General features: G+C 43.8%; 3 protein-coding genes across 6 annotated transcripts; 2 read left to right on the top strand and 1 right to left on the bottom strand.

The window, feature by feature from the left end:
• Positions 1-13,736: 13,736 nt before the first annotated feature.
• On the top strand, positions 13,737-124,135 carry SLC23A2 (solute carrier family 23 member 2). Of its 3 annotated transcripts, XM_045005070.1 has the most exons (19): positions 13,741-13,795; positions 17,120-17,186; positions 34,864-34,942; positions 36,080-36,149; positions 51,984-52,260; positions 62,812-62,910; positions 73,231-73,347; positions 76,758-76,915; positions 97,624-97,712; positions 101,703-101,773; positions 102,924-103,105; positions 107,264-107,384; positions 108,158-108,314; positions 110,350-110,497; positions 111,129-111,234; positions 115,849-115,978; positions 116,142-116,279; positions 117,714-117,809; positions 118,621-124,135. In XM_045005070.1, exons 5-19 carry the CDS (start codon positions 52,156-52,158, stop codon positions 118,851-118,853), a joined length of 1,950 nt encoding a protein of 649 aa, XP_044861005.1. In that variant the 5' UTR covers positions 13,741-13,795; positions 17,120-17,186; positions 34,864-34,942; positions 36,080-36,149; positions 51,984-52,155; the 3' UTR covers positions 118,854-124,135. The 3 variants fall into 3 exon arrangements, with proteins under 3 accessions (XP_044861006.1, XP_044861005.1, XP_044861004.1); XM_045005069.1 differs by lacking the exon at positions 36,080-36,149; XM_045005071.1 differs by lacking the exons at positions 34,864-34,942; positions 36,080-36,149 and having other exon boundaries at positions 13,737-13,795.
• An 11,167-nt stretch (positions 124,136-135,302) lies between these two features.
• On the top strand, positions 135,303-182,339 carry RASSF2 (Ras association domain family member 2). Of its 2 annotated transcripts, XM_045006098.1 has the most exons (11): positions 135,303-135,423; positions 149,920-150,010; positions 154,274-154,349; positions 155,523-155,674; positions 160,387-160,475; positions 165,757-165,917; positions 166,301-166,402; positions 167,853-167,904; positions 168,806-168,927; positions 175,157-175,254; positions 178,654-182,339. In XM_045006098.1, the coding sequence occupies exons 2-11, from the start codon at positions 149,952-149,954 to the stop codon at positions 178,721-178,723; spliced, it is 981 nt and encodes a 326-aa protein (XP_044862033.1). In that variant the 5' UTR covers positions 135,303-135,423; positions 149,920-149,951; the 3' UTR covers positions 178,724-182,339. The 2 variants fall into 2 exon arrangements, with proteins under 2 accessions (XP_044862033.1, XP_044862034.1); XM_045006099.1 differs by lacking the exons at positions 175,157-175,254; positions 178,654-182,339 and adding an exon at positions 170,169-170,397.
• A 27,558-nt stretch (positions 182,340-209,897) lies between these two features.
• Positions 209,898-214,581, bottom strand: PRND (prion like protein doppel). Its single transcript, XM_045006454.1, is given in 3 exon segments — positions 209,898-210,465; positions 214,470-214,545; positions 214,548-214,581. Coding segments are annotated over 3 exon segments (678 nt in total).
• Between the last annotated feature and the right edge of the window lie 8,491 nt (positions 214,582-223,072).

The raw sequence follows: 223,072 nt of genomic DNA, 5'->3' as shown, positions 1-223,072 counted from the left end.
GAAGAAGAGCAAAGCCCCAGGAAGCCATATGGATGATCTCCTTGATCAGTAACTCTTGGATAATGCTTTTGCTTTAGAGCATGAGGTTATGTTTCCTCAGAGCTGGTTTCGGTGTTCCAGCTCTCAGGTCCTGGACCTGTTCCAAGGAAGAGTCTAATTAAAAACTCACCCCTGGGAGGCACTGAGAGGTTGGGAGGGAGGCAAGAATTATTACCCGATATCCAGAGTAATGTGGTTGGAGCTACGGGCACTAAATTCTCCTCATTGTTGGATTTAACTAGTTTAAATGCCATGTTCTTTGCAGGACCTTTGCTAGCCCTCCCGCCTCCCTGAACAGCCTTGTGGTAGGTGCTGTGGTGCTTCCCAGAGTGGCTACCTCATCCTCTTGTCTGACAGCTTCCCTGCTGAGCGTCTACTCCAGCATCACTGGTGGCAGGTGCTAATGTGAATGGAAACTCTTTACGCCAGATGCAGAAGTTCCCACCAGCTGTTACAGGGATGTAAACCCTCAGCGGTATTTGAACGCACTCTAGTTTTGCAGCAAAGCTATCGGAGCATCACACCAGTTCCCCAAGAGGGATTTTGGACCAGCTGTAGAGATGTAAGCCTGGTCCCATGGAAATCAGTAGCAAAAGTGAGAAAGATTTCACTTTAAATGCTCTAGGCATTTTGCCGCCCCAAGCACGGCAGGCAGGCTGCCTTCGGCGGCTTGCAGGCCGAAGCCGCGGGACCAGCGGACCCTCCGCAGGCAAGCCACCGAGGGCAGCCTGCCTGCCACCCTCGCGGCGACCGGCAGAGCGCCCCCCACGGCTTGCCTCCCCAAGCACGCACTTGGCGTGCTGGGGCCTGAAGCCGCCCCTGCATGACACAGCCCCTTTTGTGCGAGACTCTCAAAGTGCTTGAGCAATAGATTACACTCAATCTGTTACTCTCTGTGATGGGGTGGCTGGCCCATGGGTAGGAGGGCCCAGGCTAAACCAGCCCTGATGAGCCCCACCTGAGAGGAATCAGGTGATTCCCCATATATATAAGGCAGCAGGTTGCCAGGAAGAGGATGGTAGAAAAAGTGTGTGAGATGGGGGAGGAAGCTTTGTAGGAAGCTGAGGCTGCTCAAGTAAAGAGAAACCTGGGAAGTGTAGATGGGTTGAAGAAGGAGCTGCAGGGAGTAGGACTGGCTTCTGTAGAAACAATACAATGTGATCCAGCTCTGGGAACACCCTCAAGGACAGAGAGATGCTGAGCTGAGTTGGGGCCTGGAGGGGCTGGCATGTACCTGAGGACTGAATAAATTGGATGTCTGAGTGTCCCTTTGGATTGTGTGGTAGTGGTTTAAAGTGCCCAATGAAGGAGAAAACAGAGGTGAGGCCCTGCAGAGGTACCGTTGGTGATGGGGGGGCTCTCAGTAAGTGGGTGCTGTTCTAGCCTGTCAACGGTCAGATTGAAAAGTGAGTGCTGAGCTCGTTTGAAAAAAACAGCCCTTAACATATGGCTGGATGGGCTGAGGCTCCAGGGGTTGTGGTTGATGGCAGGGGTCTTGGCTGGCCTATAGATTTGTAACTGCCTTTAATCTTTGTACTAAATACTATAGTTTAGCTTGTATGAAACCTCCATAGAATTGAAAGAGAAATAATATTGTGACTCACCTGGAGCACTTTGACTGCCCTATAAATATAAATTACTCTCTAGCAGGGCTTTATTTTCACAATCCTAGTACAATCTACAGCATCTTTCTGGCACCTAGCATGAAAGAAAGCTTAGATTAGCCCAGGGATAGGCAACTTATGGCACCTATGATGAGCTGATTTTCAGTGGCATTCACACTGGCCGGTTCCTGGCCACCAGTCCGAGGGACACTGCATTTTAATTTAATTTTAAATGAAGCGTCTTAAACATTTTAAAAAACCTTATTTACTTTACATACAATGATAGTTTAGTTATATATTATAGACTTATAGAAAAAGACCTTTTAAAAATGTTAAAATGTATTACTGGCACATGAAACCGTAAATTAGAGTGAATAAATGAAGACTCACTTCTGAAAGGTTGCCGACCCCTGGATTAGCCCCTGCGGTGGAGTTCTGCTTTCGTTCCTGTCGACTGCAATTAGTCAAATTCAGCTATATTTGCCATTGAGAGGCTTAGCGCTGTACTGCTATTTTTATAGCCATAGTTGAGCTTAGCATAAATAAGGACAGAAAAACCTGCAGGACACACAAGGATGATTTGGCACAACAATCCTGTCCTTTCTGATTAGATTTCAATTTATGCTTCACAGCTCCAGCACTGCTGTCGTCTTCCTAAATGGTCACTCAGAGGGTAGCAAACTAATAACATCTACTGAGCTTTTTTTTTTTTTTTTTTTTAAATGGCGAGATAAAATAATACAAAGGAGGGCAAGATATTGCTTTTTTTTTTAATGTTCCCATGCTGACTTATTATATTTGCTAGTTTCAATTGACGCCAGCCCCATCAGTCACCAGGGAAGGATATAAAGATGCCTGTGTGCAAATATTAGTGCCATTCAAACCTGAGCCATTCTCCTAAATGGGAATCTTGCTCCTTGGCGGTAATATCACAGGTTGGACAGAACCAGTCCGGGGAACCTGAATTATTGAGCTGAACGTAGGAGTCACTGGGTGAAATTCTAGGTGCAAGGTCAGGCTCTATCATCATAGTGGGCCCTTCTGGGTTTAGGCTCTGATTCTGCCAAGCTTTTAACCACATGCTTAACCTCTGTCCCTATTCTGCAAAGCACTTAACTTCAGGCACGTGTTTAAGTTCTAAAGAAAGTCACAGGCATGTTTAAATGCTTTGCTGCACCAGGCCCTTTAAAATCTGTTCTGTGATAGCTATGTGAAAGGCTTCCCAAGCAGCTTGTGATTTTTTTATTTATTTATTTTTTAAAGTAATATTGAGTTTAAATAAAAATAGCCCCATCAAGTCACTGGTCTATCCTAGAATTTTTAAAAAGGTTTTAACAATCTTATTAGCAACACATGCAAGCTTTAAAAAACAGTTTTCTGATTACCATATTTTTGTCTTTGTTGGTTATTGATGATGCAGTAAGGAAACTGTCTCAAAAGTGAGACCTCTCTAGAAGATGAATATTTTATTTGCATTCCCATTGTGCTTACAGCCCCCAACTAAGACTGGGACCCCTCTGTGCTAGGTGATGTACAGATACATGACAATCTCTGCCCTGAAGAGTTTATAGTCTAAATAGACAAGACAAATGGTAGGAGGGGAAACAGAGGCACAGACTCCTATTCCATAGACCCCACAAACTACCAAAGGGAATGTTGCCTTAGTGGTAAAACTAGGGGACTAGAAGTCCTGATCTTGATTTATTTTTTTCCCCCTCTGACTTGATCAAGGTCACTCATCAAGTCAGTGGCAGATCCAAGAATAGACCCTGGGCCTAGACCTAATCCACTGGCCTAATCGCTAGACCACATGGCTTCTCATGCAGAGGGTATATAGGTTTAATGATAAATTCTTTATCTGCCTTAGATTTCTTTACATCTTTCAACAGAAGGACATCAGAGTTGAGATCTTATGAGTTACTGATAACCCTACACCAGATTCAGCTCATTCTGGATTTACTCCAGTGTGATTCCTTTTGCTGAAGAAACTCAACAGATTGCAGTTACTGGTGTAAATGAGAGCAGAAACCATCCCCTTCCACTTTGTTCTTCCCCCTGCCCGCAACTTTTGGTCAAAATAGGTCAGTTCCCTGTAGATTTTGTTAGAATATCTTTGATTCACTTTGATAATAACTGGATGCCTCTAAAAATCCTGGTATAAGACAAGCAATTTAAGGCTGAATTTTTTTTTTGTGAAGACTGCACTTGAGTGGAGTTGTCTCTGATACTTTTCCTATTACAACAGTGAAATCCATATATAGCAAACAAAGGGTACCTCTATACTACCCGCCGGATCAGTGGGTAGTAATCGATCTATCGGGGATTGATTTATCGTGTCTCGTCTAGACGCGATAAATAGATCCGCAAATTGTTGCCTGTACTCCACCTCGTCAGGAGAAATAAGCAGTGTTGACGGGGGAGCCGCGGCAGTCGACTTGCTGCCATGAGGACGGCCAGGTAAGTCAAACTAAGATACTTCGACTTCAAGTAGCTGAAGTTGCGTATCTTAAATCGATCCCCCCCACCCCCCCCTGTGTAGACCAGCCCTAACAGAGAGTGAAACTGTTTAGATGGGAGTAGAATCCAAGTCTGAGACTGTTAACATCCCAGTTGTTGTTCTACTTGGAAGTTCTGTGAAAAACATGATTTCACTATGGGTCTGAGGCTGATGAGTATTCAGGTCCCAGTTCTGCATAGCACTTAAGTACATGCTTAACTTTGACTTTAAGTAGGACTTAAGCCCATGCTTAAAGTTAATACTGACCCAGACTACCCACTTTCAGGTTGAGAGCTCCCATGCTCATAACAGAAGGCACTGGGAAAAGGTTCCTTCTTTCCATGCATTAGAAAGAAATGGAAAAATTACTTCAAAATGAATGTTTCATCTATACAGCTTGTTAGGGCTTGTCCCTTCGTCCAGTGAAATCCAGGAAAGCTCTTCCATTGACATTAATGGGAGCAGGAGCAGGGCTTTAAAGAGCAATCCTTTACTTCTGTAGACTGCAGCCTCCATTGGAGTTATGGCAGGGCCCCATGGAAAGAACCCCAAGAACTGCAGAAAGGGTCCCCAGTATGGGCCCATTCCCTGTTCAGCTAGCTACATCCCAAATGCTGATTGCAGCACTGAAATACAGGAGATGATATGTCAGCCTCAAGAAAATCAGCTACTCATCCAAAGAATGAGCTGTCTCATCTAATTAGTTACTGTAAATGTCCTCTACTGCTGTAACTTTCCCCTCCTTACTGACCATATTTGGATCTGTATTGCTTTGCCAGTGCATTCCGAGCAGCCTTATCATAAAAAGGCCAAAAAGCTACTGAGGGAATTTGGGGGGCTGATTCTGTTTTCAATAATACCATTGAATGCGTCCGAGTATGGTCCCCATTTGCAGGATACCATAGTTTATGCAAAGATGAAGCAACATCCTCCTGAGCCCCCAACTCTACCATGGCAAGAGCAGTGGGGACTAGTAGTCAGAAATCCTGATTTGCTTCTTTTATCTCTCTGCCACTGTGTAACCTTGAGCGTGTGTCATTTAACAAAAACCTTTGTTTACCTTTCTGTAAAATAGTAGTAGCAATACTTGGCTTATCTATCTAGGCTTGCTACCTGAAGCCTCATTAATTAATGTTTAAAGTTTTTTTTATATGATTTTTGAAAAGTAGTAGCATTTCAAACTTTATTGACTTGAAATTAGACGAAGGTTTCTAACCATCAGAGGAGTGAAGTTCTGGAACAGCCTTCCAAGGGGAGTAGTGGGGGCAAAAGACATATCTGGCTTCAAGACTAAGCTTGATAAGTTTATGGAGGGGATGGTATAATGGGATAGCCTAATTTTGGCAATTAATTGGTCTTTGACTATTAGTGGTAAATATGCCCAATGGCTTGTGATGGGATGTTAGATGGGGTGGGATCTGAGTTACTACAGAGAATTCTTTCCTAGGTGTCTCGCTGGTGAGTCTTGCCAACATGCTCAGGGTTTAGCTGATCGCCATATCTGGGGTTGGGAAGGAATTTTCCTCCAGGGCAGATTTGCAGAGGCCCTTGGGGGTTTTTTCGCCTTCCTCTGCAGCATGGGGCATGGGTCACTTGCTGGAAGATTCTCTGCATCTTGAAGTCTTTAAACCATGATTTGAGGACTTCAATGGCTCAGACACAGGTTTGATACAGGAGTGGGTAGGTGAGATTCTGTGGCCTGCGTTGTGCAGGAGGTCAGACTAGATGATCATAATGGTCTCTGACCTTAAAGTCTACGATTCTATTCCTCAACACCCCTGGAAAAAAAAGAGTTGTATTATCCCCATTGTACAGATGAGGAAAACTGAGGGTTTAGTCCTGATTTACCAAAAAAGAAGTACATCACTACATCACATACACATTTTAAAATGTTTGAAAACTATCAAGCATCGGTACAGCTGTCCTGCTGTAAACTCGCTAGTGTAGACAGAGCCTAACACTTGCCCCAAAAAGGGTAACAATATATTTACTGTGTCCTCTGGTAGCTAGGGAATTTGAAAGATGATGCTACCTGTTTTCCACTAGGTGGTGGTATATAGCATTCTTTAGCTACAAATCAATTCACCTACGGCCTCGTCTGTCTCTTTAATCTGGTAATTCCTATGTTCCTGGATCACACCTCAAGTCCATCTAGTCCAATATTGTGTCTCCACCAGCAGTCAGTGCAAGAAGCTTCAGAGGAAGGAGCAAAAAGCCCACTGATGGTAAGTTATCAAGTAACCTTCTCAACGGGGGGCTGGTTTTAAATTTCTACTTTCTTTATCTTATCTACTATTAATATAGAACGAGGAGTACTTGTGGCACCGTAGAGACTAACACATTTATTTTAGTCTCTAAGGTGCCACAAGTACTCCTCATTTTTTTTGCTGATACAGACTAACACGGCTACCACTCTGAAACCTATTACTATAGATGTTCTCATTATCCTTATTCGTATCCAATCCTTTGAATCCTGCTGAACTCTTGGCCGCAGTAATATCTTGTGGATGTGAGTTCCAGAGATTATTTAGTGCAAGTTGGGTTTTTAACCTTATTCTGACAACGTATCACTCAAGATGGCGAGTTGAACCTGAGCTACAAAATTGGGATCCAGAACAAACTTCTCCAAAGACTTTTGGAACTGAGGTTTTTGGTTTGAACCTCTATAGAATCCAGATCCAGACTTATCTACATATTGAGAGTGTCCAGAGCTGGTATTTTGCTTTCAGCCTATATCTAATTTTAAAGGAACAGAGAATTGTAGACTCTCCACCCAATTCAGTGTTTACCAGAGATTATTCCCAAAGTATGTACAACACATACATGCTGATGCTCAGGAATACAATCTGGCCTTGGACAATGCATCCAGTCTCTTCTCACTTATCCAGGACTTTGTGACTTCCAAGCAGATTTCATGGTTGTGTCACATAAATGACACAATTGGTCATGCAGATTTTTTTAAATGGACACAGAATATCAGAATTGCAATGCCAGATCAAACCAGTGACTCATCCAGTCAGTATCCTGATGCTTCACAGAAAGGTTCGAGAAATCCCACCTTAGAGAATAACCTGCTTGTTGGGGATTCTTCCTGACCTCCTTCATGCCCTGAAGTAATTGAGTGTTTTCTAATAGGGTCATTAGGGTTAGGATTATTTCCTTCTATTTTTTTTTCCATGTGGAGAAACAGGTTTGTCCCAGAATGAGGTGATACTTGAGTTTAAACTGGAAATGCTGCATAAACAATGGAGATGACTGCCAAAAATATCTCAGCCTTTAAATTTATGCCGGTAAGATACTCGCTGCATCACAAGAAAACCCTGACCTTACATAGCAGTGTCCTTACCAAGTGGCATGGAGAAACAAACAAAGTAATAGACTGACTTGCCTGGGAATGTACTACGAAATGTTAAGTTCAGATTATCATGGCAATATTGCACTCCTTGGTTCCAGAGATGGGCAAAACCAGGCTGACTAAGGCCTTGTGCATACTATAGCCACCACAGTCAAGAACCTGTTCAGGCTGGGTGTGGGTACAGGGGTCTGACCACACAGAGTTCACTGCAACATTGGGGTTGTCAATCAAAATTAATGCATGGGCCCAAAGAGTCAAAGGTGTTAACAAGACCCTGTAAGTCCATCATTAAACACTTTTAAACACAGTTCAGGGTTTGGTATACAGAGACCTCAGCCTGCTTGCTGCTCTGGCAAACACGATTAACAACTTTTTAACCTTCTATTGCAGATAGAGACCAAGTAGAACAAAACAGGTTAAAGCATTTGACTTGTAAAATATTAAGTAAGGTTTTTCATTTGAACCATATCCCACTTTCCCTTTAGCTGCAAAGTTTTTATAAGGAAAAATCCCCTTGGTTGCCAGTCTTTTAGATGCGAAGAGCTGTGCTTTTTGTGGAAAAAATAAATTAGTTGAGATGGGCTGGAGCTGCCGTTCTAGAAAACAGAGTCAGACTTTAACGCGATGACAAAGAATAGTGTAGATAGAAAGTGCAGCTTCTGTCTCTGGCGTGGACTCTCTTGCAACCTCTCTGCTGGGAAAACCACAGGCACAGCATATGGTCTTATCAGCCACTCTGTGACCTGGCAAACTTTGGGCTTTTATGACATGGCTTTGAGCTGCCTTTTTCTGGTCAAAGGCGTACAGCAGTATTGCAAAATGTACAGTTTTGGCCAGTGAAGGCAGACTCTTACTTTGGTCCATTCATTTTTTTGTCCTATGCTTCTCTTGTTTACCAGCCATAATTTTAACACAGTCCTTGACTTATATTAGTAGGCCTTCTTGTTTGGACTAATTCAGCTTTTTGATTCCTTTCGCACTTTCTCCCCATCAACATTCATTGTTATTAGCTATTGTGACACTTTATAAACTTATCCACTTTTCCACAATTGGGCTTACAAATGGTGTAAATGTGTAGGCCCAATTATTACAACTGGGCCCTACATGTTTAGGATTCAGTGATTCATTCTGGCAAAAATTGACTAAAAATATATATGAATTGCTCAAATGCATTTTCTGATCATTGCTAGATGTCCGTATGGTATTTATACTGCATATGCGAAGCATACTGAGTGGTTAGAACAAAGGTGGGAATCAGGGTGCTGGGATTCAGTTCCTAGCTGTGGAAGGTCCAGCATCCTGGGAACTGCTTGTGGTGTAATTTTCCAGGCTGGATGTCTGGTATCCTGTGCTGGTCAGGGTGGGACTCCGGGAACAAGAGCTTTTCTCATAGTACTGCAATATTCCCACACGGTTCCCGCCAAAGCCATGATGTTACAACACGTAGTGTCCTACCCATCCTTATAACTATATTAAAGTAATCTTGTTACAGCCTTGTCCCTGAACTTGGTTTGGTGTAATATCCAGGCAGAAACCACACCAGGTTATAAGGACATGTATTGGATTAGGATATGTATTGGAACATGGTATTAATCAATCGCAGTGTGGACAAGGCCTAAAGCTCAGCATCCTCTCTTCATTCAGGTGCTATGGGGAAGAGTTACAAGCAAGCTTACATCCTTGGGTGAGGTCTAAGGGCCTAGGCCCAGATCTTCAAAGGTATGTAAGTTGCTAACTTCCACTGAAATGACAGTTAAGAGTCTCTGGGCCTATTTGACCCAAATAGCATGCTAATGAATGTATTGGACATGTACAAAGAGAAATAGATTAGATGTGCACGCATGAAGAAAATTGCAAAGGGGTGTTATGTCCCTCAATATCAAATGTTTGCATGCTGACTAATTGCAATAATTGTACCTATAGCCTTTAGATGTGCTGCTATTATTGGGATACATAGAGGAGATCTATAACTCTTCCCAGCTGTTTATGGTCCGGTGATTGAGTTTGGCAAAAATTGACTACACTTACATGAATTGCTTACTGTCCTTTGCTATAGTTTTATAACATGGACTTATATTTTCCAATAATCATAGCATATTAGTTTGCATTTATATTACACAGCAGTGAGAGAGGGAAATTGGGGTCATCAAAGCTCCACTTCCTGTGATAGTGCCGGAGGGTCTTTAATATTCAGACAGGAACTCAGTTTTCAAGGTCTTATCTAAAAAAATTGCAACACAGTAAACCAACTTGAAGGCAGCTAATCTATCTAGGAAGAACAAAGATGAGTCTGGTGGAATTTAAACATGTAATTCCAGGGAGTCTAGCTATGTCCATCTTAGAGCACTAAACATCCACTCTTGCCCCTTACTTTTGGGGCTATCCTCCTAATCCCTGGCTTTCCTTATTTGCTAAATATGAACCTGACCTACGAATTCAATAGGATCCTTTGGATCCAATTCTGCCACCTTCCTCCATAAGTGAGGATGGCAAAACTACATGTTTTATTCATAAATCCAAATTCTTTATCCTTCCCACCCTAAATTCAAATACTAAAGGAGAAGAGAGCTTTCTATGCCAGCAATTTCCAAGCACAAGAAGTCAATATGGGAAACTTGAAAATCTGCATCAATAAATACATGCAATCAATCTTTCCCTTAGAAGCAGCTGCCACCCGCAAAACTGCCTCACTCTCAATCAATCAATCTTGCATTTCTAAAATGCCTCTTATACCAGGGCTCCATACTAATCTACTGTAACAAGCAAAGGCCTTCAGCCTTGTAAAAGCTGCATTTCTAAAGAAATAACATAGGCTTGAGTTAAAGCTGGGCATTCTATGACATGAAGGGTCACATTCTATAGCAGGGCACATAATGAGTGTGTGGACACACACATGCATAGATGCATCATGACTTATGTGTTCCATTCTATGCATCCGAAGAAGTGAGCTGTAGCTCATGAAAGCTCATGCTGAAATAAATTTGTTAGTCTCTAAGGTGCCACAAGTACTCCTGTTCTCCTTACTATACAGTGTCTCCATCTGGTACAACTGAAAGCCATTCATGGGCTTAACAAAGGGAGTGACCTAGTGAATGTGGAACTAAATGATTCACTAGCCCTCAAGAGGCCTTGTCAGAGCAAAGATTTTAAAATCAGCTCAGAGCTTTAATGGGATTCAATGAAAACCTCTTTATGTGGGGCAGTAGGAGTTAGACCTGGTAAACAGCTCAGTGTATAACCTCTGTACCAACAGTAAGTGTTAAGGCAGAGGGCTGCAAGATCAACACAGAATTGCAGGTCTGGGCACAATGATGTAATGGATTTGGAGTTGGTTCCTCTGGCCTAGGGAACATAGAGTCTTTTCTAGTGACTTGGATTCCTGTAATAGCAACAAGGCACCTGAATCAAATAAGCAAGATTGAAGTTTCAAGAGAGAGCCCAGAATCAGTCAGGACAGGGTCGAAGATCACTAGAGACAGTAGATCACCCACCGTAAACTTATCAGATTGCACTTCATCGCAATTTGATTGCAGGAAGACAAGCTACTGACTTCCCACAATACAGTAAGGACAGTGGAATAAGCCAAGGTTTCAAAAACTAGCTGCATCTCAGCAAGTTGAGACGAGGACTATATACTTTAAAGGACAAAAAGTAAATCATTACAGTAATCTACAGCATCAAACCTAATCAGAAAGATATAATACACCTCTACCTCGATATAATGCGACCCAATATAACATGAATTTGGATATAACACGGTAAAGCAGTGCTCGGGGGTGGTGGTGGGGGGGCTGCGCACTCCGGTGGATCAAAGCAAGTTTAATATAACACGGTTTCACCTATAACACGGTAAGATTTTTTGGCTCCTGAGGATAGCGTTATATCGAGGTAGAGGTGTAATTAGGACACTGAAATATAATTAACCTGGACGTGGCAATCGGCAAAGCCTGGTAGGGCTGACAAAGTGCAACTCCTACTATCGACAACCCAAGGGTTTGAAAATGACAACTCAGGCCCCACAAAAATTATGAGATTAACTTGTGGCACTGCGGCTTCAACATAAACATCAAATACCATGTGGCTTGCAATAAATTACAGGTATTGACAACTGAGAGTTGTGTGTCCTGCTACCATGTGTGTCTCTGATTCAGCAAACCCTTAACATGTGAGTGGTGCCAGCAACATAGGGCTCAAAGAACATATATTCTCTCAATATCCCTTTAAGGTAGGTAATATTTTGCAGGTGGGGAAACTAAGGCATAGACAAATTAAGCGTCATTGGCAGAGCTGGGAACAGAACCCAGGATTCTGACTCCTTGTTTTCTGCTTTAACAAGATAGCTTCTCCTTGTCTATTGTAACTAATTACTGCCATCTACATAAGATATTTATAGAGTGCCAGTTACCAGGGCTGGCTCTACAGTTTTCGCCGCCCCAAGCAGCGTGCTGAATTGCTGCCCCGGGCGGCAGGGGCAGTCCGTGTGTCCTTAGGGCAGCAGGTGTGTTTCCGCGGCGGCAGCTTCTATGTTTAGTTGAAGCCGCCGCGGACAGCTAAACATAGAAGCTGCTGCTGAATTGCCGCCGCCGCGGAAACGCGCCTGCCACCCTAAGGGCACACGGACTGCCCCCACCATCCACATCGGCAATTCGGCGCGCTGCTTGGGGGCAAAACAACAGGGACTGCCGCCCCTTGCAGAATGCCGCCCCAAGCACCAGCTTGGAATGCTGGTGCCTGGAGCCGGCCCTGCCAGTTACAACAGTATCGAGGTACCAGTTTTTCTTTTAAACTTATGTTCAAAGACTAGAAATACAAAATCTATTTGTATTACAGCAATACAGTAGCCGCAGGCCCCACCTGAAATCAGAGCCCTATTGTGCTAGGCACCAGACATATGTACAGCAAGAGCTAGTTCCTGTTCTGAAGATCTTACAATGGACAAGTAAGACAAAGGGTGGGAGGAGAAACAGAAGCTCAGAGAAGTTTGGATTTAAATGTTGCTGATGTTTTGAGTAAATACTTTGCCCAAGGTTTTTTTTAAATAATATTTATGTACTTGTCAGTTCAGAATGCTCAGAAGGTGGGGTATTCTTCAGCACTTAGGGAAGCTATTGTACAATGACTGGAGGCTGAAATGCTAAGGGTGAAAAGGGTTGATTATGTTCCACAGGAGGGTAGGAACCATGGGTCTCAACTCTATCAGTGACAGGGAGACAGAAGGAATCTTAATAGAGATATCATAGGTGGAGGAAAAGCAAACAGTCTGAGTTCCTTGTACAGTTTACAAACATGCAAACCAACCCTGAGAAACCTGTTATAAAAATATGATGAGACAAAACATTCCATAAGGCGTGTGGATAGGCATACTCCACAAAATGGCTCAAAAGGTGTGAGTATCACCCTTACTCTCACTTCTTTTGGGATGTTATCTTCCAAAATGTCCCTAAAAGGTGCATACATGCATCACACAATGTCCCTGTGTGTATGTGAACTTCCCACAAAACATCACTTTGTTTGTTGCATACAGGGAAATGTTTCACCAAGCACCCTGGCCAGGGGTGTGTGCCTTTATCCCAGCACTCAGACCTCTGCAGAGGGGATGTGATTGATGAAACAAAACCAGGGCAGCGACAGTCCAAGCTATAATGCACCCAGGGCGGGGCTGGCTGGGGAAGCAGGGCTGGGAGCAGGCTAACAATGAGGGGTGGAGGGACAGAAGGAGTGGGGGGAAACAGACTGGGGAGCAGAAGAGGAATGAGGGGGAAGGATAGCAGGGGAGGGAGGAGGAATGGGACAGAGAGGGAAGGGGAGCAGGGGTGAGGAGAGGAATGGAGAAGAGTAGGGGGGAGCAGGGGCCAGTGGAGCAGCAGGAGGCAAAGGTGGAGTGGGGCAGAATGGGGGGCAAGGGGCGTGGGGAGCAAAGGGGGACGGAAGAGGCCTTTGGGGGGAGCAAACTGGGGGAAGGGGCTCATGGGCTGGGACAAGAGGGGGAGCGATGGGGGGCACGGGGAGGATTGGGGTGAAGGGGGGCGGCGCACGCATGGGACATGGGGGATGGAGGGGGCAGCAGGGCGACGACCCGCCCCGCGGAGGGCCCAGGAAATGGGGGGGGGGGACAGCCGCGGCGGGCGCCATCTTGCGGGGGGCGGAGCCGCGCGGGGCCGCCCCTCCCCTCCCGCGTGCCCGGGCTGGCCCCGCCGCTGCTGTTGCTGCCTCCGCAATCGCCGCCGCCGCCGAGAGCGCGGAGCCGGAGCCGGAGCCCCCCCAGCGCCATTTCCAGCCGCCCCGGGGCTGCCATGGCAGGTGAGAGGGAGCGAGCCGGGCCACCCCCCCCCCGCCTTATCCTCCAGTGGCTGCCCCCCCCGCAGGCATTGGCTGCCTCGCCCCCCCTTGCGGGTGTATCCCCCAGCCCCCCCCCCCCCCCCCGGGGGTAACCCCCAGCATCCAGCCCTGCCTCTAACCCCGCTCCCCTGCGGCCCCATCATCCCCATCCCTTCGGCTGGTTAGTCAGCTCGGATCTTCTGCCTGCCTGGCACTGCCCCCCCCCCCCCGCTTAGCAATGCTGCCTGGCACTGCCCCCCCCTCCGTGCTGCCTGGCACTGCCCCCTCCCCATCTATCGTCCTGCTCCATCTTGTGTGACATTGACCCATCTTCCTCCTTCGCTGTCCCTCGCTTTGTATTAATCCTCTGCCTGGGGATAATCCCCCCCCCCCTTCCATAGCCAATGAGCCCCATTCCCCTCCCACCCCCCATTGCCACCCTCTCCCTGCTTTCAGTATCACCCCCTTGTTCTTCCCTGTGTGTGTCTGGGGGGTGACCCGCTCCTCAGGTCAGGTATAAACTCCCCCCCCTCCTCTTCCTGGTGCTCAGTGTTATCTCTCTTCCATGCTCCTGCTAGGTGATCACTCCTCCATGTTCTGTCTGGGAGCTGGGGTCCCCATTTGGCATGTTTAGCTGCAGCTTTCCTTCCCTAGCCTGTACCAGGAGGGCAGAGCGAGCTAATTGCATCAGGAATAGCATGGCCTGGGCTGTCATGCTGGCTGTCTAGAGTGTGGGTATGGCACTAGGTACATGGGCTGAGGATCCCTTTATCTTGCAAAAGGAAATAAATAAATAAAAAAATAGGCCAAAAAGGTGGTGGTGTTTTTTTTAATGTGGTGTGTTTGTTTTTTTCTTCTCCACTTATATCCCTGTCTTTATTTGCAACCAAGTTGGTGGCAGGGGGTAAGCTTGTAAACCAGTGAAGTATTCAGGTTAATTCTCACATGGCTCTGAAGGGGTGGGCTGGGTTCCACCCCCCTCCCCCTTGTCTGATCCCTCTCTCGTGATATGCTTTTGGGTTTATTTGGAACAGCTAAAAGGATACATTTGTTCTGTGGCTTTTACCTGTGAGCCCCATGTTCCTCACATTCCCTCCCATGTGTGTTTTGTGTATGCATTTTCTTTATCTTAAAATATTTTTATTGGAAATGAGTGACACAGATATAATCAAATTCCACCATCAAAGCTTGGTCCTAGCTTGCAGTTACATTTCACTTTCTCAAAGATAAGTAGAGCAGTTAATGCTCAGCATAGTATGTGCAAGTAGCATAGCTTTCTATGTGTATGTGATTATTTTTCTATAAAAGATAAAATACAGAGCCAGAGAAAGGAGGATTCACTTTTATTCCCATCCTTTCATTCTGAAACAACCATTGTTGTAGCCTAGTCGGAGAAGATAAACTCTTAACACAGCCTTGGATCTGCTTTTGAGGGTGGTTCTTCAGGCACCAGAAGTTAACAGCCTGAAGGGGAATCACAGACTTTGCAAGCACGTTCTGGCAGAAAGGGGAAGTCCCTAGATTAGTGTAAAACAAGGTAATGAATGATCTGATGCATTTCTTCCCTTTTCACTTTTGCCACACATGGTCTTAACACGAGTTAGCCAGGTGAGATGAACCTTAGGCTCCACCCTGAAGTTTGCCTAAGCCTTCTAATGTGTGTGTGGGGGGAAAAAACTACAAACTGCCCTGTGTTCATTAGGATTTTACCATGTGTTAACTAATGTGTGATAAGAGAACACCTTTTTTTTTTTCCCCTGGTGAGTTTTTGTGGGAGTTACTAGAGTATTGTTTAAGCCCTAGGGGAAAGGCACAGGGTTTGTGACTACCATTCTCTCCAGCAGTGACTTGGGCAGCTGCTCGCTCTTTTTTTTTTTTTTTTTTTTTTTGGTAGTAAAGAACCATGTCCTCATCTTGCATTTACTTTTGATCCAAAGGTGAGTTTGGGAAGCAAAAAGGAAATATACCAAGCAATAGCAACTCCTACAGTTTTCTAGGAAGTAGTAGGACATGGTGACAGAGCAGCAAGAAAAGAGTCCTTTCTGAGATGGGGTGGGAGGATATAGATATTTTAAAACTATGCCTTGTTGAGTGTTTTTATTATTGCCTGCCTTAATAGCATTAGCATTGAAATACCCCCACTTCTGCTTTGAAGTTAACACACAATTGAATTCAAAGAGAAGAATAAAGATCAGAGCTTTGGTATTAGTGTTGTTTCGATGGAGACATTTTTTTCATCATGTGTAGCTTAGTAAGGGCAGCAGCAGTTGACTTTTTTTCCCCTAACAGAAAATGCTAAAAATGTGGGGGACCCCCCCACAACCCTTTCATCAAAAGATTTGGTAGAAAAGAAAAATAGCTAGAGATGCTGCCGATTGTAGGGTTTCAATTTGTTAATGTCTAGTTTTCCATGTCAAAGGGTTATAATTAGAACAAGTCAGCTTGTCACTTTCTCTCCTTGGCTTTGCCTACATGGGAAGATTTTGCCCGCCCCCCCAATCTTACCAGTAATTGACATAGTGTAGAAACCTGGATGTGGAGGCTCTTACTCTGGTATAAGAATAGCTTTCTTTGGTTTAGTTTGTCACTTGGGAAGGGGGTTAAATTAAACTGGTAAGTTTTTTTGTTTGTTTGTTTGTTTTTAGTAGTATAGATTCAAATAGTGGATAACCTGCCATAATGATCTAATTTCAGACAGTATTAACTTTTTTTAGGCCTTATCTGCCCAGGGGAAATTGACTTGAATTACTGTTCCAGAGTAGCTCCCTGTGTGGACATTCTGTTTTAGAATAAAAGTCACTTTATTATTCCGGACTTTTATTCCAGGAGTGTCTATACAAGGAGATATTATGGAATAGTTTATTCTGCAATACCTATTCTGGTCAATTTCTCTCATATAGACAAGATTCTTCTTACTCTTTTCTGTAGCCCAGGCCTTAGAGATTCTATGACTGGGGAGCCATTTTTTAAGGATGATTTTTCTTTCAAACACATTTTTCTCATGCATTTCATTTTCAAGCTTGAGGCACTATGGAGAAGAATGTTCAGGACATTCTTAGGTATTCTAGGGCCTGTCATGTAAATTAAATTGAGGGTATAGCACAAACCAGAATGCAATCTGACTGAGAGATGTGTTGGAACTGATTGGGGAAATTTTGGTAGTTAGCCGGAAGAATTTCCCTGTTTTATGTCCATACATATCTGAAACAGTTACAACCATCCGCTACTCACCTAACTATATTTACGAAGAGCGAACACTTACGAAACACTATGTCAATAATTAAAATATGTTTTATTTTTGCTTAGAATCTGCAGGAAGAGAAGACTGACATTCGGGTTATGTAAGGGGATGTGCATCATGCTGTAGTGGAAGGTAGGAATAAATTAAATAATTGAAAACAAAATCTGTTTGCTGTGCTCTATTGCATTAAAATGTTTTGCTTGTAAGCTTTCACTTCTTATCCATTTCTCCTGTAATCCGTAATACTGCTATCATTATTGTGGAGCATGTTTCCATTAGAAACCGTATTTTCTCGTGATTAGTAGTGTACCGATGGTAACTCTAGTCTGGAAGGTGGAAAAAAGTCTGGCGGTGGTCAGCTATTTTCAGATTATAGGAGGCAAAAAATGAAGTTTAGACTTTTAAGTTTTCTTTTACGTACCGTTTCAAATACTGTAATTTATTAAGCACCTATCTTGACCTCTAGATATAAAACAAATATAGAAAAACAAATTCACCACTTACTATGAAGAAGTGAATCCAAATGACAACTCTCAGCTATGTTTCTTTAGTTTAAATAAAATAAAATAAAAAAAAGCACACCTTGGAAAAAGGATCAGGATTTTGAAATTTCACTTTTTCTCCAACTTCTAGGTTTGTACTATAATTGCACTGTAACATAGTGGACTCACCACCTGAAGCGTGCAGTTGTGACAGGGTGCAATGCTGTGGTTGGTCCTTGTCTCCGGCATCTTTTGCAGGCAGTCCATCTCTCAATGGGTCTTCTGTGGCTCAGCCCTTCAGCCAAGTTACAAAGTTCAGTCCCCTGGTGTGGTAGCAGAAGCGTCCAACTGAAAGTTCACAAAACACCCCAATGCAAGAGAGCCTTTTGCTCCCATCTTGGGCTATTCCTGAACCTGCCTTTTGGCTCAATATTCCTTCCATTGGGCTTGCATGCCTCAGCGGCTGGTAGGGGAACCCAGGCCCATCCTCTGCTCTGCCTGGGGACCCTGTATAAAGTAGCTAGGTCTGCTCCTTTAGACAGGCCGCTGTTTTCCTTTGCCACTTCATATCTCCAAGCCCCGTTGTGCTGTTTTCTTGCAGTTTGTGCTTAACACAGCTTCCCTTCAGGCTTCTCCCTAGATCCTCCCAGCTTCTTGTTTCTCTGCTAAACTGGCTATCCTTCCCTCTGTCTTGGGCTCCATTGAAGTGCTTTTACTGCCATACTTCAGGGCCTTCCTGTCCATGTGTCTAAGAGAGCTGTGCTAATTGACTCAGGAGGGAGTGAAGTCCAATCCAGCCCTTTAATAATGGGGAGATTCCAGTGGTTCTTAACCTCCCCACTTCAGGCAGTAAGGCACATGGATATCCATTCTCAAAATCATGTTAGTATTAAGTTTGAGACAATTTAAACACACAGCAATTCTGTTAGTGTTGAGGACATGCACTATATGCCCTTCAGTATATAGGTGATGTTAGGTACAACCACAATGATCTGGATCTGATCTTGTGCGTGGTAGAGGACATTGGATCCTTCCCGTTCTATACAAGTGGTGTTTTGATCCAATGCTTGTGACGTCAAAGTGCTGGAGAAAATGAGCTCTCTGAATGATTCCAGGGTTTTTAAAAGGGCATAGAGGAAGAGTAGTTCTGTTAGAACTACTTTTGAAATGGTCTAAGCAGCAATATGACATTTAATTGTATTTTTGTATTAGACTTCTAGGCTCTGTGTTGGTTAAAAATAATGGCTGAAATAGGGTTTCTTGAGTGCAATTACTAATACTTTAGATGTTAAGGGATGTTTGCTTGTTATCTGCCTTGTGATTAAGGGGATTGAGGTCTGATATCAGTAACCTCCTGCTAACATTAACAATATGTTTGTTTTTGATTAGAATGGCTCAAAGTATACAGAGTCAAATGGGGTATAAATACTGAAGGAAAAGTTGGTTGATTTTTTTGATTTTTTTTTTTCTTTCCTGGATGATGTTTTAAATCTAACACTGCACATAGGGATGGTTTGGAATGTTCTGGGCATCCCTGAAATTTATTAGCTGCATGTATTTGTTAGTCAGCTACCTTATTGCGGGAGTCATTTTAAGTGGACTGGATAAAACATTTTGAGAATGTATACTAGACAGCAATTCTGAATTGTCTGGTGAATGAGCAAGTTGACTTAATAGGTCTCTTCCATATCTAATTTCTGATTCTGTATACTTGCACTCTTAAGTACATGTAATAGATTATTATGCCTACATGCATTTAGTAAGCCTGAGCCTCATTAGTACTTTAAAATGCACTAGAACATTTTCATTGTAGCTACTCTGGTTTGCTTGTCATCCCCTGATATCTCATTAGACTTGTTGGCAATTTCCCCTCCCCTCCCCATTCCCCCCATGTAAAAGTCTTCAGTGTGGGTTCAACTCTTATCAGGGTGCTTGTTCTTGCTGTGATCAGCTGTAAAATTTAAAAGTAGGTTGGAGTGGGGAGACAGAACTTTAGGCTTTGTGTACATGCTGGTAGCCTAGCGTAAACAGGCTGCTGCTGGTATTTGAAGCACTATGCCCACTAGAGCGGAGTTAGATGATGCGGCCGTTAATATGCTGGTGGCCTGTCTACGCCAAGGCTATCAAGGTGCTAACGCCAGTGGAGCTGAACTGGTATTAGCCATGATGGGAAATCTTTGGAAGAGGGGAGGGATAACTCAGTGATTTGAGCATTGGCCTGCTAAACCCAGGGTTCTGAGTTCAATCCTTGAGAGGGCCATTTAGGGATCTGGGGCAAAAATCTGTCGGGGACAGTACTTGGTCCTGCTGTAAAGGCAGGGGACTGGACTCAATGACCTTTCAAGGTTCCTTCCAGTTCTATGAGATAGGTATATCTCCATATAATTATAATAATAGATTTGGGTCAAGTAGCTTTGGCCTGAAGTTACACTTGCAGAGTACTACAGATGTAAACTGAACCCACTTTTGAGACACATCTGTGATCATGGCTCTTATTTGGCTACCGTAGTATCATTATTTTTGGTGGTCTTTTTGGTGTCACTAGTTTAGCATTATCAGTTAGAATATTATACTGTGCCTTTAAGTATACATTTCAAAGTTTTTCTATTTTGTGGTGCTGATTGAATTTAAGCTTTAAAAAATAATCTTACAATATTCATGAGCATATAAATGCTTTCCAAAAAAAGCCCCAAACCTACAGCCTTGATAGCTTGTCATGGCTTTGTCACTTGTCATTCTATGAAGTTATTACTAGCTTGTAATTCGGAATAAAATGCTGCATTACAAAAATAGCAACTCTCTCTTGTTTCTCTGGCAAATATTACATAAAATTAAAATGCCATGAAGTCAAATAGCAGTTGAGAGCTGACTGCATTATGATACGATTTGAACATGCTGTGGCTTTTACCTTTCTTGTGGGAAGGGATGCCTGCTTTGTGTTATTTGAGTCTTGGAATCCCTACTGTGTTAAGTTACAAAGGATAAATGAGGACGAAATTGAGAAACTGGTCCTTTGTATGGAGATTCCAGTATCTGCTTCTGTCCTGCTTAACAAAGGCAACATGCTTGTCTGTGCAGACCATTTCAGATGCTGGGATGGGACAAAGACTTTCTGATACTGTACCCAAGCTCTGTCTGCAGTTCCCAGACCATTTGACGACTAGTCTCTTGTAATGTCTTTTAGACCAAGGGAGTCCTAGTTATTTAATGAGACAATAGGGTTGTGGCAAAAAAAAAATTCTGAAGCCAGAATGAGTTATTTTTGGTAGGCAAGTTGCATGTCCCTCATTCAAGGACCAGCTGATTAGTCATTCTTTAAACAACCAGCACTTCAGATGAGGGGCTGAAAAGGCAGGTTTCTTTGTGAGAAGTGCATGAAGGGGAACTGAAGGAGGAATTCATAAGGAAGCAGGCTGGGCAAATACTCCATTACTTCTGCTGTTTGGTGACATTTACAAGGAAACTGAAGCAGGTGGTCACTTTTCATTCTCACTTAGGTTAGATGTTCTGGATGGTTGAAATACATGCAGAATTAAGTACGGGTCAACAGTTTAACCAGAGAGGCATTATGATCTAGTAGGGTAAATGCAAGACTGGGAGCTCATGAATCTTAATACTATCTCTGAAGCCATGTGCATACTAGGTAAAGGCATCATCTTTTGAAGTGTTTTAACTGATGTGATGTAGAGCACCGCTTTGCCCTGAGTTTGGACAGGTTTGTTCCTTTTTAAAAACATGGGGTCAACCATGAGCAGCTAATGGCATGGACTAGCAGCTTGGTCTAGCTCTCACTACAGTCATTGAAAGACTCCTATTAGCTTCAGTGGCAGTTGGATCAAACTCTTAAGATGTGTGGCGGTGAGTTAGTCACAACTGCTGTCCCCCTTTCCACATCTTTAAATGGGGACAATGTTTATCTACTGCACAGTGTTAGTGTGAAGATAATTAATTGTTTATAAAGTACTGTATGATCATGCTGGTAGTATTATAAATTTCAGGCTACCAGACAGTAGTTTTACTAACCCGATATTTACTCTGAATATGTTCATATTAGTTTACTTACTCCAATTTACTCTTGGAATTTTATACATTTAAAACATTTAACAGATGCAGGTAGAGGGACATCTTTTGTTTTTTCCAGGTATTTTGGGGTGTGTGTTTTATTGTAGAGCCAGTCACAAATGTAATTTGACTATTTAATCTAGCTAGCTCAATTTGCATTTTTTTAAAACCAAGAGCTGGAAAACTTGTACAGTAATGAAGAACTTAACTTGGTATAGCCCAGTACCTAGCAAAATGGGGTGCTAGTTCATGATTAGAGCTCCTAGATGCTCAATAATAATCTTTTCACAGCTGTGTCGGCTGACTTTGATGTTTGCAAATCCTTGGATGAAAGGCAGTATAGAAGCAACATACTAGTCTCCCTCTGCAAAACCTGGGTCATGGTATTTCCACCATACTGGCATATTTCCATTGTTTTTTTTGTAAAATCCATCCCAGTTTTGATTGTATAGGTCACTAAGGGAGAAGATGGGGGAGAGTCAGCATGATAGCTGGTAGCTGATACTACTCTTGACAGAGAATATTTCTCCGAGTCCTCTTCTACTCTAGGAAACACTACAGTCACTGGCAACCGATTTTAGCAGTGGGTCCCTCTGGGTATGTCTGCATTGAATTAGACTCCTGTTGCCGGCTCGGACTATGGTACTGTTTAATTGCTGTGTAGACCTTTGAGCTTGGGCTGGGGCCTGGGCTCTAGGACCATCCCACCTTGCAGGGTCCTAGAGCCCAGACTCCAGCTGCAGCCAGAACATCTACACCACAATTAAACAGTCCCTTGGCCTAAGCCCCGTGAATCCGAGTCTGCTGGCCCAGGCCAGCCATCGGTTTTTAATTGCAGAGTAGTCATATCCTCTGAATCTATTCTGACAATGGTTTAGTTGGAAAGGACAAAGCATGGGAGGACAAAACAATTTTCAGCACCATTACCAAATGTGTCATTAAGGCCATATCTACATTACAAAGGCCATATCTACATTACAGAGCCCATGTCAGTGTGGTTCTGTCAGCCTAGCTACACTGGCATAGCCCCCTCATGTAGATTCCACATAGGCAGATAGAAGGAGTAGTTCTGCTGTTACAGTAATACCACTTCTCCAAACCACATTCCTAGATTCCAAGGCCAGAACCGACCATTGTGATCATGTAGTCTGACCTAGTATAACACAGGTGAGAGAACTTCCCCAAAATAATTCCTAGAGTATATCTCTTAGAAAAACATCCAATCTTGATTTAAAAATTGCCAGAGATGGAGAATCCACCACAACCTTGGTAAATTGTTCCAATGGTTAATTACCTTCTCTGTTCAAAATGGACACCTTATTTCCAGTCAGAATTTGTCTAGCTTCAGCTTTCAGCCATTAGCTCACACTTCGAGCAGATGTAGCAATGCCAGTGTAAATTTTAAGTGTTGACCAGGCCTGGAACTCAGTTAAACCAAGCAATACGAGCAATTAAACAATTTTAAACATAATTTCAGAGGAATTTATTGATGATTGTCAGCAGTGGGTTTGTTTCCTAGCGTTAGATGAGCCTAAGACCATAGAATTGTCTGAACCCTTGGACTTTCGCTATTTTTAGCAAGATCTTTTTTATTTTTTTATTTTAATCTTTTGGACATATGTTAGCTCAGCTTCTGCACACCAGTTAACAAATGCTTTCATAGTCCATTCAGCACTTTCTGAATATGCTCAGTCTTTGTCCTTAGAACAATGCATCCGGTATATTAAGTATAAAAGTATAATTACCATTTTTATTCTGTAAGCTGTTGTGACAACCAGTGCCTTGTTGAATGGCAGGTAATAGATTGGTTGTGGAGACATCACAGTGTGTGGGTATCTTTAAAAAGAGGATATCTACACTGATCTCGTCTTGCCTTAATTATTCAAATAGGAAGTTGTGTCTGTTGAAGGGAGAATATATAAGAAAGGGGTTTTACTCCAAATAGTAAATAACAGGGAAAGAGTTACTGCATTTAAGAAAAGGTTCAAGGCATATGGACATTAAGTAATGCCAATTAAGTGCCATATATGCATAACACAATGCCAATCATTGTGTTATGCATATAACTTTAGTTACTAAAATGTGCCAAACCAAATTATGTACAGAAACACCATAAAAGCCTTTTAACTTTAATACATGGTAAAAGAATAAATTGTTAGCCTGTCAAAAGGTTACAAAAGACAGAAAATTTATTCATTTAACCAATTTAAATACATGGCCTAAAATAAGGTGGTCTTAAAAGGGTAGTCTTGTTGTAAGAATACATTTTTTTCAAGGTTTTACTCAAGATGGTAAAAATATCTTTGTAGCTGTTTGAACCACTGTCGACCTATTCTAATTTTCCTTTGTGACATTCCTTGATGACCAACATAGAAATGGAAATGTTTCATTTCTATTATCTTCTCATTTACATTGGTTGGCTAATTGGTAAAAAAAATTTCTTTAAGTATAAATTCTCAGTCCATGTTGGACTTAAATGTATTCTAAATCTTTTCTTACTTAAAGACTTCTATGCTGAGGAAAAATTTCAAACCCATTGTGGGTTAATTTTTATTATTATTTGGTAAATCACACCTTGCTGTACCCATGTTAATCATTTTACTTGCTGCATAGACTATCAGTTGTGTTTAAGCAATGTCTTGTTACTGCCCATCTCCTTTTCATATTTGCTTCTCCAGTGAAGTAGCAATGCTAAATTTGTAACGTTGCATTAATTTCCAAAACAGCAAACTGGCTTCACAAACAGAGAATGGTGAGGAGGTGAAGCTGGATGATTGAATAATACCTTTTATCTAAACATATCTCAAACAATAGCAAGGGGAATAATGAGCACGACTGGTTGAACACATGCCAGTCTGTGTAAACAATCTTTTCAAACTTGTTCCGTTGTGAAAGTGATAAACTACTAGATAGTTGCCATAATATGTTGAAATAAAGTGCAGTATTACATAAATCTTTCACTGTATGGGCAAGAGAGTGAGGAGTGCTCAGATAATTTTAAAAGCATTAATGATAGGAGTTAATGTTTTGCTCTGGTGTGAGAAACTATCTGGGGCTAGACCCATAAAGGGATTCAGATGCCTAACTGCCATTTTAGCCACCTTAATCCCCCAGTCAGCTGCCATCTATCTCTGTAGGTGCCTAAAGTCCCTAGTGCTTAAATCTCTAGCTGGGCATGCACACAGCTGCCTCTGTCTAGGCGCCTAGCTCACAGCTAAGATCCTCAAACAAGACGTTGCCTTGCCTATCTCACCTGCGGGGCTCCATCTAGTAGGTGGTGTCAGAAACTGCCTACCAGAATGGGTGCTGCACAAAACAACACAAGGAAAAAATGGTGTTGCATTCCTCCAACCCCCAGTAACTTTAGTCCAGTGGTTAGCACGCTCACCTAGGAGAAGAGAGATCCAAGTGCTCCAATGCATATTTAATTATTTATACACAGAGGAACAGTTTCAACAGGAGAGCCTGAGCGATCTGCCCAGCATGCACCCATAGCCCAGTGGTTACAGCATTCTCTTGAGAGTGGGGAGATCCAAGTTCAAGTCTTTGCTCCACAATCAGGCAGAGAATGGAACTGAACATGGGTCTTACACGTCCTGGCTAAGTACCCTGAACACCGGGCTAAAGGTTATAAAGATACTACCAACTCTTTTTTTGTGAGAAACGGCTTAGACATTTAACTTCAGGAGAGGGTTCATGGCTCTGACTCCCAAACTTAGACATCTATGACCTTTTGAGGGGCAGGTCTTAGGGCATTTCCTACTGGCTACATCAGGAAACTTCCTGCTCAGCTCAGTGGTTTTTGTGGCTCCATTCGTAGGTGCCTAACTTCTCCTATGCATTGTATAGGAAGCCTGGGCACTTAACTCAGGGTTGTAAATCTCACTAGGCAGTAGTAGGGCACCTTAAAAGTTAGGTGTTAAAATGCTCAATCTAAGTCTCCTTTGCTGATCTAGCCCCTAAAAAAATAGTTAAGATATTCCATGTCAAGTTAGTGACCGTAAATCACTGGGTTTGTCCTCATGATTAGTCGCCAATAGTAAAACTAACATAACTCAGGTAAATCCTATTTCTTGTTCTGTTTTTAATGTTTTCTGGAGACTTTCCTTGTTGTCTAACACAAGCTGCTTTTCTGTGGTGAACCTGTGGAAAGAGATTTATCAATGTATTTATTGCAAACATTTGCATTAAAAAGTCATCTTCTGACATAACCATCCCCTTTTCTCTGCAATTGAGACAGTTTGAAATTAGCATGTTAATTTGCTTTCAGATTCTAATCTTGCTTTCAGAAACTCCATATAAGAACTGTCACTGGAGTAAAATGCACAAACAGACTAACAGTTTGTTGGGTTCTTTGAAAGCCATAGTTTAATGCTGGAGGGCAAACTTGGTTTCCACTTGGACGTCGTTTTTAAAACAGGCCTGTGTGATCATTTGGAAGAACGTGGCAGTGCAATTTATGGTTGTTATCACCACCTCTTGGAAAAGGGGGTTTAGATTTTCAAAGCCCTTAATAAACATGAATTAATCCCTAATATGCTAGAGGTTGTCAGTAAAGACGTGGCATTTCAGGTGTTAGTACGCATTCTGATAGAACTGTCTGAGACCTTCATTGTTCCTGTGGGCAACTGTGAGATTTGCCTCGGCTCTGTGTCACTGGCCCAGTATATCAGTTTGTTTTGGTAGATTGCTGGCAGGTGCCCTCTGTAATGCATGACAGAATAGTGAGTGTTGAATGGATAGCATTAGTGAAATAAAATTTATGCCACTAATTTCACTGGACTTTCCATATGCTCTTAAAATCTAAGCCCTTTTGAAATAGAAACTTTTATTATCCTCAGTACTGCTGATGGCTGTTAAACCTTTCTGAATTGCTTCCTTCTTGGAATTTTTTCAGTTCCTGGTCCTTCCCTGTAATTCCTTGTAGTAGATGTCACAGTTGAAGGCAACTGTGCCTGTATACCCCTTCCATGGTTTAGCAAGGGCAGCCACTGTAGGTTCACAGATCCCTAACTGTCACCTCTCTTGCACACAGACCTTCCTGACTTGGGTTTTTCCAGGCTGCACAGTTCCCTGTCTACACTGAGTTCCCCAGCAAGCCAGGCCTACTCTGCACTATGCTTTCCCTTCAGAGGCTATTGTTATTACCCTTAGCTACAAGCTACTCCACAGCTCTTTCAAGCAATCACATGCTTATAAGCTTACCAGCAAAACTTAGATGTTTTTATGTACTTTTGTTAAGCCATGGATGCCTGTGTTGACTCCATCTACACTTTCTCGTAATGAAGTCAGTGGCAACAGCAAACAGGAGATAAGCAATGCAACCTCCTTTGACACTAGTATCTGTGAATAAAATGTTTATGAGCAAAGGAAAGTAAATATTTCTCAGAGTAGTGCAAGCATAAAAAACAAAAGCAAACCCTGATGCACAAAAAATGCAGTAGTTTATACTAAGCTTACTAAGAGATCCAAGTAGATTGTTTGGGGCAATTGCTCTTCACCCTGGAGGGTCCTCTCACATTGGGATCTGCAGTGTTCAATCTTGTCCCTTCTCTAGTTTGTGCCAGAGCCTTTGAAATGGCTATTGTGACATCCTTTGAAATGTCAAACAAAGAAAAAAAGAACTAGGCTGGAAAACATATTGGTTTTACTTGTTTAAGGAGAGGAAAACTCAATTCAGGTCTATTTAAAAAACAACTTGAGTTAAAAGATGTGTCCAAAAGTTGCTGCCTCCTTGAGGTGGCTATGGACAAACTCCTTTATTAAAGGCACTTGTATGGGAGCTGGGGTGCCTAGGTTCTCACTAGCTTATTCATCCACCAGCACACCCTCCCTTGCTATCACCCCTTTTCATCACTGGACTAGACTGGTACTTGTAAGCCCCTTAGTTTTCAGTTTAAACCGATTTTTACTGAAAAATACAAAAAGTATTCCTTTTTTTTCTGATTTTCACCCTGCTTTTATATCATTCAAATATATAAAAACAACTTATTTTATTAGGAAAATACAACACATTGCATACGATATATGTATTACAATAATACATTAGTCTGTGTGTATATGCAAAGAGGCCTGTGGAACTAAGACTGTGTTAGTCTACATGTTACACACAGTAAACAAACAGACATGCATGCAAGCTCTGAAGTGCCTCTGCATCTGAATGTACTGATGAATATCATGCCCACCATGTACCCCTTCAAGCTGTTAGCAGATAATGGTTTAAAGATTTGACACATTAAAATGGGAAGAAAATGAAAATCTGTATCATAATACGTTTCAGAACCAGGGCCGCCCAGGGGAGGGGGGGGAGGGGAAGTGGGGCAATTTGCCCCGGGTCCCGCAGGGGCCCCATGAGCCTGGCCTGGAGGCGGTCCGGGTCTTTGACGGCATTTCGGCGGCGGGGGACCCTTCATTGCTGCCAAAGACGCAGAGCGACTGAAGGGTCCCCCGAAATGCCACCGAAGACCTGGACTGCCGCGGGGTGAGTAAAAGCACCGCAGCTCCCCGCTTTGCTCCAGGCCCCCTGAAGCCCTGTTGAGAACACAAGGAAGTATGAGAGTTTAAAAAAAAAAGAGGAGAAAATGATGAAGTTGAGTGTATGTGCTGCTAATGGTGTGGCCCAATTATTAAATGTAAATATTTATAGGCTAATAGTACTAAGTCTACAACAATAAACTGCTTATTCAAATGAAAAGTTTTATTTGGGGATTAGCGATCTATTGTTTTCTTAAACTCAGAGGAGAAATTGTGTTTTAAGTTCTGTTTTAGTTCTGCATCAAACCACATTGAATTTTGTTCATCAGAGCATTAATGTACTGAATGCTTTTTTCTCCTGTCCTTCCGTCCACCAAAATAAACCCTGATATTTATCCAGAAAAATTAATATGTTTTGCACTGATTTTCACCTGTTTTGTTGTAGTAATAAATACTGATAATTTCCTGGGTAATTTTAAATAAAATAAAAACCAAAAATGAAGGGCCCTACTATAGGCAATAGTGGATTCTGCTAACTTCAGTATATTGTGACTCTCCGAATCATTAAAATTATATTGTGTATTGCCTTTTAGTGAAACAGAATTTTATATATAAAAGTCATCAATAGTAGTTTTCCCCCACTAGTGGTGAAACATAGGTATTAGATCTTTAAGGGCTCTGTATGTTTTTTTCTTTTCTGTAGGTCATCTGAGTCAGCCTTCCCTTATCACCTCTGACTCTTCCTGATGCCAAAATAAAGTTTTCTAGATGTACTTCATCTCTAACAAGGGATTCTATCTTGATGGAATAATTTTGTTTTTTTTTCTCCCCTTTCATCTCTCCCCGTGATACACTTCTTGTCTCCTCGTTGTCTCCAAGGTTTGTGGTGGTTTCTCCACCACTGGAAATGATAAAATCAAGATTGGTTTCCCCCCCCCCCCCACCCCCCCCCCAAAAAAAAAAAAAAGGGCTGTAGTTCAAACAGGAATTAATTCAGGGAAATACTATGGCCTGTATTATGCAGTAAATCACACTAGATGATCACAATGGTCCTTTTTGGCCTTACAATCTATGAAAATGTCTCTCTTCCTTTGCTCTGCTGCTACTCTTTTCCCAGTGACAACCACCACTCTTAGTACTAGATGGTAAACATGGTCACATTAACTCATAGCACTGCCAGTTGCCCACGGTGAGACGTTGAGCCATGTAGTACAGGGGGCTAAATTCTGCAACATCCGCTGTATTGGTTGTGCAGTTAGCTAAAAAATTCTACAGTGGGGTAAGAGCTGGATTGAGGAAAATGGGTAATTGAAAGAACTGAGTACCTCACACTTGAAACCTAACAAGTCCTTTACATAAAAATGAGCATACATTTGCTGACTATTCCTAGGAAAGCTTCCTTGAAATAATCCTAAAGGAATGTATAGTTACCAAATCAGAAGGGCATTACTCTACCAACTGAATTATTGGAAAGACAGTGAGTGTATGCTAAATTTGAGATGGGCTTGTGGCCATGCTTTGAAGATTGATGGGAATATTTAATTTCAGATGAAAGTAGGTGTGTTAGGGTTACTGCAGCAGCAAGGGAGTACTTGAATAACTTTTGTAGGTATCACTTGCTTACTGAGTCCTGAATGAGATAACAGTATTTGAAGCTTAAGATTGAACAGAGACAGGTTTATGCACATTTCTCCTAGTTCTAATGCCACTTCACCTTTGTAGCTAGATTATTCTGCTTCATCAGTTAGCATTTAGTGCAGGAGTTTTTCCTAAGCACCTGTGCAAACAGCATAGCATGTTGAGTTCAAGAATATATGAATTTGGAGTTGCTTTTGTTTGTATAAAAATAGAGAATTAACTTCAGTTAAAAAACAGAATTCTTTCTAGTTTTGTGCACAGCCTGCAATCATCTCACTGTGGAAGTCTAGTATAAATGTTGTTTATACTGGCAAAAAAGTGTTTTTGCTAATACAAATTCCCTGAACAAAACAAGCTATATCAGCAAAAGCAGTTGTTTGCTGGTTTAACTGCCTCTAAACTATGGCTTTTGCTGATATAAAAAACTGTCCTTAAAAATCACACCCTTGACCAATGTTACTATACTGGCAAATGTTTTAAGTATAGACCTGGCCTAGGTTTCTTAAAGTGTGTGAGTAGCATCCTGTGATTTGTGGCATTGGGTTCTGCAGAGCGATCCCATAGAATGAGTGTGGATTTTTGCCTGTCTGTGGCTAGCAGATCACCCCCTGAGCGGGGTTAGCACCATTTGTGTGCTGTATCCTGATATGAAGCCTGACTGTGAAGGGTCCAAGATACTGGCAGACATCAGGTATAGTTGGAGAGTACTTGGTCACCTTGCTTAATAGCAGATTAGATACTCAGCAGCAGGTATGAGGTCTGGTGCAATGCAAGTTGTTTCTTTGAGTTGTGGCTGTGCATGTTTTAGTGTGTGTGGCAGAAAGAAGTATTGACAATCTTCTGTAGCAAGAAACCCAGGTGCTCCCTGAAACTTGAATGTAATAGTATCAGAAGGGTAGCCATGTTAGTCTGGATCTGTAAAAGCAGCAAAGAGGGTATTCACCCACGAAAGCTCATGCTCCAAAACGTCTTGTTAGTCTATAAGGTGCCACAAGACTCTTTGCTGCTTTGAATGTAATAGTTAAAGTTAGCATTGAAATGAACATCAAGTTAACCCTTATTGAACATTGAACCATATATTTACTGTTGTGCCAATCCAAGTTTAGTTGTAAAGATAATCTCTGGTGGTTGATCCACCATTAAGAATGATTTGTGAATGTAAATGGAGATCCAGTAAAAAGTATGTGATCAATGTCAAAGATTCCTGACCTAATAAAAAGAACAGTAGATCACTGGCTGCCATCTTACTATATTTTATGAAGGAATAGTTACATCTGTGCCCACAAAGCTCATGGCCCTGTATATGGAAGGGAAACTTTTTTCAAATATTTGAAAGTGATCTCTGACACTTGGTCCTGGAAATCACAATGTATTCAATGTGCTTTCTTCTTGAGTAATGAACATATATTTAAAAATATAACTCCCTCTTGACTATTTTTTTTAACTGAGTATTTTATCGTTTGATTTTAATATGTAAAAACATACAGATGCAGGAAAAGTTCTAAGAAATGTTCCATAGTAATATGGCCTGTAATCAGATTTAGGATAAAAATAAAAAGTCAGGCATTAACAGTACGCTTTCAAACCAGAAAATGAAATCCCAATTATGTCACTATGATAGGATAGCAGTGTACATCCTTTCTGTTACAGTGGAAAGACCTAGATTTTAACTAGTAGGGTTTTGTAAGGAGCAAACATGTTACTCGAGGATCATGCATTGAAGTCAAATGGCAGGATTTCAGAACGATTTCACTAGTCAGATGTAGCCTCTGTATGTAATTTACAAAGTATTAAGTGTAGGAGCCCTAAATGCTTTCATATTAAAGGGATGTATCTTAAATGCTTTTGTAAGCAAGATGATACTGGCATTCAAGTTCTTGTAGTAATTTCTGTGAATTTAGAGTACATTTTACCACCGAAGGCTGTGCTTTACTGTACCTGCAGTTAAAATCTGAAATCTCTAAACATTTATAAATGTCTGCAAGATAAAATTTGTTTGTTTTCAGCTCTTTAAATAGTGATGAGATTTAGGTCTATTTATTCTGTTAATACTGTATGTAAAGCTACTTTCTTGTACAATTGCTTTGCTTGTCCTCTGGTTGTTTTAGGAGGGCTTCAAAGGGAGGATGTTCATATATGGATATGCTATATAATTTGATGGTTGGAAGAAACTTCAAGCCTTCCATTGTGACCCTGTTTTGAGAAGAACACTGTTAACATGCTAGAGAGACTCATCTTGCCTTGATGAATCAGATATGTCCCCTGTATGATTTCCTTGCCAAGGGACCTACTACTAAGTTGAAAAATCCTGCTCTAATAAGGGCAGCCTCAAGCATTTGAACATTAGCTAACAAATGTGATGCTTCTGGTCTTTTAAAACAGATTTTGAAGATAAGTTTTGTAATAGCACTGGAATCACTTTCTTATTCAGTCTTGTGTTACAAGATAACAGATGTATGAAAGATCAAAAAGAGTGATTTAATTGGGAAGAGTTGGCATGCATTGGGCCATGTTATCCTGCTTTCTTGGCATTCATAATCATGCAATTAATTGGCATTTCACACCTAGATAAAAGGCACATGCAAATGTATTGTCATGCTGCACCTAAATAAAAAGTAACAATTTTTCTGGGGACTGTGATAGATTAGGGGGGAGGAAAAAGAGATTTGTCCTTACTCTTGAAATGTAGTGTTTGCAGGAACAATTATTGAGCAGTAGGGCCACATTTCTCATTGAACATGTGAAATGCACCTGTCTTAAGTTAGGGTAGGCGCTCAGTAAATTTCCAGATATTTTGATCAGTATATGTCTAATAGCAGATATTGGTATCTGAATAGAATATTTTGCAATATTTGTTTATCCTTTGACTGAATGCCTCTGCTTTGTAAGTGGACAGAGAAACTAATGGCGTATGTGTATGTGTGTGTACATATGTACACAGACACACACAAATATATATAAATTACGTATTTGGAGGGGAAAAGTAACAATGTTGTAACTGAAGTAATCCAACTCTTAGGGCATGCCTTTACTAGCAACGCAGCTGTTTAGTCGCAGCACCAGCGCTCGGAGAGAGCTCTCCCAGCGTTGTAAAAAACCCACTTCCACGCGGGGAATAGCTGCCAGTGCTGGTGCACTGTCTACACTGACACTTTACAGCGCTGAAACTTGCAGCACTCAGGGGTGTGTTTTTTTCACACCCCTGAGCAAGAAAGTTGAAGCGCTGTAAAGTGCCAGTGTAGACAACCCCTTCAAAAACACCATCTCTCTTCCTTGCAACTGTAACTCCTGTAGGTTTGTTTTTAAGAATTGAAAATTAATCAAGCAAATAAACTTCATAAACAAAAATGATCAGCTATGGAGGGTCACCGTGATAATTTGCTTTTCTTACCAAAATTGTTGCACAGGACTTAACTAGCATGGATTTACTCTTCCCTTTAAAGCAGAATCCTAGGGGCAATCTCCCAAAGGTAAATGGGATAAATAAATCAGCCTCTGGTTCCCTTGTACACTTTTCTCACTATGCAACATGGCATATAAACCCAGAAAAGACCAAGCCATGGACATGTGCTGATTGATCCAATTCTAGGCAGTGTGGTCCAGTGGCTAGAGTATTAGACTAGGATTCAGGAAATGTGGTTTCAGTTTCCAGCTCTGCCTCTGGCTGGCTGACTTTCACCATTCTGTGCCTCAGTTTCCTCTTTTTAAAAATGGGGATAAATGATACCGCACTCTTTTGTAAAGCATGTGGCCATGTATGGATGATGAGCACTGTATAAAAGCTGGTGGTATTATTTTTATTTCATCGTATATGATATCTACACCAGACTAATGTCAACTGCATCATCTGGTGTACAAGCAATATGCAGAACACAACTTTGGAGCTAGTAGAAAACCTTGAAAAGTAAGATACGATAGGTGTAGAAGCAGACCGGTAGAAGTATTACTGTGATTATTATATGTCTGAGTTCCATAAAGTTCAGCTTTCATTCCAGGCTATGGAAATCTGAAAATAGGGTTTATGCAGCCTCATGTGCACTTCCATTCCACAGAGAGCAGATGTGTGTTTTTGTGTATGTGGAAATAATTCACCAGCTAATTGATACTTATTACAGTTCCTAGTGCACAAATGTACACATCAGTCATTTCCAGGCCTTCTGTTCTATGAAAAGATGAGCCTAGGAGTTTAAATTCATAACTTTGCTAGACACAAAATCATGGATTGAATAAAGAGACCGGATTTATGGCTCATTACAACAATCTGTAACCCAGTAAACCTCCTTTGTCCTACAACTGCAGAGGTGTTAACTGCTCACTTCACCTTGAATGGTCTCTTACAACATGTTGACACCTTATGGTAAACGATTTGTCCCACCTTGTATTTAGCTGTAACATTCCGAGTTACATAACCTTTCCCACACCTGAAGGAGAGCTCCAAAGCTTGTCTCTTTCACCAATAGAAGTTGACCAATACAAGTTATTATTTCACCCACATTGTCTCAGGGCTATGTCTACACTACAGACCATACAGTGGCACAGCTGTACTGATACAGCTACGCCAATGTAAGGTCTCCCATGTAGCTACTCCGTGCTGACGGGAGAGAGCTCTCCCGTTGGCATAATTAAACCACCCCCAATGACCAGCGGTAGCTGTGTCAGCGGGAGAGCGTCTTCCACTGACATAGCACTGTCGACACCTTTTGTCATTCAGCGATGTGTTTTTTTTTTCCCCCCACATTCCTGACGGACAAAAGTTCTGCCAACTAAAGTGCTGGTGTAGATATCCTAATATCCTGCGACCAGCATGGCTACAACACTGCAGACACAGCTCAGGGCAGATTTACAATGGTTCCCACCATTTCGGTGCTGGTGAGAGACTGACTAGTGTGTAGTATTGATTTCCACTTGCGATTTAAAGAAGTTTTTGAACCCAGTTTTTTAAGAGCTGAAAAACAAAGCAATAGTGCCATCTAGCTCTCTTCAATTTGTGAGCAGTGCAAATGTTTGGCAATTTTAAAGCTGTTTTTAACAGAAAGCCAACAAAACTTATTTTCTGGAGGTGTTGAGTACCTGTTGCTCTAATTGACCACAGTTAAATATGTGAATGCTCAGCATCTGAGATAAGGCTAATCGTTCCTATTTCACCTTTATAGAGAGAAGCTTTTACTTGTTGTTTACTGAAAGAAGGAATAGGAGAAAGCCAGTCTTTAGCCACCAACAGCTTTAGCAAAGGTAAGCATTCAGTGTAAAGTCATGTTGTGTTCCAATATTTTGCCTTTTTTGTTGTAATGTTTGTTGATGATATTTGTGATTAAACTGGTTTATAAAGCTACGCTTCAGAACTTACATAATGTGGCTGCCTAGTTTGCAGTATAGTTTCAGATAGAAATTTGAAGGTAGTATTTCAGGGTTCTGTATTTGACATACTTTGTAACTTTCGGCTAGCCATTTACTTGGCCTGAGTTCCTCCATCTGTTAAAATGTATAATGCATACCTGTCTTTGGAAAGGACTTACATCTTTGGATTACATTTTCTGTAGAAATGAAAACTGTTAATATACATAGGACATTGAGTAAACTACAATAAAGAAACAATTTAAAAAGTATCTTTTAAAATAAGGACCTAATTTTACTGAGCCTATCTGTAAGATGAATGAACCACAATATATACTTAGCCTTATAGATCTTGCATGGATTTTCACTAACTAAATTTTGTGCTGTCAGACAAGATTTGAGTTCATTAGTTTTTTTATTGATTTAAGTAATAGCTATACAAATATTTTCATAGCAGTCACGTAACGTGTTCATGTCTCCCCCTTTCTTTGTATACTGTGTGTGTGTGTTCTCCAGTGTTTTGTTCTACAAACCATGTAACTAACAGTATAACAACATCAATATTAACAATAGTTAATACTGGAAACGGGGGTGGGATGGGTGGGGAGTGTGCACCGGCATGATTATAGCTTTTATAAAATCAGGCATTTAAATAGTTGTCCTATGCAGTTTGAGGATTTTGACTGTGTTGACTGGATTTTCTGCCTATAATATTCCAGCATGTATACAACAGTTCATCATGTCTAAACCACCTCCAGGCCATTGGTTTAATTTTATTTGTATGCATTATGCTATTACTCATAAAGCGACTTCTTGTGCATTTACTTACATTTTCTGTTATGTCAGAGGCATGTAGTAACAGCTTGTGACCATGTGGTGTCTTCCTGTATTTTTAGCTGTTGTATAATGTAAATAGTGATTCTGATTGGATAAAATAGTTACACAATATAACGAGCCCATCTAGATTATAAAAAACCTTCATTATGTCTGCATTTTAGTAGAATGTTACTCACAGCCTTCAGTTCCTCTGTGTAGAAAACGCAAGAAACTTTGGAGAGGACAGTTGGTTGAGAGGCTCTGTAGAGATTAGTACAGATTTCTGGAGGTAAGATATTTTCTTTGAATTGAAGTTGTAAAAGGAAGAACTCAGCTGCTTAAGTTTAGATATTAAATGTCCAGTTTATAATTAAGTAGACATAAATAATATAATATGTAAATGACTATAAACCATATGAAAAATTCTTCTGATTTTACAAACTAACATTCAAAACATGTCATTTGGATGTGAGGACTTTAACCAGTTTTATTTGCTTACTGTAGAAAACAGATTTGTGACTGCTGTAAAGAGAGCTAGGAAGAAATGCTTAAGCCATTCTTAATTTGTAAAGTCATCTGTGGCAATATATTTGCCTACAGACTTAAATTAAAAAAAATCCTTGAAATAAGAGAAAAAACCTGTGCACGTGGAAATCATTCAGTTAAGAATGGAGCTTTACAGTAATTGAAAACTCTGAAGTGTTTATAGCAGGTAATTTGGGGAGGAAAAAAATTGTTGCTGTTGGGTTTTCTTTGAACAATGTTGGATATTTCAGAACAATAAATGGAAGATTCACATTTCTCAAATACTTTACAAAGCTAGAAAGGATAGTTGTTATCAGTCATGAGTTTTTTGTGCAAAGTACCTAACCAAAAGTAGACACTCACTCACTCTTGGGTTGATTAGTCTCATGTTGACTTTAAGGTAATGTAGTTTTAGAAGGGGACCGAGTGCTCTAGCTTTTGCAGTTCGGAGGAGTATTAAATATGCTCTTCCAACAAGAGGATTCTCTCTGACCAAAGACTTGATTTAAGCTAGAAATGAAAGCAGCAGAGAGTCTTGTGGCACCTTATAGACTAACAGATGTTTTGGAGCATGAGCTTTCGTGGGTGAATACCCACTTCGTCGGATGCAAGACAAATTCACCCACAAAAGCTCATGCTCCAAAACATCTGTTAGTCTATAAGGTGCCACAAGACTCTTTGCTGCTTTTACAGATCCAGACTAACGCGGCTACCCCTCTGATACTAGAAATGAAAATGAGTCTGGGCTTATGGATAAAGATAGCTTACCCTATATTTCTGCATGGCAGTTTAATGAAAGGTTAAACAAATAATGTTTACTCCGCATGCTGTCAGGAGTCTTCATGAGCAGGTGAACAGGATTTAATAAACTATAGTGTCTATGAGGATATCAAAATTTTTCAATTCACAAATAAACATGCAATACATGAGGACCAAAAAGACCCCTTGGTGTCAATTGCATGAATTTTTCTGGAGGAAAAATAGTATATCCAGATTAAAACTGCCTTGAAATTTCAGAGGTTATTACTAATTCTGCACCAGAATAAAATAAATGAATGTAATCATTCCTGGGCAAGGTATACACTGCCATGTGATACATATTTTAAAAAGTTATTTGGGTTCTGACATGAAGACCTAAACATTTATTGACAGGAGATAACATTTAAAAGTACAGTCATTTCAGTAATGACACATGCAACATAGAGGAGAAATAATATAATGTTTTAAAATTGACGTGATTTCTGCCAGAAATGGACATGGATTGCATTCATTTTAACATGTGTCTGGCTACATGGTGCAGAGTAAGAACTCAAAATGGTGTTCTGTTTCATAATGACAACTGCAAGTGTAATGTCTTTCTCAAATTTGCTGTGGACATTATTCCCAGAATTCACTTTACATCTTTTTAATGCTGTTAAGCTAAAAGGCACAAAATCTGAAACACTGATCCCCTAATTTTTATTATCACATTCCTTTTCAAATCTGTTGTTTCAGCCTATATTGGAAGCATCTTACTTGTTCATTTTTTATTTGTATATGAACTTAGTATGTACTGTGCTCCACAGGAGATTAAACCAATCAAGGATGATGTAGCAAGAATGATCACCAACAGGAAAAAATACAGGATCAGAGGAAAATTATAGGGTCAAGTGTGTCCAGAAAATACCGATTATCTTTGTTCTCAGTATAAACAGTGGTATATACCTGAATGGTGTGTCTACACAGCAACATGCAGGAAAGTTAAGCCAAAATAATTGATGTTGTGAATTTAAAGTACATTAAAGCCGTGTGGACTCTCAGGCTGAGTTTAAAGGGAACTGAGTCCATATTACTTCTCACCATGAGAGTCCACACAATGTTTCAATATGCTTTCAATTCACACCTTCTTCAGTTAATTGAGCTTAATTTTCCTGAGCATCCCTGTGTAGATATGCCCAAGCATAGCAGATGAATTACAAAGACATACTAGTTGCTGAAAGCCTGTGCAGTCACAGGGATCTGTTTGGTGAAGTCATATTGGTTTAAAAAAAAAAGGTCGGAGCCAAAAAGCTCTCAGTCATATTGGTAGCTGTTTCCATTGCTTCACATTGACTCAGACATTCTAGGGATCAGAGTGATGTTTGGGGTTATTCTGTTTGCTGGTTCGATGGGTGATTGTGTTGATTTTGTATGTGGGTTGTATTGTGCTGGAAGAGTTGTGTGGATTTCTGCTGGTGGCGAATGAGGGGTGTGTGCAGTAGTCAAGGCTATATGTATTTGGAATTATTGTGTAAGCTGGTTGTGGTATTTGTGTGCGTGGTTGTATCTGGGAAGGAGTAGTTGTGTTGAGAGTTTTATGTTGATTTGTGTGGTTGGCAGATGGGCATATGAGTGTGGCATTTGAGCTAGTTAATCCAGTATCTATGCAAGTCTCCCTCGTACAACTAACAAAATTGTTGCATATAAATTAGTGGTAGAGTGATCTAGTCCAGCATCTTGTATTCCAACAGTGGCTGGGCCAGATGATTCAAAGGGAGGGAACAGAACATCTCAGTTTATCGAGTGACTCATCCCTAGGCATCCGGTCCGATCTTCTTGCAGTCCGAGGTTTTGGGACACCCAAAATATGTGGTCACATCCCTGACCATCTTGGCTAATAGCCACTGTGTTGGACCTATCCTCCATTAACTTACCTAATTATTTTTTTAACCCAGTTATACTTTCGGCCTTCACAGTATCCCGGCAACGAATGCCACATGTTGGCTCTGCATTGTGTGACAAAGTACTTCCTTATGTTTGATTTAAACCTACTACCTATTAATTTCATCATGTGATTGCTGGTTCATGTCTTATGATCGCTGGCTCATGTGCTCCAGCCCCCTAATCATTTTTGTTGCCCTCCACTGGACTGTTTCCAATTGAGAAGGGGTAAATAACACTTTTTATTCACTGTCTCCATTCTAGTAATGAGTTTATAGACCTCCATTCTAGTAATGAGTTTATAGACCTCTAGTAATGAGTTTATAGACCCCCTCTTTTCCAAGCTGAACAGTCCCAGCCTTTTTAATCGTTCTTCATATGGAAGCTGTTCCATACCTTTAATCATTTTTGTTGCTGATCTTTGTACTGTCTGAATTAGCTGGGGGTTCGTTCAAGCTTGGTATTGCGTGAGGAAAAGACAGGCAGGACCAGGGTAACACTGAAAAGCCAAGTGGCTGCGTTTATTTAGGGATTTTTACAACTTGGGCTGGGGGAATAGGCAACTTTGGCTGGGATGGTATCAAAAGTACAAACACACCCCAAAACACAGTAATAATACACTGTATACTGCTCACCACACCACACCAAATAGGCAGACACACCAATCACACAGATAGGAATCGGGTTCGTCAGGGCGGTGCCCGGTGCAAACACAGAAAAGAGACCCACGGGCCACTGCCTCAGCCACCCTTGCCTTCACACAGAGGGTAAACCCAGAGTGTGGTGCGGCTGCAGCTGGGCAGATTCCACTCACTCAGACCGCGGGGACTGGACCCCCTTGGTCAGCCACCCTCTAAGTAGAGGCAGCTCCCAAGTTAAACACACACACACTGGACACAGACAGAGCACTGATTCAAACACATAAAGCAGTTTGCAATTAACAATTCAATAACAAGTATACTATTATACAAGCTAGCTAAGCAATTGTGCAATTCTGAGCTCACTAATACAATCCTGATATTCTGAGTAGATATTTGGTACCAAGTTAGGGAAGGGAACAAGTAAGAGGCTAAATAAGCTAACTGTCAGATATCAAAAAGCAAATACCGCACTCCAGGCGCAGCTGACCAGCAGAGCAGACACCAGAAGCATGACGAGTTGATGGAAATGGATCCAAAACAACACGACACGAGCTAGCAATACCGGGAGGAGACCCTGGCTGAAAGGTTGATCCGGTCCTTCAGCTGACACGCGGATACTCCACACGAACACGAGCTAGCTATTACCGGGAGGAGACCCTGGCCAAAAGGTTGATCAGGTCCTTCAGCTAACACGCGGATACTCCACCAAAAAGAAAATGGTCAAGACAAGATTTGCTGGGGGGAAACCTAGTTTTATTGAAAGGTCTCACTCCCTCGTGTCAGCATCTGATTGGCTCCCTGGTCCCTCCTCCCTTCAGGATTTGAGCTGTTGCCACCCCACGTCGGAAGGATTTGCACACGGCACACTGGAGTATCTGGGCAGAATCAGGTCTCTGTATACAGTACTCTGGAGTTGCTGGGCAGAACCAGCCTGACCTCCAGACGACCGGGCCCAAAAGAGCGGGAAAAATGCACACAGCACCAAAATGTTGCACACGACACTACAAGTTGCTGGGCAGGATCAGGTCTCTGCACACGGCACCACAAGTTGCTGGGCAGGAGCAGGTCTCTGCACACGGCACCAGCCTGACCCTTAGATAACCCAGTAAAAAAAAAGGAAAAGCATACACAACCAGTGTTGCTGGGCAGGATAGCATCTCTGCCCTTTAACAAGAACTTGGTCCAACATGGAGGCTGTCTTGTCCTTTGAACAGGTTCAAGATGGCCGTGGACCGACAAGTGGCCATACATAGCCATAACTATGAATCGGATTGCGACATGTACTTTTTCCAATACTAATTTATCATTTTTGAGATGAGGTGACCAGAACTGCACACAGTAGTTAAACTGTGGGTGTACCATGGATTTATATAGTGACATTATGCTATTTTGTCTCTTATCTGTCCCTTTCCTAGTGGTTCCTAACGTTTTGTTAGGATTTTTTGACTGCTGCTGCATATTAAATGGATGTTTTCAGAGAACTATCCACAATGACTCCAAAATCTTTTGTTCTTGAGTGATAACAGCTAATTTAGACCTCATCATTTTGTATTTTGCATGACCTCTGATGTCATAGTGGTCTAGGACTCTTGGCATGGTATAGGTACACACCTTATGGTGGCTGTACGCTGCACGGGTGTAATTTCATAAAGTCAAAATGGCTGAAAACTTAAAAATTGGACTGTAATAGACCACCGGAGCCAGTGATGATTCAACCGGAATCATAGAAGATTACGGTTGGAAAAGACCTCCGGGGATTATCTAGTCCACCCCCCTGCTCAAAGCAGGACCAATTCCCAACTAAATCATCCCAGCCTGGGCTTTGTCAAGCCTGACCTTAAAAACCTCTAAGGAAGGGGATTCCACCACCTCCCTAGGTAACCCATTCCAGTGCTTCACCACCCTCCTAGTGAAAAAGTTTTTCTTAATATCCAACCCTAAACCTCCCCCAGTGCAACTTGAGACCATTACTCCTTGTTCTGTCATCAGGTACCACTGAGAACAGTCTAGATCCATAATCTTTGGAACCCCCTTTCAGGTAGTTGAAAGCAGCTATCAAATCCCTCCTCATTCTTCTCTTCTGCAGACTAAACAATCCCAGTTCCCTCAGCCTCTCCTCATAGGTCATGTGCTCCAGCCCCCTAATCATTTTTGTTGCCCTTTGCTGGACTCTTCCCAATTTTTCCACATCCATTTTGTGTAGTGTGGGCCCCAAAACTGGACACAGTACTCTAGATGAGGCCTCACCAATGTCGAATAGAGGGGAATGATCATGTCCCTCGATCTGCTGGCAATGTACCTACTTATACAGCCTAATATGCCGTTAGCCTTCTTGGCAACAAGGGCAATTGCTGACTCCTACCCAGCTTCTCGTCCACTGTAATCCTCAGAACTGCTGCTTAGACAGTTGGTCCCCAGTCTGTAGCGGTGCATGGGATTCTTCCATCCTAAGTGCAGGACTCTGCACTTGTCCTTGTTGAACCTCATCAGATTTCTTTTGGCCCAGTCCTCCAATTTGTCTACATCACTCTGGACCCTATCCCACTCTCCAGCATATCTACCTTTCCACACAGCTTAGTGTCATCCGCGAACTTGCTGAGGGTGCAATCCATCCCATCATCCAGGTCATTAATAAAGCTGTTGAACAAAACTGGCCCCAGGACCGACTGCTGGGGCACTCCGCTTGATACTGGCTGCCAACTGGACATTGAACCGTTGATCGCTACCCATTGAGTCTGACGATCTAGCCAGCTTTCTATCCACCTTATAGTCTATCCAATTCATACTTCGTTAACTTGCTGGCAAGAGTACTGTGGGAGATCGTATCAAAAGCTTTGCTAAAGTCAAGGTATATCACATCCACCATTTTCCCCATATCCACAGAGTCAGTTATCTCATCATAGAAGGCAGTCAGGTTGGTCAGGCATGACTTGCTCTTGGTGAATCCCTGTTGACTGTTCTTGATCACTGTCCTCTCTAAGTGCTTCAAAAGGGATTCCTTGAGGACCTTCTCCATGATTTTTCCGGGGACAGAGGTGAGACTGACCAGTCTGTAGTTTGCCAGATTCTCCTTCTTCCCTTTTTTTTAAAGATGGGCACTATATTTCTTTTCCCAATCGTTTGGGACCTCCCGCAATTTCCAAGAGTTTTCAAAGTCTATGGCTCTGGAATCACATCAGCCAACTCCATCAGCACCGTTGAATGCATTGCATCTGGCCCCATGGACTTGTGTATATCCAATTTTTCTAAATAGTCCTTAACCTGTTCTTTCACCACTGAGGACTGCTCACCTCTTCCCCCTACTGTGATGTCCAGTGCAGCAGTCTGGTAGCTGACCTTGTCTGTGAAGACGGAGGCAAAAAAAGCATTGAGTGAGTACTTCAGCTTTTTACACATCCTCTGTCACTAGGTTGCCTCCCCCATTCAGTAAGGGTCCCACACTTTTCCTGACCACCACCTTGTTGCTAACATACCTGTAGAAATCCTTTGTTACTCTTCACATCCCTTGCTGGCTGCAACTCCAATTGTGCCTTGGCCATTCTGATTACACCCCTGCATGTTCAAGCAATGTTTTTTATACTCCTCCCTAGTCATCTGTCCAAGTTTCCACTTTTTGTAAGCTTCCTGTTTGTGTTGACTTTCACCAAAGATTTCACTCTTAAGCCGAGCTGGTCGCCTGCCATTTTTGCTGTTCTTTCTGCACATCAGGATGGTTTGTTCCTGCACCCTCAATAAGGCTTCTTTAAAATACAGCCATCTCTCCTGGACTCCTTTCCCCCTCATATTAGCCTTCCAGGGGATCCTGCCCATCAGTTCCCTGAGGGAGTCAAACTGCTTTTCTGAAGTCCAGGGTCTGTATTCTGCTGCTCTCCTTTATTCCTTCCTGGTGATATTCTGAACAGAAAGAGCTCTCAACCATGCTTGTAGCTGCTTCCATTGCTTCACACTGGCTTTGTCTACACTACCACTCTCCCACTGACATAGCTACCGCCACCTGTTGGGGGTGGTTTAATTATGCTGGCAGGAGACCTCTCTCCCACTGGCATAGAGCGGCTATACAGGAGAGCTTAGTGGTGCAGCTGCAGTGGTACAGCTGTGCCACTGTAAGATCCGTAGTATAGACAGAGCCATTGACTCCACAGAAATTCTTAGCTTCAGAGGGATGGGATGCTCCTGGAATCTTAATTCTTTAGATTATTTTGTAGGACAGTTGAAATACTGCAACCACTAGAAAATATTAGGTTCTCTTTTGAAGTCTTGTTTTAAAGCAACAGCATCTCAGAACCCAAGTAAGAAACTAACTCAGTATCCAGGGGTCACCTAAATGTCCTTTGAATCTACTTTTAAAAGTCCAAATATTTGGTTAGTTTTTTGGGGTACTTGCCAAGCTTTTTATCCACTTCTCTGTACAGTCCCAACATTTCTATTGGGCAGAGATACCTGTTTCATAAAGGATTTTTAGAGATCGTACTTAAAAGTATTGCATCAGGGATTTGAAACATACTTGCCTTGTAAGCATCTGAAAGATGTTGTTTGAGTGCTAAGCCTTTTTTCAGAGGTATTGCAAACCTTTGTTATGGTTACCTTTTAGACACTGTCATGGAAAACTGTTGTTGTAAAGGACTTGTGTACAATTTGTTTTCCTTTTATTGTAAGCCTTCTTTTATCCGAAGGAGGCTCCAGTTTGCGATACTCTGTGGAAAATCTGTTCTCCCAGACTGAAAAAGAAAACTATTTAAAAAATAAAATAAGTACAGTGGTTAAGGACCTGAACTTGCAAGCATGGATCCTCACACCATGCAGAGCAAGGCTGTCGCACCTTCATGTGGGCTCAGGGTTCTGCCCACCTGGAACAGTTTGCAGAATAAGGACTTAAACTGTTAAATTACTTGTTTATAAAGCTCCTATCTAAGCACCAATTTTAAGATTAATTACTTGGGCAAATTCTGTGAGCCAATCAGAGTTAAGGGGAATTGGTTTCTTGTAGGATTGGTCCCCTAATCAGTATTTTGCTCAAGTTATATATATTAATTTCAGTATATATTGGGCTTTATTAACCTTGCAGTTATATCAGCTAGACAGGTGTTGGGGAGCTACCATATAATTATTGTGACACTTGTCAGCATAACTGCAAGGATAATCCTTCAAGTAGAAGTTAGGTTTCTTTGAGCACTGTAGCAGTGATTTGTTTTTTCAGTGTTTCATAACTTGGTCATGAACTTTTATGTTGGGATTAAATTTTTACCCTCCAGCAGAGAAGTACTTCATTTTAAAAACCAGAATGTTGCAGGCTAGACTAGGCTGTTAGATAACGCAACTTGATTATTTATGGTAGTGCCTAGAGGCCTCAATCACATGTGACAGCCCCATTTTGATAGTCACTCTACCAAGAAAACGAAAGAGCTGCTGCCCGAAACAGTTTATAATCTAAATAGACAAAACTAGTTTCTTGTTTTTTAATACATGAACATAAACTGTAGTTTTGTTTAATTAGAAAAAGCTAATGTTCATTCTGCATAGTTAGAAATATGTCCATTTTATGGACTTGATACAATTGTGCCCAGAGTCTGATTTCTGTGGGACTTGAAATATTAATTATTATGACAGCGTTCGTCAGACTGTCTGTAAAAGAGCAGTTGTGTTGTGTTCATGTGTAGTAAGACAACTATACAAAAAGTGACTCGCATTTAATCAGTTGAAGATCCACCAGGATCTTGATATCATGGAAATATCTCTTTACAAATCTGCACTTCACTCTAGAGAAAATTAAACCCTGAAATTTGTCATTAATGACTTGAGAGTTGACCAAAGCCAGGAACAATCAGGATAAAGCTGCCATTCCATAATTAATTGGGAATTGTCTTGCTTTTATGTTTAATTGGTTATCTGGCAAGTGAGAGCTATACCCAGTAAGTGAACTTGGTTAATTAGAGCCTCAACAACATTCCATAATTGTTTGTTTCAATAGTTAAGAATGTTGAAAACCAGTCTTGTTTCTCTAATCAGGTCAATTCAGTGTTTGTTAAAGGCAGAATTTCTTTTACAACTTCCCGGGACCCTTTGCATCTCTCCACTATCTTGTGTGGCATGAGTCTCCCTTGATATTCTCTGGCAGCCATAGTCTTGAGTCCTCCCCTCTTTCTCACCTCTTTAAATGTAAATGTCTGCTGGCAGCCAGATTGTATGGGATCCTGTTCTTAATGCAGTCTCCTTCCTCACAGTCACCAAGGATCTGCTGCAGAACAATGTAGACTACTTAGCTTAGGTGCAGTTCTTTTCTAGATCATAACAAAGTAAATCCAGTGATTTGGTTACAGGCCTAAAGTTTTCATGGCTCTCTGCCTGGTACAGCAGGACTTGAGAGCTGTCTTTAATTGCAGTCTGTGGTGCAGCTCTTCACTGAAACAGTGCTGCAGTATTGCTAAAATTGTATTTTGGCATGCTAAAGAAGGATGACCTGAAATATTAATCTTTTCCACTTTCCAGTCAGTTAGGGTGACCAGATGACAAAGGTGAAATATCAGGACACGGGGGGGAAGGGGAGAGGAAAAAAAAGCCGCCGGAGGGGGCCCCCCCCAGCTCACCTTTTCTCCACCTCCCCCCCCCCCCAGGGGAAGGTGCCCATCTGGTGCAATCCCGCCCACTCAGACAGCAGCATTTCAGGCAGGCGGCAGCTCTGCCTTGCAGCACAGAGCACCCTGGGATTAGGAAGTGAACGGTTGGGGCGTGCTCAGCCTGCAGCCGCTGTAACCCCACCGAGTTGCCCTGTACAAGAACGGCCTGTGGCGCCGACCCGCCCGTGGCCTGTCCCTGCACTGCGGCCCCGGGGGGTTCAGGGCAGGGCACATGGCACACGCAACAGCTGGGCAAAGGGGCTGGGGGACATGGGAGCTCTCGAGGAACGGGGGCTGCCAGCCGCTGCAGGGGAGGGGGCCGGTAGGCGGCAGCTCTTCCCCTCAGGTGCGGGGTCTGGGGCGCGGCACTGGTGGCCCGGCCAGGTGCCCCGCTGCCTCTCCTACCTTCACGTGGCTTGGGATGCTGGACAAACAAGCAATTTTGTCATCCCCAAATCCCCGCCCTGGCCCTACCTTCTTCATGGCCGCGCCCCACACGCTGGTGTCACTCCCTCCCTCCAGCGCTTGCGCCGCCATACAGCTGATCAGCGCAAGCCTGGGAGGGAGGAGGAATGCAGCATGCTTGGGGAAGAGGCGGGGCCAGGACGGGGATTTGGGGAAGGGATCCAATGGGGGAATGAAGGGGCGGAGTCGGGGCGGGGAGGGCGAGCCCCTTCGGGCTCCGCCTGTGCACAGGAGCGGAGGGCAAAATGGCTTGTTTGTCCAGTGTATCAGTCGGGACGCAGGATAAACAAGCAAATACCGGGACAGTCCTGTTAAAATCGGGACGTCTGGTCACCCTACAGTAAGTTTCAAAACTGTATTTTGTATCTTATCAGTACATATACCTAAATGGTAAGAGTCAGTTTTCCGGTCCACAACTCTGTCTCAAGCCCATACAGAAATGGACTATTTTCTAACTCAGAACCTGAGGTTAGCGATGTCTAAATCAATAGGGTCCTTAAATATAGTATGTCTTGATTTTCTGAGGTGCTGAGCACTCTCAACTGCCATTGAAGCTAATGAAAGTTTCAGAGGCTTGGCACCTCTGAAAATCAGACAACTGTTACATAGATGTTCTGGGCTTATTTTACATTGCAGCAGAGCTAAGTGTTGCTAAATTTTGTTGATCTTATTTCAAATATCTGCTGATAGAGCAGGCCCAGCTTGTGGAGGAGGGAAGTTAGTGGCGTACATCAACGTTAGGGCTAAATTTGAGAACAAAAAAATCATAAATTTCTTTAGCCTGTAATTAAGATGATTCACTCCTCTCTGAATATGTCATTTTACAGGATTCTAGGCTCCTTAGTGGGAGATTGGTGGAACTCACTTAGTTCTTGAGGTTTCTTTGACCCTGAAGGGCAGCTGATGTTGAGTTTAGGCTCCCACGCCACCTCCTTTCTCAGGGCATGTGTCACATCCCAGAAGATCTTTGGAGCTGTGCAGCTGCAGCCTACATTTCCCTTCCTGTTCCCTCCCTACACCCCAGGAACAAAACAGGGCAGTGCCTTAGGGCTAGTCTATACTAGAAGTGCTACAGGTGTGGATTATGCACACCCCTGAGTGACATAAATTATACCGAAGTAAATGGGAGTGTAGACAAGCCCTTAGTGTCCCACCCTAAGGCTGGTAACCCTAAGGGTTACCACAGTGGTTGTGCTGTAGTAGTTCACTCTCCCTCTTCACTCGTAGGTGTGGCAGGGGACATTCAATTTGTCCTTTGAGTCCTCTGTTGCTCCACCCAGACAAACCAAGTGTAAATCATAGTCAAAAAGGAAAACTCCTAGAGGACAAGAGTGTCCACTTGATATGAAGTGGAATCCACCTATTTCTTAGGGCTTGTCTACATTGGCACTTTACAGAGCTGCAACTTTCTCGCTCCCGAGTGTGGAAAAACACCCCCTGAGCGCTGCAAGTTTCAGCGCTGTAACGTGGTAGTGTAGACAGTGCACCAGCGCTGGTGGCTATTCCCCTCGTGGAGGTGGGTTTTTTACAGCACTGGGAGAGCTCTCTCCCAGCGCTGGTGCCTCAAGTAAATAGCCACATTAAAGCCTTGCCGCGGCAGCACTTTAAGGTTGCTAGCGAAGACATGCCCTGAGAGAAGCTAGATACTACTTGTTCACGACATCAGAAATGTGAATTAGTAGGGACCTAGACCTGAGTCAGCCTCTGTCAAGTTTTATAGTACTTGTGGGGAATCACCAGGACAAACAACATTAAAAGGTAGTAATTTTCCATGCCCTCTTGCCATGATCCTCCTGGGTAGTTTGTTCTGGTCACTCAGCAGAATTGTAAAACTTTTCAAATCCCACAAAGATCTGTATCTGACCCCTCACTTTATTTTCTTGTAAATTTTGCTGTCAGAATTTAATAATTACATAAATACTGTGAAGCTTCTTCACGTGTAAAAGTTCTGAAAAAATTTCATCAGCTTAATGTCTTCAGATTTTTACTGTGGAGATAGAGGATTGTCAAACAAGAATTTTAGGCTTGAAGTCAGCATTTCAGCGATGAAATGAATTTAGGATTTCAAAATCCTACAGGATTGGAAGTGCTCTGAGTGTTCAACAAAAGCAGCTTAAACAAACTTGTGGGCCTGGGGTTCCTAGCTAGGCATCTGTCAAATGGATTAATGTTTTAAGTATGGTTACGGAAAAGAAGTCAACAGATCAAAAATGCCCAAGCATTTACAATATATCCTGAATGCAGTGCAGTCTTGGTTTCAGAATAAACTGCTAATTTTTGTGATTTTCTGTTGCTGCCTAGCCCTTGGTAGATTTCACAAGTTGAAAACTACCAACAGCTTATTTATTGAGAGCTGGCATCTTAAGTTTTCAATAGATCTAAAGAAAGACATTATCATTGCCGCAAGCAGCTCACAGTCTAGAGGACAGAAATTATTTTTTTTTAATACAGCATCTATGCTTTAATTAACACTGTACTCAAAAGGTGATGGTCCTTTTCTCCTCTCCATGTCTTTCCTAAAAGAAACTCTGATATTGTGGTATGTGTTGGAGAAATGCATGTGACTACATTTTTATTTATTGTTTGTTCTCTGGTTCATAAGGCAGTTCTTTATCAGTCAAGTGGGAAGAAGCAAGGATGACAATTTTGCCATGTTAGTCCCGGTTAATGGCTCAACCATGAGTCACAGTGCTCCTAAAGAATGTGGTAAATGCAGTTTTTCCTCTTTTGATATGATATAAATCACAATGGAAGAGGGAATTAAATAGGTTCCAAGTTACTTCACTTTTTATGGGGTTTGCTATCCATTCCTCCCCCTATATACACAACCTTTTATACTTTTTATTGGTGATATCTATGCACTTTAAAGATCTTTTGTCCATTTCAAGTAAACTCTTTGAGCCTCTTTAAGGGATAAACTGTTTGTTTTGTAATCCTGTGGACTTTTTCAATGTCTCTTTTTCTCGTCTTCGTGTTCTCTTCTATTTTTGTGCCATCCAGACACCGTGAACATCTCCAGTAGGTGTTGCACTAACATTTGCCACATTATTTTTGGAGCTGTCAACAGTGATAAAGGTATACAAATTAGAAGCAAACCAGTTACTTTCCGTCTCTGGCAGGTCATATTTTTCAAGTGGAAATGTGAGCATCTGGTGGGGATTGAAAGGTTTTGTTTACAAAAGGGTGTTCCAAACACTGAGCACTTGGACTGGCGCTCCTTTTTTGTTTTTTAATTTAAAGGTCCAACTGCAAGAACGATTTGCCAGTATCCTCTTAACATATACTTTAAAATTACTGGCTCTTATAAGCCTTTGAGTTAAGAATACTTCTTTTGAGGCCATTTCACTTTTCTAGTAGGAGTGCTTCACTTGCATTTCAATGTTCAAATAGCACTTTTTAATATCTGTTTTTTTTTTGCGGTCTAAATGTTAAATTATTTTTAAAACTAAATTGTTCATCAACCAGAGTAACCAGAATCGACTAGCAAATGGATAATTCTTAAATTGGAACAAGTTTTTAAATATTGAGGTATTGTGTAATGATTCCAAACATAGCCCAAACTCTGCCATCTACAGAACAGGTCACACATCATAGAATCACAGGGTTGGAAGGGACCTCAGGAGGTCATCTAGTCCAACCCCCTGCTCAAAGCATCAAGTGTCATTATTACTGCAGTTGCATTAGACAATAAACTCCTGGCATTTTGCTAGACAACCTTTAGGAAAGAGAATAAACGGTCACTACTTTGTTGGGATTTGTTATGTGGCTGTGCTGAGATTTGTTTCTCGTGATTTCTTTTTTAATGTTCATTCACTGCCTTTTCACCTCAGGGATTTAGTTGAAAATGTCACTGACTTTAGAGTACATAGAGTACCATGGGTTTTTCTTCTGTTTCAATTTTGTGGCTACTTTCACAGAAATTCCCCCCTGATGGTTTTGGTTGTTTTTTTTTTTTGCTGGGGAGTATTTTTCTCCTTCCTCTTCCTGACCTTGTGATGTGTCATATTCTTTGTGGTTTAGTCTTTTTTCATCTTGCCTATTACTGATTTTTATTTATAGGTGTCTGATGATAGAATATCACCAAATACATTCAATGATGTCAGAACAGGGCTCATCTGGCCTGGGAACTTAGCGATGATGTTCTGCATTGCCAGCTGGGGAACTGGGGTTGATAATTCAGGCTGTTTTTTTCATTCTTGGGGATGTCAAGTTTTGGATTGTTGAAGAGCTGGGATGTTCCAAACACTATAGCGGAGGAATGTGCCTCATGTTGTGAAGTTTCAGCTTACTGTGCCAAGCTAAATGTGTGTTTTTTCTATTTTAAAATGGCAGCGTGGAGTTACCTTTAAAGATCAGGTTTACCCATATATAGGTCCATAGGATTTACTTCTTGCAGAAGCGTAACCACCAGGAATGCATAATAGCTAATTGCATCACCATACTTCCACATCCTAAAGGATGGGAATTTTCTGTTTTTTACAAATGGTCCTAATCCATCTAAATTAGTGGAATTAAAAAAAAAAAATACAAGTCTCCAGTACTCTGAAGGTGGTGAGAATAACTTTTTCAAGATACGAGGCACATCTCTCCCTCTCGGGAAACGACTGTTCAGCATGAGAGAATAATCAAAGAAACCCATCCCAAGGGAAACCTCTCTTACTCAAACACTCAAAATAAAGTTGATGGGTATTATAGTAAATTATAAAATCATAAGCAGATGCGTGTATAGGTAGGCTAGTGTAACATGTAAAACATTGTTCACATTGGGTTTTCATATAGTTATAGTGTACAAAATGCTGCAAATGGTGTTTGTAAATTAATGATTCTCCAGATTTTGTGGAAAGGGGTGAGCAAACCAGTAAGTGGCCTTGATTTGTATCCTAAATTGGGAGAAATTAAAAATCTATCTAATCTATCTATCTATCTATATTTTTGGCAGAGCATGTGGATGAGAGCCTAAACTTTTTAGCAGGCAGTATGTTAGAGAGCTAAAGTTGGGGTTGCTTTCCTTCAGGGTTTTATGGGAAACCTGGATCATTGTAATGTTCCATATGGGATGTTAGATAAAGTGGTATTGCACTCACAATGGTTGTGGCTGTTATGAATTTTATAAAATGTCTCCTTTTTTTGGTTTAATAAAGTATTACAAATATGCTTTGTCGTGAAAAAATATGTAATTAGTTTCACTTTATTTTCTAGGTGCCATCGAAGCTAACGGTACTTCCAGAACCTAATGCTTGAACTTGACTGCTAGGTGCCATTCTTACTTCTGCGGTGTTGCTGTCTGTAAACTGCACTGTTCCTCTCCACCTTCCCATCTCATAAAATTCAATTTAGCTACTGTGTGACAGTCCTCGGCATTCTGGAAACCATGGGGATTGGCAAGAATACTGCTTCTAAATCGGTGGAGACTGGAAGCTCAACAGAGGGCAAATATGAAGATGAATCTAAGCATCCTGCCTTCTTCACTCTACCTGTAAGTAAAATATTCAAGAATGTTCTTTCTTAAATAATATGTAAAAGGTTTTTGTATTATTCAGTTATCAGGGTTTATGTTGGCTTAAGCATGGTGTCCAGATATGCAATTAAGCTTTTTAGATATAGAAATTTTGAATGGCATTGCATTATGAAGAGACTTTTACTAGATCAATGAGCTAAATTCTTGACTCCTCAATGTCTATTGTGATAGAGCTCTCTAACACATGTCTTAAGATGTGTCTCTTGGTAAGCATACACCTACTCATCCTTTTTTGGGGAAGAATCTTGTTTTAAAATTGTCTGGCAAAATTACATCTATTGAGAGGAAATTCAGGCTGTAATTTGTCTGGAAATAATTTTATTAAAGTAGGGAAAGTAGTTCCATATTATGAGTAGTTGCAATGAATGTGTTTTATTCGGAAAAACAAATACTAACAACGTGTGTAGTGATGGCATTGCTAAGATGAAAAAAACCTTATATTTTAACTGAGGTGAAAGTAAATGACACTGAATTATTCCACACAGTGCCATGTTTCATTTCATACTGAAGGATTGTGCCATAGATACAAAACCATTTTGAAGCAAGTTATGTTAGTAGCTTTTGTGGAAGCATAACTATGCTAGCTGCAACAATGTTTAAATGTTTTTAATAGGTGAGTTTTAGCACTGAACCTCCATAACTGTGCTGTAACTGCTTAATGTCTATATCTTACAGACTTAACACAGTTGTAGATACCACAGTTGTGCTACTTTGTGGACCGGATCACAGTGGTTTTTGTTGGTGTTAGCTCTCTGTTGACTGTCTAGACTAGTGTTCTTCAAACTTTATATTGGTGACCCCTTTAACACAGCAAGCCTCTGAATGTGCCCCCCCTTTATAAAATGAGGGGGGGATTTAATTTAGTGGCAGCTCGGGGCTGTCAGCCCCATGGAGCTGATGGCTCATGATCCCCGTGTAACCACCTTGTGACCCCCAGTTTGAGAACCCCGGTCTAGAACGTCTTCATCAGTTCCTCAACTCCACTGGATGTCAGTGTTTTAACATAACGAGCTTGCAATCAAGAAAACTTTGCCATTTGACTAATGCTGCTGCATTACCATTTGGTTCTCTTGCCCCATCAAGAGAACTGGGGTTTCCAGTAGGAACATTAGTGAATTTAAGGTGTCTTTCCCAATCAGATCTATAATCTTGCTTTTCTGCATTTCACATTAAAAAATATTTCTGGTTGCTTTTCCACAAGTTTGTTCCTTTTTCTGGTTACTTCTGTTAAGATGTGACAAAAATGTGGTGGGTAAACTTGGAATTATATATCCAGTCGCCACACAGTTTATCAGATTTTTGGTTTCAGGAGGAAGGGAGAGATCTTATTGATCTTATCCTCCATGAGCTAATGTTTAGCCACTGTTTGCTTCTGATATAACTGTCCACACGGTCATCAGTCTCACATCTCCAAAAATTCTGATTAGATTAAATCTACTGTGTCCTAGTATCTCTTCACAGCCAACAAAACAAAGAACCAGGATGCTGAGCTTAGTGACATTAAGAGTAGAAGGTTGAAGCTTGGGCAGGACATTCCCTCTAACTACCTTCATTTTGAATCATGTGACATTGGCCTGCCTTTGCAAATGTTTGACCTCTGAAATATCAGTGCTAGGGGCTATTTATTTATAAAGGCATCGATTCTTGGGAGCAGCATTAACAGAGCACTGAGAAGAGTCAGCTATTTGATAGTCCTAGTGACCCTCTACAAAGATTATGATATGAAAGTTGCAAATATTATTTTCATGAAGATGCAGGTTAGACATGAGTCCCTGTGTTTGTGGATCAACCAGATTTTTTTTCCTCCTGACCATTCCCATATTGTGTGAGTGTGAGTGTGTGTGTGTGTGTGTGTATATATATATATGTGTGTGTGTGTGTGTGTGTATATATATATATATATATATGTGTGTGTGTGTGTGTGTATATATATATATATATGTGTGTGTGTGTGTGTGTATATATATATATATATATGTGTGTGTGTGTGTGTGTATATATATATATATATATATGTGTGTGTGTGTGTGTGTATATATATATATATATATATATATGTATATGTGTGTGTGTGTATATGTATATATATATATATATGTGTGGAGAGGCAGCCTACGTGGGAATAGTGCTAAACAATCCCACTATGTGGCTGAGGCAATCAGTGATAATCTCACAAAATATGCATTTGGCAGAGTGAGAGACTATCTGTTTTTTCCCCTCATGTGCTGTAGGTTTGCTCACAGTTGAGAGAAAAATAAAAACACTACAGCAGTAGGCTCCATTGATGCTTGTGTAATGCCGCTGACTGGTTGTCGGCTGGGATCAAACTTGGGACCCCTGAAGCTTAGTGTATGAGCCTCTACTGCATGAGCTAAAAGCCGCATTGATGAGGCTGTAGCAGGCTCATCAATCTCTACATGGTTTAGGTGCACTAGAGGAGGACAGAGCACCACACCAAGCAGAAATGGGTTACACTTGTTTGATTCTTTCACGACCCGGTTACGTTTCTGCATCTCCCACATCTTTCCTTGTCCTTTCTTAGCTTTGGCCAAAGTCTACTCCCACTGAAGTCATAACTCTCTTGCTTAATTGGTAACAGGATTGGGTCCTCCCTTAGCAGATTTCATAAATCAACTGATACAAGTTTACCTGGCCAAAGAGCTTCATCTGATTCACTTCAGTTTATTGCATACTATTTATATCAGGAGACGGTGCTATATAATTTCTCACTTACTGGTTCGTTGTCTTCTCACTTTGTTTAATTACTCTGTACTGTGAGCTTCTTCAAAGAACATTTGTAGCAAAGTAAAATGTCAGAAATCAGATTTGTTAAATATGTGCTTTGCACTTAATGGATTATAATAGAAAAAGTAATCAAATTTAACTACAAATGGACAATTGACTACTTTTCCTCAGAGAGATTTAGGAAGCAATAATTGGCATACTTTTTCCAGAGTTGTTGAAGTAGAGACTTTGGGGATTTGATGTTTCATGCAGTTTCCTTACTATTCAGCATGCACCTGTTCAAAGTAAATCACCCCTGCTAATATCAGTATTCTATTTCCAAACTTGGATATCCAAATATGATTTAGCAGCATTTACATCTCCACTAAACTTCCATCTAAATGGTACTTTACTTGATTTGCCTCTTCTGAAGGGGAAAAACAAACCTAATACAGTGGAGTGGCACCTCTTAAAGGAATAAGCTTCTCACCATATAGATCTGGCTGCTGACTTTTGTCTGGGTCCTGGGTTTTAAATATATTTGAAATCCAGTTATAATTTGAAGAAATTCTGTAAGTAAGAATATGAAATCAGACTTAAACAAATCCATCCCCATGACAATTCAAATAAAAAGAAAACTTAGCCTGAAGTCATAGGTGCCCAAAGAATGCTGTTAGAATTCTATCTGAAAATTTAATACCAATAAATGACGTGTAGGAGGCAGTAGCTAGAGACACTCATGAGTACACTGAAGATTAGCTTTGAACCTGGATATCTTTCATATTGTAACAGTGTAATGACCGTAAGATACAGGCACAACTCAAGCAGTTAAAAAAAACAACAACCCTGCAAATATTTCAGTTAAAGTATATGCATATGTTTGTGGGACGAAAGGGGTCATGCTATTAGTGTTAGAACATGTACCCAGGAAGAAGGAAGGTATTCATAGATTACAAGGCCAGAAGGGACTATTGTGATCATCTAGTCTGGCCTCCTGTATTACACCGGCAAGGGAACTTCCACAAAATAATTCTTAGAGCAGATCTATTAGAACATGCAGTCTTGATTTAAAAATGGTTAGTGATGGAGAATCTCCCATTACTGTGGTAAATTGTTCCAGTGGTTAATTACTCTAATTTGCAGTCTGAATTTGTCCATCTTCAACTTCCAGCCATTGAATCATTGTCTGCTAGATTGAAGAGCCCATTATTAAATATTTGTTCCCCGTGTCGGCTGTGTAGTAGTCACCCCTTAATCTTCTCTTTTTTAAGATAAATAGATTGAGCTACTTAAGGCATGATTTCTGATCGTTTAATCATTCTCATGGGTATTCTCTGTGAGCTCTACAGTTCATCAACATCCTTCTTGAACTGCAGGCACTGGAACTGGACACTGTATTCCAGCAGTCATCGCACCAGTGCCAAACACTCACGGGAAGATTCAGTACAAATAGGTTGATTGGTGTAGGAAGTATATGAATGAACTAAGGCTGTAGTGATAAGAATGTTTTATCTTATCAAGGCTTGTCTGTCTCAACCTTTCTGCTTTGAGAATCCTTTAAAATATCACTTATTTCTCATGGGGAAGGGATGAGCCGTGTCCAGGAACAGCTGTAGTTTGAATCAATGACATTTTGAAAGGAGAATATTTGATATGTTACATTTTGTTGGGCACAGTTCTTTTTCCCTTTGGTAAAAGATCACCGGAGTAACCCAGTACTAGAAAAAAACGATTACTATGTAGTGCTTTGTTCTCCTGTTGCTTATTCACATATACATCACTACTCAATGGTGATCACACATATCTCAGTACATCCAGCATTGTGAAACTCATTTCAAATGGGCCAAAAGTAAAATAAGTAGAGGGTATATGATATGAGAATAAGAGCCCTTTGAATAACTTGTATACCCTAAGTCCTGTTGTAAATATCACCATGTGGAAAACAGAAGATGGTCTGTGTTGTGTGTGTACAAACAAACAAAGAAACGGAAAACCCCCATCAATGATCCTGAGTTATTTTTCACTTGTTTTGTGCAGTTTTTGTGAAATCCTGTCACAAGACTTGGTGGAATAATCATATTGCAATATACAGACAATTATGCCAGGAATCATAAAAGTGTCCCTGTTATGGGAGCACCATGTGCTTTTGCTGTTGAAATACTTTGTTTGATTTTTTTTCAGCTGCCATTAATGTTTGTAGTTGCATACTCATGCTTATTCTTCAGAGCTCTTGTGTGGCTTGAAAGCTTCTCTTTCACAAAGAAATTGGTCCAATAAAATATATCACCCACCTTGTCTCTCTCATATTCTGGGGCTGACACAGCTACAACTACATTGCATAGAACAATAATTTTGAGTGTCCGTTTGCTGGAGGAAGAGGTTATCTGGGTTCCTAGGATCCTTCATTCTAAAAGCGCTAGTGTTTTAGCCAGATCAGTCTTAGATTGAGGGAAGGGGACGTGTACATTACATTGTTAATGGTGAATCTTGGAATAAAGGACTGCTTATAATTATTAGAGTCGTGTCCAAAGCCATATGCATACCGAAGTTAGATATCCCCCGGTCAGGATCATTGTGCTAAGTGCTGGGCAATTGCAAAGGAAGGCATGCTTCCTGCTCTCAACAGCTAAGTTTAAAAAAAGTAAACTCCAAAGGAGAGTGAAAATAGGGTGCAATCAAATATATATATAAATAAATATACAATTTGTTTTTATTATTCTAAAATGCCATCTTCCTCCTGTGCCTGTCAACCCAGCCTTCCTTAATGTGGTGATTTTCATATGGGTATTTTACTGAGCTAGTTTTACTTTAGGGAGAACTACTTAAAATTAGAAATGTTGTGTAAATTTTGATGGGAGTAGCATTTCACCCTATCCTTTACGGATCCCTGATGAGCATCTTCCCCTTATGAATGTTGTGTACAACGTCCTCCCAGCTGAAGAGTAGCGGAAAAAGTTTCCTTTAATAAGGCGACGGTACTCCTTAACTGGTGGTATTGTTTAGCATCTGCCAGTCCTCTTCAGATGTTCTGAATGCAATGCCTGCACAGTTCTTCTCACATTGGTTGTCCCATGGAGCTGGAAACTGGAATTGGAAATTGAATCCTCATCGGTCTTCTACTGCAGCGCACCAGCACTACGCCATGAGCAGACTGACTGGTGGGTAGAAATTACATGGTAGTTTTAGTGTGAAATGTGTTTTGGTCCTGACTGCGCTGTAGAAGCTAACAAATTTTGGGTACTTGGCTAGAATATGATAGTCATCCTGCATCCCCCAACACTCTCCCCTCCCTCCCCCGCACCCAAAAATAAAACTCTGAGAATTTCCATGGCTTTTGCAGAGTAGACAGGACTGATCTGGACTCTAGTATTGTGCTACAGTCCTGTAGAAGTACAAGTCTGTAGTTTGGCTCCAGATTACAGTTAAGTCCAGGCTACACTACAAGACCAATCCATGTTCTGGGTTGATCGAACTTGTTTGGCAACTTGGTTTCGACACAGTGATCCTCTGATGAGACCTTCAGTTGGAGGAAGTAGGCTGTATTACTCATTTTGTCAATCTCATGCAGTACCGTAAAAGTTTTCATATGATACATGACTAAAATTTATGGCACACATGGGACCCAGCCACTTCTAAATAAGTAACTCAGTGACAGAAAGGGAAACATGACTCTGTGTGCGGGACGTGGTTTCTTTTGTGTGGTACAGTTTCTTTTCTTGCTGGTGAACAGTAACACCTCAGTTGCCCTGCTAATAATAAAAGTATGTCTTTTAGTTTTATTATTATTATTCTTTTACAGCCCCATAATGTCTAATGGCTCAAATATATGAGTGCTGTTCATAAACAATTTGAATTGTGCAAAACACTATTGTGAAAAACTTCTTGCTGGTATAATAGCTGCTTATGAATTTCAGATACATGGAAATTGAATATGGGAGGATTTTTTGTTTTTAAGGTTTTATTTTCCTTTCTTTGTCTGTCTGTCTCTCTCTCTCCCACCCCCCTCCCCAGGGTGGGGGGAAGAGGGGTTGATTGGATAGAAGTGGATGTCAGTGTTGAATGCCTGTCTTGTGGTGAAAAGGCTTTTTTGAAGAAGAAAGTTTTGGCAGTATTTTTGAAAGGTCAGGTTCTGATGTTGCCTGATCTTCTTTGGAAGCTAGCTGGATCCCCTCAGCTGAGAATGTTTTATCTCCAGATGTTGTGCACTTCGTTCTGGGCTTTGTGAGCTTCATTGTCCCAGAGAAGCATAGCTGTCATGGTGGCTTATAGATCAAAATTCTGTCTCTAATATACCTGGGACTTGATCAGTTAATGTTGCTTAGGACCGAAGCTGTACACTGTCGTTGGAACCTGACTGGAAGCCAGTGAAGGAACTTGAGGATAGGCATGACATACATGTTCACTGCAGCCAAATTCATTGGGAAGGTGAAATCAGATAATGTTTTGAAAAATGGTTAGCTCAATAATGTATTGGGAAACATGCACTGCTTAAAAGAATGCATATGGAAATTCATTGTTTTTTTTACCATTTAAGATTGTGTGTTACCATTTAAGACCTTCAGTGACTTGTGAATGTTTTGACTGTTACCCAAAATGCATGCTTCCCCCCTCACCCCACCCCGAACATGTGTGGGTTTGTGGAAAGACATACAGGGAGAAGACTATATCTAATTGAAAGCAGAAATAGGAATTTCCTTTTTATATTTCTTGATGGCTCTGAGCTTAATCCTGCAGTCTTTACACAGGCTAGACTCTGATTATTTTTATTTGCGATATACAATGTTTCTAAAATATGGAATGGTCTGAAATATCAGTCTGTTGAAGTACTGCAAGCAAGAATGCAAACATGGCCAGCTTCATTGTTTACCATTTATACAATTTTGTAAGACATCAGCTGTCATTGACTTTCGTAGAGTTGTATGTCTGTCTCTCTGTTTTGAGGACAGACACAAGGATTGTGTTCTGTGTATCTAAAAGAGTGTTGATCAGAGCACAAATGACTGTTGCTGCATTCTTTTAGTGGAAATGCTTTTATTTTCAAGTGTGTAAGCTTTTCTAAAATAAACTTCATATCTTAAAAATTAGGTCATTTCCAGGCATGGGAAAGAATCATTCTTTTTATTTATGTAAGTGTTCTAAAAAACTACAAATGGATTCTAACCCAGAATTGGTACAGAAATGAGCTTCCAAATCATTGTTGGTAACAGTTCAGTTATTTGCCAGATAGCCTCTTAACTCTGTGAGAGAGCTTCTTTGTCGTCATCCCTGATTGAATTATGCCTGCTATTTCTAGATAGAGGAAAGGTTAGATTTTTCAGTACTCAGTAATATTTGCTCACCGGTGGAAAATGTTAACGTGAATGTTAAGATCTTTGTGACTTCTGACCTAGTTAATTTTCAACTAAAACATCAAGTTCTCATAGTTCAAAGTAGCTATAAAATGGTATTGGATCACTTCTGTTTTTCCAGTGCACAAACTGATATTAATAACTTGCTGATGCAGTTTTTAGGTGGGGTGGTCGGATGAGAGGAAGAAAGTATCGGGACACATTGGGGGTGTCAGCCGGCGGGGAGAAAAAAACAAACAAACCCCGAGTGCTGCTGGCGGAGCGAAATATCAAGACAAATTGCGTCCAGACCAAAGATCGGTCGGGACGCAGGACAAACAACTAAATATCGGCTGGTGACCCTATTTTTAGGTGAACAAACAAACTGAATGCACTAGGTTATTGACATCGTTGGTTTTTTTGTTTTTGTTTTTTTGCTTTTGATCTGTCCAAGAAGGTTTACAACTAGTAGAAAATGGAGGTAAAATGCATACCTTGCAAAATAATGTCTTTATTCTCTTTTTCTCTAACAATTCTGAGAACTATGTATTAAATCACTGTCCATATTTGAACTTGTGCTGTATTTTTAAGGATGGGTTTTTGCTTTCAGGATGAGTCTTGTATCCAAGGTGTGATGGGTAAGAAGAACCCCAAAATCTGTCTATACTAATGGACTTGAGAACTTGCTGTTACTCCATATTAAATGCAATCTAAAAGCATAGAGTAGCAGATGATCAACTTTTACTCTGGAGGAAAGAACAAATATAAAATGAATCAACTGATAAACAAAGGTCTTTCAGAAATGAGCAGAAAGTGGGGAGAGAGGCACGGTCAATCAAAGGGAGCCCTTCTCTGCAAAATATGTACATAGCCCCATAATTAATTTGCTTATCTATAATTCCTCGAGATGTTAAGGTGCTGACACAGATGGCAAGAGTGACGCAGAGAGCAATTTATGCCTGTTCTAGTAGTATTGCTGTTACCTTTCTCCCACTTCCTTGTGTTACTTAGTTCCTCCTCCTCCTTCTGTAGTTGTCGTTCACTGCCTGAATGGCTTTAGCTTACTGCTCTTGTGGGCTTAATAGGTTTATTTTCTAATTTGTGGATGTGACTTCACACCCATGCACTGGGTCAATCTTTTTTTGGGGGGGGGGGTGTTTTTATAGGGGGCTGATTGTGGAACTGAAAACTGCAATTCATGTTGTGTATAGTGTATTCCAGGATCTAAAGGAAGATGGTGTTAAGGATCAGAATCTCAATTGATTATAATACACAGTTAAGCATATTCTTATGTTAAATGCCTATTAAAAAGACCAGTGATCCATATTATTTAGATAATTGGTATTTATCTCATGGTCCAAAGTCAGAAATTATACAACAGAATGAAATACTTTGCATCACACTTGTGATTTATTACAGGCACTTAGGAGGGGAGTATTCTGCTAGAAAAGTCAAATTAAAAATGCTTAGCATTTGCTTTTACTGTCGAATATGCAATCCAAATGGAAGGTGTGGCGTTAAGAAAAACTCATGACATTGATTTCATGGTGTTTGTATTAAAATGCTTCAGTATGAAAGTACATATAATTTCCAGAGAATTACTGTGCTCATGCTGAAAGAATCTGTGAGAGCATGACAAAATCTTCCCCTTTCCCTTACTTGGGAAATAAGGTGAAGATTAAAGCCAGAAATTCCCCATTTTCATCTAAGTGCCATTAAAAACACAAGCAAAAGAGACAATTGTTGATTCATTTCCACAAACTATGCTCTTGTTTAGTAAAGAAACAAGAATACTGTGTTGCTTTTAATAGACTGTACATATATAGTTTTAAAAAATCTTCTCAGCAAGATGTCTGGAAATGTGACCTTTACTTTGTGAACTGCTATAGAATATGGCAGTGGCTCTCAACCTTTCCAGGCTACTGTACCCCTTTCAGGACTCAGAATCTGATTTGGCTTGCGTATCTCTACGTTTCACCTCACTTAAAACTACTTGCTTGCAAAATCAGACATAAAAATACAAGTGTGTCACAGCAGACTAGTACTGAAAAATTGCTTACTTTCTCATTTTTACCATATAATTCTGGAATAAACCAATCAGTGCATTGTATATAGAGCAATATAAACAAGTAATTGTCTGTATGAAATTTTTGTTTGTACTGACTTCGCTAGTGATATTTTATGTAACCTGTTGTAAAACTAGGCAAAAATCTAGATGAGTTGATGTACCACCTGGAAGACCTCTGTGTACCCCCAGAGGTACACATACCCCTGGTTGAGAACCGCTGGAATATGACCACTAGAACAACTTGAATATATTCTTAAGGAGCTACAGTGAGAGAGCTTCTTGTTACATACTTCTTATTCAGAATGTTTTTTAGTGATAGTTGACATAAAATATGGTGTCACAAGCTGTGTAGTTAAGTAAATTACGATATTGTATGTGGATTTTTTGTAGGTTGTCATAACTGGTGGCGCGACATCGAGTGGTGATCAGGACACAGAGGACACAGAGCTGATGGCAATCTATACCACAGAAAATGGCATAGCAGAAAAGGTATAACTTTTTGTTAAATACTTTGTAAAACTCATGTTAATATAAAATAACTTACTCTTGCTTCATCCTAGGGCCTGGGCATTCTTTCTAATTAATTAAATTCACTGTCTACCTTCTCTACTTCCACAAAATACACTGACTTACAGCCCCAATTCTTGGTTCACTAGGGTATTTGCCTTCCTTATGACTGCAGGGTCAGCTCCTTGGTTATAGAGCTCAAGGAGCGATACAGCAATTAGGTTAGGAGGTTAAAGCACACAAACAATTTCTTTAATTCTTAATATGTGGCTTTTTTGCCTTTCTGAACTCCATCTGGCCTTTTACACATCCTCATATGCTGCCACACTCTGTCAAACTTGCTTCTGTTGAAGTATTAAAAGTATTAAGTATCTAGAAGTATTAAAATGTATCAGCTTAGGGCTAGTCTACACTGGCAATGCTCAAGTGCTGCCACGGTGCTCTCCCAGCGCTCTAAAAAAGCCACCTCCACAAGGGGCATAGCTACCGGCGCTGGTGTACTATCTACACTAGCATGTTATAGCACTGAAACCTGCAGCGCTCAGGGGGGTGTTTTTTCACACCCCTGAGCGAGAAAGTTGCAGCTCTGTAAAGTGCCAGTGTAGACAAGCCCTGAAAGGAAAGAACAAATGACCACGGACTCAACCCCTCTGTAAATCCCAATTCAGTGAGTTCCTATGTGTCATGAGATTGCAAGATGTCCTCCTTCCACTATCAGTCTACACAGCAGCCTCATAACTATTCTGTGGTTGCTACTGTAGCCTCAGGACTGTTTCCATGTCCCATATGCTCCTCTCTGATGTGCATTTCAGCTAGTGAACTGCTGCTGTTAGTCCCTTCCCAAAGTGATTCTCTGCAGCAACATAGAAATCTATCTCCTTTTAGTTCTCTCTCTCTAAAGCCAACTTTCTGCAAACGAAACCTTGCCAATTCCAATGCATTTAGATCCCCACAGTAGTACTCTATCGTTTTGATCAGATGGGTAGTTTTAATCTTAAAATGTCCATAATAACAAGGTAAATGATGTTTCTAAATATTGATTCAATCACTCTGACTTTGAAATTTTCAGCAAGAACTTTCTCACTTCCCTGTTAGAAGGCAGAATTAATGAGAATTGCAGGAAAAAAGCCTGCCAGCAGGTGTTCTGGCGTTAAGACTGTAGTGATTTTTGTGACCGTTGTCTTGTGTCTCACATACTCCAGTTTCTAATCCTTCTGAATATGAGGGCATTTTTTTTTGTTCTTTACTGAAAGCATTGTGAACTCAAAAATACACCCATAAATGTTTTCCTTGGATATTGCTAGTGGCATATTAACTATTCAAAGGGACTCTGTTAAGGCAACTAGGCCTAAAATTAAATCAGCTTGGTTTTGATTTCGTAGCATTTATCATAGAATCATGGAACTGGAAGAGACCTCGAGAGGTCATCTAGTCCAGTCCCCTGCACTCAAGGCAGGACTAAATATTATCTAGACCGTCCATGACAGGTGTTTGTCCAACCTGCTCTTAAAAATCCCCAATGATGGAGATTCCATAACCTTCCTAGTCAATTTATTCCAGTGCTTAACCACCCTGACAGTTAGGAACTTTTTCCTAATGTCCAACCTAAACCTCCCTTGCTGCAGTTTAAGCCCATTGCTGCTTGTCCTATCCTCAGAGGTTAAGAAGAACAATTTTTCTCCTTCCTTCTTGTAACAACCTTTTATGTACTTGAAAACTGTTATCATGCCCCCTCTTCTCTTCTCCAGACTAAACAAACCCAATTTTTTCAATCTTCCCTCAGAGGTCAGGTTTTCTAGACCTTTAATCATTTTTGTTGCTCTTCTCTGGACTTTTTCCAATTTGTTCACTCCTTTCTGAAATGTGGTGCCCAGAACTGGACATGATGCTCCAATTGAGGCCTAATCAGAGCGGAGTAGAGTGGAAGAAGTACTTCTCGTGTCTTGCTTACAGTACTCCTGCTAATACATCCCAGAATGATGTTTGCTTTTTTTGCAACAGCGTTACACTGTTGACTCTCATTTAGCTTGTGATCCACTATGACCCCCAGATCCCTTTCTGTGGTACTCCTTCCTTGGCGATCATTTCCCATTTTGTATGTGTGCAACTGATTATTCCTTCCTAAGTGGAATACTTTGCATTTGTCCTTATTGAATTTCATCCTATTTACTTCAGACCATTTCTCCCAGTTTGTCCAGTTCATTTTGAATTTTAATCCTATTCTCCAAAGCACTTGCAACCCCACTCAGCTTAGTATCGTCCGCAAACTTTATAAGTGTACTCTCTATACCATTATCTAAATCGTTGATGAAGATATTGAACAGAACCAGACCTAGAACTGATCCCTGCAGGACCCCATTCGTTATGCCCTTCCAGCATGACTCTGAACCACTGGTAACTACCCTCTGGGAATGATTTTCCAACCAGTTATACACCTACCTTATAGTAGGTCCATCTAGGTTGTATCGACTTTGCAAGATAACACAGATAGAAAAAGAGCTAATAGGGTAGGGCAGTGATGCAAACAGGCAGAATATACAAGAATGTAAAAGAACCTTAGCTCTTCTGGTGCGTGGGCAGATTCTTGTATATCCGTCTGCATGGGAAAAAACAAGTGGTTAGTTGAGTTGGCTCTGTTGAGTTAGGCCTTATCTAAACAAGAATGTTGTCCCAGATTAACTTAAATGTTAAACCAATTTCAGTTAAAACAGTGGAAACCCATGTGAACATGCTTCTGATTAAGAATAGTTTATTTTGGTTAACTTTAACACCTCTCCAATCAACTTAAATTAAATTGAAATCAACTTGGTTTAACCAAATCACAGTGGCCACACAGCCTTTTGTTCTAGTTTAACTAAGGAAATAGTTGCATCTCTCAAGGATGGTGAAAAATCCACACCCCTGAGAGATGTAGTTATAAGGACCTTATCCCTGGTTTAGACAGTGCTAAGTTGACAGAAGAATTTTTCTGTCAACCTAGCAACTGTCTCCCATAGAAGGGGATTACCTGTGCCACAGAGAAGCACTGCAGTGGTGCAGCTGGGTTGCTCTAGTCTTTTCAGCATAGACATACTCCAAAGCCGCTTAATATCCCACCTTTTAATTTAAATGGTGAAGCTTTCTCATGGTGAGGAAGCCGTGGGTTAACTCAACTGAAAACCTTTCAGTGCCCACATAAGCATAGTTTAATACCTTTAAGATTGTCAGCACAAGCGCAACACAGCCGACTCAAACAATCTCAATAAACTGTACCTATGTGGGCATTGAGGGGGGATTTAAGTCAAAATAAGTTGATTAGATTGAAAGGCATATCTCTATTTGCCCAGGTAGACAGATCCTCTGAGAGACCTGCTGGCTCACAAGAATCGACTAGTCAGAGCAAGAAGAGGTGATGCCTTTGGAGTAGTCTAGTGTCACTTATATGCATCTGTTCTGGGTTGTCAATGTGTATTGAGAGTTGGGGTTTCATCTGTTGCATTAGGCTGCTTTTAGATTTTTTTTTTTTTAATTTTTGGAACGGTGAAGACGGATTTTCTCTCTCTCTCTTTTTTTTTTTAAATATAATGTGCTCTCATGCTGTGTCAAATACATGGCATATGCTTGTCCATGTCATGCCTGAAACCGTTCAAAAACGGGCAGGGATGAAATGATAAAGGTTCATCATTTCTGCCTTCCAAGTGTCTGTTTCTTCCTCTGTCCAAATTAGCTCTTTAGCTTTTACAATGCCATTTTGTTTTATTGTTGATGGTTACATGGAACTCGAGGCTGGGTAAGCTCTGCTAATTGCTCTATTAGCCCGTCACTTTTGTATTGCTAAAATCATGTAGAATTTGGGGCTTGGTTCAAGTTGGGGCTCTTTTTAATCAGCTTTTAAAAAAAAAATCTGACAGAATAGCCACTACTAGACACAGCACCTTTTTGGTGCAAGAGTAAGTTGTGGGTTTTTTGGGTTTTTTTCCCTCACACTTGACCTTTATAAGAGTTGCTCTGCTGTTCCAACTCCTTCTGATTTCAGCACCTCTCTGGATTGGACCCGTGAATTTTGAAGTCAGCTTCGAAGAGACAGTTCTGTGGCGATCTAGGCACTGCTTTTCTCAGTCTTCGTGCACATTTTACTTATTCACAGTCTTTGCAGATTTTCTAATCTGGCATCTTTATCGTCAGATTTTCCTTTTGAGAAATATGTATTTCTAATAGGGATGAAATGGATCTTTCCTTTTTTGACTGGTGGAAAATATCTCACAAAAAGCCTTGAATCAGATAGTGCAGGAAGCTGCTTGCTCTGTTACAGTAAAAACATAATAGATGAGGTGGTGGCAAACATGAGGTATGTCTTTTTCCTTCTTTAACGAAAAGGACTACACAAAGTTATCTGTAGGTTTTCACATCTCATCCCTTGAAACTGATTCACTGTTTCCAAGGGGAGATTTTCAAAGGCTAAAAGGGAAGTTAGGAACCCAAGTCCTTGTGACTTTCAGTGAGAGTTGGGCGCGTAACTGCCTTTTGTGCCTTTGAAAAATCTCTCCTTAAACCTGCTCACGGGGCTACTTGAAAGAATTAAGGGTTTCTTAATCCTAGAGGGTGGTGTAGGGGAGGGCTTGAATCTATTCCATCAGCCTTATTCATGCTGATAGATAGAACTATAGATATTAGTAGTCATTATGGCATTACTCTTCAGTCGTGTTGTATTCCTGTTAAACAAGTGGACTTTCTATATTGAAACAAACAAATGTTGACTTTCACAGATTTTGTGAAACTAAAGAAATCTTGATTAATGTATTCCCCTAGTACTGTTGGTGTTAAGCCATATAACTGACATCTTTGTGCTGAGTGTTAATACACCAAGGACTGGAGAACTTCTTCAAGGAAAATCTTGTTTGGGGCTTGAACCCCAAATGCCATTAGACCTTTGATTGTCAGAAGCTGGGACTGGATGATGGGGGATAGATCACTTGATAATTGCCATGTTCTGATCATTCTCTCTGAAGCATCTTGCACTGGCCACTGTCAAAAGACAGGCTATTGGCATCGTTGGACTGACCCAGTATGTCCTTTCTTATGTTCTTATAACCTTCCCTTTTGTAACATAGACTCTGTAGCCTGAAATGTTTCAAGTGAAACTATATGGAATAGTATCAGAGGGGTAGCCGTGTTAGTCTGGATCTGTAAAAAGTGACAAGGAGTCCTGTGGCACCTTATAGACTAACAGACGTATTGGAGCATGAGCTTTCGTGGAATAACTATGGAATAGTTATTGATCTGGTGACCAAATTACCAGAACTTTTAAAAATGACTAAAAAATATCTGACTTGAAGGTAGTTTTAGTTATAATCATATATTTATATTAGGTTTTTATAGAGATCTTTAGAATCCAGTTCTGCTATTCATCTTTAAAATTTAGACTAAAAATAGGCAATGTTAAAACAGGCATCACAGTCTTAATTTGTCAGTGTGTGTTGCTTTGAAATGATCTGTCTAATACTAAAATCACATACTTTATGGAAAGGTGTTCATTAAACCATAGGACATAATTGAGATTTTGGGAAGAGCTGCATAGAATATTTTCTTTATTAATATTTAGTTAGTTCCTTGACTATCTCAAAGTCTTTAGAAAATCTAAAAGGTTTTTAGCTGTAACTTTAGAAGGCTAATAATATACCAGCATCGTTTTGGATTATATTGCGTTTAACAAGAACATTAGATAAATATCTGAAACAAAGTCCACAATATATCGAATTGCCTAGATGCAGAAAACCTTTTATTCCAGAGTCCAACTGCGAACATTAAGCTTATTCAGAGAGGCATAAAGATTATTTCTCTGTTTCTAATATAATATTTTAACTGGCAAAACTCCAGTTTTCATTACAGTACTGCAAAGATTAACTTTGGCAACTGGTGAGTTGTAAATTTTATCTGATGCTAGTATTGCACCACGGGGATTAGGTCACATCAAGGTAGCAATAATCTGATAAAGACTCATTAATATGCAAAATTTATTATGGTAAAATCACCATAATGTATTGGTCTTCAGATTTGAAAGCATGCATTTGCTGACTAATTTTTCTGCGTAAATTGTATTTTTATCTGTTCTCTACTGATTTCTTGTTAACTCCTTAACTCCTCATCCAGTTCTAGGACAGTTTAGCCAGCTACATGCCAGTGTAACTCAGATTGCATTACACTGAAGGAAAACATCCATACATTGCTTCCACACACTAAGTACTCAGTTCTGGGTACTACTTTTTCTGTCTCTCTCTCTTTTTTAAAACTGTACATGAACAGGATTGTAAATAGTGCATAATATAATTTGCCCTATATAGATGGTGAACTTTATCAGCTCTGCGTGATGTAGGAACTTGGTAGAGTTGAAAGGAGAGGGCTTTATCCATTAGTCATCTAGTGTGGGAGATAATGGTTGACACTGTAATTTCCTTTATGTAAACATATCTCTTCTGTTTCTCAATCACCTTTAACAGTATCGGTATCAATCACGTTTCTTTTTTTGTTATTCTATTTCTCATAAAATATCACTCATCAAAGACCAAACGAGGCTTAAAGAAAAAAGTTCAAAGTGAAGATAACTAAAATATGTATAATCTGTGGCGAGTAAATATGCACGCTAACATATCAGTCTGTAGAGTATTAATGCTAAATTAGCTGGCACCTGTTAGTCCTATTAGGCCTGCTAGCCAGAGTGAAAATAGCTGCACTGCCCTATGGCTCTAACTTAAAGAAATAAACACTTGCGCACTGCTTATTGCATCATTGATTTAATTGTAAAGTGTTGTCAGTTAGCTCATCATATAACACTTTTAAAAACATATCTTGAATTATGTCTCTTGCATTTTTATCATCTTTCACTTCTGGCTTCTCTCCACTTGTTTATTTTTTCCCCTTTATTAGATCATGGTGTAAGTCTGTCAGTTATTTTTGGTGTCTTTCTCCCTTTACTTCCATTATTTCCCTTTTGCTTTGTTCCCATACTCTGTGTGGTTTTCTCTATACATATCTATATCTGTCTCACTTCCCCAGCCCCACAAAAAATTATTTCAGTAACTTGTTTATTTTCCAATCTATTCCATCACGCTCATCCACGCAAATCCACTAACTTGGTCACACACTTACTCCCATCAGATACCTCATGTCACATTCCAGGGTGCAATACAGACCAGTGAGGGGTTGTGTCACCACTTGCCCTGCAACTTTGGGTGCCTCACAATGTTTTGATGATGTAGCTCCCAACCTGGGCTGCTCACAAACAGCCTTCCAGCATGCAGGTCACACCCTAAGGTCTGGACAGTGCAGACACAATTTTTTGGGGAAAAAAAAAAAATACAGGCCTGGGAGTGTGGTGGGGTTATCCTGCAAGTATAGTATCTGAGGCTCGTGGAAGCCAGGAGTGTGGTTGGTGTGTTGCTGACAGAGTGCTGGGCTCAGAGTTACTGGATGTGTTTGAATATTTTCTATTTCTAAATATATTTTCAGGCTTTTAATCTCTTTTGTTGTAGATGGGTGTGTTGTAAACTTGTTTGGGTAGGGAATAGCCAGGTAAGACAGTGTGCCAAGAAATAACGCTTTTATCTCCAGGCTGTGACTAAGCTTTCTTTGAAAATTTCCCACCATCACTGTAGAAGTGGTGCAATTTCACCTGTCCTGTGAAGAACAGTGGGGAGTGTTTCAGGGTAGTATGGTGCGAATGCAGCTAAGGCAAGTTACTTGAAGCTCCTCAGCATAGCTGCAGACCAGGAGAAGAGGCCAAAGGGCAAGGACCAATGAAGGCACATCAGCTTGCCTAGATTATGGCCTGGACTTTTCATGAAACCTAGTACCTAATGTTGAGTCGTTCTGAACATGTGCAAACGCAAAAATGTCACTTCAGCACACTATGTCATAGGCAACTTGTCAAGCTCAGGCCACTCAGTTAGTCTTTGGAAGGACTTGACCTTGGAAAGTTACCTGTGACACACAGTATGGTGAGGTGTTCTGTTGGATAAGGGGGCAAGCAATAATTTTGCCTTCAGGAGTATAGGGCAACTGTTCATCACATTTAATTTGTGCTCTTAGATGGATGGCTTCACCAAAACAACTCTGGCATTGTTCACAAGGAAACAGTTTCTCTCTGTTGGTATTAGGCTTAGCTTTTATTTAACAGGGTGGCGGTGTTTCCCTCTTGACCCTTTTTAGTCAGTATGTTGATGACTTAGCCAAAAAATTAATTAAAATACAAAATCCCCTATTATAAACAAAATCCTCAGCTAGTACATATGCTAATCTCAGAGCAAAAGGAAGGATGAGGAGAAATGTATACAGGCACAAAAACACTCTTAAGAAGTGGAACAGAACTTTATTGCAACGAGACTGAAACCATCACAGAAATTTCTCTTGAAGCATACTTAACTTCCCGGGAGAGGGCTCTTCTTTTCCGACAGACTGTCACAGTCTCGATTTGTCCTAAACCCTCTTTAGATTGGGCTTTTCTGGTTGTCCAGCTGTGCAACCTAATGAATAGGAAAAGTCCCCATGTCACATTAAGGTGCCATCGGGTCTCCTCACATTTTCACTACTAACTTCTGCATCTCTCTCTCTCTCTCTCTCTTCTCCCCCTCCCCCCCCCCCCCCCCCGGGGCAGCTTTCCTTTCCCCACTGATGCTCTTCACTCAGCTTCGTCTTCACTGACACAAAGCAAGATATCAAACATGCTGTAGTTACTTACCTTGCTGTATAATCCTGAGTGGAGGCAGAAGGCACTTAGTGTCTACCATGAGAGTGGCTAGGTGAGGTCAGTGCTATGTACCTCCTGCCCATGGTTAACGTCACCTAATTTACCTCTCATAAAAATAAATTGCTTTTTCCCCACTCGGTTTTTAGTTATCCTTTGGTAAAAGCATATCCTTCGTGCTGCTGCTGGTCTGCCAGATGGGAGCCACTCTGAACAGCTTCCTCTCAGTGATCATTTAGGAGCTATCCCTCTCATTTCACTCATTCCTTCAACAAAACACTGAATTTAACATTTTGAGTAGGCTTCTAGGATATGAATATCGCTGTCCTCTGGACAGGAAAATCTCAATGTCCCCATTCTTCCCCAGTCCTATATGTAACTTATCTGAGTATGGATGTGTAGCCCAGGCAGTCGTATTTGTTTTGCTAGCAAAATCAGTGCAGTGTGAAAAGGAAATGTCATGGGTCAGTTGATTTCCATGACACTTTGGATAATAAAGTAAATTGGGATCATGTAAGAATTCTACTTGGATTTATCTCAATGAAAGGGAAGGGGAGTCTGGGAAAGTTATCAGTTTTACGGTAAGGCTTCTTCATGTGAATTTATTCAGTGTGGATTAGACCAGAACCGTAGTTATATAAGTTATCATTCAGGGTTTAAAATGATAAAATCAAATCCTCCCTCCTGCTCAAATGTTCTTGGCACTAAAAGACATGTAGGTATTTTGATCTCAAAGTTTTAATTCCCCAGTTTTGAAATGAAGCCATTAAAATTGTATTTAAAATATTTTGCTGTAGAAAATACGATAATGATTCTGAAATTATTGCAGACTATCTAGGGAGGCTGGAAGGTACTACCATACATGTAGCTGCTTTTCCAGTTATCAGCATGCTCTTTCCTAATTAGGATGTATTAATGTGTATAGGCCAAATTCAGATCTCATTTACACTTGGTAAATCCAGAGTAACTCAGTTTGTCTGTATTAAAGATGCTCTGGATTACTTAATGTAGCTATATCAACATTTATTTCCTACGTGCTTCAGTGTGCAGCAACAACCCCATAGGGTTTGCTGTGTTGCTCAGAATGACTGAGCATGACTAAAATTAGTAAGAGGCCATCTTAGAATGCAGTCATAATAGTTCGAAACGTTCTTGCCCTCAGTTTAGATCTCTGATGCAAGGATAGCCATTTTACTTTTGAAATATCCATTGTTGAATGTTCTACAGCTTACTTTTCCCCCCTCATTCTCCTTTTTTGTGTAAACCAATCAGTCATGATAATCCCCGTTTATTTTGGCATAATCTGCTGCCAAAGTGGTTATATCACAAATGGAGGATTATGCTTTGTTTGTCTGAATAGGCAGGGGATGGGTTATGAAAGAGAATCTTTTTATTCACGCTCAGTAGTTAGAGTTGGTAGCGGTTGATCATCTCAAAAGTTTAAACTTTAATTTGCACTGATGTTGCTTTGGAATAATAGAACCCCATCCTCTTCAAGATACCTTAGAAGTCTAACAGTCCAAATTCAGTTATTCTTCTGTAATATTAAACTGCTGTTGGCTTTTCCTCTTTTAATTTAACAGAGTTCTCTGGCAGAGACACTGGACAGCAGTGGAAGTTTAGATGCGCAGAGGGCCGACATGATTTACACAATTGAGGATGTTCCTCCCTGGTACCTCTGCATATTCTTGGGGTTACAGGTACATTTCAAAATGCATATTTCTGAAGAAATGCATTTTTTGGTTTATAATCTTTAAGAAAATGTTCAGCATTTTTATATAGTACATAGTGGTACGTGATACAGATATTCAACAATGTTGGTGACTTGCCTTCTGCTTTGAGTCCATTTGATTACCTATTGAAGTGGTTTGGGGGGCTGGAAGCCCACTCTGGCAACAGAGTCATGTATTATGAATGAAGCAGAATGGATGGAAAGTACTACTGGGGAGTCTTAAAACAGCTGGAAGCTTATAAAAGTCCTATTTGTTGTTATGCTCCCCTACATTCACATCTGTATTAATTTTCTTCTCCAGCATTCCTAGATTTTTGCAAAAAAGCCTATCATGGCAAGATAGCTTTCCTGCAAAATGTCTTGTTTCCTTCTCTACCACCTCACTAGAATTCACATATTGGCAATGAGCTATAATGTTGCTTGCTAGCTGTTGTATTTCAGGAATTACTGGAGACTCGCTTCACAAATAACCATTTGGGCTGCTACCTAATACATGTTCCTTAATTTAAGTAAAAAATAAAATTCAGTAACAACTTGTCACTCATGAATTCATGTGAGGATAATATAGGGGGATGGAAGGTGAGAGATATGCTGTGTTAATGTTCTGATCTTTCTTGGAGGTACTGCTTTTAGTAGGGTTAGTTCTGGGAATGACTAGCACCAAGATGGCAGCATCCGCTGGCTGGAAAGCTGGTTAATTATGAACCCCCGCCTGCTGAGTTCCCTGTACTTTTCAGGCATTTGTTTGTACTTTGTGTTAGTTAAAGAGTTAGACTATTTCTACATTAGGAGTGCTTTACTGGTATGGGAATACCAGTGTACTACACCGGCAAAGTGCTCCTAGTGCAATTAGACCGCCAAGGCTGTGCTTTGTACTGGTGTAATAAAAGCGCCCCCCACGAATGAAACAAGCTCTAGTGGTAAAAGCACAGTTTTGCTGGTATATCTCTGTCTAAACCACAGACTTCTGCCAAAACAGTTATGTTGGTCATGAATCTCACTCTTTGCATCCTTGACCAACTTAGTAATGCCGGCAGAAGTCTGTAGCGTAAACATGGCCATAGTAGAACTTAATGGACAGCCAAGACAGCTGGATTCTAGTTGCTGTTTTACTGTGAATGTGGGCAAGTTCTTTCATCTCTCTCCGCCTCTCTAAAAAGGGTAATAAAATTACCCCAAAGGAGTGTTGAGACTTCATTAGTATTTGTAAAAAATACTTTGAGATCCTCAAACAAATTATTCCTTAGAAATCCAAAGTGGCTTACTTTTATTCCTGCATTTATTCATCAGCCAGCACTGCAGGAATTTTCTTTTTCTTACATAGTTGAACATGCAGCTTTTTAATAATTTTTTTAATCTACTTGGATTGGAGCAGAATAAATCCATGATTAGCTAGTCTCTAACATTCCAGAACTTATCCCCTATATAGTTTTCATACTGAAGTACTATTTAAATTCATGTCTAATCAGACAGTCTTTCATGTGATCCTCACATGAATTAATTTGGTGGATAGGAAGAATGTGGTGGACATAATATACCTGGACTTCAGCAAGGCTTTTAACACAGTCCCACATGACAGTCTGATAAGTCTGCTGGAGAAATGCAGGTTCAGCAGAACTACCGTTCAGTGGATATGCAATTGGTTAAACAACCGCAAACTCAGACTAACTATTAATGGAATGATGTTGGATTAGCGGGAGGTCTCAAGTGGGGTTCCATAGGGATCTGTTCTGGGTCTGATGTTGTTTAACATCTTTATTAATGACCTGGATGTAGGAATAGAGAGCATACCAATCAAATTTGCAGATAACACACAGCTGTGGGGTGGGGGTTGCAAACACTTTGGCTGATAGAGCTAAAATTCAGAAGGATCTTGATCAATTTGAGTACTGGCCTATAGGCACCAAAATGAAAATCAACAAAGACAAATGTAAGGTGCTACACTTATGGAAGAAAAACCAAATGTACTAATATAGAATGGGGGATAACTGGTTTGGCAGCAGCACTGCTCAGAAGGATCTGGGAGTTGTGGTGGATCACAACCTCAACATCAGTCGTCAGTGCGATGCTGTTACAAAAAAAAAGCAAATGTAATTTTAGGTTGCATTAACAGAGGCATAGCACACAAGTCATGGAAAGTGATAGTGCTGCTCTATTTGGTGCTGGTTAGGTCTCAGCTGGAGGACTGTGTCCAATTTTAGTCACCAGTGTATAGAAAGGATGCAGAGAAACTGAAAAGGATCCAGTGGTGGGCCACAAAGATTATCCAAGGGCTGGAATGCAAGCCATATGAGCAAAGGTTGAAGGAACCGGATATGTTTAGTTTGGAAAAGAGGAGACAGCGGGGAGGGGGCATGATAGCTGTCTTCAAATACTTAAAAGCACAGTTGCCAATTTTCATGCTGTAAATAAGCACTCCGACTTTCACAATAAGCCACAAATCAAGCTAATCCCGTTTCAAAACAAGGCATAACAAGCCAATCCCTAAGAACCCCAACACTCTATGTGACTAGATCCCCCGGCGTGCAGTCTGGGACTGTGGTGGGCCCGCTATGCTCCCCTGACACACTCTCCCCTGCTTGCCAGGAGCTGATCCAAAAAAAAAAAAGCAACAAGCTACAAGCCAGAAACTAGCCAACAAGCAACTCACAAGCCAATTAAGCTAAAAACAAGCCCAATTTCTGCAGTTTCTTTGTGGATTTGGCATGTCTGCTTAAAAGGCTGCCATAAAAAAGATAGAGAAGAATTGTTCTCTCTTGCCACAGTGGCAGTGGGACAAGACAATGGGTTCAAACTACAACATAGCAGATTTAGATTAAATCACAGGGAAAACTTCCTAACTGTAAGAATAGTAGGACAATGGAACGGACTGCCTCAGGAGGTTGTGGAAACTTCTTCATTAGAGGTTTTCAAAAGGAGGCTGGATAGTCATTTGTCTTAGATGGTTTAGACACAACAAATCCTGCATCTTGGCAGGGGTGTAGACTAGATGACCCTTGCGGTCCCTTCTAACCCTGTGATTTTGTGTGTTTCAAAATGGAGGGAGCTATTTTTCTGCTTCTGTTAGTTGGAAGCTGCTTCAGCACGGTTACCTAGATACCTACTCATCAAGAATAAGAACAGGAATCATTTAGCTATGTAAATAGCCTAATTTATCATCTATAAGTAGAAGTCATTAGTAGCTGGCTAAAAGTAGCTAAACATGGAAAGTAAAAAACACTAGGAATTAAAATATTTGGAACCAGAAAACAATGAGAGAGTTGGTGGTTAATTTAAAGCAATAAATAAACTGAGTACAAAGGAAAAATAGTGAATCTCTGAGGTTCTTGTATGTGTGATTATCAGTATTAACAAGCTGTTCATTCTTTGTGTTCACAGCACTACCTGACATGTTTTAGTGGAACAATAGCAGTACCTTTTTTGCTAGCTGATGCCATGTGTGTTGGATTTGACCAGTGGGCTACCAGCCAACTGATTGGGACCATTTTCTTCTGTGTGGGGATCACTACTTTGTTACAAACAACTTTTGGATGCAGGTGAGATCAAAACTCATACTTCATTCTTTATTGTTGAGATGCTGACGATGGGGTACACATCTCTTTAAATGTACAGGATATCCAAGAAGTGCATAGGGTACTTCAGAAGGATGAATGTGAAATACAGAAAAAACAGTTCAAACTCAAGATTGGTCGGGAATAGGGTTGTCTGATCCTAATTTTGGAAGGTTTCACAAAAAAAATGTGATATGAAGTAAAAGAATAAGGCTATGTCTACACTTAAAACATTACAGTGGCATAGCTGCAGCTACGCTACTGTAGCGCTTCAGTGTACACTTACCATACTCACTTATTACTGTGACTGGAGGGGTTCTTCTGTCGCTGTAGAAAATCCACCTCCCCAAGAGGCCATAACTAGATCAACGGAAGAATTATTCCATCAATGTAGTACTATTATAGACGTTCCTGGAGGTGAGGTGAGCTTTGCAACATCACTCAGAGACGTGGATTTTTCGCACCCCAGAGCAATATAGCTGGGTTGATCTAATTTTCTAATGTAGACCAGCACTACATTTTGGATAACTGGGAAGCTGTTTCGAGTGAAAGAAGGCATGAGCAGAATAAAAAGAGTAGAGGAGCAGGCAAGTAGTGAGGAGAAACAAGATGAATGAACATAGGAAAAAAATTATTTAGCCCACTTTAAAGATTGACTGCTTAGAATGCTGTCATTGTACTACTTGCCAAAAGGTAACAAGTTAAAGTTTTGGTGTATGGACACAGTAATATCTGCTCCTGCTTCTTGCATTGTGCTGTGACAGTTTCAGCAAAGTGATTGTCAAAGTATGTTGAAATAGTAGGATCTCTGGAGTCAGATGCTTAAAGAAGCTAATGTACGACTCTGATGCTTCAGGGTGCAGGTGTATTTCAGTGAAAGAAAGTGACCTGTGTAGTTAATCATGCTTAAGCTGAGGATAAAATGCTGATATAGAAGAAAATCTCTCTGTTCTGCCAAAACCCTTGCACTTTTGAATCACTTTTACGTAACTAAGGTAGATAATATAATAGACATTAAGAAAAGGGAAGGGCAACTTCTGATCCCTGATCTTACTGTTTCTGCCAATAACACACCCTTTGCATATGTTTCCTTGTAAATTCCTTCTGTGGGAATGGGTGAGAAATAAAGGTCTTATTTTTTATCTACGCAGAGGTGCCAGTATCACTTTACCACAAGCTGTCAAGGAACATAAGCATTAGATTAGCTTGCTTGGGGTCCCTGTATCTTTCACTCTACTGTTTCTGGAAGTGCCATTTTAATACGATGACATATCTGAGACTGGTCTAAATATTGCCAGATTTGAAAAGTAATGTTATTGCCAAAACGTAGTATGTTCTAACAACAGTGAAGTTAAAATAAAAATAAAAAAGTAGTTATCACTATACTTGGAATACTGCAGAGAGATTTTAACTAAACATTTACTTAAACCCTTGTTCATCCATGATTTGTCTAAGTCAAGGGATGGATAAAACCCACAAGGTTTTCTGCATCTTGAATAGAATCAAGAAAGAAAAATAAGACCAGAAGAAAGATACTCATTGTATTATCGTGTCCAAGCATTACAGTTCAAGTGTCACTTAATTCATCATAAAAATGATATAAGATGAAGTCTTAGACTTTAAATGAAAAATGGACAACATGGGCCCAATTAAAAACATTTACCCAAGAAACAGACTCTTTGTGTGGAGGAGATCACTCAGTGGGGTGTGGGAAGGGCAAACCCATTAAACAAATGATTTAGGATTATTAATGCGGATCAGACAAAGGGGGGAAAAAATCCAAAAACCCCTTCAGGCAATTCAGGCTTCCTGAGTCAAAGTCCTTGTGTTGTTTGTTTTTGTTTTCAATAGTCTGGAGAAAGTACTCAGCTGATCTGCCATCTCACCTTCCTTCTACCTCTTCAGAAAAGATTATTTGTCCTTTTCTTACCCTCAGCTTTTCTAAGAATTGTAAAGCTGCTTTGATATTTCTTTCATCATCTATTTACTTCAGAAGTAGGAAGGGATACTTGTCTAGGAGGAATTGTTGGAAAGGAGAGAAACGCATTTGCTTTTTCCCAAGACCATGTTTTCCTTGCAACAAAATTCTGTCTCTCTCTCATGTATGAGACAGTTTTTTCTTTCCTATTCGGTTTGTTCCTTTCTGTTCATGCTCATTGGAAGTTGAGAGTTGGCTTAATGCTCAAATACACTTTCTCCTAGATTTTAGCTATCCATTTATAAAGGGGGGGAGGGTAGTAGAGAAGCATGGGACAAGGCCCCTCATTGTCTTCAATCTAATAACATTTAAATTGAGCAGCTAGATCTGATTATGTTGCTGCTTACTTCAAATGCTTGTTACCTTTAACACATTACTTTTTACCTCCTTATCTTGCATCTTATACTGGCCTTCCTGTATAGGGTCAAGGGGTAGTCATGGAAATCAAAAGATATGGTCAGTTTCTTAAGTCTTTTTTAGATTAAAAGTCATCTTCATTTTTCAGACCCCTAAAGACTTGATCTGTCGCCTCTCAGACCTATTCCACTGCCTTGTTTGTGAGGCGAATTAGTGACTGAACATTTTGTAACTGTTCGCATGTGATATTGTTTTATATTTGGTTGGGACCTGCAGACACGAACTTCACTTGAAATGAGATTCTTACAAGGTTTATTGGCAACCCTGTGAACTGAGAAATGTTTAAACAAATAAAACCATTATGGTTTCAGAAAGGTCAAATTTCACTGGTTAAAAGCCCTTAGAGAGGGATGTAGCCATTTATCTGGAGCCATTGTGGTTAGTTGTGTATCCATACTAATTTTAGGAATTCAAGCTATTTACCAAAGAATAGCTCTTTGACAGCCTTTTGGATTAATGCAAAGGAACTATCATGATCTGAGAGATAAATATGTACCTTGATCCGTATTTTAGGTTTGCTGAATTGTGTCTCTGTAGTATCTAAGCATTGTTACATCTATACCAGGGGTCGGCAACCTATGGCACGCATGCCAAAGGCGGCACATGAGCCGTTTTTTAATGGCACGCGGCTGCCTGCTGGGACTCTGCCATGCCATTAAAAATCCTGCCTGGCGTGGCAAGCTGCGGGGTCCGCAGTCCCGGGCTGGAGCATCGGGCTGAGCACAGCAAGCCGCCAGCCCCTCCCCTGGAGCCCTGCTGCTGCACACGCAGAGCTCTGGGGGCCGGGGCTGTGCGCTCCCACGGGGCCATGTTTGGCTCCGCGGGGAGGGAAAGATGCTCCCCACGCACCCGGAGCCCTGCCGCCGCGCGCGCAGCACTCTGAGGGGCGGGGCTGTGTGCTCCCGTGGGGTAGGGTATCTGGCTGTGCTTGGAGCCTCAAGGTAAGTGGTCCGGGGGTGGATAAGGGGTGGGGGCAGTCAGGGGACAGGGAGCAGGGTGGGTTGGATGGGGGTGGGATCCCGGGCGGGGTGGTTAGGGGCGGGGGGTCTCTGGAGGGGGCAGTCAGGGAGCAGGGTGGGTTGGATGGGGCATGGGAGTCCCAGGGCAGTCAGGGGACAGGTAGCAAGGAGGGTCCTGGGGGGGTAGTTAGGGTGGGGGGTCTCTGGAGGGGGTGGTCAGGGGACAAGGACCTGGGGGGGGTTGGATGAGTTGGAAGTTTGGTTGGGGGGGCTGTCAGGAGGCAGGGGTGTGGAGAGGGGTTGTGGCAGGCAGGGAGCAGGGGGAAGGTTGTATGGGTCGGGAGTTCTGGGGGTCCTGTCAGGGGGTGGGGAGCGGTTGGATGGGGCATGGGAGTCTTGGGAGTCTGTCTGGGGGCGGGGGTGTGGATAAGGGTTGGGGCAGTCAGGGGACAGGTAGGGGGTATGGTCCAAGGGGAGCAGTCAGGGGACAAGGAGCAGGGAGGCTTACATAGGGGATGGGGTCCTGGGAGGCAGTTAGGGGCAGGGGTCCCAGGAAGGGGTAGTCAGGGGAAAAGGAGCGAGGGGGTTGTGGGTTCTGAGGGGGGCACCCAGCCCTGAGCCCTGACCCTCCCCCCCACAGCCCTCTGCCCTGAGCCTCGCACCCCCACACGCACCCCAGGCCCCTGCCCTGGGCCCTGTACCTCCCTCATAAAGACCCAGACCTCCGCTTGACTTCTTCACACCCCCCGCACGACCCCAGCCCTGACTCTGGCACCCCCACACATACCCAGTCCCCCCCTCTGCCCTGACACCTGCACCTCCCACACCCCATGCACCCCCCACCTTCACCCTGAGCACCAAATGGGAGCTCCTGCACCTCCCCCCCACATTTCCACCCGCACCCCTTGCATCATATGGGAGCTGCCCAGGTAAGTGCCCTACACCCAAACCTCCTGCCCCAACCCTGAGCCCCCTCCCTCATTCTAGCTCCTGGCCAGACCCTTCACCCCCAGCCCTGTGCTCAGTGCACTCCCACCCTCAGCTCAGTGCAGAGAGAGGAAGAGAATGGGCCAGAACCAGGGAGAAGGTAGGTACCCACTGTATGTGGTCAGGGCCGGGACCCCAGACTGGCAGCAAGCTCAGTGGATCCGGCAGTCAGGATCCTGGCTGGCAGGAGCCGGCGAATGGAACCCCTGAGCGGCAGCAGATTGAGCTGCTCAGCCCACTGCCGGTCTGGGGTCCCAGCAGCTGGCCCCGCACAGCCTGCTGCCGGTCTGGGGTTCTGGCTGCCGGACCCTTGCCAGCCAGGGTCCTGGCCACAGGCCCCGCTCAGTCCATTGCCAGCCTAGGTGAACAGAACGCCAGACCAGCAGCGTGCTGAGCGGGCCGGCGGCGTAAGATCAACATTTTAATTTAATTTTAAATGAAGCTTCTTAAACATTTTGAAAACCTTGTTTATTTTACAATACAACACTAGTTTAGTTATATAATATATAGACTTATAGAGCGACACCTTCTAAAAAACATTAAAATGTATTACCGGCACGTGAAACCTTAAATTAGGTCTGGTCTACACTGGGGGGAGGGGGCGGGAGTCGATCTAAAGTACGCAACTTCAGCTACGTGAATAGCGTAGCTGAAGTCGAAGTACCTTAGCTCGAATTACTTACTGTCCTCACGGCGCGGGATCGACGTCCGCGGCTCCCCATGTTGACTCCGTACCGCCATTCGCGTTGGTGGAGTTCCGGAGTCGACAGGAGCATGTTCGGGGTTCGATATATCGCGTCTAGATGAGAGGTGATATATCGAACTCCGAGAAATCGATTGCTACCCGCCGATCCGGCGGGTAGTGAAGACGTACCCTTAGAGTGAGTAAATGAAGACTCGGGACCCCACTTGTGAAAGGTTGCCGACCCCTGATCTATACAATGCATTTATGTTAGCTAGAATGTTTCAAAACAACATTTTAATTATTCAGAATCTGTCTTCAATAGTGCAAGTGTCAAAACTTCAACCACCAGGAAATTCAGAGTTGCCCTTGAAATTGCAGCCTGACCGTATGTTTAAATGGGCTTGGGTAATGTATCTACTTTGTACATTTGTGTGATCTTAGGCATGTGATGCATTACTGTTTCACAATAGCGTATTTTTAGGGCATAGTTTCAGTTTATCAAGATTGTGGTACAATTCCACTAAGATATATAATTGTTACTTAAAACAAAAGGTGAGATTGTACTAGGTTTTCTTCTGATTTTTGTTGAATGGTGTTTCCATGTATCGCCACTTCATTGTATATTGCTGACAAATTACAGTGTATTTATCTGAGAAGAATGAAATGTAATAACCACTGGAGTCCCTTGATCATGCCCTTATAAAGGCCAGCCATTTTAGCCTTGACAAAAAGTCCATTGTGTCTGAGTTGAAAAAAGTAGTTCAGAAACAAGGTTCAACTCTCAGTGATTTTTTTAGCAGAACTTGTGGAGGCCTTATGCTCCCCTCAGTGGCATTTCTCTGTCTGCATTCTGGCCACTATGGACGTGGAAGCCCTCTACACTAACATTCCACACAAAGATGGACTACAAGCCATCAGGAACAGTATCCCCGATAATATCACGGCTAACCTGGTGGCTGAACTTTGTGACTTTGTCCTCACCCACAACTATTTCACATTTGGGGACAATATATATCTTCAAGTCAGTGGCACTGCTATGGGTACCCGCATGGCCCCTCAGTATGCCAACATCTTTATGGCTGACTTAGAACAACGCTTCCTTAGCTCTTGTTCCCTAACGCCCCTACTCTACTTGCGCTACATTGATGACATCTTCATCATCTGGACTCATGGAAAAGAAACCCTCGAGGAATTCCACCGTGATTTTAACAATTTCCATCCCACCATCAACCTCAGCCTAGACCAATCCACACAAGCGGTCCATTTCCTAGACACTACTGTGCTAATAAACGATGGTCACATAAATACCACCCTATACCGGAAACCCACTGACCGCTATACTTACTTACATGCCTCTAGCTTCCATCCCGGTCACACCACACGATCCATTGTCTACAGCCAAGCTCTAAGATACAACCGTATTTGCTCCAATCCCTCAGACAGAGATAAACATCTACAAGACCTCTATCAAGCATTCTTAAAACTACAATACCCACCTGCTGAAGTGAAAAAACAGATTGACAGAGCCAGAAGAGTACCCAGAAGCCACCTACTACAGGACAGGCCTAAAAAAGAAAATAACAGAACGCCACTAGCCATCACCTACAGCCCCCAACTAAAACCTCTCCAGCGCATCATCAAGGATTTACAACCTATCCTTAAAGATGATCCCTCACTCTCACAGATCTTGGGAGACAGGCCAGTCCTCGCTTATAGACAGCCTCCCAACCTGAAGCAAATACTCACCAGCAACCGCACACCATACAACATAAACACTAACCCAGGAACCTATCCTTGCAACAAAGCCCGATGCCAGCTCTGTCCACATATCCATTCCAGTGACACCATCATAGGACCTAATCACATCAGGCACGCCATCAGGGGCTCGTACACCTGCACATCTACCAACGTGATATATGCCATCATGTGCCAGCAATGCCCCTCTGCCATGTACATTGGCCAAACTGGACAGTCTCTACGCAAAAGAATAAATGGACACAAATCTGACATCAGGAATCATAACATTCAAAAACCAGTGGGAGAACACTTCAACCTCTCTAACCACTCAGTGACAGACTTGAAGGTGGCAATTTTGCAACAAAAAAACTTCAAAAACAGACTCCAAAGAGAAACTGCTGAACTCGAATTAATATGCAAACTAGACACAATTACCTGTGGTCTAAACAAAGACTGGGAATGGTTGGGTCATTACATTAATTGAATCTATTTCCCTATGTTAAGTTCTCCTCACACCTTCTATGGGCCATCTTAATTATCACTTCAAACAGTTTTTTTCCTCCTGCTGACGATAGCTCATCTCAATTGATTAGACTCTGCCTGTTGGTATGCATACTTCCACCTTTTCATGTTCTCTGTATGTATAAATATCTCCTGTCTGTGTGTTCCATTCTATGCATCCGAAGAAGTGAGCTGTAGCTCACGAAAGCTCATGCTTCAATAAATTTGTTAGTCTTTAAGGTGCCACAAGTACTCCTGTTCTTTTTTTGGTATAGCACAGTCGCTTTTGAATGCTGCACCTGATCAGTTTCAAAATTTCAGTATGTTATAAGAATCAGTGGCCAAAATGTGATGGAGGGGAATGGATGACATGGGAGAAGTGGGAAATGGGGTGTACAAAAAGCTACTGGTGTGGGGAGGGAGAATGGGAGATGCTGGTATGGGAGGAATGGAGGGGAGGGGAGGGGGCACAGAGCCTATGGCAGAGAGGAGATTGGGGGAGGTTTCAGGGAGTCCCTGCAATAGAGGAGGAGGGAAGAGTGGCACATAGGGAGCTGGGGCGGGGAGAAGGGAAGGATGTCTGGAGCCCCTTGTGAGTGCAATGAGCTCAGCCTACACAAGCTACAAAGTATGCGACCCCTAGTTCAGGGACTCTCAAACTGGGGTCACAAGGTGGTTACATTGGGGTCGTGAGCTGTCAGCTCTGTGGGGCTGACATCCCCAAGCCCCCATTAAATTATATTCCCCTCCTGTTTTTAATTTATAAGCGGGTCCCACTCATAGGCTTGCTGTGTGAAAGGGGTCACCAATACAAAAAGTTTGAAAAACACTGCTCTAGTTTAAACAAGTTTTAAACTACTGTAAAATGTAGCTTTTTATGGGAAATCACTATATTAACAAAAAAAGTATTAGTTGATCCTGCAGCCATAAACACAACTTCCTATGCCTTAGAAGAAAGGAGAATGGCTGGAGAGAGGAGAAAAATGCAGGGGAACTAATCAGACAACTTTACAGTCAGTGTCTTCTGTATTCTATGCTTAAAAAAAAAAAAGGCAGTTTGCGTTTGGAATAACTCCTCACTGTTAAGATAATCACCATCTCCATGGATATGACTTGAAAAGGGGAAGCTAATAGAGAACTCCTAATGGGTTTTTTCCCCAAACTCATCCAGGCTTAAACACAGAGATAAAGCCACTGTGGAAATAGCATTGCTAAATTCGAGCTGTTCGCTTTGTTTTAGAGCCTTTTCAGTTTTACTTTTATTGTAAGCTGAATTTGAGTTTATTCTAGAAATTGGAGTGAGGGAAATTCAGTCAGAAGCTCTTTGGAGCATTCATTGCTTAATTATGTAGCAGAATTCTTGTGCCTTTTTACGGTAGGTAGTAAAACCATTTATTGTGGATTCTGCCGATTTACCCAGCTTAATATGCTTTGCAGGCTGGCAAGCTGCTTTCTCGGCCCACCTGGGGCATGAGAGACTCCAGTTTGGGAGTGGACTTTGCTCCTATGAGACAGGTGGGGTTTTAGTTATTGTTTATATGCTGGGACAAGAAAGGGTGCTTGCAGTTAATTGTATTTGCATCAGAGAGCCAAGGAAAAGATGCTGCGTTTGGTTAGGGGTAATTGATATCTCCTATATTCATACTGACCCTGATTCAGGAAAGTGCTTAAGCACTTGTGTAACTTTTGAGCATGTGAGTAGTTGACTGAACATACTGCAACCTCTGCCTGTTAATAGTTTAGTTAAACCATGGGTCGGCAACCTTTCAGAAGTGGTGTGCCGAGTCTTCATTTATGCACTCTAATTTAAGGTTTTGCGTGCCAGTAATAATTTTAACGTTTTTAGAAGGTCTCTTTCTATAAGTCTATAATATATAACTAAACTATTGTTGTATGTAAAGTAAATAAGGTTTTTAAAATGTTTAAGAAGCTTCATTTAAAATTAAATTAAAATGCAGAGGCCCCCCCCCCCAGACTTGTGACCAGGACCTAGGCAGCGTGAGTGCCACTGAAAATCAGTTTGGGTGCCGCCTTTGGCACGTATGCCTTAGGTTGCCTACTCCTGAGTTAAACTTTGCTCTATGTAAATGTCTTGTAGCAGAATAGGCTTGCTGTTAGACTTAAACTCTAAATTACATCTAGCTTTTTGCAAGTTTGTTGTGAATTGATATTCTTCTTCGAGTGATAGCCATATCGATTCCAATTAGGTGTGTACGCGCCGCGTGCACAGTCGTCGGAACGTTTTCCCCCTAACAGCACCCGTCAGGTTGGCTGTGGAGACCCCTGGAGTGGCGCCTTCATGGCGCTCGATATATGATCTTGCCGACCCGGCGCCGCCTCAGTTCCTTCTTACTGCCAGTGACGGTCGTTGGAACTGCGGTGACTTGCTTAGCAAGCTCTCCTCGTTTTCCCTAGCTTTCAGTTTAGTTTAGTTCACAGTTATTCCTAGCCTCATTAAGTTTAGTTTTAGTGTTTTCAGTTGTTACAGCAGATAGCTGTTGGGAGTGGGAGGTTTTCCTCTTCACCCTGACAGTGTTCCCTGGTGGGACTCAAGGTATGCCTAAATCCCAAGGGTTCAAACCCTGCAAGTCCTGCAACAAGCCCATGCCAACGGGCAACCCCCACGACACTTGCTTAAAGTGTCTAGGGGAAGCACACCAAGCGGACAAGTGCAGGATTCGTAAAGGGTTTTGCCCCAGAACAAAAAAGGAGCAAGACTTTCGCCTCAAGCAGCTCCTTAGACCACAGCCTACATTGGCATGGCAAGACCTGACACCAAGATCATTGGTGTTCCGTGCCCCAGTGGAAGAGGTAGAAGCGGCATCGCAGAAGGATTCTGGGAGAGACCCGCAGCACCGTGGTTCCCTGGTGCCCAAACCGGCGGGATCGATCCGGCACCGGTCCCATTCCCCGGCGCAGAAGCGGCACCGGAAGCAGGAGAGGAGTGGATCTCCAACTCAGAGACCCACCCGTTTGGAGCTGGCCAATGGGATGTGTCCCAGAGAGGAGCACCCAGGGCTGAAGACTTTGGAGCCGGCACTGTTGACTTCGGCCCCTGCAAGGGGGACCGTCGAGTCTGGTGCTGTTGGACTCCCCAAGCCAGGTCATTGAGGATGTTAAATTGCCATTCACCCCAGATACCTTTGAGGCCGCGAGGGACCTCATCGCAATGACGGCACCGCAGTTCCTAGTCCTTCGAGCCAAGCCTCCAGTACTGCAACGTGGGCACCATCTTGAGGCAAACCGGCGATGCTTCGTCCCTCAGCACCGCCGATGGAGTTACGGCACCGCTCAGAGCCATGGTGCCACGACGCCGATCCTCATGCCAATCCCTGTCACGCAGCAGATCCCGTTCCCAGCACTGGTCATCTTGGCACTGCTCCCCAGTCCAGCTCCGTTTGGCACCGCCCTGGCCATCGTGGTCCTGGTCCTCGTTTTCAGACTTGGAAGGGCTGAGGTGGGGGTAGGGCCATGGTGTGCGCAGTGTAGATATTGTACCTCCATGGGTGTACTACCAGGCCCAGAGCACCCAATCCAGAGGTTCCCGTTTGGCGGCTTCTGAACTGTGGGTGCCGGAGGCATCAGCCAGTTGCCCCACCCCTAGGGGTGCCGAGGAGATACTGGTCATGCTACCTCCCCTGGAACCATCCCCAGTTCCTGAGCCTGATCCAAGTGTGGTTGTCCCTGACAGAGAGGTGGAACAGGAGGTCCCTGGAGACCAAGAGGCTTAGGAGGACCCTGTTCCCGCATTAGCCTCCTCGTCATCCTCCCCGGATGTGGCGGTTGCAGGCACCTCTGTCTTTGGACTGCCACCCATAGAGAGCCATGCCCACCAGGACCTCCTTCACAGGATGCCGCAAAATATGGGCTTGCAGGCCGAGGAGGTGGTGGAGTCAGAGGACCCGATGGTCGACATCCTGGCCCTGGAAGGCCCATCAAGGGTGACTCTACCCCTCATCAAGACTATACAGGCCAATGCTAAGACCATTTGGCAGACCCCGGCCTCCATCCATCCCACTGTGAAGGGTGTGGAGAGGAAGTATTTCGTCCCATCCAAGGGGTACAAATACCTCTTCACACACCCACAGCCCTGCTCACTGGTAGTGGCTGCAGTAAATGAAAAGGAGAGGCAGGGGCAACAAGCCCCAGGGCCTAAGTCCAAGGATGCCAAGTGCCTAGATTTATTTGGGTGCAAAGTGTATTCCACGGTGGGGTTGCAACTCAGGATTGCAAACCAGCAGGCAATTCTGTGTAGATACAGCTTCAACTTCTGGAACTTGATGCTCAAGTTTAAGGAGCTGGTGCCAACAGAGTCCAGGGAGGAGTTTGGAGCGATAGTGGAGGAGGGCAAGGTGGTGGCACAGACCTCTTTACAGACCTCACTGGGTGCTGTGGATTGAGTGGCATGCACCTTGTCCTCCAGTATTGCCATGAGGCGTAGCTCATGGCTGCAGGCCTCGGGACTCCTGCTCGAGGTTCAACAGACCATGCAGGACCTGCCTTTTGATGGGGCAGGTCTGTATGCAGAGCAGACTGACTCTAGGCTGCATAGCCTAAGGGACTCCAGGACTACCATGAAGTCCTTGGGTATGCACACCCTGGCAACCCAACGTAAACATTTCAAGCCTCAGCAGCAGCAGCACTCCTATCCTCCTCGGCTGAGGCAGGACTTTTATAGGAAAAAGGGCAGGAATGGCAGACACAAGCCTTCCCACACCCCACCCCCCCCCGCCCCCCTCCCCCCCCCGCCTGGGCAGGGCCAGGGCCTGACTAAACCATTGTCAGGTTCAAAGCAGGTCTTTTGAAGGTACGCCTGAGGATGGACACCAGCCACAATTCCGGATGCTTCTTCATCTTTCTTGAATCATCTGTCCCACTTCTACTGTGCTTGCTCCCAAATAACTTCGGACCGCTGGGTTTGCCGTATAGTAGAAGTGGAATATTCTCTCCAATTCTGCTCCTACCCTCCCTCTTCTGGGACCCTTCTCACGAGCAACTCCTTATCCAGGAGGTGTGGGTGCTCCTCGACAGGGGGGAGCAGTGGAGGAGGTTCCTCGGGGCAAGGAATTCTGTTCCCGATATTTCCTAATCCCCAAAGCCAAGGAGGGTCTCAGACCCATTCTAGATCTTCAAAGACTCAAAAAGTTCATGGTAAAGTTGAAGTTGTGGACACAATTATCCTTTCTTTGGATCAGGGATCGCCCTCGATATGAAAGACGCGTGTTTCCATATAGTTATTTGTCCTGCACACAGATGAGTCCTACAGTTTGTGGTTGACCACAAACATTATCAATTTATGGTCCTTCCATTCGGCCTCTCAGCAGCCCCCTGAGTGTTCACCTAGTGCACGTCGGTCGTGGCCACTTTCCTCCATTGGAGGCAGTTGCAGGTATACCCCTTCCTCAATGACTGGCTGCTCAGGAGCTGCACCAGGGGGCAGGTGGAGTCCCAAGTCTGATTGGTCAGATCCACATTCGAGAGACTGAGTCTCCTCCTCAATTTCAACAAGTAAACCTTGTCACTGACCCAAAGAATAGAATTCATCGGGGCAGTGTTGGACTTGGTTCAGCCAAGAGCACTTTTGCCAGGGTCCCGATTCCAAGCCATGACAGACATAATTCAAAGCCTCAGGCAATATCCGACCACTACAGCAAGGGGATGCCTGAGTCTCAGGCACATGGCAGCCTGCACTTACGTGACCCGGCATGCCAGGCTGAAGCTCAGACCACTCCAAGTGTGGCTCGCTTCGGCCTATCACCCGGGACATGACAGCCTGAATTTAGTAGTCACAATGCTGGGGCAGGTGCTTGAGTCCCTTCAGTGGTGGCTCAACCCTTGGAGAGTGTGCGAAGGAGTCCCCTTCAACAGCCCTCAGCCTTCCTTGTCACTGGTAACTGAGAGGGAAGGGGGAGCGCATTTGGGAGTTTTCCAAGAGCTGGGCCTGTGGTTGCAGGATGAGCTCGCCCTCCATATCAACACCAAGGAGCTGAGGGCAGTGCGACTAGCATGCCAGACCACGAGGTCAGTGCGTAGCAGTTCTGATGGACAGCACCACTGCCCTGTTTTACATCAACAAGCAAGGTGGAGCTCACTCCTCTCCCCTGTCGGGAAGCCCTCCAGCTGTGGGAGTTCTGCATAGGCCACTCTATTCACCTGGTAGCATCCTATCTACCAGGAGTTCAGAACGTGCTGGTGGGCCACCTCAGCGGTCCTTCCACACGCACGAGTGGTCCATGCGGCTGGATGTCATACACCTCATCTTCCAAAGGTGAGGGTTTCCCCAGGTCGACCTGTTTGCCACCCGGAGCAACAGGCAGTGCCCAATGTTCTGCTCCTTCCAGAGACACAGCCCAGGATCAATCATGGATGCATTCCTGCTACCCTGGGGAGGCCGTCTGCCCTATGCCTTTCCCCCGTTCCCTCTAGTGCACAAGGTCCTACTCAAGATCCACAGGGATGGGGCAGAGATAATTCTGGTGGCACCATCGTGGCCTTGACAACACTGGTACACCACGTTCCTGGAACTGTCAGTGGATGCCCTGGTCATGTTGCCACTCCTCCCCTACCTGATCACTCAAGACCATGGTCGTCTTCATCACCCCAACCTGCAGTCCCTCCACCTCATGGCTTGGAAACTTCATGGCTGAACCCCACGGAGCTTCTGTGCTCAGAACAATTAAGGGGGGAGCCCTCCTCGGCAGCAGGAAGCCCTCCCCTAGAGCCACATACCTGGCAAAGTGGAAAAGATATTTACTTGTTGGTGTGACCAGCGTCGTACATCCACTCTTCAGGCACCGCTACCTCTCATCTTTAGAGTACCTTCTGCACCTGAAACAGCAAGGCCTGGCAGCGTCCTCTATAAAAGTACACCTCGCTGCTATCCCAGCTTTCCACCCAGGAGTGTCTGGACGCTCTGTCTTCACCAACCCTACGGTTGGTCAGTTTCTCAAGGGTCTGGAACAGCTACATCCCCAGATCAGACAGCCTGTTCCTGTGTGGGACCTTAACCTGGTCCTCTCCAGGCTAATGGGACCCTCATTGGAACTGCTGGCAACTTGCTTCCTTCTCTGTCTGTCGTGGAAGGTAGCCTTTCTTGTCACCATTACATCGGGAAGGAGGGTGTCTGAGCTTAAAGGCTCACCTTGTATAGTTTTCCACAGGTGCAATTCAGACCTCACCTGGCCTTGCTTCCTAAGGTTGTGTCATGCTTCCACACTAGTCAGGGCATTTTCCTGCCTGTTTTTTACCCTAATCCTCATGCCAGTAGCCATGAGCAGAGGCTACAGTCCCTGGATGTTCGGCGAGCACTAGCCTTCTACATGGAGTGCACTAAGCCGTTCAGGAAGTCGAACCAGTTGTTCATAGCAGTGACAGACAGGATGAAAGGACTCCCGGTCTCATCTCAAAGAATATCTTCCTGGATAACAGAAGTTACTAGATCGCAGGCCCTGGTTCTCACGGGAGACTTTAATCACCCTGATATCTGCTCGGAGAGCAATACAGCGGTGCACAGACTCTCCAGGAAGTTTTTGGAAAGTGTAGGGGACAATTTCCTGGTGCAAGTGCTGGAGGAACCAACTAGGGGCAGAGCTCTTCTAGACCTGCTGCTCACAAACCGGGAAGAATTAGTAGGGGAAGCAAAAGTGGATGGGAACCTGGGAGGCAGTGACCATGAGATGATCGAATTCAGGATCCTGACACAAGGAAGAAAGGAGAGCAGCAGAATACGGACCCTGGACTTCAGAAAAGCAGACTTTGACTCCCTCAGGGAACTGATGGGCAGGATCCCCTGGGAGACTAACATGAGGGGGAAAGGAGTCCAGGAGAGCTGGCTGTATTTTAAAGAATCCTTATTGAGGTTGCAGGAAAAAACTATCCCGATGTCTAGAAAGAATAGTAAATACGGCAGGCGACCAGCTTGACTTAACAGTGAAATCCTTGCTGATAATAAACGCAAAAAAGAAGCTTACAAGAAGCGGAAGATTGGACAAATGACCAGGGAGGAGTATATAAAAATATTGCTCAGGCATGCAGGAGTGAAATCAGGAAGACCAAATCACACTTGGAGTTGCAGCTAGCAAGAGATGTTAAGAGTAAAAAGAGAGATTTCTTCAGGTATGTTAGCAACAAGAAGAAAGTCAAGAAAAGTGTGGGCCCCTTACTGAATAAGGGAGGCAACCTAGTGACAGAGGATGTGGAAAAAGCTAATGTACTCAATGATTTTTTTGCTTCTGTCTTCACAAACAAGGTCAGCTCCCAGACTACTGCACTGGGCAGCACAGTATGGGGAGAAGGTGACCAGCCCTCTGTGGAGAAAGAAGTGGTTCGGGACTATTTAGAAAAACTGGACGAGCACAAGTCCATGGGGCAGGATGTGCTGCATCCGAGGGTGCTAAAGGAGTTGGCGGACGTGATTGCAGAGCCATTGGCCATTATCTTTGAAAACTCATGGTGATCGGGGGAGGTCCCGGATGACTGGAAAAAGGCTAATGTAGTGCCCATCTTTAAAAAAGGGAAGGAGGAGGATCCGGGGAACTACAGGCCAGTCAGCCTCACCTCAGTCCCTGGAAAAATCATGGAGCAGGTCCTCAAGGAATAAATTCTGAAGCACTTAGAGGAGAGGAAAGTGATCAGGAACAGTCAGCATGGATTCACCAAGGGCAAGTCATGCCTGACTAACCTAATTGCCTTCTATGAGGAGATAACTGGGTCTGTGGATGAGGGGAAAGCAGTGGATGTGTTGTTCCTTGACTTTAGCAAAGCTTTTGATACTGTCTCCCACAGTATTCTTGCCAGCAAGTTAAAGTAGTATGGGCTGGATGAATGGACTATAAGGTGGATAGAAAGCTGGCTAGATTGTCGGGCTCAACGGGTAGTGATCAATGGCTCCATGTCTAGTTGGCAGCTGGTTTCAAGTGGAGTGCCTCAAGGATCGGTCCTGGGGCCGGTTCTGTTCAATATCTTCATTAATGATCTGGAGGATGGCCTGGACTGCACTCTCAGCAAGTTTGCAGATGACACTAAACTGGGAGGAGTGGTAGATATGCTGGAGGGTAGGGATAGGATACAGAGGGACCTAGACAAACTAGAGGATTGGGCCAAAAGAAACCTGATGAGGTTCAACAAGGACAAGTGCAGAGTCCTGTACTTAGGACAGAAAAATCCCATTCACTGTTAGAGACTAGGGACTGAATGGCTAGGCAGCAGTTCTGCAGAAAAGGACCTAGGGGTTACAGTGGATGAGAAGCTGGATATGAGTCACCAGTGTGCCCTTGTTGCCAGAAAGGCTAACGGCATTTTGGGCTGTATAAGTAGGGACATTGCCAGCAGATTGAGGGACGTGATCCTTCCCCTCTATTTGGCATTGGTGAGGCCTCATCTGGAGTACTGTGTCCAGTTTTGGGCCCCACACTACAATGTGGATGTCGAAAAATTGGAAAGAGTCCAGCAAAGGGCAACAAAAATGATTAGGGGGCTGGAGCACATGACCTATGAGGAGAGGCTGAGGGAACTGGGATTGTTTAGTTTGCAGAAGAGAAGAATGAGGGGGGATCGATAGCTGCTTTCAACTACCTGAAAGGGGGTTCCAAAGAGGATGGATCTAGACTGTTCTCAGTGGTACCTGATGACAGAACAAGGAGTAATGGTCTCAAGTTGCAGTGGGGGAGGTTTAGGTTGGATATTAGGAAAAACTTTTTCACTAGTAGGGTGGTGAAGCACTGGAATGGGTTACCTAGGGAGGTGGTGGAATCTCCATCCTTAGAGGTTTTTAAGGTCAGGCTTGACAAAGCCCTGGCTGGGATGATTTAGTTGGGAATTGGTCCTGCTTTGAGCAGAGGGTTAGACTAGATGACCTCCTGAGGTCTCTTCCAACCCTGATATTCTATGATTCTACAATCACCTTATGCATCTGCACGTGCTACAAGTTGGCCAAAACACCAACCCTAGCTCATACGGCACGCTCCACGAGAGCTCAGTCGTCCTCAGTGGCATTCCTGGCCCGGGTCCCGATACAAGAAATCCGCAGGGCAGCAACTTGGTCCTCGGTACATACGTTCACCTCTCATTATGCCATCATCCGGCATTCCAGAGATGATGCAGCTTTCAGCCAAGAGGCGCTCCAGTCAGCGATTCCATAACTCTGACCCCACCGCCTAGGTAAGGCTTGGGAGTCACCCAACTGGAATTGGTATGAGCAATCACTCAAAGAAGAAAAAACAGTCACTCACCTTCTCGTAACTGTTCTTCGAGATGTGTTACTCATGTCCATTCCAAACCCACCTGCCTTCCCCTCTGTCCGAGTAACCGACAAGAAGGAACTGAGGAGGTGCTGGGTTGGCAGGATTATATATTGAGCGCCATGAAGGTGCCACTCGAGGGGGGTCCAGAGCCGATGCGACGGGTGCTGCTGGGGGAAAACTTTCAGATGACTGTGCACGCGGCGTGCACACATCTAATGGGAATGGATATGAGCAACACATCTCGAAGAACAACAGTTACGAGAAGACGAGTAACTGGTTTTCTTCGAGCCTTTTACAAAACCACTTCAGGCTTGCCGTTAGACTTAAACTCTAAATTAGCATCTTGCTTTTTGCAAGTTTGTTGTGAATTTATATTCTTCGAGTAACCTTACCTTTTACAAAACAGCTTCAGCGTTTATACTGTGGTTTATGTGTTTGCAGCAATGGTGTTTGTCTCAGTGTTGCATTAGAACTTACTCTCTGTGAATTGACTGCAGTGTAAACATTAGAAATGGGACTAAGGACTACATACTGCACTAGCCCAAATTGAAATTGCACATTAAAAATAAGCTTTTGTTTAAATATGGCTGTAGGTAGCATAATTCTTAAAAATTGGAAAGACATTTTACAGAATATGTTCCAAACTATTAACCAAGGCCAGTGCTGATGCTAGCTATCTTGAAAGATAACTGGTTATGGTTGTTTTTTACTTGCTTACTACTGTAACCAAGTAAGATAGATTATGTTAATTTCTGGTTAGGAAAAAACAAAGCAGATCTCTTGTCTGCTGCAGGAACTCTCATGATCAATATAGCAGGTCAGCTTTGATTTACAAGGCCTGAGGGATCAGTCATGCAAAACAGCGTTAGATAATGTACAAATAATTTATCAAAGCAGAATATCCAAAAGCTTAACCTGAGCACACATGTACATACTTGTCTAAATCAGGGCTTCAGTGTTTTACTTGAAAATTCGAACATCATTAATTTAAAAAAAAAAAAAAAATCTCCACAGCTCGGAACATATCTCTGAATGCTTCACACAAGTTTCTTATCAAATATAGTTAAAAAGCTCAGCTCCTGAATTCTTTTGCACTGATCTCTTCCAAGACATTGTAATTTTATGATTTAAAAAAAAAAATAATCTAAATGTATCCATCAAGAAGTTTTGTGTCAAATGGAGGCAAGTTGACACAGCAGAAGTCCAGGCTTCTGTGACTGTTTAATATTCATAGAATGTGCTGATATCTAATCATTTGAAAGGAACAAATGTTAAGCTTTGAATGCTCACAACATGTGCATGTTACAGATGAAGTTAAATTTACACAAGGTTTGAAAAGCTGCTTCTGCATGTAGTATATTACTGGAATCAAGTTGAAACACTAAACTGACTTCATTATTGAAGAATGTGTTTGAGGTATATTAATTAAAGGATTTGTAAAGGGGAAGGGGAGTAGTGTGTAGGTAGAGGTGAGGAGTAGTAGCTTGTTTCAGACATTACATATTTTGCCCTGGGTGCCCATGTACTCGGTTTGTCTAGTGAAGCTTAAAGGTCTGAGGTGAATCATTTGCTCACAACGAACACCGTTTCTTTTTCCCCAGGATATGGTTTAGATTTTTGCCACGAGTACCCGATATAGGGACTCATATCTGAGTAGAATCCTCACAATCCAAGCAAAGTCATGGCCATTCACTTGTGATCTATGTGCTGTCAGTACTTATAATGTTTAAAAAGCAGAGGTTTCTAAATTCTCTGTGTGGGCCAATTCTTGTAAAAGAATCTCATGGACCACCTCCCCTGCCAATCATAAACCAATTCTTGATCCCTCTTCCTGCCTGTGAACGTATGATGATAACACATGCGTGTTCTTATTTCCTCTGTTTTCTAGCTACTCATCACCTCCTCTGTTCATCTTACTCCCTGAAGTACCTCACTGAGGAAGGTCCTCCCTCCGGTTGTTCTTGCATTTTGCATTTCTAGTCCCACTTTCTTGTGCTAGTTGTCACCCCGAGCTGAGCCCGCTGGTTTTGCTCCTTTTCCTATGCTGCTGATTCTGTGGGCATCGGGGCTCTCTGTTGTGGCTGTACAAGCAGCAGAAAGGCAGGAGTCTAGCCAGTGCCCCATGAGCAGGAAGTGCTCCATGTGCCATAGTTTGATCTGGTTTTAAAGAGAACTATGTGACCATCTCTCAAAAACAGTATGTAGACACCAGTTCAAAGTGTTATTCTTAAATAGTTAAGCAATGTCTATTACAGATCTGTCGCATCTTACGCGCATTTAACATGCACGATTTCAGCTTTACGTGGTTGGCAAAACAAAATTTAAAAAAAGAGAAAAATAACAATTTAAATACTGTTTCTGTAGTGCAGGCGATTCTGCCTGCCATTCAACTCAATGTAATTTTGACTATACGCGGTTTTTGCTTTACGCACTAACCGCAGAACGGAACCCCCGCATAAGATGAGACAGACCTGTACTATTTTAACATGTGCAAACTATAGCTTACTGAATGCATACAAAGATATGTCTATACAGATGGATGTCATTTTTAAAACCTTTTTGGGAATTTATATAAACAATATTAAACATGTCTTCTCTTAATATCCTTTCAGCTTCCAGATTTATTGCTCTTGCTGACCTGGAACTTATCAGTTTTTACCTGCTTTATAACTCAATGATCAAACTATATATGCTTTTAATCCCAGCTATGCAATTAAGGTGTGGCATTTACTCAAACCATGTGAAGAATGACTTCCCTTTCACAAAGAAACTTAACGCTTCATATACTGTACTTCTGCACATTCAGCATCCATGCAGCCCCTGACACTTGTACTGTTTTATTATATACCTGTTATGCACTGCCTTTCCCCACATTGAATAAAGATCTTGTTGTACCAATACCTGGTGTCTGCATACCTGTGTTCAGTAACATTTGTTACTGATAATAGCTGCTATTGCATTTAATGCCTTTCTGTACCTCTAGATGGTGGTTGGATTTTTTATGATTTCTTTTTATTCCTTTAAATAAAAATTTGTTTACTTCAAAATTTCTAATAAACAGTGAAAAAAAGATTAGTAAGTTGGGGAGGGTTAACCTCATGAAAACCACACGTAGAAAGGTACATAGAAACAGTGTTATGATGTTGCAAACTATAAATGTCTATATTTTCTCTTTCCATTTCCTTCAGGTTACCTTTGTTTCAAGCCAGTGCTTTTGCATTCTTAGCACCTGCCAGAGCTATCCTCTCCTTGGACAAGTGGAAGTGTAATAACACAGGTAAATGAAAGTCATGTATGCTTGTGGAATTTTAACCATGTGATAAATCACCAAGGTAACGCAAAATGAGGCATCTAATTTGCAACTGACATATCAAAAGATATGTCATTGACCTCTCTTTGTGGACGAGTGGGGAGATTAGGAGAAAAGTATGCTTTTCTGCTTTTGAAAAAATGATTTTGTAAAAATGCTGTTGTGGAGTTCTGATTTTCTTTTAGTGATTTCCATGCCAAATGCGCTTTTCTTGTAAATGAAATGTTTAAAAAAAGAGAGAGAGAGAGAAGCTAATTATATCAGGAAAAAATCTATGGCTTGTAGGGCTAAGGACAATAAGGTGGATTTTTTGGTTCAGTAAGTGGGGTATAGCGGTGGCACAGGCCTGTTACTGGATGGATATAGCAAAATTGTTGATAATGCAGAAAAGGCAAACGTGTTCAATAAATATTTCTGTTTTGCATTTGGAATGAAGCAGGATGATGTACTCTTGTCACATGAGCATTTTGAAATACTTTCCAGTCTATTATTAATTAAGAAGGATTTGAAACAACAGCTACTAGGGATAGACCTTTTTAAATCAACAGGATAACTTGCATCCATGTGTTATAAAAGATCTGGCTGAGGAGAAAACAGGGAAAATTCAGAAAACTGCTAATGTTATGTCAGTATTCAAAAATTAAAATAGTAGTACTATATCTATATCAAAACCTATGTGAAGTGGAATAAGAACTGTCTAGCTGAGAGATGTTAAAACATAGTTGTCATTGGGGAATCACCATTGAATGGGGTTATTTCTAGGGGGGTTCCACGGGGATTAGTATTAGGTCCAATGCTATTCAGCATTTTTGGTCAACAGTCTGGAAGTGAATATAAAATTGCTGCTGATAAAATTTTCAGATGACCCAAAGACCAGCTGAATAGTAAATAAGGATAGAGCAGTCATCTGGATTGATTGGTAATCTGGGCCTGTCAGAGTCTACCCTCACTTGAAACTGGGCGGTTTCAAAGTGAGGACCCGCATGTATTCCCCCACCCTAAAATCTTAGGGTAGGTCTCCCCTTCGGCTGCCACCACCCGGTCAATTCCGTGGGCCGGGACACCCCTGTTTCCCCCCTTGGGAACACAGATCAATTCACAGAGGAGGAACCTCCCCCCTCTTCCCTCTCTCCCCTGCTCCGGAGACAGAGGTGCCTGGATTCAAATGCCTTGAATCTCTACACACAGGGAAGCAGCCCACTTCCCCCTCCCCTTCCCCTGAATTTCCCCAAGGGAAGGAATTAACCAAGTCCAAAGAAAAGAAAAGAATTTATTAAGAGAACAAAAAGAAAGTACAGAATCTCTATGAGCCCAAGCTGGACACTCATAGGGTATAACCTTATTAATCTCTGGAGAGAATCCCCTCTCCCCCTTTTCTCAGTAAAAGCAATATCAGCAAACAGGAATAAAGCATTTCCTTTAGCAAACACACAATTGCCAATATAGAAATCAAATCATAAGACTAATTCGCCTTTCTAATTAATACTCACTATTAATTAGTAGAAACTACTCCAGGAGAACTTGGAGACATGACTGTACTCTGTTAGATCCAAAAACAGTTCTCACAAAGACAAAGGCTTCCCTCCACAGAGATTTGAAATTATCTCATCTCTGATTGGTCCTTTGGTCAGGTGGTCACCAGGTACTACATGTTAACCCTTTACAGGTAAAAGAACCTTAACCCTTAACTATCTGTTTATGACAGGGCCCATACAACAAAATACATTTGACTGTATTAAAACACAAAGCTGTACCTCTAAGAGTAAGGTCTGAAGGCCATACTTACAGAATTGGGGACGGTATCCTGGCAACTGAAAAGGAGTTAGAGGTTATAGTAGACCAGCAACTCAGCATGCATTCCTGGTGCAGTGCTGTGACGCACAGGTCTAATGCAATCCTGAGATGTATCAAAGGGATTAATGAGTAGGAGTAGGGAGATGATTGTTACTGCTGTACATAGTGTTGATGAGACCAGTGTTGAAATACCGTGTAGTTCTGCATACAGTCCTGATATCTGCCTTTTAAAAAGTATGTTGAAAATTTGAGGTTGAAGAAAAGAGCTACAAAACATGATTTGTAGGCTGGAGAAAATACCTTGGAGTGAGAGACTTAAGAGGCTCAATCTGTTTGGTTAATCCAAATAAATAAATAAATAAATAAAATTGAGTGATCTTATTAAAGTGTATAAGTACCTCCATAGGAAGAAAATGCCAGGTACTAAAGGGCTCTAGTGAAGACAGAACAAGAACTAAGGGTTGGAAGCTTAGGCTGGACAAATTAAAATTAGAAGCACATTTTTAACAGTGCAGGTGATTAAACATTGAAAAATAATTCCAAGGGACGTGGTGGATTCTTCATTTTTTGATGTCTGAAAATCAAGACTGGATGCCTTTCTGGAAAATATGGTTTAGTAAAATACAAGTTATTGGGCTCAATACAGGAATAATTGGACAAAATTCTATGGCCTGTGATATACAGGAGATCAGACTAGAAGAGCTAATGGTCCCTTTTAGCTGTAAACTCTATGAAATAGATGTTTAACTGTTATCCCTGCATAATGAACCTGGATTTTGAGAGCCAGCTTTTGGTTGTTTCTACCTCAATGTCACCAATTAAACAAGCAAACAAAACTGTAGGCCAGATTAGGCCTTCAGTGTCTCTTTTGCCAACCCCAACGTCTTGAGAAGTTTTCCACAGGTGTATAGTTATTTTTTAGATGAAACCTGACCATCTGGTCTCTCCTTAAATAAAAAACTGAAGTGGAAACTATGTCATTGCTCTCAGTTCAGTTTTCTACAGTAGATTTTAAGAGCTTACGTGTGCAGAATGAGGCAGCTTGACTTGGGGAAAGGAAAAGCATGTTAAAGGGTGGAAAGAGACAGTTTCCAGCTACCTCACATAGGCCCCAGATACCTTTAATTAATTGTGACCCTCTTACTTTCAGTGCTTGCTTTTTTATATAAAACCTGAAATGAGCTGTTGCAAATATCTGAGAAGGTAGATATCCAAGTCTGTAGCTCAGAAAATCAGGCCTTGGATGTTATGAAATTACACACACATTTTCAGTGTCCATAGCAGTAAGCCATGCTAAGGTGTACATTAGTAGGCTAGGTGGTGGTTGAAGATGATCTGCTTTCAAGTTGATGCATCACAGTGCACTGAAGCATGTGTTAACAGCCTGTTGTGGCTTATTCCTGTATTAGAGATCAAATGAGATACTGGTTTCAGTTTATTGTGGAAAAGGACCCTTGCTTTGTCTTGCTCTTGACCATTTCTACCCTTCTAAAGGGGTCAGATACAAGTTGTTACACTCGAATGAACTAGCTAAATTAGTATTTAACAAATGTTTGACTGTTTTAGACATTGTATAAAATCAAGTAATTCTCCTGATGAAAACGTTCCCATTCAGCTCTTACTTGGGTGAAAAGAATTCACAATTGACCCTTATATTTGGCAAATTAGGATTTACCACTCTGGTGTAATGGGTGGAATTGGTGGCTAGCCCTTATGAAATGCTGCTGTCTTAGTACTCTGAGGATGTGTCCACACTGCAAAGAAAATCGCATGACTGGCCTGTGCCACTCAAGGGCTGCAAGGCTGTTTGATTGCCATGTACACTAATGGGCTCAGGCCAGAGCCTGGTCTCTGGGACCCTTCCACTGTGCAGGGTCCCAGAGCCCGAGCCCAGAAGTGTACACTGCAATGAAACAGTCACGTAGCCTGAGCTCTGCGAGCCTGAGTCAGCTGGCCCAGGCCAGCCATTGGTGTCTAGTTGCTGTATGGACAGACTCTGAGAGCTGATTGCTGGGACTGGAATGTTTTTGTTTCTCAAACATCGATCAGTCTAAAAAATAAACTACTGCCGAAGTATTAGGTGAATCTTTCCCTTCCTAAATAACAAAAACACTCTGAAGGGGACATAGAAATGAAAGCATGTTTGTTTTTTATTCCTCCAAGATGTAACAGTTACTAATGGAACAACAGAGCTGCTGCACACTGAACATATCTGGTACCCCAGGATACGAGAGGTAACATAAGTAGCCTTTCTCCGTTGATCATCCCATTTCAGTTAAGGTTTCTCATCCATACCTCTACATGTTCTTGTATTTTAAGTTTGTAATTTCTTCCTCCACTACCATTCAGTGTGAATATATCCCGTTATCTGCTTCGTGCAAATTTTAACCGTTCTTTATGCATGACTGAAAATGGAATGCAATGAGTCATTTACCATGTTAAAAAAGACACACGGTACAATACACAAGGGAGACTAACATTCCGTTGCTTAGACTGTGTCGTTTGTGTGCACCAGTAGCAGTTAAACACTTTATCAAGCCACTTGCCTACCCTTGCTCAGCAATTCAATAGGCTGTTCAATAGGCAGTTCGCAAATCACTTGACATCAAGGTTTCTCAAGCTGGATTCAGTTCTGATGGAGATGTTGATGCTCCCCAGAGACTTGCTGAATCTGCCTCGTTGCTTCCCCACCTCCAGCATTTTAGTATGAACTTTCTCATGTCCTACAGAGCCCAGGATGGGGGTTGTGCCCAGACATCACACTACAGAAGGATAGGTGGTAGCATAGTCCAGTTGAGGCATGTGTCATGGAACTTATCTCCCATCCCGTCGCTTTGGGCTGCCAATTTTTCCTCGATTTAAAACAACCCCTCTCTCTTCCCCATGTTCAAACCATAGCTACATCCTGCCAAGAGCCCTGCAGCCAAGAAGGCTGGCAGTCTCCTGAGACCACAACGCTGCTCTATGCCAGCTTCTAAGGAGCACTTGTGACCAATGCAGCATACACTCTGCCCCTAGGAGCTAAGAGCATCTCACCTCCGTGGCGCCACCAGCCCTTGCCGGTTCGATCTGAGAGCTTAAAGGTTAGCCTGGAACCCAGGTCTCCTGTATGACAGTGTGATGTGCTATCCACACAACTGCCAAACTGGCCCATTGGTCTGTTGGGTAATAGTTTTGTGGAGAAAAACATAAGTGTTATACGTAAGCAATAAGTCACTTAAACTCATAATTAGCTGTTGTATGACGAAAAACAGTTTGCTTAGGCCTACTTTGTCACTGAATTCTTTAATTGCAGTTTATAACCCAGAGCCGAAAAAGCATATTTAGTGTATCCATTTCAAACTTAATTGACCTGTATTTTTTTCCCATTCTTTTTGTGTTCAGATCCAAGGGGCTATTATCATGTCCTCCTTAATAGAAGTGGTGATTGGCTTCCTTGGCCTTCCTGGAGCTCTCCTGAGATACATTGGACCTCTGACAATTACACCAACTGTGGCTCTGATTGGCCTGTCGGGTTTCCAGGCTGCAGGGGAGAGAGCAGGCAAACACTGGGGTATTGCTATGTTGTAAGTACCCTTGGATATGGTTATCTGGGCTGCATTATGAAGTAAGGATGCATACCATTGTCACTCCACAGTGGTTCTCCTGCTCATGTCAGGGAGTGGTTTGCACAAAGACAAAGGGTAGGACGTAGCTTTTAGTAGTAATTAGTGTTTTGGTAGTTTTTGTTCATTATATAGGTTTCCTGCATTCCCATTGAACAACGGTTAGTGAGGAAATATGCACAGCTTTAGCACGTGTGTGACTTTCACCCTTTATTTTTACTTTCTCTGTTTCTCTTCTCCATCCGCGACCTTGTGTATTCCCTTACTTCCTTCTGCATTTAAATCCCTGCAGCAACTCTTAGGTTTCCCACTGTGGGTGGACTTCTCACCTCCTCCCCCATTCCATTTGTTGTTAGGGAATAGCAATTAAATAGTTAAGTATTGGCCAATCAATAAATCCTGTCTGACTCCTGCAGTGTAGAAATTTGTACAAGACTGGAAAGTGTCTCCTCAGTCAGCTAAATTCAACATATTTAAAAAAAAGAAAAAGCAGCTAACCTGCAAAAAAAAAAAAAAAAAAAAAAAAAAAAAAAGTCTCGTTTGAAAATACCATGACATGCTACAAAGAGTTGCGTTGCTAACTTGGGAGGCATAAAAGTACCTGTGAATGATCTGTTCTTTATTAAACAGGCAGTTAATCCTGTTTCACAGGATTTTTAATTTCCCAAACAGTTTTCTGACCTCATGTGTTACACAAATCAGAGTCCAAGGCTGAAATAATTTACTCTTAGGATGCATCATAGTGTGAGCACCGAGTGAAGATTGGGAAGCATGAGTTCCTAGATTGTGCTTCAGTTGTGCATCTAGGACGCTGGTCTGTTTGGTGAATAAGGCCAGTCACTCTTCAGGACAGCGCCACGTGAATTCCCCCTGCATTGTCCAGTAAGGGCACCCACTCTGGGCTCCAGGCTCTTCAGCTGTTACCTCTTCTTGAGTGAGACCTGTCTCTCTCTCCCTCCAGACTGGGGATTTTCTAGTTTGGATAGTTCCCTGCTTACACTTTCAGTTCCCCAGCAAGCCAGACTGCCTAAACCAGCCTGCATCTGCACTTTGCTTTCTCCTCAGAGGCTATAAACAGGTGTAATTGCCCAGCTACAAGTTACCCCGCAGTTCTTTGTAAGCAAGAACCTTTGTTCTTCAGATGAAAGCATTACAGAGAGAACCTTTTAAAAACAATAAAACTCTTCATGCATGCCAATAAGTTTACCAGAAATACCTCTCCTCTCCCTCCCCCGCCCAATCCAGCTAGGGCTATGGGCTCTGGCACGTTGATCCATCCTTCAGGCCTCACAAAGGGCTTTTGCTGTGGTTACAGGTTCATCACTGCTTTAGCTGAGAACAAGCACACCCATGAATAAGTCAGTCTCTCCTGTATACAGCTTGGATCTTTGATCTTCAGATTCTGAGAATAGATAATCAGCGGACTATGATTCTCTCCTTGGGGTTTAACTTTAAAAAGTTGGGTCTGCAAAGTTTGAATGCAAAGTTTGCATTCACTTTCCCCCAGGCATTTCCTAGGAAACTCAATTGTTTGTTCCAGAAGTTCCTTCTTGTCTGGCACATTATTTAAAATAGTCCTTTGAAGCTCATCATACTTCCCAGGGCTTTCATTGGCCATGTCTTCCTTCCCCACGCCTCCCTCCCTCAGAGAAATTACATCCAATCCCACAAAAATACATAAACTTTGTGTTCAATACAGTGACCTCCAAAGATGCTTAAACTTAATTCAATAATGTTTTTCAAGAATATTGCAGGAAAATTGCCTTGTCACAGGGCCTTAGGGCAAAATATTCTAATTTAGTTATAATACTTCTGTGTTTACTTAATGTCTTTCATCCAAGGATCGCAAAATACTATACAGAGACTGCCAGTAAGCCTCAATATTCCCCCCTGAAGCAGGCCTAATGTTATACCCATTTAGTAGATCATCAGGTTGAGACGCAGAGGTTTATTTGTGTATGGTCCCAATGAGGCAGTGGCAGAGTTGCAATTACATTTCGAGTTCTGACTCCCACTTCTGTGCTTTAACCACTGAATTAGGAAGCTTGTAACATCTGCCATGTTTGGGTAATCCAGTTTGAGTTCTTATCATTACTTTTATTTAATACTATCTGCAACCAGTTGAACTCTGGTTTAGGGTGAGCTAGTGACACTTAACAAAAGTAGTTCATCTCAGTAATGTCTTTTTTTGAAGAGAGCAAGATGTACCTCAAATGCAAGGAAAGGTACCTTTTATCATTCATACTTTTGCAAGTATGAATGACACTACTCCTGCACAGAACACTCTGTACCTGGAGTTTGAGAGAACAAAGCCTGTTTTTTTCCTGGACTAAAGGTGATTTGGAACAGGAAAAGACGGAAAGAAAAAAGCTTAAAATCTTTGAATTGGGGATGTAGCCTACTCCTAGAATTTAAAAAAGGGTTTATATTTAGGACAGCTTAACTCCAGTTTTTACGTAGTTTGCCTTCTGATTTGACTCATTAGAGCTAGACTGGCTCTCAGGATGAGGACTAGTATCTTGTTCAAGGTCAGCACAGAATACAGTAAGAGACTATAGAAGCATATGAGGTGACTACTTTGGGTAGGACCTGGAATAGGCCTTTTTTCAGGTCGTTTGTTAGTAATTTTTAGGCATCAAGACTGTTCTCCGCTATTGTGAGCTTGAGTAAAATATTAAATACTGTGCCTTGTTGATCCTCTTCACAGTATGAGCAGCAGTGACTTAAAATCTTACAACAGTGCTAAATTAATATTTTTTAATCCTTCTAAGCTAGAAGTTTGCACTTGTGACCCAGAGGCAAGTCCAAAACTCGAATCAGATGCTTTGGCACAAGAGAAATGGTTGCTTAATACTAGGACTTATAGGCATTATTGTAGTACAAGTAATAAACAGTATTATTATTAACACTAAAGTTTGAATGGAACTTTGAATATTGGTCTGCCTGGCCTTCAGGTGGGGGTGGGGAGGGGGAGAGATCATGATTTTTTGTTTTTTGTTTGCCATCGTTAGTATCATATTAGACAAAACAGTGTGGGTGGTTTTAGCAGTTCGTGTTGCCCTACAACTCTGCATTACACAAGCTGCATCTTCCCCTGCTTTGTGCTGTCTCTAAATGGATATGCATTTCTTTCACTTTTGAACACTTTCTCCTTCTTTCTGTTATTGGAGTCCGAGAAAACATGAATTGTTTTCAGAGAAAAAATGTGTTTCCTGTAAAAACTTAGCAGTGGGATGGGAATTAGAGTATGGCTTCACCAGGACTTACTTTCCATAAATCGATTGTGCAGCTTTTATCTATTAACCTAAAGGATAAGTGAATTACACCCCTGTGCCAGAGAGCCAGCACAGGTTCTGTATATCACTTAAACCCTATTTTGAGAATGTAAGTGGTGTGTAAGCCTTAAGCTGTCCTTCTGCATAGGGGTGAAATTTCACCCTGTGCTAATGTGTAACTCATTAATCTTTGACCGTTGCACTCACATGTTGGAGGGTGAATACACCACAAAATTGGAGCCTTTAAGAGCTGATGCCAGAACTGACTTTTTGGTAACTTAATTGAGTAATGTTTGTAAAGTGATTTGGCGATGATAGACTTTATGTAAGTACCAAGTATTAAGATCTCTCCATGTACTTGCCTCCAGCCTGTCTCTGACCTCCCCTTCTGCGTATTTAGCAGTGAGATTTCATAGGGTCCTAGATCTCTGTGCTTTCACACAGTCCTGGCTATGGGTAGCGGCAGCACCCTAAAGACAGGAGTTATAGAGAACAATATATCCCTCAATCGCAGTAGCTTTCCCATCTCTGAAAATGCATCACTCAGTGGCCTAGATCTCTTAATCTCGCTCCCTCTGTTCTGACCTATTTACCTCTAGCTGTATTATGACACTCTAAAGCATGTATACAGATTTTATAGTATTAGCTTTCTCATTACAATGACTTCATACTTACAGTATTCATTTTCTCTCTGTAAAGATGTTTCACCTTGGTTAAGCACCAAAATATGCTGTTATACCTTGGAAGCAGAATGTCCGCAAGAGATGGCAATATTATATTCGTAATGGGAAGGATTTTTAAAGTACTGATGCAAACGATTTATTGCCCTTTTTCTCTCCCTCAGGACCATTTTCCTAGTGTTATTGTTTTCTCAATATGCAAGGAATGTCAAATTCCCCTTACCAATTTACAAATCCAAAAAAGGATGGACAGCCTACAGGTTGCAGCTTTTCAAAATGTTTCCCGTAAGTAATTCCACTTGTCTTTCACTTAGGAATAAAATTGCTTTTGTTTTTTCCATACCACAGGTTATGGTGTAATAAAGTCTGAAGGGACTCTTTGTTTTTCTCTGAATTGGTGAAGACTGTTTTGATTTTTCTTCAACCAGTTCAGCAGATCACAAAAAATAATAATGGGGATAACAGCACAGATGCACTATTAAGAAATGCCACAAAATTTTTCATTTGGTACAGGAAATGGTGACAAACCTCTAGTATTATTAGTCCCCATTCTTGCAGCTGGCTCCATGTGGGCTGTCCCCTGTGCCTGTGCAGAACCAGTTACAGGGTCCAGGGTGGGAAAAGGAGGAGTGAAGGAATGTGGAGGAGGAAGGAGGGGTTCACATCTTAAATTTAGCTTTCCAAAGTAGGGAGTGGTAAAGTTCACTATCTTCAGGCTTTCTGTAATATGCACTTGAGTTTATGTGAAAAGCTTCCTTTTATGTTTTTGTTAAAACAAAAACTAGTGCAGTAATTCCTGAAGTACTCACTTTGGAGGCATTCCCTGTTTTAAAAAGGGGAAAAAGTCGACTTTAAAGCTTTTCTAGATGCAGTTTGTTTAAAGGATAATCTATCCAACAAGTCCATTATAGGATTTATTATTATGGTTTTAAGTATGTCTGATATGTAGGTCATAGAGGTTTGCATGAACAATTCACTATTGCTGAATATTTCCTTGTTGATAATTGGATAAAGTGTGTTCACTTTAAATACCTTTTTTTTTCCCTCCTCATCCCCAGATTATTCTGGCTATCCTGGTGTCATGGTTGCTTTGCTTCATCTTTACTGTAACAGACGTCTTTCCACCTGACAGCACAAAGTATGGGTTCTATGCTCGCACTGACGCTAGACAAGGAGTGCTGTTGGTAGCACCCTGGTTTAAAGTTCCTTATCCTTGTGAGTATGATATAAAATGTGTACGTGCTGGGAATTAGAAGTATGCTCACAAGATCCTTTCAGTGTTCCCTGCTAACATTACTGACCATGTCATACCATTGGCTTCTGATATGTTTAGACAATCAGAGGGATGGGATTTTAAACTGACCTATAGAAACCAAGGATTTTAAACCTGGGTATGGCTTTCCCTTTATATACAAAAACAGCACAAGCTGCAGGGCCTCATTCAGAGAGGTGCTGAGCACCCTCAACTCACGTTTGCTGGAGGAGGAGTTGAGGACCCTCAGTACCTCACAGGATATAACTAGATAACTATTGCTGTTTAATAACTAACATCTGTTTTTGCATGTTCTCCCACAAAAGAGTAACTTTTGACCAATGGATACGGCAAAGCAACTACTGGGATTCCCAGGAAATGATGGGTTTAATTTTCCTTAACATGCACTTGCTGATATGCAGTTTGTTGCGCAGCAAGCTGTTACTTTCATACACTCCACTGCTAATAGTACTGTAAGATATAGGTGATGTGGCGGGTGCGTATAGCTCCTGTTAAGATGCTGAAGTCATTGAGAGCTATAGTGAGAACAAATTAATACACGTGTCTTGATTTTAAGCCACCTAAGAGCATCACTTAAATGTGCAGGTTTGGGTTTTTTTGTTTTCCAGAACTGAGCAGATTTCTTCTCATCCACTTCTGATGATTATGATGAAAATTTTCAAATTTGGGAGCCTGAATTTGGGCACTACAGTAGAAGTGGCCTGGCTTTCAGAAGGGCCAAACTCCCATTGTTTTCTGTGGGAGTCTGAACAAGTCTGAAAATTAGAACACTTCTGTTTATTGGCCTAAATAATAAAGATAAGTGTCAAACTTCAGGCATCAAATTTTAAACTGTTGGTTCATGTCTGAACTCCCTTACTCTATGTGCTAGGTGAATTTCCTGATCACTGCACAATGTCCAAATGGATGTATTACAACTTGGTAATTTTAACCGATTAAGTGCTGCAGTGTATCTTTCTACTTTTGAAATGTGATAGTGGGTTGGAGAAACAGGATACTTGGGGCATAAGTGAATTTTACAGTTAAACCATTAGACATTTATTCTTTTGCCGATGGATCTAAAGCTTAAAATTGGTATCGGGGGACTTATCGTCACATTTCTCATTAACACAAATTGCAGTTTCACAACCAAATTTAATTGTGCCCCTTTGAGGTGAAAGGAGCAATACCAGAAATGCATAGAAATACTATCACACAGAAATGAGGCACCTGCATTTTGGTTTTTCATGTGCTTTAGTTCATATTGAACATTTTAAAGAAGTAGTTTCTGAAGTATGTTCTGTAAAATGTGATGTGAAGCAAATGAAGATTTTCGGGGGGAGATGGGGGGCTGTGGGGAATTGGGTAGTGGTATTATTTTTCAAATCGAAGATGTATTAGACTTCCCTGGGTCACTAACTAATGTATGTATAACTTAAACTGCTTAATTGGAAGTGTGCCTCTGTCTTTAAAAAAGATGAAGCCATCAAGGCAGTGGTTATGAAAATAATGGCAAGATTTTTCTTCTGTCTTAAAATCAGGCTTATTTTAGTATTGTGAAGGTTTGGAGAGATGGGGTGTTGGCATTTGGATAATCACAACTGGTAGTTTTTGTCTTTTTTTTTTTTTTTTTTTAGATTGTTAGCCCTTGAAGGCAGAGCCCAAATGTGCAAACAAATCATAATTATGTGATTAGCCCACACTGATCTGACTTTCAAACTACAGCTCAGATCATTGAGATTTCTCATGAATGTAAGCAGTTTGTTTTTAAACATGGCCAAGCCAGTTAAAATGGTTAGAGTCTCTAAAAACTACAGTGGTTTACATTTAACCAAGTGTTTTTGCCTCTCATATCTAGTTGAATTAGATAGTTTTATTGAATGATCTTCATAGTCAATAGTCATGCAATCTGCAGTGGAACCAGTGGTTTTACATCTTAATAATGAAATTATTGTCTTCAGTAGAACAAAAGAGATTTCAGTTTTCTTCTCTTCACAGTTCAGTGGGGGTTGCCAACGATTTCAGCGGCTGGAGTAATAGGAATGCTTAGCGCAGTTGTTGCAAGCATTATAGAATCAATCGGAGATTACTATGCCTGTGCAAGGTTGTCTTGTGCTCCTCCTCCACCTATTCATGCAATAAATAGGTAAGTCACTTGGAAAAGAAATAAGTATAGTATTTTCTGCTGTCATGACTGCTTTGTACTCTGGCTGAGACAGAGTTTTATCATCAGATGTTTTGGTATCACATTTTATACAGTGATCGAGTCTAGAACCCAGTGATCTGATATCTAAAACATAACTATTTTGAATTGAGCTGTTTTAATGAAAATAATACTCAAAGCCCAATCCTGAACCTGTTGAACTCAATGGAAGTTAGACTTATGGCTTCAGTAGGAGCCACACTCATGTATATCCTAATATTGTCTTTATCATATTGCTGGAATCATTAAAATATTTGGGCTTTAAATTCATTACAAGGAATCAGTGTCTGCATCTTGTTAAATGCAGCTGAAATTAAATTTTAAGAGTAGAGAGTAATTTTAAACTTTGATTTTTCTACTTCATTGTATTTTCCTAAATTGTTTTATGAATGTAGATATCTGGGATGGGGCAACAAGACCCCACTGCAGTTAGTTAGATGTACTTAAGTGTTGAAATGTTCAGTGGATCAGAACTTGGGGACAAGGGACCATGATAAACATCTACTTAGTGTGCAGCCATTTAATACATTTTGAAGTGAGAGAATTTTAACTCTTTTCCCTTCATGAATTACAGAGGGATTTTCATTGAGGGTCTTTCCTGTGTTTTGGATGGAGTATTCGGTACTGGTAATGGATCCACCTCGTCTAGCCCTAACATCGGCGTCTTGGGTATCACTAAGGTACATGTTCTATTCTGATCAGCCAGTAATCAATTCCCTGAGTATTGCTTAATCTTGTAGTACCCTGGCTCTCACCATTTATATTGTTTCATGACATAACCCTCTACGGGGAAGTAATGCTCTCTTGTATCTTGTTGTGCAAACCCTCTGCCACACAATATTTTGAACTTCCTTAATCTGACTACACTGGGCATTTTCCTGTCAAGATGTCCATTATGAATAAGAGACCTTAAAACCTTTTCTTCATTTTGTCAAAAGCAGTTTAAAAACCTATTTCAGGAATGTAACATGAGATCAATTTGATCTTTGTGCAAACAAAGTTGATTTTACAGTTTTCAAATTGGTTGGGCTCTAGAGTAAATAGAAATCAATGCTCTGGTATGTATCCTTGCTGTGAGGTAATTTATAACAATGACTGAACATTTTACACACGGGTGTATTACAATGCAAACCTTAAGGCCTTGTCCACACCTGGGTTGGGAGGGAAAGGTTGTTTAGCCACCTGTTTAGCAACACTGGTGAAATCTCCTACTGTGCAACTGGGGGTTTGCCCTGGTGCTGTTGCATTGATGTAGGTACATCAGATGTTAAAAACCCCATTGTAGGTTTAAATTAAATAGACAGCTGGTATTTGTCCTCAGCTTCTTATTAGCTTTTAAAGCACCTAAAATGCTTTGGATGCTATATTTCTATATGTATACTTTGAAAATGCCCTATGCTTTAGGCTTGTTCAGCAAAGTATGTCAGCATATGCCTAACTTTAAGTAGATAAGTCGTCCCATTAGTGCCCCCCCCCCCCCCCCCGCTACAGAAAGGATGTGGACAAATTGGAGAGAGTCCAGTGGAGGGCAACGAAAATGATTAGGGGGCTGCAGCACATGACTTAGGAGGAGAGGCTGAGGGAACTGGGCTTATTTAGTCTGCAGAAGAGAAGAGTGAGGGGGGATTTGATAGCAGCCTTCAACTACCTGAATGGGGTTCCAAAGAGGATGGAGCTCGGCTGTTCTCAGTGGTGAGAGATGGCAAAACAAGGAGCAGTGGTCTCAAGTTGCAGTGGGGGAGGTCTAGGTTGCATGTTAGGAAAAACTATTTCGCTAGGAGGGTGGTGAAGCACTGGAATGGGTTACTTAGGGAGGTGATGGATTCTCCATCTTTAGAGGTTTTTAAGGGCCTGCTTGATAAAGCCCTGGCTGGGATGATTTAGTTGGTGTTGGACCTGCTTTGAGCAGGGGGTTGGATTAGATGACTTCCTGAGGTCTCTTCCAACCCTAATCTTCTATGATTCTATGATTAGAATTAATGGGGACTGTTCACATGCCTAAGTAGGCACATGCTTTAGTAATTTCCTGATTTGGGACCTTGGCATACAGGCTGATTTGTTCAACCTCCATTATTAATATTGTTAAGGATACCAAATTACTAAGAGTAACCATTTGTTATGAATGTGCATATTTTTGTCAAATATTTGGCATAAGTGATTGTGGTGTTTGAACTCAGAAATCAGATCCAGCTTCTTCTAGCAAATGAAAATAGATGTACATAGCATATACTGGATCTTTGATGACAGATCACAATATATATTTCATTTACAACAATTGTATTAAATCTTTTTAGTTAAAATCAACATCTGATTTTCAAACTCTTTTTTGGGCAGTACAGAGGGATGGCTTCATTTTCTTAAATACACATACCATTCTGGAGCATCTCTGTCTATTTTTTTTCTGCACTAAAACAAGTGTATTTGCTTTGGCTGAGAATAGAAATTCTAACAGCGCCATCTGCTGACTATATCTCTCTTCTCCTTTTTTATTATTGAAGGAAATTCCATAGGAAAAAATTAGTGTAAATATTTATAAAAAGATGTTTAATTATAAAAGGTTTATTTTGACCAAATCATCTCCGTTTCTACTGCCTAATTCTCATGGGAGTTATCGTAAGGCAAGGTTCCAAAGAGGCATGTAAACTTTGTATGGGGTTAAAAACCTATTTGCAGGCAGGTCTACACTCCGGGGGTGCATAAGGGGAGGGAGCAAGCAAGGGCATGCCCCTCAATAATTGCCCCAGGGTGGGGGCACACAACTTGCCCCTCTGAAAGTGGTCAATTTTTTTATTCCTGCACATGCCAATCTACGCTAGCACAGGTGATTTGGCACTCTATGAACTAAAATTGCATAGGGTTCTTTGAGCCTATACCAGTGAAAAATCTGTGGGTGTAAAATATACCCCAGTGCAGAGTGCAGCATGAAGCTCATGCACAGTTTAAGGTCCAATTTTGAGAGCTTAAGTGGCACTTGGATAGGGCATAGGCCTTATGCTAGACCCCTGCTCAGGTGAATTTTACTCTGTGAGAAGAGAATCGAGTGGTGTATCTGACTACAGGGCAAAAGCTTCAGGCATCTTGCACTGCAAACATTCATAATGAAAAGGATATTAAATGTCAATAAGATACTAAGTGTCCGAGGGGTAGCCATGTTAGTCTGGATCTGTAAAAAATGACAGAGAGTCCTGGGGCACCTTATAAACTAACAGACGTATTGGAGCATAAGCTTTCGTGGGTGAATACCGCTTCGTTGGATGCATGTAGTGGAAATCTCCAAGAGGCAGGTATAAATAGACTGATTCTTGCCTGCATATTTATACCTGCCTCTTGGAGATTTCCACTACATGCATCCAACGAAGTGGGTATTCACCCATGAAAGTTTATGCTCCAATACGTCTGTTAGTCTATAAGGTGCCACAGGACTCTTTGTCGCTTAATAAGATACTAATTTGCTGTACGTGGTTTCCACTGGTTTTGAAATAAAACCCTTTTTTGTTCAGCTTGTGTCTAAGTGTCTGGGAACGTGTACTCAGATCTAATTCAGTTCTGAATAAGATGTTTTCAGTAACACACTACTCACGGTGGGATTCAAATCCCAGTTGAGACTTCATTTGTTTAATGCCTAAAGGTTGAATATTTGCATGTCAATTTCCTTTTTACTGGCTGTGGATGTGGTGGTGATTCAGTTCTTCTGCAGTTTTCACGCTCTATCATAAAGTATTCAGTAATGAGAAAGGGATAGCAAGTCAGATGGGAAATTAATACTAGACAAATAAGGAAATATTTTTAATCAAGATATTTTGCAGAGTTGTTTGCATTGCCAATCCACTAAATAACTAATGTTGACCAGCCTGGCTTCTCTTTGCAATTGGTCTCTTTCCACATCACAGGTAACATTGAGAATGATTAAGCAATGAAGAACATTGTGAAAATATTCTCCTCTACGCACAAAGGCATAATGTGTTTCTTTTTTAAATTCAAATGATACATAATTGCAGCATGAGCTGCCCCTGCTTGTGTCTGACCCTGTTAGCACCCAAGCACTTTGAGGAACTAATTGTTGCTTATACCGAGTGTCCCTTTTTGGGTGAAGCACCCTGTTATACCAGTTGGCTCAGTTAAGTGCTCAAGCATTGGAAACAGCCACACATAATAGTGATTTTTGTTACTTATGGCCTGTATGAAGCTTAACATTGCTGAATTCAAAACCTCTAAAAGGTTATGCTGGGAACAAATTTTCAAACCTACCAGAATAGGGTCCTGTGCATACAAATATGTATGTATGTACACGAGTCTCTCTCTAGTTCAAAACACATTATACTTGTATATAAACGTACACTACAACATAAAATGTAAGAGTAATACTACACTATAGATTGCACAATTAAAATATAAAAACATTATGGAAATGGAAATACTAAAGTTCCTGCAACATTAGCTGAGCCAAATTCTGCAAGTGACAAATTCTGTAGCTGCTTAAGAGAGATGACTTAAAATCAGTTACATGATCTCAGGCAGGGAAATTACACCTGACTGAAGTGAATGGAGGTGAGGCAAAATTTTACACTGTTGCTGTTACCTGGCGATATGTTTTTCTGTGAGGCTGTGTTAATGTGGTGCCAAGGCAAATGTTTACATTTTGGTCCCATTTGTTGTTATCTTGGGGCATCCATGTACAATTTGTGTTACATAGTTGATTTTAATTTTTGTAGACCAAACTACATCAAGGAAACCATGCTGGGCAAGGTTAATGGTTCTGTAGTTTCAAAACAGCTTACAGTCTAAATAAGCAAAACCAAACCATATTATGTCACAGTTGAAGTACAACCATGTTCCAACTATGAAACTTGAGACATTTGTAATACTGTGCAGCCAGTATTTTAAGGAAGGCCGGGGCGGGGGGAGGGGAGAGGGTATCTAACTGGAAAACTGAAGCAACTGGTCCTAAAATTGAGATCTCTGCAGTTTTTGCTCCTCCTCTGATGATCTCCAGTTCCTGTAGGGTGTAGGTTTGGGGTGGAGAGTGTGCTTTGTGTTTCACTGGAGAATTGAGTCTCCCTTATGTATATTGTCTCAGCCAGACTAGCTGTTGTTGTACAGGGTTACTTTGCTTTGTGATGTCATGAAGGACTACAGGAGATTGCTGGGCTCTGTTTGGAGAGAATTTCAAGAGGGATTAGACAATAAAATATAGATTTTTTTTTCTAGTATTAAAAAGTAAGACATTAAAGTTGGTGTAAATGTGCATTTTTCTGAAGTATTCTGCTTTATTCCTCTCCCGTTGTGCTTTCTAGGTTGGAAGTCGTAGGGTTATTCAGTATGGTGCAGCCTTCATGCTCTTACTTGGAATGGTTGGGAAGTTCAGTGCGCTGTTTGCATCCCTGCCTGACCCAGTGCTTGGAGCCCTCTTCTGCACCCTCTTTGGTAAGTGTCTATTTCTCTGCTTCTCTTCATATGCTAGTTGATTGTTTGACAGCCTTTAACCTAAGTGGTGTATATCTGTGGATGTTAGCTAACCTTTGAACAAAATAATTGAACAAAAAGGAGAGAGAGTCTAAAAGTTCTCACTCTTGATTGTTTTGTTTAGGAATGATTACAGCTGTGGGTCTGTCCAACCTCCAGTTCATAGATTTAAACTCTTCACGTAACCTCTTTGTACTTGGATTTTCCATCTTCTTTGGACTTGTCCTTCCAAGTTATCTCAAACAAAACCCACTGGTTACAGGTACGAACTTTTGATTCATTCATGTGAAAATGCTGTACCAAGTGAAACAATGGGCTAGTGATAAATACTTCATTTAAAAAAAAAAAGACATCTGGGCCTTTCCTACAGTAGGAGCACCTTGCCAGTATAGGTATATTCAAGTGTAATGTACCAATAATGCAATCCTAGTGTGGAAGCAGCTTATCGAAGCAAAATTGCACATTTCCTGGCATAGCTGATTCCATGTGCAGATTTGCCAGAATAATTAGGGCTTTTGCTGGCACAGCTATGTTGGCCAGGGATCACATCCCTGACTACCATAGTTATGCTAACAAAAGTCTGTAGTGTAGGCCTGGACTTATCTGCTCCTTTACTTAAGGCTCTATGTTCCCAGGCCAGAGAGCTGATGAGATGGTGAGACCCAAGAAGATTTTTCTAGATGGTGTGGAGATGACGTTCTCGCCTTACCTTCTGTGGGTGACGGTGGAGAGGGACGCAGGGTCTGGAGAGGACCCATTGCTAGATGGGTGGAAGAAGAGTTGAGAGAAGTGTGCATTTAGAAAGCTAGAGCTAATCTATAAAAGGTTTTAAATCACTGGGGAAAACATTGAACTAGATCTTGAAATGTGGGTATTAGTATTAACCTTTGACAAGACTGATGTTTTTGTCACTTGCAGGTGTATTTTAGTGAGAGAGCGCCTCAAAATTCAGTTTATTTCAGACTTTTTAATGACTGATTTCTTAACTAACCTGGGGAGAAGCTGTTTTGATTTCTGTCACCACTGGGATTGATGCAGATATGTAATCTTTTGAAGAAAGCCCCTGAACCAGAACTAATTTTTTTGGTGAAAGATACAAGTCTAAACTAGATTTTAATCATGCTGCTTCAAAAGCAGATTGAGAGGCTAATCTAGTTCATTTTGGCTGAGATTTATTTCAACAAACCAAGGGAGAACTAAATTCAAAGCAATAATAGAGTAATCCTTAATGAAGAACCTTGTAAACTACTTGCCATTCCAAGGAATGATAGTTAATAGTTGGGCTGTTTTGTCAACATAATTTTGAAATTTGAAAAAATCTCGTATTTTTTATCTAGTGGTTTTTTCATTGCATTAGCAGAAGTGTCTCCCATAGATTTATTAAAGAAAATGGTGTTCTAAGCAATCTGAAATGAATGCCTTTAGGGTTAGTTTCCTGACTGATTTAAATCCAGAACTGTAGACTCTAAAATGAGTAATACTTCCCTCAGTCCTACATACTAGACTAGATTAGTGGCAGATGCTCCTGTAAACTGTTTGCAACGACCTAATCCTCTGCTCTTCGCTTATTCAAGCAAAGCTCCCCTTGAGCTCACTGGGATTTTTTGCCTGGTTAAATACATGAGATCAGGCCCCCAAATAGGGTGTTCACATGTAAAAACTGCAAATCCTGACCTAATTCTTTTTCTTTTTCTAGGAATAGCAGGCATCGATCAAGTGTTAAATGTTCTTCTCACTACAGCCATGTTTGTTGGCGGGTGTGTGGCCTTTATTTTGGATAACACCATTCCAGGTCAGTTTTGTGATGATGTTGTATTTGAAATTTAAATGGCTTCACCTGCCTTTCTGAATGAGTATTCTCACTGTTAACTGTGGAGGCGGCATGGCTTGGAGATTAGAACACAGAACTGGGATGCTGGAGATCAGAGCTTAATTCTTGGCTTGAATTCACTGACTTGCTGTGCTGCCTTAGGCAAATCATTTAACGTCTCTCTGCCAAAAGGGCAACGTAAGTTAAAAGATGTACTGATGATTACGAAATGAAACCAGGGAAAAGAACAGACTGTTGAAGCCACTTCCTTAGTAGAAGATCATATAAGGCCTGATCCTACTTCCATCAAGTCACCATTGACATAGGGCTGGTCTACACTATGGGGGAGGGGAGGCAAATAAATCTAAGTTACGCAACTTCAGCTACATAAATGACGTAGCTGAAGTCAACGTACTTAGATCTACTTACCCCGGTGTCTTCACTGTGGTGTGTCGATGGGAGACACTCTCCTGTCGATTCCCTGTGCGCTTCTCATTGAGGTGGAGTACCGGAGTCGACGCTAGAGCGATCGGCGATCGATTTATTGCGTCTATACCAGACATGATAAATTGACCCCTGCTGGATCAATCGCTGCCCGTTGATCCGGCCGGTAGTGTAGACAAGCCCTTAGTGGTGTAGGAACAACCCTGTACTAGAGGTTCTACCTTTGCAGTGAAGTTCTGTTTTTCCCTCCCTGAGAATACTATATGTCTTCCTAGACTGGCTGCTTGCGGAACATGATATCTTTGAAGTAGAATGAGTTTCCCTCCCATTTTTTTTTATTTAACTTCAGGAAGCCCGGAGGAGAGAGGAATCCAGAAATGGAAGAAAGGCGTGGGCAAAGGCAGCAAGTCCCTGGAGGGCATGGAAACATACGATTTGCCCTTTGGCATGAACTTTATCAAAAAGTACAGGTGCTTCAGCTTCTTGCCCATCAGTCCCACCTTCATGGGCTACACGTGGAAAGGCTTCAGGAAAAGCAGTAACTGCAGGAGTTCAGATGAAGACTCTGAGGCTACCGTATAGCCTTGGTTGCAATTATATTATCTCGTTGTAGTAACAGATGTATTTGCAGTTTCTTGCTGATTAAGAAGCATTAAAATATATGTTTTGTATATCTGCATTTAAATTCTGGAACCAGAGCTGAGACAGATTTAAAAAAAAAAAAGCTTTCCTGTTGTGGATGGTGATTGCTCTATATAGTGTGTCTGGTTGCCTAATTGGTTACTGATCTGGGTAAAATTTAAGTGCCCGAGTCCCATTTTCAGAACAGATTTAGGTCCATAAATGCCTAACTCACTTTTGAAAGTGGAACTTCAACTCCTAAATTACATACCGGTAGGTGCTTTTGAAAATCTTATCCTCTGATTATTTTATTTAAATCATTGGTGCTGATGTTTTCGGCACATCCATTGCTGGCAGAGTTAGTTGTGCCAGAAAATTTGAATCCATGTGTGAAATGAGTAAATACCATTTTATTCACTTGTAAAACACAGACACCAATATCAAGTCAGTTGTATTTTTTTCCAGTTATAGCTCATACATTCCATATTTTTTCCACACAGCCACCTGTAAATCAGACATTATATCGTTGTGGCTAATGGGTATATCACTAGAATATCTTTGCAATCATTGACAATGCATTCAGAGATTTCCAGACAACAGTTTCCTTACTAAATTATGCCAGATAAAAGCACTGATTTACCCATGTGATCTACTACTGTGCAAGAATCTCTTTGATATCTTTTAGATATGTTGCTCTTGTCTACCTGGAAGCTTGCCACCTAACTGGTGCCTGAGTCGAAGTTCTCTTTAAGGGAAGTGTCAACTTTATTTTTACTTGGATAGGGAACTATTTAATTTCAAGACTGTTACATTTTCCTAGCCCAACAGCTTTTATCATTACAATACAGTGCATATATCCACTTTAATCACAGACTCTTCCTGAATGAAAATGTGAATTTGTCTAAGCAGCCCCATATATGTAGAAATCAACAGGGCAAAATATCAGCATTTGCTTATTCTGACTTGTACCTAATTTTCTTCATCCTGCTCAGACTATCTCTGTCTGACTAGTGCTGCTTGAATAAGAGTGGCCTATGTATATGCTGCCTTTTTTCCCTCCTCTGGGGACTAACACAGCAGCTGTTTGTTTTTACAAGTGGATTTTTTAAATAGCGGAGACACTACATTTGGCATCATCGTCCACTGGATGGTTTTAACGGGTATTGGGCCCAGTGACGGTGCCATTCAGATATTTTTTTTCTGGAATAGCCTCAGCTCTGATGTTATGTGGATGTTAATACTCATCATGCATTCATAATTATAAGATTTTATTCATGTTTAATGTTCTTACTATTGCAAGTTAGTTTTAGACGTCAGTGTTTCAGTGTGGCCCAAAAAAGCATTTTTAAGCTGTGGAGATCATCAGGGAAGTGTAGTGTAATGTACTCTTAAGGCCAGTATGCTCTACGATGCTTGCATTTTGTATCTCTGGATAAAAAATAAAGGTAGATACTGTAATTCACTAATATATTTATCAAAGTTGACTACTGGACAAGAGCAGTAAATTTTGTTATTGAAGCATGGAAGGGCTGGGGTGGGGGAGGGGAGGGGAAGAAAATTGCTTAATGGATCAGTATTGAATAGTGCAGAGTCAAAATGATTCCATTGATATAGTTTTCAGCATGTCATGGCTGTTTATGCAACATATTTTTATACAACTTTTTCCATAACAAACCATGTATTTGTTCTTGCTCCAAGGAACTTTCAGTAGTTTGCAGTTGTGGCGTCAGTTGGACTTTGTTGAAAGCCAGTCAGAAGAATTATTGTGTAATAGACAAGGTTATGTCACCTGTAGTGCAAAGCTGTTCTTATCTTTTATTTTGCTCTACAGGCAATGAGAGGGGTTACAGAAATTACCCGTCTCCTTAGGAACGGATTTGGCCAAGAGCACTGATCAGTAACACTAAGCTTCTAAATTTTCCACCTTTTATTTTATGTGCAACCAAAGATGTGAGGGAGTTTCAATTAAAAAAAAGAAAAGCCGCTTGTATGAGGTGGTTATAATCATGTAAAATGCCAAAGCTGGTTCATTTATAAATGTGGGGTCAGGAAGGCAAAAGTTTGAATTAAAGAAGATGCCACTCATTAAAAGCAGACTTCTCGATACTTAAAATCTAATAGTACATTTTGCTCTGTGGACTCAGCAGCGAATGTCATGTTTGAGGCTTGTCTGATCTTTTCCCAAAAGAGTATGTTAATGTAAGGCAGTGGAAAGAAACTAAAATCTTACAACAACTTTAGGAACCATTTGGCTACCTTACAAGATTGCTGGCAGAATGACTTGCATGTTAACCCTGTAATGCCAGGCAGCTTGTGTGTTCTTGTATTAGCATGACACGTCATGCAGTAGCAGACCACACAGTGGGAAATCCTGACTTGAAAATTAAATAGATTTTTTTCCCTACAAGATCTTACTTTGGATGAAGTAAAGCGCTGCTGCACGCACACACAGAAATGGCCTCTTTAACATGTTTGAAAGAACAACCACTTTAAATAGTCTTTAGGTGCTGCATGGTAGTTTGAATCAAATAGTTCAACCGCCATTCTGAGGATTTGTTTTTCTGAGATACAATACCATTCTTGACGGAAGAAAGTACGTTGGATTATGGAAAGCCAGAGCCTCCTCCATCTAAAATCTTATAGTTAGATTCTTTCCTGGTCCTACCACGCTGATTCCATCGACTGCGTGAGAGAAGTTTAGCAAAATATATACTGGAGGATCACAATGTTTAGCTGACACGCTTTGCTTTGCTAGCCACCTTGAAAACTAGTATTTAATGTGGTTGAGCAGTCCATTTTGCATCCAAAATCCTGAAACATTTAACTTCTGAGAAAGGTGACTTCTTGAATCCTCTTCTTTTAAGAAAGCTGATGGTTAAAGTTGAGCCTTAATTTTGCAAGGATAACCAGAAGAGAGCTGATGAAACACTGCATATAGCAAAATGTTTTAACAAAGTCACCGGCAGTACACTTAACATCTGATGTTAACTGCAGCACCCAGAATGTTAGATGTCTTTGTGTATATCTTAGCTTTCTCAGATAAGAGTGGGGGGAAAAGCTCACGTGCACAGTTTTGCCTTGGGAAGAGAAATCCCCCTTCCTTTTGTGTGTCTGTTTCTGAGAGGAATCTACAATTGCCAATCAAATACTAAGTGCAGGTTTTTAATACCCTTATTCATGGTAGGAGAGTCCACACCCCCGAGAAAACAAAACACTTAAAATTTGAATTTTGGTTAGAATGGTGTGGAAATGCTGTTAACTTCAGGTGATGCAAAGTTTACCACATGAGGTGCCGCAGGCAGATACGTTGCAGAGTTTTGCTCTGTAATTTTGAAAAACAGTTGGATACTTTAAAAGTTTCTTGTTTACATTTATACTTAAAGGGGTAAGTTGGTGGGGGAGATGGGAATAGAAATATGGTTTATTGCAATACTATGTTTTTGCTGTATATGTACTTGCCTTTCTAATTGATAAATCAGACAATAGTGTATAAAGAAGACAACACCTACTAAAAGGACTAGAAAAAGATGAGGTGTTTCAACTAGATTTAAATATAGAATGGCAAATATTCATGGCAAAATATCATGTTGTCGTATCAAAGGTGTATAACTATATTCAAAGCAAAATAGCTTTGGGGCTTTTGTAGCCATCCTTTTATTGTATTGATCTTTTTGGTTAAATTAAGAACTCTTGCTAACAAGTTTTCTAAATAGAACATTGACAAATTATGCATCTTCAAAATTACATTTCATAGCAAATTTACCTCTATGACTGACTAATGTCATATTAGGATGTGCTGACTGACTGGCTTGATCAATAACCTATTGGGGAAAACATGACTACTTTTTTTTTTTTTCCAAATTCATACTCGGGATTTGCTTTACACCTTTTAATACTGACTTTCAATATGGCAACTTGGTCTGTACATGAATATTGCAGTATTTTATTTCCATATGTTAAAAATAACATTTCCACTCAGGATAATTTTTACAGGTTTCCTGGGAGGGAGTGGTATGATTGTCATGACAATGTCATGTGATGATAGAATTTCTTCATTGACGAATCTATAGTAGTTGTGTATACTTTATTTACCCGTGTTTGTTATTCCTGAAAAATGAAGGGTTTCTTATTGTTCACCTCCCTACTGAAATATCCTTACTTGCAAAGTAGAATCAACACTTACAAATTGAAATCCTTGATACAATTTATACCGTAAGAGGCGTCAGTCAGGTGAGAACAATCCGTTATGACAATGCCTTCATACCAAAACAGTGTCTCAAATATTCAGTTGATTAATATCACTTATGGTATAAGCAGCACTACAGGCACATGTGGTTTACAAATAGCCAACATCTGATGGTTTAAGTTAACCACTGGATGTTTGCATACAGTCCAAAGCAGCTTGTGCTAACATAATTTAGATCTGAATAAAAATGCCTGATGGACCCGCACAACCTAACTTTAGTTTTTGTAAGTGGCCTTCTCAAACCAAAAAATACCACTTTTTCCTCTCCAGAAAATCTTCCAGTGGTTTGTTTCCCATTTGGTGCATGTCTTGTAGGACTTCTTGCCCAGGCTTATGTTAACCTTCCTGGACGTGGGATAACAAATATTGCATGTCCACCTCTTTATATAGCTATTTATAATACTGGAGGAGGCCACACGCTTGCCAGTATTTAGCGTCCGCCCATGAGTCTTCTATACAACATAGTGCTGGGCTGCTTTAAGTGTTGGGGATTCATATTTAGCAACATCCAAACCATTCCTGTCAGGTTACAATTTGATTGTGACTGTGCATTGTCATCGGTACTTATTAATATCGAAGATGTATTTAGACTTGCCTCCTGTGTTATCTGGCATTTATTGTGACATCTTTGCATCTTGCTGCCAGTCCAAATTATTGTACTTTGTCTGTTTATAACAACCTTTGGCATATCAAACTATTGACTGTTCTTAGACAGTGGGGATAAATATTTTTCCATGAGTTTTTTTTGACTGACTTTGGCTGTAAACATTTTTATTTTGTTACATACCAAGGGTTTTCTGTTTGTTTTTTTTTATTTTTTGAGACGTGTAATTCTTTTATGGAGTTTTCGTATTTTGTTTTTCTAACATGGCTTCATTAAACGTTTAAATATTTAAAAAATATGTAATATTTGGACCAGATGTTGTGAATAATAGTAGATAAAGCTATTTTATTCTGTATTTTTAAAGCCTTTCAGTATAAATAAACGCTGACATAGATGCAACTTGGCAGTTTGTTGGTAGTACTCATTTTTCAAGAAATATGGAACTTGCACAAAGAGAAGCAATGGCTTATTTATCATTTTTATTTACAGCAATGTCTTGAATCTTCTAGTTGGGATTGGAGCTCTATGCTGTGTGCTGTACGAATACACAGAGGCAGCCCATAGGCTTACAATCTAAATAGACAAGATAGGAAAAGGGCGGGAAGGAAAACAAGCACACAGATTGATCACAGAGCAGGTCCCTGGGAGAGCTTGGAACAGAGGCCCCCTTCTGGTTCCCAGTCCAGTACCCTGTCCGCTAGACCGCAGTGTGTTCTCTTAATCCACTTTAAAGGGCCAATGAACAGATGAATATTAAGATTCTAAGGGAATGTGTTTATTTTCCTGTTTTACTCCCTACCAGTGTATGAATAGACCAAATAGCTGTTCCAGGGCTTTTGTGCTATTTTCGCTACTATTTTTGAATGGCTTTTGAAAACAGCAGAGGTGTGATGCATTACCGCTGCCAGAAATCAGACCAATACACTGCTTCCTAGGCTACACAAAGAGGAGTACGTGGTTGACAGTTTTTATTAGACAAGCTATTCCTTAGAACAAAGTTGTTAAAATACAAATAATTGCACAATATGTTCTCTCTCTCTCTCTCTCTCTCTCTCTCTCTGTGTGTGCGCGTGTGTGTGCGTATATATATGTATATGTGTATATATATATGCACATTTGGTTCTTTGGAGGTTTGGTTTTAAGAGGGTATGTCTACCCTGCTCCCCCCGATCACCACTTTGAATATTGTATTCTAAACTATACAGGATGCTGGTTCTTCAGCCTGGACTTTTGATTATAGAATTTACTATTATTGCACTCAAAAGTGTGCACTCTCCTAACCTGATTCAGTCAGTTGCTATTACAAGAATTGGATACCTCTTGTCAGGGGGTTTGCGAGGCATGAATAAAAAGGAGGAAGTATCTGAATGAGAGAAGCTCAAGCCAGCTCGTTGAACTTGGACCCTATTGAGGGAGAAACACAGTCAGTTGAGTTTCACACTGTCCGTCTAAATATGTAAAGAACTCTCTCTCTTGTCAGGTATGTTCCAGGAAATCAGTTTTTTAAAAAATCTGTCCTCATCAGTAAAAAGAATAAATCACAAAAATAATCCATCTTTATGCTATTGAGTTTTGATCCAACCGTGTACCTAGCATCATGGCCATAAAGTGTTGAAGCCTGTTACAAAATGGCAATGTTTGCACGGTTCAGTCTATGCATCAGTTTAGCTGCACTATCTGCTTTCAGGCATAAACTAAGGAGGAGTTGTGCATCTGATCTGTTAGGAGCAAATCAAAGGGGGAGGCTCCTCGCTGAGCCATTAGAAGATGTTGGGAGGCACATGCCCAAGGGTACTCTTCACAAATTTCTGCGATTTGTATCCCCTGTGGGCTGCTGTTACTTTAACAATGTCAAATGTGTAAAAAGTTGCCTAGAAGCTTCTGCACCTCTTTCACTTGCTCTGTTATTGTCCTGTCTCAGTGGATTAGTTGTTCACACCATGTCCTTTTTCATATCAATACAATCCAGAGTCTTTCCCCCTGCCAAGATCCAGCAGATGCAGGACCTTGGACAGCTGCTAATTGGGAAGTCAGGATAAAAGGAACTTCACCCTTTGCCCTGCACTTTTTTAACTCCTGCTGGAGAATATGGGATGATGTGCTCTAGAAATTACATTGAGGGAGTTCTATGGCCCCTGTGATGCAGTAGGTCAGACGAGATGATCACAACGGTCCCTTCTGGGCTTGGAATCTATGATGCTGTCCACATCAATTCCAGGAAAGTGGAGAGAGCCTCCGAGCCCACATCAGCAGAGTTTACCATTGAAGTGTCTGCATTTTTCCTTGGTGTGTTCCTCTGATCCTGACATCTGAGTGACAGTAAAAGAGTCCTTAATAGAAGGCGGTGCCAGTTGCGCTCTCCCACCATTAAATCCGACTGAACAGAAGGATTAAACTAGCTTGCTTATGAAAATGAATGACAATAATACATTTATGAGGGAAGAAGCATGGCCTCTCTAGTAGTTAAAATGCAGGGCTTAGGGGTCAGGAGGCCCAGCTTTTATTCCTTCCTTTGCCACTGACCCACTGAGTAACCATGGGAAAGTTATTTAGGACTTGGTTGTCAGAGATACTGAAGACAAAAGGAGCTGTGCATGCACATCTGAAAATCAGACATGTAATTTCCATTTCCAGGGAGAGAACTTCCCTTGGTGGCAGGGACTGAGCTTGCACGGTGTCTGGTAAACACGCTGAGCCCTGCGGAGAGACACTGTAAGGTACATATATGTACACAAAGCAGATCATCATCGCCAGGGGCTCCTTGGTTGTGTCTGCCTGTGACAATGGGGGCAGCAAAGAGGAAGGACAAAAGGAGTTTGCTACATGCCATGTACAGACCAGTGGTGCCCCCTGGCTCATTCCCATCTGTGCTGCAACACTTAAATGTGTAGGTTTCAGAGTAGCAGCCGTGTTAGTCTGTATCCGCAAAAAAAACAGGAGTACTTGTGGCACCTTAAAGACTAACAAATTTATTGTAGCATGAGCTTTCGTGAGCTAAAGCTCACTTCTTCGGATGCATAGAATGGAACACACAGACAGGAGATATTTATACATACAGAGAACATGAAAAGGTGGAAGTATGCATACCAACAGGCAGAGTCTAATCAATTGAGATGAGCTATCGTTAGCAGGAGGAAAAAAAACTTTTTGAAGTGATAATTAAGATGGCCCATAGAAGGTGTGAGGAGAACTTAACGTAGGGAAATAGATTCAATTGGTGTAATGACCCAACCATTCCCAGTCTTTGTTTAAACCACAGTTAATTGTATCTAGTTTGCATATTAATTCAAGTTCAGCAGTCTCTCTTTGGAGTCTGTTTTTGAAGTTTTTTTGTTGCAAAATTGCCACCTTCAAGTCTGTCACTGAGTGGTTAGAAAGGTTGAAGTGTTCTCCCACTGGTTTTTGAATGTTATGATTCCTGATGTCAGATTTGTGTCCATTTATTCTTTTGCGTAGAGACTGTCCGGTTTGGCCAATGTACATGGCAGAGGGGCATTGCTGGCACATGATGGCATATATCACGTTGGTAGATGTGCAGGTGTACGAGCCCCTGATGGTGTGTCTGATGTGATTAGGTCCTGTGATGGTGTCACTTGAATGGATATGTGGACAGAGCTGGCATCGGGCTTTATTGCAAGGATAGGTTCCTGGGTTAGTGTTTATGTTGTATGGTGTGCGGTTGCTGGTGAGTATTTGCTTCAGGTTGGGAGGCTGTCTATAAGCGAGGACTGGCCTGTCTCCCAAGATCTGTGAGAGTGAGGGATCATCTTTAAGGATAGGTTGTAAATCTTTGATGATGCGCTGGAGAGGTTTTAGTTGGGGGCTGTAGGTGATGGCTAGTGGTGTTCTGTTATTTTCTTTTTTAGGCCTGTCCTGTAGTAGGTGGCTTCTGGGTACTCTTCTGGCTCTGTCAATCTGTTTTTTCACTTCAGCAGGTGGGTATTGTAGGTTTAAGAATGCTTGATAGAGATCTTGTAGGTGTTTATCTAGACACTACTGTGCTAATAAACGATGGTCACATAAATACCACCCTATACCGGAAACCCACTGACCGCTATACTTACTTACATGCCTCCAGCTTCCATCCCGGACACACCACACGATCCATTGTCTACAGCCATGGAAATGGTGGACTACAAGCCATCAGGAACAGTATCCCCGATAATATCACGGCTAACCTGGTGGCTGAACTTTGTGACTTTGTCCTCATCCACAACTATTTCACATTTGGGGACAATATATATCTTCAAGTCAGTGGCACTGCTATGGGTACCCGCATGGCCCCTCAGTATGCCAACATCTTTATGGCTGACTTAGAACAACGCTTCCTTAACTCTCGTTCCCTAACACCCCTACTCTACTTGCGCTACATTGATGACATCTTCATCATCTGGACTCATGGAAAAGAAGCCCTCGAGGAATTCCACCGAGATTTTAACAATTTCCATCCCACCATCAACCTCAGCCTAGACCAATCCACACAAGCGGTCCATTTCCTAGACACTACTGTGCTAATAAACGATGGTCACATAAATAACACCCTATACCGGAAACCCACTGACCGCTATACTTACTTACATGCCTCCAGCTTCCATCCCGGACACACCACACGATCCATTGTCTACAGCCAAGCTCTAAGATACAACCGTATTTGCTCCAATCCCTCGGACAGAGATAAACACCTACAAGATCTCTATCAAGCATTCTTAAACCTACAATACCCACCTGCTGAAGTGAAAAAACAGATTGACAGAGCCAGAAGAGTACCCAGAAGCCACCTACTACAGGACAGGCCTAAAAAAGAAAATAACAGAACACCACTAGCCATCACCTACAGCCCCCAACTAAAACCTCTCCAGCGCATCATCAAAGATTTACAACCTATCCTTAAAGATGATCCCTCACTCTCACAGATCTTGGGAGACAGGCCAGTCCTCGCTTATAGACAGCCTCCCAACCTGAAGCAAATACTCACCAGCAACCGCACACCATACAACATAAACACTAACCCAGGAACCTATCCTTGCAATAAAGCCCGATGCCAGCTCTGTCCACATATCCATTCAAGTGACACCATCACAGGACCTAATCACATCAGACACACCATCAGGGGCTCGCACACCTGCACATCTACCAACGTGATATATGCCATCAAGTGCCAGCAATGCCCCTCTGCCATGTACATTGGCCAAACCGGACAGTCTCTACGCAAAAGAATAAATGGACACAAATCTGACATCAGGAATCATAACATTCAAAAACCAGTGGGAGAACACTTCAACCTTTCTAACCACTCAGTGACAGACTTGAAGGTGGCAATTTTGCAACAAAAAAACTTCAAAAACAGACTCCAAAGAGAGACTGCTGAACTTGAATTAATATGCAAACTAGATACAATTAACTGTGGTTTAAACAAAGACTGGGAATGGTTGGGTCATTACACCAATTGAATCTATTTCCCTATGTTAAGTTCTCCTCACACCTTCTATGGGCCATCTTAATTATCACTTCAAAAAGTTTTTTTTCCTCCTGCTAACGATAGCTCATCTCAATTGATTAGACTCTGCCTGTTGGTATGCATACTTCCACCTTTTCATGTTCTCTGTATGTATAAATATCTCCTGTCTGTGTGTTCCATTCTATGCATCCGAAGAAGTGAGCTTTAGCTCACGAAAGCTCATGCTAAAATAAATTTGTTAGTCTTTAAGGTGCCACAAGTACTCCTGTTTTTTTAAATGTGTAGACAGATGATGGTGGTGCAACCTGGTATCCCGAAACAGTAGCTGTTTTAGTGCGGAGGGGGCCCGAATGAATGCTAGGGACTTGAGTTGGTCACTCTGTTTCATGGAGGAGTTTGAAATGTTTTGTTTTGGAACAAAAATAAAAAAATTCAGAATTCTCTGAGATGGAATTATTGTTCGCTCTACTGGGAGCCTGCTCAGGCACAGTGCTGGAGCAGGGAGCCCAGGCTGCCAGAGATCTGTGACCTTGGAAACTGGGCTTCCAGGTTCCCAGCAGCCCACTGGGTGGGCTGCCAAGGAACCAGGTGGGTGAGCTGGCAGGAAGCCAGGTAGAACTTCATCAAAATTGACTCGGTCCCACAGAACACTTTGATTCTGACAAACCAGCAACTTCTGACAGGGTGAAAAAAAAAAAACGTAATCCAAACCTCACCATCCAGTGCTACTAGATATCCCAATGCTTGGCAGTTGGAGGTGGTTTAAAAAATAAATCCTGAAACTTGTTTTTGGAAAATGTTCTGGGTTTTCTTTTTCCTTCTTTCCACCTTTTAAAAAAAAATTCACACTTTTCAGAAATAAAAAAAGTCATCCAAGTAAAGAGTTGGTTTAAAAAAAAGGTTACGTTGAGAATTGTATTGGCTTTTCCCAATTTCCTACAAAATATTTTAGAAATAAAAAAAATTACACTCCCTGAGCGCAAAGCGCTTTGCGAAGGAGCAGGAATCATTAGCCCCATTTTACAGATGGGGCAACTGAACAATAGGAAAGCTAAGTGAGTCAGATGAGGCTGCACCATGAGTCAGGAGTAAGGCTGGAATAGAAGCTGTGCTCCCTATGGTTGGAAATGGAGTCTCTCATTCTTCCTCATAGACATTAAAAAATAAACATTTGACTTCCTCATAGAAGATGCTTTATTTAATACCGAGATTAAAGGGATTTGCTTGGAGATCTGTTGTAAGCTTCATTTTAATCAACACTCCCCCCCAAACATTTTACTGGTATGGTCCTGCTGGTCATTTTCCCCCAGTAGACAAGCCCTGAGTGTAAGGAGAGGATTTCTCTCTGTAGATGTCCACATCAAGAAATCAAAACGTCTCCTGTAAGTTTAAGTGGAGGCACTGCTGAATATTTTAACTTCCCATATTACTTCAACTGAGTGTCAGTGTCTGAACACAGCTTTGCTGATATATTGGTTCAGTGACTGGCAATTTTGTGAATGTGGTTTAGCTTTGCCGTCCACTCCTGAAGCTGAAAAATACAAGAGAAGCTTTTCTGAGTGACACAGCCTGGTACCAGCTTATACTGTTCACCACCGTTTAATCAGCTTTTCTGTTCATATTTAGAACCATAACACTAGAACCTTAATGCCCAAATACAACATCAGCAATTATTTGTTGCAGCCATAGCATTGCCCATAATATATTGAGACATTGGCCCTGTGGGACTACAGGCCTAAGTTAATTTCCTAGTAATTAGATATTTGAGATGGCTGATGTCTCAATAAATTATTGATCTTTAGTACTTCGCACTTATATAACAGCTTTCATCTGACACTCACGTAGTGTATTGCAAACATTAAGTTAACATAAACCCTTCTGGTACTCTAACATGCCGAAACTGAGAGCCGGAGGTTAAAGCTAGGTACCCACATCCAGATTGAGGCATGTCAGGATATGTCTACCCTGAATGCTAAGCCTGGCACTGTGGGACCCAGGCTTGTGGACTCAATGTTTCCAAGCCCGCGCTTGAGTGTCTACACGGCATTGTAAACCTAGGTTTACAATTGCCAGCCCTGGGTCTCCCATTGTGCACTACACAGATCTGCTGACTCGAGTCTGTGGCTTGAGCTGCATCCACATTGCAGCATGACAGGGCTTGAACCTGCGTCACAGTGGGAATAGGGCTCTGAGCAGCGTTGCCAACTCTTGCATTTGTATAGCAAGTCTCACGTTATTCCGCCTTTCTCCTAAAGCCCCAGCTCCTGGAGGCAAGTGATAAACTGAGAATCTCAGCTTTCATTAAAAAAGAAAAAAGGGAATTTCTGGCACACATGGTTGAGATAAGCTTGAAACGTGACCTGAGTGTAACCCAGAAAGTTCAGAAGCAGAAGGCAACTAAAAAGAACCCCAAATGCATGTATGAATAAAATGATTTTTAAAGGAGTCTGAAGGGTTTTGAATGCCTGGGGATGGCAATACTGCAGCTAGGAGGTGCCACTGAGGCTGAACCAACATTTCGCCCCTTCATAGCGAACCCTCCAGCTCAAGGTGGGATGGCTTGGGGGGGAGGCTTGCCCTGCTAAGACCCCTGCTGGTTCTGCTCTGTGGATGCACCCAGGACTACAGCTGTCAAGGCCCTCAATCCTGCATCTTCCACCAGGGCTCAATTGGCAGCTGAGGGGAGGGAGGGAACAACTCAACCTTCTGGTGGAGCCAATGGAAAGCTGAAAGGGGATTTGAGACTAAAGTCAGTAAATACAGATGTACAGCAACACACCATCTCTCTGCTCAGCCCATAGCAGCCACCACCGCCGCCACTGTCTGCACTTCCCCAAGGCCTGGATGTCAGCCCAGCTCAAGCTGCAGATTCCAGACGGCAAAGAGGGGGTGTCAGCTAGTCTGAACCAGCTGTTGGAGGGGAGGGGACAAGCACACCTGCAGCTGGACTCCATGGGCGGAGCTGTGAGCACGGTCCCACTGCCCAGCGAAGCTTCGGTTTGGTCTCTCTGTGCAGCAAAAGAGCTGCATGAAAGTATTTCCACAGGCGTTAGTGCCGGTCTCTGGCTTCCTGTTAGGACAGCGGTGGCTCTGTCACAGCCCACAAAACCTCAGGAAACGAATACTAACCCCTCGCTCTTACGTAGCGCTTTCACCGGTAGAGCTCAAGGCACTTTACAAAGGAGGGAAAAATCCAATATCCTCATTTAGCTTGAGATTGGACATTATGAAAAACTTCTAACTATAAGGTTAGTTAAGCACTGGAGCAGGTTACCTAGGGAGGTTTGTGGAATCCCCATCACTGGAGGTTTTAAGGACAGGTTGGACAAACACCTGTCAGCGATGGTCTAGGTTTGTTTGGGCCTGCCTCAGTGCAGTGGGGCTGGCCTTGATGACCACTGGAGGTCCCTTCCAGCCCGACACTGCTATGTGCTTTTACAGGGCTGATTTTCAGCACGACAGGGATCCAAGTGCCTCTTAGATATCAAGTATTTCAAAGCATCAGCAACTCTCTCTCTCTCCCCCTTTGTCCGGTCCTGAACTTTCCCATTACTTCTGGGATGCTCAGGCCCCCTTTAAAAGAAATTGACCAGAAACACAGTCACATTAAAAAAAAAAGGCTAATCAAAACAAGCAAATGTTCACCACTGCACAAGATGGGGAAATGCAATTAGCCTTTTCCAATTGCATATAGAAAACTATGAACAACTGAAGAAAAAGACGGCTGTATTAAAATCAGAGAGCGAGCCAGCCAATCTGGCTTGGGGAAATGATAAGGCTATATTATATTGGCATTGAGAGGACAAACTGAAGTCAACTAGAAGATGGACATACATATAGTAAGAGAGAATACAGGCAAGTCGCATCTTAGGCGCATTTAACATGTGCGAATTCAGCTTTGCGTGGTCGGCAAAAACGGGGAAAAAAAAGAAAAATAACAATATAAAAACTGCATCTGTAGTGTGAGTGATTCTGCCTGCCATTTAACTCAATGAGTGTTTCACTATACGCAGTTTTCGCTTTACGCGCTAACCACGGAACAGAACCCCCGCGTAAGATGAGACTTGCCTGTACCTGGCTCGACGAGCTTACAGCTCCATAGACAAGCCAGGCATTTTTTTGTTTCAGAGTATGAGTGCCGCTATTCAACTGAGGGCATGTCCTCACCAGCAACAGAGACAAGGACCAGCAGGGAAAGAAAGATAGTTCGAATCTATCCAATTTAAGAAATTATTTCCTGTCCCGCAGAACAAGTTCAGGACACCAATGCTACACAAACATACCAAGCCCCCATTGCAAGAGGCAGCCTGGAACAAAGAGCCAGTTTATGAAAGGGATTATATGATTGGATTGCCTGTCATAGCAGGGGGCTGGACTCAAAGATCCAGCCTCATCCTATGTTCCTATGACTCCTACATTCTATTCCCAGCTCCGCACCAACCTGGGCAAGTTACTTAGGCCAGAACTTCTAGACACTTGCAAGGTGCTCAACACCAGGGTAGATCAGACCACTTAGGGTATGTTTACCCTGCACACTAAGCCTGGGCTCTGACTCAGGTTTGAGCCCAAATGCCAATTCCATCCACACACATCAGCCTGACTGGGGTCAGCAAACGCTCAGGATACAGGACCTTGCTAGAGGAGTGGGTCAGAGCCAGAGATTCCTGCATTGAGCCCAATAGCTTGTGCTAGAAGCTAGCGTGAATAATCTAGAGCAGTGGCTTGCAGCCTTTCCAGACGACTGTACCACCTTCAGGAGTCTGATTTGTCTTGTGTACCCCCAAGTTACACCTCATTTAAAAACTACTTGCTTACAAAACCAGATATCAAAATACAAGTGTCCCCGGCACACTGTTACTGAAAAATGGCTGACTTTCTCATCTTTACCATATAATTGTGAAATAAATCAATTGGAATATAAATATTGTATTAATATTTCAGTGCATAGTATACAGAGCAGTATAAACAAGTCATTGTCTGTATGGCATTTTAGTTTGTACTGACTTCACTAGTGCTTTTTATGTTGTAAAACTAAGCAAATATCTAGATGAGCTGATGTACCCCCTGGAAGACCTCTGTGTAGCCCAGGGGAACACGTACCTCTGGTTGAGAGCCACTGACCTAGAGAAATGCCCAAGGACTCTAAGGATGGAGAATAGATGTCCCTTGGCAATCTGATCCCATGGTTAATTACCCACATGATTCAAATATTCCACTTTATTCCCAGTTTGAAAACGCTTCAGTTTCTAGTTTATGGAGCTTGGATCTGCCTGTGCCTTCAACATGGATTAACACTCCTGCTCGCTCATTCCAATGATGCGTCAAACATCAGATGGCGATGACTCCTGGTCCCTACAGACCCATGCCGTGTTTGATCTGAGGTGACAACTAGGGTGACCAGAGGTCCCAATTATATAGGGACAGTCCCGATTTTGGGATATTTTTCTTATATAGGCACCTATTGCCCCCCACCCCATCCCGATTTTTCACACCTGCTGTCTGGTCACCCTAGTGACAACTGTGAGACGCAGGCGTGAGAACCCCCAGCCTGCGGGGGAGATCCTTTGGCCCAGACCCTCAAACGTAGCCAGACCCTTCAGGCCCGGGGCCTTCGTGACTCTCCACCAACGCTTTTCACACAAGTTTTCTCTCTTTCCCATCACAGCTCTCCCCACCCCCCACCTCATCCCCAAATGATGTTAGTGCAGCTAGTGCCCCTCCAAACCCACTGCCCCTGTGCACTGGGCTTTCCAGGACACCCTCGTCCCAGCTCTAGCCCCTTAGCCCTCCCGAGGTTTGCAATCCCTGCCTGGGGGAGGCTCTCCAAGCCAGCCAACCACCCTCCTCCTCCTCCGTCCGAGGCTGATGACACTCCAAACTGTGGCAGCTGCCGAAGCCACTAACCAGCTGCGCATTGTCGGGGCGGGCCCCCAGGCTCCTCCTCCCTTCTCCCCACCGAGCAGGGGGCTGGAGACACCAATGAGGCCGCGGAATTGCACAGCCCCGCCGCGGCTATTGGTGCGGGGGGCTCCTATCAGCCGAGGGGGCGTAGGGAGCCGGGGGAGGGAGGCCGAGCGAGGCAGGCGGTGTCTGCAGCAGCTGCCCTGCCCTGCCCGCGGGCGGCTGATGGAGGCGCGGGGTGGGCGCCCGGAGAGGGCACCGAGCCGGAGCAGCGGGGCGGCTCCCCGGCGGGGCGGCTGCTGATTGCCCTGCCCAGCGCACGGTAAGCGCCGGCCGCTCGCTCTGCAGCCCTGCTGGGGGGCGCCCGGGTGGGGTGCACGGGCTTGGGGCGGGGGAGTTGGGTAACAAAGGCGGGGCCTTGTCAGGGGAGCCCGGCCCCGGTCCCTGCTCATGGGCTGCAGCCTGCCAAGTTTAGCAGCCGCTTGCAAGGCTGCTCCCACGTCGCAAGAGGCAGCCTAGAGCGGCCGGGGGGCTGCTCAAGGCGGAGCTCCCTGCGGGAGCGATCGGGGTGCATGTGGCGGGGTGTCCTGGAGCCGCGTGCCCGCTGCAGAGCCGTACAGCCCTGGGGCAGTGGCTGGAGCAGCCGGCTGGGAGCCAGGATGCCTGGGTGCTGTTCCTGGCTCAGGGGGCAGGGAGGGATGGAGGGGGTCTAGGGATTACAGGAGCAGGCTGGGAGTAAGAGGTCTGGGGTTCTCGTCCTAGCTCAGGGAAGAAGTGGGGTCCAGGAGTCAGGACAAGGAGTGGAGGCCCCTGGGGAGTTTTCTCCAACTTTGCCACTTAGTTAGTATCCACTCTGGAGTAAATTGCATCAGCTCAGTGTCCTCCTCCTTAGCTATCAGCATGGGTGGTTGGGTAACTTCCCCCCCCCCCCCCTCAGCCTGCTTTTATTTACACAGACTCCCAATTCTATTGGGACTCTGCTCTGGGCAGGCCAGGGTGCGGAGAAGGATGCTGAAAGAGGAAGAAACTGGTTCCTGAATTTCAAGCGTCTTGTTTTCAGTAGGCATCTAACAAAGTTCACAAAGCTGTTCAGCGTATCAAACTTTCTGTTCTAAATCCTGATTTATGGGGAGGTCAATGTGCAGTGAGAGGAGTTGGAGGGAGATTAGATCAGGCACTATTCAGTGGGTGTGCATACATTGAACTTTTCAAGTATACTGTGTAAGTTTCCCTGGAGGAGGAAGAGAGGAAAGGGCTTATGGGTTTTCACTGATGTGCTCCTCCATCCCAACCCAGTATGAATTCCAGCAATTGGTTGGGCAAACTTTACTAGGCTGTCCCTCTGAAAATAATAAAACCTCTACAATTGCAATCTTTGAAAGCGGGAGACAGCAGGAGTTCAAAAACTTTTTTTGGATCTTTATTGGCCCAAATGCTGTGTTTATGTGAGACCTGTTCCAGTCAAGAGCCCCCTGAGCCCTGCGAACCTCCACATCTCTCCCTCTCCCCATAAATAAATTTTTGCAAGTTTGAGACTTGTGTGGGTAAGCCAGACTCATGTGCCTTAACAAAATAAGTGTGAATAAGCACACAAACTGTAAAACATCGTTAACTTAATAATTCAGAGCTCTTTTTAACATCAGCAGGAGCCATTATGATCATTCAAAGCTCTTGGTTTTGTAACAGACTCCTTAAATGTATTTGTGATTGAGTAATGATAACATGGCTCAGAATAATGACCTGCGTAGTGAGATTGTTAATGATGAACCTGCTCAAGTGCTTAGGGGATGATTTCACCAGGTCATCGGCACCACTTCAAGATGTAAGAGATGCACAGGCCTCATGCTGACCCCTTGGACAGGGTTGACTTTCACCCGCATTGACCTGCGCGTGAGGTGGTTTTAGTGCTTGTGAAAGATGCCGTGTGGGCTGGAGTCCTGTGTTGATTTCCTGGGGATAAGAATTCCACTATGCCCCCTCCCCATTGTATCTCCCCGCTGGCTTGGTGACATCTTCGTGAGGGGTGAAAGGATAGTTCAGTCTGTAGTCCTGGACCTCTGCTGAGATCTCTCATGTGGATGTAGCCCAAGGGAGGGGGCTGGACTCAAACCCACCAGCTCATTTCCTGTAGGCCACAAAGAGCCGTTTGATGGCAACTATTTCTAGTCGGGCTGGATTTGAACCAGTGACCTAGGGGTGAAGAGTTCAATAGACCCCCATTGCTCTGATCCGTCCCACTTAATTTCCTTGTGTCTCATGCTGAGGCCTTTCTACCCTTTGCCTCTAACTTCTACCTGGCTTCTCTCCATTTCCCCTGAGCAGGACCCTTCCAGGCAATATCCACTTGGGCCTAGGCAGGGGTTTTTAGTGCCCAGCTTCATAACAGGTGGCATGCTTTTCCCTTTCCAGCCGCATTGCAGGGCACAGTGCCCAGCTTCCAGTAGGACGTGGCTTTAGCCTTCTCCCGCTACATTGGATACTGGGCTCCCGTTATAGGACTTGCCCTGTGGACTTGGGTCATCAGAGCTTACAACAGCCGGGCTAGAGATACCGCCATTGCCTAGGGCAGCAGTTCTCAAACTGTGAGTTGGGATCCCACAGTGGGTCCCCCAGGCTTTGGCTCCTGGCCCCAGCAAGTCTAAACCAGCCCTGTGACCCCATTAAAACGGGGTTGCGACCCACTGGCTGGGTCCGAAGCCTGAGGGCTTCAGCCTTGGGCAGTGGGGCTCAGATTACAGGCCCCCCCCAGAGAGGCCTGGGGGGCTTTGGCTTTGACCCCCACCCCCCCCCCCAACACCCCAGGGTGGCAGGGCTCGGGCGGGCTCAGGCTTCGGTCCCCCTCCTGGGGTCGTGTAGCAGTTTTTGTTGTCAGAAGGGGGTTGCAGTGTGATGGAGTTTGAGAACCCCCGGCCTAGGGCATGTGAGAATTGCTGGAGTGAGCACATGTTTGTGAGTAAAGCAGCCTTATTTAGGACAGGGATGGAGAGGCTCCATGTGACCATTTATGTTGGGTAGGCCTAAGACCATTTGGGCAGATTGCCCTCACCGGGTTATGGGTCACAGAGTAGGGAGGGAGTTGATACTTCTCAAGGTGGACTCAAAGTGCAGAAATATCTGAGTGGGGCGTGTGTGGGGATTCCCCCTCGGGCAGCTTTTAGTAGTGGGGATGTTGTTCTTCCACCCTAAGCTGCTATGCACGCGTCTTTCAGACATGCCTGACCCGCTCCGAAGATCAGCGCGATCTCCTCATAGCCTCTGCCTGCTTAGCTGGTGGGAACTGGTGCTGAATGTCCCAGTTTTGAGCCCACTGATGACCTACAACGATGGCTCCTCTTTCACACCCTGACCCAACAGCTTTAGGAAGTCACGCTAGGGCTTCCAAAGGTGTTGTGACACTCTTTCCTGACTCTTAATATCCTGCTTTCCGGCCTCAGGGTGGCCTCTGATGTTTCTGGCTGTCTGCGGACGCAAGAGCCTGACCTTGGGTCAGTTTCACTTGGCTTGTGTTTGGAGGGTTTTCTGCATAGTCATTCAGGGATAGGAACTTTCATTTTAAATAAAAGCTTAGATCTGCGCCTGGTTAGGTGCAACGTGTCTGCCCCTAGAATTGCTCTGATCCAGCTCTCAGTACCCATCAGTTGCCATAACTGCACTGGTGCTACACCCTAAGTGTAGCTGAGCATGTGCCAGGATAGCAAACTATAGCAATAGGTCAGTTTACACCAGTTCCCGGCCACTAATGAGAGCTGTTCCTGCCACAAGGCCTCAGGTTGTCAGAAAAAACCCAGCTCTCAGGAGAAACTTCACTTCGCGCTGTTGCTCAAGGTTTCTGTCAAGGTCTGGGATACCTCTCAGAAGCGTCCCTTGCCATGACAGCCTGTTTCTCCTTTTCTGCCGTCACTGTTGCAATGGCTTAGGGTGCCCTTCAGACGGGCAGGCCCTGCAAGAGGCTTACAAAGCAGCTTTGTTTGAGACTGGAGCACATGTGTGTGGTGCCGCCCTCCCTGGGGCACCCTGGTGCTGTGAGCGGGGAGAGCGTCAGGACGAATCCGAACGCTACTACCTGGGAGCATAGGCTGCCGGAGAGTATTCCGTTCCAGTGTTTGCCAGCACACGGGGATGAGTCAAGTGGCCGAGAAGGAACCCGGCAGTCTGGGTTTTGGTGGTGGCGTCTTTGCAGAGCAAATGGGTTTGTCAGGACCTGAACAAAATGGTCTGAAAAAGATATTTTTAGGGTAGATTGCATTGTGGTACCATCAGCCCTGAAAGTGACTTTAGAAACAGATAATGTTGCATGACAAACCTGCTATATCCTGATATTCCCAACCTTTTGTGTGTGTGGGAGGCATTGAGTTTTCAAATTGGTTCAGGAAACCTCATATAATTTCATGCTTCAATGTAGCCCCCTTCCACTAAAGCTTTGAAAGGATGTTGCAAAGAGTAAGGGATTCTTCTAATATGCATGCGGGCCAAATAGTAATTAAATATGCTCCATTTTTAATGGTTGGGTAAACTGAGGCACGGTGCAGTTACCTGTCTTTGCCCAAGGTCACGTACAGACCTGCTGGCACCGTTGATGATAGAACACTGGCAGCTGAAGATGGTAAAGTTCAAACTGGACAAAAGATTCACGTCTTTCACTGGGAAGGTTAGCCGCTGGAACGGCTTAACATGCGATGTAACAAATGCGCTCTCTTGGACTCTTGAAGTTATGCTCTAGTTCAACCTTGACTTACACAGTTTACTGCAGGAATCGCTGAGAGAAATTCTGCAGTCTGTGTGGTATGAGAGGTCAGAGTAGATCATAATGGTCCCTTGAAGCTTTAAAATCTATTTATATATAGTCCTGACTCTGTCCTGTGCACTAGCCACTACATCCTGCTCTGTCCACAAATGTGTTGATCTCAGCCGTCCCCTTGCCTAGATCAGAGGCATCTTGTTTAGCCAGCGTTTATAAAAATAAAAGAATTGTTGCAGGTAATGCAATTCTACCTATGTATTGCTTGGTAGGGACAGCCTCTGGGATTCCTTGCTGGAGTTTTCTGTTGGCAGCGTCTGCTCAAAGCTTTTAGTATCAGATCTGACTCCCTTTTAATAACTCAAACTCATGGCATCTCTTGCTGCACCAGTCTTCATCGGTTCCTGTGTCTCCTTTGTCCCATCTACTCCTACACCATACAGGTTTTCTTTATACCTGCGAGTAAGGACATGGCGTGTGTAACAGCGTGAAAGTGACCCATACTTGTCATCTTTGCGCACTTCAGTTGCTCTTTCAGAACGCTCCATGCTGCTCCGGTGCCATCCCGGTGGCCTGTCAAACGGTGTTAAAGGGAGATGAGCAGAAAGGCCATTTGACTCGATGATGCAGCAGCCATAAAGTGGTGGAGCAAATCAGGCTTCGTGTAGGGTGCCGAGCATTCTTTCTGGCCATTGGGACTAAAGTCAGGTTTAACATCTGATATGTGTGTGTAACCCTAGACTAGAGTGAAGCTCCTTATGTAGTAATTATATAGCATAAGGGGAGGGGGGCATTCTTAACATGGGCCTTTCGGTGCTACAATAATAGATGTTGTTAATAAAATCATCCTTTACCAGGCTTTGTTCTTCGTTGGCAGAGGGATTGACTCCTTGACTTCCTAGGTTTCTTCCTTAAGTTTCTGTGATCCTAAAACCTTGGTAAGATAGAAAATCATCTGATTCATTCCCCCCCCCCACTCTCTCTCTCTGAGACCTATAGCAACAGTCATTTCTATTGCTTTTGTTTGAATTCCCCAAATGCCACTGTAGTTACTATGGGCTTGCGCCACAAAAGGACTCAAAATTCCCAAGTGCCACTTCAATTGCTAGGCCACAGGGTGAGACAGTACTCCTGAGCAGGTCTAAATAAGAGCCTTTTTGCTGCACCGCTTGGGGGTTGTTTTGTGCATTGACATGTCGTACTTGTCAGGTATTGATCTTGTTTGTATTGAGCTGCTCAGACCATCTCTCCGTGGCAGAGAGAATGGTGGCCTATCAAAGATCTCATGTTTGTATTGTGGGTACTGGAAGTACTGGGTCACTTCTGTGGGTGAGCTCTGGTATTTATAATTTTTAAAAGGAGATCAAAATATTCTTACATATCAAGGAAAGTAAGTCTTGCCTTGGGCTTGGCAGTCTGACACTGACAGCCTCACACCCCTTTCTAGAAACCCTGCATGAGGAACCTTGAATCTGCACAGCAGACCCCAAAAAAGAGAAGAACTGGCAGCTTTTCATCTTGCTTAGGAAATGGAGATGGTGACAGAGATGAGGGTGTCAGAGAAGGTTTAAGCAGCTTGTCACTTCAGATCTAGCAGCCGGTTGATAAACAGGAAGTTGGAGCTCAATCAAAAGCAAATCTTCCGTCTGAGAAACCGAAGGCACTCTGGCAAGGCAGCTGCACCAGCTCTAAGTTGTTTTTGCAGAGGGAGGGCTCTTCCCAGGCATCAACATTTTTTAATCATAAGGCAGGCAAAATACATAAGCATAAGCCCATTTACCGTCTAGAAATTCATCCAAAATGTAACTTTCAAGGGAAACCAGAGGTTTGGGCTCTCCCTCTCCGGTTGTAGATAAATAAACACCATGTGGCTCAGCTTGGAGACCATAAAAACTAAGCACGTCTGCAATTGAGATCTCCGCAAACTTTTTTCCAAGAACCATTTTTTGTGAGGATGTCCTTGGCCTTAATTTCTCCTCCTTTACCTTGACTGCTGCACTCCACTCCAGAGACAGCTGCATTTTATTATTTCTGTTTTACGTATGTCTTCAAACCTTTTAAATTGCAACTACAGTCAGGGCTGGCTCCAGACCCATGCGCACCAAGCGCGCGCTTGGGGCGGCATTTTGCCGGCAGGGCGGCAGGTGGGTCCGGCGGACCTTCTGCAGTCATGCCTGCGGGAGGTCCACCGGAGCCGCAGGACCAGTGGACCTCCCGCAGGCACGACTGAGGAGGGTCCGCTAGTACCGCGGCTTCAGTGGACCTCCCGCAGGCACGACTGCGGAGGGTCCGCTAGTACCGCGGCTTCAGTGGACCTCCCGCAGGCACGACTGCGGAGGGTCCGCTGGTCCCGCGGCTCGGGTGGACCTCCCGCAGGCATGCCAGCAGATGCTCCACCGGAGCCGCGGGACCAGCAGAACCTTCGCAGGCACGTCTGCAAGAGGTCCCCTGGAGCCGCGGGACCAGCGACCGGCAGTGCGCCCCCCGCGGCGCGCCGCCCTCTTGGGGTGGCGGGATTCCTAGAGCCACCCCTGCCTACAGTAGCCACATGGTGCTCCAGGCACCTACTGCCTAAATTAAAACTTGCAACATGAGCATAAACAAAGGACTATCCATAAATATATCCTCTGCTCCTATCCTCCTTAACACAGACGTGTGTGTGTATGTGTGTGTGTGTGAGAGAGAGAGAGAGAGAGAGAGTGAGTGTACAGCACGTCAGGAATGCTAATAAATCTGGGCTCCACCAGACCAAGATAGGTAGTTCCAAAATCAAAAGGTGCTGAAGCTGGGGGCGCTGTGCACCCCTTGGCTTGAAGTGGTTTCCAGTATATGTAAGGTTTGCAGTTTGGTTCCAGGGCTCTCAGCACTCCCACTGTACAAATTGTTCCAGCGCCCCTGCTCTAGTTTATGTTGAGGTTACTCCAGCTTGAGAGCCTTCGCTGATTTCAGCAGTGGCCCTGTGTTTGAAGGGTGCTGTATAAACTGCTCTGAGATCCCCTGGCACCTCTTGGCTTGGGCGTGCGGCTGCTAAGGAGCTTCAAGAATGCTCTTCACGTAGGCTTGGAAAGATTAGATTTTAGTCGTAAATGTTGACATCACCGTGCACACACAATCCGACACACACATTTCCATCGACTAATAATCCACATTTACAGATAAGCCGAGGAAGGAAAATGCTGCTTGAGAACTTAGCTGCATTTGATTTGAGGATATGTACTTTCTACATTTTGATGTGGTGTTGACTAGCTGTGTTTGAATGGTTATATAAAGCTTTAACTTTTTGAATCTCAGTGACTACTGTCATTCAATCTGTGAAAATTTAAATTGATGCAAATCTTAAAAGCCCGAAACCCATAATTTTGCACAACTGTGAGAATTTAAATCGGGGGAGGGGGGGAAATGCTTAAAAATAAATATTGTGTGTCAAAATAACATAGAAATCGAATTCTGCCAAGCCTATCTATGGGTATATTAAGACAAGTAGACCGCTAAGGGGTGTAAATGGATAGAGGCAAATTCCCCGGCTGATGCAAATTGTCATTGCTGCATTGGTTAGTTCAAAGTAAAAACCTCTAAGTTCCCCAGTATTTTTATAAAGTACTGAGGGCCAACAGGCTTGTTATCTCCACAGAACAGAAATATCAGTTTGGTTGCTTCTTTGCAGCTGTTTGTCGCAGCCAGTGCTTATCTCTGTAGCCTTTGGATAACTCTGATCCTGAGGAGAAGCCCTGAGGGGCATAATGCTGTGTGTGTTTTGAGGTGGCAAAGGAGTCTAAGAGTGTGTGACTCGGGTAATGTTTTTACATGGCACAAGTAACTGTGCAACTTTTTCTTCCTCTCTGTGGTAATTGCTTGGTGGTAACTTCCCCAACGGTTCCTAACTTTTGATGATGTTTCAGAATACTCTAGTCACGTAGCCTCGTGTTCCCTTAACGGACCCCTCTGAGGAAGGGAGATGGAGGGGTTGGTGTAAGGGCTTCTTGGTGGAGCTCTCTGTAGCAGAAGGTAATTGTTCCAGTAGCCTCGAGGTCCCAACCTAGATTTGGGTCCTGTAGTGTTAGGCTCTATATTGACTCTTAATAAGAGACAGTCCCTGCACCAAAGAGTGTGGGGTGTGACTTTTCAAAGGTGCCTAAGGGAGTTAGGTGCCTAACTCTGACAGATGCTTTAGAAAAAAATCTCCTCTTTAGAATTTAAATAGAGCAAATGGACAAAAGGTGGAAGAAAGCCAGTATTCTCGTTGTCTGAGGCCCACGGAGAGGAAGCGACTTGCCCACGGTCACCCAACAAGTCTGGCGGAGATGGGAATTGAATCAAGATCCTGTCAGCACCAGGCCAGGGTCTTAATTACATGAACACTGTCCATTCCTCTCAAAATAATCATAGAATCATAGAATATTAGGGTTGGAAGAGACCTCAGGAGGTCATCTAGTCAAGAGACTCCATCCTCAGGGAAGGTCAAATTGAGGTCGTACAAGGTGGCTGGAAGCTTTCCCAGGCAAGACATCTTGTTGAAAGGTTGATCTTCAGCCATACAGCTGCGAATCTTGGTTGTATGTATGTGTTTCAGCATCAGTCTGTGCATCTCGGATGCAGCCTTGTCGCCTCTTCTCGGCTCGCCTATCAGTCACCATCCCTCCGTCCCTGCTGTCTTTGTAATTGCAATTGCTCTTGTCTGAGAGATGGATGGATCCCACCCCTCCCCCACAGCAATGCCGTCTCTGCTCTGTTCCTCCCTTCTGAGCTCGCAGAGAATAAGACATAATTTCCTCATTTACGGGTTTCAGAGGGATTTTTCGCGCATCCTGGTTTCAGCTTGGCCTATGGATGCTCATCCATTCTGTTTGGATATCTATGCCGGCCGGCCGGCCTCATTACTTATACCACCCTGTTGCTTGGTCTTGAATTTTTGCTCTTGCAAAGAGGGCACGAGGAGCTGGTCGCTGGTTCTCTACCCGTGTTTCTGCTGAGCGTTCAGGGAGAAATGGGTGTATAAATGCATGGCAAGATCTTTCCTGTGAGTATGTTGTTTGTTTCTATAGCAATAATTCTGTCCACTTAATATCTTACAATTTCATATCACTCTTCATTCAGAGGTCACAGAAATTCTGGTGTGAAGGTCAGTGTTATCCCTGTTTTACTGATGGGGGCGGGGGAGAGAGAGAAGGGGAAGAAAGGTCCAAGTCAGTGGCTGTGCTGGGAATACGTCCCTTATCTCTGCAGAGGTCAATCTGTGGCCCATGGTCTTTGGCGAGCTGGCTGGAAAGGAGGCTGTTGAGATAGATGTCCAGGCTTTTCACTGAACAGCCTTGTCATGGGATCTCACCCCCACTTTGAGCTTGTGGGTTCAAAGATGGGGACCCGCAGGTATTCTCCCCCCACCCTAACCCTTAGGGTAGGATTCCTTCTCGCTGCCACCAGTCAGGTTAACGTGTCTGACGCACTGCCTGTCCCCCAAGCTTCCCCTGGGGAACCCAGATTCAAACCCCTTGAATCTCTGCACACAGGGAAGCAGCCCACTTCACCCCTCCCTCTCCTGCTCTCTCTCTGCTTGGAGACAACCCTTGTCTCCACAGAGTGGCGCCTAGCTTCCTTCCCCTGAATCCACAGGTAAGGAACTTAACCAAGTCCTGAACTTAAAAGAGTTTATTAAAAGAATAAAAGAAAGAAGAGAAAAAATACACAATCTCTATGAATCCAAGATAGACATTCATAGGGTCTAATCTTATTAATCCCTGGAGAAATTTCTCCCTTTTCCTCAGTACAAACAATACAGGCAAAATTACGAATAATCAATGCAAACACACAGAATTGCAGACACAGGATTCTTATATGCAATTACCCAGTTCTTCTAATACTCACTAGCTTGAATAGAAGAAATTAGTTCAGAGAAATGAGCAGACTTGGTTAAGCGTCTGGTCTGGTGTAGGTCCAGACGGCTAAGAACTCAGAACAAAGAACACAGAGACCCAAGTTCCCGCTCTCTGGGATTTTCAAATTCTTTTCCCTGATTGGTCCTTTGGTCAGGTGTTTCACCAGGTCTGTGTTAACCCTTTACAGGTAGACCTTAACCCTTAACTAACTACTTATGACAAGCCTGATGGCCTCTGAGAACTTCTATGAGTGAGGAAGAGCCTAGCTGCCTCTACTAGAAACTGTTATGTGATCCGGAACGGGCGGGGAATTGGTCCACAAGAGAATCTCTCTGTTAAGATGCGGACTGCACTAAGCACTATGACACTTTTCATCTGAGGATCTCTTTACGAGCACTGAACTTCTCCACACTCGAATGAGGTAGAGAAGTGCTGTTCTTGACTTCTGCCACTGATAAATCAGGATTTTTCCATTGTTTACCACCTCGGAGGTGAATAACATTGAGATCAGTTGTGAAGTTAATTAGTCAGATTACACAGGTACATTTCTGCCTATCAGAATGAGCATGTCTGTGGAACCAATCTAAAAAGGGGAGAGGAATGATACAAGACTCAGAGACCACAACACGGGTACTAAAACATTGAGAGGCAGTGTCGTCTAGTGGATAGACCACTGGACTTGGAGTTAGGAGACTTGGTTCTGTTCCCAGCTTTGCCACTGATCTCTTGTATGACCTTGGGCAAATTGTGTCTCTGTGCCTCAGTTTCCCCTCCCATCCTTGTCTATCTAAACGGTGTGCTGGAACTGGTTTTAGTTCCTATCTCTGCCACAGATTTACTGTGTGATCTTAATTTCTCTGTGCCTAAGTCTCCCCATCTGTAAACTGGAGACAATACTACTTTTCCCCAACTTTTAGACTGTAAAAGTTCTTCAGGGCAAGCACGGTCTTTGCTACGTGTGGGTACGTTAGCTAACACAATGGGACCCCGATCACAGCTGCGACTTGTAGGGCTATGTCAGTACTAATAGTAATAATTGTCCTGAGTTCATATTGTGGCAGTCTAAACCTGGCTCGTGTTTGCCTGAGCAGTAACACACCTCTGGTCAATAGTAATGTTTGTTAGAGCCTCCAGTGAAAAAAGAGTGTTTCCTTCTAATTTTTCTAAGTGAACATTGCCTGCCTCCCTCCAGCTTAACCTAACTATTTCAGCCTTGCTGAGGTGGTTGTGAAACTCAGTAGCATAAGCTAGGAAATGACAAGTCGAGTCAGTCTTTCCGTCGTTAGTTGCGTTATTATTTTGCGTTTCTGTTCTCCTTTTTCAGGACAATGCCCCATGTTAGCTGTAGCTTTGAATTTCCTGCCCTTTGTCTGCTTGTGTCTCACGCTTGCTGTTGCTGGGTTTAAATATAGGCTTTTGTGCTTGGGCCGCTGCTGGATTTAGAAGCATGGAGTTGGAATGTAACTGCAGTTTTGATCAGGGTTGTGCCAGTGGGGGGTGGGTGGGAGAGGGTAGCCTAACTGTGGCCCAGGAGAACTGGGAGCAGGGATTTCTGACCCTGTCATAGGCTCCCATGTGACTGCAGGCAAGTTACCTCATTGTGCTTTCATTTCCCCTTCTGTAAAATATCCACTTCCTTGAGGTGTGAAGCGAACTACCTTATTTGCGTGAAGGGCTTTGAGGTCCTGGAACGACTTCCCTGTGCAGTAGTGCTGGGAAATACACTCCAGACCTTGCTACCACCGCGTGGATCTACCATCGACTTCAGTGTGATACTGAGCTACAAGACCCTGTATCTTTAACTTAACACGTGGGCCCTTCTCTTCAAGCCGAAGAGAAGGACTGAGCAATTTCCTTAGGAAATGAATAACAATAATACCTGGATCTCAGAGTGCTTCTCATCCGCAGAGTTCAAAGCACTTTACAAAGGAGGTCAATAATAGTATTGCCATTGTACAGCTGAGGAAAGTGCGTGTGTGTTGTGTATAAAGGGGTGGATATTTTTGGCATGAAATCTCTGGGTCCCCTTGTACTAGACACTTCACAAACACGTAATGAAGAAACGTGCCTTGAAAAGCGCACATCTTTCAAAATAATGCAATGATTTCTAATTATTTGTTAAGTAATTGAAGTGAGAGTTTAAGTAAAAAATTTTACAAGCACCTGAGTGAGTTAGGAGCCTCAGTTATGTTTTCCAACATGCCTAAAGCTCTTGGGTGTCTTGGAAAACTTTACCCAACATCTCATTTTAGTTATGCTTCGTAGCTCCCAATAAATAAATAAAAACTGACAATTTCATGTGGGGACACTTCAGAGGTAAAAAAAATGAATTTTTTTTTTTGCATGTGTGCATGACTTTTTTTTGGCAAGTGTCTGTCTCCACATCTAAACCCATGTGATTGCAATGAATAAATAAATCATTGGACCTCAATTTAAAAATCAACTTTGGTGGCAAGGCCATTCTGAAAGTTGAAAGTTTATAAAATGTAGGGCGTTTTTTTAGGGGAGTGAAATCAGGCTGAAAACAAAACATGATTTTTTTTCCCCCCAAGTGTATATGGGGGAAATAGGCGGTTCTTTGTGTGTGAAATGGTGGTGTTCCCTTGCAACTGAAACGAAAGGCAGGACCCAAAATGTTCAGGTGGTCGAGTGTTTCGTGTGAAATATTCACAACAGCTTGACTGGGGCCCCAGCTGATCAAAGACAGTGTGACTTTCCACTGGGAAATTCAAACAAGCTTCTCCTTAGAAGCAGGTTCAAATATGATGGCTGGGGATTTTTGGTGTCGATACATCCGGGGGTTGGGGGGGAATGCATGTCACCTCGGGCTGCTGGTGATTGGTCAAAGGAGAGTCTTGTGTTCAGGCCAGCTGTCTTTGTATTTGTTTTTTAAGCTGGTTATTTATCATTTTCCCTACTGGGTTCAACCAAAATATCTCTCCTGATACAGTGGAGTCAAAAAGCATGTTCCAAACTTTCTTCCTATCTGTAGAATCCAAGGTTGCCTGGCCACCAGTCTTCCTTTAGAAACACCACTGAACTGGATGGAGGTTTCCGTGTCTGTTGCAGCCATTCTCAAAACAATAAAAGGTATCCTAAGTTGGATCCTGATAACGAGTGGTAGGATGGAGGGGAACCTTACTGTGAGCAGGGGTGGGTGAGAACTGACCCAAATTGGAATCTGATCCGAATGATAAATAGTTCTCCTTCCCGCCACTCCCATCCTATTTGCACCTGTGGGAATCCAGGGAGTGGAAGTTTCAACATACCTTCAGAGGTGCCCCTGGCATTTCCAGCCCAGAAAGTAACTGGCAGCTCCGGGTAACTGATCAGAGCCTGTTAGACTTAAGAGATGTTCCTTCGAACGAACCGTTGGATGTGTGGGTTAAACATGATTATCATTATTGATGCAGTAGCACCTAGGAGGGACTGTACAAACACAGCACAATAAAATGGTCATTGCCCTAACCTTCAACAAGTATCCATCAGCAGAAGGTGAGAGATCAGGACTCCTGGGTTCTATTTCTGCCTCTGCCAAAAGGCTCGCTGTGCGACCTGCTGCAAGTCAGTGAGTGTTTGTTTTTATGATCGCACCTAAAGTCCCCAGCGCTCCAGGTGCCGTACATAAAGTAAGAACAGCCCAGAAGTGCTTAGAACCTGAATAGATGAGAGAGAGGATAATTCTCCTCATTCACAGATGAGAAACTGAGGCACAGAGAGTAAGTGAATTGCTTGAGCTCACACGGGGAGTTTGCAGTAGAGCTGGGGCTTGAAACCAGAACACTAGAGTCCAAGTGCAGTGTCTTCATCTCCTCATCTGTAAAACTGGTATAATATCCACCTCTTTAACTTATCAATACCTTCCTATCTGAAAAGGGCTTGGGTGGAAGGGTACAATAGAAATACAAAGTATTCTATTAATTGTGTCTCCCTAGGTCGGCTTACTGTGGTGCACTTGCAGTGATTCTCGTTACTTTCCCCTCACTTGACTTTTCACATTTCTGCTTTTAGGTCCATCATTTGAATTGGAACTTTCTATTTTGCTGTCTGATGTGGCTGACAGATGGATTCAAAGCTCTGAAGTCAGTGGAAAAACTCCCGCTGAGTCAACTGGGCTTTGGATCCGGCCCAGCCTTTACATATCAAGATGGAAATGATGCAGTGATTAATGCGAATTTCTCTTGTATCTTCCCCCTCCACAAATCAGATCTCTGCTCCTAATGAAAGAAGATTGTGAGGATGGATTACTGCAGCCAGTCATCCTTAGTCCCCTGTGGAAAAGACAAATACATTTCAAAGTAAGATTGCAACCAGAGCTTAACGCAGAAATATTTTTGGTATTATGATTTATTTATGAAAGGCCCTGGTGATTGGTGGAGGAGGGGCAGATGCAGACACACAAAGAACTTAAAGCTGTGGATAGAGGTGGAAGGGGAGGTGATCTCTCTAGCAATTGATGATGCAAAGCATGGAAATATCCACAGAGGAGCCTTGTGGGGGAATAGTAACATTCCATGGCTGAGAAATCATTGAATGGGTTGCAGCCAAGGAGATGAGGATGGAAAGATACTGGTTACTACCCTAGCCCCCTAGGTAGGAATAAGCTATAATAACGTATCAGTAGAATTACATTGGTAAGAAAAGGAAAAAAAATCATACCCCTAACCGGAATAGTTACCCTGAAACAAAACTTGTGTAGACCAGGCCCAAATCTCTGCATGTGCCTTAGGCTAAGGTGCCCCCAAATCACTGGACAAGTGTTTTGGGAAATTTTTGGCTGTAGTCTGTCTGTCTGCCTCAATTTTTCCATCTGTAAAATAGAAATGGTGATAATTATTGTGACAGGGTCAGGCCAGATGGCTACAGGAGAGTGATCGAAAGCAGATATATTAGCCCCAGGTTAAGTAGTTTCCCTGGGTAAGGTAACAGGGAAGGTTCCAGAACTATCAGGAATTTTCTGGAAACAGTTAAGGCAGACAGGCTGATTAGAACACCTGCAGCCAATCAAGAAGCTGCTAGAATCAATTAAGGCAGGCTAATCAGGGCACCTGGGTTTAAAAAGGCGCTCACTTCAGTTTGTGGTGCATGTGTGAGGAGCTGGGAGCAAGAGGCGCAAAGAGCTGAGACGGAGAAGGAGAGGGAGAAGGTGTGCTGCTGGAGGACTAAGGAGTACAAGCGTTATCAGACACCAGGAGGAAGGTCCTGTGGTGAGGATAAAGAAGGTGTTTGGAGGAGGCCATGGGGAAGTAGCCCAGGGAGTTGTAGCTGTCACGCAGCTGTTACAGGAGGCACTATAGACAGCTGTGATCCACAGGGCCCTGGGCTGGAACCCGGAGTAGAGGGCGGGCCCGGGTTCCCCGCAAACCTCCCAACTCCTGATCAGACGCAGGAGGAGTTGACCTGGACTGTGGGTTCCACCAGAGGGGGAGATCTCTGAGGTGAGCAAATCCGCCAATAAGCGCAGGACCCACCAAGGTAGAGGACGAACTTTGTCACATTATGTATATTTATAAAAACATTGCCCGAGCATGCAGGGATGTAATCAAGAAGGCCAAAGCACAGTTGGAGTTGCAGCTAGCAAGGGATGCAAAGGGTAACAAGAAGGGTTTCTACAGGTATGTTAGCAACAAGAAGGTGGTTAGGGAAAGTGTGAGACCCTTACTGAATGGGGGAGGCAACCTAGTGACAGGTAGGAGCGAGGGGGTAGTGAAGCACTGGAAGGGTTACCTAGGGACTGGTGGAATCTCCTTCCTTAGAGGTTTTTAAGGCCCGGCTTGACAAAGCCCTGGCTGGGATGATTTAGTTGGGGTTGGTCCTGCTTTGAGCAGGGGGTTGGACTAGATGACCTCCTGAGGTCTCTTCCAACCCTGATATTCTATGATTCTAATTCCCCCATCTTTGCAGAGTTTGACACCTCCGAATTGGAAGTGTTGTGCAAATGCTAGGTGTCCGTCCTATGGTATTTTAATAGAAACGTTACCAAGGTGATACCTAATAGTCCAGTGATTGGGCAATTTGTGAGATGCCTGGTTGGATGGATCAGACGTTTAGTGACTTTTGCATGGGAACAAAGTTATTCCCATGCTGGGGGAAAAAAAACAAAAACGCCCCTAGAGGTCAGGAAAATACTGCACCTGCCACACTCCGGGCCAAACCGACCAATGTGCTTTGCTGCTTTGCATTGTCAGAGTAGTGCCAAACAGGCAAAGCTACCCAGAGGATCAGGCCCTAGAGCCCTGATTCTTAAACATATTTATGTTCCTAACCTCCATTGAAATCAATGGGACTTAGGTGCCTAAACACCTTTAAGGATCTGGACCTGTGTACCTATGCTAGGTCTCTCTTTTCCCTCCCCTCCTCCCATTCAGTATCTACAACAGTGGTGCTGTTTAAACTGTAAGATGGGAGGCTGGTGCAGTGAATAGACATCAGAAACGTGTTGTGATGGGGGCTGTTTTATTATTTTGACAATAAATGCAGTACAAAGTCAAGTGACTGTGTTCCCTAAGCCGCTTGTCTTGCAGCCTTGAAGTCTGCTTCATCAAGGTCAGTCTGTCTGAGTTTTTTGTTGCAGTGGGTTTTTTTGATCATTGGAAGAAAGGCCTCTTGTGAAGCCCAGACAGCGTTCCTCAGGGCAGTGTTGGCTGTCAGGACACAGTAGTTGTGGCTGCGCACTCCTTACGCTTGACTGGAAGATGCAATAAACAAACATTGATGGCCCCCATATTTGGGGTGTGTGCTTAGAGTGGTGCAAAATCATTTCCCATCTGTAGGGCTGATATGTTGATGCACCCTGCAGATTGTTTTTTGAAGGGCTTATGGAAACAAAATAGGAAGTGATCACTGGGCCTCTAGGAAGTGGTTCCAGTTCTCTGGGTGTCAGTTTTTCCGCATTTCCAGATGTGCAGCCGGCAGCACAGAGTGGCACAATGTATTACTTGTCCCATGGTCTCCTAGCCGTCTGAGAATTGAAACAAGGTGCCCTGACTTTCAGCGCCTGATTTAGCTGCTGGAGACCCCCTGCATTGGGGACTTGCTCCCCTAACATATCTAGCGAGTGCCTTAGAGTATTCAGGAATCTTTCCCCACCCCCAATTTCCACTTGCTTCTCTAATTTGTTACTCCTGTTAATTAAGGAGTGGATCCTCACTTGGTAAAGGGGCTGGGCCTTATTATTGAGTGTGTAGAGATCACTCATGGTTCCTCCAAGCATCTGGCTTTCGAAAGGCCCATAAACTACTGCAAGGGAGAGAGACACTTGGACACACCACACATGCAGAAACACCTGCGTGTTCCAGGGAGGAAGGATGGTCCTGTGGTTAAGATCCTGGACCAGGACTCAGAAGTTCTGCACTTTGTTCTTGGGTTTATCGAAGACTGTCTTGGTCAAATCAGTTAATTGCTCAGGGCTGCACTTTGCCTTCTTTGTGGCTAATACTCTCTGCCCCAGTCATGTCTGTTTAGAACAGGGACAGTCTCTGACTCTCTGTGGGATGGGTGAGTGAGAGAGAATCTAGGTGCTGCAATAATGGTCACCAGCTCCAGATTCCAGGTTACTACTCAGTAACTGCCTGGGAAGAATCCCTACTGGAAAGCATGGGCGACCCGGCACTCATTGGTAACAAGGACTGTGCTCTGTTAAGGTCCATCACGGCAGGCCGAGCTAGGGGGGAGGAGAAGGAAAGGACGTCTATGCGTACAGGGGTAAGGGTGGGGAGTCCTGTGTATGTCAGCCTGTCCTTGCTGCCAGCCCTATATCTGGAGTAGTAGGAGTTACACAGAGGCCTCATGCATCCTTAAGGAGCAGTGAGTTCCGCTCTCCAGATGGCAGCTATTGTGCACCACGTCACGAAGGTTGGGAAGAGGGTCTCTCTCTGTTTCCACCTCGGCATGCTTGTGCTTTTCCCCAACACACCCCTTTTCCGTGAAGTGCGAGTGGAAGCCGAGGCAGGGAATGACCAAGGTCTGGTCTCATAGCCCTCAGTCGTTGAATGCAAGCTCTGGATATGGCTGGATTAAGCCATCAGTACTACGAACCCACACCGAGGGCCTCGTCTCCCACAGTCAGGAGATCCCATGAGAATCTCCGCTTTCATATCTAAGAGAAGATGTTTTTCCATGCCCTGCCATTGTAAGGAAAAGCTTGAAAGAGCGACACGAGCATAACCACTGCAGTGACTCCTGCTGCAGCCAGTCTCCTGTGCAGATCCCGGGGCTGTAGAAGTGGGGTACCCTGAGCCTGGCCAAGGAGAAGCAGTGGTAAATCCCTCAGCAGGGCATTAGATGGCTCTGCCGTGGGAAGCCTTCTCCTGCCGTCCCATGTAGAGGCAGGGCTGTGGGGTCATGAGGCGTTGTGCCTATGACTCGTTTGCCTTAATCCAGCCCTGGCTCTGGAAAGTCATTCCTGACTCCATCAAACCTGCTTCAGGTCAGCCCCTTCAGGTTACCATTTCAGGCGCTCTGATACCACAGGGCCCGGTGCAGCATAAGAACCTGACTTTCTCAGGCTTTGGTTCTTTCCTTGCGACTCCTTGCCTGCATTAATGTTGTTTATCTTCCAGAAACGAACTGCTGTTGCACTTGAAGACCTACAACTTGTATTATGAAGGTCAGAATTTGCAGCTCCGGCACAGAGAGGTGAGAAATCAATGAGTAACTATCGAGCAGCCTGGTCTTGTGACTTAGATGGAGGAGGCTGCGTGGAAAAATGAGACCGTCTGGGTCAATGCCCACCTTGGAGGTCAAAAAGTGACCGCTGGCAAAGCAAGCTGATGGCTGGTTATTATTGCAAGGAGGAGCGCTACAGCTGTGGGGTCATGAGTTCCTATTTTGTAGCTATTTTACGGAGGGAGACATAGAGATCCAATGGGCTCTCTCCTCTCCCACATGATCACCTTTCGGAATCAAAGGTGAATTTTGACACTCATTTAAATGGGAGTGGGATCCAGTTTCTTCCCGGGATTCAAAGGTTAAGGCTGGAATGGGAACACCATGATCCTCTAGACCAGCTTTTTATCAGTAATATCATTGTTCCTTAATGTTGCATGATTTAAGCCTGTTGCCCGTTGTGTGCTGTGGGATGCTTTTTGGAGTATCGAGTACACTGCTCCTGAGAGAAGGTGGGCTTTTAGTTAGAGCAGAAGGCTGGGAGTCAGGACTCCTGGGTTCTTTTCCTAACTCTGGGTGGGGAGCATAGTCTAGGCTTAGAACAGGGGATTTCTTATCTACACTGGAAAGTTGTATCTCACTAACTATACTGGTGTTGTTAAAGAGACACAACTACATTTACTGTGTGCAGCCGTATCTCCGTAAAGGTGTTTTCTACCAGTATACTTATTTCCATATGGGAAAGGGAATAAGCTATACCAGTAAAAAACCTCTCTATACTGGTGTAACTGCCTCCGTTCTAGGGCTTTTACCAGTATAACTACATTGGCTTACAAAAATCATGCCCCCATAGCAAAATATTACTCCTAAAACTTAAGTGTAGACCAGGCCTGGAGTCAGGACTCCTGGGTTCCGGTTTCAATGCTGCCCAATGGCATGATGTCACACAGTGAGTAAATCCAACACCACTAGGCTTTCCATTTCCCTGTTCATACCGTGGTGATGGAGATGATATGGCCTGTCTCTCACATTGTGAGGCTTTGTTAGTGATGATCAAGTGTTCGGAGAGCTTGGGGGGGTGGGGGAGAGTGGGGGGCAGGATGGCAGGGCTGGGTGTTTAGATCTGCCTTGCCGAGGAGGAGAGGGCTCTGGCCAAGATACCGCTCTGAGATGTTGACGTGTGTCTTTGTGTTTGCTGCCCAGGAGGAAGGCGAGTTTATCGTTGAGGGTTTGCTGAACATCTCCTGGGGCTTGCGCAGGCCCATCCGGCTGCAGATGCAGGATGACAACCAGCGGATCCGGCCTCCTCCTTCCTCCTCCTCTTGGCACTCTGGCTGCAACCTGGGTGCACAGGGGTCAGTAGATGGTCCGCTCTGCCTAGGGAGGAAGCTGTTGTTAGAACTCCTGGGCATGGATTCATTGTCTTGGTAGAGACATCCATGGGTGTCTGCTAGACTGCACACATGCAACAGTGGGACCCAACATGCAGCTCCAGAAACAGGCCAATGGGGTTCTCCTCTCTACTGAGGTTGAATTAGGGCTTATTGCCAGTGTCATCTGCAGTCACTGGGGGAGAGTGTTGCAATGCCTGACATGGAGAATTGAGTGATGTGTGCATTATTACTTGTATTGCAGTAGCGCCTAGAGGCCACAACCAGGAGCACAGCCCCATTATGCTAGGTGCTGTACAAATACATAGGAAGACATGCTCTTCCCTGAAGAGCTTACATGCTAAATAGGGTGGGAGGGGAAACTGAGGCATGGGGTGATGAAGTGACTTACGCGAGGTCACACAACGGGTCAGTGGCAGAGCCAGGAACAGAACCCAGGTTTCCCAAGTCCTATTCCGGTGCCCTCTCCACTAGGCCACACTGCCACCCTACTGGTTGCCTTCAGCTTACAACCGTGTGCTAAGCTCTTCCCATCTGAGCTGGTCAACGCTACGGTGATGGTTTGTACAGCCCTGTGCGGGGAGATTGGGGAACTTCTGTAGCCCTGCTGCTGCTGAGGAGAATCTGGTCAGTTGGCTCATTGCTGAATAGACCAGCGCTACTGGTGTAGGCAGTTGCTGGTGCTCAAAACCTCAGTACATCTAAGGTGAGCTTTTCACATTTCCTGCCATCTTGCCCGAGAGGCTTTCTTTTGCCTTGCCTAATAAAGCTGCTGTCTGCAGCCACTAAGTCCTTACTCCTGTAATGGGCAGGTCCTGCTGAGGGCTCTACCAGTGCAGTCTGCTTATTTTAGAGAACCAGTTGGATCATAGGAACTGAGACACCTGGGGCTTTCTTTCCCAGCTGTACCACTGACTTAGGTGACTTGTTCAACATCACACAACTCTTGCGTGCTTCAATTTCCCATCTCTGAACTGGGAACCTCTTATAAAGCTATTGGAGATCTGTGGATGGAAAAAATCTCCTGTACAATTGCTGGTTGGCGGTATTAATTCTTCGTTGCCAGTTCGCAAACAAACATGAGAGACAGCCTGGTGAATTCCCATCTTGCAGTGCTGCTTTTTGTGTGCGTGTCATCTGGAAGGCAGTGAAAAGCAACCCGATCTACAACAGAAGCTAAGCTTGCTTCCATTTGCTGTAGCGTGAACTTTCCCCTGGTTCTATTTAGAGTCAGTGTATTTCACTGACTGGGTATTTTAACATATCCCGTAGGAGGTATTCTAACTTCTTGATTTGCCAATAGAATTATTTTCCTCGCTTGGCTCTTGCAACTTCCCTACAAAGAGTATGTAACTTTAATACAGCTTTCTTCTCTCTGGCCCAGCTAGGGTGTGCCTTATGTTCCCACCATCAGATCTGGCTGTTGGCTCAGTTTCTGTGCAGATTGGATAGTTCAGCTAACCCAAAAACTACATTTCCAGAGTAAACAAAGTCAAAAATGGGGGAAAAATAGGACTCGCTGGGCAACAGTGGCTCGTGTTTACCTTGAAGGGCTAACGCAAGTTAAAACTACAACTGCCTTGTCCACGTTTTGTTTTGTTTAAATCACATGTTAAGATTTAACCTTTTTTTCCCCTAGTGAAGATGGGGCCTTGTCTTTTGCACCTTGCATTAACTGATTATCTCATGTTAATTGGCACTTGACATATTTGGAAAGACTAGTTTGGACGTTTTTCCATGAGTATGTTTTTAGCAAATATTTGGACTTTTACCCTAGACTAATCCTTCTTAACGCAAGGTACAAAAGTCCGGTGAAGACAAGGCAACAAAGAGCTGTCTCTGCTATGACAGAGACCCAAATGAAGCTCCGTGCAGGATTGGATAACAGCGCTTCCTTCAACTTAGCCAAATGCAAAATTATACACCATGGAACGCAGGCCAGACCTACAGAACAGTGGACTATATCCTGGAAAGCAGCGACTCTGAGGGAGCGTTAGGGGTCATACAGACAATACATGTCATTGAGGAGACAGACTGGAGTACTGCATCCTGTTCTGCTGTCAGCGTTCTGCAAAGGACATCAAAACAATTACAGAGGGTGCAGAACTAGCCACAACAATGATTTGAGGGCTGGAGAAGATTTCACAGTGAGAGACTTTGAGCTCGGTCTGATTAGCTTACCAGACTGAGCGGTGACTTGATACAGTGTAGAAACCACCGGGAGAAAATAGCCGGTATTAAAGGGCTCTTTCATTTAGTGGAGAAAGGCAGACCAAGAATGGTTGGAAGCTAAAACGAGACCCGTTCAAATTGGGAATAAGGCACCATTTTAAAGTTTTATATTTATTTATTTTTAAACAAACTACACAGAGAAGTGGTGGATTCCCTGTCTTTGTCTTTAACTCAAGACTCCATGCAGTTCTGGAAGATATGCTTTAGCCAAACACACGTTATGGGGTGAAACTGGGTGAAATATTAGGGGCTGTGATATACAGGAGATGAGACTAGATTATCTGATAGTCCCTTCTGGCCTTAAACTCTATGAAAATATCTATAAATGTGACCGGGAGAGAGGGATGGGAAAGTTAACTTTGCCTCCACCTAGGTGGTTTAGAATATCCCAGAAAGGAAATGAGTGCTAATGAGCCTCTTGCAAACAAATGAATTTAGTCTCCTAGCCCCTACTGTGAAATAAACCAGTATTGTCACTGCTTTACATCTTGGTAAACTGAGGCATGCGGAGATTATGCTGTCAGGCTGTGGCAGAGCTGGGAGAAGTCCCAGTTCACTGTCTTGAACTGTAAATCTCATCGGTCCTGTCTCCCTCTCCTCCCTTCCTGTCCTTATGATTTTTCCATCATTTCATTGTTGAGTGAAACCTCCTTATGTCTTATCTTGCATCATGCGACCGTTGGAATCATTGTGTTGCTTCACGGTACTTTCTTCACATCATTCTGGAATGACCACATTGTGTTTTATGACGTGGGGGAGGGAACCACTGTGGGTGTCATACAAACATATTCCATGGGATTGATCACTGAGGGAAAATTATCCTATATTTTGAAACATTTGATATAAGCCAGTATTTGTTATGAGATCCTCTCTTCAGCAGTGAAGCCCAACAAAGCTTACTGTTCAAAACATTCAACTTAAGTAAAGTTGGCTGGGGGGGAATAAAAGGGGAGGGGAATTTTGGGGGAAATTTAATTTTTATTTATTTATTTTTATTCCCCCTCCTCCCCCCCCCCCCAATATAAAAATCAGTTTGGATGAAAACCGTAGCTGGAAAATGTACATCCAGAACATTTCCACTGGCTGAGTAGTTTGATATTAAGAGCTGAGATGGGGACACGGTTATAGGGCATTAATCCTGCACAACACATTGTTTTTTGCTTTGCTATGTTATCAAAAGGCATCATTACATCTCCTTTAAATCTCCAGAAATGTGGCCAATCTCCTTTAGAAAGCCACCTGATCTTTCCAACTGCATAAAATCCTTGCTGATTTGCTGATATTACAGTTAATGAATTGGACTTGTCAAATGATAAACTTTTGATTGAACTAATAGATTGACTTTTACCATGACCAGTGCATTCCATTTATCTGTGTGTTAAGATGTGGGGCGCATTGAAAAACAATACTTAAAATCATCATGTAGGCACTGAATTCCATGGCATTTGGACACACTGTTGTGTTTTTTGCCATAGCATCTAGAGACCCAACCAGTCTACGCTGGGTACTGTATGGTCTCACAGTACAACAGTCCCTGCCCCAAAGAGCTTACAATTTTAATACACAAGAAATGGGCGGGGGAACAGAGAGAAGCGAGCTGTCCCACGTCATCCAGCAGGTTAGAGCCAGGAATAGAACCCAGTTTCCTGACTTCTAGCCCTGAACGTGATCTCCTGGACCCATTACCTCTGCATAGCTATTGAGAGCCGAATGTGACTTGGTGCAAGTGCCAGCTACTAAGAGGACTGAAGTCATGTGGTGGCATTGCACGTCACTGCAGAGGGGTGTACATTACCAGCAGTGTTTTAGCCAAGTTAAATCTGAGGGTCACTTCAACGTTCTCCCTAGTTATTAGACTTTGTGGGACTAAAAGCCTAAAATCTCTCTCTGCTGTAGTGTGGAGAAGTAAATAGCGTATTGAAAACTAGGGTGGCAGAAATTCTCTGCTACATCCGACAACGGACACTGTCTTTGAATTGCTTTACAGACTAATGGCAGTTGAAATGAAACCTAGCAAGCTTTTGCCTTGTCAAATAGGGAGCCCACTCTTGCCTGTGATCCAAAATTTCAGTCCCAACCTTCTTGGCTTCCAGTGTGTGCGTGTGCACGGGTGTATGTACCTCAGTCCGGTATAAAACTGGAAAGTATCCAGGGATGAAATTCACCCCTGTGTGGAGGGTCAGCAAAAGTGGGCTGGCCCTTTTGCACAAGGGCTGAATTTCCACCTTGCTTGTATTTGTGTAGGGTTATCTGGCCTGGCTACATACTCTGAGATACGAACCTTACTTGAACTTAACAAAACAAAACTAAAAAACCCCACTATCACACACCCATTAAATGAGGCACCCACATCTAACAGTCCATTATGTGTGAGAAAGTGAGCTTGGTGCATTGGCTGGTGACTTTGATCCTGTATTGTAACAGTATGTCTGTCTCTTCATTAGGTCTGCAGTGAAGCCAAGTATCATACCTGATATTCAGATTACAGATGTTGACACCGCTATGGATGCTGATGAGTCAGAGAGTGGAACAGGTGAGACCAGGATGGTGGGTTTGCTAACTAATCTGTTATATTTCAGTAGGCTATTCCAGTATAAACCAAAGGGGTGATGCCCCATGCCTAAAACCTTTTTGCTTTCTTTTATTCCAATCCCTTTGATTCAGTGGAATCACTCTGCCAGAATTATTCTTGCACGTGTCTTGCATGAAATGGTCTATCTATATTATAAGTAGCGATGCCTTTAGTTATGGTCGCCCAAGAATTTCCATCACGTTTAAACGGTGTACAGTAATTAAGACCCAGGGCCACACATTGAATAAAAAGGATAAGAAGAAACAATCAATAGCTGCTTGTTCAGTGAGCACTGTCCATCCTATGCATTGAATGAGTCAGGTTCCACTGGTTTGCCTATTCCTGTATCTTCCTCGCCAACCACTCTGGCCCTGTCGTGTTCAGATTCCCCGGGAAGGGAGTTGTTGCTATGTTAACCTGTTGAGTTCTTTAAGCCTAACCCAAAATATCCACCGCAGAAATCTTGGGGAGCACGTTAGTGTGGGACCACCGTGGCCTTTGCTGTTTGCCCAGAAGCTGTGCAGGTGTCATAGAAGCTACTTCGAAAGCCCAGAGTGAAACCCCAAAGGAAAGCAAGGATTGTTGAGTAACAATCTCCACTTGTCCCCATGCTTCCCTTTCCTTTGGCAGTCCCCTGCGCCCCTGGTGCCTGGGTTCCCCCCGCTTTCAAGAGGAAGAATAGGAGCCATTGTTTAGTAGCGTTACCATGGAGAAGTAAACATTTCTAAGAAGTTCCTCCCTCCCCCCCCCCCCCCCCCCCAGCTGCCTGTGCACACAGAGTTGTGTCTGAAGGGCCTTTCCTGTGTAAAGAGCAGAGGGAGGTTTGTCTCTGCTCCAGGCATGCTTTAGTATAGTAACCCTTTCCATGCTGGTGTTGTGCCGTCCTGTTGCCTTGAGCTCTGATCCTGCCTAATCTTCCACCCTAAGCAGGGTTAGGTTGGATTTTGCTTGGATGGGAGACTGCCCAAATGCTGTAGGGAATGGGGTTGTTCTTCACTAGGTGGTTGTTTATATTCCAGTTGGGATGAGAGGATGGGGAACTAGTCCCTGTTCTGAATAGAGGCACCGGGAAAGGATCTGACTGGCCAAGGTCTCTGTGGCAGAGCTGGGAATAGAATCCAGGTCTCCTTTCTCTGGATCCTATATCCTATTCCTGGGACCAAACTGCCCCCCGATGCTCCTTTTTGTGTCTTGGTGCTGAATGGGTGCCCCAATATGGTGTTAACAGGTGAGATGGTGCCAAAGCTGCCCTCTTGAGACAGAGAAACAGAAAACCAGATCATTTGGGATCAGTGAAGAGCCCCATGGCCTGTCTTCCAAGGGGGTGGATGGAGAAGTCCTGGGACAAGGCAATCTGTAATCAGTTTGCCTGTCTGGATCTCCCTGCAGTGCTGGCTGGCTGATCAGCTTCCCCTCCTTGACTGCTGTGCAGTGTCCCAAGACACTGTTAAGACCCACCATGTTGCTGTCTGGAGATGGCTGCTTTTCCACAGTAGATGAAGCCGTTCCTGTATATCCATGGCAATGTGCTTTGGGATCTGTTGGGAGGGAAAGTGCTACCTAAATGTTAATTCTCTAAAAGGCTAATGCACAGTTGGGAAATCTTCTCCATCGTGGGTAAGTAGCTCTCAGTGCGTTTAATGAGTGTGCCTGTCTTGGGACTCATTCTAAGGCCTTCTTTACCAGGGCAATCTGACTATATCAGAGGAAGCTGCATGTGGGTCTGTAAAAACAGGAAGTCTACATCCTTTCTGCGACGGCTCCCTTGTTAATGTAGCTTCATTCCATTATGTTCTTTCTCGGGGACTGGCTGGTGGGGTAGAGAGATGGAATTGTAATCTGGGTTGGGCCTGAAAGGGCAGTTGCAACCCTATGTGGTTTATATCGTGGCTTCTTATGGACGTGCCTTTTCACGGTTTCAGTTTGTCTTCCCACCGTGCCCTTAAGACTTCTGGCTGCTTTTCTGCTGGTACAGAAGTGGCGTCTGGCATTTGGGCGTTGGGAGCCACATGATCCCGACTCAGCTACTCGCTCACTCTGTGGCCAAGTCACTTGTCTGAGGTGCTGAGCACATGTAGCTCCCATTAGCAGTTCAGGTTGTAGGTGCTCAGAATCTCTGAAAGTAGGGCTCTGACCCTGTCTCCCTTAGCTTCCCAGTGCCTGATACGTCCCTCCCTGGCAGCTGTGTTGAGGGCCGACTGCCTGGTATGTGCAAGGCACTTGGAACATAGCAATCGCCCATCTCAGGGTTGGCTATTATTACTTGTCTGAAGTACCTTGAGAGGTGTCTTCTATTAATAGCGTGGCATTGCAAAAACCTTTATTGTGGTTGTCTAATAGGCCCATAAAACTGCTACATAATGTACATCTATGGCTCCTCATGAATGTTGGGTCACTGTTTCCTGTCTGTGTGGGGAATGGAACGTGCAAGAGATTCTGTTGGCACGGACGTGCTTTGAATTAAAAGAAAAAAACACAAAAAACTAAGTCCTAGCTCAAGTGGTTCATTAAAAATGGATGAACTGCTATTTCATTATAATCTGGATATGGGCCAGTTTTCATTCAGAGATGTTAAGTATTAGCTTGCGTCTCCTGTTCTCATTTTAAAAAAATCTTAAAATGTGACAAGACGAATAAGATGTTTAACTTCATAAAAGAGAGGCTGTAGCCAAGTAGTTGCATGGATTTACACTGCAATTGTGAATTAATAGCCTCCATCAATAAATGAGAGAGACAATATGGGTTAATATATAATCCAGCAGCTAAGATTATATTGCACTAGATCTAGTTGGTTTCAGGCTAAAAAATGCAGAACTTTGCATCACTTTAAACCAGGAGTGGGGGATCTTTTTTCTATCAGGGGCCGCTGGCCCACAGAAAAAATCAGTCGTGGGCACCACACAGCCCTGTGAGGGAGGTGGGGGCTGCGGAGGCTCGGGGCTTCCCCTAGGCTCCAGGCAGGGGATTGGGGTGTGGGAGGGCGTGAGAGCTCCGGTGTGGGGTCTGGGGTGGGGCATGGAATGAGGGGCTTGGGATGCAGGAGGGAGCTCTGGGTCAAGGCCAGGGGGTTTGGAGTGTGGGAGCAGGCTCAGGGCTGGAGGAGGAGGTGCGGGGTCTGGGAGGGAGTTGGGGTGTGGGAGGGGGTTCTGACCTGAGGCAGGGGGCTTGAGGTGCGGGCTCCGGCCAGGCAGTGCTTACCTCAGGCAGCTCCCCGATGGTGGCACAGCGGGGCTAAGGCAGGCTCCCTGCCTGCCCTGGCTCCACACTGCTCCCAGAAGTGGACGCCATGTCCGGCCCCTAGGCGGAGGGGCCAGGGGGCTCTGCACAGTGTGCGCTGCCTGCACCTGCACGCCCCGCCCCTGCAGCTCCCTTTGGCCACAAGTCCCAGGCAGTGGGAGCTGTGGTGCCGGCGCTGGGGGCAGGGGCAACACGTGGAGCTTCCCTGATCACCTCTGCGCCTAGGGGCCGCAGGGACATGCTGGTTGCTTCCAGTCACTGCGTGGAGCTGACCAGACTTTTAACGACCTGGCAACCCTCCTCCCGCAGTGAGGCGAGCTGGTGCTCGCAGCTCCAGTCCTGCGGGGGGAGTGGTGACGAGGCTTGGAGCTTCTGGGCCACAGCGTGGACACTTGCCACGTGCCGGATGAAATGAAGCAGGGGGCCAGATCCAACCCGCGGGCCAGAGGTTCCCCACCCTGCTTTAAACCTTATTATAAGCAGTTGTTTTCTGGAACTGTCATTTTGTACAATTAGTGTTAACATCGAATAATGATAGAGACAGGGTTATTATAGTGGTTCACAAATTGAATATGAGCCAACAATGTGATGCCGTTGCAAAAAAGGCTAGTATCATTCTGGAGTATATTCGTGGGTGTGTCATATCTAAGGGTACGTCTACACTACCCGCCAGATCGGCGGGTAGCGATCGATCTATCGGGGATCGATTTATTGCGTGTAGTTTAAATGCGATAAATGGATTCCCCGATTGCTCTCCCGTCGACTGCTGAACTCCAGCTCGGCGAGAGGCAGAAGCAAAGTCGACGGGAGAGTGGCGGCCATTGATCCCGCGCAGCGAGGACACGAAGTAAGTGATTCTAAGTCAATCTAAGATACACCGACTTCAGCTACGCTATTCTCGTAGCTGAAGTTGCGTTTCTGAGGCTAGGTCTACACTGGGGAGGGGTCGACCTAAGATATGCAACTTCAGCTACGTGAATAGCGTAGCTGAAGTTGGCGTATCTTAGGTCGATTTACCTGTCTGTGAGGACTGCGGCGAGTCGACCGCTGCCGCTCCCTCGTCAACTCCGCTTCCACCTCTCACCACTGTGGAGTTCCGAAGTCGATGGCAGAGCGATCGGGGATCGATTTTTATCGTGTCTACAGTAGACACAATAAATTGATCCCCAATAGATCAATCACTACCCACTGATCCGGTGGGTAGTGTAGACATACCCTTAGATCGATTTTCCGCCCCCCCTCCCCCAGTGTAGACCAGGCCTAAGGCAGGGGATGTAATTATCTCACTCTGCTTGGCATTGGTGAGGCCTCAGCTGTTGTACTGTGTCTGGTTTTGGGTGCCACAGTTCAGGAAAGATGTGGACAAACTAGAGAGAGTCCAGATGAGAGCAACAAAAATGATCAAGGCTTAGAAAACCTGACCTGTGAGGAAAGGTTTAAAAAAAACTGGGCACGTTTAGTTTTGAGAGAAGACGACTGAGGGGGGGACCTGCTAAGTCTTCAAATATGTTAAGGGCTATTAGGAGGAGGAAAGTGATCAGTTGTTCTCCGTGTCCAGTGATGGTGGGACAAGAACTAATGGGCTTAATCTGCAGCAAGGGAGACTGAGATTAGATATTTGGAAAAACTCTCTAGTTATAAGAGTAGTTGAGTACTGAAACGGGTTAGCAAAGGAGGCTGTGGAATTCTTAACAGCTTCCAGTGATGGGAACAAGTTGGATAAACACTTGTCCGGGATGATCTAGGTTTACTTGGTCCTGCCTCAGTGTAGGATCAAGATGGACTGGATGACCTCTTGAGGTCTTTGTTTTGTGGTAGTGCGTAGTAGCCCTAGTCAAGGACCAGGGACCCCATTGTGCTAGGTGCTGTACCAACATAGAACAAGGAGATGGTCCCTCCCCCAAAGAGCTGACCATCTAAGTAGTAATGACACGTTTCTCCAGTGGTATCTCCTTTTACACATGTGAGTCTCTTGTTTTAAAGCCATTCTTACTCTTAATTTCAGATGTCGGAGATTTAAAACCTCAGCAAGAGGAAACTCCACAGCTGATGCGGACCCGGAGCGACGTGGGAGTCCGTCGCAGGGGGAATTTCCGTACTCCAAGTGAACAGCGGCGGATCAAACGCCATCGGTTTTCCATCAACGGGCATTTCTACAATCACAAAGTAAGGACCTGGAGCCCAGACAGAGCATTTAGTTACACTTTTGAAGTGCCAGAAAGTAACTTGACTAGCAGATTAAAAAGAAAGTGTCACTATTCAAATGTCGGCACTGATTATGTGGCTGAAGGGTATCTCTGTAGTATGTACCTACTTTTGGCGACCTTGGCTGTGTCCCCAAAACCCATCCATGTGCAGTAAGACTGGGGTCCCCTGAATTCTTCAAAATAGGGTTTAAATGGGACTTGAGAGGTGCCTAGACCTTGGGCTGAGGAGAGCATTGGAGTGAACTTTGCCTAGGTGGGGGAGGGGAAGTGTTTACGAGGAAAATTACTGAGGCATATTGTGCCTATCGTAATCCAAATCCTTTGTGACTTTTCCATCCCTAGACATCTGTGTTCACACCAGCCTATGGCTCAGTCACTAATGTCAGGATAAACAGCACAATGACCACTTCTCAAGCCCTCAAACTGCTGCTCAATAAGTTTAAGGCAAGTTTTATCCCATTTTACTCTCTCCATTAAACCTTCGCATTGAACTCATATAATTTAAGATGCTTTTTTAGTTCAACAGGGTCTTTGTATCAGAGAATCCTGAGCAACTGCTTGGTTCAGACCAAGCAAAGTCAGAAGTGAACCATTGCTTGGACCAAGCAGTGTTTCTTGTGCCTAAAGCAGGGAGGTGGATTCTGCTTCCCACTTTTGTGAGGGGTTTTGTCTGGAGCAGGACAGCCTAGTGAACAGAGGCGGGAGTCAGAAAACCAGAACTCTATTTTCGGATCAGCTACTAACCTGCTAAGTGACTTTACTAAAGTCACTTCCCTTGTCTGTGTCTGTTTCCTCTGGCACCCTTTGTCTACTTAGACTGTAAGCTTTCTGGGGCAGAGATGCTACTTATATGTATGTACAGCACCTAGCACAATGGGGCTCTGTTTGGTAGGTGTTACCATAATAAAGCTAAAGCGGGGTGGGCAATTTTTCGCAGGAGGGGCCACTCCACGAATTCTGGCAAGTCGTCACAGGCCACACATTTTTACTATATTAATGGAGGGGGTGTGGCTTCTGGGAGGGAGTTTGGTGCAGGAGGGGGCTCTGGGCTAGGGCAGAGGATTGGGGTGCAGCAGGGGGTGCAGGGTCTGGAATGGAGTTTGGACGTAGGAGGAGGTTCTGACCTGGGGTTGGGGGTTGAGGTGCGGGAGAGGGTGTGAGGTGTAGGCTCCGGCTGGGAGGCGCTTACCACAGGTGGCTCCCTGCTGGTGGCGCAGCACAGCTCAGGCAAGCTGCCTGCCTGCCGTGGCCCCATGCCACACCCGGAAGCGCCTGCAGCCGGCTGCTGCTGGCACATCTCTGCATACCCCTTGTGGGGAAGGAGGCAGCAGATCTCCGTGTGCTGTCTGCACCTGCAAGCACCACCCCCGCAGCTCCCATTGGCCAGTTTCCGAGCTATGAGGATGGCCCTCGGGGCAGGGGCAGCGCACACAGCTGCCCCCTGCCAGGGTGTGCAGAGACATGCCAGCAGCAGCTGGCAGCTTTGGGGCGTAGCATGGGGCCAGGGCAGGCAGGCAGTCTGCCTGAGCACTCCGCTGTGCTGCGGGACATTTAGCAGCCTGAAGATCGTGAGGGGGCAGCCAAAGAGCCTGGCGGGCCGGACAGAAATGTTAGATGGGCTGGATCCAGCCCGCGGGCAGTATTTTGCCCACCCCTGAGCTAAAGGAATACTAAGCTCTGTTCCCAGCTCTACCCTATTTTTTTAACCCATCTACTAAATGGCTAGAATTCTTGCCTGAAGCCAAAAGCATATTGTGGAGAACTGTCTCCTATCAAGTACTTGCAAGTCCTTGGATGCAAGGTGTTATGGAAGTGCAAAGTGTTTCTTTTTTCAAAAAGTAATCTAGCTGCCTTTTGATACTGTGACATCTTTCTTTTTTTTTCCTGGGTTCAGATTGAAAACTCGGCTGACGAATTTGCATTGTATATTGTCCACACCAGCGGAGGTAAGTCTGGAAGAAATCCTCTAGCTGTAATGGTTTAGAGTAACGTGGCTTAATTGGCGACCTCTGCTGTGTATCTTTAAGGCAGTGGTTCTTAACCAGGGGTACATATACCCCTGCAGGTACGCAGAGGTCTTCCAGGGGGGTACATAACCTCATCTAAATATTTGCCTAGTTTTAGAACAAGCTATGTAAAGGCAGGTCTACACTAAGGGCGGGGGTCGAACTAGGGTACACAAGTTCAGCTACGTGAATAGCATAGCTGAACTCGAAGTACCCTAGTTCGAACTACTTACCCGTCCAGACGCCGCGGGATCGAAGTCCGCAGCTCCAAGGTCGACTCCGCCACCGCCGTTTGCAGTGGTGGAGTACTGGAGTCGACCGGAGCGCGTGGGGAGTTCAAACTATCGCATCTAATCTGGACGCGATAGTTCGAACTCCGAGAAGTCGAACTCACCGCGTCGACCCGGCAGGTAAGTGTAGACTAGCCCAAAGAAGCACTAGCGAAGTCAGTACAAACTAAAATTTCATACAGACAATGACTTGTTTGTACTGCTCTATAGACTATACACTGCAATGTAAGTACAATATTTATATTCCAATTGATTTATTTTATAATTGTATGGTAAAAATGAGACAGTCATACATTTTTCAGTAATAGTGCGCTCTGACCCTTTGTTGTGTATTTATGTCTGATATTTGTAAGCAAATTGTTTTTAAGTGAGGTGAAACTTGGGGATATGCAAGACAAGTCAGACTCCTGAAGGGGGAACAGTCGTCTGGAAAGGTTGTGAGCCACTGCTTTAAGGGATACTGCCAAGATTAAAAATAGTATCTTCTGCTTTGTCCGTATGGTCTATTTTTCTAATTGCTGTCCTATATATTGTGGGGGGGCCCCTTGCAGAAAAACAGAAATTGAAGGCTACAGATTATCCACTGATTGCCCGCATCCTGCAAGGGCCGTGTGAACAGGTCTCCAAGGTCTTCCTGATGGAGAAGGACCAAGTTGAAGAAGTCACCTATGATGTAAGTGTCTTTGAGTGGAGCACCATAGGCTGTTAAGCTTTAAGAGCCTGTGTGATGGTGCAGAACTATTTTGCTGACTCACCCTGGAGGCAGGTTAAATGTGTTTCATAATAGCCAGCTCAGGAATATAAAAAACAGGGGGTCTCTCTGAAAGAAGAGGGAGGGACAGGCCATCTTGCAGGGAAAAGACTAAAACAGATAGTTTGGGTAAGAAGGCTTATGTTCCCAAGTACAGTCCTGCTTTGGGGATATGCTATTTAAGTGGGTGTGGGAATGTTCATATATATTGTCGTATGCATGTGCTGTGTTAAGAGCAGAGTGGCAATCCTCCCTTAGGCATAGGGAGGCACTACTGGCACTTAACCAGGTGAAACTGGCTAGCATTGCAGTTAAGCCATACTTGTAGCATGAGTGCAAATGCTAAAAGTGCATAACTTGTTCAGTGGAAAATGAAGATCCAGTGTTGAGCTGTGCTTGAAGTTCGGCATCTCTCTTCCCTCTAGCATGCGTGCCTGCAATTTTCATGCTGCTGCCTCTGGATTGGAACATGGTGCTCCTCTTAGGAGGAAATAGAGGACCCCATAATCTATAACTGAGAGTGGGGGGAACGGGATTAGGAAAGCAGAAAGTTATTACCAAGTGGAATCTGGCCAAGATGCTACATAAAGTGCTCTTGTGAAAAGCGCTGTGAGATCTCAAGTGTTCTGGCCCTGTTTTGTATTTTGGCACTGACGAGGTAGGACAGGGAAATAAAGCTCTTGCATTATTAAGAGAAAAGATCACTTCCTGCTTGGCTCAACAAACATTGAAAGCATTGCTAATAAGTCTACTGAGAAGACCTATAGAATTTTAAAACTAAACTATGCTAATAGCTTATAGCAGGGGGATAGTTTGCAAGATGGCTTTAAAAATTCAACAGAGGATCTTTCTTTATGGGAATATTTAGGGATTCTTTAAGGGTAACTGCTATTCAACCTTATTGTCTGTTTCAATTGTGGGATGAGCTTAAGGGACCCAAATATGATGGTAGGTGGGTGTTGTAGGGTAAAACTTTAAATTGGGGAATTTTTCAGTGGGTGTGACATTTTCTGGGCTGCCCAGGGTTGTGAGACACCTCACTATCACTTGCCCTTAGCTTGAGGGAGTCTTGTCTGGGCCTACTCCCCAACTCTACCAGCCTTGACAACACAAGCAGTCCTCTCTAAGCCTCCGCGGGCCTTGCTTGTGCTCTCTCTCTACAGGGTAGCAATGGGCACACTCCAACCGCCCAGCCCTGAAAGCGTCTCCCTGAAGCATTCAGCCCCTGATCTGCTGGACATTCGCAGTATTCCCAGAGTTCCAAAGAAGCAGTAACCCCCATCTTACCAGTTTCACCTCAGAGCACCACTCTGCGTTACTCACAGCACTTAGATATGTTTGTAGTGAAAACAGATACAAGTCAGGGTAACAAAGCATACGAATTCAAGTGATAGCAAGTAGAAGTGTTGGAATCAAATGGTTACCTATAAATAAAATCATAACATGCATTCTAGAGACTGGACTTAATTAACACGATACTCTCATGTCTAAAGCATTGCTTGCCAGTGCTATGCAGCCAGGGGTGGCTGCGATCTTTCATTGTGAAGTGGACAATATGCCGTACAAGTAGGGTTACCATCTGGCCGGTATTTGACCGGCATGGCTGATTGGTGTGTGTTTGTTTTTTGTTTTGTTTTGTTTTGTTTTGTTTTTTAACATGGATTTACAAATTTGCATTATTATCACAATACACTGGGATAGCTAATGTTAAAAGTGTGTGTCCAGCTAAAGATGCTGCAGTGTCCCCCATTCTGCGATAACAGATCAAAACTGTTGAAAATACAGCAGCTGTCCGCCCACCAACATGCAAGCGCACTGTGAATGTGCATGAGAGAGGGTTTGAGTCCCACAGGAGTGAGGAGACATAAGATATTCTCAGTCTTTACTATATATGATGTCTCTCTAGATACTATAAGTGGCTGTTGGGGAACTGGTGGGGGGGGAGGGAGGGGGTTGTAGAGTTGCCTTGTGGCTGGGGAGGCAGTGAGCTTGCCTTTGTGTGTGAGATGCCATTTTTTTTTGTGCATTTCAAAGGTGGTAACTCTAAGTACACCTAGGAGCAGACAGGGAGATAAGCATCTACCTCCTGCCTAAAAGGAACATGCTATCTCCTTGTGACCTTATGAGCATAATATTTAGCATAGATGCATAACTTCTTAAATATTTTTCTTGCGTACATTTTGTAAGGATTATAATGAGCAGCGGGCTCTTGGCAGAGACATCACATGACACCTTTTGGTGAGCTCTACTACATGTCCATAGGGATCCCCGTAAAATGATGCACCCTGAGTGTCCGCAGCCAGTTGGCATCAAGAGGCCCATAGGTCATACTGGGTCTTGGGAGACTAAATCCAATTAAATGGTTCTGAAAATTTTACCTTAAGTCCCTTTAAGATCCATTTTGAAGATTCAGCCTTCATCTCTCTCTAGGACTTTTTTGATAAGGGGGGAAGTTACAGTTCCCAAATAGTAGCCAAACCTGATTAATGTATATTCATCGCTGTAGTGGATGATGGCAGAGTCCATGCAGAAGGTTTACCAAGCTGAGTTTTCTTATCAACACCCCATCTCTACAGTACTCAACTCCTTAGTGATTGGGTTGTAGGGCTGGTTGGGAATGTTTTGAGGAAGCATTTTTTGTCACAAAATGCAGATTCATCGGAATTCAAAACTGTTCATGGGAAAGGGTTGATTTTTTGATAAATTTCCCACTTGGAAACTTTTTTGAAAAGTTTTGAAATTGCTGAAATGTCCCATTTTGACATTTTTTTTTGAAATGGAAAAAGCTGTTTTTTAATTCAGAAGACTTTTTGTTTAAAAATTTGACATAAATAGTAATAAAAATATTATAAAAATATATAAGTTGAAAATTAAACATTTTGAAATGTAACTTTTTGACCTGATTGCAGAGTTTTTGGGGGTCTTCCTTATTGGTTTTGGTTTTTAATTGTTTGTTCATTAAAATTTTTGAGACTTGAACTTCTTATCCAGGGGTCTCAAACTCAAATGACCCCGAGGGCCGCATGAGGACTAGTGCATTGGCCCGAGGGCCGCATCACTGACACGCCCCCTTGCTGCCCCTGGCCCCACCCCCAATCCACCCCTTCCATGAGGCCCCGCCCCTGCCCTGTCTCTTCTCCACCTCCTCCCCTAAGCGCGCGCAGTTTTAATAAATATATACACTCAGTAATGCACCTCACTCAAAGGACAAAACACGCACTTAGATTTACTGCCTAAGGCTCTGGGAGGGAGTTTGGGTGGGGGAGGGGGTCTGGATGCAGGCTCTGTGCTCGATGCAGGCTCCAGGCTGCGGCAGGGGGTGGGGGTGCAGGCTTTGGGACGGAGTTTGGGGATAGGAGGGAGTGCAGGGGTGAGGGCTGTGGGGCTGAGGATGAGGGGTACATGATGCAGGAGGGGGCTCAGGGCTAGGGAAGAGGGTTGGGCTGTGGGGTGAGGGCTGTGGATGAGGGGTTCATGATGCGAGGGGGCTCAGGGCTAGGGAAGAGGGTTGGGCTGTGGGGTGAGGGCTGTGGATGAGGGGTTCATGATGCGAGGGGGCTCAGGGCTAGGGAAGAGGTTTGGAGTGTGGGGTGAGGGCTGTGGATGAGGGGTTCATGATGTGGGGGCGCTCAGGGCTGGGGCAGAGGATTAGGGTGCGGGGGGATGAGGGGTTCATGATGTGGGGGCGCTCAGGGCTGGGGCAGAGGATTAGGGTGCGGGGGGATGAGGGGTTCATGATGTGGGGGCGCTCAGGGCTGGGGCAGAGGATTAGGGTGTGGGGGGATGAGGGCTCTGGCTGGGGCTGAGGATTAGGGTGCGAGGGGATGAGGGGTTCATGATGTGGGGGTGCTCAGGGCTGGGGCAGAGGATTAGGGTGTGGGGGGATGAGGGCTCTGGCTGGGGCTGAGGATTAGGGTGCGGGGGGATGAGGGGTTCATGATGTGGGGGTGCTCAGGGCTGGGGCTGAGGATTAGGGTGCGGGGGGGATGAGGGCTCGGGCTGGGGCTGAGGGTTTGGGGTTGGAGAGGCTCAGGGTAAGGGAAGCCTGCCTTGCCAGTACTGGCGGAGGGCAGGCACTAGGACCCTGCACCCTAATCCTCAGCCCCAGCCAGAGCCCTCATCCCCCCACACCCTAATCCTCTGCCCCAGCCCTGAGCGCCCCCACATCATGAACCCCTCATCCCCCCACACCCTAATCCTCTGCCCCAGCCCTGAGCGCTTCCCCCCAGCCCGGCCCCGGCGGGTCCCGCTTCCCTTCCCCCGGCCCGGCCCCGGCGGGTCCCGCTTCCCCCCCCCCCCCCTTACCCGAGCGCGTCTCCGGCGGTCCCGCTCAGAGCCGCGTGGTGAGGGGGCGGGGCTGTGAGCTCCACGCCGAGCGCAGCGCTCAGCCCAGAGCTCCCAGCCCCGCCCCCTCCCCACGCGGCTCGGATCGGGGCGGGGCTCAGGCGCTCGGACGGAGACTCGGCGCTCTATGCGCCGAGGCTCCAGGAGAGGGGCGGAGGCGGGAGCCTCCGCTTTTCTCTTGGGGGCCCCTGCGGAGCTCCCCTGGGGAGCTCCGCGGGCCGCAGGGAAGAGCTCCGCGGGCCGCATGCGGCCCGCGGGCCGCATGTTTGAGACCCCTGTTCTTATCCCTGTTCAGGATGGGAACATTTCGGGATGGTAAAAACAGGCACTCTTTCGATTAATAAATCACCTGGATCTGCCTGGGTATTCCCCTGACTTCTGTCACTTACCTTAGTTTTATAGCATCAAGAACCAAATCATGTGATGAGATTTTTAGCTCTTCCACATTTGATCAACAATCATTACAACCTCTCATTTCTAACATGTCCCTTGACATAATCCATCCTTTCAAAGGAGATAAATTAATGCTCATAGCGAATAGCTATTTTCTGCCATCTGGTGGATAATAGAGTATAATCCTATTGCAACTGGATTCCCTGTTTGTCTTCACATTTAATTTCAGCAACCAGGACAGAAAGTCAGCAGAGTTCAAGATAGAGTGTTTTATATCAATTGGTGGAACTTAGCAGGTTTCACTCCCTCAGTAGACACACACACACACTAGGATCTGTGCACATGTACTGGAGAGAGGTTAGAGTTCACTCCAGAATTGAGACCAGCTTGTACAGCCAAAATTATTATTGGAGGTCTCTTCACTAACTGATTTATAGTGCTTTGTATTAGCAGAAAGTAAGTGGTATGGATATAAAAGATATTTTCATTTAGAGTTACAGAGATCTATTCTCCTCTGTTACACCAGTGTAAACCTGAAGTAACTTGTCTGACTTCTGTTTTGTTACACCAGTGTAACTTCACTGAATACTGGCCCCTATGGTTCAAAAAAACCAGGAATTTCTGTTTTTGCCTTTAGTTTCAGTAATGGTTGAATAAACATATTTAATCATCTTGTTTAAGGAAACTTCCATTGTTTGTCTAGATTTCCTCTTGCATCGTACTATAGGATCATTCTATGCACGTGCTGTGTTGTGGCCAGTTGCAAAGAACCTTTAGTGAGGTGTTCCCAAATGTCAACGTTTTCCCAACGCTGGTGTTGCTGCCTTGCTTGCAAATGCGCAAACAGCTACTGCATTGAGTTACATTGTATAGAATGGAAGGAAACTCGCATCACAAGGCAGCATCCTGTGAAAGGAGTACAGTTAAACCTGTGAGCAGCAGTTTATAAGAAGAAGCTATAGACTCACTGGCATGTGGTACCTGGATGTAATAGAGGGCAAGCGGTGTTTTGCCCAAGCAGTTATGTTGTGGGGCCTGTGATTTGCTCGCTTCGGGTGGGGCTTTTGGAGGTATTCAGAGTTGGCCTAACTCTCCTGCTACTGACATCACTGGCAGTGTGATCTATTGTAAAGCCGGTCACTCCCTGTGCATAGGGCCAGCACAATGGCTATATGCCACTTAAATAAGTGATAGACTTGTGCTGGCTCTCTCTGCATCAGGGGGAGGTGGGGGACTTCACCATCCATGTCTCAGTTTATCAATCTTGTATTGGGGGGATGCTGCCCCTGGGGGTGGGGGGCGGGATGGTAGGAGGTTTAAATGCCCTTAAAGCACTTTCTGATCTGCCGATTACAGGAATTTGTTTGGTAGCGCTCCATCCATTGTGTTCTCTTATTTTTTCCTTTCAACGCAGGTTGCTCAGTACATCAAATTTGAAATGCCAGTTCTTAAAAGCTTCATCCAGAAGCTCCAAGAAGAAGAAGACCGTGAAGTGAAGAAACTTATGCGCAAGTAAGTGCTCCCTTCTCAAGTTAAAATAGAATCATAGAATCTCAGGGTTGGAAGGGACCTCAGGAGGTCATCTAGTCCAACCCCCTGCTCAAAGCAGGACCAACACCAACTAAATCATCCCAGCCAGGGCTTTGTCAAGCCTGACCTTAAAAACCTCTAAGGAAGGAGATTCCACCACCTCCCTAGGTAACCCATTCCAGTTCCTCACCACCCTACTAGTGAAAAAGTTTTTCCTAATGTCCAACCTAAACCTCCCCCTCTGCAACTTGAGACCATTACTCCTTGTTCTGTCATCTTCGACCACTGAGAACAGTCTAGATCCATCCTCTTTGGAACCTCCTTTCAGGTAGTTGAAAGCAGCTATCAAATCCCCCCTCATTCTTCTCTTCTGCAGGCTAAACAATCCCAGTTCCCTCAGCCTCTCCTCATAAGTCATGTGCTCCAGCCCCCTAATCATTTTTGTTGCCCTCCGCTGGACTCTCTCAATTTATCCACATCCTTCTTGTAGCGTGGGGCCCAAAACTGGACACAGTACTCCAAATGAGGCCTCACCAGTGCTGAATAGAGGGGAATGATCACATCCCTCGATCTGCTGGAAATGCCCCTACTTATACAACCCAAAATGCCATTAGCCTTCTTGGCAACAAGGGCACACTGTTGACTCATATTCAGCTTTTCGTCCACTGTAACCCCTAGGTCCTTTTCTGCAGAACTGCTGCCCAGCCATTCGGTCCCTAGTCTGTAGCAGTGCATGGGATTCTTCCGTCCTAAGTACAGGACTCTACACTTGTCCTTGTTGAACCTCATCAGATTTCTTTTGGCCCAATCCTCTAATTTGTCTAGGTCCCTCTGTATCCTATCTCTACCCTCCAGCGTATCAACCACTCCTCCCAGTTTAGTGTCATCTGCAAACTTGCTAAGGGTGCAGTCCACACCATCCTCCAGATCGTTAATGAAGATATTGAACAAAACCGGCCCCAGCACCGACCCTTGGGGCACTCCACTTGATACCGGCTGCCAAGTAGACATGGAACCATTGATCACTACCCGTTGAGCCCGACCATCTAGCCAGTTTTCTATCCACCTTACCATCCATTCATCCAGCCCATACTTCTTTAACTTGCTGGCAAGAATACTGTGGGAGACTGTATCAAAAGCTTTGCTAAAGTCCAGAAATAGCACATCCACTGCTTTCCCCTCATCCACAGAGCCGGTTATCTCATCACAGAAGGCAATTAGGTTAGTCAGGCATGACTTGCCCTTGGTGAATCCATGCTGACTGTTCCTGATCACTTTCCCCTCCTTTAAGTGGTTCAGAATTGATTCCTTGAGGACCGGTTCCATGATTTTTCCAGGGACTGAATAGTCTCGTGGGCTTCTTCCACGAATGCCTGAGGTCAAGATTTGTCACAGGCAGGTGCTTAAAGATATCGTGACATTAGGAGCCTGGTGGTTGGAGCAAGGGTCAGAGTCAGACACCAGAAGTCAAGTGGAAGGTCGGAATCAGGATTCTAATTGGAAATTGTAGCCATAGTCGGGAGACGAGCCAAGGAATGGAGTTGGGGTGCGAAGCAGGGAACAAGAGCTCAGTCTGAAGCAAGAGGCCAGGTAGTGTCAAGTTGGACAGACAACTTCCTGAAACGTCTGCTGTGCTTAAATAGCATGCCTGGGCCAATCAGAGGTCATGAGGGGTGCTGCCTGTCGGGTCTTCTGTTGGTGGACTTCCTGTGGTGTTTAGTCTCCCAGGATTGCAGTGCATTGATCATGGCTGTGCCATGGCCGCTGGATGGTAGAGCGGAAGCATCAGTCGCCCAGACCTGGGGTTTAGTCCTCCGGATCTGTATACCTAAATCCATACTTGTGCACCTAAATAAGTGGCCCAATGTGCAGAGGTTCTGAACTGCTGTCATCTGTCACAATTTAAAGGGAGTTACTGGTCGGTGAGTACAGCTATTAGCGGAGATTGCTTCACCCCACTTCAGATGCAGCCACTTCTGGGCTGGAATGCAGAGACAGGATACCAGAGTAAATGGTCTGTTCCAATGTAGCATTTCCTCTGTCTTTATAATGAATTGTTATTTCACAGCACCTCCAAGTATGCCGGGTGCTTCAGAGAGCTGACAATGTGATTGTCTGTCTATCCTCAGTGGATGCGAACGTGCCAGTTCAGTTGTTTTCAGACTTCGAACGCGCTACCTTTTTAGCTGCTGTCTTGGGGCAGATCTACACTATGGCGCTACATTGGCGCAGCTGCATTGACTTAAACAGTAGTGTGTCTAGGAAGGTGAATTCTAGGTTATTCTTTGTGTCCTTTGACATCCCAGCAGTGCTGCTAGTTCTCTTGTGGGGACCCAACCAGTGTCAGACCCCTGGCAGCATGAACTTGTGAACTGTGAGGCATGAAGGCACAATTACTCCCTGGCTGAGAACCTGGCCTGTGATGACTTGCAGTGGGAATGGTTCGCTGCTATTCCTGCAGAGGAATTGACAGAGATGAAAATTTCTGGCAGTATTTCAACTAGAGGCATCATTTGTATATGTCCCCATAAAGAATGCAGGGTGGGTGTAGGAGGAAGCATTCTGTCTTCTATTTTCATAATGTGGCTAAATGTGCCGGCTAATTCATGTGTTTAAAAAGTCCCTAGCAAGCTCACACTTCTTTGTTTCCAGTGGTTAAACAGATGGGACCTTGGGAGAGGTCTGTCTGGTTAAACATTGAGCTTGGGACAAAGTTTGTTGTGAAGCTCAAAGCAGGCTTGTCTGAGGTTCCCAAACCCTTCATGCAAGTTTGGGCTGACACATGGCTTCATATTGCTTTGGTTTGTGGCTCTGGCTACCTCAGAGGCCTGTGCCTCTCCTCATGCTTACCAGACAATTGAGAATACCTTGGGCTGTTGGCCCGTAGATTTACAAGAACATGAGAACGGTCATACTGGGTGAGACCATTGGTCCATCTAGACCAGTGTCCTGTCTTCCAACAGTGGCCAATGTCAAGTAACCCAGAGGGAATGAACAGAACAGATCGTCATCAAGTGATTCATCCCCTATCGCCCATTCCCAGCCTCTGGCAAACAGAGGCTAGGGACACCATCCCTGTCCATCCTGGCTAATAGCCATGGATGGACCTATTCTCCATGAATTTATCTAGTTCTTTTTTTAACATCCTGCTCACAGCTGTATGAAGACTATGACTGGGTTAGAGGTAGAAGGCCCTTGACTCATGGAAATTGGCTCCTCCACTTCCTTGCCCAGTCAGAGTCTAAGTTCAAAGACCTTCAGGGCCTATTGTGAAGCTCATATGGATGAGGAGTTATAGTATTGTTGACAATTTGTCAAGGTACCTAGATTTTTGGGGCTCGGCTCTAACAAGGCTCTTTCTCTCTCTGTCTTTCTCTCTAGATACACAGTCCTCCGGTTAATGATAGAACAAAGACTAGAAGAGATTTCCGAGAGCCCGGCAACGATCTAAAGTTCTTCTCAGCGCTGTGCTGCAGCCCTGTGTCGGCGATCAGTCTCTCTAAGAATCACTGTTTACATGAAGAACAGAATGAAAAGAAGATGCACTCCATCCTGGGAACCAAACCTGAATGCAAAACCCTGCGGAGATTGAATGCGTGTCCTGTACCTGCTCAGCAGACATGGATGTGTGAGAGTCAATGGACTCCTTCTGCAGAAGGAAAATCTTCCAGTAATTTTCTCCCCCCCCCCCCCCCAAAGGAAATGATTTACAGAATGCAAGCCCAGCATTCACAAAGAGGAGAGTTGACCTTGCTGGCATGTCGAAAGAAGGCTTTTGGGATATGCCCACCAAGGCTGGTGTGGCATGCCTGTGCGCCTTGACCTGCAGTGTCTGTACTGAAGAAGCAGTTGCATTGAAGAGTGGATCATGCTCCTTTGCTTCTCGCCTACTGCCATTCAGAGATGCCTATCCATGCTTGAGTGCTGATGTTACTATGCATAGGGTCTCATGTCTGTACGCAAAAGAGAGAACAAAACTCATGCTCACAAAAGCTAGTAAACGAGCTTCTGCCGTGCCCGCACACTTAGAAAATACTAGTCCGTGTAAATGCTCCAGTCCAATCCCAATACTGGTAGCCACTTTGCTGCAATAACTCCTGCCAACCTCCGCTCGTGCCAGAATGTCGTGCATTATGAAGTGTGTTTTGATGGCAAGATATATGTTCTGTGTAACTTTTTCCCATACAGGACAGTCCTCTTTGTTCTTTATTTTTCCTGTTCAGAGGGTTCTCAGAGTGCAGCCACAAAAGATAGACTCCCCCCTCCCCCGCATGGTACGGGTGGGAGATCCATCTTGTTGTCCCCTGGTGCTCGACCTTTCCTGCCTCGTTCTGCTCCTGTTGCTCCCCTGACTGATGCTTGTCGCCTCACTTTCATGTGTTGGTCACCAAGCGTATGTCTGCACTTCAGCTAGAGGTGTCATTCCCAGCTCAGGGAGATGTACACGTGCTAGATTTGATTGAGCTAGCATGCCAAATGTAGCAGCAGAGATAGCAGGCCACGCTAGCCACCTGAGTATAATCCCATCCAAGACCCTAGCTAACGACTCGGTTCTGCTAGCTCGTGCCACCGCTTGTAGCGCTGTAGCTGCACCGTTCTATTTAGCGCACTAGCTTGTACACACGCTAGCTCTGATCATCCTGCCTGAGCTGGAAATCGCAGTGTAGATCTTCCCAAAGTGAGGAGGAAACCGAAGAATAGCGTGAACAGGAAGTGGAGCCCCCAGAGGGCTGGTGGGAGACAGACAGCAGCTGGAAAAGAAGAGATGCACCTACCTAGGTTGGGAGCCTTGACAGCTGTATCCTCCAACATAGATGCTGGCACGAGATCTCTTGGGAGGACTGACAGGGTGGGGGCAGATGGTCTGGACATTGTTACAGTTATAACCATCACCTGTTGGTGGTTTGGGCTGCTCTGTCCTTGAGAGCTTGGAGTCTGTGGGACGTGGTGTGGAGTTAGGCCAGGGCGGCTTCTGTGGGTGGGGGCAGAGAAGTGTTAAGTGACTGGTTTCTAGAGTGAGGTGTGTGGGCCTGATCCTGCAAGGTGCCGAGTTCCCTCAACATGTGATAGGCCTGATTCTCCCCCCTCTGGTGTAAATCAGGAGTAACTCTGAAGTCAGTGGAGCCCTGCTTCAATAGTTGTTGGTTGGTGGGTTTGGTGTATGGGTGGTGTTGGTGGCCTGTGTTAAACAGAATACAGATGATTTGGTGGTCCCATCTGGCCTTAAACTCAATGACTCTGTGACCAGTCTAAAAAATGGTATCAATTGGCAAATTGACAGGTGCATTGCTGAGCTAAGCACCTTGCAGGGGCAGGCTGTCAAGGTCAACGGACTGGACATGAGATACATCCAGTTGTGTGATACTCACGTGGTTGTCACAAGGAATAAAGGGAGCCAAGATGTGGCAGTTCCATGTAGCTTGACATCAGATATTATCTAGATTCTGATGCATCTGCCAGAGGAATGTTTTGAGATTGGGGGGAGGGACAGGTTTTTTTTTTTCCCAAAAGTGCCTCAGAAAATTTGCCTCAGAACCAGTTTGAAGAAAGACCCTTGATTTGTCCACACCTGTGATTAAAGACTCTTGATCCATAAACCCTTCCTCAAGCAAGGGAAACCGACTCCCTCCTGCTTACTGTCTTTGCCTAGAGTTATACCGAGCGATTCCTCGGTTGCAGAACATGAGTTGGGTTGGGGCTGTTGATTGGAGAGTGGCTAGTTGTCAGTGGATTTTTAATCTCTGCACCTATCACCATTAGCTTCACACTCTAGCTAGTTTTACAGGGACAAGGTGGAAGCAGCCCTTCAACTCCTGATGTCTTAAATTCAGCTGACCGTCAGTAAGTAGTGTTTACCGTCTCCACTGTATGTGTGTTTTGTTGTGGGTTTTTTTGTGTGATGGATGTAAAGCACAATGGAGCTTGTAAGGCTCCCAGCTTGGTTGTAAGTAGCATCCTTCCATTTGGCTCACCAGGTAGAACTGCTTCCTACAGACTAGCAGGCCCTTGGTTCAAAGCCTAGCTGGGATGACATGGGACACTTTATTCTCTGAATCCAGCCCAAATTTGAACTTCAGTCCTTAATATCTGCATTGCAGAGCCCATAACAGGAAGCACTGCTTGTAAATGACGGCCTCAAAGATTAATCCTAATGCTGGTCTTCAGTGAACAGAGAAACTGGCAGTGGGGTTGGCGGACTTCGAAGTATGCCCTAAATTAACTAAGTCTCTGTTTTCCTTGATTGGTTTAGGACCAGATCTCTATGGGGCCTTTATTTCCTTTTAAGATGTGCGGTATATTGCTAGCATTTCTCAGATGGACATTGAGCCCTAAGGTGTTCAGCTGTCCCTAGATGCCCTGGGGAAATAGCTCCCAGCAGGTCAATTGCGGAGGATGACGTTGCTTCTGATACTGCTAAGGAGAATGGGTTTGGTTTTGTTTTAAGTGGGACTTGGATACAATGGTGTCTGTCTCTTTACTTTCTTTACTCTCGGGGTTCATGGCAGTGGTGTGATTTTGTACGACGTGGTTCACTCCTGTCACTCTTGGCTCGTGTAACACCCTCAGTAGGGCCACACAAGAAATAGGAGCCAAGCTGAGTTTCCAGATGGGCGACAGGTGACGAGCTGCCTGCTGGTGGCTTTACATTGTGTGTCTTAATATAGAATAGGTTTCAATCTGTGGGCAAATAGTGTTTTAATATTTTAGAGCGTCTGTAGCAGAAAGCACTCCAATCTACGTAAAGTGTGTAACAAAACCAGAGAGACAGGGAAGGGGAGTGGATGTCCCAGAGCACTGGGATAAAGAGCCTTTCATCCCTGCACTGCTGGGTTTTTGTTTTTTTTAAAGCTGGCTAATTTTTTTTTCTAATTTTTGCTGAAAACTTTCACAGAAATGCCTGATTTTTTTTTGACTTAATTCTTGCAATTAGTTAGCAAGTTAGCTCAGATCTAAGGCTTTGGCTACACTTGCACTTCAAAGCGCTGCCGTGGCAGCGCTTTGAAGCGCTAAGTGTAGTCAAAGCGCCAGCGCTGGGAGAGAGCTCTCCCAGCGCTGTCCGTACTCCACCTCCCTGTGGGGAATAACGGACAGCGCTGGGGCTTTGACCACACTGGCGCTTTGCAGCGCCGCAATTTGCAGCAATTTGCAGCGCTGGAGAGGGTGTGTTTTCACACCCTGCTGCAGTGCTGCAAATTTGCAAGTGTAGCCAAGGCCTTAGTCTGGATGAAAGCTGTTGTACGTTGATGGCTGTTGAGTGGCCCGATGGGAGAAGAATGTGTTGTTATTTGCCTAGCGTGCTGATGGCATGAAACCCAACACCAGAGTGGGTGCTAACGACCCTCTCTTGCTGGGAGACTCAGCAGAGAAGCTACAGTGCTGTCAGGCCCCAGAGGCAGAACCCTGTTCCCTTGCTTGGAAGAGGGCATGGTTTTGAGGCATGTAGCCACGGCAGCCTTGGGGAAGCTTATATTGCCTCTGTTTATGCTGTGTCTGTTTAACCAGTCTCCAGGGCTGTCACATGGGTGGTGGTTCAGCCAAACATTTAAGCATGTGTGTGAGGTAGGGTGACCAGGTAGCAAGCGTAAAAAATCAGGATGGGGGTAATAGGCACCTATATAAGAAAAAGTCCCAAATATCAGGACTGTTCCTATAAAATTGGGACATCTGGTCACCCTAGCTTGAGGCTCACGTCAACCTTCAAAGTTAAGCCCGTGCTTCGCTGAACTGAGACCTCTAGCATTTTTTACCAGGGCGCAGTTCATACACACAGTGTTAAGAGGCAACCTTGCCCCCCCCCCCCAATTAAAGGCACAAAACAGTAACATGCAACAAAATGACTTGATTAAATAAAAGCACATTTCTATTGTAATAATTAAAAGGGAGGGGAGACTCTTTAGGCTTGGAAATAAATATTCACCTTCAATTTCATGGCCTCTGCTGAAAATAAAAGAAGCTGCAGTCGAGTGTCTATTGGACTCTTTATGGGAGAACTGCCTACTCGTGTGGTTTTCTTTTCCACTTGTATCTGGCTGTGTAACCCTTCTTCCCCCCCTCCCCCCCCCTTCCCCGCTTGTCATTTGCACTAGTTCTGTTGTGGAATGAAAAAAAAAATGATGTGAATCTCTCTGATCTACACAACATGCCAAATATCGCCCAGGGAAATAGTTTCCAAGAATGAGTTTCTCTTGGAAGACATTGTTATAAAGAAACTCAAGCCAGCACAATGACCGTATGAAGAGTTACAACTCGAGGTTCCGATCAGCGTGGTTTTGGGAGGTTACTCCACACCTGTTTCGGGATCATGTAGCACAGAACCAACTATTTGTGAATTCGTTGGTGTCTTTTTTTAGTTTTTGAGTCAGCGTGTACATTTTTTGGTTAATGAATAAGTCTAGGCTAACTTTGTCCTTGTGTATAGGGTGAAGAGAGATCTTTGTAAGATTTTTTTGCTAATGTCTGTCTAGATTAGGGGCTTGCACTAAGGCATATTTCTCTTAGACATGTGGCCATAGTGCTTACCCCACTGCAGCTTTTTCTAGTACCAGCACCATTTTGCGCTGCCGCAGTGTTTTGGGGGTGCAAATTTCCCTACCTTAGACTGGCCCTTACATTGCTCCTCACTGAAGGCAATAGGAGCCTTTTCAAGGCCTTCGGTGTACACAGGTTCAGACTCTGAGAGCCATTGCGAACATGGATGCTGGGCTTCTGCTTCCTTGCCAGAAAAACTGAAGAGCTCCAGTTCTTCATTGCCCTGCACCTCACGTGGTTGCTCTCCCCAGCTCGGTTCTGACATGGTGTGGGGACACGCATTCTGATCACCAAGATCTTTTTGCAAAAGGGGAACGAATGGGGCAATAGTGCATCCTTGTTACTAAGAGAATGAGCAGCAATTGGGATTATGCTAGTGACAGACGTGTAGCAACCGCGGCAATGCTGGAACCATTTTCCCAACCCTCTCTGAGCTTTAGAAATTCATATACACGTGAACCCAGATCCAAATCTAAAACCACTACTGGGTTTGCCCACACATCCCTAGCCGAGCTGCAGTTTATGAGCCTCAATTACCACCTGCAATATCTGCTTTATCATTGACATAAGTAGAACATCTGTGTAAATCTCTCTCATTCTGGAGCTAAACTAGCAATATCTCTTTGTATGTTGTTAACGCTAACTAAAATTTGTGGCGATTTTCTTCCTCTTGAGTTTTTGTAGTGTAACTTCGTAGGCTCTTTTTAAATGGTACCTTTTTTTTTTTACACAGACCTGTCTAGCATTTGTGTTACTGAAAGTATTGTAAAGTGACAAATGCTTTTTATGTATTTTGACCATGACTTTGACAATGCCTCATTTATTAACGAGAAAAGCTTATGTAACAATTCAATACGTTATCAAAGCACACGAGTTAGATCCTTTTTTGTTTTTTAAATAAAGCACTTTGCGGATAGAAATGCTACTGAGATTGCTGAGTTTGTGTATATTTGTTTTCTTAGAGCTGATGGTGAAGAGGAGACAAGACTAAGTTGAATAAACAAGTGTTTAAAGCAGGGGAAAGATTTCACAGGGTGAGAATACCAGTGGCGCTTCCTTACACTAGCTAAGCATCTGGTGCATTATGCCTCAGTTGGGCTCATGAGGGTTGTATCCCAAAAATTTCCCCACTGGCACAGACCAAAAGCCCATTTCATAGTGACATACAGCACTTGATCTTAATTGTCTCTTGTTGGCCTTTTGGCAATCTAGCCTGATAGCCTATCTGCCTCACTCCTCAGTGCTGGACTCTTCAGATGTTTATCTTCCAGATGGCAAAATTCATCCCTTTGTAGAGTGGCAGCAGAATGTCTGTGCATCACTTAAGTCCCACTTTAAAGCTTACTTTGAGGTCTTTTATCTGAGACTACACCCTTTACCTGGGGCTGTATTTCCTCCATGGAGGACTGAACTGTGCTGTTTGGTACCAAGTGGGGGAAAATTCCTTCCTGACCCTGATACCAGTTTATGCCCTGAAGCATGAGGCTTGGTCTTCTGGGGGAAGGTTAGCTTGCCTAGTGACTCTACAGATGCTGTTGTTAATCAGATACAAGTCGTAACCTGTTAAATGGACATCTTCCTCCATAACCTTGTCCAGCACCTGTGTGGTGGATTCCATCCTCTTCCCAGTGGCTAAGCATCTGCACTGAAATCTGCCTGTCTGACACCACCCCTCTGGAAAGTAAGGCTGCATCCTGCAAAGCCAACCTGCAACCCCTCATGTAGGGTGACCAGACAGCAAGTGTGAAAAATCGGGACGGGGGTCGGGGGGGGGGGGAATAAGAGCCTATATAAGAAAAAGACACACAAATCAGGACTGTCCCTATAAAATGGGGACATCTGGTCACGCTACCCTCATGTGAAGGCCACAAGTGAATGACAGTCTGCAGAGTGTCTCTAATAGTAACCATTCCAAAGAGATCACGTGGCTTTAACGTGTTCCTCATTGGGCAGGATGTGATGAGTGATGTCAGCTCCATTTGTTAGTCATGGTTAGCTGATGGGGAATCCTAATCCTGTAGAGTAGTTGATGCTTTATCACCAGCACACATGCAGAATGCGGCACTTCGGAAGTCCTCTCTCAGCAGATTATTTCCCTGCAGGGAATCAAGCTGTCTCTTACTGCCCCAGCAACAAGTAAGTGAAGCCATTTTTTGTCTGATCTAACATGTATTTTCACACGCTCCTGGTTTGATTGCATTTCCTGGATTGCCTCCTTTTTAAATACAGGAAGGTCTAAGTCTTGGTTAAAAGAACAGGAGTACTTGTGGCACCTTAGAGACTAACAAATTTATTTGAGCATAAGGTGCCACAAGGACTCCTTGTTCTTTTTGCTGATACAGACTTGCACGGCTACCCCTCTGAAATATGTCTTGGTTGTTATTCTTGTCTTGCAACCTGGTGTGCAGACATGCTAACCTGTTTGTATCTATTACTTCCTAAGCATTCAAGCAGAAATAAAGGGGACTGGGTGGGAAAGATAGAACTCAGGGACTATGCTTGTGGGGTCCCTAGAAACAGCAGAGAGGAGGTAGATAAAGTGAGGATTGCAAAGCTGAAGCATCCCAAGATTTGCCTATAGGAACACATGCAACTCAGCCTGGATCCTATGATGTGAAGAGTACAGAGCCCTGCTCTGACTTGGATACACTTGAGTGTTTTCTCATGAGATGAGCCATTCACCTTTATTCCGTATGCTTAAATGAGGAGTCAGTGTCTGAAACGACATCTGGCATGGGGAGCTGGCAGTAGATGGGAAATAAACCATTTGCCTTAATGTCAGCATTGTCTTTCTGCCCAAGAACTGCATATATTGTTTACTGCAATTCTGTTCAGATGCTATGGGGATGGACATGGCACAAACACCCAGCTCGACCCTCTGCTGATCTCGAGCTGTAAGCGCCGGTTGACAGGCACTCAGCAGAGCCCTGGTGCTGCTCAAAAAATGTTTAGCCGTGCTCAGTTGTTTGCAGGATCAGCGTCTGTAATATATACTAAATAAAGCAGATCTCTCCCCCTCCCCCATCTGCCCTATATGAGCTTTTATACTTTTTGTTTTTCATCCCCTATATTTTTTTTAAAAGGGCTATTTGATGGCTGTCATCCCGCAGATATTTGCACCCAAATTGCTGCCTTAAATGCTATGTCTGCTCTTCCATTGAAATGGAATCTCCAGCTACGGAACCACGTCAGCATGTGGCTTTTCAAAAGTGCTTTGTAAACCTTGACGGTGTGTCCAGTGTTAGCAGGGGTAGCGCTTGGCTGGTGATGGCTCAGCTGATTACACACAACAGTTTTTGTTTGGTCAGCTCCCCGGGGAGAAGGTTCTGCTGTGTCACGGGTGCAATGCAAGTTACTGCAGCTCACCCAGTGAACAGCGGGATGACAAGTGGTTCTGGTGATTTTAATACTCCAAAGGCGTGGTCCAAATAAGTCAATGGGAATCTCTTGATTGATGCCAGTTGTCCTTTCATTGACTCACTGGTTTCAACGGTCCCAGTTTCAGGCCAGCTATAACCAGACCTCTCCTTTTAAATAATTGTGGCACAAATTTGCTCTGAAATTTTTGTCCATCTTATATAGCACTCAAGTGCATATAAACTTCATCTCCCCTTTAAGAGGACCCCCTGGGTAGCAAATCTATTTAATATTATTTGTATTAAGGATTTGCACCGAGGGGCCTCACCAGAGATTGGATCCTCGTTGTGTTAGGTGCTATACTATACCAGAGTCCCTTCCTGGAGGAGCTAGATGGATGGGGTAGATAGAGTGGGAGGGGAAAGCGAGGCACGAAGCCTTGCTTAACGTCACATAGCAGCAGTGCTAGGAACAGAACTCAGGTCTGTTGAATCCTAATTACAGACCGGTGGGGCTCGGTATCAATGCGCCATTCTTTGTAGCGTTCCCTGTGGCAAATCCAGGGCTCACTTCCCTCCCTCGTGTACCTGTTGCAGGTGTGGCAGGATGAGGAGAACCCTGAAGGCCTGGTACTGGATAATAATGCTAGTGCTCGCTGTCTTCGGTGAGGCCGCGTTTTGCCGAAGAGGAGGAGGAAGAAGCGGAGGAGGAAGTGGGAAAAATGGAGGAGGAAGCAGAGGGATGCGCGGAGGGTTCCAGGCCCTACCGAAGAGCAGCAGCAGCCAGAGCAGAGAGAGCAGCCCCAGCGGTGGCGTGAAGATGGCTGGAGCAGCTGCCGCCGGGGCTGCCATTGGATACGGCCTGGGCGCTGTTGGGAGGTCTCGCCACTCCCGCGTAGGACATGGCGCTTCAGGAGGAAGGCAGGTGCCACCAGGTGGCCAGGGCTATTCCAACTGGTCCTACCCCTCCACTGAAGGAGAGTTCTACAACCGGGCCCCAAAGGCTGCTGAAGGCCTCACTACCTTGCTTCTGTCTCCAATTGGGTGCTGCCTTAGTATGCTCCTTAGGGGCTGAACAGTGCCCCCGCAAGTGAGTTAAAACAAGCAATGAGGAAAAGAGAGTCCATAGCTGTGCACCTCCTTAATGCCGAACTAGTCTAGTCTGTGTGTAGATAAACCCAGGGGGCCGTGTCGGGAGCTGTGCAAACCCCTTTTGAGGCTGGGCCACAAAGGGTTTGCTATTTTTAAATTATTTTTTGTAATCTTGTAGCTGACTTGCAGGAGTGAAACTACAGCGAGGCACAGGGGTCAGATGGAACCAACTTTCCACCCTGGTCTGCTATAACTTAACCCTCTAGGCAAGGCAGAGGTCTAATGGGTTTGGGAATATTCGCATGCAGTTGAAGCTAGACACATACCCAATCCCAGTAAGTCTGGAGTGAGCAGGGTGAAAATCAATGAGTTTGGTCACAAATATCCTGACCGTGACCAACCTATGTACCTACGCCCACCTCTTGCAAACATGTAAGCACGTGAGATGGTGTAAATCTACTTAATCCTGCCTCTTGAGAGTCCTTCCAGTCCTATGTTTCTATAATGCTACTGCGGTGAATCATGCCCCTGGAGTCTCTGGGACTGCTCCAGTCAGTGATGTTAAGGATTTGCATGATCAGGGCACTGGTGGTGAAGGGTGCAACAATGTATGAGGCTCTTTGTCTTTGCCTGTGGAGATCTGAAACAAAAATTCCTGTTCTGATGCTGCTGCCTGATAGGGTGAATTGTAAGAGAATCCACTGCAATCCATGGAATTACACCACAGGGGTATGTCAGGGTGAAAGCAGGCCCCTCCAAGCCCTATGCATCTAGTGTGATGATAGATCTGAGCCCCAGTTCTAGCCCAGGACCCTATTGTGCTAGGCACTGAACAAAAAGCTGGTCCCTGCCCCAAAGAGCTTGCAATCTAAGTATAGAACAAGAGACAGTATAGAACAGCTGGAGATCAACAGACATCTAACACGGTTTGCTTTCTCTCAGATGTTCTCCCTAGTCTTGCTCTAAGGCAAAGAGATGGACTTCAAGAAGCAAAGTCACTTTCCCACTCTCAGTAACCCCATAGTCTTTTGGAGGAACAGGACCACAACACCATCGCAAAGGAGCAAGCTGAGGGCTGGTGCTGATTTTTGCAAGCCTTTTTAGATCAGCGTTTGGCTTGACAAAATCCAAGCCAGCTGTTGGTTTTTTTTGGGGGGGGGGGGTAGGTGAGGAGGTCTGGATCCAAGTATCCAACCTCTTGCTCTTCAAAGTTCAGCTTAATTACTCAAATTGGAACCCACTCATAACAAATCCTGATGTTGAGTTAGAGGCTGGATTTAATAGGCCTAGGACTTCCAAACTCCATAGGACCCCTAAAAAATTCAGCCCTGGTTCTTGAAACCCCCTAGTGCCTTCTAATTCCAATAGAGCTCACTACAGACACTGGGCCTTTTGTGCCACTTATTCCATTATCTTTTATTAACTTGCTTTGTTTCAATAACACTCTAAAAACTAGACCTCAGCTGATTAATTGAAAACTGTCAGGAATTCTCCAACAGCACTGTCAGCCAGGGCACCATGCCAGGATCCAAGGGCCTGTTCATAGTTTCCATACGTATAACTACTCCCAAGCATCTGAGAATCTCAGTTCAAGATCAGGGCCCCAGAGAGCTAGGTGCAGCACAGACATGTTAAGCCTCACAAGCTCCATAAAAGATAGCAGTGGATGAAACACCCACAGTGGGTGGGTGGGTGGGTGGGGGGTGGGTTAGCAGGGTAAGATGATGATAAAACTGAATTTAGCACACAACAAAAAGCAAAAGTCTCAGCTCCCCACTTTGCCAGTCTACTAAACATTAGAGCTGGCTGCCATCATTCAACATTTCTGTGAACATTTTCAAAAGGCTTCATGAAACTTTTCAAGTTCTTTGAACCAGCTCTAGTTAATAAATATATAATTAAAGAAAAATGCGTAACCCACTGAACACTGCATCTTCCATCTTCCCTCTCCAGGTCTGGCTGAGCCCCCCAGGACATGTGTTAATTACCGCTCTCCACAGGCAAGGATGTTTTTGGTTGGTTTTTTTTTTTTTAGCTCGTGCTGTAGCCATTCATGCTTTGAACACCAGAGGTCCTCAGTTGAATTCCCAGTGTCCTCCAAGATGGCGATTAGCACAACTGTGCACAGCTGTTCTGGTTACTGCTCTTTTCTTTGACATGATTGGAACTTGCTTGGGCTTTTTCTTACCCCACATCCTGCACTTCCACATTTTTACAAGGCTCTATAAGTAGGGCCAAATTCACGGCCATGAAAAATGTGTCACGGACCGTGAAATCTGGTTTCCCCCCATGAAATCTGGTCTTTTGTGTGCTCTTACCCTATACTATACTGATTTCATTGGGGAGACCAGTGTTTCTCAAATTGGGGGTCCTGACCCAAAAGGGAGTTGCAGGGGAGTTGTGGGATTGCCACCCTTACTTCTGAGCTGACTCCAGAGGTGGGTGGCTGGAGAGCAGCAGCTCTTGGCAGTACCCCTCCAGCAGCAGTGCAGAAGTAAGGGTGGCAGTACTATACCAGGCCATCCTTACCACTGCCGGCAGCAGCACAGATGTGTTACCTTCAGAGCTGATCTCCTGGCCAGCAGCTGCCGCTCTCCAGCTGCCCATCTCTGCAGGCAGCGCCACTGCCAGCAGCAGCACCACAATCCCCCCCCACAATAAACTTGCAACACCCCCACAACTCCTTCATGGGTAAGGACTTGTACAATTGCAAGACTGTGAAATTTCAGATTTAAATAGCTGAAATCATGAAATTTACAGTTTTTTAAATCCCATGACTGAAATTGACCAGAATGGACCATGAATTTGGTAGCGCCCTATATATAAGCCACATTCGGCTCCCAGGGTATGCTATGGCACCTCTAGTCTTTAAGGGTGAAGATCAGCCTTATGGAGCACATAGGGCCCAGGAATGTCTTTCACCCAGTTGTTAGTAAAGCAATGTCCAGGTATGCAGGCCAGAGAACTTCCAATCAAAAATTGCTCGCATCTTAAGGAATGGTTTGCACAAAGGAAGGACTTTTTTGTGGCACAAGTGCGCATCCCTTTTTTGCATTAGCCGGGCAAAAACCTAGGCTCCTTCAAAGAATGTGCATTGATCCCATTCAGCAAGAGGCCTTTTTCCCCCTCTCCAAGAAGTGAAACGCTAGTTGGACTCAAGCCGATGTGGCCTATGAGCACGTTGCAGTGATGGCTTTGATGCCCTGCTAAGGTGGGGCTGTGCTGATTTAGGATGAGGCAGCCTATTGCCTAGCGAAGCAGTGTCACAACTGGAACATCACAACCAATATGTCACCACAATTATTCTGTATCTTTCTCTGCATTTACTCTGTGTCAATACCTCCCAGCTCTTTGTGGTGGGGAACTATTGTGCTAGAGTGATAGACACAAAGGACTAGAAAAGCAGGGCAGTAGATAAATTGGACTTTTTGTATGACTCCACTCTCAAAAATGTACACAGGATTATGGGGGGGGGGAAGACATTACTGCTTTTAATCCATTGCTCAATACCAAAGAGTACTATCAAAAGCTGCATGATCTGGGAGGCTGGAACCTTCAAGATAGACTCCTGGCTCACTCCTTGACTACTACTATGAGCTTGCACAATTCACTTCACCTTGCTGTACCTCCATTTTCCCTTCTGTAAAATGGGGACAATAAGATTGACCCACTTTTCAGAGGTACTTGGGAGGATTATTTTAAAAAGTGCTTTGAAGAGGGGAAAAAACCCTTCATAAGGGCTATGTATGTGTATTACTGCTTTCCACTAGCCTTAGTATTTGGCCATAGCTGAGCAAACAAATACAATGATGGTTCTGGAAAATTATAAACTGGGTGGGAAACATTAACCTGTAAAATAGATAGTGCAATCCAGAAGACTGGGAGCCAGGCCAGCCCCAGGTTCAAATCCTGCCTTGTCCATGACTTACTGCCTGGGCTCAGGTGAGTCATATCTCCATTTGTGAAATGGGGTAATAATACCTCAGCAGTGCACCTATCTCGCAGGGATGCTATGAGGATTATTAGTTAATGGTTAAATAGTGCTTTCAATAGACCTGGTGCTATAAAGGCACCGATTTGCCCTACTGTTGTAGGTTTGGTGGATTGACTTGTGTCGTGCCATTAGATTTTACATTTTAAAAAAACGTGGTGAGAGCTTCCACTGTAAACAAATGGGTGGGTTCAAAGACATGTAAGAGAAAAGCCCTGAGCTGCAACCTGTAATAAAGTTTTGCCTTGAGATTCTCTGTCACTTACTTTTACTGTTCTAACCTCATCTCTTCCCTGTCCCACCATATTCTACTGCTCTGATGTTGTGGAACAGAACTTCTGCATTGAGGGTTTGCTGCTGAGTTAGAGTATTATGGTTGGAAGAGACCTCGGGAGGTCATCTAGCCCAATCCCCTGCTCAAAGCAGGACCAATCCCCAACTAAATCAGAGACTTCTTCGCATTCGGCTGTGGGCAGATGCCTCTGTTTGGCAGGCACGTGCACCCCCCCCAGGGCCAAGCATGAGATTAATGCACCACTGAAGTCCCTAAAGCAACGGTATGTGGGATTTGAATCAATGTTGTGCTGGCTGAGTGTGAACAGAAGGTATCTGGTCGCAACCCTGACACCTCCCTGCCTGTCTTCAACCACTGTGTTCAAATACATCAAGCACCAAGTTATAAAAACTCTTTTAACGTACATACCTAGGACCAAGCCCCCTTGCAAGCAGATGGTGCTTATCTCTTCCCCATTAGTCAGTGATTTGATGGTTCCAGGTGAAACATGTTAGCTGTCTCCAGCTGAAGCCTTCCCTGACATTTTCCCCTCTAACAGCTTAGCAGAGGAAGGCAAACAACCCCCAGGCCGCAAATTCAACTTCTGTCTGTCCTTCCTTCTAGAAAGGACCAACCTGAGGCTTCCTGAAATATCCTTCTGAATAAGTCCTTAATAATAATGTTAGTCCCTGAGGTCTCTATTATCTCCCCATCTGGGTTATCTATACACCTCGAGGAAAGAGCCATTCAGAAATCCTTGGTTAGCCAAGGTCTAAGACCCACCCCTGTGAGAAGCAAAGAGTGGGGAAAAACAAAGCAAACAAAAGCACTGGCTAAATCTAGAAGACATGCGCTCAGAGCTGGTCATCTTCCTCAAGGAGGTAAGTCTCATCTCATGATTTTTAAGCTGAGTTTTGTAGGCAGGCTGATGCCTTTGCTACTTACCACTTTTCCCTCTATTATAGTGTTCAGAAACTGTCTGGAAGACATAATGATGTATTTACCACTGCTATAGAGGCAGAGACTTATTAAAAGTGCATCTCCTTAATGTGTAACACAAATCAGTGTTTATTTTCTATTAACTCTGTTACAAGGCTGAGAGGTGACTGTAAAGAGGGATGGTTAATGTTGTGTTTGGGGTGAGGAAATCTAGCCTGGAGTTCTGGACCCTGATTTTTCAACCTACCAGATGTAATAACTCCCTGTCTAAGTCACTGGGGTTTTGTGCAGGGGTCTGACCATGCTTTGTGACTAACAGGGTTAGGGTTGTGCTCAGGTGCATCACTTGTTGGTGGAATCTTGATTCTATACAGCATGTGGAGCTGTGGAGAAGTGCTTTCTAAGCTAAAATATAGGCCTAATTCTTCTATGGAAGAGTGAGCTAGATTCAGTTCTGTATTGAACAGAGCCAGCAAAATTCTGACTGCAGCATCTTCCTCCTTGGTGAAGAGGGCTGGTTAATACTTGGAGCCTGAGCTGGGTTTGTAGCAATGGCTTTTAGAAAATGGAGCCTTGCATTGCCATCTTCCAAATGCTTTCAGTCATAAATCAGTGAGCCATCTTGCAATCCCTTGGAGACACAGGTATGCTACTTCACGAAAAAGGGAAGCTGAGGCCAAGAGGTATAGGTGGGAGCTTTGTATAGCTGTAACAGTATGAATGTGGGATTTGCTCATTCCTAGTCCTACATTCAGATGACTGCATGATTCCAAAAGCTGTGAACTGCCTAGACCTGTGGTTTGATCCTGCAACCTATGCAGGTACAATACAACTTCAGCCAATATGATACCACATGAAATGCTGCTTGAAGAACTGAGCCCATGGTATGAATGTCAGAGTGAGAATAAATGTGGAACTCCAAGATTGCCCTTTTCCAGTCCCTTGGATGCTTAGAACTACACTCTGAACAGCAGAGAAATTTTTAGGTTAAATAAATATTACCGGGCTGTGGTGTGTAGCCAAGAGTCATAGATGGAAAAATTGCCACACATGTTGAGTGTCCAGCTGAAGATACCTTAAAAGGGCTTGATTTTCAGAGGGCTGGTGCGTATCATACCCAGAAAATTAGGCCCCCTTCAAGGTGTTTCAATTTTGGTACCCAGAAGTGAATGACCCAAAATTGCTTGTCACTTCTGACAATCTTGCAGAGTGTGAGGAGCTGGGGATAGGGAGAGAAACGCACAGACCTTTTCTTAAAAGCTGCAAACACCAGGTTTTAAACAACTCCTTAGTGATGTGAATAACAATAGAAAAGCTTTTCTTCGGATTTCACTGACTCACTTGTAATTGCTCGGGCACGCTGCCCTCCCCGACAAGTTACCACAGCGGGTAGCTCTCGCTAAGCGCTTATATTTCTGTCTTGAAAATTTGACTCTTCCTGTAAACAATATGGATTAAAATCTCAACAGTCTGTTTTGACACATTTCTCCTGCTTTCCTCCTTTTGGCTTGAGGGCTGCTGATGTGACACTGTATTGAAAGAGTTCTTTAAAAAACAAATTATAAAACAAAACAAAAAACCCTGACAACCCCCTCTCACTAGTTTTGCCAGAAGCTGGGAATGGGCGATGGGATGGATCACTTGATGATGACCTGTTCTGTTCATTCCCTGGGGCACCTGGCATTGGCTACTGTCAAAGACAGGATACTGGGCTAGAAGGACCTTTGGTCTGACTCAGTGTGGCCATTCTTATGTAGTAGTACTAGTTACCATTACCAACCGCTGTTTATTTTAGAGGGCAGCCCTGTGGATCAATCGGCAGCGTTAATCCTAGCAGCATTTCCCCTGTTCTCTATAAATGTGGGATTACGTACTTTAGTGATCATGGCTTGCATTGCACTGTCATGATGAGCTAGTGGGGGGAGGGGAAGGTATTCAGCACAGTACGCGATTCTCACAGGGCAGGATCTGGAGAGAGTTTTTTCTAGGAAGAGAATAATATCTTCTGCTGGTGACTTCAATGGGGGCAGTAGTGGGGACAGTCATGTCTCAAAGGCATGGAGAGAAAAGTACACGTCTTTACTGGGGTAATTGCATATGTGGTACTAGGGAATGTGCCTTTAAGGGCTGAGCTTCCGAGACAAGTTCGTGTGCCAGCTCCTTAGGCACTGAGCAATCAGTGAACACCCCACACTGAAATGGAGGGCTCCACCTAGCCCTGTATGAGATGCAGTGAGGTCCATTATCGCTCATAAGTGAAAGTTTCATTCCCTCATGCTCCTCTCCTCCCAAGTATCCCTGGTCTCCAGCTGAGGCCTCACCACTGCTGAACAAAGTAGCACCGGCTCTAATTTTAAGGGTACGTCTATGCAGCAGCTGGGAGGTGCAGTTCCCAGCTTGGGTAATCCTCCTGTGGCTAGAGTCTAAAAAGAGCAGTGGCAGCTTGGGCAGTATGTTGGACTAGCTGGCTGAATACACCCCTGCCTGACTTGCTGGGTACATGCTCGGGTGGCTAACCCGAGGCACCATGGCTACCCTCCAGTTTTAGGTGCTAGCTTGAGCAGAACTAGTGCACGTCTGGCTCCTCTAGCTGGCAACGACGCATCCCCGCTGCTGCGGTGGCAGACTCTGAATGTCCCAAGCCCTAAGGGTTCCATCACTTTAGTCTAAGATTTGCAGAGCAGGGAGTGGAACCCAGGTCTTCCAACAAATTCCCTCTGTAACCTTGGTTACTTCACTTAGCCTCTCTGGTCCCCCTCCGCAAAATAGGGTCACAGAACTGCCCGAGCTGTTGTGAGGATAAATACATTCAAGGTTGTGAGACTTTGATACTGCGCTGATGAGGGGCCACATAAGTACCTTTGATAGTCTTTCTGGGAGAGAACGTCCTTCAGTCTCATTAGAATTCCTGAAGGAACCTTTCTAGTGTAAATTCTCCATTCTGTGATTCCAGAAGGTCAGCTCCAGGTGCTCCCATAAGTCATTTATCACCTCAGAGCGGCTGTTTACAACCTTAATACACTTTAGTCAGTTGAATTGGTCAAAACCCTGGGGATCTGCCAACATTTTTTGTCCCTCCTCTTTTTTTCCTCTATTTTTTCATCCAATTTCAAAATTTCTCTGAAATTTGGGGTGTGGGAAGTGACCAGCTCTATCGTTCAAGAAATAGGAAAACAAATCCCCCTCCTCTTCCATTTTTTTTTCCAATTAAACTTTGATGAAATTTTCCGTCAATGCTTCAAAATTCAAAAATGTAACCATGCATATTTTTGACCTGTCCCCATCTCTTCCCTCTCCTCCTCCTTTGCTCTTCTGTGAACTCTCTCCAAGCTGTCAATCACTCTACTATGGCAATCCCCAGAACTGAATGCAACACCCCAGAACCCACCGAATGCAACACCCACTGGAAATGGTTGAATCCACAGTCGTTACCAGAAACCCCCAAGAATGTCTGCAATGTGTTTTTTTTTCCTGGTTTTTTTATTGTTTTTTGGGGGGGAGGCAGAGTCTCATGAACTCTTGTCCACTGGCCGAGGTGGGGAGGAGGTGAGTTGAGAATCTTTCCCAGGTCCTGAAAAAATGTTCTCTGCTACCAAAGCAGCAACAAAGAGGATGCTAAAAATGAAGAGGGAACGAGAGGGAAAGGCACAGAGAGCAAAGGAAAAGTGAGTGTCAGGCATGGAGTCGCAGTCTGTTTTAAACAAGAGGTGTTTCTAAAACAGCAGCAGCTACAGAGAAATGGGCTTCCACGCAACCCGAGTTCCAGCTTTGTCTCCGAGGGACCATGCTCTGTTAATGCTGTACTGCACACAGAGAGCTGACTAGTGTACTGTAAGTGAACATCATTACAGTGAGGAGTCTGAGCACGTCTGGTGGCATTTATCCCAAAGACTGTATTTTCAGTAAAAGTTTTGCTAGAAAGAGGCCGGGGTTGGATGCCCTGTAGAATCCTTTGCTACTGTGTTTTAACAGCCCTTTGTAAGTTACTTTCCAGTGCTTGTTTGTTGCCTTTCTCCTGTTTAAATAATTAAATGTGAGTGAAAATGACAGGGAACCAAGAGGTGATACTTGTGAGGCCAGTGTGGTGCTGTTATTTTGCAGGGGAGGGGAATGCAGTGAGAAGGTGACTCATGGCTGAAGAGCGGTATCAGGCCCTCTGAAAGCAGGAAAGGCTGTTTCTCCAATGATGCTTACCACTGATTACAGATTCAGATGTGCCAGGATTCTGTCAAGAGTTGGGATTCAGTCACGTGACACTTTCACTTACAGAGATTTCTTTAATCCATATCCAAGATCTAGATGCCTTCAGAAAAATATTATCTTGCTGGCAGGCGCATTCTGTTTCACTCACATAAACGTGCACACATGAACACATGCTGCTACATCATAACTTGACCTTCAACAACTCCTCCCTAGAATTCCCACTGGGTTATGTCTTTGATTTCTGGTCCCTTGATGATAACCATATTATTATGGTGATAGTTGTGGGCCCCAAACAAGATTGTGGTCTGTGTTGTTCTAGGTGCTGTACTTACGCATAGCAAGAGACAGTCCGTGCCCTGAAGAAATTGCAATCCAAATAAAGATGACTGGTAAAGAGGGGAACCTGAGGCACAGAGTGCGGCAGTAACTTGTCCAAGAAGACAGAGCAGGTGGGTGGCGGAGCTGGGACTAGAATCCAGGTCTCCTGAGTCCCAGTCCAGTGCCTCATTGACTGGATCATGCGCTTTGTAGTTTCACATTTCTAAAGTGATCAGATTTCCAAACAGGGACCCCTGTCGTGTGGAAGGGGGTACAGCAGGGGGAATTCTATTTCTGGGATATGCCCAGGCAGATGCTGGGAATGGGTGAGGGAAAGAGAAAATGGTGCTGACTTCTTCCTCTCTTCAGGGACAAGGCAACTGCCTGCTACCCACTCCTTCCCAGGCATGAGGGAGGAGGGATGGCTTGAGCACTTGTGCAAAAGTGAAGGCTTATTAGGAGGAGTGGGGGAAGAGGAGAAGAAGTGAGACACATGGCAGGCCTAGTGACGGATGGCTTGTCCATCTAGCTATTTATGCTACCCTGGATGCCATGGTCCTGCTGTGCCGTGAGCAGTGCTGTTTGTCTTTGAGAAGATGCATAGCTGCTCACTGAGCCTGCTCATTTAAGAGCCGGACTGGCACTCTCTCTAATGGATTATTATACAGCGCTGTACTATAGGGCATCCCTTTTACAACCAAAGGGGAATCTCCTTCCCTGTGGTGCTTATCTAAGGCCCTGTCCCTGCAAACCCTTAGGTTCCTGGGTAACTTTATATGTGTGTGCTCCATGAAGTTCACAGGCTGCCTGGACAAATGACGAATGAGCTTCTTTAACAATGCTCCCTATTAACAATCCTGACACCTCCTCCTTCCAGAAAGCACACCCCCTCCCCAAACCTCTGAGGCAAAAGTAGGCTTTACAGCATGCCTAGCAGGTTGGAGCCAGGCTCTGGAAAAGGAATGGGGAACAAACTCCAAGCCCAAGAAGCTCTCACAAAGTGCATCTTGCCATTAACACCCCCTTCTCTATACTGAGTAGTGTCTAGCTCAGGGATCAGCAACCTTTGGCATGCGGCTTGTCAGGGTAAGCACCCTGGGGGGCCGGGCTGGTTTGTTTACCTGCTGCATCCACAGGTTCAGCTGATCACGGCTCCCACTGGCTGGGGTTCACTGTCCCAGGCCAATGGGGGCTGCAGGAAGCGGCGCGGGCCGAGGGATATGTTGGCTGCTGCTTCCCGCAGCCCCCCCCATTGGCCTGGGATGGAGAACCGTAGCCAGTGGGAGCTGCGATAGGCCAAACCAGCCCGGCCTGCCAGGGTGCTTACCCTGGTGAGCCGTGTGCCAAAGGTTGCCGATCCCTGGTAGCTTGAGAGTGTCTGCTGATTATACTTGTGGTAACATCTTATGGGGAGTGCAATGATTTATTTGCCTGAAGAATGCTATGCAGCCACTAGATGTCTCTATGATGTATAGGCATCCAGCATGTGGCTCCTGGTAAACAAGGCATACTAAGCCGAAACTTGAGCTGTGTGGAAGCCTGTTGATCTGTAGTTGTTTTGTTTAACAAATGGTTTGTTTATGGAGGTCTGTGATTTCATACATGGGGAGGAAGGAAAAGGTCCCAAACTGCTGAAATTTCCAATAGCAATTTGATAAGCTGAGTATTTGGGGGAGTCCTCTGCAGCTCTGAGAACTGCTTAGATGAGAGACAGACCATTCTGTGGTTATCTTTACTATGCACACACATAAGTGAAAGGAGTGATGAGAGAGATCCCTTCCTGGCAGCACTTAGAACTTGAGCCCTGTTCCAATAAAGTTCAAGTTGTGCAAGGTTAGCCCATCTCCTCTTAATTCTCCATGGGGTTTGAACATTGCTTTCTATTTATGCTCATAGCTGAAGGAAATGCTGGGAATCCTGTGATATCTTTCCAGTAACTCTCATTTAAACGTGTAATTTGCCTCTCATGCTAGGCTTGATTGCTGGTAAGCTTTGCATTAGCAGAGCAGTTGTTGTAAAGAGTGGCTCTTTTGACGTGATTTATCTCTCTCCCCCACTATTTACACAACAAAGTGTTTTCTGACCTCTGTGCTGTAATATCACTCTTCACAAATAACTTCCTTTCTGACTGACCCGCCATGCACCAAGGAACTGAAATACTGTACTCCACTGATTTGATCATTATGATAATTACCCTGTGTATTAGATTTTTGGCGATGGGCCCTGCTGTGCTGGGTGCAGTGTATGAATGTTGTAAACTCTTCAGGACTAACAGCCTTTGATAAGCTATGTAAGCAAGACAGACAAAAGATGGAAGGAAAGGCAAGCAGCCTTGTCCCTATTTTATAGGTGGGGTCGGGGAGAGAAGGAAGCTGAGAGATGAAGCAACTTGCTCAAGGTTACACAGGGAGTCTGTTATAGAGCAAGGAGATGAATCCACGTCTCCTGAGGTCCAGGGTCTTAACCGAAGAACATCCTTCATCTCTAAGTAGGAGTCACTCTACCGAGTCCTTCACAGATATGTTTTAAAGGAAAAACTTTTAAATGTACATACCGAGCCATGCCCATAAAAGATGATCCCAACCCTGTACTGTACGTGGGTGTGCGGCACACTCGATGGGGCATGTAATTATTGCGTTGTGCCTCTGGGCAGATACAGTAAAACATATCTCTGTGCAGAGGGGGGCATAAATCCTCTTCTGAAGGTCTGGAGGGCTCAAGAGATGCATGGGCATTGTGCTGGCCTGCTGCATGGGGAGGTGAATTTCACTCATACCCTGAAAGCACGAAACAGATACCTATGTTGCACCATAGTCCTGGTTTGGTTGTCCACAGTGGGGAGTGAACCTGCGACTTCTGGCTCTTAAAACTGGGCTGCTAGCCAAGGCAGTGACAGGCTTATCAACCATTATAGTCACTTGTCCACCGCTAGAAGGAGACAGAGCACCACCCTGAGTGGATGTGGGTTATACATCTGTGGAAAAATATGGTACTCTGTTCCCATTATGATCCTGGGCAAAACTCCCCTTGGTTTCAATGGGAGAGTAAAACACCTACTCCTCCATTTATTTTTTTGTCTGAGGAAGGATCCGAACCCATTTGCATTCTCTCTCTTGCTGCTGTTTGCCTGGGAAAGCACATGTATAATCCTTCAGGCCATAAACACTAACGTATAATCAAATGCAAAAAACCTCAAATCCACATATCCAAGGGCACGAACTGAAGAGGAGCCAGCCTTGCTCAAAATTGGTTCGGCTTTTGCCAGTTTGTCTCTTAACCCTAGTCCACAATAAAATACCCAAGTCATCGTCCGCTCATGCTGGAAAGAGTTTAGAGGTTGCCTGTCTAAATCTGTAGTTCAGAGATTTGATGGTATTACAACATTGCATACACAGTATTGACGCATTTGTGTTCATACGATATGATTATCCCTTTATGTCATGTATCCTGAGTCTGCGTATGGGTGCATAAGCATGCGCATGGACTTCTCTAGACTCATAGTTTAAAGCAGTGGTTCTCAAACTTTTGTATTGGTGACCCCTTTCACAGAGCAAACCTTGGAATGTGACCACCCCTTATAAATTAAAAACCTCTTTTTTTTTTTAATATTTAGCACCATTATAAATGCTGGGGGTGGAGGCTGACAGCTCGCAGCCCCCTGAGGGGTCATGACCCCTACTTTGAGATCCCCTGGTTTAAGGGACCAATAGATCATGTAGTCTGACTTTCTGTACATCACAGACCTCTAAACACCACCTAGTTACCCCTGCGTTGACCCCAATAACTTGGATTAGATTAAAATATTAAAACATGTCAGAGACTAAACCAGGGTGGGCAAACTTTTTGGCCTGAGGGCCACATCAAGGAATGGAAATTGTGTGGTGGTCCATGAATGCTCACAAAATTGGGCTTGGGGTGTGGGAGGGGGTGAGGGCTCTGGTTGGGGGTGTGGGCACTGGGATGGGGCTGGGGATGAGGAGTTTGGGGTGTAGGAGGATGCTCTGGGCTGGGACTGAGGGGTTTGAAGGGTGGGAGAGGGATCAGGGATGGGGCAGAGGGATTGGATGTGGCAAGAGGCTCAGGGGTGCAGGTTCTGAGCGGTGCTTACCTCAAGTGGTTCCCAGAAGCAGCAGCATGGCCCTTCTCCAGCTCCTATGCGCAGGCATGGCCAGGCGACACTGCACGCTGCCCCATCCGCAGGCGCAGCACCTGCAGCTCCCATTGGAGCACTGGAGGGAGCCATTGAAGGGCGTAGGAGCTGGACCAGGGCCATGCCAGCTGCTGCAGCTTCTGGGAACTCCATGGAGCAGCTTCTGACCCTGCACCCTGGCTAGAGTGCTGGAGCAGGGCCATGCCATGGCTTTGGAGAGCTGGAGTGGCCTCTGACCCAGTGCCCCGGCTGGAGCACTGGTGTGGAACCAAGCTATAGACCCCGCTCCCTAGTGGAGCTGGCGTGCCGCCTTAAAATGGCACGTGGGCTGGATCCAACCCGGGGGCCGTAGTTTGCCCACCCCTGGACTAAACTGTTGTGTGCCACAGGCAGAGAATGGGATGGCCCAAGGTACACCAGTAGCTGAGGTCCCTGCAATGGTAGGGAATTGATTTGGTGAGAGAGACCCAGATGAACCTAGCAAGTGACCCACAGCCCATGCAGAGGAAGGAGAGAAGGGATGATGCCGCATACACTTAAAACTGAGTATAGCCTCTTGTCCAGCAACACATTTAAGCCAGGGCTTTGATTCAATCATCTGAGCAGCCCCTTTGAAGTCAATGGCACTTCTCGCGTGCTTAAAAGTTAAGTATGTGCTTAATTGCTGTGCGGGATCAGGGCCACAACAACCACCACTGGCATGTTTTTTTTGATGTACATGGAATTAATAAGCACTGCACCTGGTACTGTTCCCAGGATTATATCTTCAAGTAGTAGGAAAACTTGTTTTATTTGAGATTTCCTTTGAGGGGAGAAACAAGGGTTGGGGATGTCTGTGTGTATGCATGTATAGCCTAGACCAGTTGTTTTCAATTTGTAGTCTGTGGACCCCTGGGATCTGCAGACTATGCCTAAGATTTCCAACGGGGTTCGCACGTCCATTCAAAAGTTTGTTAGGGGTCTGCAAATGAAAAAAGGTTGAAAATCACTAACCTAGACTAATATATTCTGTATATACTTAATGTTGCTGTATACTGCTATAATATATTAGTTTTACTACTATTTAGCTCTGTATGAAATTCTGTAGCTGTGGGTTTAATCCTGTATTGAAACAGCAGTACAAATCTAGCCCACTGATGTAGGTGGGAGTCACTCTGGTTTACAGTGGTCTAAGCAAGAGCAAAGTCCGTTCAAGCACTTCCAGCTCAGCTTCTCATGAACAGTGAATAGATGATTACTGTAATTATGCGCTGGGATTTATTTTGGGCTGATCCCAAACTCGAAGCACTTCATGTTATTTAATCAAACCTTCACAAAGAACTTAAAAAAACACAGTCAGCAACACAATGACATTAATTAATGGTCTGAACCATAAAATGTCAGAAACTGCCTGACCTACCCCAATAACCCGGCAGGGACCTACATCCATCAAATTACCCACATAAAATATAGCCTTTTCAGTGTACCCAGAAAGCTTTTTATTATTATTTGATTATTATTATTAAAGTTACTTTTAAAGTAGCTGAAAGCACCACGATGAGGTGGGCCAAGGAGACAGGATTTTAGTTTTGCAAAACTGTTCTGGTCTTGCTTTTTAATGTTCAGAAACCAAACAAGGTTTGGTTTTTTAGGGCCTGATCCAAAAGCCGATGAAACCAATGGGAATCTTTCTGAGACTTAGATGGACTTTGGGTCAGCCCCTTTGATCTTTCTTTACCTCATTCATTATCTGCCATGTCAGCAGGCATGACACAGCTTTAGAATGCTTTCTCTGTTTCTATCCTTGCATCCTTGCTTATGCATGCCAAAGCAGAACTCTGTTGCTCTTATGGTATTGCAGTATATGCGGCCCTGACTCAGCAAGACGCGTAAGCATATGGTTTAAAATAAATGTATAAAGTCAATGGGGCTACTCACATGCTTAGAATTAGGCACATCTTTGGGCATCTGGCTAAAAAGAGGTCTAAAATCACATGCCTGTGTTATCTAGGCACAACTAACCCACTTCTCCTTTATAACTCCATTGACTTCAGTGAATTTATCCCATCCTGTTAAATATGGAACATGAGACTGAAATCTGAATTTCTTTGCTTGCAGTTGTAGCAACCTGCATGGAACTTGGAGGGAGGAGCACAGGTTGTAGGAGGTGAGAATTCTGGAGTGGGCACCAGAAAGTCTGTCTGTGTGCGCATGACTGGAATGCTAACTGCAGTTGCAGCATCCCAGTAGATAACTTTCTTAATAAAGAGCCATTTTACTTATAGAAGTGTAGTCCTCTCATGTTATCACCTAGAACCTGGTGCATGAAACAGCAGACAGAATCATAGTGACAGCAATCAATTCCTAGGGGAGCCAGTCCATTCTCCCATGACAGTGCAGGACTGTTCCCTAGAGCATATTGTCCTACTGGCTTGTCCTGCCTAGATTTAACTGTTTTTTATTTTTATTTAATATTTGTAGATTACATGTCTTAATTTTCGGTAGCATCAAAAAGAAAATAATATGTAGGCATCAACAGTCAAATGGCTTATGATGTGAGCACAATATTCATTTGTTTCAAGTGCTAAATATTGTATCGATTTAATGGCATAATAAGCTTCAGTGGCTCCACAGGGCCCATAACAATTATCATCCAAGGAATTGTTTCATTTTGATTGAGACTCCTATTCCTCAAACACAATGGATCAATGTATTAAGGCAAATCAAACCCATTCATCTTTTTTTTGATCCACTAGGGTTAGTATTGTTGGATCAATAAACAGAACTGTAACAATTCCAATTAAAAACAGTTCTGTTTGTAGTAATCTTCTCCAGTCAAGCAATTAGAGACATTAAGCTGCTATGAAACCTTGCTATTCCATATCAACAGTGTATAGGTAGGATTTTCTTTTTTAAGCAACCTGGAGCGTGTTGCTTTTTTCTAGCAGTGGGCTCTGAAATGACATCAGTAAACAAGCATTCTGAAATGTGTTGCTAAGTTTCTTCATAGAAAGCGGCAGTTCTCACCGCAGATAACAGACAATTTGGAAAGTATGAGTATAGAAGCCAATTTAAAGATTATGTGGATCCAGCCACAGAAGCAAATGCTTCTGAGGGAGATAATTTGTGTGCTTCAGCCAGTAGATGGTGCTGTTTGTTCCATTCTTAACTGCAGGGGCTGAGACACCTTTGCAAAAGGGTAGTTGATTGGTGTGTAGGGGTCACTGACTCCATGTACTAAGGGTGAAATTCATCCATGTGCAGATGCCCAGCACTCCCGTGCTGGACCTCAGGGCTGAATTGCATCTGAGAGCACATCTTTTGAATTCCCAGCTCCATGTCCTGTTACCTTGGACAGCACATGCATTTCTGCAGTTTTTATGTGTTGATGTTTCAGATTTTCCAATAACTATTATGCAGAGTCCCACATCCCTGGGGAAGCCAAAGTCTCCAGCCTTGCATTTCCTGCTGTTGGGAAGTTGCTTCTTGATGCTCAGCCTAAATTTAATCCATTTTCTCCTACCTATATCCCATATCACACAGTAACAGTCCCCTTCCTTCCCAGGTGTTTATACCCATCAGATATTTGTAGGCTGCTATCCTGTTCCATTGCCCTCTCTTTGTGGTGACTTGTATGACCTCTTTGTTTCTGTAAATTGGGGAACAGAGGGGATAACAGTTGCTTATTGGCTCTGCTCTGAGCATTATGATCATCATTATTTTCCCCGTGCTGGGGGAGCTATATTGGGGTTTTTCTTATCTGTCATGAACCTGATTCTTTCTCATTTACATTCAGGCCACTTTATACTGATCTGGTAGTGTAAAGGGACCATTTAAAGTAGGTATAATTTACCCATATGCTTCTCTGGAAATGTAAAGTGGGTGTAAAGTGGCCTTAGTGTAAAAGATCAATAAGATGTGTAGGGCCTGATTTGTCAATCTACGAAAGCATAGTACTTGCATTGATGCAGCTAATGGATATAGGTACCATAGAGATGGCTTTATGTTCCTTCCTATTTATTACCATTATTGCTGTAACATCTAGGAAACGAAACAATAGACCAGGGCCACGTTGAGCTAGGTGTTATACACAAACAGAACAGAAAGCAGTCCTTGCCCCAAGGCGCTTATAGTCTACGCAATCGGGTTGCTGCACAGAGTCATATATAATATAGAAACCTATAGAACGTTTTAATTCCCAGGGTCATGGAGGATTGCAGTCAGTCAATGCAGGCAGCCTCGGAGGCAACGGGAGAAGAAAAATGTATTACCATCTCGAGAGCACTCCACGCATTGCTCCTTACCCACCAATCTATGGTACTTGCATGGCCCCCATTATCTGAGCACCTCACAGTCCTTTTTGTATTTATCCTTACCACACCCTTGTGGTAGGGCAGTGTTGTTATTCCCATTTTACAGATGGGGAACTGAGGCACAGAGAGACTGTGATTTACCCAGGATTACACAGGTCTATGACAGACCACAGAACTGAACCTAGGCCTTCCAGGTCCCAGGCTAACGACCTAACCACTTGACCATCCTCTCTCCAGCACTATGGTCCTGCTGTGATTTTTTTTTTTTGTGGTTACTTCAGAAAAAGCTTTCTGCTGCCCAGAGAGCCAAGTCCAGCAGGATTTAATGAGTGTGAGCCTTCTGCTTGGGGTGCAGTGCTGATTGGCAACTCCTCCCCCCCCCCCCCCCGCTAACACAATCTTAATCCTTACCCATCATGGCAGCACGTAGGAATGCAGTTCGGTGATGGTCTCCAAGTTAAATCAAGCTGCCTGTGCCTTTTTGAGAGAGAATGTCAGGTCAGAGGAGTATGTCCAGTGGGAGAAGCTAATGCTATATGCTTTAAGCCAGTGTTCTTTCTGGAATTGAATGACTGAGGCTATGTTCTACCTGGAGGGACGCTTTGTACTCTCTGCTTTTGCTTACGAATTGCTCTTGTAGCCTGGCTTTTCATTCTTCTCCTTCTTTTTTTTTTTTATGGTCTCAGACTATTTCTTCTGCAACAGGGTTCATGTGTCAAGTTTTGTTACGTATGGAGCTTTTGAAATAGCGATTGGGAAATGGATGGGTGGATTTTTTTGACCCCATGAAAAACTGCAATGAAAATTAAATCTGTTTTGCTGGCAGTTTATTTTATTTTATTTATTTTTTGAGGGGGGTTGTAACACAAAATACCCAATGCATTTTTCTGATAATTTTTTGTTCTTAGTTGAATGGTCACTCACCTGTTTTTCTTATTTTAAAAAAATGTTTGATAGAAAATTGTGTTTTTTAAATCAGCAGTGGAGCTTTTCTGATTTACACCAGCTGAGGACCTCACTCTGCTCTTAATTTGGATAATAATGATGCAATTGCAGAGACAGTCTGGGTGCCGCTGATTCCAGGGACAGAGTTGTTTCTGCTGCAGATCAGTGTCTGTCGGAGTGATGCGATGTAGCGAAATGTAATTAGCTGACAGCATCATCTCCTCTCCTGTAATATGCCAGAGTCAGCTGTGATGTAATGTAACCTCGTTAATGTGAGAAGGGCATAGCCCTCTACATGGGCACATTAATCCTTCATTTCAAACTAAGCACAAACCATTGTGCCCCACCCATTATTGTCCCATTAAACATTCATTTAGAATTCTTTACACTCAAAAAGAGACTCCTTACCACTAAAGCGTTTACTGTCTCTGCAGCCAAGTGCATGATGTTCTATTCATCTCTAAGCAGCTCCATTTTCAGTGATGCATGAGCAGATGATGACCATGTAGAATATGAATTCCTTCATATTTGAGGGGAGCGAGATGCTTATATCCTTCATAAGGACTATTGAAATAGGACACAACTGCTTGATAAAGAGAAAGAGGTCCCATTGTGTTACGTGCTTACAGACACAGTGGGAGACAGTCCCTTACAGTCTCGAAGCTTTAGTTAAGGCTACATTTATGACACGGAGGTCACGGAATCCGTGATATCCAGAGACCTCCGTGACATTCTCTGCTTCAGCCCCAGGGGCTGCAGGACTCTGGAGCTGGCAGCCAGTGGGGCCATGGCAGGGTACCAGTGACTGGAGATAGCCTCACACAGGGTCAGAGGGACACCTTGGGCGAGCGGCTGGTGGTGTCCCATTTTCTATTTGGGAAATAGGGTCACCCTGCAGCTCCCAGCCACCGTGGGCAGAAGGGGCCCCCCCTGAAGTTTCCAGCTGCCACAGGCTTTTGCCACAGCAGCAAAAGTCACAGACAGGTCATGGCTTCCGTGAATTTTTGTTTATTGCTTGTGAACTGTCTGTGACTTTTACTGCAAATAACTATGACAAAATCTTCGCCTTCGTTATAGTTAATCCAAAAGACCAGCCTTTCTTTAGAACATCTAATAACCTCTGTAAAGCAGGATCACTGGATTTGGTGCAACATTTACCATCCCCATCCACTCTCTTGCACCTGGGCATCTTGTCGGTTGAGACTCAACATGTGGGAGGAAGTTTGGTTGCTCAGTAGGTTTCCTTATACTCTGGCTTTCTTATATTCCATAATGCTCTTCCAAATATGCTTTGCTCCATCCCAGTATTCAATATCATTACCACTACTGAGTTTCCGATGAGTCTCAAATATGCTGATTAGGAATGGCAAAGCAAAGAAATGAGGGACTGCTAGGGCCACACAGATCACTGTCTACCGAATAGGTTGGTCATTCAACTGTGCAAATGCAACCCATGCACCTTCTGGGTGTGGTGGTCTGTCTCATCTAGGGGCACCGAGACCACTTAGAGAGAGAGATAAAATGAGTTTGCTCTACAGCCTTGGCTAACAGGCAGTTGGCTTTTAGCTCATGCAATAGAGGCTCATGCACTAAGCTCCAGAGGTCCCCAGTTCGATCCTGCCCGCCATTGAGCAGGGTCTGTTGGTATTACGCAAACTGAAGAGGTGAAGACTGTCTTTGCAACCAGCTCATGGCTTCCTTCACTTTAATGTTGTTGCATGTTGGAATTTAATAACAATGCAAAGTATTGGAATAACCAGCTCAAATGGAATTATTTAATTAAAGATTAATACAGCAATATCCAGGATACAGAAAGAGAACATACTTTACCACCCCTGTACATGAAGAAGGTAGTTTAGTCCCATCTTCTGTACTTAGTGGATTGCTGGCAGTATTTATTCCCAATTTATCTCCCCAAAACTTTTTTTTTCCCTTTTACAGGGTGTGAGACAAAGAAATTTTTGTGGGGAGGGAAAAGTTACTTTCTCACAATTATTTTACTCTGTTTTCAATATCTCATTTTTACCTCATTACTTATGGGATTTCTTTTATGGTTATTTCACTTTACCTGATTGATAAACTAAAGGGGATTTATAATCTAGTCATTATTACTGACAGCCATGGCAACCAGTAGTTCTTAATGAGTTAACAACATCTCTCAGTGGGTCATTATTTCATTCATCACAGGAAAAGTCTGCAATAACAAGTGCCTCTTATCAATTATATGCAACCCGTATATTACCCAGTCTTGTTTACTAATAAGAATGTCTATTACCATAGAATCCAGAATCCCTCTCTGGACTAGATTAAAGGAGTTAAAAGATTAGCATGTTACTTTATTTGGACACACATTAATCCAGTTTAAAACAAAGCACATTAGTTTGCTAGATAAATCACACTTGAGTTTATACAGGATTTTGGTTAAAATAACAAATAAAAGAATTATGGAAGTTTAGCATATACAAATCATAAAAGGTAAATAGTTACTGATAGGCACTCCCCTTTTGCCAGTAAATCAAAGGCTTTTGCTGCAAGCTCATTGCACGGTAAGAGAAATAAAACTCACGAGGCAAAGCATTGCTAACCAACCAAAGGAACCGTGGATTGACAGAGCGAGGCTGCATGGTTGGCAGCAGAATTCCATTGCACACAAGTGGCTTATCACTTGCCACATGACCTTAGCGTACGCACTGGTGGCATTCTTTCCTTCAGATAAGTCCAGTTTGTTTTCAGTCAAATTCACCGTAACGTTAAAGCACTCGCTAACCAATGTGTCCTTGGTTGCGTTTGGCTCTAGTGACCGGAAGCACCTAGGGTAATAAACGCAATCGGGGAACTTTTTGAAGTTGTCGGTGTAATATTTGGCATCTTCGGGCTCGAGTTTGATGTCGAGCAATTGGCCAGTGTAACAGAGTGTTCCTGGAATCTTCACTGGTTCTTTTTTGGTTGGTGGGCTGGGCTTATTAACGGGGGGAGGGCTTTTATTCTGGTTTGCTTTCTTACTTGAGGAGCCCCTCCTACAAAGGGTGATATCGCTAGATAGCACCAGAAAAAGCATAGCCATCCAGCAGGTCACCATCCGGGTCCTTCCCATTCTGGAGGATCTGAAAGGGGAAGAGATTTGGATTATAAAGCCAGAAGGGACCACTGTGATCATCTAATCTGACCTGCTGAACATCCCTAAAATAATGCCTGTTTGAACTACGCTATATCCATCCAGTCTTGACTTATCACAGGGGTTCGCAAAGGTTGCCAAGTGGTGTGCCGAGTCTTCATTTATTCATTCTAATTTAAGATTTTGTGTGCCAGTAATAAAGGTTAACGTTTTTAGGTCTCTTTCTATAAGTCTATAATATATAACTATACTATTGTACGTAAAGTAAAATAAGGTTTTTAAAATGTTTAAGCAGCTTCATTTAAAATTGAATTAAAATGCAGAGCCCGCTGGACCGGTGGCCATGACCCGGGCAGTGTGAGTACCACTGAAAATCAGCTTTTGTGCCGCCTTCGGCATATGTGCCATAGGTTGCCTATCCCTGACTTAAAGAATAGCAATTGATGGCGAATCCGCCAGAACAGTTGGCAACTTGATAATTAACCTTTGAATCTCACTATTTTAAAAGATTTCCAGTTTGAACTGGTCCAGCTTCTACTTCCAGCCATTGGATCTTCTTATGCTCTTTGTCTGCTAGATTGAAGAGCCCATGTAGGTACTTACAGCCTGTGATAGAATCGTCCTTTAACTTTCTCTTAAGCTAAATATTTTTATCTCCTTGAGTCTGTCACTATAAGGCATGTTTTCCAATCCTTTCCTAATTCTCATGGCTCTTCCTGATCCCTCTCTAATTCCACAATGTCCTTCTTGGATTAATGCTAATTCTTAACAACCTAATGTATTTCCTATAGATATGGGCTCAATCCCAACACGCTGTAAACTTTTTGGAGGGTTTCAGAATCCTAGCCTGCATCTAGACCTGAATTTTGCAAACAGTTCCTAACTTTGTAATTGACAAAACCAACCCCCTTGTCGCAAATGCTCCCCCACCTTTTTTGGAAGAGGAGGAGGAACAACTCTGATTCCAAATTCTCCAGCACGTCAATTCCATGACCTATGCAGTTTGGGCAAGCTGTTTGACTGCTGAGGTAACAACCAGGGGAAGCTGCCAACATTTAGGTGACAAATAATCATAAGTAGATAGCGCTCTTCATCCAGAAGTTTCAAAGGACTTTATAACGAAGCATCACAACCCTTCAGGATTACCCAGAGGCTGAGTAAGAGCAGCCAGATACTTCCTTTTAGCTGGAGGAAAGATGGTTTAATGGTTACAGCACCACCTAGCACTTGAGACCCGAGTTCAATTCCCCCGCTCTGCCACAGATTTCCGAGTTGGCCTGGCATTAAATCACTTTCCATCTCTGGGCCTTGTCAAATGGGCATAGTCACACTGCCCTGCCCCACAGGTGTGTTGTGACCTGCCCAGAAACTACTGCAGTGCGGGGCCATTTAAGATACAACTGCAGTTGCACGGTGCAGTAGACTGACATGTCCTTGCAAAGCACTGGTTCAGCTGCAGGTGCAAAGGTACCATCATGTAAGTAGCCAGAGTGATATTTCCTTTTTACATCCAGGGAAACTGAGGCACAGGTTAAAGTCAATGGTTGCTATTTTCAAAATGACCTTGGGGATTTAGATGCTTTCCCCATTGAGATTTAAGTAGGGAGTTCAGGGCTTTCTAATGTCTCAGTATTTTGGAATTAACTCCTAATGAACTAGGCTGCCATAAGAGCTTTCTTTGTATGCTGCTAAAGGAGAATTAAGAATATTGAACAGGGCTCTCCAGGAACACATTGGTCCCACTGACTTCAGTGGGCTTTGGATCAGGTGCATATTAGTTTTTAATGATCCTTTGCTGTTCTCCACCTAACCCCATTTACTTCTGAACCCACCATGTTTGGGAATTGCATTGGGGGTAAGAAATAACTAATAGCCACAACCCATAGTGTGCCATTGGGTATCAAGCAGAACTCCCTCCATCCATATCAATGGGTGTGTGTGTGTGGGGGGGGGGGGAAATCTGCTTAAAAATCAATCCATTGGACTCCTCATAATAAGTTTTGAAACTGTTCATGTTTACAGTGTGGAAATAGTTTTCTGAGCATGTAGGACCTGATCCAATGGGAGACTTTCCATTGACTTTGGGCTTTGCATCAGGTCCCTAATGTCCCAACTCATTCTGTGCTTATAGGAAGGCTGTTTTATGATCGTAGGACGTTGTTTTTTCATAAGGCTTCACTTTCAGTGGAAAGTAATGAGTAGATGCTTTCCAGCTAGGTTCATAGAGCAAGGTTCGTAGCTTGCAGCCCTGGGAAATTGTTCCACAGTACGTTACAGCTTCTTCCTGTGGAAATAGTGTGTGGCTGTTTTATTCATCACAGAAAACTGTGGGTAACTTTTTTTTTTTTTTTTTTTTTTTAAGGCTGTCAAATGAAGCTCCCCATTGAATCAATTCTGTGGACCCAGCTAAGGGTAGTCAGATGTACTGCTGAGTGTTGTCTCCGAATGCTCCACAGAAAAGAGAAAAAGGAAGAAAAATGTGTGCAATTACACATGCTTTCTCTCTCTTTCTCCCTCTTAGCTATGTACCCACAACCATGCATTCGGTTCAAATGTCCACGTTTGGGTGGGGGTTTTTTTTTTTTGCTTACCAGTCTTGTTCATCAGAGTGGCAGGCTAGAATGGAAAGATCAACAAGAGACAACAATGCTGATACCAGGGTGATAGGTGCATTTTAAATACCGGGGCAGATAGAGTATCATGTATATGTAGGGTGACCAGATGTCCCAAATTTATAGGGACAGTCCCGATTTTTGGGTCTTTTTCTTATATAGGCTCCTATTAACCCCCAACCTCTGTCCCGATTTTTCACATTTGCTGTCTGGTCACCCTACATATATGTATCATGTTGGTTAGCTTGAAACATATAGAAGATGGGATGGAGTGGATGCTTCTACACCATTTCCTATTCTTCCTGACCTCTGGTTAGAGCAGAGGAATTAGGTTCTCGTCCCCAGCTCTCCCACTGGCTTTCTCTGATCTTGGGTAAATCATTTAATGTCCCCGAGCCTTAGTTTCTCCATGTTTGTTTGCCTGTCTTGCAGGGGTGTGGTGGGAATGGATGATGGTAAGCCGCTTTGGGACCCTGAGAGCTCCAAGACAGGCAAGGTGGTATTATTGGGGGGGAAAATAGGGTGCTGCCTGTGTATTTCTGTAGAGCCAAATTGTGCAGCGTTTACTACGGCAAAACTCTGACTGAGAGTCAGAGGGACTGCTAGGAGAGTAAGGATCGGGTTAGAACAGAAGGATTTAGCTCGTTCATAAACAGACCATTAAGAAATTGCTTTAGTCCAAAGAAGAAATCACAAGCATAAGCAAGTTTGTGTATGTGATATTTTTTTTTCCCTGTGAGGCTAAATTCAGCAACGAAACCCACCAGATAAATTTTTTTGTAGATGATTTGTGGTTTTCCCTGTAAATATGGTACTACATACTCATATATTTGCTTCAATCTAAACTAGCAGATGAATAGAACTCTTCCATCATTCCTTTCTTTCCAGGAAAAGACTCCATAGATACAAGGTTTTGAAACTCAATGGAAAGGTCAGTTAGGGTCCAACATGCAACTATACCCATTTAAAAATATTTATCAATGATAGTTTTAATATCCCAGAGCAATTAACATTGCACGGGCTGGAAGAAACAGCCAGTTCTTTTAGGATCGAACCATGCAGATATCAGGTAACTTATCTGACAGCATGTCTAATAATCATCCAGATAAGAAAGCTTGAAGTGAATTCTGGTCCTTGTTACATCAATTCAATTCCTTTTGCTTCAAGATCAGTCTTTGGGTCATGAATTACTGCGGGTCCATGTGCAGTCCCTTTTATCCAGGTCACTTAGGAGTAACTGAAAACAAATGGTGATTTATGTAGCTCTGCAATTCACTGGACGGAGTGAGAGGTTTTTAAACAACAAAGGTAAATGGCAAAATCCTATGCAAACACAAATGGAAATAAGTGATAAAAATCTGTGCCAGATGTTGGTAATCACTCACCTTTCTGCTAGAGAGTTGCAGGTTGTCTTCTGGGGGAAGTGCAGGTCTCGATAGCATTTGCCAAGCTGAATCTCTCAAACTATATAGCAGTAGGTGGGGTATGTTCATTGCCAAATATGGCAAATTATTTCTCTCTGAGTGTACTGTGTCTGAGAGCATCTTCTGTTCCCTTCCCCTCCTCCCCTTTCAAGGTTTGAATTGCCTCTTGTTAAATATTCCATTTTCCTGTACATGTTAGAGATGAACTGAGCTGTGCAGTTTGTATTTGAACTGTAAGCTCTGTAGGGACAAGGACTGACTTTTTGTACAGCACCTAGCACAGTGAGGCCCTGATCCATTATTAGGGACTATAGGTGCTATTGCAATACAAATACTATCTGGACCTGGATCTGCATCTGAACTTGGCCAAACTTCTAGAGCAGTTGGGTTGAGTATTCAAGTTCAGATTGTGCCTAAAAAGAGGCTCAATATTGTGATGATGGGTGCCATATAAAACCTTAAGATCGATAGATAGATGCCATGAGTGCAGGGGCCTGGTCTAGATGACCTCTCAAGGTTCCTTCCAGTCCTATGATTCTATGCACCTCTGAGTTGTAAAACTGGGGTCTGGCTCCTGAAAAACCCTAAATTCTGAGAAGAATTCAGATCTGTCTTCTGATTTGTGGCCCATCTCCAGTAAGCACACATACTAAACATGGATTGTGTCGAGAATCTCAACACTTTTGTTTGGGAGGTTGATGGGGAAAGGGGATATTTGGATTTTGGGTTCTGGTTTGGTCTATTTCTACATAGTTGGGCCATGGGCATGATTCAAACTTTTAATCTGCCTTTGACAAATTGGAGATGGTTGGATCCAGGGAATTAGTTGGCACCTATCTCTACAATAAACTAAATCTTTCATCCAGAAAACGAACTCCAGATGGTTAGAGATCGCACCACTTTACACAGTAAGTGCAAGTCATTTAGGAATCAGATTTTCAGGATAGAAAAGACTTATGTGGTCATGTGTCTAATGGGAGGCAGTTCAAGAACTTCTCTTCTGGTTGGGCATGGAAGAACTAGATTCATATAGCTTTTCTAGTAATAAAGATTCCTCTAAGTCAAGCAAATGGCAGTCTCAAAGCAAGTTCTTTGTGTTTGATTTTTTTTCAATCCTGAATGCTGCTTGGTGGTAAATAAGATATAATCAAATAAAGAATTGTGAGAATGCAAATAATCAAAGAACTCAGAGAATGCAGAGTGTGCCAGAAATAAAGTCCACTGGCCATAATCTTGAATGTGTGGTTTTATGGTGTTCCTGACAATTAATGATATCCATAGCTCCTTTTCCCAACATTATGGACACCTAGGACACTGGAGAACATATTAGTAACACTTAAATTTCCCCATACCCCTATGAGCATTGTTCCATTCCTCTAAAGATGAGGAAACTGAGGCACAAGGAGGTTGAGCCCAAAAATTTCAAATGTGCCCTTTAACTTCCAGGTGCCTAATCCAAGACACGAGTTTCACATGCACAGAGTATGTGCACCTCCCAGTGACTTCATTTTGGTGGTGTGGGTGTCAGGTGCCTCTTAAATTCAGGATTTAGGTGTCTCATGCTCTGCCCTGAAAATTAGCAGGCACATCTCATTTTGGGCCTGAGATCACACAGGAAATCAATTACCAGGCCAGGAATGGCACCCAGGAGCCCTGGTTCCCAGTATCATGTTCTAAGCACTCAGTAAGCTGGCTTGTACCAGCAAAACTCCCAGATCTCTGCGAGTGTCTAATAGCTGAGTAAACACACCGAGCTATGTAAAAGCATCCCTTTACAAATTAACTGCTAGCCAAACTGCCAGTTTAGCTAGTTACGTGTCAGTCTCTTGCTGAACAGATGTGGGTTTTCTGCCTTTCTTGTAATTTAAACTGCTACCCCTAGCTGTAGTGAATTTCCTAGTAAAGGAAAACTCCAGTGTAAAATTATAATACTGCTACTCATTGCATCTGATTTCAAAGGGCTGAATTCTGTCCTTAGCTAAACACATGATACTTCTTTAGCAATTTTCAGGTCAATTCCCACTGATATCTAATTTCCCTAACCTGTAGTCCTTAATGGAACTGGTCAAGTAGCAGATTTTTTTTTTGGTTCACTGGCAGTTCTGAAAAATTGAAAAAATCAGTTTGGGTAGAATGAAACTGGATTTCTTTGTATGCAGGGTTGAGACTGCTGATTGGTATAGTGGGGATATGTCATGAGGGCTTTTAATGGGAAGACAAGTAGTTTGTGTGTGATGCTGTGGAGACGAGGGAGTCAACAGAGAGTGGTCTGGAAAAAGTGATAGGCTAGAAAAATGACATTTGCATCTGCGCCCTGAATGGTGGTCAAGGCTAAAGAAAAGATGTTGCTGTAATGGAGACATGAGGCCATGAGAACTGTCTCTTTACTAAAGCATTGTTTACATTCCTGCTGTGGGATCTTTTTTTGTTAATTGTCAAATTTTCTAGGACTCTCCTGTAAAGGGAGTTTTGTCTGAGGAAGAGCTATAAAAGATTTGCCCCCACAAGTTTATGTTGTGATGCACTAAACACAGGTCCTCTTTCTATCCGTAGTCACACCCAGCGGCTGAGTTACAGATGATGTCGCTGCCTTATGTAAGAAGTTTCTTGCTTTTGTGATTTTCTCTCCACTCTAATGTTGTTTGTCTTCTTCTTATTTATATAGCTTAAGAGGTTTAATTTCCAGTGTATCCAATCCATTCATCCATATTCATTCTGAAATACTGAAACATAACCCCTCTAAGAGCTAATGAGCCAAGAATACATTTATGCGTGATGTTAGTGGCAATTTCAATAATTACTTTTTTTTTTCAAAAAAGCACTTACTGTAATTTGGTGTTTTTATTAATTTTTCCCTTTAGCAGGCCCTGTCTTGTACTACTTACGTGGGCAGCAATCTTCATATCAACCAGTGTCTGGTATGGATTTAAAGATGAACAGTAAAACTTCTGACAGAACGCCTAAAGCTGCCAAAAGAAAAATAGGTGCTCTCTCCCACCCCTCTGCCTTTAGACTGGCCTCTTTCACAGAATATATATAGGCTTGATGATCCCAATTCTCCACTGACTTCAATGGAGCTACCTGGTGTCAGACAGTAGTGAATCAAGCCTAACATCAAAATTATTTTAAATAAAATTGTTTCACTATATTTTAGATTTTATTTTTTTTAAAGCCAGAAGGGACCATTATGATGATCTCATCTGACCTCCTACAAGCGACAGGCCCAGGGAATTTCACCTATTCCATCATCTGATCCAGAGCTCACTGAAGTCAGTAGACTCTTTCTATTGATCTCAGTGAAGACTGGTTCAGGTCTTCGTTGACAAATCCTCTGATTTGCTGAGCATCCTCTGTTCCTGCTGAACACAATGAGAGTTGATAGTACTCATGATCATGCAGAATCACACTCTTGCCGACCAGTTGATTCTTTCAGTATTTTCAGTTTCCTTTGCGGCAGCTAATAGAGAAGAAGGCTGGTGTAGTGGTTTAGGCAGTAAGGACTTGAGTCATGTCCAGTTCCCTGCTCCACTACAGATGTCTTGTGGGATCTTGGGCAAGTCACTTGGGCTGAAGGTTCAAAGGTAGTTAGGTGCTTCACTCCCATAGTTGGGAACTGGGCAGAGCATGGACTTGAACCTGCCAAATGAGTGCCTTGCTGCAGATTACTGGCTATTCTAGGGGGTCGGTCTCGCTGTCTCTCTGCCTCTGTCTCTCTTGTGTTTTCATGAAAATTTTTGAAAGGTCTTGGCTACATCCAGATGTGGAACAGATGTTTTTGCAATCTCAAATTTTCTTGGGGATAGGAAAACGGTTTCCCACCCAGCTCTAATGTTGCTACTGACCTCCTTTTGTAAAGTGCTCGGAGACTGACTGATGAAAAGCACCGGAGAAGGGCTAATGGGTATCATTTATTGAGCAAGCCCAGGTCTGTGTTCACAAGGTAACTCCCTATCAGAGGTAGCTGGCAATAAATTCCAAATGCAATTTATTTTTATGGCAGTAGCACCCATAGGCTTCAACCAGGGCCAGTTGAGCTAGATGCTAAGCAAATACTCACAGTAAAGCATGATTCCCTACTTTGTGATCTGAGACAAAACTCAAGTAGACAGGGAGCATGGATGCAACGACACAATTACACAGATTAGGCATTGCCTCCTTTGGTCCAGAACCCAAAGCCAGCTGAGGATGCCCTGTGAGGCATAGGGGTTGCCCCCGGAGAGGCCAGATAGTGATGACACCATTGTCATCTTTGGGAGGTTCCCCCAGGGAAGGGCAGCTGTAAGTTCTGGTGTATCCCACTTGCGGAATACTACCCTGGGAGGTGCACTGTTTAAGTGTGTCCCTTGGGCAGCCTAGCCCTGCTCCTCCACAACTAGTCTCATGGGTATGTCTATGTTCCCCACTAAACCCAGGCTCTGACATCAGATGTGAGCCTAAGCCCTCCCTCTGTCCACACAAATCAGGTCAGCAAGCGGTCAGGAGTTGGGTCCTAGGACCCTGCTGGGAGGAGGTGTGGGAGGTCAGAGTCTGAGTCTTGCTGTGACTCTGGTCCAAGCCCTGTCTTTTTGCAGCGTGGATACAGCTCAAGTGGCAGACGCGAGTCAGAGGGTCTTCATGGGACAGTATGGATGTGTTAGCATGGCTGTGAGACCCTGGTCCAGCAGTTGTAAACCCAAGTTTACAATGCAGTGTAAACACTCAAGCACTGGCCTGGAAACACTAAGTCCACAAGCCTGGGTCCCACATTGTTGGATGTGCCGGCTGGCTGGCTGGCTCTGGGTCCCTCCGTGTCACCTTGCACCACAGTACTCCTTTGCCCTGTGACTTTCCCGAGCAGACTTTGTACTGCTAGTGGCTCACAACTCAGATTTCTATGGAAACCAAGAATTAACTGGTGCCATAAAACACGTTCTAAGTGCTAAGTCTTTCTTTTGAACAATCTATATTGATTAAGAAGCGGAATCCTGGCTTGGCTTCTCCTGATGGCTAAATATTACAATTGCATTTCACCGGGTCCATTACATCCACTGCAGTATAAGCAGTGTTGAGTCCTGATTTCTAGAAGTGCTGAGCACCCACAATTATGGGAGCTGCAGATACTCAGTATCTGTTGAAAACCAGGCCTTAAGTGTGTCAAGTAATTTGCTTACATCCCCCATGAAGAGTTTACAAAACAAGATTTGGCAAAGGGACTAAGGAAAAACCATAAATGAAGCAGCCTGACGAGGTGTCATATTTTGAGGGTGCAATTCAGACCAGTGAGGGGTTGTGTCACTTTAGAGTAGGGAGACCAGATCACAGGGATGAAATATGGGGGGGAGGGGCGGAGCAAAAAAAAATGGCGGCAGAGCAAAAAAAAAAAAAAAAAAGCAGTTTCGCAGGGGCCGGGGGCATTAGCAGACCCCACCCGTGCCGCCGGCTCGCACACAGCGCCCCGGCCCCGCATTCCCCGCGGAGCCTCCTGCCCTCTGGCCCGCCCCGGGCACGTGAGACTTGTCCCACCGCGGGCGGGGAGCCCCGTGCCGCTCCAGCAGCCCCTTCCCGGCGGGAGAGGCGCGGGGCTCCCCGGAAGCGGCGGGGAAGTTGATCGGTTCGGGGGACCCTGGCCGGCGCCTCGCGCCAGCCGCCCCGCCTGGGACAGACAAGTCTCGCCCCCGCAGCCCCTCTCTGCCGCGTGTCTCCGGCCGGCGGGCGGGCGGCCCACCCGGGCCCTGCCCGCTCCGCGCTGCCCCGTGGGCTGCAGGGCTGGAGCAGCCTCCGCGCGGCACTGCGGCGCTCCCGGCCCCAGCCGGCCATGGCCCGTGTGCCCAGGCTGCTGCACAGGGGCATCTCCTCCCCAGCTTCGGCTTGGGATCCCATGGGGCAGTGAGGGGGCGGGGCTGGGGGCAGGGATTTGGTGAGGGATCCAATGGGGAAAGGAGGGGGCAGAGTCGGAGGGGAGGGTGAGAGCCCCTCCGGGCTCCGCCTGTGCACGGGAGCGGAGGGAAAAATTGTTTGTTTGTTTGTCCAGTGTCGGGACGCGGGACGTCTGGTCATCCTACTTTAGAGAAGTGACGGTTGTCATTCCTTTGAAAGGAACTACATCAGCAGCGTTACCACTGTACTGGAGTTAAGAAACACTTAAACATTAAACATTTTAATCAAAGCACTGGATTAGGTCACAGTAAAAAGTAAAACAAGTTCATTAAACAAAAGTCCTTCTTTAAGTGATACCAAAGGGAAGGAATAGTTTAGAACGAGTTACAAACAAACAAAAGTAGGAATATGCTTCTAAAACTAAAATTTAATTTCAGCCAGTTACAATCTGCCTAAGCAGATTTCTCACCTATAATCAACCTCCAGAGACTTCAATCCCCTGGGTTGAAGGACCCATCTTTCTGGAATCTCAAGAGTTCTGGCCTCTTCCGTCCCTCAAATGATGGATAACTTAGGGGTTCTCTGCTCTTCCTTCTATAGTTCAGTAAATCTTTGCAAAGCACCACTCCAAGTTCATTGACATTGCTTCAAGAGGCAGAGAGGTTTCCTGGGGGTGACATCTCCGTCACCCTGAAGATGGTTAAGTGGTGACCTTTCCCCACTTGCTCTCATGATGGCTGTGTTTACCTTGCATGTAAACATGTCTTCCTTGTCTCTGCCTGATGACCAGGCTCCCTTTGTGTTCAAGACCTGGGCAGATCTGTTTTCTACTTCGTTCAAATACAGACTTTCAAACACAGTCTCAGAGAACTTCCATCACTCCACATATGTCATTGTGAAATGTATGTATTAATGCTATTCATCATCAGTGTGTCATTAGTTTCCCAACAATATATTACTTGACACCTTTTAGATACAGAACATGACCCCAGTGAGTGGGTGTGCTGGTCAAGCCAGCTGAAACTCAGTGGTAGATGCCACAGAGTAAAGGGCTCACTGGTTTTGGGATGTTGTTAGGGTCAAACCAGAATCATAGTCTCCAGGAGCACTTGGCCTGGCTACTTCTGCTGCAGGCATTCTGAATACAGTGCTGTCTGCCTGCAGGAATTTCAAAGGGCCACTTAATTGCTGGTTGGATGGTGTTCAATCAAGAGAGAACTACAAGGAATAGTTCCTGTTGTTTGTACATCTCCAACAGAGCTCCAATCTTAATACAAACTCATGAGCAGAGAGAGTCCCTGCGGTGAACAGCTCACAATCTGAATAGACTAGACTCCATTATCTCCTGAAAGGTGTTGATCCTGGTTATATCAGACACATGCTCCTTCCTTGAGCCATCTACTGGTGGGTACTTGCAATCAGATGCGACGCACATTGAAGGATGCCACTGTACCATCAGAAGCAGAAAGCTGATGGATCTTTTGCTGCAGATGGCCCTGTAGACGGGCATTCACTCCCCTCCCCCTGAAATTGGTCTTGTCTCTTTCCACTCGAGGCTTAGCTAGTGTAGCTGACCCAGGCAGGGAAATCCAATGGCAGCCTGAATGGGTGCATTGGTCCAGCTGTGTGGATCAGAGTGCTCAATCGGGATGTGATGGGGTATTTAGCATAACCACTGTCAGTCCTATATTTATCCTCTCTTTCTTTTAAACTGGACTCCTCATTTGTGTGTAGTTTTAGAGGCTAGTATTTTTATTCTGTTCAACAGCAGCACAAAGGAGATGGAGTGCTGCTTATTATCATTGTATTTACTATTGGCAGGTAGTGGGACAAGCCAGGGATGGGCTGAACTCAACAACCTTTGTCTGTCTGTTGCTTCCTTAATTCAGTATCTAGCTTATCCCACAGAACCCACGTGGGAAAGTTTGTAAAGCTGGATCTCACCCCCAATTGACCAGCAGATGGCAATAAAGCAACAATAAAGTATTTAGACAATGAACTATTTCAAGGCAGGTGATTTTTACCTATGTAGCCAGTGACGTGTTATGCTGGCTAGAGAATTCTAATAGGAGATGTCTTCCACTTAATACTAAACCAGGGACAGATTGAGAGAGTCCATCAATAAATCTAGAGGACAAATGAAAGAGGCTTCTGTAATACCCACTGTGTCAGAGAGGAAAAATGCTTTCTTCTGCCATGCAGATGGTTTTTGAGTTTTGGTGAAGTTCAATTCAAAATGGTAGAATGGTGTTAGGATTTGAACATGGCAGTGGTATTATAAGATAACTAATGGAGGGCATAACGTATAACATTTTCCTATTCTTCCTGGGGTGAGAATAAAAAGGAGGTTAATTTAAAAAAAGAGAGAGAGAATTTAGCCCTTTTTTTCTAGTATATGTTTAACTATAATGGTTCTTGCCTGAATTCTCTTTTAGAGCTTGGTAGCAAAATAGGTTTTCTATTTTTTTAAATTGTGAAACATTTAGAAAATTTCTCTGTCCCTTTCATGCCACATGGTTTGAAAAGGAACGATTGGATGTTGAAAACTTCCCATTTCAAAAACTTTCATTTTTCCCCTCCTCCCACGCCCTTTCCCTTTTTTCCAATTTGTCACTGGAACAAAAAGGAAAATGGGAACGGAAAATGACTTTTTTTTTCAATTTTAAGTTTAATAAATACATAATTAAAAAAGTCCTTTTTTCAA

This window comes from Mauremys mutica, chromosome 2, assembly GCF_020497125.1.
Source record: "Mauremys mutica isolate MM-2020 ecotype Southern chromosome 2, ASM2049712v1, whole genome shotgun sequence".
Lineage (NCBI taxonomy): Eukaryota > Metazoa > Chordata > Testudines > Geoemydidae > Mauremys > Mauremys mutica.
Note: the sequence above shows the minus strand (reverse complement) of the source record. Positions and strands in the feature narration are given on the sequence as shown.

What these genes read in the sequence shown, in the direction of transcription:
- SLC23A2 (XM_045005071.1), top strand. Translation starts at nt 52,156, where the DNA reads ATGGGGATTGGCAAGAATACTGCTTCTAAATCGGTGGAGACTGGAAGC. An exon ending in GGTACCCCAGGATACGAGAG is followed by an intron (nt 101,774 to 102,923) that starts GTAACATAAGTA and finishes TTTTGTGTTCAG; the next exon opens with ATCCAAGGGGCTATTATCAT. An exon ending in ACAAAACCCACTGGTTACAG is followed by an intron (nt 116,280 to 117,713) that starts GTACGAACTTTT and finishes TTCTTTTTCTAG; the next exon opens with GAATAGCAGGCATCGATCAA.
- RASSF2 (XM_045006098.1), top strand. Translation starts at nt 149,952, where the DNA reads ATGGATTACTGCAGCCAGTCATCCTTAGTCCCCTGTGGAAAAGACAAA. An exon ending in TGCAACCTGGGTGCACAGGG is followed by an intron (nt 155,675 to 160,386) that starts GTCAGTAGATGG and finishes TCTCTTCATTAG; the next exon opens with GTCTGCAGTGAAGCCAAGTA. An exon ending in TGAGTCAGAGAGTGGAACAG is followed by an intron (nt 160,476 to 165,756) that starts GTGAGACCAGGA and finishes TCTTAATTTCAG; the next exon opens with ATGTCGGAGATTTAAAACCT.